At 38.9% G+C, this 288,358-nt stretch overlaps 2 protein-coding genes and 1 pseudogene across 9 annotated transcripts; 2 read left to right on the forward strand and 1 right to left on the reverse strand.

The window, feature by feature from the left end:
• The first annotated feature begins 3,348 nt into the window (after positions 1-3,348).
• On the forward strand, positions 3,349-20,172 carry COMMD6 (COMM domain containing 6). Of its 3 annotated transcripts, XM_045869571.2 has the most exons (4): positions 3,377-3,502; positions 3,592-3,603; positions 16,207-16,359; positions 19,841-20,172. In XM_045869571.2, exons 1-4 carry the CDS (start codon positions 3,461-3,463, stop codon positions 19,889-19,891), a joined length of 258 nt encoding a protein of 85 aa, XP_045725527.1. In that variant the 5' UTR covers positions 3,377-3,460; the 3' UTR covers positions 19,892-20,172. The 3 variants fall into 3 exon arrangements, with proteins under 3 accessions (XP_045725528.1, XP_045725527.1, XP_054362344.1); XM_045869572.2 differs by lacking the exon at positions 3,592-3,603 and having other exon boundaries at positions 3,349-3,502; XM_054506369.2 differs by lacking the exons at positions 3,377-3,502; positions 3,592-3,603 and adding an exon at positions 15,494-15,780.
• An 11,098-nt stretch (positions 20,173-31,270) lies between these two features.
• On the reverse strand, positions 31,271-46,023 carry LOC123839808 (V-type proton ATPase subunit E 1-like; annotated as a pseudogene).
• TBC1D4 (TBC1 domain family member 4) lies at positions 42,969-225,731 on the forward strand. 6 transcript variants are annotated; one of them, XM_064585996.1, is made up of 20 exons: positions 42,969-42,989; positions 156,602-157,189; positions 158,911-159,000; positions 162,829-162,933; positions 169,085-169,217; positions 172,851-172,942; positions 173,227-173,337; positions 177,947-178,066; positions 183,562-183,636; positions 184,988-185,214; positions 187,043-187,207; positions 197,913-198,070; positions 200,030-200,239; positions 203,141-203,299; positions 206,157-206,315; positions 209,080-209,324; positions 213,621-213,780; positions 216,103-216,272; positions 221,355-221,531; positions 223,397-225,731. In XM_064585996.1, exons 1-20 carry the CDS (start codon positions 42,984-42,986, stop codon positions 223,628-223,630), a joined length of 3,384 nt encoding a protein of 1,127 aa, XP_064442066.1. In that variant the 5' UTR covers positions 42,969-42,983; the 3' UTR covers positions 223,631-225,731. The 6 variants fall into 6 exon arrangements, with proteins under 6 accessions (XP_064442066.1, XP_045725525.2, XP_045725524.2 ...); XM_045869568.3 differs by lacking the exon at positions 42,969-42,989 and adding an exon at positions 44,819-45,959; XM_064585997.1 differs by lacking the exon at positions 42,969-42,989 and adding an exon at positions 150,301-150,528.
• Positions 225,732-288,358: the final 62,627 nt, after the last annotated feature.

The raw sequence follows: 288,358 nt of genomic DNA on the forward strand, positions 1-288,358 counted from the left end.
CCCCCACACCCCCGCATGCACATGCACGTGTGTGTGCTCTCTCTCTAAAATAAAATAAACAAAATCTTAAAAAAAAAAAAGAATTGAGATGGAAGAGCAGCTTCCTCTTTCCCTTTGGATCATGAGCCACAGGCTATGACTTCAGCGATGCTAGTGGCCATATATCTACGGGCAGGTACCCTCCTCTACAACATATGGAGAAACCTAAGAGAATAAGCCAACAGACAAACTGAACGTCAGACCACAGATGATAAACAGCGATTGGGCCCTTTTACTATTAAAATCTCACAATTCTGTGAGATTCCTGCAGTTGGCTCCACTCCTACATTTCAGAAGCCACCCCTGTGAGAGGATGATTTGGCTATTTTGCTCAGGCTACTTTGAGCTGGCTTAATATCACTTGACACACAAGAGCCCTAAAATAAAAGCTTAGATTGCAGTACTACTTGCTTCATGTGTGTCAATTTTGTTTTCTTCATTACACTGTAACTCTTGTGAGGTCAGAGTTCATGCCATGGTTTGGAGACATCCTCTACACATCTTTCAGTGCTAGATTTGTTTGTTTAAGAGCTCCAAAAAATGTTTTCTTATTTATATGTCCTACTTACATGTAATCACAAAAAAATAAATATAAATAAAACAAGTTATACAGCTTTAATTTTAGCATTTTTTTACTCTATTCATAAAATCTGTGTTTTCCAAGTCTGAAGCTTGCATAACTTCTGATCTTTAATATGATGGAGGTCTTAAAAATAAACAGTTGATCGTATGTGCTTCTGAAGTGTCAGGAGCACAAGAACAAGATTAATAATTGGCAGAGATTGGCCTAAACACTACTGACATTTTACTCTCCCCAAATTTTATCAATAGATTTTTGAAAAGGGACACTAATGTTTAAAAAAAGAGCAGTTTTAAAAGGAATGTGTGGCTCAGTTGGTTAAGTGTCTGCCTTTGGCTCAGGTCATAATCCCAGGGTCCTGGGATTGAGCCCCACACGGGGCTCCCTGCTCAGTGGGAAGCCTGCTTCTCCCTCTCCCCCTCCCCCCATGCTTGTGCACTCTCTGTCAAATAAATAAATTTTTTTTAAAGATTTTATTTATTTATTTGAGACAGAGAGAATGAGAGAGAGAGAGCACATGAGAGAGGGGAGGGTCAGAGGGAGAAGCAGGCTCCCTGCCGAGCAGGGAGCCCGATGCGGGACTCGATCCAGGGACTCCAGGATCATGATCTGAGCCGAAGGCAGTTGCTTAACCAACTGAGCCACCCAGGCGCCCTCAAATAAATAAATTTTTAAAATCTTTAAAAACAATTAAGTGTATGAAAAATACAGAAAAACACAAAAATTAACTTTTTAATATATGTCATCTTTTCACCTTTTGGGAACATTTTTATGTAATTAAGGTGTGTGTGTGTGTGTGTGTGTGTGTATGCAGCCCTCCATGGAGCATAATCTCTTGGCAACCAAGAGCTTCAGAGAAATACTCCCTAACAAATGGAATTGACACACCTGGGATGCATCACAGTGTTCTATCTTTCCAGACTTTCTTTCATAGGAAAGAAATCACTGGATTAATTCAGGGACTATGTTCCCAAGTCAGTTAGTACTTTTAATTATGTCCAATAACCTTGAGTCAGTGGCTTTTTGGCACAGATTCCCAGTGTTACATGCCAGGCACAATTCTAGAGGTTTTACATGCATTAACTAATGTAATCCTCCAACAATCCTACAAGGTTGTTTGCTGTAGGCAGAATTTTAAAGATGCTCCTCCCCCTAAGAGTCTCATCCACTGATTATTCAATCAAGTACTAATCTGGGTACTTATCTGAAAAGGTTTTGCAGATATAATTAAGATTATGGACCTTAAGACATAGAGATTATCCTGGATTATCTGAGTATGCTCAATATGATGATTTGAGGCCTTAAGAACAGAACTTTCTCAAGTTGGAGTCAGAGATTGGTGAAAGAAGACAGCAGAGGAGAGATGATGTAGAAGGGGAGGTCAGAGTGATTCAAAGTTTGAGGAGGACTTGACCTATTAATGGCTTTGAAGATGAAGAGCGCCACAAGCCAAGGAATGCTGATGTCCTCTAGACACAGAAAACCCCACATCCAAAAGCCAGCAAGTAAGTGGGACCTGCATTCTGGCAACAAGTGGAAAACAGATCCTCCCCCAGAGCCCCCAGTAAAGAACCAGTGTAGTCCCAAGGACTCTTCATCAGTGCAGTTCTAGATTTGAAGAGATTGAGCAGAAACGATAACGATTCAACGGGTAGTTCTTGATTAGATTCTAGCAGTGGGTAAGATAGGAAACAGTTTTAAAGAATACTGTTGAGGGGCACCTGGGTGGCTCAGTCGTTGGGCGTTTGCCTTTGGCTCTGGTCATGATCCCAGGATCCTGGGATCGAGCCCCGCATTGGGCTCCCTACTCAGCGGTAAGCCTGCTTCTCCCTCTCCCCCTGCAGCTCCCCCTGCTTGTGCTTTTATATATATATATAAAAGAATATTGTTGGGACCACTGGAGAAAATTGAATTTGGCCCACGTGTTAGATCACAGTATTTTGTCAATGTTAAATCTCCTGAGTCCGTGGTGGTAGTACTGTGATGACTTAGTTAATTGCTTTGTTTTTAGGCGCTATATGCTCAAGTATTTAGAGATGAGGTGCCCTTATTACCGTGTATGTACCTAGAGGTAAAGCAAATGGATAAAGTGTTAAGTTGATGAATCTAGATGAAGGATAAACGGATGTTCATTGAACCACTTTTGCAACTTTTCTCCAAAAAATTTCAAGTTTTCAAAATAAAAAGTTGGCGAGAAAAAAATCGCTTTAGCCACTGTGTAGAACGGATGTGAGAAGCGTAGGGGGAAAGAAGGAAGACCAGATGAGAAGGTATCCCCGTAGGTCAGGTTGAGAGCTGGAGTAGGTCAGTGGCAGCTTGGTAAAGAAAAGCATCCCCACCCCACCAGCAGCTGGGCCAGTGAAGTAAATCCGAGTGACAAAAGCGAATCATATAGTTTCCAATTGGCATCTCCCTGTCCAAAGACTTCGACGGCGAAAGAGTGTGGTCGTCCAGCTGTTTTTTACACCTGGGGATCAACTGTGCGGCCGCCGGTTTGCGAGCGCGCAGAAAGCGCTTGTGGGGGGGAGGGGGCGGGGCAGACGGGAAGAGTCCATGTCTACAGGTCAGAAGGGTTCCTTAAATTGATCTGTCCTTCCCTTCACAAGGTATCTCCAAAATCTTCGGACCTTTTCCCCACAGAAATGTCCCTGTTGCTGAGTATCTCCTTGAAACTGATGTTTAATTGACACTAAGGGGAGTTACACAAATACGGTTGTTGCCGCGCCCCCACTTCCGCTGCGTGCGCCAGGCCGCGAGGGGGCGGGAGGAGGAAGCGGAAGTGTTGGCGGCCGGGGGACGGTCCGCCTGATCAATCGGGGGTCCGAGCCCTAGACGCTTGCGATGGAGGGCTGCAGCGAGCCGCGGCTGGATGCGAAGTCCGAGGTGAGTCCTGGCCTGAGAGGAGCCGGGGCATCGGGGCTCTGGAGCTAGAGGGAGCTTTCCCTAAATCGTGTTTTCTGCCTTCATTTCAGGTCACCAACCAGGTGAGTGAATGGCCGCCCCGCCCTCAGCCAGCGTCAGCTGGGCAAGCGGCGGGCGGTAGCACCTGGCCCGCCCCCTGCCGCTGGCGCGGGGGGACGATGCCACCGCGGGCCTTGCCCAGCAGTCCCCCCAGTCCGAGGCCTGTGTCTGCGAGTCTGTGACTTTCATCCCGCCGCCCTGCACTGCTCCTTCCGCTGTGCACCTGCCACAGTAGCTGCTGCCGTTGTAATTTAAGCTCCTCCACCCACTGCAGCCCAAAGAGTACCGAGCAATTGTTCTTGGTGACCGTTTTTTCAAAGCTACGTACGCAGTATTTTAGAATGTGATACAGAAAGACAAGAAATTGTTAAAATCTACAAAGATAGCACTGCAGACATTTTCTTGGCCTTTAAACGAGGTATTTTGAAGATGGAAAGTATACCTCTTTAATTTTCAATGTCTACATTTTTTATGCCAGAAAAAATTTGAATTTTTAAGTATATCTTACGCCTCCTTGTTCTAAGTGTTCCTTACTTTTATCCTGAAACAAAGAATACATGATATGTTAATTTTAAAAAATAAATAAAAAATAACTTATTTTTAGAAAAAAATTTAACACATTTCCCAGAAGAAGAGTACGAAAACTAGAGCATTTTAGGTCAGGAGTTTCCCAGGCCCAAACAAAATATAAGAAAGGGTTGAGATAAGAAATAAGGGGAGTACGATGGCAGAGAGACGTCTGTTGGCTGCTCTCTGTCATCTTTCTCCAGCAGCTGTTGCTTTTCAGGATTCCTGGGAGGTAGGGGAACTCAGAAAGATTAACTAACCCCCTTATCTGTTTGCTCAGAGTTACTGAGTTAGTGCACTTTGATTCAATCTTTCATAAGTCATTTTATCCACTTACACTAAATTTTATGTTTTTTGAGTAAGATATCCTGAAACTGAATTATGTTGATTATAGACTTTTAAAAATTGAACTCTTTTGGGGGGGGGCGGTGGTGTTTAAAACAACACAGATTTATTATCTGAGTTCTGGAGGTTGGAAGTCCAAAGTTAGTTTTGTGGGGCTAAAATCAAAGTGTTGGCCAGGATGTGTTCCTTCTGGAAGCTCTAGGGGAGATTTTATTTCCTTTTCTTTTCCAGCTTGTAGAGGCTGTCTGCATTCCTTGGCTTGTGGTCTCTACTTTCTTCGAAGCACAGCATTCCAACCTTTGCTTCCGTCATCACATTATCACTTCTTGTTCTATTACCATCACCACAATGCTTTCTCTGACTCTAAAACTTTGCCTCCTCATAAGGACCCATATTATGTTGGGCCTACTTGGATAATTCAGGAAAAATCTCTCAACCTCAAGATCCTTAATTTAGTTGTATCTACAAAGTCTGTTTTGTCATACAAAAGAACATATTCACAAAATTTGGAGGTTGGAATGTGGACATTTGGTCAGGTGAAGGGGGAGCTGTTTTCAGCCTACTTCTCATTCCTTCCGTGAAATCATTGACAGGTTATAGGATTGTTTACAAAGAAGCCAAGACAAAACAAAACAAAACACCAGGATAATTTACAAACATTAGAATGTGTGAGACTTTAGCAAGGTGATTCATTCAATTGTTTATCTAACTTGACACAGAGCTGAAAAATATTTTTATAAAAGACATCATTTACAACATAAATTATAAAGTACCTTGCAATCAGTCTAACAAAAGATGTTTAAAGCCCTTATGAAGAGAGTGCTAGATATACAGTTTCTAGTCTGGCATGTTAGGAGCTTGGAATATGGAAGACATCACTTCATCATAAAAACAAAAAGCTGAACAAACTGAAGAATTAACAGCTCTTGGATCCATCAGAGATCCTAAGGCAAATTTCTACCCCCAAATTGGAGAGACAGAGGTGAATACAGAGAATTACAACTTACCAGAATAGAAATGTGTGGAAACCAGTGACAGGGTAGGAAAACCTAAAGTATAATTGATAAAGTGCTTAGAGGCAATTCTGAGAGTGAAAATTTCAAGAACCTAGTCATTGGGGGAGCAGGGGTAGGAAACGCCCTCACACTTTCATGAGTTTTACCTCCAGGAACTCCTAAATTGAACATTTTTATTCATAGTTCATGATGCAGTTTTAAATGCACTGATAGAAGAAAATGATTATTCAAGAATATTGTTGAGGGAAAAAAATCCATTACCCAATTATACGTCATTTATGTTTGTAGTATGCACCAGATAAAACTAATATTTAGGCTTGAGCTATAACACCTTCTCTCTTTGTTTAGGTATTTCTCACCAGTGTATGAATTAGCCAGATTAATTGGGACTGTAGGTCCAGTGAGAGTTCATGACCCCCCATACTATCCATCAGCATACTGACTGTTCTCCCCACCTTTAAAATATTCTCTAAATTCATCTTCCCTACCACCTAAGTGCAACCCTCCATCCTCTTGCCTAGACTACTTTGCAGTAGGCTCCCAATTGGGTCTCCTTGCTTTCCTTCTTAAACTTAATGCCCTATCCAGCAATTTGGATGAGCCTTTTGCAGTCTTAAGTTAGACCATGCCTTTCTGCTCATAGACTTTTTTAAGTGATTCCTGTCACACTAGGAAAAAGTCTTACATAGACCATGGCCCACAAGGCCATTCAAAAACTGATTCCTCATCTCTTACTACTCTTTTAGTTCATGCCAGTCCAGCTACATGGGCATCATTGTTGTTCCCTGTTCATGTCAGGCATGCTTCTACCTCTCTGTCCAGAATGTTCTTTTTTCCAGAGGTTCATGTGGCTTTTTCCTTTCCTTTATTCTGTTCCCTTTCTACTCAAAAGCCACTCCTCAAAGAAGTCTCTCCCAGGTTCTACCTAAATAGCCTTCCTGGTCACTCGCTCTCTTATTCTGCATTTTTTTTTTTTTTTTTTACACTTTTTGTATTTATTTGTTTATTGGCTTGTCTTCCCCACTAGACGGCAAGGTCCTGAGGTCAGGGACTTTGTTTTATTCTTTTTTATCTCCCCAGTGGCTAGAACATAGTATTCTTTAGTAAATTCTTATTGAATATTGGAGCATATTGTAACTTGTCCATAGCCACATGGTTAAAAGATAGGGGAACTGAGATTCAAATCAGGTGGTCTGACTTCAGAATTTGAGCTTGTTACTTTGAACAAATCATAGTGCTATATTACCCAGCACCAGAGGTCTCAGATTATCCATTACTACACAGTTCTAATACTTATAATCATTGTTTCAAAGTAGTTTATGATTTTCTTTTGGATGTCTAATTAGAACGCTTCATCATAGATGAATGATTATTCCTACTGCTGCCACTTTTATTGCTTTCCTTGCCAGTGTTATGGTATAAATCAAAAGTAAGATGTTCTGTTAACACTCAATTCTCGTGCCATTTTCCCTCTTCCTATATATGAGACATAGTGACTTAAACTTGTACATTTTATATAGTGGTTCATAAATGTATAACTGTTTTTGTTCTTCTGTGTACATGTGTTGATGTATGAACTGCCCTCAAAGAGTTTACAGTCTAGTGGATGTGGGGGTTGGAGACAAATCCACCTATACAAGGCAGAATGTTCTAGGTGGTAGGGTGTAAGAAATGACGTGAATATTCATAGAAAGTTTGAGTAAACTAGGAAAGACTTCACAGAGCAAGTAGAATTTTTTTTTTAAAGATTTTATTTATTTATTTGACAGAGAGAGACAGCGAGAGAGGGAACACTAGCAGGAGGAGTGGGAGAGGGAGAAGCAGGCTTCCTGCTGAGCAGGGAGCCCGATGCGGGGCTCGATCCCAGGACCCTGGGATCATGACCTGAGCCGAAGGCAGATGCTTAACCGACTGAGCCACCCAGGCGCCCAGAGCAAATAGATTTTGAGAGGAGTTTTAAGTAGATGTTTGAGAATTATATTGCAAGTGGAATGAGCACTATGAGCAAAGGTATAAAGGCTGAATGCAAATTTAAAAAAGGGATGCAGTCCTATTTGAGGACGAGTGGGAAAACGGGGACTGTGCTGGGAGATAACTCAAGTACTTGGTAACTAGCTCATGAGGCAGTAAACTTTACAAGTTTTGACCTGTGATATTAGATTTGTTTAATCTATAAACAGTATTTAGAGACCATAGTCTGGATTGGAGCCAACAAAGACCTAGGAAAGAAACTAATTAGGAGGCTGCAGTAAAATTTAAGGCAAGATTAAAAAAACAAAACCAAAACCAAAACTATTTGTGTAGGTCTGTAGCAATGAGATTGGGAAGAAGGGAATAAATCTTGGCATTGGCTAAAATAAAATCTTGAATGCCTACCAATTGTTACGTATTTTGAGAAAAATCAAAGTTGACCAACGTTTCAAACCCGTTTAGGGGAATGGGGGTCATCAGTAGAAATGAAATGAGGATGAAAACATTTTTTTTTTAAGATTTTATTTATTTATTTATTTAAAGATTTTATTTATTTATTTGACAGAGACATCAGTTACCACATGCTCCAGAAGTTCCAAACATATTAGTTCAACAAATATTTATTTGAACATTCACTTTGTACCACATATGTTGTAGCGGGAGAGGGAACACAAGCAGGGGGAGTGGGAGAGGGAGAAGCAGGCTTCCCACAGAGCAGGGAGCCCGATGTGGGGCTCGATCCCAGGACCCTGGGATCATGACCTGAGCTGAAGGCAGACGCTTAACGACTGAGCCACCCAGGCGCCCTGAGGATGAAAAACATTTTTGAGGAAATGTTGGAGCAGACTTTCATTTTAAAAAGGAGAGAACATAAAAGTAGGTATTTTATGACTCTAGCTATAAAAATTACATACAAAGACTAGAAATTAGAAACACCAATATGTCTGGTGTTGGAGGGCATATGTACTATGAATTTATTAGTAGTGAATGTGTTTAATGGGAAAGGCTTTATTTTTCTGTATTATTTGTACTGGAGGTATTAACATCTCTCAGAGCTAACAGGTTACACAAACCAAATCTGAAATATCTTTTAGTTGTTTTTGCTAAGATTTCTAGAAACTAATATATTTCAGATTAAAGAAGTTATGAGAATACATTTTGATGTCATATATTAAATTTATTGACAAAGTTATTTTCAGCCAGTTATGTTTGCCCCGCTTTAGTTACCTATTGCTGTGTAATAAACTACCCAAAACTTAGTGACTTGAAATAACAGTTTAATGATCTTTCAGGACATCAGGCTTAGCTACGTGGTAGCTTCTACTCCCTATCAACTAGGAGCCTAATTGAGCCAGAAACCCAGAGGGCTCACCTACATAGCTGGTGATGACATTGGCTAAGAGCTCAGCTAGAGCTGATAATTGGAGTGACTTGGTTCTTCTCCCTACATGGCTGTTCACCTTAAGGTAGCTGGGTTTCAAGAGGGAGAGTCCCAAGAGCCAGCATTCCATAAAGAAGGAGGCAGACAGTTCTCCTAAGGCCTAGGCTCAAGGATTCCAGAAAGCCTCTTCTGCCATATTCTGCTGGTCAAAGTAATCACAGAGACAGCTCAGAATGGTGCAGAGGGAAAATAAGCTCCACTTAAGTGAGGAGTGACATGTATGTACAGGAGGGGTGACACTAATTGTTTGAAGCTATCTTTGGAGACCAGTTACCACATGCTCCAGAAGTTCCAAACATATTAGTTCAACAAATATTTATTTGAACATTCACTTTGTACCACATATGTTGTAGTAGATTCAGTAGTAAATTGGATAATGCTCTTGCTCTTAGGAAGTTTGAATTTCCTTGGGGAGACAGGTAATAAGTAAACTTGATAATTTCAGATAATGATGAGTGCTGTTGAGAAAATTAAGCAGAGTATGGATAAAGGTATCAGTAAACAAGATGAGGAAGGCTAATGACTTAGCAAATGTTGTATACTTGGACTAGAGTAATAGGAATTCTCAAGTAGAAATTTGCTAATAATTCATGCCTTAATTTCCATGTATAAACACAAGAGTGTAGCATAGCACTGTCCGATAGAACTTTCTGTGATGGTGGAAATGTTCTATGTTGGCACTGTCCGGTATGGTAACACTAGCCAGATGTAACTGTTGAGCATTTGATATGTGACTAGTGCAACTGAGGAAGTGAAATTTTTTATTTTATTAATTTAAATACTCATTTGGGTTATGGCTACTGTATTGGACAGCTTGGTTCTAGCATGTAGAAGATGATATTCTCATGCCATCCTAGACCTATTTACTTTCTTGACCTACTAGAACTTAATTTAATTCCAAGTAGTAATGTTGCAGCTAGGTATAATGAAAACTGCATAGAATATGGAATCAGAAAGATTAGGGTTGGGATAGCAGCTATACTAGTTTTGTATCCTTGGATGAGTTATTTGATCAGTCTTTTCCTCATAGTTACTTTTGAGAGAGGTTAATGTGTGCAGAATACTTAACATTCCTTCCATTGGCAGACTTTCATTTTAAAAAGGAGAGAACATAAAAGTAGGTATTTTATGACTCTAGCTATAAAAATTACTTACAAAGACTAGAAATAAGAAAATAGTTTTTAGGATGGAGTAGTGCATGATTGTTTTTCTAATATATGTTGTATTTTGAAAAAATTAATATTAAACTGAAATGGTCTTTATCAGTATTTTTCATTATAGTTTTTATATGATGTCTTTACGTTAATAACTGCAGCTACCATATCAATTAATTTTTTAAAAGATTTTATTTGAGAGAGAGAGAGAGAGAGAGTGTGTGTGTGTGTGTGTGTGTGCATGAGTGGGGGTAAGGGCACAGGGAGAGGGAGGAACAGACTCCCCGCTGAGTACGGAGCTGGACATGGGGCTCTATCCCAGGACCCTGAGATCAAGACCTGAGCTGAAGTCAGACGCTCAACCAACTGAGCCACCCAGGCGCCCCCAGATCAATTAAATTTTTAGTCACACTAAAGTGACTATAGCTAATTTCTTTGTTTACCTTTTAATATATATTTGTTTTGAGATTTTCTTATTTGTATCATTATTTTAAAAGATTTTATTTATTTATTTGCCAGAGAATGAGAGAGAGAGAGAGGCAAGCAGAGGGAGAAACAGGCTCCCCACTGAGCAAGGAGCCCAACACAGGACTCAATCCCAGGACTCTGGGATTATGACCTGAGCTGAAGGCAGACACTTAACCGATTGAGCCACCCAGGTGTCCCTCTTTGTATTCATTTTACTTTGGGATGTTTTTATATTTTTTCACTACTAGTTTTATTTTCTTTGTACATTTTCCTTTTTAAATCATTTTCTTAACTCTACAATAGTTGAGAGGCTTTATTTATCCCTTTTTTTGTTTTTTAAAGATTTTATTTATTTATTTGACAGAGAGAGACACAGCGAGAGAGGGAACACAAAGGGGGAGTGGGAGAGGGAGAAGCTGGCTTCCTGCTGAGCAGGGAGCCTGATGCAGTGCTGGATCCCAGGACGCTGGGATCATGACCTGAGCCGAAGGCAGATGCTTAACGACTGAGCCACCCAGGCGCCCCTATTATTCCATTCTTAATATCCTCCATAATGATAAGTGTGCTCTGTTCTGATTTTTCTCTTTTATTCTTTTCTTGTTAAAATCTCCAATGCAGTTAATTAATTCCTATTTAAGGCTAAACCACATTTATTAGAAAATTTGCTTTTAATTTGCATTTAAATGTTCAGTTTTAGAATCATAAACTGAATCCCAGCTTTCTCTTACTCATGAGTACTCATTTTGCACAGTGAGTGTCTGGATGGTAGCTCTCCTAATTTCCTCACCTGACAGTTTCACCATTGTAATTTGTCAGTGGATTCCAACATTGCGTTCCTTAATTGATTTTCTGTTTGAAATGTTCTAAATAATCCAGAGTTTTATTTCAGACTCAGAGTCAAGTGAGTAATGATTTTCTCTACCATTTTCCTGTAGACAGTAAATCATCAAGAAATTGTGCAGGCTGAATAAGTTTAAGAAGTGCTCTGAATTAAATTTTTGGATATCACCATTGATCTCATATAAAAACTATATCTCTAATCACGAACTCCCTTAGATTCTGTTATTGGATTTTTAGCCACTTATTGAACATTCCTATTTAAATATCCTCTATCCCCACTTGATAATACCTTTGGACTTAAAATATATAAAGTCTGATTGGTAACATGATATCAACATTCTCCCTGTCATCTGTACTCAGATTTTCATAGTTGTCTTTGATCTCCCATAATTGTGAAGAAAAACATCAGGGCCTGCTGATTCATTCTTTAAGGATCAGCTTAATCCTACTAGTTACCACCTTAGTTCAGGCACTTAAAACTTCATACCTGGATTATTGTATTCTGCTGCCATCAGATGAATATTTTTTAATCAATACTTTCATATCCTTACCTTTACTGAAAAAAATTCAGTGAGTTCCCATTGCATACAGGAAAAGTTTAAGTGACTTAACATATTTTCCATAAGATAAAGTATATGGGAATACTTTGAAAACCTCTGAAAACTGACAATTTGAAAAGAATTATTGGCTTCTTCATCTCTTTTTTCAGCTTTATCTTCCATACTTCCTTACAGGAGCCATCTACTTTAACACAGTTAAATGCTCTCTTACAACAGATATTGACTCTCTCCATCTCTAGTTGGTTCAGCTTAATATTTATTAAGCACTTATTCTTTGTTAGGTGTGTATTTCTGGAATATATAAAGAAGACACATTTTCTTCTCAATTTCAGTTCTGTTTAGTCTTCAAAACTGAGCTGAAAGCTTAAGCTCTCTGTAAAGCATTCCTTTGATTACTGTAGCCTATGATAAGTTTTTCCTTTCAACCAGAAATATGGTTTGTAAGGGCGCCTGGGTGGCTCAGTCGTTAAGCATCTGCCTTCTGCTCAGGTCATGATCCCAGGGTCCTGGGATTGAGCCTCACATCAGGCTCCCTGCTCGGCGGGAAGCCTGCTTCTCCGTCTCCCACTCCCCCTGCTTGTGTTCCCTCTCTCGCTGTGTCTCTCTCTGTCAAATAAATAGAATCTTTAAAAAAAAAAATATATGGTTTGTATTCACTGATTTATATTCAACTCCCCCCACCTGATACTTACAAGATAACATATGCAAAAAAAAGTACATTACCATGGACAGCTTAATGAATAATTTTAAAGCGAACACCTTTGTAACCACAATCAAGTTCAAGAAATGGAGTATTACTGGTGCCCCAGAAGCCCACCACATGCCCTTCCCCAATCAAACCTCTCCCTTCTCTCCTTTCTAGAGGTAATGATCCTTTTGTGATAATCACATTCTTGCCTCTATGTATAGTTCTTCCACCTGTGTATGCAGCCTTAAACAATATTGTATTTCCTGTTTCTCAAGTTTAAGTGAATGGAATCACATAACTTTTGACTTGTTTCTTTCAACATTTTGGTGTTAAATGTAGCTGAAGTTCATTGCTGTACATATTTATCTAACGACTGATGAACATTTGGGTGGTTTCAGTTTAGGGCTATTATGAATATAGCTACTTTGCTGTGCAGAAGCTTTCAGTTTAATGTAGTCCCACTTGTTTACTTTTGCTTTTGTTGCTTTTGCTTTTGGTGTCAGATTCAAAAAATCATCACCAAGATTTCTATGTCAAGGAACTTACTGCCTACATTTTCTTCTTGGAGTTTTATGGTTTCAGGTCTTATTTTCAAGTCGTTAATCCATTTTGAGGAAATTTTTGTGTATGGTATGATATAGTGGTCAAGTTTCCTTCTTTTGCATGTGGCTGTTCAGTTTTCCCAATATTATTTGTTGAAGATACTGTCCTTTCACCACTGTCTTTCTGGCCTCCCTGTCGTATATTAATTGACGACATATGCATGGGTTTATTTTTGGGCTCCCTATTATGTTCCATTAATCTATGTGTCTCTTTTCATGCCAGTGCTATAAAAATTATTATAGCTTTGTAATATAGTTTGAAACCAGAGAGCATGATGTCTCCAGCTTTGTTCTTTCTCAGAATTTCCTTTGGCCATTTGGGGTCTTCTCTGGTTTCATACTTATTTTAGGATTTTTTTCTATTTCTGTGAAAAATATCTTTGGAATTTTGATAGGGATTGCATTGAATCTGTAGATTCTGTGTCTCCAATTTTTTAAAAGACTTTATTTACTTATTAGAGAGAGAGAGAGAGAGAGAGAGAGAGCATGAATGGGGGAGGGGCAGGAGGGGAGGTGGAGAAGCAGACTCCCTGCTGTGCAGGGAGCCCCAGGCAGATCTAGATCCTAGGGTCTTGGGATCGTTACCTGAGCCGAAATCCGGAGTCAGACGCTTGACTGACTGAGCCACCCAGGTGCCCCTCTATTTTCTTGAGGTGTAAAGTTAGCTTGTTGAGACCTTTCTTGTTTCTTGAGGTAAGCATTTATTTCTGTGAACTTCCATCTGAGAACTGCTTTTGCGATCCCATAAATTTTGGCATATTAAATTTTCATTTTTCTTTGTCTCAGGTATTTTTTAAATTTCTTTTGATTTCTTCTTTGACCCATTGATTATTCAGTAGCATGTTGTTATGTCTCCACATATTTGTGAATTTTCTAGGTTTTTTCCCTTGTAATGAATGTCTAGTTTCATACTATGTGGTCAGAAAAGATGCTTGATAGGATTTCAGTCCTCTTAAATTAAGACTTTCTTTGTCCTAACAAAGATATGTCTTAGCAAATGTTCCATGTGCACTCGGGAAGATGTGTATCGTGTTGCTTTTGGATGGAATGTTCTGTAAATATCTGTTAAGTCCCATCTGTTGTAACATGTTGTTTAAGGCTGATGTTTCCTTATTGATTTTCTGTCTGGATGTTCTATCCATTGATGTAAGAGGGGTATTAAAGTCTTCTAGTATCATTGTACTGCTGTCTCTTTCTTCCTCTGGGTCTGTTAATATTTGCTTTGTCTATTTAGGTGCTCCTATGTTGGGTGCATAAATATTTACACGTTATATCTTCTTGTTGGATTGAGCCCTTTTTCATTATGTAACTTGCTTTTTTGTTTCTTATTACAGTCGTCGTTTTAAAGTCTATTTTAGGGACGCCTGGGTGGCTCAGTTGGTTGGGCGACTGCCTTCGGCTCAGGTCATGATCCTGGAGTCCCGGGATCGAGTCCCGCATCGGGCTCCCTGCTCGGCAGGGAGTCTGCTTCTCCCTCTGACCCTCCTCCCTCTCATGCTCTCTGTCTCTCATTCTCTCTCTCTCAAATAAATAAATAAATAAATAAATCTTTAAAGTCTATTTTATCTGACAATAAGTGTAGTTACCCCAGCTTTCTTTGGTTTCCGTTTGCATGGAATATCTTTTTCCATCCCTTCCATTTTTAGTCTATTTGCCTTCTTACTTTGAGAGCTTGTCTCCTGTAGGCAGTATATAGATGAGTCTTGTTTATAAAAGATCCCAAGTTTTATAAAAAGGTTTATTAATAAGCAAAGCTTTTTGCCCTATCAGCATTAATTTGATAGCAAAAAGTATCAATCAACAAGTATTTTTTGTGAGTGCCTGCTGTGTACCATTTATTTGTTTAAGCTTTGAAAACAAGAAACAAAATTCCTCCACTCACCGTCTTATGTTTTTTAGTCAGTGTTAAGACTGCATTTATCCAATCCTGTTTTATGCCCCAGAACACTGAGCAATCATTGACAGAAATTCGATTAAAAGTATTAAGGCAGGTGCACCTGGGTGGCTCAGTCGTTAGGCATCTGCCTTCGGCTCAGGTCATGATCCCAGGGTCCTGGGATCAAGCCCCTCATCGGGCTCCCTGCTCCGTGGGAGACCTGCTTCTCCCTTTCCCACTCCCCCGCTTGTGTTCCCTCTCTCGCTGTCAAATAAATAAAATCTGTAAAAAAAAAAAAAAAAAAAAAAAAAAAAGTATTAAGGCAGCCAGTAGTCAATAAGCATGTAATCCTTGGAGCCAAACGGACTTTGGTTTCAGTTCTGATCACAGAAATGTGTGATCTTGCACACTTTATCTAAGATCTCTGAAATTCAGTTTGTCATCTGCAAAATGGAAATAATAGCCCATAATGTTATGATGATTCAGTGAGGCATTTAATACATGTGAACTACCTAGCACATCACCTGACAGGTGTTCATCATCAACAGTGATGAAATCTAAAACCACCTTATCACCCAGTGCTTATGCTCGTGTCAGGCTGCAGGTGGAGGACCAGGGTGAGAGAGGAAACTGGAATGATTCCCATGTGGGTCCCAGCCACATATGAAGATGGTATGTAACTCATCTTCCATTTTAGGATTTCGGGTTGTGGAATGGGGACAGGAGAGTGATGTGAGAGAGGCCACAAAGCATTTGTAGTCCCCTTAAATGCAGGAGCAAAATGGAGGGAAAACCAGCAATTTTACCACATCTTCCTTCTACTTCCGTTATACATCTGGTGAAGATGGGTGTGTGTGTGTGTGTTTTACTATTGTAATTATGACAGTGTTGTTTTCCAACTCTGTTTACATCCCGTATTGCCTCTCTTCATTTTTATTTGATTATTGTTGCCCTAGCAATATTAAAATGAAGATATTTTCTTTTACTGTGACTGGCATTGAAACTAAAAGTTCAATGTGAGAGCAGTAAAATTGAATAAATAACTGCATTCATGGCAATATTATTACCAATGTATTGTTCTGTAACGTTTCATTATAGCTTGTAGATTTTCAGTGGAAGCTGGGTATGGCCGTGAGCTCGGACAGTTGCAGGTCTCTTAAGGATCCTTATGTTGCCGTGCTGCTGAAAGTGGCAGATCATTCAGGCCAAGTAAAGAACAAGTCCTTTGAAATGACAATTCCACAGTTTCAGGTTTGTGATTTCACTCATTCAGCTGTAGTTCATTGTTCTGTAATTGCTACTTAAATATGTATAAAATCTTTCTTAAGGGAAACTTTTAATTGTTTTTATTTACACACAAAAGATCTGAATTTGTTTTCTTTGGGAATTTGATACATTTCAATATTTTCAATATAATGCTGAATTAGTGTACTGTCATATTTGATCACTTTCACAGTACTCCCCTTCTGTGAATATATTTACGACATTTTCATCTTCTCTGGCAGGATATTTACTTTGCATTTAACTATTTTACTCTTATTCTTTTTAGGCTTAATATTCAGGAATGATAAGCTAAATGAATCTTATCTTTGAACAGTGGTCTTGACCCTCAATTTTCTGATTAATAATGTTTATAAAATGCTGATCAGAGTAACAGTACGTGATGGTAGTTTTATCAGTTAGAGATTTGAATAACTCAGTGGTTTATATGTAGAGTTCTCTTATTCATACTATCATTTCTACTTCTTTTCTGTAAGCAAGGAAGAAAAAAAGAGGTTGAGTGAAAAATTAGATTTTCTTTTAAAGGTACATTCAAGGAAATGTTTTTATCATTGACTACTTTAACTGACCTTAGAGTTTTGTTTTTGTTTGTTTTGATTGCTTTGGTGAGTGAATACTTAAGAATCCTCACAATAGTTAGTACTCTAAGAAGAGTAAAGTACTCTAAAAAACAACCAACCAACCAAGTAAATGCAATGGAAATATAGTAAGAATTCTTTGTAAAACTAAAAATCTATTGGTCCTAGGCTTACCTTTTAAGAAAAGCCTCTTATATACCTCTTTAAGATACTTTTGATTTCTTCTTTTACAGACTACACTCTTCCCCTAGCATTATTGAGCTATAGTTAACAAAAATTGTATGTATTTCAGGTATATGATGTGATGTTTTGATTGAGAAATGATTGAGATTGAGAAATGATTACCACAATCAAGTTAATTAACATATCCACTACCTTATATGGCTACCTTTTTTATGTATCTGTGTGGTAAAAACACTTGAGATCTACTCTCTTAGCAAATTTCAAGTACACAATACATTATTATTAACTATAGTCACCATACTATACATTAGGTCTCCAGAACTTACACATCTTAAAACTGAGTTTGTACCTTTGACCAACATCTCATTTCTCTTACTCCCCAGCCCTGGTAACCACTGTCTACTCTTTTGTTACTATGAGTTCTACATTTTATCTGTGTCTGGCTTATTTCATTTAGCATAATATCCTCCTAGTTCATTCATGTTGTCAAAAATATCAGATTTCTTTCTTTTTAAGGATGAATAGTATTCTATTGTGTGTATATATGTGTACACACACATACACACACCACATTTTTTAATGCATCCATCTGTCAATACACAGTTATGTTCTTTCCATACCTTAGCTACTGTGAGTAATGCTGCAAAGAACATGGAGTATAGATACCTCTTGAGGTAGTGATTTTATTTTCTTTGGATATATACCCAGAAGTAGGATTGCTGGATCATATGGTAGTTCTCTTTTACAAATTACATTTTAAGGGTTTTTATTCCCTTTGATTTCTTTCTTTTAAAAGATACCGCTGCTTTCGAACAAAAACCCATGATCACAGATTCAACATTATTAATGCTAATTAGCGTCCTGGAAAGAATTAAGTCTTGGCGAAAAGGAAATATAGTATATTATGATATGTGAATAGCCTTCAACTGAATATAAGGACCAAGTCAACTTAAAAAAAAATACAGATTTCATTCCTTTATATTGTGAATTATATTCACAATCTTGGCTCCGTTCTTATTTTTCTGTATAGCATTCATGCTCTCTGATTCCACCTCTAAGAATTTTTTTTCCTATAGGAAAAGAATCACAAATGGGACAGATCTTTTAAAGATTGTTTTTACATGTCTTTTAACCAGGAACAGAGCCTTTTAGTTACATTGCAGGACTGAGAGCATAGCAACATTTTTTGAGCTTTTATTTTTTTTTAAAGATTTTATTTATTTATTTGACAGAGAGACAGCGAGAGAGGGAATACAAGCAGGGGGAGTGGGAGAGGGAGAAGCAAGCCTCCCGCCGAGCAGGGAGCCGGATGCAGGGCTTGATCCCAGGACCCTGGGATCATGACCTGAGCCGAAGGCAGACGCTCAACGACTGAGCCACCCAGGCGCCCCGAGCTTTTAATTTATATCTTTCTTGTAGCTGAAATTTTGACTGTCAGTATATAGCTTCATTCCATTAATGAATTTACATATAAACTAAAACGAAATATATATACTCTTAAGTAGCAAAATAGAGAATTAAGACCACATAAGAAGGAAAATGCAAATTTGTAAATCATTAGAGAGTATTCTAATTGCTGGAGTTAAGTTTCAAATTTGCCTCCTAGCTTCCCGGCAGGTAGAGAAGAAAGGAAAACAGAATTTGTTTGCTTCCTCTCTGAAGAGATTTTGGGAGATGGAAAAAAAAAAGATGACTTTTATAGGAGAACAACCATACCAGCTTAATTTTTAAATGAAAGGGAAATATGCTTCTCCCATATAAGCCATTTTCAGTGTTGGGTCTTTCTTATTGTAACTAAACCCATATCTTAAAGAAGACAGCTCCTATCACCCTGAAAAACAGTCTTTCACTAGATTTAAAGTGGTTTGAAGCCTGGAAACTGAACTTTTTATTTTTATATTTTTAAAGATTTTATTTATTTATTTGACAGAGAGGGACACAGCAAGAGAGGGAATACAAGCAGGGGGAGTGGGAGAGGGAGAAACAGGCTTCCCGCTGAGCAGGGAGCCCGATGGAGGGCTTGATCCCAGGACCCTGGGATCATGACCTGAGCCGAAGGCAGACGCTTAACGACTGAGCCACCAAGGCGTCCCTGAACTTTTTTTTTTTAAAGAGCTGCATGCTGTGGGTGTCTGGGTGGCTCAGTTGCTTGAGCATCTTACTCTTGATTTCTGCTCAGGCCATGATATCAGGGTCGTGAGATTGAGCCCCGCATCAGGCTTTGCGCTCAGCACGGTCTGCTTGTCCCTCTGCCTTCCCCTGTGCCCCTCCACCTGCTCTCCCTCTCTAAAATGAATGAATGAATGAATAAATAAATAAAATCTTAAAAAAAAAAAGAGTTGCACGCTCTACCAACTAAATGAGCCAGGCGCCCCCCTTCCCCAAACTCATTTTTGTTTTTACCTTCATTGCCTAGTACAGTGTTGGGTATTTAATAAAAGAACTTTCTTTTGTGCTTTTAAAAATTTTAGTTATGAGCTAATTATCCAACTCTACAATGGTATTTGTCCTTGTGGTACCAAATTGCACCTGTTTGTTTTTTTTATAACTTTCCCATAATAATAGTTAGTGATATAAACTTGAACAAATTTAATATGTCATATGGCCTTTAGTGGTCAAGTATAAGTAAAAGAACTACTTACATATCCTCTAAAAGCTAAGTTAATATTATTTTTCCTTTTTCTCTCCAGAATTTCTACAGACAGTTCAAGGAAATTGCTGCAGTTATTGAAACTGTGTGAAAACTGATTACTTGGTTGATAAATTACTACCATCATTCTAAAATCATGGACTTCACTTTCTGTAACAAAACTGTATAAGGATCAAATGATATTTATTGAATGAAAATTGTTTTTTTGTTTTTCCATTTTTTAATAATAAAAAAATCAGACAAACAAGAATTAGATAGTGGTGATCAATGCAAAACTTTGTGAATGTACTAAAAGCTGCTGAATTGAACACTCTAAAGGGTGAACTCTGTGTTATGTAAATTATATCAATAAAAAATTAAATGAATGATTGATATTGAAGGCAATACAAGTTTATGTATTAGACCAATAATTTTAAAACTTACTAATAATTGTACCCATTTTATAAACAAAATCTTTTATGGAGTCCTATATATAAACTATATATAAATTTAAAAAGTAGCATTTGATTACAATAACATTACAAATTCAATTTTCTAATCTCATTTATCATAACAGCAATCAGTGAGAAGACTGAGCCTACTCCTTCTCGAGCATTTAGATCAGGTTAGGACTGATCATTGCTGCCTTATATTAAGTAAGCACTTAGTTGTTTCTGTTATTAACATTTATAGGAAGTTCAGATACATGCACGGATATAGAACAGTAAGATTTATTTTGAGTTCTACATATAACTGAGTTAACTTGGTGGCACAAATTATTGTTAGATGATTTTCTATCTAAAATTTAAATTTATAAACCAGTTATTAAACTATTTTATAAAGCCAAGCAAAGGACACTGTATGGCATTGCTTAGGAATAAACAAACAGATCACTGGAATAGACTAGGTGGCCTAGAAATAGATCCAGCCATTTGGGACATGGATGGTATTTCAGTTGGGTGGGAAAATGTGATTTATTTAATAAATTATACTAGCACTCACGACATATGCAAAAGTAAATTCCAGATGGATTAATGCCTTTAAAATATAAAAATTTTAAAAAGTAGTCTGTAAAAAGTTTTACAGAATATTTATGTTCACTAAGGTTTAGGCAGACAGCAGTTCCAAAGCTATAACATACAACATAGATACACTTGAAATACAAGAATTAAAAAATTATATGTGGGGAAAAAAAACGGGCCATTAAATACAAAAGACAAATGCTAGGTGGATGTATAAGTTAGTTCTTGGTCTGGAAAAAAAATTGCTTTAAATATTTCAAGTAGGAAGAGATTTTTTTTTTTAATTTTTATTTATTTATTTATTTATTTATTTATTTATTTATTTATTTATTTATTCTTATGTTAATCCCCATACATTACATCATTAGTTCTAGATGAAGTGTTCCATGATTCATTGTTTGTGCATAACACCCAGTGCTCCATGCAGAATGTGCCCTCCTCAATACCCACCACCAGGCTAACCCATCCTCCCACCCTAGGAAGAGATTTTATACAAGAAGTGAGATGCTCACTAACCTACCAGACTGAAGGGAAAAGTCAAGAGAAATTACTGCTGGCTTTTAGAAATCCAGTGGCGCAGGGTCAGGGAAAACCACAGCCAATAATCTCTGCATGATGCAGGACATACCTGGAAGCCACCGTGCGTGCCATTTCTGCCATCTGTCAACGTGTGTAATGAAATAAAGGCTCCTCGCTTTCTTTGCCCTTCCTAATTTCACAGCAAGAATAACTCTTATTGGTGGAAGTTAAACCAGGACCCTGTTGACAGAATCTGGTCAATTCAGTTTCTAGTCTTCTAGCACTTAGAGAGGAGATTTTGAAAAGCAAGAATGGTGCTGAGTATTCTTACTCTGCTGACAGAAATAGGAGTTCTTATGGTCCTTATGCAAAGTGATGACACACAATGTAGAAATTTCATAGTCCAGAAATGTCAGTCCAGAAATAAATCCTTTGAAATAAAGTTACCAGTACGTAAAGGTATTTGGCAAAATTGGTTGAATGTCATCCATTTCCTCTGTTTGGGCCCACAGGAAGACTGCATTTTCCAGCCTCCCTTGCAGTTAGGTAAGGACCTCATGATTGGGTTGTAGCCAATGGAGTCAGGGCAGAACTGTCCTAAGCCACATCCAGTTTTCGTCATAAATCCCTCTCATCTTCTGGCCAATAGACATACGAGAAAATGCTCAAAATCACTAGTCATCAGGGAAATGTAAATCAAAATCCAATGAGGTATCACCTTACACCTGTCAGAATGGTAAACTTGAAAGAAATAAGTGACAAAGGTGTGGAGAAAAACGCAGCCTCATACACGGTTGGTGGGACTGCAAATTAGGAAGGCCACTGTGGAAAACAGTATGGAAATTCCCCCCAAAATTTAAAATAGGAACAGTACATGGTCCAATAATTTCACTCCTGGGTATTTACCCAAAGAAAATGAAAACACTAATTTGAAAACATATGTACCCCTATGTTTATTGCAACATTATTTACAATAATCAAGATATGGAAGCAACCCAAGGGCCTATCAGTAGACAAATGGATAAAGAAGATGTGTGTGTACACACACACACACACTGAATATGATGTAGTCATAAAAAAGGAGATTGTGCCATTTGTGACAATGTGGATTGGCCTAGAGGATATTATGCTAAATGAAATAAGTCAGACTAAGATAAATAGATGATTTCACTCACACGTGGAATCTAAAAAACATAAATGAATAAACAAACAGCAGAATCAGACCTGTGACTACAGGGAACAATCTGATGGTTGCCAGAGGAGGGGCAAAATGGGTGAAAGGGCATGGAAGATACAGACTTCCGCTACAGAATGAATAAGTCAAGGAATAAAAGGCACAGAACAGGGAATAAAGTGAATGCTATTGCATGGTGACAGATGATAGCTACACTTGTGAGTGTATCATAGCATAGACTTGTCAAATCACTATGTTGTACACCTGAAACTAATGTAATACTGTGTATCAAATACACTCAAATTAAAAATTTTAGTTAGGGGCGCCTGGGTGGCTCAGCTGGTTGAGCGACTGCCTTCGGCTCAGGTCATGATCCTGGAGTTCCGGAATCGAGTCCCACATCGGGCTCCCTGCTCGGCGGGGAGTCTGCTTCTCCCTCTGATCCTCCCCCTCTCATGCTCTCTGTCTCCCATTCTCTCTCTCAGATAAATAAATAAAATCTTTAGGAAAAAAAAAAATTTTAGTTAACATCCTTCTCATCTTCCAAGCTCTCTCACATCCTTGCTACCAGAAATGAAGTTCTCTAAGAACAAAAGCGTAAGATGGATCCCTGAACCACTATTGGAGGCAAACGCCTTGAAATAATAACCTGACTTGCATCGGACGGTGGTGCAAACTAGAAGCAAACTTTTCTTGTGGTGAGCTGGTGAGCTATTTGGAGTGTTTGTCATAATACAAGTGAGCATACATTTGAATAGCACAAGATATATGAATGAAGATTTTTATTGTAGCATTTCCAGTGGCAAAAACACAAAATAAATGAAAGAGTGAATACCTGTCAATAAATGAATGGTTGAATAAATTTGGCCTATCTATGCTATAACATATACCTACTCCGATTTGAGATATTATCATTACATATTTTTATGTCTCATAAAATGATGTAAAAATGCATTCATAGGTATTTGAATACTTAATGGAAAATTACAAGTGTATGGAAGGATGCCTTCCAGCTTCAAAAGTACTAGTGGAGAGCGTGTCTAGAGAGGGGGTGGAAGAGCAGGTTAAAAAATGTCTTTTGTTGATGTCCATGATTCATGATAAATAAGCATAGTTCTTTTTTAAGATTTTATTTATTTTTTTGACAGAAAGAGACACAGCAAGAGAGGGAACACAAGCAGGGGGAGTGGGAGAGGGAGAACAGGTTTCCCTCAGAGCAGGGAGCCCAATGCAGGGCTCGATCCCAGGACCCTGGGATCATGACCTGAGCCGAAGGCAGACGCTTAATGACTGAGCCACCCAGGCACCCCATAAATAAGTATAGTTTTTTAAAAAAACCTGAAAATATATGATTTAAAAAAATATTTAAGTATGTTTTTGAAAAGTTCCTATGGTTCTTTTTATGGTATAATATTTTCTTACTTATTTTAATTTAACAAATATGTAGTGTTTAGAAGCAGGATTATTTGTAAAGTGCCTCCCCAAACCAGGATAGACAAACCTGAAATACATCAAATGTAGGCCTAGCCATGCTTTAGAAATGGTGAGCCCAGTTGAGTTTAACATGTTGGTTGGCATTGACGCAAGAAACACCTCTTATACCTTTGTTTCCTCTTCTGATCTTCCCTGTTGGAAATGATGTCTTTTTCGCACTGTCAACATTTCCACAAGTCCCCTATGTGAATCCACTTTGTTTCTTTCTCCTCTGCCAGGAAGCACACTGCTAAGAGGGGCCCGGGTCTACTGCCTGTTGCTGCCCACCTATGGTACTCAGAACCCACCTGCTTAAAGAGTTAGCCAGCTGGTCATTCATGCTTACCAGCTGCCTAGAGATATACCCTATGGTATACTCTGGATGGTAGCACATTAATGATTCTAGGATTCTGAGAAGCCAAAATCCCCTTTCCATCCCTTTTCCATTCTGTGGGGTACCAACTTCATTGTACTTCCAGAAATCAGAGTAGAAACCACCTCCACCCCAAGCTGGGAAATACAACGTACTTACCTTCCCAGACTGTGCATAGGGTCTCTCCATGTCCCATTCACCCAAATTCGATACCTTCCACTCCTCCCCTCTCCATTTGCAGTGTTTATGCAGAGTCCCAAAGTGAGGCCCTGGCTCAAACACTGTGGGTAATGGATCTGATTAGAATACATTTAAACTGTATCTTGAAATTTAACTTTTGTATTTAAAAGACAAGTTTATTTTTTCTTCCATAATACAGTTTTATACTATTTTCATTGCCAATGTCTACTTTTGCTTTTTATGAGTTTTGAGTTCACTGGGATGGCCTGGCAATTAACCACTGTTTGTAATAACATTTCTGTGGGAAAATGGGTTTCAAATTTTAAACACTTGCTCTTAAATGTAAACTTTTGGGAAAATAAAAACTTATTCTTAAGTTGAAAAAGGTATTAATGACCTTTTAGTTTCCAAAAGGGAATATATTGCCCTTGAACTCATCAAGCAAAACCCAAGTGTTTTCATATATTCTGCTACTGAGACAAGTTAACTTAAGTATCAGATTTATGAGAAAGAAGGCAAAATAGTCACATTTATTTAAAGGAATTGAAACTTCCAACATACTACCTTGATTTTAAAAGTGCTTAGCATCTAGAATTTTCAGTCTTTGGTTCTCATTTCCCAGTATTAACTGTTTGCCTTTTTTCCCCACTATTCTTTCTTTGGATGTATTATAGATTCAGTACTCCTTTTCTTCCTTCCTGTATGGCTTATCTGAAAAGTTCCTTCCTACATGGCTCATCTGAAAAGTTTTGAAATGTCTGGCAACAATACAAACAATAAAAGAGTTAGAAAACTACTGAGGAAGTTAGGACACATTAAAAGTATGAGTAGGGGTGCCTAGGTGGCTCAGTCAGTTAAGCATCTGACACCTCATTTCAGCTCAGGTCATGATCTTAAGGTCATGAGATCAAGCCCTGTGTCAGGCTGTGCACTGGTCATGGAGCCTGCTTAAGATTCTCTGGCTCTGTCTCCCTCTGCCCCTCCCCCACACTTGTGCGTTCTCTCTCTCTCTCAAAAAGAATATGAGTCAGAAAATACGATAGCTAAAATGAGCTTAGTGGAGAGAAACATGTATGGGATACAATCTGGTACAGTAGTTTAGATTGGGTGGCAATTTACTAGTTTTCTAAAGTTTAAAAAAACTTACCCAGTCATTAGAGTCACTGTAATATAAAAGCAAAGCATAGATTCAAGGTAAGCCTAATTTAGTCAAAAGAGATCCAAATTTTGCCCAGGGGTCCTGCCTGATAAAGAGGGCACTCTACAAAGAGTCAGATGTCATTTTGGATAACATCCTGACAACAGCTGAAAGATAATTTCCTACCAATGCTTTCTAACATTGGTTACACCACTGTAACCAAAATCATAAGTTACAGTTACAATCAATTGTTACAGATTTCTTGATTGACAGTGCTTAGAGAATCCCTAAATTTTCATTAATAATGCATTTAGAAGTCATTTCCTATCTTGAGGTGCAAACAACTAATCCTCAAATTAAGTGATTCTTGTAAAAGTAGATTAGGGGATTGTGTTGGGAGTCCTCAAGACAGCTCTGAGTTTGGGGAATTCTTTAGGAAAACTCACAGGACTCAGCATGTAGTCATACACATGGTTACAATTTATTATAGTGAAAGGATACAAAGCATAACCAGCAAAGAGAAAAGGTACATGGGGCTAAGTCCCAGGTAAACCAGATGTAAGCTTCCAAGATTCCTCTTCCACGGGAGTCACACAAGATGTGCTTAATTCCTCAAGAAACAAGTTATGACAAATTGTGCAAAATGTTGCCAACTGGGGAAGCTCTTTAGAGAATGAACACCCAAGGTTTTTTTTGTTTTTTTTTTAAGATTTTATTTATTTATTTGAGAGAGAGAGAATGAGAGAGAGCATGAGAGGGAGGAGGGTCAGAGGGAGAAGCAGACTCTCTGCCGAGCAGGGAGCCTGATGCAGGACTCGATCCTGAGACTCCAGGATCATGACCTGAGCGGAAGGCAGTTGCTTAACCAACTGAGCCACCCAGGCGCCCAACACCCAAGGTTTTAACTGGGGTCTGATCATATAAGCATCCCCTGCCTGGCACATACCCAAATTTCAGATTCTTAGAAGAAAAGCAGGAATCTGCAGAAATTATGTTGTTTGTACAAACAGTTTAGATACTGTGAGCCATAATACCAGTTAACAGTAGGAACCTTCCAGAAATCCATGTTCCCAGATGTCAGCTAAGGGCGGACTTTTTAAGTAAGGACTTAAACTTTTTAAGTTAGGACTTAACTATGTTAACTTTTTTCTGCACCTGGATAATTAAACTTATTTTAAAATTCTGGAGATAACTTACTAAATAGCTTCTTATATATTGTCTAAAGAAATAACCTACCTGTGTTAGTACTAGTTCATTGGTATTAATTTCATTAAATCTCATGTAATGAATGATGTTAGTGTAAATTTAGCCTAATTAAATTAAATTAGTAAATTTAGCCTAATACTAAACTGATTAAGAATTCACTGATTAAGAAACTTCAGAAATGGGCGCCTGGGTGGCTCAGTCGTTAAGTGTCTGCCTTCGGCTCAGGTCATGATCCCAAGATCCTGGGATGGAGCCCCGCATAGGGTTCCCTGCTCCGCAGGAAGCCTGTTTCTCCCTCTCCCACTCCCCCTGCTTGTGTTCCCTCTCTTGCTGTGTCTCTCTCTGTCAAATAAATAAATAAAATCTTTTAAAGAAAAAGAAACTTCAGAATTTAAGTATTACATGTTTTCAAATTTGAGTAAGAAACTTTTTACATGTGAAATTGGTTAAATGAACTGTACAGTTTCATATATCATTCTCAAACAAGTGTGCTGATTTTACTAAGACCTTTATTTGATAAGGGGAATATTCCAGCTATGGATTTAACCAACATTTAATAGCACGAAGAAATACTAAATATAACGGATTGCATAGCTTGATTAGCTTGATTTTGATTTATGTTCTTTTGAATTACAAGTGCCCTAGGAGAAAGTAGCTATTAATCTTTGGCTAGTTACAATTTCAGTGTATGGAGAACACTGATTAAAGAAAAGCATTTACATGTCTTACTGTGTTTCACATTTCTGTGCCAATGGAAAGGGGAAAGAAATATTTAAGATGTGTCATTAAAGAACTGTTATTATCAAGAAAATAATTGCAGAGGCTTACCATCTATGTTTTCTTCCATAAGTATTAGGTTTATGGTTTCAGGCCTTATGTTCAACTCTTTAATCCATTATGAATTCATTTTTGTGATGGTATAAGATACTGGTTCAGTTTTATTCTTTTGAATGTTACTGTCCAGTTTTCCCAGTACCATTTATTGAAGAGACTGTCCTTCCCTCATTGTATATTCTTGCCTGTGTTGTATATTAATTGACATATATGTCAATTAATATGTGTGGGTTTATTTCTGGGCTCCCTATTCTGTTCCACTGATCTATGTGTCTGTTTTTATGCTAATATCATACTGTTTTAATTACTATAACTTTATAGTATAGTTTGAAATCAGGAAGCATGATGCCTCCAACTTTGTTCTTTCTCAATATTTGTTTTGATTATTCAGGGTTTTTTGTGGTTCCACACCAAATTTTAGAATTGTTTGTTCTATTTCTGTGAAAAATGCCATTGGAATTTTGATAAAATTGCATTGAATCTATAGATTGCTTTGGTTATTATACACATTTTAATAATATTAATTCTTCTAATCCATGAGCATGGACTATCATCCCATTTATTTGTGTCTTCTTCAACTTTTTTCATTAATGTCTTACAATTTTCAGTATATAAATCTATCATCTCTTTAGATAAATTTATTCCTAGGTATTTGATTCTTTTTGATGCAATTGCAAATGCGATTGTTTTCTTAACTTTTCTTTCTGATAGTTCATTATTAATGCATAAAACGACAGAGTTTTATATATTACTTTTTTTTTAAAGATTTTATTTATTTATTTAATTGACAGAGAGACAGTGAGAGAGGGAACATGAGCAGGGGGAGTGGGAGAGGGAGAAGCAGGCTTCCTGCAGAGCAGGGAACCGGATGTGGGGCTCAATCCAGGACCCTGGGATCATGGCATGAGCTGAAGGCAGTCGCTTAACCGACTGAGCCACCCAGGCGCCCCTGTATATTACTTTTGTATCCTGGAAGTTTACTGAACTCTTTTGTTAGTTCTTTTTTTTTATTACTTTTTTTTAAAATAGAGAAAGGAGAGAGAACGAGCAGTGGAAGGGGCAGAGGGAGAGGGAGAAGCAGGCTCCCCACTGACAAGGAGCCTGATGCGGGACTCGATCCCAGGACCCCGAGATCATGACCTGAGCTGAAGACAGATGCTTAACCGACTAAGCCACCCAGGTGCCCCGTCTTTTGTTAGTTCTAACAGTTTTTTGATGGAGTCTTTCAGATTTTCTGTATATGGTATCATGTCATCTGCAAATAGTGACAGTTTCACTTCTTTCCTTCCAATTTCGATGCCTTTTATTTCTTTTTCTTGTGTAATTGCTCTGGCTAGGACTTCCATACTGCCATATTGTCTTCATATTATATTTATACATACATAGTAAGTGTTTTATACAAATAATCTTTGTTTCCTCTCTCCTTACTCCCTCCCTCCTTCTCTCTTTCTCTCAGCATTTCTTTTACTGGTAAAATTTGTATTTTTGCTTGGATGGCTGTTTGTATACTAATACCTTTATATCATACCCTTAGTAATTTTCTTTTTGTTCTCTACTATGAGAAATAATTGAAATTGGCTAACCACCTCTTCTTCCCTCCTCCTCTTTCTCTCTCCCAGCATCTGAAATGAAGTAATATCCTATTTCCAGGTAATAGCTATAAGGTAATCAGCTAGCTTTTCCTACTTTTCATATGTTCTCCCCATCTCACACCTACTCCTCCTATGTTTGATAGTTGTATTGTCTACCTTATTAGACTATGTGACCAATAACATATTATACTCTCTCCTTTATATCCATTATTTAGTCTTAGTTCCATAGGTCAATATATATGCAATGCTTACCACCAGTCCTGATGTTGATGTCAAAGTCTGTCTAGCCATTTTGGTTGTTTGAAGCTCATTCTCTAGTAGATAGAAAGGGGCACGGAAACAATATTTGTTTTGTTCATTAATGTTTATAACTGTTTGTCTATGGTCTTTATTCTTGAATATAAGTTTGCATGGTACAAAACCCTTAGGTCACATTTTCTTGCCTTGAGTGTGTTAAATATGTCACTCTATTATCTTCAACCCATAAAGGGTTGAGGTAGAAAGATCTGGCAATTGATATCCTTTCTCTCATAAGTGATTAGTTGTTGTTATTTGCCTTGATACAAAAGAATAAAGTTTTTCTTTAAAATTCATTTATTTTACTAGAACAATTCTTGATGTTGGCCATTTTGGTGTCACTGTTTCCAGGTATGCTTTTCAATATATTTTCTAGGCTTTTTTGTTTTGTTTTGTTTTGTTTCCTTCAGGAAAATTTTCTTGGATTACTTTGTTCTATTCTATTGCTCTGGTTCTTTCCCTTGGGTACTTCTGGCATACATATGTAGGAACTTGTCTTTTTTATCTGTTACTTTCTCTCAAATCTGTTTCAACTCCTTCTTCATTTCTTTTTGATTTTTAACATTTTTCTCCTCTTAAACTTCGATTTCCATTAAAACAGTATTTGTTGCTTTTATATGCTCTTGTGTTTCTTGTTTATGTTTCCTTAAATTTTTTTTTTTAAGTTATGTCCTGAGGTCCCTCATTTTTCCCCCACATAAACCTTTTGTTTTATTAAATAAAGCACATTTACATATGAGGGAAACTACTAGGCCCAAATAACAGAAGCTACTCCTGCTATAATGAATGCTTGCCACATGCATATTAAATCAAAATAACAGAGACTTAGAGGGGCTTATGTTACCCACTCAGGTCCCTGGGCTCTCCAAGCAATAGAAATATCCTAGAGACCAAGTTGGAAGTTCCAGGCAAGGCTTTTATCAGGGCTTATGCTTGAGCACAAAGGAGACAGCACGAAGGAAAAAGTCCTTCATGCTGGCTCTCCAAACAAAGGCTGGGGAAAATTTTTAAAGAGATTGAGGTGGGAAAGGAGGGATATCTAAGCATGTAGGGGCAGGGAGATACAGGAAGTTGGGCACAAAGTTTCAGTGGACAGAACATGTTTTGCCATGCATCATCATGTCTCATTAGCATGTTAAATCCCCACCCCTGAGTGTGCTTTTTAGTATTATAATGAGGGAACAAGTCAGTGAAAAGGTCAGCCCTGGAGTCCACCTTGGTGCAGACTGGTTTGGTTTGGTCTTTGCCAGTCTTTCTAGTGGAGTCCCTCCTTTGGTAAGCATCCTGCTTCTGCACTCCTGTAGGTCATGCTACTCAAGAAGCATAAGGTTTCAGCTATCAGGGAGTGCTGTATTTTGTGGTCAGGACTGAGAGGACTCGAGTCCAGTCTGGTCTGTCTTACTTAAAACTTTCTAAATTAGATCTCTGGAGTTAGAGAGTGGGCAGAAGACTGGGTAAGTCATACAACCATTGTCTGATCCCCTCTACCTCATGCTCAAAACCACTGAAAGTTGTATTACTTCTAGAATTGGAGGCATGTTCCTGTTTGTTCAAGTACATCTTTTTCCCTATGTTAATGGTTAGAACAAAGGCAATAGCTACGGAAGAGGTATTCCACTGATAAATATAGAACTATATCAGAACAAAGAGGGGGTGACATAGAAAATCTTGTTTTTCCAAATATCAGATGCTTTCATAATATAGTCATATGCAGCGGAGAAAGCTCCACCTCCCACAGGCTTAATCCCAAAACTTTCTGTTGCTATTCATATCAAACAAGGCTCACCATACTTCTGGCATCATTCCTGAACTAAGAGATCCAGCTGGCTTTTTAAGGTATTGGAAAACTTTATTTTGTGACCTCCATTATGGATTTCAACACAGCTGGCTATTTACTCAGACAGGTAGGCCTCCTGATCAATTTAGACTTCAGCAATTTTGCCTATAGGGATCATTTTTTACACTTTAGCCTTTACTAAAAGGAAGTCCTGATTCAATGAACAGTCATTGGAAGCTATAGCAGGAGGGCGGTGCTTCCAGCACTCAGTGCCTCATTGTACATTTTACCACTTTGTTGAGCATCTGTTTTGCTTCTCTTAGGTCTGTAATAAGGTCATTTCTGGCTCAGAAGACTTTTAAATTTGCTTGGTTCAAGTTAGGCATTTAAATTTCCTTCTGCTACACAATCTGCATTTTTTCCTTTCGTGATATTCTGTCACATTTAGTCTTTTTGTTTGCACAAGAGAACCTTTCTAGTGCTTTACATTTCCTTTGCCTTTGCCTCTTTTCCTTCTGCTTTCTCATTGTGTTCTTGTTCAATGAAAGCTATCATGCCAAATCTGCTATTGTGTGTCCATCTTGCTGAGGGCCATGGCAAAACCTAAGAGTTGGCTCAAGTTGATCTTTGAAGGGACAAATGAAAGAGATTTAGAAAGTTCTTTGCATCTTTGCTTTAAAACCCCCGATTCTGGGACTCCTGAGTGGCTAGTTGGTGTAGTGTCCGACTCTTGATTTCGGATTGGGGTCATGATCTCAGGTTCATGGGATTGAGCCCAGCAACCAGCTCAGCGCTCAGCGGGGAGTCAGCTTGAGGATTCATTCTCTCTCTCCTTTTGCCCTTCCCCCCTCCACTCTCTCTCTCTAAAAATAAATAAATAAAACTTTAAAAAAATAAATAAAATAAAACCCCAGGTTCTTATTTTGCATTTTTTGAGTTTTTCTAATGCTAATTTATGTGGTTTTTTTTAATGGCTTTTATACTTTTCTTAAAATTTTTTAGCTTATTTTGAAATACTAGATTTTACAGTTTCCCAATTTGTTGGCATGTCTTTCTGAAGTGTTTTCATCATAGTGTATGGGGATTTTATTCTGCCCCTTATTCCTTTTCTTCTTATAATAATTTTGCATGAAATTTGGCCACAGTTCTTTTTACTGCTTATTTTGAAAATGACATAAGTTTTCCCACACTTTTACAATGGGGGAGGTCCAAAAAGATAAATTTTCCCTTATTCCAGGAATCCTTCTGTTGTTTTTGCAGAGTAACAAGAAAAAAAAGAAGAAATAGATCTCTTCCAGAGATCTGCCTCTCACTGCCTTCTTTTTTTTTTTTAAGGAAAGCAAAGGATCACTTAACAAAGGAGAATTATTTTAGAACAAGGAATATCATAATGGGTAGCTCAGAAAGGAGTGGAATTTTAATAAAAGTTATATATGGAGTTTAATAATCCAAAGCAGAGTTTAATAATTCTTCTCTAGAGTTACAGCCATAACCCTGAAAAATATGGCCTCGTCTAACTAATCTGTTGCACACACATTAGAGCAAACAGTTGTGAAAACTTAGTAACTAATCCAGAAACAGTCCCACCACTTCTTGCAGTATTTTTAACCCCTCAACCATCGTTTGTATCTTTCTTTCATCCCCTCCCTTCATCCATTTGCTTAATAAATTTTCTAGGCCACCTTTTTCACTGTCTTCTCTTTAGTAATCTCACTATTAGATAATCTGCTATTTTGGCCAAGTTCTCTATGAAGCTAAATTTTGAGAAGAACTTATTTAAAATTCCCTAGAGTTTGTAAAAAAAAAAAAATGCATTCTATACATATTGTTTATTGGTTAGGTAATGACTACAAATCAACATATAGTTTATTCAATCTTCTGTTCAATTTTCATGTTGGGTGGTAATATTTATCCTTAGACAGATTTGGCAGTTCCTCTGATTGTGTAACAAAACCACTCATCTTACGACTATTTTCTTTTTCAAGCAAGTGCTAAGTTTTCTGTATTATATTATTTCCTTGTTGATGCCATGGGCTAAGGTCAGAGTGCTGTAGATTTTGAAGCAAGATCTCCTCTCGGAGGGAGAAGTCCTTTCCACCATCAGCCATGTGGGAAAGTGGAGGGTTTAAGCTCTTAGGAGGATAGAGCAGGGGCCTAAGGGTAGGCTTCTGGGGCCCTTGATCCTCTGCCCAAAGATGACCCTAGTTCTGTGAAAAGGGACTGTGTAGACTGTGAAGTAGGTGTATCTCACTTTTTACATTTTATGCTCAGTTTGCTCCTTTGAAGACTGGTGAGTGCCTTGATGGTTACCCAGTATCTGGGTAGCCAGGTGTTAGAACTGTAATGAGCTATAAGAAATGTCCTCAAGGGGGCATGATGAAACACTGTCCAGGTAGGGAGGCAGAACCGTCGAAGGCTGTGGACTCTCAGGAGCTGTCATGTTTCAAATCTGGTGGAGCACCGCCATACAAATAAAGGAGAGAACAAATATTGAAGTTCGTGGTCTAGAGTTTCAAGTGAGGGAGGAACCGGTAAAGGTGCCAGATGATTGGATTCAATACTGAGGCCCAGTATGGGGAGTATATGCGGGCCAACCCCTTTCACGAGCCACCACATGTACTGCAGAGGTGGACAGGTGCCTAAAGGGCTTTCCTCTGAAGCTTCTTTTCAGAACACGAAACTATTTCATCAACCATCTTGATGGTTCCAGTATACTTTTATTTCCCTGAGAATCCCATCTTTCATTCCACAGAGAAAATAGAAGTCATCTGATGGAAATTTCTCCAGTTCTTCATACAACATCTACCAAATGACCTGTATCCACACTTACTTCCTTTTCTTGGCTTTTTTGATAGAAGAGATATCTTACCTCTTGTTTAAGGATAATTCCTTCACCTGGTTTCTGGATTAAACGACTTCCTGTCTTGTCAAGGAATTTACTCCTTTACTTAATAAACACTTAATGAGTATCTACTTTGTAACAGACAGCATGCTCTATCCATTCTCTTTTGTAGATTCAACTGCTCTCATTCCACTGGCTCCTTCCCAATAGCCTTTAACCATGCTCAACGCTCTCTCCCAGTGAAAAATCAACTAGGCCAAACCAACTGAAAAGAAAAATCTTTCACAATACCTCCTTCTTCAGCTACTAGCCTGTAGTTCTTCTCTTCAAAGCCAAACATCTCTAAAACATGGTCTGTACTCAGTGTTCTCATGTCTGCCTATCTTACTCATTCGGCAACCCACAGATTTCTAGCTACTGCTCTTATGGCTCCCAGTAAAAGTGCTTTCACTGTGGTCACCAAGAACCAGCTTGTGGCTAAACTGCATGGAACCACTTCAGTTCTCACTTTGATCTGTATGCAGCTTTTAAAAATGTGGGCCACCTCTTCTTTCACAGGGTTTCTATGATACCACATTCTCCCTATGCATCTGGTTCATCCTTCTCAGTCTTTTTGCAGGCTACATTTTGGTCTGTATTTCTTTTCAGTGTTGATGTTCCTCAGGATTTCCTGGGCAATCTTTCCTTCTCTTTGTCAGCACATTATGGTTGATGTCATCAGCTTCTAAGACTGTAATTATCATCCATATCATGTAGGAAAGATACTTGACATTGTGTTGACATGAAGCTGCTGGAATCTCAAAGACTGCTTTGTTTAAATAGGCCTATAAGGAGAAGGTCAAAATAAATCTGTGAATGAACCCTGATTAGCAATCTATTTCATGCCAATTAAATACCAGTGGAGGGACAAAAGAAAGTTATTAGGTTTATAGTAGTATCTTAGTCATCCCAGTGCTGGGTATATTTTACAACATAGATGTGTACAGCGTACAGTCAATTGTTACAACAATGAAGTTTCACACAATACTGATGTAGTCAAAAATACATGATCATAACAAAATGGAAAACAAACTTAACAGTATTTATTTCCTTGAGTTAATGTTACATTCCGAAGAAGATGATGATGGTAATCCTTTTGTAATTAAAAGGTAAACTATCACAAAAAAGGTTCTTTTTGTCCTTCTCAGTAAACTGTCCAGTGATTCATATTTATAAGGGGCAGAACCTGTATATGTAAATTGAACATGGCCTTCTTCCCACCTGGCTAGTGCTGCATATTCTTTGTGGGTTTATGATATGTGATTTATAAATATTATTAAATCTTCTCCTTTATCTTAACACCTGTGTTATTCTCCATTTACTTATCTAGATACATTGTCTGCCCTTCTCTCCTTTGTTTTATGCCTTAGAAGACTGTCCTTTGAGAACTATATCCCCTGTGCTCCTTTGGTTTGTCCACTGGGAGATACACCAGCAGGAGATGTAACACAGGAGGACAGCAAGGTCAGGGTATTTCTTCTCTGCTCTTGTCCTGCTCAGTGCCACATCTCGGGCAGTAGTTGTGTCCCTTCCCAGCTAAAGGTTCTGCTGGGCTGTGCCTCCCATGAGATTCCATTAATAGTTTTTTTACTATTGACTTTTTGGTCCTAGGTGTAATAATAGTTTCCCATTGTTGCAAGTATCTCAAATCCCTTGATATTCTGTTTTTCCCCATCATATCATCCCCACCTTTGTTACTCCTTTCATTCAAGTCTTAATTTGAACTCATTTACAGTGATTTTTTTTTTCTCTTTCCAGGAACCTGACTGATATGACAGTGTTGTAAAACTAGCCCAGTGCCTTGCATTCTCAAAAGCACTTGTGTCAACAATTTTGTTTCTATTTGGGGTTCTCATTGAATAATGTGATGTGGGGGTCCTAACATTTTACCTATACTTCAATCAAGGCTCAAAGCTTGTATTTGTACTTTTGTATTTTTACTATGTGCTAAAGACTCTCAAACTTATATATCTAGCCCATATCTCTCTCCTAAGATTCAGGACTGTAGTTTAACTCCTCTGATTCCTCTGCTCTGATATCCCACAGTTACATAAAATTCCAAATGCCCAATTCCATTGCATCTCCTCATATGCCTGTTGAATAACTTCTCAGCCTGTTTCTGTCTGTGTAAAGTTAGGGGTCCAGAAACCTCTTTAAAATCTGAATACTCATGGTCTCTATGAATCTAGCCTGGTAATACTTTTGCTAATACAATTCCCTTAGAACTCTGCGGGCTTTATATATTTCAGATCAAAGCCCACACCATGCTCTAGAAGCCAAGGCCACAGTTGTTTTTTAAAACAGTTTTCTCCTTTTAGACTGATGTATTGCTACTTTGGTATCAGGCTTCTGTAGGACTATATCTTTGTGCTTTCAAAATGCCATTTTGTTTAGCTGAGAAAGCACCAATTTAAATTCCTTAGAAGCTTTAAAAAAGTGTCTACGGCCATACCTTTGATTTGACCTTTATCCTTAGGCCATGTCTTAATTTGAGAACCTTATTTGCTTAAGAACCTGTAAATAAGAGATAGTTTATATTCCAGACTGGCAGGTTCTAGCCTCTCAGTAACATCTACTGAAGATGTGACCCAAATCATTTCATTGCCAAAACAAGTCTTATGACCCATGCCTAAATTTAAGGGGGGCAGCGAAGAGCTATCTTCCCATGTGTCAGGATGCAGAGAAGATCAAATATTGGTAGACAGTACTAATACTCACTGCATAGTAAGCTGAACATCACAAAAAAGTTACAAAGAAAAGGCTGAAGGCTTTTAGAACAGGAGGCAATAACAGTTAGGATGTCATGTGATAAAAGACAATTCTTCTGTTTTTCTGTCAATGAGTGAAGTTCATTGCTTCACTTTCTTTTACCATTAGGAAATGGTCTGCTGGGGTTCCAAATTTAATCCTAGTTCCCAAACTGGTTGAGTTAGTAGAAACAACCCGCAAGATTTCCAAGCTCTCCTCATCCCACAGATAAACCTAGATAACACCCACATCAGTGTAAATAACCCAGAGAACAACCCAAGACTGGCAGAACAGACTCTCCATAGCTAATCCTAGAGAAGAGGCCACAGCAAAAATGGCATATATCTCCTTAAAAAAAAAGAAAAAATAATAGTACTACCAATCCCACATGACTGTCATGAGGATTCTTTGTGCAGAGTAAATACTCAACAAATGGTGGCTATTATCTCATTTTTAGATCCATATAAAATAAATGTGTAAAAATGGCTACTTCCAGGAAGAAAATGGGTTGCTGGGGAAAAGAGTAGAAGGAAGGCTTGTATTTTGCTATATTTATGTTTTTTGTAACCTTATTTTTTTAAGAGAGAGAGAGAGTGTGAGCAGGGGGAGGGACAGAGGGAGAGAATCTTCAAGCAGACTTCCTGCTGAGCACAGATTCCCCACACGGGATTTGATCTCATGACCCTTAGATCATGACCTGAGCCGAAATCAAGAGTTGGATGCTGAACCAACGGAACCACCCAGCTGCCCCTATTTTTTGTAACTTTTTGAATTTTCTACCATCTACGTATGTTACCTATTCCAAACAATAATGGGTTTTAAAAATACTATTTGTATATTTGTTCATTTTAATCTGCATTATATTAGAAGCTTGAAAGTTGCATTTTAAAATCATCAAGGAAAATATGAACCAGTTCATCCATGACAGACTTAAAATAGATTCCTTTTTAAGCTTCTTAGGGCCCATTAGAAATAGTAAGTAAGCAAGAAGTCTTACAAGGGGACAGTTTTATTGTAATATCAATATGCTTTTGGTGGCAAAAAATGTCACCAAGTTCAAGAGAAAATAGTCAATAATACCCATGTAAATCTACACAATTTTGAAGAGCATAAATGTGAAATTTCATTCAATGATAAAGGAGTGTTTAGTGGGGAAAATATCTAATCTTGCTACACTACTGTCTTCACTCAAATATGCAGTACTTCACGACGTGTGGCTGATTTCATATGCTTCGTTGAGGTCTGGAGCTGTTTGACTTGAGAGCATGCATTAAATAAATGTTCATTTTAATTCTGTTTCCTTTCACCCCTCAAATAGGTTTTATAACAACCGAATTTTTTAGATAACTCGAGGCACTTCTGAATTATACAGTCAGACAAAAATAGGTATTGTAAAATTATCTCAGCCTTATGGTAAAAGAAAAATCTGTTTCCTCTGTAGAAATTTTTAACTTCTGAAACTAACTGATTCTGTCCTTTGGCATTTGGGAGAGCTTTAAATCCATTCATTCACCAGACATTTATTAATCACCTTCTGTTTGCAAAGCACTGTGCATTTGATTAGCAATCAGTTGCTATTCATTCCATTCATTTTCTATCACATTACTTTCATTACCCACTTATTTTGTGCTTCAAATTCCTAATTTAAAAAAAAATGGCACTTTTATAATTCTTGCCATCCATTTATCTGTCAAGAGCATTAATAAGTAATGCCTATATTTGGGGTGTGGGCTGGTGTAAATGAATAACTAGCTAAATTTGTGGCAGGTGTAATTTCTTTCAATATTCCATGAATGTTAGAAAAAAAATCTGTATTCCCTCTTTTTGTTACATTCAAAAAAGATAAATGATAAACTGGGAAAAACATATGAAATATATTTTGGACAAAATGTTACTATCCCTAATACCCTAATACAGGACAATTCTATAATTTGACCCTGGTTTAAAAAAAAAAAAAAGACAAAAGATATTAACACCAAGTTCTTCAAGGAGGAATACAGATGATCAATAGACATGAAGAGACTATTATTTGCTATTCCCTTCTATTGTTTTCCCATTTTTAATTTTCCTAATTTCTAAACTTATCTCTATTACTTTCTCCTCATATTTCTTTGGGCTTCTCCATGACATTTTTTCAATTTTTTTAAGTTGAACTTTTAGTTCATTTACTTTCATTCATTCATTTTTTTTTTTTTTTAAAGATTTTATTTATTTGTCAGGGGCGGGGAGAGAGAATGCACAAGCAGGAGGGAGCGGCAGGCAGAGGGAGAAGAAGGCTCCCGGCTGAGCAAGTAGCCTGATTTGGGGCTTGATCCCAGGACCCTGGGATCATGACCCGAGCCCAAGGTGGACGCTTAACTGACTGAGCCACCCAGGCATCCCCATTCTTTTTTTTTTAATTTGATTTTATTATTTATTTTCATCAATACATTTACACGTATTTGACAAGTTTTGACATTAAATTACTTTTATCATTTAATTCCATGTATTAAGGAGCACCTGGGTGGCTCAGTGGGTTAAGCATCTGCCTTTGGCTTAGGTCATGATCTCAGAGTCCTGGGATCGAGCCCAAAGTTGGGCTCCCTCCTCAGTGGGAGTTTGCATCTTCCTCTCCTTCTGCCCCTCCCCCTACTCTTGCTCTCTCTCTCTCTCACTCTTGCCCTCTCTCTCTCCCAAATAAATAAAATCTTTAATTTACCTTGAATAATAATCAGAAAACATGATCTATATGATAACAATTCTTCGGAATTTATGGGTCACAATCATGTGACATAGTGTATTGTCATTCTTTGTTTCTTTCACAGGTACTGTATAAAAATTTTGAATTTTCTATTCATCAAATTTATAGATCTGATTATACTTAGTTTATTTAATCTCACTGTATCTGAAAATGATTTGTTAAAATCACCAACTAAAAATGTTGATGTATTTATTTTTCCTGTCACTCTCTTAGTTGTTTTATGTATTTGAAAGCAATTTCCTTAGTGCATATGTGTTTAAAAATATCTTCTTAGTGCTTTCACTGGCAAATCTTTCTTTGTGACCCCCTTCATTAGCCTCAATTTCTATTTAATTGGATATGAAACCACTACTCTGGTTTTCTTTTCATTCTGTGCCTGATATATTTTCTTCTATGTATTTATTGCACATTTTCCATATGGCTGTGTTTTTAAAGTGATTCTGTAAACAACAGATTCTGGATCATTAAGTTGTTATCTTTTGGTGGGTTAGACTAATTTACATTTATTATAGTTACTATTTGGAGTTAGTTTAGCCATACTATTGTAAATTTTCTATTTATCATATTTTAATTTTGTTTCCTTTTTTCCTCCTTCTTATTCCCTTTCCTTTTCCACTGGATGGATAAATATTCTACTGGTTTGGAAGTCATACATTGTATTTTGGTTCCCTAGTAGTTACCTCTTACTTATTCCTTCTTCATCTCCATCTCCCAAGTTTGGGAAAACTTCAAGTATCTAGAGCAGGAGAAACTGACTCAGAGCACATACTCTACATCTTTTGTCTTTCCCAGGTCCTTAGCTTTGAGACCTCGAGGCTAAGAATGGTATCTTTTGTTATCTGTATTTTGCTGTGTCATCCTTCCCCTGGAGCAGAGAAGATTCAGTGTCCTGGCTGTCGGGGTTGAGGGAAGGTCACAGGGAACAATGGAGGAAAACCCCTCTTATTATCTCAAAATTTTATTCAGTCACAAACTCTTGTGCTTTATTTGCCACCTCCACTCAGAGCCCCATTACAATTGTTGGAAGGCATCCTATATTTTCTAGTACTTTATAGTTAGTTGGTAGATATATTTAGTATGTTTATGAAATAAGCCAATTATATCATTTGGTATATCACTTCTGTGATATTAAAACTCTCTTTATAATCTTTGGTTTCTTCAATTCTAATTTGCTATTTATTCAATTCATATTACACGCTCAATATCACTCGGCATCAGGGAAATCCAAATCAAAACCTCAATGAGATACCACCTCACACCAGTCAGAATGGCTAAAATTAACAAGTCAGGAAATGGCAGATATTTGGCGAGGATGTGGAGAAAGGGGAACCCTCCTACACTATTGGTGGGAATGCAAGCTGGTGCAGCCACTGTGGAAAACAGTATGGAGGTGCCTCAAAAAGTTGAAAATAGAGCTACCCTATGACCCAGCAATTGCACTACTGGGTATCTACCCCAAAGATAACAAATGTAGTGATCCGAAGGGGTATGTGCACCCCAATGTTTATAGCAGCAATGTCCACAATAGCCAAACTGTGGAAAGAGCCAAGATGTCCGTCAATAGATGAATGGATAAAGAATATGTGGTATATATATATGGTGGAAAATTATGCAGCCATCAAAAAAACCCACGAAATCTCGCCATTTGCAACAACGTGGATGAAACTGGAGGGTATTATGCTAAGTGAAATAAGTCAAACAGAGAAAGACATGTATCATATGATCTCACTGATATGAGGAATTCTTAATCTCAGGAAACAAACTGAAGGTTGCTGGAGTGGTGAGGGGTGGGAAAGATGGGGTGTCTGGGTGATAGACATTGGGGAGGGTATGTGCATGGTGAGTGCTAATGAAGGGGGGGAATCGGAGAGGGAGACGAACCATGGGAGACTATGGACTTTGAGAAACAAACTGAGGGTTTTAGAGGGGAGGGTGCTGGGGGGATGGGTTAGCCTGGTGACAGGTATTAAGGAGGGCACGTATTGCATGGAGCACTGGGTGTTAGACGCAAACAATGAATCATGGAACACTACATTAAAAAAAATAATAATAAATTAAAAAAAAAAGAACCTATTACATGTCAGCTACCTTGCTGGAGGAAAACATGGAACAACAACAACAAAAATAATCCCTCTCTCAAAATGCCCTTGGTAGCTGGTAGGGGGACACACAGACAAATCACCCGATAATTACAAAGAATGTGTTAAGAGCTATAATAGTGGAATGCATAAAAAAAGAGCAAAGAAGAGATGGCCACTGACTCTGGGGAGATGAGAAACAGGTTCACAGAACAGTGAGTTTTGAGTTGGGTCTTGAACAATGAATGGGTATTCAAGTAGTGAAGGACAGGATGGGCAAGGGGGAATTCCACAGTTGGGGGGTTATAGGAAGAAGAGCAACTGGGAGAGAAAGGTGCCTATGAAGCCCCAGAGAGTGAGCACATATGTGGTTGTGGATGGAGAGGCTGACTGGATGTGGGAGTAGGGGAGACAGGAGCCAGATATAAGACTAGAAAGATTTGTGTTTTGAGCTTCAAAAAAATGTATCTTCTTTTAGAGATTTTTAAGCAGAGAAGAAAAGTAGATGTTGGACAGTGACACAGAATGGAATAGAGAGAAAGAGAGAGTCAGAGAGATAGAGCACAAAGTCTTAGCAGCAAGGAAACAAGAACGAGAATCTAGTTTGCTAAAAATAAAAAAAAAGGAACACTTCTTTTTCTGCTTTAAAGTTAGAATGATCAAGAGATTGCAACAAACCTTTCCAGTCTTACACACCACACTAGCTCAGGCTTTTATATTTCTCATGTGGCATAAATTTTTTAACTAGGATTTGACCAGATCTTACCACTTCTAATTAACGGTGACACCATTAATTTAGATTGGGATGTTAGAAGAGCACTATTTTTTTGTTTAATGTAAGAGTTCACTTTTGGGTATCACAGGTGGTGGTGCCTATAAGACTAATTCCGAAGATATTTCTTGCAGATTATTGGAAATGTTTTTCTGAACATATTCTTTAGCCCTTTTTTGGGGGGTGGACTGGGGTTGAGAATGGAAGGGCTGGGGATCAGAGGTTGATTTATTGCTCCACCATTTAGTAAACATCATAAACCTGCATATTCTTTGTAATTCCTACCAAACATTTTAAAATTATGTCTTGTCTTCTTATCTTTTTAGAAATTCAGTGATCAAATATATAATGGAGTACTTTTCATGTGCATGCAATTCTGTAAGGTCCTACGGGTGCTACAATGGGGGTAAGTATAACTTACCATCTAGTTCATGCATGTAATAAATCCAAATATATAAATGATAATAAGACAAGTCACATAAATATACTACAGTATAATAATTTTATTGGACAGGAGAAGATTAACAACAGGGTAGCAAACAACCCCATAATCTCAGTGGCTTAACAGAACCAGAAAGTTTATTTTTCACTCATAAGCAGTGTGCTGTGGGTCCAGGAGATTCTCCAGCACAGCGGTCCTTGTGTTGGCTCAGCATTCTGGGCTTTGATCATGAGCAACCTCCATATGGACAGGTTTCTGTGATGACCACTGGAGGGGAACAGTGGGCTGGAGAGGTATCTACTGGCAATTAAATGCTTCTATTGAAGATGTGACCCAAGTCACTTCACTGCCAAAACAAGTCTTATGACCCATGCCTAAATTTAAGGGGGGCATAGAAGAGCTATCTTCCCACGTGCCAGGATGCAGAGAGGATCAGATAGTGGTTGACAGTAATAATACTCACTGCGTAGTAAGATAAATATCGCAAAAAAGTTACAAAGAAAAGGCTAAAGGCTGAGCAGGAGGCAATCACAGTTAGGATATCACGTGATAAAAGATAATTCTGTTTTTCCGTCAACAAGTGGGAGTTTATTGCTTCACGTTCTTTTACCATTAGGAAATGGTCTGCGGGGGTTTCAAATTCAATCCTAGCTCCCTAGCTGGTTGACTTGGTAGAACTCACAAATTTCCATGCTCTCCCCAGATCTTTGTTCTTTTCTCCACCTTTTTTTTGGATCCCACATATGTGGCCTAGGGAAATGGAATTTGTAGAAGAGAGTTACTGGTAAGGTTCTAGAAGGTTTCAGTCTGTATTCCAGGAACTTTTCACTGCATCTTGAAGACATGGGTCTACTTTGCACAAAGATGAGGTGGAGTGGTTAAACCAAGTGACTAAACCTCAACAGTTAACAAGGCTCCATCTTGGAGCTTAGATGCTTATTTACAAGAGAACCATCGGGGTGCAACCAGAAATTCAGCATAGGAATAATGGCAACTGCTCATAGTCATCTTACATAAATAGGATAAAAAATAACTTCAGGACCTTACAGAAAGTGAGCATACCATTAAACTAAAAACAGTAAGAAACCTTTGGGTTTTGGGTTTACATTCCTTACTTTGGGGAAAAATTGGGAACTTTCACTGTCTTTCCCATTTATTTTGTTTACTTATCGAATTCTTCATCATAATTCGGTAAGAGCAAAAAGAACGAGAATCTAATTTGCCAAAAATGAAAAAAAAAAAAGAATACTTCTTTTTCTGCTTTAAAGTTAGAATGATCAAATTATCCCTAAAATGTCTTCTGAGTACCTTGGAAATATATATTACTACATATAAAAGAGTGAGAAATCTCTACTCAACCTCTGGACTGGGCATATGTGATGGATAGAATAGGATTCTTTTGGGTAGTTATTTGGAAATAAGATTCAGAAGTTATCATGCAAGCTTCAGAAAGAACTGAAACCATGCAAATACTGTTCGTAAAAAAGAAATCCCAATGCCCGCTGGAGAGGGGCCCCCTCGCCAGGGGGCAGGAGGGAGGCGCAAGGGGACGGAGACGTCGGCGACCCGGGAGAGGCGGTGTAGATCCGGGCAGTGCCCGCGCCCGCAGCAGGACTGCTGCCCCAGGGGCGGGGTGGGACAGGGGCCGGAGGAAGAGGCGGAGAGGCGACCTCACGGAAAAAAAAGAAAAGAAAAGCTTTTACGGGCGACGCTCTCCGCCCGCCGGACGGGAGGCGGGGTAGCAGTCCGATTAAAGTAGCAGCCTGGAAGGAAGGAAGGAGCGAGGGAGGGACGGGAACAGTTGGGAGGAGGAGCCGCGAGCTGGGCCGCGGCGCCAGCAGGGGGGAGCGGCCCCGCGTGGCCACGTTTTGGTTTTGTTGTTTTCCAGTGGACCAGTTCTCGCAGGCCCTTCCCGAGGACTGATCGCGCCGAAGCCCGGCGGCCCGACCTTCCAGGTGACAGCCGGTCACCCTGGTAGAAGTCAGCTCCGCCCCAAGTCAGCCGCCCGCCCACAGCCCATTCCCCGCCCAGCCTCCGTCCGCCTGCCCCGGGCGAGCGCGGCGGCCGCGGCGGCTCTGCGGCGCTGGAGCCGGCGGCGACGGGCAGCGGCGCGGTGCCCGCGGCGGAGGAAGGAGGAAGTGCGGCTCCCTAGGCGCTAGCGCGAGGAAGGAGGATGACGATTTAACCCGCGCTCTCCTGCCAGTCGGGTTACGGGACGCCCCCGCCGTGCCCGCCGCCCGAGCCTCCGAGCCGCGCCAGCGGGAGCGCCGCATGGGGCAGGGCCGCTGAAGCGCGGAGTTCGTGGTCTCGCCGTGCCAAAGAGGGCGCGGGGGTCGGGTGCGGCAGTTGGCACAGTTTCGGCGGCGCCTTCAGCGCGGGAGTTGGGGGCGCGGCACGCCTACGCGGCCGCCTCGGTGCCTTCGTGAGGCGCGAGTCATGGAGCCCCCCAGCTGCATTCAGGATGAGCCGTTCCCGCACCCTCTGGAGCCCGAGCCGGGCGCCCCTGCGCAGCCGGGCCCCGGGAAGCCGGGCGACAAACGGTTTCGGCTGTGGTACGTGGGGGGGTCGTGCCTGGACCGCAGGACCACGCTGCCCATGCTGCCCTGGCTCATGGCTGAGATCCGCCGGCGCAGCCAGAAGCCCGAGGCGGGCGGCTGCGGGGCGCCGGCCGCCCGCGAGGTGCTCCTGGTGCTCAGCGCGCCCTTCCTGCGCTGTGTCCCCGCTCCGGGCGTCGGGGCCGCGGGGTGCCTAGGCCCCGCGGCGACGCAGCCCAACCCGGCGGTGTTCATCTTCGAGCACAAGGCACAGCACATCTCGCGCTTCATTCACAACAGCCACGATCTCACCTACTTTGCCTACCTGATCAAGGCGCAGCCCGACGACCCTGAGTCGCAGATGGCCTGCCACGTTTTCCGCGCCACAGACCCCAATCAGGCAAGACGGCTGCGGAGGCGCGGGGGAGGGTCCGGCGCACTGGGGAGGAATAGCCGGGCTGGAGACACTGGGGCGCCTCAGGAAGGGCTGACTGACTGTGGTCCGGCTGCTGGCGCGCGCCCTCCACGTGGCGCGCTCGAGCGTCCGCTCCTCGGTCCCAAGGACCCGGAGTCGCGCAGCTAGCGTTCGAGGGTGGGCGGGGTGGCGGGAGCGGACCCCACGCTGGAGCGGGAGAGAGGGAGGGAGGCGGAGAGTGGTCCCGGGGTGGTGCAGGAGCGGGTGCGCCCCAGGAGGACGCGGCGAGCAGCGCGCGTCTCGGGAGGACTGCGGTGTTTGGGGTGTGCCTGGAGGAGGGAAGCCTGGCTTTGGCCTTGTGTTTGCGTCTGTACTTGTGTGAGAGGAGACGCTGGAGAGAGTTGGGGTCCTCAAGGCCCTGCACTCACTCTAAGGCTTGGTCGAGTCCTGCACCTTAACCCACGTGGAACGTTGAGTCCTAGTTACAGCAGCACTTGCAGGACTGGGGGCTGTGAGGCTATTTGGGAGCAGGGTTTAGGGAAAAGTTGGTTGACAACGATGTCAGATTGTCAGCAAGCATGAATCTGCGTTTAGATGTTGAGGATGTTGAATGGAAAGAAAACTTTTTTTTTTTTCCAGTTTTTTTTTACGCACTAATTGGAGACAGAATCAGTACCAGCTTGGGTGATTTAAAAAGCAGTGTCGTAAAAGAGGCCAAAATCTATTTTCTAATATTTTTCCAAAGTCTACTAAATTGAGGTGTCTGTTACCAAACAGTGCATTTTTACTTCCTTAAAAACAGGCACGCCCCTTTATCTAATGGCTAGGGGAATCTAAACAAAACTTTATAACAGTGATTGTGTCTTTGAAAACTGGTTTTAAAATAAAAGTGTAAAGAGTTTTTACTATGTGATAAGCCCCCAAAATGCTATTCTAAAAATAGCTCTTTAATGTTTGCAAAGTACTTTAGATTCTTTAGAAAAATAATGTTGTCTAAATATAAATAAAGTCTCAGTTGCAACATATGGCAGTTCCTTTGATAGCTGGGGAATTAATAATAGTCAAAGGAGAAAAACATCCTGCAAATAAGGCTTTTTTTCTTAATTCATTATTTTAGTATCTGTAATTGAAAGAGTTTTTTACAAAAGGCCTGTGGCTGAATTGAAGAAAATAAAAGCTCATTGTCTTAGATTTCATCAGTTATTTTGTAAGCTAGTTTAATACTTTAACATTCAAAACTCCCAGTAGGAAGAGAGCAATTTTAACTTATATGACTGCAGTTAGATGTATGTTAAAATACCATTTTTACAAATTGTCTCAACATTCCAACCATGATTAAAATGAATTTCACTTTGTGCTTATTTGTTCAAAGCTTATTTTTAGCTTTCACCTCTGTTGAAATGGGAGTACAGCATGTTCTTTATATTTGGAAGTTATCACAAATTTTATTGTATTAAGATTTTGGGGTTCTGTCAATAAGGAGGAAGAAATTGCATTTTCCTAGGACTGTAAGGAATGTTTTATGATTTTGGGTAGTTTATGTTAAAGTTATTTTCTTCAGATCTGATACATGACACATCATGGCTAATTTCATTGATGGTCAAAGTTTGCTTACGGGTCATGGCACTTTGAATTCTTGATAGTTGAGTCCTTCCCAGATTCATTATTAGGGGATCAATTAAAAACATGCCCTCTCCCCCGCCCCCCGCTTTTTAACCTTAATTATGTATTTAGGTGTTTGAGGCTGAATGTGCTATTATTTTACAAATAATAACATACTTAGGCTCATTTCTCCCTTTTGATCCTGTAGGAACAGTGGCAACCGTATGTCCTTTTGATAAAAGAAAAAAACCCTAACTTTTCCTGTTTATTGCCATTTCCTTGTTGAGTCTTTGATCTAAAGATACGGATTCCAGTTTACTCTGAACCTAGAGCATCCCTGGTAGAGGATCCTTAATATGAAAGGCCAGATGGTTGTTCCATGAAGGATTATCTCCAGCCATATATCAGGGTTGCAAACTCAAATGCCTGGGATTTGGTTGAGTGAGGTGGAAGTTGAGTGAGGACCGAGGACCATGGAATGATGGTCATTTCTCAGGGAGTTACTCAGCACCAGTTGCAAATTGCATTAACAAGATACAAGCCTAGTGTTGCCAGAGCCTCTGATTTCCTGAGTGGAAGTCTGGATTTTTATGTATGGCTTCATATTTTATTTTATTTATTTATTTATTTATTTATTTATTTATTTATTTATTTATTTATTTATTTATTTATTTATTTATTTTAGATTTTTTAAATTTATTTATTCATGAGAGACAGAGAGAGAGACAGAGGCAGAGGGAGAAGCAGGCTCCCCGCGGAGCAGGGAGCCCGATGCGGGACTCGATCCCAGGACCCTGGGATCATGACCTGAGCCGAAGGCAGACGCTCAACCGACTGAGCCACCCAGGCGTCCCTGTATGACTTCATATTTTAAAGCATTAGCAAATGTTTTAAACATTTAAGATTCCTATCTGGACCCAACAAAACACATCTGAGGTTTGGATTCAGAGATTTAAGGGCTGCCATTTTGTGTTTCATAAATATTTGTTGAATGGACAAGTGCAATCATCAGACACTGTGCCTTTTGCCACTTTTCCGTTTGGGCATCTGGATTCACTCGATGTGGCTCTCATAGTGGACGTAGGGCCATTCCGGGGGAAGAATTTATAAGTAACATTCTCAGAAGTGATGTTTCTACAGCTGAACTGGTTAAAGGGATATTCCTCACATTGTTTCCATCTAGGGGTATGCTTCATATAGAGTAGGCTCTGGATGGTTCTAGGCACCTTTGAAATCAGAAGGAAAAAGACCTACGGTTTGCTTTGCTCCTGAGTTCTAAATTTGAAGGGGAGAAATCTTTAATTGGACTTTAAGATCATTGTTAAGAGTCTCTGGTCACTGAAGAAAGTATGGATGGTAGCCTAGAGGAGTAGGCCTCCAAACATCCCTGAATAAATTTGCCTTTGGTTTGTCTCTCATGTCTGTCCCTTTTCTGAAATGGGCCTGTCTGTAGGATGGCCATATAATTCATTGTTTAATCTAGGGTGATTTTTAAAAAATATTTATTTATTTATTTGAGAGAGAGAGAAAGAGCACGTGTAAGCAAGGAGAGGGGCATAGGGAGAAAGAGAAAATTTAAGCAGCCTGACCGCTGAGCGTGGAGCCCAACCTGGGGCTTGATTTCAGGACCCTGAGATCATGACCTGAGCCAAAATCAAGAGTCGGAGTCTTAACTGACTGAGCCACCCAGGCGTCTCTAATCTAGGGCAACTTTTATTGAGAATAGGGACACCACTAATAATTACACAAACATAACAAGTATAAACCTGGACCATATAGGGCAAACCAGGATATACCGGGACTGCAGCTAAATGGCAAAGTTTGTGTTTATGCCTAGCCACTGAGATGGGGGATTGTTGTTTCCATATAAGAAATGATAAGGTTTTGCAGAGTATCTGCTCATATCTTTTGGGGGCTGGATCTACATGTGACCTCTGAGATGGGACAGCTGTGTTAGTAGCTTGGGTCTGTTGTGGGAGTTGCCATGGTGATATGCCCTCTGGCTCCCCCTCTCTTGGTGGGTCAGAGTCAACTTAAGGATGCGGGTCTAAAGGAGCACTCAGCCAGAATGGCCTAATGAAGAGCTATTTCTCCCAGGTGCAAAGAGAGGTGGAAGTCAGGAGCAAACCAACCAGTTCCAGATCAAATATATGCCTGTGCAGATTGGTTCCCATTTATTCAAGCCTGTGTGGTCCTGCACAGGAGGAATGTCAGCTTTAGTACATTCCAGCCAAACTTGGGTATTTGAGTTAGTGAAAGTACTTAACTGTACATAATTAAAAAAATCCCACTGGCATAAATTGAGATATAGATTTAAAACTGGTTGAGGAACCAAGAATATCTGATTCTCTATCTAAGATCTAGGGTAGGTCACTAATATTCTTCAAATTTTTATCTTTATCTACTTTCAGAAAGAGACTATGTAGCATTATCTCAGTTTCCCAATTAAAAAGCAGAAATTATTCCAAGTTATGTCTATTTTACCATATGAAAAAAAGCGAGAGTTGTTAATGTTTATAAATATTGTTAGAGATTAAAGGTGTTAATTATCATTTGCATGAGACTGCATGAAAATTATATTTCAAGATTATAGAATGAGCAATCATTTAAAAAACAAAAACACGATTACTATAATTTTTGTTGATTTTGTTTATGTATGTATTTCCTGAAGCTTGCAAGAATGTAATTTCAAAGAGATTTTATAATTTGTGTTCTTAAAATTCTTTTTTTTTTTTTTTTTAAATTTATTTGACAGAGAGAGACACACACAGCGAGAGAGGGAGCACAAGCAGGGGGAGTGGGAGAGGGAGAAGCAGGCTTCCCGCGGAGTAGGGAGCCCGATGCGGGGCTCCATCCCAGAACCCTGGGATCATGACCTGAGCCGAAGGCGACGCTTAACGACTGAGCCACCCAGGCGCCCCGTGTTCTTAAAATTCTTGAAAATGAACTTGACACCAGTTTATTTGAGCTCTAAGTTCTCTAAGTCTATAATATTTTTGTTCCTCATAAAATATTTATTATTTTCTGAGCTTTATTCAGGTAACCAATTTTCAATTTACTTCTGTTGATAGTTTTCAAAAGGGGCCCTTTCTCAGAAGTTCTTACTCATAGCTGATGGGAATATACTAGTCAGGAAACAAAAGAAATAGAAATCTGGAAGTTTTCACATTTCTCTCCCTGCTTTCTGAATAGTCTGTGCCATCCTAGACAGGTAGATCTCTCTCCCTTCATGTTTGCTGTAGTTGCTTTTTTGTTGTCCCCCCAACCCCCTGTCCTGATTTGAGTTGGAGGTTGATTTGCCCTGGCTCCATTCCATGGTAGAATCTTGACCTTGATATCTGGGGGAAAGGTAAAAAATGTGTGCCCAGAGCCTCCCAGTTGTGAGGCAGTGTTAGTTATAGTGAAGATTGAGACTGGTCAGTATTTGGGCTTATCATAAGCCAAAGCTCTGGTTCTCAAACTTGAGTATTTATCAGAATTACCTGCAAGGCTTGTTAAAACACACGACAAATCCCCCCTCCCTCAATTTCTGATGCTATCAAGTTCCCCCAATGATGATGCTCAGTCTACTGGCCTGGGGAGCACAGATCGAGATCCATTGCCCTCAGTGATTTTATTCATTTGTTGGGTTATATGACCACATTTGTTCCCTTAGTTATTTTTGCAGTTCTCAGACCTGGAAGTTCAAGGTAAGTGTGAGGAGGAATAATATCTGACTATAGAAGGTTTTTAAGAAACTTTTCAATTTCTAGCTAAATGGCTTTGCATATCTTCCCTAGATAGACATTATTCTGCCAGGCATTCTAAGACTAAACATATGTTGAATGAAAACTTTACTTTTCAAGTTTTAAGTTTTGCAAATGCAATAAACAGTTTTTTAGGAGTATGTCCCAATGTTAAATTATGATAAGATTTTGCAAAAATTAAAGGTTTATTTATTTATATCCAGAGAAATAACAGCATTCAGCATGTTTTGTATACTGGCTGTTAAAATCAAGCAGGGGTGCCTGGGTGGTTTAGTCAGTTGGACATCTGACTCTTGATTTCAGCTCAGGTCATGATCTCGGTTGTCCTGGGATCGAGCCCCACATTGAGCTCTGTGCTCAGCTCGGAGTCAGTTTAGGATTCTCTCTCTCTCTCCCTCTCCTTCTGCCCCTCCCACCACTCACACTCTGTCTCTCTAAAATAAACAAATGAAATCTTAAAAAAAAAAATCAGGCAAAAAGAAATATAGAGTTAACAATTTGTTGGATAAGATGATGGCCACTCTGAATAATTATTGCAAACAATGTTTACTCATTTTTTTTTTCTTTTTTCCCCCAATCGCAGGGTCTTTGCTTTGTTAAAATCATCTGGATGGCTGTTTTAGAGTCCCATTTCGTTTGGGCCATGTTGGCATGTCTGAACCAAGTCAACATGCCAGTTACTTAGGTGTAGCCTCTTGTAAAATGAGGGACAGATCAGTTGTAATATAAGTTAGTAGCATATTCAGAATTATTGAGCAGGAAAAAGATTTTGCTGGAAATACGGTCAACATGACATATTAATAACACATCCAGAAGCATCAACTAAGGATGTCATTGGCTTGTTACTTTAAGGTTATAATGTGATACTATACACCATAGTATGTCTGAGTCACTTTTCCATGCATTTCCTTAGAAGCTAATATTTATTGAGCTCTTTTTTTTTTAAGATTTTATTTATTTATTTGACAGAGAAAGAGACTGAGAGCGGGAACACAAGCAGGAGGAGTGGGAAGGGGAGAAGCAGGCTTCCTTCCGAGCAGGGAGCCCAATGCGGGACTCGAGGCCGGGCTCGAGGCAGGGCTCGAGGCAGGGCTCAAGGCGGGGCTTGATCCCAGGATTCTGGGATCATGATTTGAGCCGAAGGCAGACGCTTAACGACGGAGCCACCCAGGCGCCCCAGTTATTGAGCTCTTTCTGGGTGATGGTACTGCCCCCTTAGTGCTTTTCCTAGGTTATCACATTTTATCTTTACAGTAACTGTGCCAATTATATACCAGTATTCCTCCTGTTTTACGGAGGAGAAAACTGAGGTGTAGAAAGTTTACATTGTTGCCCCAAGGACACAAGATTTGTAATAGGAGAAGCAGTTTCCAGGCCAGGCCAGGCCGACCGACCGACTCTAAAGGCTGTTTTCTTATCTTCTACTGTAGAATGCAGTTGTTGAAAAATGAGCTTTTAGTTGTTAGTGTTAGAAACTTTTATACTATCACTTTTCCCGCTCTTTTTTTTAATATAGTAGTGTTATTTTCCAGCTTTAGTGAGGTATAATTAAAAAATAAAAATTGTATATATTTAAAGGGACAATGTGATGTTTCAATATATATATCAAATGAAATGATTACCACAAGCAAGCTCATTAGTATATCCATCACCTCACATGGCTATCTTGTGTGTGTGTGTGTGTGTGTGTGTGTGTGTGTGTGTGTGGTGAGAGAATTTGGTGCGCCTGGGTGTCTCAGTCGGTTAGGTGTCTGCCTTCGGCCCAGGTTATGATCTCAGGGTCCTGGGATCCAGCCCCGCATCGGGCTCCCTGCTCGAGGGGAGCCTGCTTCTCCCTCTGCCTCTCTGCCTGCTTGTACTCTCTCTCCCTCAAATAAATAAATAAAATCTTAAAAAAAAAAATTTCAAGTATACAATGTAGTATTTTATTAACTGTAGTCACCGTGCTGCCTGTACATTAGATCTTCAGAACTTATTCATCCTACATAACTGACAGTTGGTACCGTTTGACCAATATCGTTCCATTTCTGCCATCCCCCAGCCCCTGGAAACCACTATTCTACTCTGTGCATTTATGAGTTTGACTTTTTAGGTTCCATATGAAAATGAGATCATGCAGTATTTGTCTACTTTTTTCCACTTTTATATTAAAAATATCCACAGTTAAGTATGCTTATTAAATTTGTAAAATAATAATTATGCTTGATGCATGCTTGGATATAGTTATGCCTATATATATAGGCAAATGAGAAGCAAAAGTTCTACATGATTTCTTAGGCTGGGGAAGTTGAACTCTGGTGTATCTTTTATGTAGTGTCCTTAGGAAAGCAGGGAAGTAAATTATGACAGTCTCTTTGTAACTTCTGTAAGTACAGGTTAGAATAAAAATTTAGAATAAGTTTAGGAAAGAATATAAAGTCTTTAGGATGTGTATTTAAGAACAGGTACAACTATGCATTATATAAAGTATATATAAAGTATATAAACATTATAAAATATAAGAAAGTATAAAGTTTAAACTATTAACTGTATTATAATATGAAAGTATACAATTATATAATATAAAACATAAAATTATAAGATATAAAAATAATGCACTGACCATCATTATAAAACATATACGATCAAGCAAGAAACACTGGAACCAAGTTGTGCTATCATAATTACCTTAAGTTAAAGAGAAAAGAATATGTAAATTTTTAAAAAAGATTTTATTTATTAATTTGGGGGGGGGACAGAGAACACCAGTGCGGGGGAGGGGCAGAGGGAGAACCTGAGCAGGGAGCAGGATACTGACATGGATCTCCATCCTAGGACCCTGAGATCCTGACCTGAGCCAAAGGCAGATGCTTTTTTTCTTTTTTTTAAAGGTTTTATTTATTTGTCAGAGAGAGCAAGGGGAGTGGCAGGCAGAGGGAGAGGCCGGCTCCCCGCTGAGCAGGGAGTTTGATGTGTCCATCCCAAGATGCTGGGATCATGACCTGAGCTGAAGACAGACTCTTATCCGACTTAGCCACTCAGGCGCCTCAAGAATATGTAAAATTTAAAGTCAAATAAAGCCCAATGACTTGATGGGCTAATGTATGATTTTGCAGGAGTTCAAGTAGAGAAAAGTGGTTTAGAAAAAAATCACAAGGTCCATAGTAACACTGGGATGCTGACCCTGTGCTGTGCCATAGTCCTGTTGTTTTGGAAAATAACATCTTTTATCACGTTGAATTTAGGTTGCTAGTATAAATGGTACTGGTTTAATACTTGTGTTTACTTTGTAAATTCATTTTGGCTTTAGAGTTGTTTAAAAACTAGCTCTATAAGCATATGAAGTTTATATCTAGATTTTTATGAACATATTTAAATAAACTGTGAAATAATGATGTAAACCTCTTAAGTTACCTTTGAAAGGATACTGAACAACCCATAAGTTTGGAAAACTCTGGGTTTAAACTTTTAGTTGTTATTTAATGTATTTCCTGATAATCTATAATCACGTGATAGAAGGGAAAAAATGTGGGATTAAAATTTTGGTTGGTTTAATTTCAGATCATCTTAACACAGGTTTTTGCAGCCGTACCAAGAAGATATGGGAGTTACTATTTTTTAAGTTACTGATCTCTTCTGAGTTTTATTTCTTGTAAGAGGTTGGGTTGCAAAGAGGATCTCCAAGTAATGGGATTTTCCCAGCTAAATATAGAAGCCTAAATTTGCTGCTCCAGTTCTTTTACTTTGTGGCTGCCCTTAACTAGTTCAATAGTTTCCACTTTGAAACTGTTGTGAATTTTTACATGAATTTCTAAAATTCTCAACGTTAGAACCATGGAACTTGTATTATCAATATCACTTTGGAGGAGTTTATTATCAATTTTAGTTTCTAAGTCAAGCTGTACTTCTGGGCAAATCAGGCATTCTTTTGCATCTCACCATTGTATCTTCATAAACATTTTCAGTAACAGGTTATATAATTTGGACAAATACATTTATGACCTAGGCCTTTTATAAGCCAATAAGCAAATTTGTTTTCAGGCCCTAGATGGCTTCCAGCTTTTTCAATTAACCTCTTACCCTGGTTTCAGACACTTCATTCTCATTAGCTGGTCAGCCCAAGAGATTTTCCTGAATTTACCTAAAATTAAGCTGATGGCCTTCCTGCTTGGTTTTCTAAATATTTCTTCTCATTAGGTCTTCAGGAGCATGCTCTGTGCCTGTTGGGATACCTCATCACTCTGTGCTGGGCCTCCCTGGTCCTGCTGCTCACTCTGAAGATCAGCTAGGGCCTATTGCCTAGCTCTTTAAATACTGTGCACTGTCTGCTTGATTGAATTGTTTTCCGGTTGTGGAAGCTAGCCTTCCCTCTTCTGAGAGATGATCTGGTGTCTGGTCCTTGCCCTTTCCTGTTGGCTTCTTCCAAGGCTATTAACCATTGTGTACTGATTTTATTTTAGTTTTCCTATGGAATTTTGCAAAGGCCTGTTGACATGAACATAGCTTAGCAATAATAGTGGGCATGACTCCTCTGTGTTCTTCCATAATTCTTTTTTGTTTTGTTTTGAAGTTTATTTATTTATTTATTTATTTATTTATTTATTTATTTATTTATTATTTAGTAATCTTTACCCAATGTAGGGCTCAAACTTACAACCCCAAGAACAAGAGTTACATGCTCTACCAACTGAGCCAGCCAGGCACTGCTCATCTGTAATTCTTTTATCTAATTTGAGGCATGTTCAATAGGCAGGTCTCTGGTTTCTAATACCAGTATTAAAAACAATATGAAAATGGATGATATTATATTCTATTTTTTGACACAGCCCTTTATATTTTAATTTCCCCATCGATTGTAAACCTTTTCCAGAGGTCAGATTATTCTGTTAAAATAATAAGTGGCATCTGACAAATTTGCTTATTCTATATTCATGTAAGTACAGTGTGTTAGTTATAGCAGTAGAGACTAGTAATAGCAACATTGAATAATATCCATTAGGGACCTGGGAATTAGTTAATTGGCATTAAACCTGTTCTCTTAGAAGTTAGATTGGAGATATATATTTGAAATTTATTATTTGTTTTGATTGTGAACAGGACTAAATAAAATCTGTCTTAATATATGAGAAAATATAGGAGTTCTTTAGAATAAAGAGTATAAAAAACAATCTTTAATTTCTCAAGTAGTCTTACCTAAGCCCACCTTATATTCTAACTGTTTGTTGTCTCTTTTGCTTGATCTACCACAATTATCCAGCATTTGGTTCTGTCTTTGGGAATTATACTCTAAACTTCTAGGAGCCAGGTTAATAATAATAATAATAATAATAATAATAATAATAGTTCTAATTAGTATGTATTCATTTATTTTCTTGACCATGGGGGTCTCAAACTTTAGCGTGTATCACCTAGAAGGTTTGTGATAATGACTGATTGCTGGACTCCACTCCCAGAGTTTCTGGTTCAGTATGTCTTGGGTGAGGTCCAGAATTTGTGTTTGTGACAAGTTCCCAGATGATGCTGATACTGCTGGTCCAGGATTACCTTGGACAACTACTGCTCTAGACCAGGGGTTGGCAAACTATGTCCTTCATTTTTGAAATACAGTTTCATTTTGACAGAACTCCACTCACCGGTTTACATATTGTCTGTGGCTGCTTTCATGCTACAGTGGCAGTCTTGAGTATTTTGGACAGATTCTCTATGGCCACCAAGCTTAAACTCTTATTTGGCCCTTTACAAAGTTTGCTGACTTGTGCTCTAGACAATACTTTTAAAATAGGTTTCTTTAATCCCCGTTTTGTAAGTGAGAAAATGAAGTCTGTAATTTTCCCAAGGACACAAGCTAGCAAGGAGCAGATCCGGGATTCCAAACCCCATGCATTTTCTAAAACCCACTTTGTAAATTTTTTTTTTTTTTTTTAAGATTTTATTTATTTGACAGACACAGTGAGAGAGGGAACACAAGCAGGGGGAGTGGGAGAGGGAGAAGCAGGCTTCTTGCGGAGCAGGGAGCCTGATGCGGGGCTCGATCCCAGGACCCTGAGATCATGACCTGAGCCGAAGGCAGACGCTTAAAGACTGAGCCACCCGGGCGCCCCACCACTTTGTAAATTTTTATTGATGGCCCCCACATTTATCGAGGTAGACCAGCTCTTTTCTCTGAACTCCAGCTTTTTTCAGTTTCTAAATGCTTATTTGATATCTGCACTTAAATATGTAGTTGCTAACGCTGGTAAACCAAGGAATTATATTGGAGTCCTACTTTTCACTCCTCAATTACAGTTCTGGAGGGACGTCCCATTGATTCAGCTTCCAAAACTTAGTTTTAACATGTCACATCTGTCCACTACGCCTGCCACCACACAGGTCTAACCCCTGTGATCTCTTGCTGGGACTCTTCTCCTCTCAGCTCTTCTCCCTGCTCTGCTCTTGCCCTTCTGTCAGACCCTACTTCCATGGAGCCCCAGGAGTGGTGCTTATAAAACACAAACCAGATCAGGTTCCCTTTGCACTCAGAATACTATGTATTTCCCCTTACATTTGGGTTGGTCTCTCCAACTTAGACTGTTGCTCTCCTGCTGTACACTTCAGCTATCCTTAAACAAGCCCAGCTCCTGGGTCACTTCAAAACCTTTGCCGTGTGTGGTCCCCATTCTTGTTAGATTAGCTTTTTCTCAGGTCTCAGTTCTTTGCCTAGATCACAAATGTCGCTTACTCAGATTGCCCTCCAGTGACCCTCTGTCTAAAGTAGATAGGTATCCCAGTTTTTCACTTCTATCTCAGCCCTGTTTTCCTTCTGACACTAACATATTTAAAAATAAATTTTTTATTAAGGTAGGCCCCACACCCAACGTGGGGCTTGAACTCATGACTCTGAGATCAAGAGTCGCATGCTTTATCAACTGAGCCAGCCAGGCACCCCTAAAATTAATTTTTAAAAACACTTTCTGGGGGTATGTCACCATCTCTAGAATGTAAGCTTCATAGCGAGAGAGCTCTTGTCTGCTCATGGTTATATGCCTGGGACCTAGTTCTGTAATAGAAATTCATTGCAACAGATTGAAATTAAGAATCAGGACCTGCCCTCAAGGAATTTAAATCTACTTGCAAGAGGCTAAAGTCCATTTGCAGGGATGTGCGTGTGTTCCCGTATTTGTTACCTTTAGTTGTTAACTTTAGCAAGAGTTAATTGTATTGTTTGCCCAGTTTTATTTTTTGTTATGAATGTTTATAATTTGAGACATCATACTGCTTATAATATTAAGTGGGATTATAAAGAAGAGTTTTTTAAAAATTAGTAAATTGTGCAATTTCTGAAAAATAATTTCAAGACTAATTTAATTTGGTCTTTTTTTCCCTATCAAAACATGGGAAGTTTACTGAAGCTGCCGACATGAGAACAGGCGTCTCCATGGCCTTTTCTCTGAATGACATGAGTCGAGCATTTGGGCATCTGGAAGATGATCTGCAAGAGTGGTATTGTGAAAATATCCTTGCAATAATTGGATTATTCTTCATTTTCAGTCCAGTTCAGTTATTTAGGCTTCTCAGTGGAAGTATGATCTCATTTGGAAAATTATTAGTTACACAATGTTTTGGATGGCTTCTGTAAGTTTTTACTCCAACAGCTAAAACTAACCAATTTCTAAGGCCCTGATTTTTAAGCCTGATCCTAGAAAGGGCAGGGAAGGCCTAAAAGGTATTCAAAACTTTTTATTTTAATCAAAAGGGAAATGAAGGTCTGGAGAGGAGATCACCAGGGCGTGGCCAGGGATGAGAAAGAAGAAAACCATGGCCAATGTCCATAGTGAACTACTGACCGATAATAAGATGTAGGATTGTATTCTGGATTTCTTTATTTGCTTAAACAGTGTGCCCTTGTGACAGAGTAATTACCTTGTATTCATTTTATGTAATGTTTATAATAAGAACAATTAGATAGGTTGATTCTAGTTTTCATTGGTCACTGGGACATGAACCAAGCTACCAGTAAGATGGGATTCATGTTCTGCAGTGTTCCCATGGAGTTCTACTTTAAAGAAAACAACACAAGGAAAGATGGCTTTATTTTTCCAGGAAAAATTAAGAAGTGCCATAGTCATTTGCTTTTATAAATAAGGCACTCTGCCTCTTCCTCAAAAGGGGCATTTTCTCCTCACTCCTTCCTTACCTTCAGTCATGTCTTTCTTTGAGCATTACTTATCTCCAGATTTTCTTCAACTTTTGATGCCTTGCCTCGTCTTCCATTTTGCTCCATTGATGAGACGGTGTGTTTTCTAAATGAGCTTCTGGAGTTTGTCGTTGTCCTTTTTTAATGATTGAAATGATCTTTAAAAACCTGCTTTCCATTAGTATGCCCATTGAAGACATGGACATTGCTAATTGTGCAGGATTTGAAACAGTAAATATAGCTGCTTATTAAGGCAAAAGGTAAACATAAATCGTTTCCTAACGTGTTTGCCCATTTGTGGAGGTGGTTTTCTTTTCTCCTGGGCTGGAGAATAAACTGGCCAGTCACTTCTGTAGAGGGAGTAGCCATACTGCACATACTGGGAATGGGAGTTGATCTTTGTTAGTACTGGATTTGAGTCATAATACATTATCCCATTTACCTAGGAACCAGTCAGGTTGATAGCTTTTGTGCACATGTGATTATACCAATTAATAGTTTCTCTGGAAACCTTGGTGCTCTGATTTTGCTATGATTTCTCTTGGGAGAGCAGCATTAATTCTGGACATCGATGGTGGGAACTGACGTATGTATAGGCCCTGTGATTTTTTTCTTAGCTGCTTACATTTTCCAAATGATTTATTTCTAAATGTTGTGCTGCCACCATGAAAGAGAATGACAGCAACACTTTATGTATACTTAGATCTTCATAAATCAAGTGGAGACTTTAAAACCAATGAGTTTACTAAAAATTGTTGATTTAAAAAAATGTTTGTGAAATTTCCTTAGTACCTGCTACTGCAAAGGGCTTTGTACATATTTTCAGTTTTGATTCTTCTTCTCAATGAACAAAATGTTTGTCTACTGAAGTTAGGGTAAATGCAGGAAAATCCCATTCTTATATCATTCTCTGTTTTGAACATGTTCATGTATAATCTGCCTCAAAAGAAGTGAGTGACTCCTGCTTGAATTTTCATTTGCAAAGGAGAAAAGACCATTTACTATTGACTCTGCAGGTAGGACCGGGTGGCACAGAGATAACAGGCCTTCAGCTAGAGAAGCCAGACCAGACACAGGAAGTTGAAGCTCTGGATCTCACTCTTCCATAAGCAATCATAGAATATGAGTGATGTTAATCTGGATCTTGGTTTTTCTAGTTGTTCCTTTGTTCATTACCTCATTCATTCATTCATTTATTATTCAAGGAATATTTATTTATTCCCTCAACCATCTATTCATTTGTTTAGTTACTAGGTGAATTGAATGTTTCCTATGTGCCCGGTATTGCACTGGACACTGCTATGGAGTGGTTTGTAAAACAGATGCATTCCCTGCTTCATGGGTCTTACAGTTTTGTGGAGGAGCGAGACAAAATTAAGTAAAAAGAACTGCATAATGTAATTGCTAAGTGCCTGATTGCTGGGACCCAAAGCTCCACTGTGGGTGGGCTCCATAGTTCTGGGCAAGTTCTCGCACCTCTCTGTACCTGAACTCCTCATCTGTAATATGGGGATGATAGCATTGTTGTGAGGATTAAGTGAATCCATTCAAAGCATGTAGAACAGTGACATGTGGTAACTACTGTATAAATGTTACCTACATTTCCATAGCTATCCAATTTCAAATTGTAAAAAGTGTTGTGAAGGAAAAGAATATGGTGCTATAAGAGAATAAGAAGAGAAAACTTATTCTAGATTGGGTTGTGTAGTAGGTAGATTCTCTAGGTCTCTTCACTTAATAAAATCTTACTTTTTTCTAGTTATCTCTCCCTCTGCCAGTCAGTCCAGAATCTACAGGAAAGCTGGACTCAGTCCCAGCCCCAAGATGGGAAATGCCATTGATTTGTCCCAGAAATCCAGGCCCAAGCCAGGTGATGAGTTTGAACCTGGAGCTCCAGTGGTCCCAGGGAATGTGTCAGTTTGTGCCAATGCAAGAGGAGAGAAATTTTCTTGGGGCTCCTAAGAAAGTTTTCTCCTTGGCTGTCACATGTAGATTTAAAATCTGAAACTGTTATAGTTATTTCACTACCAGAGTGATGATGAAAATGACCTGGGCCGTGCGTGTGGAGAGGCCTGGAAAACTGCATCTGAACTCTGATAGGAACAAGCCTGCTTAGCACCTGCAGACTTTTTCAGTTTATGAGTTGAGTTGAGCTTTGTGCTACAAAGAACCAAAAGCGAGAGATGAGTCAGGGAAGGCCTCTTGTGGACATGACAGTTAAGGATGATTCCCAAGTTTGTTGATTTTTTTTTCCTTTTTTTTTTTTTTACTAATGGGTGGGTTTGATACCATTTATAGATGTGAGGAAGGCTGGTGGCAGGAGTGGGGGAGAAATAGGTTTCAGGGGCAAAATCAAGAGTTCTCATTTGTAAGATGAGAGGGCTGGATCTTAGCGATTTGCACATTTTTTCTGACTAAAGATAGCTGAGAGAAATGACATCCTCCCATCAGTAATTATGATTTCTAAAGCATTGCCAACCATTTTCACCAACAAGGGGCCACTGAGAATAGCGTCTCAGCAGGGGTGGGGAGAGTGCTACGTGGGTGTTTTTCAGCCTGATTGCATATAAGAACATCCTGCTGAGGTTAAGAGAAGTATGCATGTCTAGGAGATTCTTGGGCCCTTCCCCACATATGTTGAATCAGAATCTCTAGGGTGAGTTGTGAGGACGTGTTTAATAACTGGTAACTGGGTTGCAGGCAGCTTGCATGCAGCTAATTTGGGAAACCACTGCTGTCAGTGATGCGGGGCCCCTTCCCCTGCCAGGCTTTGGATGACAACTCCGGGAGCCAGTTTCAGTTAACTTAAGCCCAGGACACAGTGAGAACCATAGGAGTAGCCACAGTACGGTGTTGTTAAAACGCCTCAGCTGCCCACGTGACACTCCTGCTTCTTGATGCTACTTCTGGTCGAATTGTTACATGTTTTCTTTGTACAGGGTGTCTGTGACTGTAGACATATTGGCAATAGAGAGAGTCTTAACAGTTTACACAGTGTTTACATGTTTGAGTTATTAGAGTATCTGTTCGTTAAACAGCTGTTAAAATATCACTTTACATATCAGTAGCTGGGTAAATTCCACGAGAAATCAGGTGGTAGACCAGCCTGTAATCATAGATCATGTTCTAGAGTCGTTGCATGGACATTATCTACCCATGCTCTGTCACCGCTAGATAATAGTAGTAGACATCTGTTGTCATAGTGAGAGGGGTCTTGGAGAAGAAATGGGTCAGGGACACACTGAAGCATAATTAGGATCAGGGTTATAAACAGTGGGAAAGTGAGATGTCTGGGATGGGGTGAGCCAAAGAGAGTACTGGCTCCACGGCTGAGACAGGGCCCCCAAATAATGAGATGGTCAGCAGGAAGCAATTGCTCTAATTAATATAATTAAGGCTTTATTTATGGTCCTTTGGGGTTGCATTGGCAGCCAGGCAATTAGCCCTAGGTGGTAATGATGCTCTCAGCTTTGGAAAATGATGGTTGAGGCATTTTGAGGGAAACTTAGCTCTGCTTTGTCTCCTGCTCCGCCCTCCCCAACCTCTGCCTTTGTAGGTTTATGAATGAGGGAAGGAGAACATTTAGTCCCGGAAGGAGGCAACATGTTAACTCTTCTACCTAGTACGAGATAGGTTTCTGATTTGACTTCCCCAGAAAGAAAGCAAGGTTAAAGATAGCATTCTTCTCTTTGCTTACTTATTTTTGAGGTAGTACATACTTCGATAGTTATCTTATTAAGCTTTAGAACACTGGACACATTTGCGTTTGTTCCTTTGATTCAATTTGCTGTCCATAATTGAAGTGGATTTTATATTTAAAAATTAGTTCATCTGAGGAAAAAAATAATGGTGTCAGTGTAGGATTTTTAGAGGATGATTTTTGGTGATGTGTTTTACGGTGGAAGCCATGACTGTCTTGTAGTTGTCAGAGTGGTTCAAGTTCCTTGTTACCACCAATGTCATCAGCTCCACCATGGCCATTCACAAATACTGGTTGAGGTCAATCAAGTGTAAGATTAGCAAGTTAGCAGCTGGGGAGAAAGAGGTTTAAGTGATTTCTGCAGAAACAGGTAAACAGTGAGAGTAGCATATGCTTGCGTTAATTACGAGGGGAAGCTGTTGAGAGAATGCATATTTGTCAGGCACTCATATTCCTGACATGACATCTGCACTTAGTCTCCAGGAATGTGGAAGCTTCAGGGCCTGGTTCTAGAGTGTAGAGAAAAATGAAAGATAATTAACACTTAAGGTTTTTGTAGGTTTTTGTTCTTTAATGACATGTCACTCAATCTGTTGACTTGTTTAAAATCAGTACATCCACTTGTATGTAGGAGGTAAAGAACTCAGTGATTAGGAAATTTTAATGGTTTTTCTGTCATTCTTAAATTCTTAAAAAGGACATGGCCATTTATGAATTTAGCGAAGTTAATTTAAAAAAAAAAAGACTCCATGGTGATTTCTGAGTTGCTCAGAAATGTAACGCCACTTTGAAAGGACATCTTGGTAGAGCTGGCAAGTTTATAGCAGCTAGTAATTTTGGAAGCTATGGTATTGAAGAAATTGATAGCTTCATTATATATGGAAATGGGAGTGTGAGAATTTATGATAATTGAAATCCACAGAGAGTCCTTTACTTGGAGTCCTTTCTGAAATGTGGTAAAAACAGTCTTTAAACCCTTTTTCTTTTAAGCTGTTACTCAAATTTCTTTATGCCCTTATGTATTGTAGATTCTAAGAAGTGTAGAAAAAAAAGTTTTAAAAAGTGGTAAACTGAATAGGAGCTCCTGATTGTTTTGCTGCTTACTTTCTGTGGTACAGACACACACTTGCCCCCCAAATGTACAGCCCAATATTAGATGTGTGCTTGTAAGCTAGTGGCTTAAGTAATCGTGGTAGTTTTGACGATGATGATGAAAAACCATGCTGACTATTCATGGAAGCATTATGAATCGGTGCTTTTTTTTTTTTAAATCTTATTTTAGTTTATTTATTTGACAGAGAGAGACACAACAGGGGGAGTGGGAGAGGGAGAAGCAGGCTTCCCGCGGAGCAGGGAGCCCGATATGGGGCTCGATCCCAGGACGCCGGGATCATGACCTGAGCCGAAGGCAGATGCTTAACGACTGAGCCACCCAGGTGCCCCTGGTGCAGCTTAATATTGCATAATGCTAGTGTCCAGTCTGTAAGACTCTGTAGTCACTGAGGGGGTGAATTTGGTTATACCCAAACTTTTTAACATGGCTGCAGTCTGCCCCTTCTCCCTTCCTCCACCCCAGCTCTGTCTTCCAGCCTTCTCTGAACTTCTCACCATTTCTCATGCCCACTTGGCCTTTCACATCTTTATGTTTACATACCGGTCTTTTTCTTGGGAATGTCCTTTTATCTAGCATCCTGGTGGTGTGGTCTCCTTTACAACGCCCCTCAAAAGTCGCTTCCTTTTCTATAAAATCTTCTCTATCAATTTCCATCCCCTATTCAAAAGTTGCTTCTTCTTCTCTAGTCCTGTACTTACTTGTAGCTTTATTACAGCAGTTCTCCAGCATTCTTATTGTTTATTTGCTAGCCTCTCTCCACTAGTTTGTAAGCTCATTGAAAGTGGGGACATTGTCATTTTTGTATCTTGAGCAACTAGCCCAATAACTAATATGTATGGGACATTCATTATGTGCTTTGATGAAATAATTTTATATATATATGTGTGTATATATATATATACATATATATATATATGTATATATATAGTTGTTATTTCTTTTGAGTGTTTTCTTCCTGAGTAGGTTTGTATTATGTATCCAGGGGTATAAGAAATGTGACATTTGACCTGGATCTTAAAGAGGTTTATATTGCAGTTGGAAGAGACAAGACACACAGGGAAGATATTAAATAATTAAAGACAGGGAATGGTTCTACCACTGTTTTAAGAAAAAGAACCCAGAGAAAGAATATAGGTCTTCAGTAGGGAACTGGGTAAAAAATGCTATATTTATACAGAAGGGAAGTGGGATAGAGTATATGCATGTATTTTGGAGGAGGAAAAGCAAGAAAAAAAGCAGTGTCAGACTATAGAGACTAGATGGAATTGGGAGAATTAGCAAATTATTTAATCTAAGTCTCCTCTTCTGTAAAGTAAGAATAATGTCAGTACCTATCTGACAGGATTATGAAAAAGAAGTGAGAAAAGAAGTGAGAAAAAGAAGTGAGATTATGAAAAGAAGTGAGTTAACAGGGTAGCGATTTATCACAACTATTATTATCATTACATTGTGGTGACCAGGCATAAAGACACACTTTTATGAGGGAAGCGTAGACTACGAAGCCAAACAATCAATCAGAAATGTATTTGGAGAAGATACAGATAAGGAATCAGGTATCAGATTAGTCAAAAGGAAATTGGGAATGAACTGGTATCAGATTAGTGTTGGGGGATGGGAAAGAAAGGCAGAGAAGTTTGCAGCTGAGGACCCAACACAGAAAACTAAGGAAATGGAGATGACCTTGAAGCTAAGGCAATGCTTACCCTAGGCTGGTAAAAAAACTGATCTGCTTCCTGCTGGGCATGGAGTGATCAGTGGGTGTGACCAAGCTGGGGCTTGCTGGCAAGGGCAGGTGTGCTGAATGGGTGAGCTGGTAATTAGGGGGACTTGTGGAAAGTGGGGAGCTGCAGCAGGGGCAGATTGTAACGAGAGATAGGGTAGCTGTGGAGGTCGGCAGGGAGACTGTTGAGCTAAAGAATGGCTGAAACGTTTATGGGAAACAGGATCCCAGTTTAAATTGAGGTAGTGCTTTCTCTTTGTACTTCTAGGTTTGAAAGGCAAGGTCATGTAATCCGGAGATGGTGTCAGTCTCCTAGGCCCTTAGGGGAGTCCACAGTTACTTCTCTTGCTTGGCCCTTCTTTCTTGAAATATTAGACAGTTCCTATGTCCAGTGGCTCTACTTCTATAGATTTTTATCTTACTGTATTATTTTATAAGCATGAGATAAAAAGAGAAAGCCTTGTTTGTTGTGCTTATGGAAACATTGAGGGTTTTTGTCATCAATATAGCCAAAAGATTTTCTAAGGTGTATACGTTAAATATAGCTGTCTTAGAGTGCTGTTCTCAGGCTTACATGTTAATAAAAATCTCCTCAGGTGCTTGTTAGACAATATAGATTTCTAGACCTCACCCCAGACCTACTGAATTTCTATGGAAAGCATCTGGGAATTCATGTTTATAAATGTACCAGGTATTTCTTATGATCAGGCAACTTGGATAAATATTGCTTGTGTCAAATGAAAGACTTCTAAATCCTTCTATCCTTCTAGGTCAAGGATTCTAGTATTTAATTTCTAAGTCATGGTCCGATTGTATTCTGATTCAGACTTTGAGAAGTCATAAGGAATGTTTACTGTATTCTCCTGGTAGACCAGGAATTTAACCCTTGGTTCTCAAATGGTGGGGGGGGGGGGGGGGGGGCGGGGGGCGTGGGTTTTATCTCCAGGGGAAATTTAGCTTTATTTGCAGACGTTTTTTGGCTGCCGTACGGGTGCTATGGGTATTACAAGCACCTAATGGGTAGAGAGGCCAGGGATAATGCTAAATATTCTTTTTCTTTCTTTCTTTCTTTCTTTCTTTCTTTCTTTCTTCCTTCCTTCCTTTCTTTTTTTTTTTTTAAAGATTTATTTATTTATTTTAGAGAGAGAGTGCTCAGGACCCCAAGATCATGACCTGAGCCGAAATCAGGAGTAGGGCACTTAACTGACTGAGCCAGCTAGGTGCCCCGATAATGCTAAATATTCTATAGTGCACAGGACAACTTCCCACAAACAAAGAATTATCTAATTACCAATATTGTCAATTGGGTAATATCCCAATTACCAATATTGTCAAGGTTTAGAAACTCTGGTTAGCCCCTAAGATAGTTCTGTCTGTATTAATTAATAGTTTATTAACTAAGTCTTAAATTGAGGTATAATATCTACCCCACGTGACCACCATCCATGTTAAGATATAGAACCTTTTTTTAAGGCTTATCTTTTGTAGCAATCTCTACACCCAGTGTGGGACTTGAACTCACAGCCCCAAGATCAAGAGTAACATGTTCTTCAAACTAAGCCAGCCAGGCGCCCCAAGATGGAGAACGTTTCAATCACTCAGAATGGTGTCTTGTGCCCTTTTCCAGTAGATACCCACTTCCCCTCCAGAAATAATTATTGCAATTTCTGTCTCCATAGATGAGTCTTGTTTGTGCCTAAACTTTATATAAATGGAGTCATACAGTATGTGCTCCTGTGTCTGGCTTCTTTTGTTCAACGTTATGTCTGGGAGATATATTCTTGTTGCATGGGGCAGAAGTTTGTCTTTTTTTATTGTTGCGGTATGTATACCACAATTTAGTTATCCATTTTATTGCTGACAGCCGTGTATTGTGTCTAGTTTGGGGCTATTATGGTGAAAGCTTCTGTGGATATCTTTGTATAAGTCTTTTGGAGAACATAGGCAATCATTTCTCTTGTGTATATTCCTAGGAATGGAATCACTGGATCTTAAGATAGAGTTTGTTTGGCTTTAGCAGATACTACCAAACAGATTTCCAGAGTGTCAGACCCCGCCAGCGATGGGTGACCTTTCTAGTAACTCTGCTTCCTTCCTAGTGTCTGATATCTTCCTATGTCAGTTTTTACATTTTAGCCATTTTTGTGGGAGTGTAGTGTTATCTCATGGAGGTTTGAATTTGCATTTCCAAGATGACTAATGATGTGCTAAGCACCTTTTTGCGTAACTTAACTGGCTTTTCGGATATTCTCTTTCAAAGTGTATGTTCAAGTCTTTTGCCCATGAAAAATTTTTTTCTCTTCCCTTTTACTATTGATTTGTAGGAGGTTGATATATATATAATGCAGTCAGTCGGTTTAAGTTGGATACTCTATAAAAAGCCTATATGAGTAGCAGACTGATAATATGTATTATGTTAATATCAATAAGTATAATGGTATTAAGAGTATTATAATAATACTGATTACTATAATATTACATAGTATTAATACATATCTATGTTAATTTTACATGACAAGTTGGGATGGGCAATTGGGGGCTAACATTTTGCTTAAAGTAGGGTATCAGAGAAGACCCATTTCTTAAATATTTTAAGCCAACTACGAGTCCTTTGAGGTAGATTTGGGTCAAGGACCTTTGTTTGCAGATGGTATGTTAGAGAGAGTGGAATCTCTTCCAAAAAATCACACTTTTTAAAGGTTTCTTTAATGTGGAGTCAGAATGAAAAGATACTTGTGAATTGGTCTAATAAGCATAGGATTCCAATAGGGGGACAGATAAGCTTTCCATTTGGAGGGCGGCGCCCCAACTGCTAGTAGGCAGTGCGCTGCAGGCTCATGGGGCATGCATGACTTATGGAGGCGATGCAGAGCAAGGGTTAATTCATCAACTCACTTAAGGGGGAGGTTGATGAAGAAATCCTCTCCAGTTCTTATTGAGCCCTGTAGTTTGAAAGGATGGGAAGGACGGAAAACTAGATTTTTTGATCTTTTTAATGAATTAGTTATACAGAAACAGTCCCTATTTTATTTAACTTCTCTAAATCCCACAATTAAAACTTAAATTTGGATTTTTCACCAGTTCATATTTTCTGAAAAGAATCAGAAGTGGATAAAAGAGTAGCCAACATATTTAATCAGGGAAAACATACGTTCATGTTTGCATTTTTCCTAGAGAACATAACTTTCATATTCAAAATAATAGTTTGGAATCAGAGGAACCTGACAACTATAGAAGGTGATATTTAAAAACCTTTCCAATATGTATATCCCTTTATTTCAGATCAATATAAATCCTGAGAAGAGGGACTGGGGACTTACAGGCTCTTGTTTGGTCTTGCTTGTCTGTATCTGGAGTCTGCCTTGTCCTAACATGCCAAATTCCACCCCGTACATTCTTTTCTAAAGCAGTCTGCCAATTTGAAGTTGCCTAGTGCTTACTAAAGTCTAGCAGGTCCTATATGTTTTCTGTAGAAGCTGAAGATAGAATCTGTGTTTAATTTTGGAAGTGATACTATCTTCTTTTTTTTTTTTTTAAAGATTTTATTTATTTATTTGACAGAGAGAGACACAGCGAGAGAGGGAACACAAGCAGGGGGAGTGGGAAAGGGAGAAGCAGGCTTCCCGCTAAGCAGGCAGCCCGATGCGGGGCTCGATCCCAGGACGCTGGCTGGGATCATGACCTGAGCCGAAGGCAGACGCTTAACGACTGAGCCACCCAGGTGCCCCGGAAGTGATACTATCTTTTACTTAAAATCTTTGAGTTAAAAATTAGTTGGGGGCGCCTGGGTGGCTCAGTCGTTGGAAGCAGTTTTACATACAGCCTTTAGTGCCCTGTGGACAATAGTTTTATAGACTTTAGGAGGAGTCTTGTAAGAATTTAAAATAGAACATCTATGCTAACGTTTGTCTCAATCTTTTTTTTTTTTTTTTAAAGCCTGGAAAGACTCTATTAAACAATTATGAGTAGATATGAGTAGATGGTTTAAGGTATGTTTTAGAATGGTAGACTATACACATTTTTAAAAATTGCAATTGAGATTTATTCTATGATGCATTGTTAGAAATAATGGTATTTCACAAAATAGTCCTTTATTTTTATTTTTGCTTTATTTGTTGTTGACAGTTTTAGGTACTGGGATCCATGTGTGATTTTTCTTATTCAACATTATTAAATAAGAATATTTTAAAGTAGAAAATACTTTTTCTTTCCAGTGGGAGCATATGCTTTACTATTCTTATAATTAATATTGTTTTAAGAAAATTGAATAGCTTGGTTTAAATATGTCTGAATGGAACCCAATTATTTCACAATATTGTGGAAGGAAAGTATGAATTGGTGAAAAATCCAAATTTAAATTTTATTTGTATAATTTAATTCTTGTATTGAAACTAAAGGCAATTATATATGAAATGTATTGCTTGTTAGCGATCCTTAGGAAATTTTTATTTGGATAGCTAAGAAAACCTTGTAACCAGCTTAACTCCTAAATGTGCTTCCGAATGCTTGGGGATACTTGGAAACAAAAACATTCTACCTAGAAATCTTATTTACACTATTTATAAAGCGGTATAATATTAGACTTAATTAACTTAGATGTTGTTTACTATGACTGATTTGTAACTACATTGGGCCTAAGAATAAAACTTGTGCAAGTTGATAGAGTTTTAATACATTTGAAAATAAAGTTCTTGAAATTTTGCTTATTTTTTGAAATTTACCCTGCCAGTACTTTCATAATTGTCATTGTATGGGTTCATTACACCTATATTTGTTGCCACCTACCTTACATCATTGTGGTCAGAGTTGCCATTCATTTCTTTTGCATTGTTTTCCTTGTTTTTCTTCACTATTATGTACTGTCAGAATTTCCATCTTTCCAGAGGTATACTTCATTTAATGTAATAGTAACATTCCTGAAAATATGTATCAGATTTTAGTACTGCCTATTTATTTACTTTATAATTTCAGAAGGGAGTGCCAAGCCCTTTAGTGTTAAGCCTTTTAATAGCATCTTTGATATTTAATTTTTAACAGACACATATGTTACAAGGTTCCCTCCCCCAAGAAATTACAAATGGAAAGCGTGATAAAATTGTAATACTGGTTGATGAAGTTGAATTAAAACACCAGTTGAAAACGGGGGAAACAGAATTTGAAATATTTATTAACTGTCATAATAAAAGCAATAAAAATGAGTATGTGGTTTAAGGAAAAATCATTTTTATTTCATAGTTTTCTAAGAACTTGTCAATTTTTATGATGAACTATTAACCCACATATTATTGCATAACTATTCCATAAAAGTTGTTACAAATAGCCACAAGTAATTTTCATCAGAGAAACTGGTGGAGGTTAAACTCTATCTTAAAACACTTTAATCCTTCATATGTGAGTGAAGTGGAGGAGGGAAGTAATTATCTGGATCACAGGAGATAAGATAACATTTTAATTGTGGTTATCTAGAAATGGCATAGGAAAGTCTTTTTTCTCTCTGTAGAAGTGTCTGTTTCCAGCTTTCTGTGTGGCCTGTGGGTGTGCTGGGGAGATCGGAGGGGAACCCCAGGGCCATAGTGTCTGGAGGTCTGAGACCTCTCACTCTATGTCTGCAAGCAGAGCAGCTGGTTTTACTGGATTTATATACTGAGAGGCTATGAAAGATACCTTTTGAAAAAAAAAAATTTTTTTTTCCTGAGTCCAAAACCAGGCTGGTTTAGAAACTGCTGGCCTAAGAGAATATTTAGGATTTTTAACATAAAGTGATCAGTTGAAATTTATACTAGAACATAGAGAAGCAAGGGAGGAACAATACAGATGGCAGAGAACAGATTAGCTGCCCATCCACACCCCACAGTGAAAATGGGAAAATGTAATAGGATTATTTGGCTGCTAAACATATGCTGCTTGCTGGGATTATGCTGTACTTCCTTTGTTGTTGAGGAAAAAATTGTAGAATATGAAGTTAACTATTTTTTAAAAAGATTTATTTGAGTGAGAGAGAGAGAGCGAGCAAACACGGGGAGGGGCAGAGGGAGAAAGAGAAACTTTAGCAGACTCCTTGCTGAGCTGGGAGCCCGATGCCAGGCACTATCTCAGGACCCTGAGATCATAACTGGGGTTGAAATCAAGAGTCAGAGCTCAACCGACTGAGCCACTCAGGGGCCCCTGAAATTAACTATTTTAGATAAAATGTAGAATTCAGTAGCACTTAGTACACTCATAATGTTGTGCAGCCATCACTTCTATCTAGTTAAAAAAATTTTCATCACTGTATTGTACTTTAAAATTTTATCTACTAAATGTATTTATCCTGACTTCTTTCTAAAAAGAGCTTGGGGGCGCCTGAGTGGCTCAGTCGATTAAGCGTCTGCCTTCTGCTCAAGTCATGATCCCAGGGTCCTGGGATCGAACCCCACATCGGGCTCCCTGCTCAGTGGGAAGCCTGCTTCTCCCTCTCCCACTGCCTGCCTCTCTGCCTACTTGTGCTCTCTCTCTGTCAAATAAAAAAAAAAGAGCTTGGAAGTGGCTTCTATAATAAAGACAATTAATGAAATAGAATTGGAAGATCAGAACCAAGGGAAGGAGAAGGAAACTAATGTTAATGTCATTTTTATTTAATGTTAGGGTTGACTCTTAGGCTTCCCAGAAATGGAGCATGAAAGTATATCTGATAAGTAATCTAAAAGCATAGAAGAACACCAGCTGCTCAGAGGAAACACTTTTTCTTACGACTCAGTTCTAACTGAAATTTCTCATTTGAGACTTGATGTCACATTGGGTGACTAGTTTTACACTTGGTACTGGAACATTTGTAATATGGCTCTTTCTGTAATAACCTTCGATAAAAGCTAAAGGCACAATATTATTATGTGAGGCAATGATAGGAATTTTAGATATAGCAAAACCACAAATATTTGACTCCTACTTGCTTGAGCTCAAATTAGTTCAGATAATTTTTTTTTTTTTTTTTTATGAGAAAGAGGCAGAATGTGAGGCAGGAAGTCCTTAAGAAGACCTTTGTCTTCAGGTCCCAGGGAGATGGGAGCCTGGTTGGTTGGGCCAGGGGTATGTTTTGCAGTTAATAGTGAAATAGAGTTTAAAGGCTAAAATTTTTTTTATGTGTTTATGAAATGAGCTGTAGGCGATACAAAGTATAAGCCTCACTGTGCACGAAGATACTAACTGTTGTACATGGTTACAGAAGTTGCTTGTTTTAATCATTGGACTTGGTGGGTGGCAGACCTAGAAATAATTGGAGGATATTTATCGGCAAATATTTTGTTATTTAGATTTGGTAAATTTATCACCAATGGTGGAAGTATGGAAGGATTAAAGTAGATTTTATTAGTTCTGTATACCTGCTCTCAAGTTGATTTTCCTAAAGCTTTTGCTAACTTACAGTGAAACTAGCCGTTTAAGAGAGTTCCAGTTTCACTGCATATTTATTATTTTTTTAAAATGTTTTATTTATTTATTCATGAGAGACAGAGAGAGAGAGGTATAGGCAGAAGGAGAAGCGAGTCTCCTGCCAAGCAGGGAGCCCGACGCGGGACTCGATTCCAGGACCCTGGGATCATGACCTGAGCCGAAGGCAGACGCTTAACCATCAGAGCCACCCAGGCGCCCCTCATTGCATATTTATAAGCTCTGGATGTCATCATTCACACTTTTTCCCCTAATATAATACAAAAAAGGGGTTCTTATCGTTACTTTATTTTCATGGAAGAGGAAACTGAAGGTCATGATGACACAGTGACATCAGACTATAAGCTGGTGGGCATGGTCCATATATTTTTTATCCCAAACTTTATTTCGGATAATTCTTTTTTCAAATAATTTAAGACTATACAATGTGAAAAATAATACTATGGACATGGTATTCCCTTCATGTAGATTCAGTGGTTGTTAACATTTGGGGACATTTGTATATCTCCTTTGTTAAATGCTGAACTATTTGTTGTTTTAAATATTTATTTATTTGAGGTGGGGTGCGGAGGGGCAAGAGACAGGGAGAGAGAATCTCAAGCAGCTCTGTGCTGAGCGCAGAGCCTGATGCAGGGCTTGAGCTCACAACCCTGAGATCATGACCTGAGCTGAAATCAAGAGTCTGATGCTCATCCCACAGAGCCACTCAGGCACCCCTGAACTATTTGAAAGTGAGTTGTAGACATGATATTTCAGAATGTATCTTTAAAAAATAAGGACATTTTTGGGGCACCTGGGTAGCTCAGTTTTTAAGCATCTGACTCTTGATTTCAGCTCAGGTCATTATCTGAGGGCGTGAGATTGATCCCCACGTTGGCTCTGGGGTCAGCAGGAGTCTGCTTGAGGATTCTCTCCTCCCTCTCCCTCTGCCCTTCTCCCTGCTCTCACACACATGTGCACGCTCTCTCTCTCTCAAATTAATACATAAATCTTTAAAAAAAATAAAAATAAGGATATTTCCTTTCATTCCACAACCAGCCTATCATTATTACAGCCAAGACAGGTAACATTGATATAGTAATCTGATAAAATCTACATTCAAATTTTCCCGGTTGTCCCAGAGATGTCTTTTGTAACAGTTTTTCTTTTTTTCCCAATCTAGGATTTAATCAAGGAACAAGCCTTTTATCAGTCAAGGAACATTTGGTTGACATGCATTATATCTTTCATAATACTGATAGTTCTGAAGAGTACAGGTCCTTTTCTTATACAGTGCCTCACAGTCTGGTTTTGTTTGATTGTATTTCCTGTTAGATTCAAGTTAAACATCATGGCAAGAATGTTATCTAGGGGAGATTGTGTTCTTCCCATTTCATCATATCAAGAAGCATATGTGTCATTTGTTCTGTTTTTGGTGATGCTGCATTTGATAAGTAGGTTACGGTGGTATTGCCAGATCTTTCCATCTCAAGGTAAGTTTTCTCCTTTGTAATTAATAAAGAGCTATGGAAAGATACTTTGAGAGTATGTGAATATTCTCTTCAGGGACTATTTTAATCATTGCTGTATTCACACCACCTGGTACAGGGCCTGGCGTGGAGTAACTGCATAAGAAAAGTTTATTGAATAAGTGAATAAATGACCTGGGACACAGGTTTCTTTCTCTCAAGTCAGATTCAATGTTAGATTTATTTTATGTGAAAATTTATTTCCTATCTTTTATTTTTTCCAGCTTTATTGAGGTATAGTTGACAAATAAAATTGTATGTATTTGAAGTACACAGTGTGATGATTTAATAAATATATGCGTGTATTATGGAATGAATACCTCAATCAAGTTAATTAATACATTAATCACCTTACATAGTTACTTTTTTTTTGTGTGTGGTGAGAATGCTTAAGATCTACTCTTTCACGGGGCGCCTGGGTGGCTCAGTCGTTAAGCGTCTGCCTTCGGCTCAGGTCATGATCCCAGGGTCCTGGGATTGAGCCCCGCATTGGGCTCCCTGCTCGGCGGGAAGCCTGCTTCTCCCTCTCCCACTCCCCCTGCTTGTGTTCCCTCTCTCGCTGTGTCTCTCTCTGTCAAATAAATAAATAAATAAATCTTAAAAAAAAAAAAAAAAAAGATCTACTCTTTCACAAAATTCAAGCACACAGTATAATATTATTAACTATAGTTATCATGCTGTACATTAGATCCTCAAAACCTATTAATCAACGTCTCCCCATTTCTCCTACCCTGCTGGCAGCCACCATTCTGTGCTTTTTTTCTGAGTTCAACTTTTTTTCTTTTCAGGTTCATGTATAAGTGATACCATAAAGTATTTGTCTTTCTCTGGCTTATTTCACTTAGCACCAGATGTTTGCATTTATTGTCTCACCGCTGTGGCTGTGATTTAGAGTTCTAGAAAATTCTGGTTGGGCAGGGAAGGTGCATATACACTTCCCTGTCCCAACAGGACAGGATCCCAGGTGGCAGAGCAGGTAGTAGGAAAAGAAAAGGCGAGTGCTTGCCAGTCAGGGCCACGGCCCAGGATTATTCTAGGCACTGTGTGTGTGTGTGTGTGTGCGCCCGCACGCACGTGTGTACACACTAGAGAAAGTTATTTAAGGTCATAATCATTAAGGAATTGATTGTTTGGAGGCCTAAAGATTACGTGTGAGAAATAATTTAAGAACAGTGACATAGAAACAGAATTTTAAATCTAGAAGAAATTTTCGGAATAACCTACCCCAATCCTTTTTCTTCACAGATGAAACAGCAATCATTTAAGTGTGATGATTTTCTCAAGGTTACATAATGAGGCCTAGGCCAAAACCAATTTGAATATAGAAAAATCTTTCAAAGCCCGACCAACTGGTTTTAATATTATGAAGGATTATTTATTTTGGTAACGATGAATATCAGTGCAATCAATGTAATGTAGTGTATTTTTGCAAAAATAGTTACAGCAACCTAATCTGATTATAAAAAATGCAAACAAAGTTTATTTCTGATTTTTTTTTTAAACTACGGACTGTTCAGAGGTATGTAGATTGCACAGGTATAGTCATAGTGCTGCTAAATTGGGTGCCCTCTAGTGTTTGGGTCAACTGAAAATAAAGGCACAGGTTTTCAATTTAACTATACATTATATATTATATAATTACTATATTGATTCTATATTTAGAATTAATGTTCATTAATTCTAAAATACACATTTCCCCCTCACTTTTTAATATCTCTGCAATCTGGATGTGTTTTACAATCTATAGCATCTTAGATGTGATTAAGGACAATGCTGATATGAAGGACAGGCTACAGAAATGGTTCTCGAAGCAACTGACTTACAATTACTTGAAATAATTTTTTAAAACCAAGTTTTTAGGCTTTGAATGAGACTATGGAACTAGATTACACATACGGTGGTAAAATGGCAGTAGTCTTTTACAACTTTTTATCTCTTCATACTTTATGGGAAACAGTGGCAAATTTCATTCAGGCTTGAAAAATTTTTTATCATCAATCAATGTGCTATTGTATGTTTTTGTGCTGGTAAATTACAAGTTTATCAACTGACATTTTTTTCCGTGCTTTTGTACCAGTCATGGATCACAAATTAGATGAAATTTATATCACCACTACTAAATGTTACTCTAGGTGTTGGACCATGTGAGCAGCTGATTTCAGTGTTTATGTTTATAGAAGATTTCACAAAAATTAGAAAGAAGTTTCTGTTTTTAAAATTTTTTAAGATTTAAAAAATTTTTAAGTAATCTTTACACCCATTGTGGGGCTCAAATTTACAACTCTGAGATCAAGAGTCATAGGGAAAGCAGTTTCTAACACTTTAGTTGAGAAGGCATTTTGGATATATGTTCTCATTGGATCCTTACAGTGGTTTCTGAGGAAAACAATAGACATTATTATTCCTTTTGGTAAATGAGGAAATAATGTGCGCAAGGTTCATATTCACATTTCCACAAGAAGTCCAGTGGGTCATGTAGACAAAGAAGTGTTCTGTTCTACACATTTGCAGATATTAATTATTCAAGAGCAAGTTGAGCATTTTCAAAAACAGTGCCATGCATTATTCTATATACTGTATGAAATACAGAGATGTACAATATCCACCTGTGGATTCTTCCAAATTCTGAAAAGATGTAAAATTGAGAAATGACAATTAGCTCTGTGGTTATATTCCTTGATGTCTGCATAATATTATTAGAAAATACTAGTTTCAATATAGCATCAGGAAAAAGCATGGACTTTGAGGTTCACATAGTCCTGGTGCCAACACTCAGCTCTTGCTTTGGTTGAGTGTCTATGACCTTGGGCAAGTGACTTCTTTCTTTTTTTTTTTTAATATTTATTTATTTTATTTTATTATTATTTTTTTAAGATTTTATTTATTTATTTGACAGAGAATGAGAGAGAGAGCACATGAGAGTGGGGAGGGTCAGAGGGAGAAGCAGGCTCCCCGCCGAGCAGGGAGCCCGATGCGGGACTCGATCCAGGGATTCCAGGATCATGACCTGAGCCGAAGGCAGTCGCTTAACCAACTGAGCCACCCAGGCGCCCTATTTATTTATTTTAAAGATTTTATTTATTTATTTGATAGAGAGAGACACAGTGAGAGAGGGAACACAAGCAGGGGGAGTGGGAGAGGGAGAAGCAGGCCTCCCAATGAGCGGGGAGCCCAATGTGGGGCTCGATCCCAGGACCCTAGGATCATGACCTGAGCCAAAGGCAGATGCTTAATGACTGAGCCACCCAGGTGCCCCGAGATTTATTTGTTTATGTTAGAGAGAGACAGGGGCACATAGGGAGAGTGAGAGAGAGAGAGAGAGAATCCTCAAACAGACTCCTTGCTGAGTGTGGAGCCCGATGTGGGACTCAATCCCAGGATGCTGAGATCATGACCTGAGCTGAAATCAAGAGTCACTGTTCAACTGACTGAGCCACCCAGGTGACCCTAGTGACTTCTTTTTGAGTGCTGTTTGGAAAATAGAAATGATTATATCTATTCAGAGAGATTTTATGAAGGTAAAATGAGATCAGGTATATAAAGGGCCTAGAAAACTGCCTGGCTCATAGTAAGCAATCACTAAATTATAGTCAGTGATATTATATCTTTCCAATATTGAAATATAGAGAAGTGAAAACCTATAAATCATAATTAATTCACATTACAAATTAATGTATTAATACAACACCCAGCACAAAAGTTGAAATTAGGTTTATAAACAGATACCCAGATTGTAGGGATAAATGATCAATCCTAGAGCCTGAGGTATTTATTTTATTTATTCTTTCTCTTTTGAGTTGTTTTGTAAGTCTTAAGGTGGCTGATAGAAAAGTTCAGGAATATACCATACTTGATTTAAACCCACATTACAAGTTTCATCAAGGTGTTCAATAAAACGAAGATGTAAGATACGAGCAAAAATTGATTTCTTATTTACAGTGTGAAATTATTAAACTGCTGACCCACTTTTTTCTACTCGTTTCAGCTTTATTATTCTCTTATCTAAATTGATGATCACAGTATTTTTTTTACTGAAGAGCATCATTTGATTTATACAGATATATTCTTCCACCTTACCCCCAACAACTAAATAAATTTTCTTGAGCATTTGGGAATGTCTCCTAGCAGTGGTTACTTTGGCTTTGTTCTCAGTTATGTCAGCAGCTACTGCCTTTTCTCAGGTCTTTGTTTTTTGCCAGTTTATCTGCTTATAAAATGCTTCAAGCAAACTATGAAAGTTACCTTGTTGCCATGTCTCTATGTTCTAATATCCGTTACCTGGAGTTCAGAGGTGTTGGTAGTCTGCAGTGCTTGGCGAGGCAGGTGAAGACATGTCATACTTTCAGCCTCATTTTTCCTGGTCTCTGTAATTGCTGATGGCTGTGATTCCAAGTAGGTATAGGGTTCCCTGGCAAATACAAAATGGTGCTCTCAGGTATGAAAGAGAGGATGGAATATCTTGTTTTTGCAGGATGGAGGAAAAAGCCTCCTTGGGGAGTCTGATGAACATTTCTTCCTTTCCCTTTATTGAGAATCATGGATGTAGATAAAGGGAAGGTGGCATGAATCCTCCTGCTGCTGCTTTGATTCACATATAATGTTGTTTTTGTTTTATGTAATGCTGTATTTAAAACTTTCCCATGATTATACCCAAAATATGGAAACACTTGATAGATTCGTATATTCATATGGAAAGCTTAAACATTATCTGGTTAGAAACCAGGTATCTGGCAGATCTAGCTGCCTTTGTGTATATATAATTTTAATTTTTGTGTTCTTTTAGTAAACTTTAGAAACCCAAGGACAAATATGCCTTTTAATTTCTTTAAGGTTAAATTCAATAGGGAACAAAGCAATGACACAGTTATTTGTCAGTGACAAGCCCTGGCTACTGTTTGCGTTCACTTTTCCATCTGCCCGCATTCAACTAGGGGCCTCTAAACTCAAGTAACTAATTACCTACATAAGCCCAGAGGAGCTATGATAAACTTCATAAAATAAACAGGGCAATGATACATGTAGCAGTCTATTGGCAATGGTCCTTTTTATCAGGTTGAATGGTGATGCTATTTTTAGCATAGACGGGGACCCAGAGAAGAGTTCTCAGCCCATGAAGGACAGAGAAGCTGTATTGTTTTCTGTTCTTGTTTCTTTTGTTTGTTTGTTTTCTGTGACTTTTCGCCATTTTCCCCCTAAATCACTCACACTCAAATTTAAATGTTAGTTTTAGATTATATTCCAGAATCAAATGTAAGTGATTTCTATTTTGGGATATTCTAGCTTTGCTGTATTTATTACTGTTGATCATTGGGATCTTGATAGTAACAGTAGTTAGAACAGCTACAATGACTGTCATTTATTGAACACCGATTATGTGTTAGATTCTCTACTGGACATTTTATTTTATTCAGGTCTAAGATGATTCTGTGGATAAGTTTTATTATTAGCCTTATTTTCACAGATGAAGAAACTGAGGTTTTTAAGAGGTTAAATGTAAAATGGCATTTGCCAAAAACTAAATACCACTTACTCCTTTTTGAGACCTGATATTTTTTGTTCTGACATTACTCATTACATAATTGAGGAGGTAGGAAAAAAAGTACACAAATAGAATATGATGTTTATAAATTATCTAAGTATTTTCTGAAATCATTATTTGAATAGACCTAAAACAGAACTTATGACTAATCATTATTAAGTACATTTATCTCAGTTCTCTTCAACACATCGATTGGGCTTAAATATTGACTATAGCTACACCATACCATTAGTTACAAAGATGTGTAGGAGAGTCTAGTTTTCTTATGGGTGAAATAGACACATGTGCAGTCAAACCCTAAAACAGCTCAGGTAGTGACGGCTACTATAATTCAGTGGGGAAAGTGCACTGGGAAAGAATTCATGATTGGTTTTTACTGGCTGGATTGGGGCAGGCTACAGAGATGTCATTCTGTTTCTGGATTTAACCGATCTTGTTAAAACTTGCATTTTATTTATTTTTATCTTATTTTTTTTAGAACTTGTAATTTTAAATTAATTCAAATTGTTGTGACTACATACTTTTCCAAAAATTAGGTGTTATATGCCTTCTGTATATGTGGTACATAGACTTTCCTGGGCAATGGCAAAGAAATTATATTTTTAATCTTCTTACAGATATTAAAAATATAATGCTTTTAAGGTACTTGTGGGAGGTGGGAGCTGTTCAATTTTTTTTTTAAGAATACAATTTCCCCAGGCGCCTGGGTGGCTCAGTTGGTTAAGCGACTGCCTTCGGCTCAGGTCATGATCCTGGAGTCCTGGGATCGAGTCCCGCATCGGGCTCCCTGCTCAGCAGGGAGTCTGCTTCTCCCTCTCCCGCTCCCCCCTCTTGTGCTCTTTCTCTCTCTCACTCTCTCTCTCAAATAAATAAATAAAAAATAAAATCTTTAAAAAAAATACAATTTCCTCAATTTTTATTTTTGAGATTGATTAGATTGCATTTTTGAAAATTTTGAAAAAAATTACCTACATAACAATTATTTTTTCATGTTAACCTGTGGTTTCTTGGGGTATGAATTTGATGCCTGCTCTTGAAAATGTGGTTTCTAGATGAGTACCCTAAAGTAGAGATAGGTGCTTTCATTGTTCACATTTTGTGGAGTGTTTATATATGCAAAGCTCTAGTTTTCTATATCTCAAAGGCTCTAATCATATCTTACTCTCCTTTTTATCACCTAGCATTTAGCACAGCACCTGCCTGATGGGAGGTAAATGATCACTAAATGTTTGTGAAGTAATATTAAAGTACAGTGGCATATAAACATCAATTCAGTCTTCAATATGTATTTCTTGCTTTCAGTCCAGTCTTCATGTCCTTCACATCACACAGTGTTTTTTTTCTTCTAGGATTTAATTGTGTCAGTCACTCTACTACTTAAAACCTCCATCTGGTTTCTCATTATTTGAGAGATGAAGTCCAATTTTGTGCATGGCTTACTCCCCACTTCATGATGTGACCTGGCTCAGCTTAGCCTCAGACTTCTCAAGGGACCTGTTCCCCCTTGAAGATATAGACATTTCATTTGTGTCTTCCACCCCTGAATTGAGATGACCTTCTCTTTGTTCTCAATTAAAGCCCTTACCACCTTATTGCAAATATTATTCACTTCTACGACTCTTCAGAACTCCTAGAAGATGGGGATGTCTGCCTGGATAGATTTATATTCATCTTTTAAATACCAGTGTCTGACACATAGTAGATCAAAAAAATGCTTGTCTACTGATTGTGCACCATCCTGCATAATTATTATACTCATTATACAAGAATCCTTTGGTAGAAGATATAGTTTAAAGTCGTGAATTTTAACATTTAGTATACCATTTTTGAAGGGGTTTTGAGTGTTATACATATACCAGTTTATCTTCATACTGACACAACTTTTGCTAAGAATTAATATAAATGCACTGTATTAGTTTCTGACCACTGCTGTAACAAATTACCACAAATTTAGTGGCTTAAAACAAGTCAGATTTATTATCTTATGGTTCTGGAAGTCAGAAGTCTGAAGTAGGAATTATGGGAATAAAGTCAGCGTATTGGCAGGGCTGCTTTCCTTCTGGAGGCTCTAGGGGAGCCTGGCAAGGCATTCCTCGCCTCTTCCAGCTTCTGGAGGCTGTGCGCATTCCTTGGCTTGTGGCTCCTTTCCAGCAATTGCATCACTCTGACATCTGTTGCGGCCCTATATCTCCTCTGACTCCTTTCCCTTTCTCTTTCCCTTATAAGGACCCTTGTGATTACATTGGGATCCCACCAGGATAATCCAGGATAATCTCTGCATCTCAGGATCCTTAACTTAATCACACAGGCAAAATCACTTTTGCCCTGTAGGATGTTAGGGATTAGGATATGAACATCTTTGAGAGGGGGCATTATTCTGCCTACCACACTAATTAAACCCTCCTAAAAAACTTGTTTCCTCAGCAGTGAGAAAAGCAAATATAGTAATTGACAGGAAGAAGACTAAATTAAGGGATGTGTTCTAAGCAACCACAAATGAGTGGTTATCTATTTCTACCAAGATTTAGACATAGTCAGTGGTTTATAATTTCTGTTAAATACTTTCCATACCAGACATTATTTTGTATAATTAATAGAATACTTTTGAGCGAACAGTATGATTTGAATTAGAGAAAGAACACAAGGTTGAAAGATCAAGCATATTAGGCTTCTAGAGTTATAAGTAACATATTCAGGCTGATGGCAAAATATTAAATATGAACAGTTGAGAGTAAAAATTATAAATTTTATCACAATACTTGGCCTTAAATGAATAAAAATCAACATAAGTACTGTAAGAGCCAAAATTTATATATAAAGTTTAGCATAAAGATGTGTAGATGTGGCAAATTTCACTTCAAGTCTCCATCAAAAAAACTGGCAATACCTCTTGGATGAAGAACAAGGCAGTTTTTCTGGTGATTTTCTCTATGGCAAACACATTTATAGAACTTTCAGAGAAAAGCATCATTAGTCATGTTGCTTGAGCTTATCTTCAGCTGCAGCACTAAAGCTTTTCGTTCTCAAAATATGTGGTACACATAATACTATATGGTAGAGTATTAAACATTTTGTAATAAAAAAATAAATCTCCACTTAATTTACCTTAAACCATCAATACTTTCATCTCCTCTCATATGTCCTTTTTTACTGTATAGGTGCATAGCTGTAGGAAACTATTTCTGCATTTTCTAAAATACGAGGGTAAGGCAATTGGATTTGCCACTGTTTATCTGTAGTGGGTGAGGCTGACATTAAATTGCTACAAAGAATAAGTGAAGAGACATGGCATGTTTCTGGATGAAAGTCTTAGTATTATAAGTGTTCTATAATGTTTTACTGTTTGTCACTTAAATTTTCAGTGTTACATAGCTTTGAGTGTTTTTGCCTTTAGATACACCACTGTTACAGAATTCAGCTACAAGTTTGTTGGCTATGCTTCCTAAAATGGCAGGTACTTTGGGGGACATAATTGGATTTGCTCTTTTTTACACATCTAGGTTAGAGTGCTTTCATTTTTCCTTCCGTAGGCATTTGCAATTGCCTAGACTTTTGTTAAGGTGGGTATTTCAGGAAGAGCTAATATGCAAAAAACACAGTTAATGAAATGTTTCTAGAGAAAACTGAACATAAACATTACTCAAATGGATTATTTGGATTTTTTTTTTTAGCATGGTCAGATTAAAAGAGTTGCTCATTTGCTTTATTCTTTATCAGTTAAAAAGTTCCTAGTAGGTCCTAGAAAAATCTAATTAATGGAACAACTTCAAGAGGAAAGCTTGTTTGAAAATTCAAAGGATGAAATTTGTCTTTTGAAAGAGCAATTTACCATAATTTTAATTTCAGGAGAGAGCAGAGGGACAAAAAGAAGTTTATGACCTTGGAATACTGGGGTCTGATGGTAGAATCTGCAAATTTTCTTTTTACCATATTTGTTAGTTTAGCTCTTTGAGTATCTTTTAGGCCTACAACATTTCCCTCAAATTACAATAATTGCAGGTATATTTTCTCTAAAAGTTTTTAGAACTTTTAAAAACAGGTTTATTAATAATTTCGAGCACAACCCTGTTCTTAGGCAGCCCTCTACCAGCAACCAGAAAGAGTTAAGTCATCTTCAAATACTTCACGGCAAATAGCAGCGACTTCTCACTGAGAAGGTCAGGACCCTTAACAGCCTGCTCAGTTTTATAGAGGAATTAGCTGCTACTGGTGAGTTAGCTGTTCTCAGAGAGTCTGTTATCCACCGGAGAACTGCCAAACTTTTTAAGACATCAGCTACTTTTTTAGTGTATCCAGTCTGGAAAGTTATATGGTGGTATTTTGTAGGAGCTAGGGACAGCTCCACATTTTGACTTTCTGTAATGACAATATCACTTCAAGGAATTTACTCCAAGGGAATGATTTTCCTGTTGAACTCAAGGAATGTGTATATTGTAGTCAACTGAAGTAGATTTTAAAATTTTATTTTATTTATTTTGAAATAATTTCTGACTTATAAGACACTGAGAGAACATTACAAAGAACTCTCATATTCCCTTTGCACAGATTTCCTATTTGTTAACATTTTTTTTTGGCCAAATTTGCCTTATAATTCCCTCTTCATATATTTTTAACATATTTTATGAGTTTTTTGAACTATTGCAGGGTATGCTGCATGTGTGATGCCCCCCTACCCCATTAATACTTAAGTGTGTTTTTCCTAAAAGCAAAGACACTGTTAAATAATGACAGTGGTACCATCAAAACAGGACATTAACACTGATCTGTTACTACCATTTCATCTACAGACCACATTCAGATTTTGTCAGTGATCTCCATAATACCCTTCATAGGTCCAGGATCCGTATCTAGTGTCTCTAGTCTCCTTCAATCTGGAATAGTTATTAATCTTTATTCTCTTTTATTCCCTTGACATTTTTAAAGAGCACCAGTTACTTTTCGAAGAGGCCAGTTACTCTGTGGGATGTCTCTCAATTGTTTGACTAATACTTCCTCATGATGAGATTCAGTTTATGCTTTTTGGAAGGAATACCACAGACATGTGTCCTTCTCAGTGCATCATATCAGGATGAGCAAGATGTTGATTTGTCCCATTTCTGGTGATACTAATTTTTACCACTTGGTTAAGATGGTATCTGCCAGGTTTCTCCAATGTAAAGTTAATAAGATTTTGTACTTGTCAATTAATAAGTATTTTGTGAGGAGATACTTTTCATATGTTGACCCGTTAGTGTTCATTGATGATTTCTTACCTGAATCTGTTACTATTGATGATTGTGAAATGGTGATTTTTTTTAATTCCACCATTCCATCTTCATGAATTAGGTGGCATTCTGTATAATAGGCCCATCCCTTTATCTATCTATCTATCTATCTATCTATCTATCTATCTATCTATCTATCTATCATCTATTTATCTACCATCATCTGTTTATCTTTCTATCTTTTTATGAGTGTGGATTCATGGATTCCTATTTTGGTCAGTGGGCTATAATCTGTTACTGTCATTATTATTTTGGAGGTTAGGTTGTTTTAGATCTGGCCATTAGAAACTCTTTTGCACTGACTGCTGCGTCTTTTTACATACCCCCATCATTCTTTGAGCACTTTCTTCTGGCACAAAAACATGTTTCAGACTCAATTTTTACTTACCCTGCCCCCCTTGGAATCAGTCATTTCTTTAAGGAGCCGCAGATTCTTGTAGTGGAGAATGGTATTTAGAGGCCAAGATTTGGACACTTGGTGTGCTTATTGCTCCTGGGTGTCATACCTTCTAGGATCTCTCAGTGGACAGTCTTATGAAATGTATGTATGTATGTGTTGTCACAGTCAATTTGCCTGCTATAATAAAATATCATAGATGTGGTGGCTTAGGCAACAACCACTTATTTCTCACAGTTCTGGAGGCTGGGAAGTCCAAATTCAGGTGCTGGCAGATTTGGTATCTGGTGAGAGCCCTGTTCCTGGTTTGCTATATCCTCACATGGTAGAGGGAGAGAGAAAGAGCATGTGCTCTCTTTTCTCTTTTATTTTTTTGTTTAAGGATTTATTTATTTATTTGAGAGGGAGAGAGAGAGAGCACACATAGAGGAAGAGGGAGAGGCAGACTCCCTGCTGAGCAGGGTGCCTGATGTGGGGCTTGATCCCAGGACCCTGGGATCATGATCTGAGCCGAAGGCAGATGCTTAACCTACTGAGCCACCCAGGCGCCCCATCTTTTCTCCTCTTTAAAGGTGTTAATCCCATCACGAGGACTCTACCCTTATGACCTCATCTAAACCTCATCACCTCCCAAAGCCCACCATCTCCAAATACCATCACACTGGGGATTAGGGCTTCAACATATGAATTTTGGAGGGACACAGTTCAATCCATAGCATGCATATACATTTATCTACAACTATTTCAGTGCATATATAATTCTCTTACTAGTATATTAAAAACCATGAGTTTTAATATTATTTTAAAAATTATCTATTGATATTAAAACCACACCTTCACATTGATACTTCCAATTCCAACCCAAGACCACAGATAATTCTAGACTCCCAATTAATTTGTCAGTCCCTGTTCCATCATGAGAAATGTGTCTCCCCTTATCCTCAACTATTTATGTTCATAAATATTTACATAATTGCTCAATCTCCTTACTTGTAAAAATTTCATCACTTTCTTAGTGCTGACCAGGTAGTGTCTTGACCAAACTTGGTGCCTCCTTGGCCACAACCGGACTGGCCAAAGCTTCAGCCCAGCCCCAACAAACATGGCAGTTATGCTAGCCAAGTACAGGGTCATCCTGGCAAGATGTGCAAATGTCTAAGTAGTGAGATATGATCACTGTTTTCTTTGGCTGTTCAAACTACTTGCATTGGGATACTTTATTTAGACTCACATTTTAAAGATAAGCAGTAGAAACAACAAAATGTTCTTGCAATAGAGATTATTGCTTGCCTTAGCATTTTACTATTTCATATTTAGAGGTTGTAAAGACTAAATTAAAAACTCCTATTACAGAGTTATTATCGTTGAAGTCTTGGGAAGTTATCACAAAGTAATCACAGTATGTCTCTATTTGAAGATGTTTTATCACTGATATCGGAGTTTTGTTTTTTTCTTGTAGTTGTCATAATCATGTATGTTTTAGTTGAAACTTTTTCTCCCCTCCTCTTTGTATGGTAAATATATAGAAGTAATGAAAGTAGTCATTTTTAGCTTTGTGAAATTATCTGCACTTTTTCATTCTATAGTTTTAAAAATATACAACTTCTCTTACTCCCTGTTAGGTTGAATCTGAATTATTAAAATATTTTAAAATCATATGTATGATATATTTTTTTAGTTATCTGTTTGAAGCTTTCCAATTTGCCACTGAGTTTCTATTACCTTCTTGTGTGTTAATGTAATATAGTAGCCTGTGAGTATCATATGTGTTATAATATATGAATCAACTATATTAGGAAAGATCTAGCTCTTCTGCAGGTAATTTATTGACTAGATTAAAGAACATTTGTTACCTTTCCCTTATATACTTCCATGTTTGTACAGGGACAAGAATTTTGCATTTTCATTTCCTAACAAGGGAAAGTAGGTTGTTCTTTTTTTTTTTTTTTTTTAAGATTTATTTATTTATTTGAGAGAAAGAGAACACATGCGTGCGTGTGTGCATGGGGGTGGGGGAGGGCAGAGGAAGAGGAAGAGAATCTCAAGCAGACTCCCTGCTGAGTGTGGAGCCCAACACAGGGCTTAATCTCATAACCGGGAGATCATGACCTGAGCTGGAACCAAGAGTCGGACGGTTAACCAACGGAGCCACCCAGGTGTCCCAGTTGTTCTTATTTTATGACTTATCCTGTCTGCATTTTCATGCTTTGTATGAAATATTAGACAGATTTGGGAACAGATTGTGCAAAGAATCTATAAGTTCCTTAAAAAATCCCACTTCTACGCATACCTAAAAGTACTACACAGTAGGGCAGTATGGTTCAGAGGCTGTTTTGGATAAGTGGGCAGGAGTAGCTTCCTGTGTTCCCCAGAGCATATGACGGCATAGGCTGGGCAATACCACTGGGACCTGAGATAGAAGCAGTGAACGGGTGGCAAAATGTAGGTCACTGTGCATGACAGGGAAAGCAATTCACACATAGAAAGTATTCAATATTTAATGAATGGCATGGAGTGGCAAGTGAGATGTGAGGCAATTAAGTGCAAGTGTGTTGTATTTGTTTCAGTTATTTGTGCTAATCCTTATGAGAGGCAGCACGCAAAGAGTATATACACTATGGTAAGGCAGGTATGGTTTTCACTAGTGACTCCACTTCTTGCTGTGTGTGTCCTCTACAAGCTGGTTAAGTGTTCAATCTGTTTACTCATCCAGAAAATGAAGGTGATAGTACCTACCACAGGCTACGGTCATACAGATATAGGAAGTATATCAGACTTAAGTGTTAGTTACCCTGTTCTGCTTTTTGACCTGTAAATAGTTATTCTGTGTGTTACGTACACATTCTGAATTGCTTGCCCTGTGCCATTTTAATTTTTATATAAAGTTATAAATGTCCACACTTCCCAGTCACACTTTAGCTTCCCATTTAGTGCAAGCAGAGTCCTGGTTATCATTCCTCATATTCTCTGCTTCGCCCTAGAAGTTTCATATCTCTGGATGATTGTTGACATTCCTCTGAAGTCATGGCATTCCTGTTTTGTCTGTTTAGGGCCACAATCAGCTATTGAAAACCAATGCCTCAGACCTTGTGGTTTCAGTGAAGCTTACGATCAGAGTCCCTCCTGGTCCCCGGGCCGTAGACCTCTCTGGGCCATTGGTACATTTACACCTTGGCCACAGTGCTTTCTCCAGGCATGGGCCAGACCAGGCAGAGCCCTTCTCAGGATATTTCACACTGGAGCCCATCCTCTTCCGTGACAAAGCTGGAAGGATGCTCCTGTAGCCAAGAGGGAACGAAGCCAACTCATGGGGACCGAGATGGAGAGTCCCTGGTTTCAGCTATTTTTTTTTTTTTAAGATTTTATTTATTTATTTGAGAGAGAGAGAATGAGAGACAGAGAGCATGAGAAGGAGGAAGGTCAGAGGGAGAAGCAGACTCCCTGCTGAGCAGGGAGCCCGATGCGGGACTTGATCCCGGGACTCCAGGATCATGACCGGAGCCGAAGGCAGTCGCTTAACCAACTGAGCCACCCAGGCGCCCAGTTTCACCTATTTGTAAAGGTGGTTTTGCATTGGCTCTTTCTGGTTACACACAAAAAAAGGAGTTGTCTTTATTTGCTTGAGCTAGTTTGAGTTGGGTTTCTGCCACTTTTCACCAGAGAATATGTGGTTTGCCTGGAATCCTTCTCTCTCCCACTTCAGGTGACTAAATTTTATTCATCCTATAGGCTCAGTTCAAGCATATTCAGTTCTGCTAAAAGTCTATTCTTTTTTTTTAAATAATTTATTTATTTATTTATTTGACAGAGACAGAGACAGCGAGAGCAGGAACACAAGCAGGGGGAGTGGGAGAGGGAGAAGCAGGCTTCCCGCGGAGCAAAGAGCCTGACGTGGGGATCGATCCCAGGATCCCGGGATCGTGACCTGAGCCGAAGGCAGTCGCTTAACCAACTGAGCCACCCAGGCGCCCCTAAAAGTCTATTCTTAACCGTTAGACTCAACTGAGTTGCCTTTTTCTTTTCCTAGTTCCTCCCAATACTGCTTTCTTGACACTTAACACAGTCTTTTGAAATTTCTATGTACACAAGCCTGTGTATTTTGTTTCTGGAATAGAAATAGATCCCTTAGAATGAGTACTAATGCAGGCACATTGTAGACACTCAATAATTGCTTGTTTAATTTCGGAATGACAAGGCAAGTGTTTGCCTACTTCTGACTGTATGCAAATAGTTCCTTAGTAAAGATCTTTGGTAACAAGAATGCAGTATAAAATTCCTTTTATTTATTTTTTTCATTATACTTACTGCCTAACTCTGGTCTTTAGAGTAATGAATATCATTTAGAAAATTGAGAAAATGTATAAGAAACTTTGCTATAGTCCTACCACCCATATGCTTGATAGACTTATGACATCAGTCTCCTCAGCGTTCTTTTTTTTTTTTTAAGATTTTATTTATTTATTTGTCAGCAAGAGGGGGAGAGAGAAAGAGAGGCAGAGGGAGAAGCAAGGCTCCCCATTGAGCAAGGAGCCCGGTGTGGGGCTTGGTCCCAGGACGCTGGAGTCATGACCTGAGCTGAAGGCAGATACTTAACGGACTGAGCCACCCAGGCATCCCAACCTCAGTGTTCTTAAGACTGAAAATTACATAGAAGCAAAGCCAACACTTAGTTGCTCATAATAATTGGTATATATTATTACTAGCTTCTACAAATCAATTAGAAAATCAGTTATAATTCTAGATCATCTTCTATAATTGATTATCTAGAATATTTAGAAAAGCTATTGTAAAGCCCATTACAGCCTCATTTCCCTTTTAGTCTCTGTGGGACACCTCCAGAAATAGCTTCATTTAAGCTTGCTGTGGGTGTTCATTTGCTGAGGTTCCCTCAGGAGCTGAATTCGAGTCCAGCTCATTTTAAGCCACAAAGCTTTTGTTCACCTTGTCTTTGAATGAGAATCAGCAAAGATATTCTCAGTTCTGGTGGTGGGACTGTGGGGAGTCATGTGGGAAGGCAAGCGTGAGCAAACAGAGACAGGATGGAGCCTTGGTGCCATCTTAAAGGGAGGGTGGAAAGGGAGAGAGGTGCTATGAAAGAGGTAACCCTCATTGCATGGGAAAACACCTTGGGGGAGCAAGTGTTCATATCCACACGATCAAATGGGAACTTAAAGAATGGAAAAATCAAAACAGAAACAGCCATCTGCACATATAATAAACGTTTGGTAAGTTGTGATTTGTCCATCTGTCTCCTGAGGAGTGGGAGTAGTCAGCTGGTGTAAAGCAATAACTCTTAACAAGAGAAGCCCTTGGAATGACCTCTTTCCTAGTTATTCCGGTTTCTCATTCAGCGTCCTAAATTTCGGCGGCGACCCTTTGGTTGTGTCTGGAAAGAAGATGGGGCTATATGAAAGAAAAGAGATTTTTGAGTGAGGGCTTGGGGTGGGGTGAGGGAGCAGTATAGACTGTTTTGAAAAGCGGCCTATTTAATTTAGAATTCACAAAATCCCATATACTCAATTTTGAAGAAATGAAACAATGCTAAACTGCACTACTTTTTGCAGAGTAGAACATTGTCAGTCTTTAAAACCATGTGTGTTTTACAGTGACAAGGGAACGTCTTTGAACTTAAAATGTAATTTTTGTCTTCTCTTTATCCAGATTACAGAGTTAAGTTTTGTAATTTCCAATTACAGACTAACTTAATGGTGAGATAGAGCTATGGACACCACATTTCCTGTAAAAACTTGGATTCTCAACTTCTTAAGTGTTTGTCATAATTTTCTTTTATCATGTTCACTGGGTGCTTGCTATAGTAAATGAATACATTGTTCTGCCCAATCTTTGGAGATTAAGAGTGAAATACTTTTAGGGGCACATGGGAGACTCAGTTGGTTGAGCATCTGACTCTTCATTTCCACTTAGGTCCGGATCTCAGAGTCCTGAGATCAAGCCTTGAGGCAGGCTCCCTGCTCAGCAGGGAGCGTGCTCCAGATTCTCTCTCTTCCTCTGCCCATTCCCACCGTTCTCTTCCATCCTCTTTCTCTCTCTCAAATTAAAAAAAAAATCTAAAAAAAAAAAAAAAGAGTGAAATACTTTTATCCAATCTTGCTCATAGTGGACTAACTCTAGTTTTCCTCCTTTTCCACATGGGTATGTTTTGGAATACTTTGTTACATAGATTACAAAATTAATCTAAAAGTCAGGGTGCCTGCATAGCTCAGTTGGTTAAGCCTCTGCCTTTGGCTCTGGTCGTGATCTCGGGATCCTGGGATCAAGTCCCACATCGGGCTCCCTGCTCGGCAGGGAGCCTGCTTCTCCCTCTCCCCTTGCTCATGCTCTCTCTGTGTCAAGTAAATAAATAAATAAATAAAATCTTTAAAAAAAAATCTATTCATTCAATTCAAGTTCTTCAGGACTACTACCTGCTCTGAAGTCCTATGGGTTCTCAGATTAAGGTTTTTCTGAATTCCTCTTTGCAGTTCAGTGTTGTCTGGATCTGTTCCAGTCGCTATAAGAAAAATATGGTAGAGTGGGTGGCTTATAAACAACAGAATTTTTTTCCTCACAGTCTGGAGGTTGGGAAGTCCGAGATCAAGGTGCTGGCAGATTCTGTGTCTGAGGAGGACCATCTTTCTGGTTCATAGATAGCCTCACTTGGTGAGAGGGGCGAGGGGTCTCAGGAGTCTCTAAGGCCACTAATCCCATTCATGAGGTTCCACTCTCATGACCTGATCACCTCCCAAAGGCCTCACCTTCTGATGCCAGCACATTGAGGGAATAGGTTTCAACATACGAATTTTTGGGGTGGGGGACACAAATACCAGTCTATAGCAAGTATCTTAAGGTTGTTTTTTTAAAAAGATTTTTATTTATTTATTTATTTGAAAGAGAAAGTGAGAGAGAGAGAGAGAAATAGCATGAGAGGGGAGAGGCTCAGAGGGAGAAGCAGGCTCCCTGCTGAGCAGGGAGCCCAATGTGGGGCTCAATTCCAGGACTCTGGGATCATGACCTGAGCCAAAGGCAGTCGCTTAACCAACTGAGCCACCCAGGCGCCCAAGTTTTTTTTTTTTTTTTTTTTAATTTTCTAATTTCCTCAGGTATTTTTTTTTCTTTTTTTTTTTAAGATTTTTATTTATTCACTTGAGAGAGAGAGAGAGAGAGAGCGTACAAGTCGGGGTGGGAGGAGGGATAAGCAATCTCCTCTCTGAGTGAAGAGCCCCACTTGGGGCTCCATCCCAAGACCCTGAGATTATGACCTCAGCTGAAGTCGGATACTTTTTTTTTTTTTTTTAAAGATTTTATTTATTTATTTGAGAGAGAGAATGAGAGAGAGTACATGAGAGGGGGGAGGGCCAGAGGGAGAAGCAGGCTCCTCGCCGAGCAGGGAGCCCGATGCGGGACTCGATCCAGGGACTCCAGGATCATGACCTGAGCCGAAGGCAGTCGCTCAACCGACTGAGCCACCCAGGCGCCCCTAACTAAAATTTTTAATTTGAGTGTATTTGATACACAGTATTACATTAGTTTCAGGTGTACAACATAGTGATTTGACAAGTCTATGCTATGATACACTCACAAGTGTAGCTATCATCTGTCACCATGCAATAGCATTCACTTTATTCCCTGTTCTGTGCCTTTTATTCCTTGACTTATTCATTCTGTAGCGGATACTTAACTGACTGAATTACCCAGGTACCCCTACTTTTTCTTTTTAGTGTCACTTTCTTTTTCTTTCTTTCTTTTTTTTTTTTTGGTAAAGATTTTATCTATTTATTTGACAGAGAGAAAGAGCAAGTAGGGGGAGTGGCAGGCAGAGGGAGAAGCAGGCTTCTCGCTGAGCAGGGAGCTTGATGCAGAACTGGATCCCAGGACCCCGGGATCATGTTAGTGTCACTGTCTTTTTTTTTTTTCCTTTTTTTTAAATTAACATATAATGTATGATTTGTTTCAGGGGTACAGGTCTGCGATTCATCAGTCTTACACAATTCACAGCATTCATCATAGCACATACCCTCCCCAGTGTCCATCACCTAGCCACCCCATTCCTCCCAACCCCCACCACTCCAGCAACCCTCGGTTTGTTTCCTGAGATTAAGAGTCTTTTATGGTTTGTCTCCCTCTCTGGTTTTGTCTTGTTTCATTTTTCCCTTCCTTCCCCTATGATCCTCTGTCTTGTTTCTCAAATTCCTCATATCAGTGAGATCATATGATACTTGTCTTTCTCTGATTGACTTATTTCACTTAGCATAATACCCTCTAGTTCCATCCACATCGTTGCCAATGGCAAGATTTCGGTTTTTTTGATGGCTGCATAATATTCCATTGTATATATACACCACATCTTCTTCATTCATTCATTTGTTGATGGACATCTAGGCTCTTTCCATAGTTTGGCTATTGTGGACATTGCTGCTATAAACATTGGGGTGCACATGCCCCTTTGGGTCACTACATTTGTATCTTTGGGGTAAATACCTAGTAGTGTAATTGCTGGGTTGTAGGGTAGCTCTATTTTCAACTTTTTGAGGAACCTCCATACTGTTTTCCAGAGTGGCTGCACCAGCTTGCATTCCCACTAACAATGTAGGAGGGTTCCCCTTTCTCCATATCCTCACCAACATCTCTCGTTTCCTGACTTGTTAATTTTAGCCCTTCTGTTAGTGTCACTTTCTACATAAACAAGCCTAAAAAGCATTTGGGATCATTTATTTATTTATTTAAAAGATTTCTTTATTTGAGAGAGAGAAGGTAGGGGGTGGGGCAGAAGGAGAGGGAGAGAGAGAGAATCTCAAGCACACCTTCCCCCCACTGACCATGGAGCCTGATGTGGGGCTTGATCTCATGACCCTGAGATCATGACCTGAGCCAAAACCAAGAGTCAGAAATATCAGAATATTTCTGTTTGACAGTCTGTCTTAATCTGCTTTAACTCCAGAAGGAAAAGAAAGTATATTTAGATTTATAGTATAGTATAGTATAGTATATTTAGATAAAATATATTTAGATTTGATTTTAAAGCATTTTCACATAAATCATGTCATTTGACTATAACAACTGCCTGGTAAGTAGTCATGACAAATTATTTATCTCAGTTTTACAGATATAAAAATAAGCTTTGGTCACAGAGTTAAATATCATGTTGAAGATCATATAGTAGTTTTAGTGACAGAATTAGGATTATACCATAGGATTCTTGGTTTGATTGTTTTTTAGGCAGTGATGTTCCTCTGTGATGGGGACTATTAATTTTATAGAACAGTATTAAACTTTACAATAATTTGCAACAGAGGACTTCTGTAAATAACCAATTTCCATAAACATTGGCAACTTGATTTATTGACGTTTGATTAAAAGGGCAGTACAGGGGTGCTCAGTCGGTTGAGCGTCCGACTCTTGGTTTTGGCTCAGGTCATGATCTGGGGTCATGGGATCAAGCCCTGTGTCTGGCTCCTCACTCCGCAGGGAGTCTGCTGGAGGTTCTCTCTCTTCCTTTCCCTCTGCCCCTCCCCCGCCACTTGTGCATTCTCTCTAATAAATAAATAAATAAATCTTAAAAAAAAGGGTGGTATAACCAATTTTACATTGGCGTTTTAGAAGGCCATGTTGATGGTGCTGTCAGTCTTGGGGTTCATAGTGAAAATATGTCCCTTTCGTTTTGTGCCATCGCCACATTTGATCTGCTTTTAAGATGGTTGCTTAATGAAAGCAATGGCTGGGAGAGACTGGTCCAAAGCTGTTGATGCAGGATGGTAGAGTTCTGGTGTGGCATCTGGTGCTGCCCTGGAGCTTTAGAACTGCATTGCTTCATTTTAAAAGAGCTCTCCCTGAAATATACTCATTTATTTATTGATCCCCTTAAAAAGCACTTAATTTTTTTTATCTGATAATTCCTCCAGTCTATTCAATATTATTTTTTGGGCTCAGTTTTTTATTTTGATGTGATAATCTTCCCTTGAGGTCATTCTTTCCAGTTAGCAAATAGTTCCCCTTTAAGATATTCAATAAAATAATATTTCAGGTTGCTCCAAATACGCTGAGGTTACTATTACAGTAATTAAAATTTGCAACTGTGAACATCAAACTTACGGTTAGCGGGCCCTCCCGGAAGAGTCATATAATACCTCAGTTTTGAGAGTTGAGGTTTTTTAGGACCACACAAATAATTTAAACAAAAATTATACTGTATCAAAATGTAATTATCCCAAACTTCTCAGTTTGCTTTGTTTTTGCATTATTATAGCTTTTGATATATTCTGCATGTATGCTTTTTATTAAAATGAAAAATGGGATTGGAAAATGAGCATTGGCCATTAAACAGAATAATAAATATTAGATTTTATGTTTTTTTTTTTTTTTTTTTTAAAGACTTCATTTATTTATTTGACAGAGACAGAGATAGCGAGAGCAGGAACACAAGCAGAGGGAGTGGGAGAGGGAGAGCAGGCTTCCCGCCCAGGAGGGAACCCGATGTGGGACTCGATCCCAGAACCCTGGGATCATGACCCGAGCCGAAGGCAGACGCTCAACGACTGAGCCACCCAGGCGCCCAGATTTTATGTTTTATGTACAGTTTTTGTAGAAGCCAGCCTAAAGTCTCGGGCACAGTGAGGTAGAACCTATTCTTCATTGGTCATAAGGTGAAAAAACAAAACAGGAAATTTATAGCTAGTAGCAGGAGGGAGCCTTCCAGTGGAGAGCCTGGCATTTGAAGATGATGGGTCTTTTTTCAACAGTCTGGAATGCAGGTATCCCTAGTTATCTAAATGTATTTTATCCAGACCCAGAAACTGAATAGATCTGGGTAGTCAAAGGTATTTGTCTTTCATTTGTGTGATGGTAAATGACAAAGAAAGAATGTAAAGATGCATGCATATCTGCTTTTTCTAAAATCCATGATCACTGGTAATGGGCATGACTTCTTTTTTTATTTTTAAAGATTTTATTTATTTATTTGACAGAGAGAGACACAGTGAGAAAGGGAACACAAGCAGGGGGAGTGGGAGAGGGAGAAGCAGGCTTCCCGCGGAGTGGGGAGCCCGATGCGGGGCTTGATCCCAGGACCCTGGGATCATGACCTGAGCCGAAGGGAGACGCTTAACGACTGAGCCACCCAGGTGCCCCATGACTTCTAATATTAGTAAATGTCATATGCCTGTTCGCATTGTTTCCTCCTATGTTTTTGAATGCATTTATACAAACATGCCTATAGCTAAGTATGCATCCATACGTGCACAGGCATAAAATGCTAAGTTTGAGCGAATTGCTATTGTGAGATTTCTTGATGCTTATAAACTATCAATAGGGGCCTTGTATCTGTTATAGGCTTCATTCTTTTTTCTGGCAGGTAAGTTTATGATAGAAAAAACATAATGTGATGGTTTTAATTTCTCGCTGATGCTTAAAAATAAAAAACAAAAACTTCTCCCCCAAAGCTAGGATTGTCACCACTTGTGGTTCTGTGTGGTGGTAATCTTGACATGTGGTACTGTGATAGTTGGGTCGCTCAGCAGGTGACATTTTCCACAGTTAATTTATTCTTATCTCCAGGATGTGTGGGCTTGTAGGCAGTGGTGCTCCCCTCATCATTACTTCTCTGAAAGACCAAGGCTACCGTGGTTGGAAGTGTGGGAGCCATAGAAAATGTGGCATGGGGGGTGGTCTCAGAAACAACTCGCATTCACCTATTTACCCCTCCCTCAATCTTCCTGAAGATGTTTGTGGCAGGCTTTGTCCAAGAAGGCGAAGTCTTTTGTAATACTGTCTCAGACGCAGTGTGGTTCCATTTCTAAATGGACAAATCAGCTAGTCCAGGGAATTATGTCACCGGAATCCACTTTGGAGGAAAATTGTTCTTCATTTGCCCATTATATTTTCATTCCTGTTGTGTTTAGTTCCCTGATTCTACACATGGGGTGATTTAGCACACAGGAATATTGTTTTTACTCACAAGAGCTGAATGAAACCATTATACATTAATTCCTTGTTTTTCTAAAAGAGTCTAGTGCAGATTCAGATCCACAAACACTACTATACCAGTTTTCCAATACTTAGTGATTATATATATGATTTAAAAAAGTAAGGGTGAGATAGAAATGTACTGGAAGGGTATGCAAAACATATGACAGTTTTCTAGGTAAATTTTCAATTTTTTTTTTCCTTGAAAGTCTGATTTGGTAGTTAACATCGAGCCTTAGTGTAGAATGGTATAAAGCATATGTATATAAAGCATAAAGCATATATGTTTGAGATCTGTCTCTTGAGGTCTGTTGCCTTCCTCCCCCCAAGCGCCTCCCAAGCCATAATAAATAAAACCCACAGTACTGAAGCACTGCATTTTTATATCTCCTCTAAGTTTTTGTACCTGTAGAGGATACCAGGTATAAAAACTAAGTTTTCTATTATTTAACACCAAGTATTAAATACTTGTTTTCTGACTTTATTTTATTTTATTTTTTGGAGTGGGGGGAAGGGGGACAGAGGGAGAGGGAGAAAGAGAAACTTCAGCAGGCTCTACACCTAGTGCGGAGCCCCCTTCGAGGCTCGATCTCCCGACCCTGAGATCATGACCTGACCGGAAATCAAGAGTTGGACGCATAACTGACTGAGCCACCCAGTTGCCTCTCCTGACTTTATTTTTATGGTTCATACTCTTACAGTCTATTCTTTATTTCAGTCCTTTTCCTGTTGATAAAGTGTTAGAGGAGTATTTCCTACAGTGCACAGAAGTTGATTTTATAATAGTTCACAAAATTAATTATTATGAGAAAAATAGTTTGACATTTTATTTTTGCTCCCTAAGCAACACAGAATAAAAGAGAACAGAAGTGTATATTTTTCACTTAAGGAGTGGATAAAGCATTGTTGGAAATGCTGTGGTAGATACAAAGACAAGGGGGACCAGTGGTGCCAACCCTGACAAACCTTATAAGGGCTGTGCAGGAGAACCTTGTGTGTAAATAATTGGAGAGAGTGAACATGGGACTGAGGTCTACATACAGGAGTAGCCAGCCTCAGCTCCAGGGTGGGGCCACAACAGTGTGAGATTGATGAGCTGCTCTGAAGTTCTGTTTTGATAATGTTGATATACATAGTACTTACAAGCCAGTGTTTTGTAAATATTCGTTCTTTCTACTTTCATGTAGTTTTGAGACATAAGACTGCTTCCAAGCCTGTGTAGATGTTTGCGCACAGCGCCCTCCCCCCCCCCGCCCCCCCGCCCCGGGTAAGAAGCTGAGCCAGTGCCTGAGTGGTTCCTAGAATCTCATACTGGTGTTGCTAAGAAATGAATTTAAATTGGAGTTGAATAAGAAAAAAATTATTTGATTTATAGGCATTTATCCTAATAGGTCTAGAATCACAGGGTTACACTGGCCAATCATAACAAGAAGTTGTACCTCCTCCCAGTTACTTGCTGTATGCATGCTTCCTGTGAAATCGTGAAGTAATAGGAATCACTCACAATATTAATTTTTGAAAACATGATTTGACTTAAGCATTATCTAAAATGATTTAAAAAAATTTTTTTTTTTAAGATTTTATTTATTTGAGAGAGAGAGAATGAGAGACAGAGAGCATGAGAGAAAGGAGGGTCAGAGGGAGAAGCAGACTCCTTGCTGAGCAGGGAGCCCGATGTGGGACTCGATCCCGGGACTCCAGGATCATGACCTGAGCCGAAGGCAGTCGCTTAACCAACTGAGCCACCCAGGCGCCCCTAAAATGATTTTCTAAAAAGCACTTCAGCTCAGGTCATGATCCCAGGGTTCTGGGATCGAGTCCCACATTGGGCTCAAGTCCCACATTGGGCTCGTTGCTCAGTGGGGAGTCTGCTTCTGCCTCTGCCGGCCACTCCTCCTCCTTGTGCTCTCTCTCTGACAAATAGATAAATAAATAAAATCTTAAAAAAAAAAAAAAAGCACTTAAAAACAATATAATTAAAAGTTTTAAAGTTTATTAAATGACTGTTTTCTTGCAGCATGTCTTCAACCATAAAACTTGCAGTGTAAGAATAGAGAAGATGTCCCGCCAAAAAGGAATTATACTAGAATGGCCTTCAAATGGAGACTAAACAGAAATAGAAGCTATGTAGTTACTGCATAGAGTCACAGAAAAAACGTCCTTTCTCAGCCTTTAGTACCTAGAATCAGTAGAGTAATTAATATCTGGAATTGACTGATGTGTTCCCCTGTTTGGGTTTGCTCCCCCTCCAACTTGGTTACTTAATCCTCTCCTTGCTTTTTATAGCTTTAGTGCTTTTTCTCCTCTTCATTTTTAAGAGAAAACTCTCTCTCTTTCTTAAATTATAACTTCGATAGCAAGGTAGTAGTCCTAACCACCTCTTGTTAAAAACAGCGCTTCCTTGTATTTTTACTGATGAAAGAATGGAGGGAACTATGAAGTATCGACCACTTCTCGAAAGTTCCCACTATGCCACTTTGCTTTTATGAAAGACTTGCATGAGCATCTGTTTTTGCCAACTGAAAGAAATCCGATGAGGATTTTTGTTTTAATGGAGAAAGGCAACAAGTGAGAGTAGTGATGAGCCCACTTCACAGAAGCAACCCCCCCCCCCCCCCCCGAGCAGCAAGTGATCCTGCCAGGCTCCTTCCCGGGAAACAACACTCAGCATCTCAGCATCATGATGCTGCACCTTTGAGCTGTGTCTCTGAGCTTCTGTGCTTTTTCTTGATTTATTGTGTGCATCCACGGGCAAGATGTGTCCCAAGGTATCAGAAGAACCTAAGAGAGATGAATTATTTGGTCTGGGAACACTCAAATACTTTTCCATATACATGAATGGTAATTGCTTCTTTGCTTTACACCATTTCGACTTAACGAAAGCTTTTATAGGAACGTTCTACTTTCAGATACGCATGTTATTATTTCTTTTGGAAATAAATTATATAGAAATTTACTGAGCTATTTCCCTAAAACTTACCAATTAGCTTGAAACAGATAAACACTTAAATATATAGATATTTATATACATTAAACATTAATGTGGGTATATGACAATAAAACTATAGCAACTGACAGAGGGCAAATACCAGCTCTCTGTTTAGACCTAGTTTGTGATTACTTTGGGCTGATGTTTATAATTTCCAATTAAGAGTTTCGTTGCTTTCTGAAATGTCCCTCCCTCCTCCCCCAAGATTAGCTCTGGTGTAATGCCATTGTAATACGTTTCCTTTGTCAACTGGGTCATTTAGCCTAGCCAATCAAGAATACAACTCTAAAATTGCTCTAAAATCTAAAGTTTAGTTTGAATAAAAACTGTAAGGTAAATTAACAGAGCACTGGTAAACAGATGGTGGCTAGACATACAGACTAATGGAAGACTATTGCGAAAATCCATTTTAAAATCCAAAAGTACCTGAATACTTGGTGGAGTTCTCTATTTTGCTTGTATAAACAAATGATCAAAGTAAAGATCTGCTAAATATTCTGTGACATTTAGAAATAATACATTGAGGATTCCCCTACCCCCATTTTTATAAGAAAAAAGTAATTTTCCCCCGTGACTATTTTTATTAGGAGAGACACTGCATTGATGTTACCCTTAACATAAATGCTCAGAGAAGATTCTTTGCACAGTCTTTCTGGCACAGTTGTGAAAGATGATTTAATAAATGTGTGACAGAAGGACAGCAGTTTTTAAAAAGATGGATTTAAATATTGTAAAAGATTGAATTTTTTAAAGAATGTTCTTTGATAGTGAAAAACTTAATAGTAGGAATTCTCAAGATTCTCAAGATTTTTTTCTGATAGCAAAATAATTAATTTTCCATTTGAAGTGATTAAATGAATCTTTCCTTGACAAAAAAGGTAATGCGCTTATCAGAGGGTATTGTAAAATGGAGACAAATGAAATCCTATCTAGGGTTGTTTGTTACAGCGTCTCATCTTGGTTATGAGAAGGAAAGGGTACTGGATACTCTAATGTCATCCTGTGGCTGCCACAGAAGCAGGGGCCTTCCAAGTTCAGGCTGGAATTATTGTGATTTTTTTTTTTTTCCCTCTTAAGACTATTTCTCAGACTGCCTCTCGGGGAACTCCATGAGGTCAGGGGACGCATGTACTCATCTTTGCTCAGTATTTCACAATGTGGAGCAGGAATATTAATGTCTGGGTATCAGGTCCATGTATATTACAGTGGGTGATATTAAAAACAGTATTTAGTTCACTGTGTGTGCATGTACCTATGGAGGGGCAAAGAATACCTTTGTAGAACATTGGATAAAATAGAAGAACAAAGAACGTATGTGATTGATTCATCCCAGTGTCAGTGATGAAGCTAAGCTGCAATAATGAACTTTAGAAAAAACAAGTGTTTTTTTAATAGACTTAGAATATGGTTCTCTTTTGCTGAGAAAGTTGTCACTTTCAAAGTACTCCCTTACTTGTTTTTAGTACTGAAGGAAATGAGGTGCATGTTTAAGCCTAAAATTGTTCTTTTGAAAAAAAGATTTATTAGAGAAGTTCTCTTTGACTGGTCTATGATATGCTGATTCATATCATGTTTTTCTTGCAAGACTGTACACCCAACCAATAGAGTTACCACTAGCCTTCCTTTGAAGTGTCATTGTTCTTAGCAAAAATAATTATTCTGGAGTCCTTGTTACAGGACATTTTGTAACAGGAAAGCATGTGTAAATATACTCCAAAGAAAAATTTAGTAACAGGGCTTCCAATTCACTAAGAAATTCCTGAGAACTCTATACCAGGCCCTTACAGGTTGTAGAGGTGAGTGTGACCCAACTTCTGTCCTCAAGGATTTTTGTGAACTCAGCTGGGAAATGAGATTACACAGTTAGAGTGGAAATAGGGTAGGAGAGACCAAATCAATGACAGCAATGTTCCTGAGGATGGAGAGATAACGAGGCTGGCTGAAAGCGTCAGAAAAGGCTTTGGGAAAAAAGTGGTTTGTCTTATTGTCACTGTTCTGAGACATCATTTGTGCCACCGTGAGATTTGCAGAAGCAGCTCAAATACCTGATTGTGGGGGTGCCATTCAGTTGTTCTCTTACTTTGTCACTTCTCTGAAAGAAACTTGGGAATCCAGCAGCAAAGCCTGCCAGGCTTTTATTAGTGCTTTGTTTTGCATATGTGGGTATGGTTTCTGTTAAGTAAACATCTGGATTTTGAATAAAGAGAGATGTTTTTATTTGTTGACTGTGGGGCTGAATAAGATTGGGCTTTTGATATCCAGGTGTAAATCTGCTTAAATCATTACTAATTTTCATAACTGCTTTGCATGTTGTATGCTCTCAAGGTCCATTTTCTAGAGACTTCCTTCAACTCCTACCTACACTACATTTCTTCTCTAGAATTTGTTCTCTTCCTCTTCTGAACGATTTCCTGCTTTTATGTTGGACTGTTGTCTTCCTGTCCCCATGGCATCTTGCATACTCCACTCTATTAGATGTAGTTTGTTAAATTATTGTGGGGTAGGATTCACATTGATCTCACAAGGTATAGTTGTGTGAGATTATTTGAAAATCTTTGTTATTTCTGATTATTTTTAAGAAGCCTTAATAGCAATCTGATTATGATTCCTACTTCTTGAAAATGACGGTATCTGTGTTTCAGGTTGCTTTTGGCACTTGCACATTTCTTGCTTATTTGCCTCACCAGATCCCCACCTGAGACCCAGGTAGTTTCAAACTACAGAAGGAAGGATGTACAGGGTAGATCTTGTCGGTACTCTAAAAGAAATTCAAACCTTTAAAAATCTAAAACTTATGATGACTCCATATTTATGATTATATACTATAAAAATCAACCCATATATTCAACCACCTCTACTACTCTCTGAACTTGCAAAGGCCACATAATTAGAAGGGTAGCTACAGCTGGTAAGGAGTGGCAGCCTCATTCATTGGAACCTCTCTGGGGTCAAGTGTCTCTCACATAAGAGAAGTCTCTTCTACGTTCCAGCTTCCACTGCTCTGCCTACCCCTTCCTGAGGAATTTTCCAGATCCAGGCCCTTTGACCTTCCCTGGCCTATCCTGTCTCTGCCAAAATGTGTTACTTATCATTCTTCAAATATATTCTTTCCTCTTTCTTTCTATTTGTTCATGCTGTTTTCTTCCCATTTATGCCCAGTGAAATCCCGCTCTCTCTTTAAAATCTAGCTCAGATGCCTCTTTCTGCATGAGGTCCTCTCATCCTTCCAGAAATCTCTACCAGTGGCATAATTTTCTTTTAGGGCTTATCATATTTGGTATTCTGTGATTACTTCTATGGATTTTATCACCCCTGCGGAGAGATAGTATATCATTTCATTTATTTTTTATATTTCCCATAACATGTAGCAGTATCATGTATATGGTAAGCACTCAGTAAAGATTTTTGGATTTAATGAAATTTGTGATGTCCTAAATGTACCAACACACAGAAGGTGGCCTTGGCTGGGAGACCAAGTTAATGTATGATACCTCTGTCAGCCTCATCCTTTGGAACGGTCATAAAACTTTTTACTACCATGTGGTTCTCATTCATTTCCTATTGTAATATAAACAATACACCTATTAGAATATTTGGAAATGTATTTTTCCTCAGTGTTATTTTTAGTAGCTTTTCCCATATAACTTGGAAGTATGCTTAATCTGAACTAAGATACTTGCCTTCTTTTGGTTTGTCGCTGGCGATAGACGACTAACCCTAAAAAGGTGGTAAAATCTGAAATCTGAACTAGATAAAGACATTTTTAGGAAGTATCCAAGGATTAGGGTGTAAAATGTTGCACAAAACCTCAACAGCTTTTTTTTGTTTGTTTTGGTATTCCCAGCAGCACTGGAATGGGACGAGGGCAGAACCGTAAAGAGGTCAGATGATTGCTTAAAATCACTTCTTAGGTTGCAACAGAACTTGACTAGCAAAATAAGCTCTAGCAAAACTTTCTTAAGCAATTATCTGAGGGGACTGTAAAATTAATTGCATAGGAAAGGGGCTCCTGAAGTAAAGGCTATATTCAAACTTGAATTACCATAAAAGTGCCTTGAGTTATTACAGTTGTAATATTCCTTTATGCATGGGAGAGAGAGGCAGAAGGAAACACAGGGAGAGAGAATGAGAAGCTCTCAGAAACAGACTTGTAGGTCAGGGAGCCTGAGTGCTTTTGGAGTTACGCCACCCAGTGACCCCACATGTGAGTGAATGCTCTTACCCTGCCCCAGCCCTCCAGCCAACTGTGGCTGAACCTGCATTGCTGCTGTAGTAGAAACAGGGGGAATGTGTGTGTTAGTGTGGGGGTGTATACGGGCAGGGCGTACATGAAATAATTTGAATACAGTACTTGGACTTGTTAGAACATCTGTGAGTTCAAAAAGGGGGAAAGGACGAGCTTTTGATAGGAAGTGTTAATCAGAGCTGACCCTCCCGAGACACATTCTTAGCAATTTTGTTGTAGGACTGTGTATTTGTGTTGCTTATATTTTTCACGTGAACATTGCTTGAAATAGTAAATACCTATTTAGATAGCAAGTATTCTATTTATTTTTATTGAGGTGTAATTGACATATAACATTATAGTAGTTTCAGGTGTACAACATGGTAGGATATTTGTATGTATTATGAAACGATCACCACAATAAGTCTAATTAACCTCCAGCACTATATATAGTTACAGGATTTTTTTTTCCCTTGTAATTGGTATTTTCAAGATTTGCTCTCTTGGCAGCTTTCAAATATGCAATAGCTATGGTCGCCATGCTGTACATCGCATCTCATAACTTATTTATTTTATAACTGGAAGTTTGTACCTTTTGACCACCTTCATCCATTTGCCCACCTCCCAACCCCCACCTCTGAAAACCATGCATGTATTCTATTTTAAAAATACAGATTTCTTTGAAACAGAAAGGGGCCATTTCTTGGATTAATTAACAAGAATTTTGGCCTAATAGCTCAACATATGTCTTTCACTGCTTCTGAGTTTTCCTTTGCTAGGGATTCAATCCTCCCCTTGCTCATCGGCAGATTCCTACTTATCCTTTAGGGCCACCTCAGATGCCACTTGCTTCCAAACCTGTCGCCTTTCTGGTCATGAGAAGTGATTGTCCCTCCATCTAGATTCTCATTTAGACTGGTCTTTTCATAATTTCATGACAGTTTTTTTCAGATTTTGACTTCCTAGAAGACTGTAAGGATAAATATTATGACATCTTCAACATTATATCTTGGGCTCAGTATTGATAGTGACAAAAAGCGACACTCAAACATTGAATTTTTATTTATTTTTTTGATTGGATTTTTAAAATTTAGAAATTAGATTAACTTAAGTCCAAATGAATCCTACTAGATTATTTTCAAGTTAGTCCACACCAGGTCTAACATTTTCTGATTCCAGAAGGAATATGTAATTTTTAGCATCTTTAACAATAATAATGATGATAATAACAATAATAAAAATACAGCAATCAATATATCAAGGCAATTTATTATATTCCATATACATCCCGTACACACAGGATGGTGATTTATACATACGCCCATTTAATTTTGGCATCTGCCCTATGGTGTCATTAGTTTTATTATTATTATTATTATTTTTTAAAGATTTTATTTATTTATTTGACAGAGAAAGACACAGCGAGAGAGGGAACACAAACAGGGGGAGCAGGAGAGGGAGAAGCAGGCTTCCCACTAAGCAAGGAGCCCAACGTGGGGCTCGATCCCAGTACCCTGGGATCACGACCTGAGCCAAAGGCAGACGCTTTAATGACTGAGCCACCCAGGCACCCCCGTTAGTATTATTATCATATTGATAGATGTGGAAGAGATTATGTAACTTATTCAAGGTCACATAACTAGTAATTGGCAAGATTTGAACCTAGATCTGTCTGATTTCTGAGCTTATCTGTCAGTCAAAGTTGGAAATAAAAGGTGAACAAACCAAGCAGCCTTCTGTGGTATTTATTTATAAGGGCTAGTAACACATGAATCACTGGAATAAGAATAAATACTACCAGTTAAAATACATTTCCATATATTAATTCTTACCTTACCAATTGTGCCGCAAAGGAGGCCATATCTTTCGTTGGATGCACCCCCTCTTCTGACTCATCTACACTTACTCCTGTTCTCCGCGAGTTTAAGGTCTAGTCCTCAAAGCCAGGCCTTTGGTCAAGTCTTTCTCAGTTCCCTAAGCTAGAAGCAGCATCCTGTTCTGAAATCGTACAGTATTTTTGTTTTCATAGCTCTTGACTTCTCTCTAGAGTCCTAGTTTCAACAGGATGATAAAATGGGATTCAGTTTGAGCTGAGGTCCTACGTGCCCATTACTCTCATGGTCCAAAGCTGCACCTCCTAAGCAGGGCTTGCTGAGGGTGGCATGTGGAACACAGGTTTGGGAATCCCAGCTCAACACCCACCTTCAGCCTATAAATGAGGCTGGCCAGGCTGGTAGGAGATTTGGAAATCAGAGGGAGACAATGTGGTTAATGTGTTGTGAGCCCCATCTCAGCAACAGGGTGGCAAGGAGAGCGTGATGTGTGTGTCCTGGAGCTTGGGGAACAGAGGGGACCGTGCATCAGCCATGCCAGAGAAATCTAAAGGGGAAGAAGCTGTATGAGGCAGCCAGGGGCAGAGAGCAGGTGGGAAATAACTCTCCCTGATGACAGTGGGCCAGAGGAATCTGTAGGTGACCTTCGGGAGAAGGTGCATTCATGCTTGTCAGAGGTGGCACAGGGTGCTCACCCATGGGTGGAACAGGAAGCTTTAAGCATCAGCACAACAAACCAATGTAGATACTTGCAGGGCATTTATAACATTCTCTCCCTTTACCTTCCCAGTGGGGTCAGAAGCAACTGCCCATCAGCCAGTAGGGGGCTAGGGAGATCTGCTGGCCAAGTGAGAGGCAGCTGACCTGAGCCAGGGGAGGGCAATGATCTAATTTTAAATGAAGTCCAGAGTTGGTTTTTACATGAACTGGGTATTTAATGACTGAACTGAGACTATTTTAGGGACTTTTTATTACCCAACACCTGGCATCCAACTGTGGGGTCCACCTTAGATTTAATTCAGGGCCCAAGGAAGAGTTAGCCTGGCAGAAAGGATTTATAGGGGTGCTTGAGAAGGGGAAAAAAGTTGCCTTATGGTTTCTGCATATTGCTCTTTCAGTGTCCTGGCTCTTATTTCTTCTCTCCCTCTTCTCTTGAGCTCCTTGTGTGTGGGAGCTTAGCAAGTTGAGAGAGCTGATTTCTTAGTCATCTCTGGGAATCATATAGAGCTAAGCATCCATTTGTTTGATATATATGTTTTGAATAAATATTTGGTGGTGAGATCAAGCAAAATGTGATCTTTAATTAAAAAGCAAAAAAAGGAACAGTGATGACGTTTTTTAAAAGAAACTTTTAATTTTAGCTTTAGATTTATAGAAAAGTGACAGAGATAGTACAGAGTTCCTACATACTTCATGCCCAACTTCCTTTATTGTTAAAATTTTACTTTAGCATGGTGTATTTGTCACTGCTAATATGCTGGCGATTACTTTTTAATCTGTACAAAGTCTACTTCTTGCAATATGAGATAGTAAAGGAAACCATGCCACAGTATTTATTTCAGAGAAGAGCCATTTTAATTTCTGGATCAAGGTTTTGTAGTATTTGTTAAACTTCATGAATTTGCTTTCTACAAGTGGTATGCTTCTTAATTTCAGTTATAAATCAATGTATATGGCAAAATTCCTAATGAGTTATGTCATTAAGTCCTTTGACCCTCGAATGTCACAAAGCAGTTAAGCTTTTCTTTAAAATCGTTCAGGAGGAGCTTGATATTTACATGAGTTAACATCTTCTTTATTCCATGATGGAGTAGCTTCACATTGTTGCCAGAAGTAACAGGGATTAAAAGTTAAGATTATTTTTGGTTCAGGTGGTTTTCTATCAAACCATAAAGTGTCATAAAGTAAAATTTTTTAATCTAAGAAATTTTCCTTCCTACAGAGCCCAGCTTTTATATTCTTGATCCAGACAAAGTCTGTCTTCCTCACAGAATAATCGCAAAGAAAAAGTTAATGTAAGAAAAATACTTGAAAAGCCAACAGCTCTAAATAAATTTAAGCAACAGAATAGATTTTGTGTTAATCATGTGATATACACTTTATCACTATTTGCCAGAGCCACATTTGGTGGACTCTTATTTAATATTTATGTGTTCACAAGCATAGTTTAAAGCATTAAAGTAAATAATGATGAGGTTAGAAGTATAGTTGACCCTTGCACGATGTGGGGGTTAGGAACACTGATCCCCGCACAGTTAAAAATCCACATGTAATTTTTGACTCCCCAGATCTTAACTACTAACAGCCTACTGTTGACCAGAAGCCTTTCCAATAACATAAAAAGTCGATTAACACATATTTTGTATGTTACATTTATCATATACCGCATTCCTACAATAAAGTAAGCTAGAGAAAGGAAAATGCTATTAAGTAAACCACAATGGGGGCGCCTGGGTGGCTCAGTCATTAAGTGTCTGCCTTTGGCTCAGGTCATGATCCCAGGGTCCTGGGATTGAGCCCCGCATAGGGCTCCCTGCTCAGCGGGAAGACTGCTTCTCCCACTCCCCCTGCTTGTGTTCCCTCTCTTGCTGTGTCTCTGTCAAATATAAATAAATAAATAAATAAATAAATAAATAAATAAATAAATAAAACCACAAGGAAGAGAAAACATGTTTGCAGTACTGTATTGTAAAAAATCTGTGGATAAGTGGACCCACACAGTTCAAACCTGTGTTATTCTCAAATGGCTATGCAAAGCTGGCTTGATAAACTTGTTTTTGCAGACAGTTTAATCACCTGTAATGGAAATGGAAATGTCATCTACTGAATACTTTTTTTGAGTGTCAGACATTCTCAGCGGTACTGTAGTTACTGGGACTCTTTACATCACACCTGCCACTAGCCTTGGTGACTGGATGTCTTATGTCACTCCAACCTAGGTATGTCTAAAAGCAGTTCATCTGTACCTGGGTGGCTCGTTCAGGTAAGCATCTGAGGACGCTTGATTGCAGCTTAGGTCATCATCTCAGGGTCTTGAGATCAAGCCCTGCATTGGGTTCCACACTCAGTGTGGAGTCTGCTTTTCCTTCTCCCTCTGCTCCTCCCCCCACCTTCTAAAACAAACAAACAAACAAAAAAAATCTTGAAAACCAGTTCATCTTTTAAAGTCATGATTATTTCTCCTGACACCCCCCTTTCAAATTATGGTAATAATTCAGTGACCTACCTCAATTCTCATACTTTACCTATGATTTTCTTTCTTTCCACTGCTGTAGTCATACAAGCTTTACATTGCTGACTTTGAATGGCCTCTGTATGCATTTCTTCCTTTCCGTCTCTGAGTTGTTAATTCGCAGCTGGATCACCTCATATCTGGTTATTGACATAGCATCCTAACTGGTCTAACTTCTATTTTCTCTTCCTAAACACACACACAGAACGCTTCCACACCCACACAGACCACACTCACACAGACCACCTGACACACCAACGCCCTCTTGCGCGCACGCACGCGCACACACACACACACACACACAGTTTAGTGATCTAGCTCATGGTCAGATTAATGATCCTAAGGTACTTCCATCATTTCAGCATACCAAAATACTTGCAATGGGTAGCTCCTTGTGCTTATAGATTGTGGTCTGAACTTCCCAGTGTGACTTAGCTGGCAATTTGCTTTTTAGTTTATTGGATTAATGTATGCCCCTGGATTTCTGTATGTAGAAAGAGATTTATGTGCCCTTTATTGAGATTTTCTGTGGAGTCTTTCTACTAGTCTTTATTAAAGTCAGATATTTTTGTGCATTATCCAGAACACAATTGGGATTGTCCATTGGCCTAGGCCTAGAATCTTCCCTCTCTCACATAACAAAGAGAATGTCCCCAGGCAAGCTGACTGATTCATCCTTAGACTTCTGAAAATTTATAGGATTAAATAAACTTATCATTGCCATTCAAGGCGGTGCATTTTGAGCCCCAGGGGTCTTAAAGATGCCACAAGCATTTTGTGGTCACTTGGCTCAATAAGTAGGGGTGATTATTGCAGCTTTGTACAATTTCACTATTGTTCCTTTGAACCACTGGCCAAATGCTCCCTGACTTTGAAGCATTTTGGAAAACGTCTTTTCCCCCATGTTTGTGGGTTTGTGGGTTTGAGGCCTCTCCATGGTGCAGAGGCCTTGAGAGTGTGTTATTATATATTGATACATAATCGTATCAACTATAATATTGGTACTATTAATTGGGTTTTACATAAGGCCTCCTGTTTCATACTGAGTAGTAACTAGTTCGATTTCATTATGTTACATTGTAAAGGTGGAAAGAATAGTATTGTGTATTTCATTTCATTCTAATGATCTGCATTAGAATTCGAGTTGTCTTATTTGCCATATGCTTGCCTTTTGGGCTCAGTAAAGTAAAGGTACAGTTGCGGAGTACAGAATTTATATCATTTGTTGTAAAATATGGGGCACAGTGTTAGGATGCTTCTGGCTTCTTTCTCTATAGCTTGATATAGCATTTGCCACTTGGATTCATGGTCTGGTGTGAAGTGTCTGGCATTTGAAATTGGTTAAAATATTTTATATCTATGCTTAGAATGTAGGTTGTGAATTTCCTCTTTCATTTTTTTTTTTTTTTCTCCTTCAGGGTCTCTAAGGTAGTTATTTTCACTTTTAGCTTCTGTGTGGTATCTCTGAAAAACAAGCGTGTGTTTAAGTTTTTGGTAACTAAATATAGCTCTGCACACCAAGTAGTGGAATTTGTACCATGCTCCATGACCCATCTTCTTAGGCAGATAGCACATGTGGCATTTATTAATAGTTTTGACCTCTAGTCTTCATTGGCCCTTAGTTTATTTGGGGCAAAATTCACTAGGGTCATGGGCTGCAGTATTTAAGGGTCAGCAGAGGAGAAGGAGACTAAAGGCACATTGTCCTCTCATGTGTGTAATACTGAGATGTGTCCACACCTGGGCTTCTATATGCATCATGGTGTATGTGGTTTGGGTAGACCATGGCTGAGGACAGACTGAAAGCTTAGGGACTTTTAGTATGAAAGGGGGAGAGAGGCATAATATAGAAAAGCTTTAACATGTATTAAATATTACTCATTGGCACTACCGTTTACTGATTGTCATGAGCATGCACTGTGTTAAGAGCATTATATATATTAGCTTACTTAAACCTCACAACAGTACTCTGAGAGGGTTGTTACTTCTTTTGTAAGTAGGCAACTGGGTTTTAGGTCTGTGGCACATCAGGAGAGAATAAACGATCATGGATTTGGTGAACAAATTTAAAAATCCTGAAGCTGAGTAAGTTCTTTATAGCTTCTGTGAAGTGGATCAGAACATTTAAAAGTTTTCCATTGGATTCATTTCCTCCAATGGCGATACAGGAGGACAAGTATAAATCGACACTAGTATTTAACATCCTAAGATTAGAAGGAACTTTTATAGCTATCTAGAAAGGGGTTTGCAAAATTTATTGATTGAGGTTATGTAAATGTCTAAAGAGAAGCTGAGATGGCAGAGAACATTCATGATCTCTTTGAAGGTCTTTGTAGGCAGCAGAACTTTTAAAATTATATGTAGGATTCTGTTTGTTTTACTATGAAACTTCACCAAAGATGACTTTGAATCAAACTGCATACTTCAAACTGGAGTGAACTAAACTAACTTGTGGAAATTCAAGAGGGGCCTGAATACTTTAAATTATCTATCAACCACAGTATTTGAAGTGGGGGGAAACCTTAGTGAGTATTTTTTAATAAATCCACACTGGGAAAGAATCAAAATTTGGTAAGACTACTAAATTGGATAACACCATAATTGTGAACTCAGCCTTTATGTCCCTGGCCTTAAATTGAGACAGTTGACGAACTTCCTGGACAGAAGTGAAGACACACTGTTTAAAAATGAATAAAAATTTGGGGCGCCTGGGTGGCTCAGTCGTTAAGCATCTGCCTTCGGCTCAGGTCATGATCCCAGGGTCCTGGGATCGAGCCCCACATCGGGCTCCCTGCTCCGCGGGAAGCCTGCTTCTCCCTCTCCCACTCCCGCTGCTTGTGTTCCCTCTCTCACTGTGTCTCTCTCTGTCAAATAAATAAAATCTTTAAAAAAATAAAAAATAAAATAAAAATGAATAACAATTTAAAATTAGAAAAAAAAATTGTACATGTTTATTATAGAAAAAAATTAAAAACAAATTAAGCAAAGAGGGAAAAAATGCCATAACTAGTCATCACTGAAATATGAACAATGGTAAGATTCTGCATGTACATTCCTAACCTTAAAAAATACACATGTGTATAATTATATACACACATTTATATACTCAAAGTATAACTTTCAAAACAAGTTTTCTTGAGGGTAAGACTGATAACTGATCTATAGCTCTTTCTTAAAAACTGACATTTTAATATATTTGTGTGTGTGTGTGTGTGTGTGTGTGTCGATTTTGCCCTGGGTGAAATGATTGAGACCTAAAATTTCCATCTGGCAATAAACAAGTCAAAAACGATGTTATTTACAATAGCAGCAAAAAGAATAAAATACTTAGGCATAAATTTAATAAAAAAAACTATAAGACATGTACACTGAAAACTACAAAATGTCATTGAAAAACAATAAAAAGTTCTAGTAAGTGGCAAGCCATTCATGTTCATGCTGTTATAATAGCATCCTCAAGGTGATCTACAGATGCAGTGCAATACCTATCAGAATCCTAGCTGACTTTTTTGTAGAAATTGACAAGCTGATCCTAAAATTCATGTGGAAAGTCAAGAGACACAGAATACTCAAAGCAATCTTGAAAAAGTTGGAAGCTTCATGCTTTAAGATTTACTACAAGGGCGCCTGGGTGGCTCAGTTGGTTAAGCGACTGCCTTCGGCTCAGGTCATGATCCCAGGGTCCTGGGATCGAGTCCCGCATCGGGCTCCCGGCTCAGCGGGGAGCCTGCTTCTCCCTCTGACCCTATCCCCGCTCATGCTGTTTCTCTCTCTCTCTCTCTCTCAAATAAATAAATAATTAATTAAAAAAATAAATAAATAAATAAATAAATAAAAAGATTTACTACAAAGCTGCAGTAATTAAGACAGTGTGGTACTCACATAAAGATAGACCTATAGATCCATGGAACAGAATTCTGAGTCAAGAAAGAAACCCTTACATTTCTGGTGAATTGACTTTTTGACAGGATGCCAATACAACTCAGTGGGGAAACAATTATCTTTTCAATACGTGGTGCTCAGAAAACTGTATATCCATATGCAGAAGGATGAATTTGCACCCTGTTTCACACCATCCCCCAGAATTTACTTAAAGTGAATCATAGATCCAGGGGTGCCTGGGTGGCTCAGTCGGTTAAGCATCTGCCTTCAGCTCAGGTCATAATCCCAGGGTCCTGGGATTGAGTCCTGCATCTGGCTCCCTGCTCAGCGGGGAGTCTGCTTCTCCCTCTCCCACTCCCCCTACTTGTGTTCCCTCTCTCGCTGTGTCTCTCTCTGTCAAATAAATAAAAAATAAAATCTTTAAAAAGAAAAAACAAAAAAATCCCTTGTGTACTTTTACCATCAAGAAAGTGAAAGGACAACTCACAAATGGAGAGAAAATATTTGTAAATAATATATTTAAAGATTTTATTTGTTTAAGTATTCTCTACAACCAGTGTGGGGCTCGAACTCACAAGCCCAAGATCAAGAGTCGCATGCTCCACTGACCAAGCCAGCCAGGCGCCCCTGTAAATTATATATTTAAAGAGACTTGTAATCAGAGTAGATAAAGATAACAACTCATTAGTAAAGACAGATCATCCAATTAAAAAATGCACAAAGTATTTTGAGTGACATTTCTCCCAAAAAAGATATGCAAATGGCCAATAAGCACATTAGAAATGCTCAACATCATTTGCCATTAGAGAAATGCAAATCAAAACCATGAGATATTATCTGACACCTACCAGAGAACAGCTATAATAAAAAAGACAGACTTTAACAAATGTTGATAAAGAAGTGGGACTAATTGGAACCCTCATACACTGATAGTGGGGGTGTAAAATGGTGCAGCCACTATGGAAAACTGTTGGAAATTCCTCAAAAGGTTAAACATAGAGTTATCATATGACTTGACAGTTCCACTCCCAGGTATATACCCGAGAGAAATGAAAACATACTGCATACAAAACTTGCAAATGAATGTCATAGTAGCATTATTCTTAATGGCCAAAGAAGTAGAAACAACCCAAATGTTCATCAAGTGATGAACAGTTAAAAAAGTGGTATATCCATGCAATGGAATCTTATTTGGCAAAAGAAGGAAGGGAGTTCATGAATTACTAATACATGCTACAACATGGATGAACCTCAAAAAGTGCAACATGAAAGAACTATTTGTATGAACATGTTCAAAATAGTCGAAAGTATATGGAGAGAAAAAAGGATTAGTGGTTCCTAGGGCTGGAGGAGATGCGGGGAAGGTTGAGGCATGGAGGTATGACTGCTAATAGGTACCAGGTTTCTTTTTGGGGTGTTGGAAATGTTCCCAAATTTTGTAATGGTGATGGTTGCACAACTTTGGAAATATACTAAAAATATACTAAATATAAATAATAAATATACTAAAAATTGTATGGCTTTAAGAAGGTGAATTTATGTAAGTTATATAGTCATAAAGCTGTTAAAAAATGCATTAGCTTATTTTCCAAGATTTTTGGCCGGTTTCCCTATTTCTCTTTTATCTGACCCTCTCTTTTCTTTTCCTTTCCTGCTCAAGTTTGATTCCATGTACAGCAATTTCTCATCAGATTGGGTTCCTATCTTGAATGTGAGCCCTGGGGAGTTGTTTCGCTTAGACTTTGCAGTGGGCCCCTCTCACTCACCTGCTTTTGGAGTAGACGGAAACCTGCCCATGTCAGCTGCTTTTCTCAGAGTGGCCAGTCAGGCTTTAGTGAGTACCTGTTGGCCACTCTGGTTCTCAGGCTCCTTACTCACCCCATTGCTTCCCCTTTCTTTCCCCAGTGATACAGAGACCATGCAAATCTTTTTTTTTTTTTTTAAGATTTTATTTATTTATTTGAGAGAGAGCATGAGACAGAGAGAGAGAGTGCACAAGCAGGGGGTGGGGTGGAGGGAGAGGGAGAAGCAAGCTCCCTGCTGAACAAGAAGCCCGCTGTGGGGCTCGATTCCAGGATCCTGGGATCATGACCTGAGCCGAAGGCAGACACTTAACTGACTGAACCACCCAGGCGCCCAGAGACCATGCAAGTCTCATAGTTCTATGTGGTTTGTACCAAACTAGTTGCATTTTGGGATTCAAGAGGATGCTTTCTTACCTTATTTTGTTGTGGATGTGGTCCATGAGTTTTGGTTTTATAATCCGTTGTTCTATTTTTATGGAAAGATTTAGGAAGATTAAAAAACTGTGCTTCCATTGCTGCTGCCATTTTTGTAGAATCCAGAAGCGTAGTCTTTCAGGCAATTTGAGGAAGAGATTTGGAAGGTATTAGTCTGGCCAAAACAGAGGATATCCTCTTGGAGATGTTAATATCTTTGAAGGAAGAGCCCATGGCTTATTAATCTTACTAAATCCAGCACCCAGAACAGGCGCTGGAATCAGATAACACCCAGATGAACATTGGTTGAATAAACAGAACTGCAGAGAGCCGAGGGAGAGTGAACTGGAATTTGGAGCTAGTACCCATCCATGAGCATTGACATCTAGGCGACCTGGATGAATAGTTTCCCCTCCTTGCACATGTAGATCAGAAATACTTCTGAAGCTTTGGTCAGCTATTCAGTTGTCTTACCTGCCTCAGTTTATCAAGAACTTGTGAAATGTGAAACGATTCATAACTATCATGTTAGGTTCCCTTAGGATATTGATGATCTAGGTTTCTCAGATTCTGCATGTACCTGAGCGTGTGCTAGACCCATTATTGACCCATAGGTGCTGGGCATATGTCCCACAAGTCCAGGGCCTTAGATTCTTTTTTCCAACCCTAAACTGCCCTAAACCCTCCTTATGGGCAAGCATATTCTATATATGAGATAACATCTTGTCATGCAGGACCTTCTAGTCTGATATGGAGAAAACTGCCTGCTCGTTCCTGAGCTTTCTTGTTTCTCTCATAAATCACTTTTTGTTTATTCTACTTTTCTAGGAACCATAAAAAAGTTAGGAAATAGAACTATATATTTTACGAAAATGAATTCCCTCAAGGCCCTGTATTCTGAAATTGCTTCTGAGTTGCCTTGGGCTAGCCATTGCGATGTGCTAAATCCTTCCTGATCCTCTTATCCTCATCAACACTTAACCTCCAGTGTTTAATTTCCTTGGTACTCTGTTTTGCTACATTTAGTTTCATAAAATTGTGCTGAGACAGAAAGGAAGGACAAAGGCATAAAATACGCTGTCAGCATATTTATTTGTGTTTGAACAAAGGCCTGCAGGGCTTTAAGTCAAAGACGTTAAGTTGGATAGAAATTTGAATTCCTTTGCCAGTTTTCAAATCCAGTTGATGACCAGTCATCTTGGAAATAAGTAAGGTTTGTGAATAAAATTATAAGGAACACAGTATTCACTCTCTGAGCCTCTGTGAATATGATTAGTGTTACATACCTGGGTTGGACTCTTAGAAGGGTTTCTTGACAGATTCTCCTGAAGATTCGTGTATCAAATCAGCTTGTTAAAAAGCAAAGGAACACGTTGGCATATTGCCCTCATGGCTGGATGCTTTTAGACACTGCAGCTGTTTGAAGGGCCTGAGTGCACTGATTCAGTTACGCCTGAGAAACCTATCTCCCCGAGGTTAGTGCTTGTCATGAACATTCTTCTTAAGATGATACTTAGGGAGAGAGAGAGATGTGCAAGGAATATAGACAGCTACATTTAATTTCAACTTAAAAAAGGAATAGCACAAATAATGGCATTTACGTTCTTAAAAGGTAAATGAAGAATTGAAATCTTGGTATGTCATGCTTGAAATTATTGAAACTTCCTTGTTTTGGTTTACTCTTTGGAACTGTTCCTTCTTTGGTATATAGTGGCTAATTTAATCCTTAAACAAATGAATTTTTGGCTTAAAGCTTTTCTATAATTTAAAACTTTTTTATACTTTGAAACTCTTTTTTATAATAATAAAAGATGCTTGTGGTAAAGTTTATATACTATGAAAATATAAAAAGTAAAAAACAACCAAAAAAAAAACCCAAGAAAAACAAAAACAACTTCCCTTTTAATTCTCCTTTCCCTCAGGAAATTATAGACCAATGCATACTTTCTAGACTTAAAAAAAAATACATACATGTTTTATTGGAGATGTATATGTTGTATCTTTTTGTAAACATCACATCATACTATTTATGCTATTCTTCAGCTTTATTGTGTCACCTAATAGTTCATCATCTAGCTGAGAATTTATTGGGCCAAATTCTCCCTTTTGTTTCCATAAGGGTATTAGACGTTGGCCTATACGTAAGAAAGATGTCAGGGAGAATGACAAGCCTCCCCAGATATTTTCCCCTTCTCTAGCTCTAGCCTAAATGGATGTGCCAGGACGTAGAAGTCCTTCAACAGCTGTCAAACCAATTGCATGGCTGCTGGTGACCTGGAGGAGAAGCCCCAGCTGGGAGACAAGTGTAGTCATCCTGTTCCTGAGCATGGGAGGCAGGGCAGCAAATGGACCTATTTCTGCTATTGTTCCATTTTTAACTACATGGTTTCTCTTGAGGTGTTTTCCTCGTACAGTCATAAACAATGGTTTTAATGAAATATTTTAAAAGGTGATTTAAATAATTGTAGAGGAGAAAAAAAATTATCCACACACTCTCATTACTCCAGTTAATTATTAACATTTTCTTTTTTCCATGCCTTCTATTAAATGAACTGTTAGAAATAGCACTTTACTTCTGTCATCTTCCTCCCCCAAACCTTTCATCCCAGTTTTGTAATCATGAGAAAAACATCAGAAAAATCCTGATTATAGAACATTCTGCAGAATGCTTGACGAGGATGCTGCAGAACTGTCAAGGCCACCAATAACCAGGGAAGCCTGAGAAATTGTCATAGCCCAGGGGAGCTTAAGGAGACAAGATGGCGGGGCGCCTGGGTGGCTCAGTCGTTAAGCGTCTGCCTTCAGCTCAGGTCATGATCCCAGGGTCCTGGGATCGAGCCCCGCATCGGGCTTCCTGCTCTGCGGGAAGCCTGCTTCTCTCTCTCCCGCTCCTCCTGCTTGTGTTCCCTCTCTCGCTATGTCTCTCTCTGTCAAATAAATAAATAAAGTCTTTAAAAAAAAAAAAAAAAAAAAGGAGACAAGATGGCTAAGTGTAGTGTGGTATCCTGGATGAGGTCCTGGAACAAGAAAGGGTGTTTGAGGAAAGCTCAGGACATCTGAAGAAACCACGAACTTTAGTTCATAATAATGTATCAGTATGGGTTACCTAATTGTGACAGATGTACCATGCCAAAGAAAAATGCTAATGGTAGGAGAAACTGGGTTTGGATTATATAGAAACTCATGATACTATCTTCACATATTTTTGGTAAATCTAAAACTATTCTAAAATAAAAAATGTTAAAGTGTTGTAATAATACTAGGTATACAGTTCTGTATTGTTTCTTATTGTATCATCTTTTAAAACAATTAGTGATTGTTTACTACTTCTCAGAAGGAATATGCTATATAATTCATGAAACTATTTCTTTCATGTGGGATATATGTGTGTGTGTATATATATATATACATATGATGAACAGTCCTATCCTTTAGTTGTATCTCTGTTTCACAGGGATTTTTAGGGGCACCTGGATGGCTCTGTCAGTTAAGCATCCAACTTTCAGCTCAGGTGGTGATCTTGGGGGTCGTAGGATTGAGACCCATGTCGGGCTCTGCACTGGGTGTGGAGCCTGCTTGGGATTCTTTCTCCCCCCCACCCCCCGTCCTCCTCTCTCTCTCTCTCTAAAAAAGGGGGGAGATTTAAAAAAAAAATCTAAAAATAATTTTTAAAAAATTTATTTTTAAGAATAATTTGATAATTTTCAGAAATATGTTTCTGTATTTATTTTGTTGGGGTATAGGGGGGGATAGATTCCTAGAAGTAGACTTAGTGCGTCGAGTTGTATGAAGATACTAAGCATTTTGCCCAATTGTTTTACTGAAAGCCTATTCTAATTTACAATTGGTAATTTAAAATTGGGTTTCACTGGACCTTCTTTATAACTATGTATAATCTTTTGTTTTATAATATCTCCCAAAACTAGCATCTTCTTGATTTAATTTGTGTTTCTTTAATTATTTTTTAATTTAAACACGTCTAACTTGTCTTTATTACTTAAGAATTATCTGTTCACATCCTCTGTCCCACTGGAATCTGTTATTGCTGTCAATTTGCTTGAGCTTTTTTTTTTTTTTAAAGATTTTATTTATTTGACAGAGAGAGACACAGCGAGAGAGGGAACACAAGCAGGAGGAGCGGGAGAGGGAGAAGCAGGCTTCCCACGGAGCAGGGAGCCCGATGTGGGGCTCGATCCCAGGACCCTGGGACCATGACCTGAGCCGAAGGCAGACGCTTAACAGACTGAGCCACCCAGGCACCCCAGTATTTATTTATTTATTAAAAGATTTTATTTATTTATTTGAGAGACAGAGAGTGAGAGAGAGACAGCGAGAGCATGAGCAGGGGGAGGGGCAGAGGGAGAAGCAGGCTCCCCGCTGAGCAGGAAGCCCGATGCGGGGCTCGATCCCAGGACCCTGGGACCATGACCTGAGCCCAAGGCAGATGCTTAACGACTGAACCACCCAGGCGCCCCTTGCTTGAGCTCTTTAAGTCCTAAACACTAAACCTTTAATAGTAAACATAAGAAGAGATGAGATACTGGATTTCATATGTACTCTTTTATAATAATGCTGTATTGTAGCTAGGAAAAGGAAAAAGAATGATAAAATCTAATGTAAATAAAATTTGTATCGTAAGAGATACAGAAATAATAGTAAGTAATCAGACCATCATGTTGTAAACCTAAAACTAATACAATAATGTATGTCAGCTATACCTCAATAAAACTGGAAAACAAACAAGTAATAGCAAGTAACAGATCATTTTCTTTGTATGTGTTAATTATTTTGGAACAGCATGTGAATTGTGGGACTGTTGGAGTGTTTAGCAAAATTATTTACACATCTCGCCCATATTCATTAAGCTACCTACCAGATCAAAATTAGTAAGTTTTGTAACCCTGTGAGAATATGCAAAAAACCACAAAAGCATTTACAGTGTATTTTATTTTATTTTATTTTAAGATTTTATGCCTCTATGAAATTAGAACCAGTAATTATTTTAATGCTCTCTGCCCAACAAAAGAACCCACAAACTTTTCTCTGAAAAATAAAATTAATAAGGATGCAAAGCTGAGGATGTGGTAGAAGATGTGGAATTAAAAGTGCATTGGATCGGGCGCCTGGGTGGCTCAGTTGGTTGATCGGCTGCCTTCGGCTCAGGTCATGATCCCGGGGTCCTGGGATCGAGTCCCGCATCGGGCTCCCTGCTCCGTGGGGAGCCTGCTTCTCCCTCTCCCTCTGCCTGCCTCTCTGTCTGCTTGTGCTCTCTCTCTCTCTGTCAAATTAAAAAAAAAAAAAGTGCATTGGATCTGTGATACCTGGCCATATGCCAGTAGTAGGTCATCACCCATGGGTGAAAGGCAGCTCAGTCTCCTGGTTGGGTGTATTTTGGGACCTGCGTGCTTGGAACAGACCTGAAGAGAAGGGCCCTGGAGCATGGGGGCTGTGTGTCCTCTCCCCATGACTACAAATGCCACACATACTGTGAAACTAGACTGTGGACCTCATTCCCCCCAGGGCCTGATGCCTGGCATGCTTCACAGCTTCCTCTTATTTTGGCCAGTGACAGAAGTTCACATGCCTTGTGTGTGTGTGTGTGTAACTCTGTGAGTTCTATTTTCCTCTTGGGTGCTTCGGTGGTATATGGGGATTAAAAGGTACAAACTTCCAGATATAAAATAAATAAGTCGTGGGGATGGGGATGAGAAGCACAGCATGGGGAGTCTACTCAATAATGTAACGTTGGGTGGTGACAGATGGTAACTACACGTAAAGGCTGGTGAGCATAGTGTAACATACAGAATGGTCCCATCACAGTGTTGTACACCTGAAAGTAATGTAACATTGTGGTCAGCTCTATTTCAATAAAAAGTTTTCTGTACGTCTCTCACTTTTACATTCTTTGTAAATTTTATTTGTGCTTACCTGAATTAAAAGGCATATAGCAAATAATTACCTTTATTCTGTGCTTACCTGAATTAAAAGCCATATACCAAATAATTTATTAGAAATCTTTTCATCACAGATCATGTTACCTGGGTGTGTGTGCGCGCGCACTAAGGGGAAGATCGCATGGAAAACAGTTTTTAAAGTTTTATGTACCAAATAAAATATATGGAGTCAGGTAGGCAAACGGCCTTTTATATGGGGAATGTAATCAGAAAGTTCAACTTTAAATAGTATATTTTTTTCCTTGAAGCTCTTGCCTGAGAATGGAAGCATTTATTATACTGCAGTCATTATATAAATGGCTGGTTCTTATAGGGAGAGTGGTGAAATGTTCTGTGAAATGTTTTTCATTTTGGATTTTTGAATTTTTCAACAAAGCTTAAGGTCTTGAGAGAAAAGTGAAGGTGTACACCTGGGGAACATGGGGGTGACGTCTTTGCAGCTGCCACAGATTCGACTTTGAGCCCTTTGCTTTATATTCAGAATGATTGCAGATTTTAGTTTATTCTATAGTGTAGTTAGTGCATACTATAGTATAATATTTTGATATAAAAATGTTTTAGAGGCACCTGGGTGGCTCTGTCGGTTAAGTGTCTGCCTTTGGCTCAGGTCATGGTCCCAGGGTCCTGGGATCGAGCCCCGCGTCGGGCTCCCTGCTCAGTAGGGAGCCTGCTTCTCCCTCTCCCTCTGCTGCTCCCCCTGCTTGTGTGTGTTCTCGCTCGCTCTCCCACTCTCCCACTCTCTGTCACATAAAAAAAATCTTAAGATTAAAAAAAATAGAAATGTTTTAAATTGTTCATTAGTAAAATTACTTAACTCCTTCTCTCCAATCTGTAAGTGAGAATGATTCTGCTGGAATGCATGCTGTGTGTAACCTTGACTTTGGGACACATCCTACAGAGTACACATAGTCTCATTTAAATAGCTTTGCAATAGACGGAGAAGGAACAGCTCAAGATCTCCATGTTTTAGGAGAGGCTAGTCAGGATTTTTCTTTGAAGTGTTCATTTGAGCAAAAGTCCACAGGTTTTCATGATTTGAGTAATGCCTCAGGGCTTTAATATTCACTTTTATTCATCTATTAATTCATCTATTAATTTGACAGATATTCTAGTCTCCAGGACTGAAAAATTGTCTGTCTTCATGGAGCTTACAATGTATTCCTTCTTAAGGCTTCCAGTTTAATAGACACATTCTAAAACTAGTTTGAACTTGTTTTATTTGTCAGCAGCTAAAAGAAACTTAAAGTCTAAACTAAAAAAAAAAAAAAAAAAGAAAATCTTCATTATCTGGGAAATAACCCTGCTGCATTCCATGGGTGAGAAAATGTATAATAATCTGTAAGTTCTGTTAGTTATTGATAAGAGGAGAATTTCTCATTGCCAGAAGTATTGTATTTTTAAATTTTCTACATAACTCTTGATGGAAAAGAATTGATTGTGCCTCTGAAGATGAAGTAGTGTTCTTTCTAATCACACTTTTAGCTACTGAAAAAAGCTGCCTAATGCAGAGGCCCTTTAGGATTATATACTGACAGAAAATATTAGATGGGTAGTCCTTGCCTCTGAGGACCCTGACTCATAAATAGCTCATGGGTACACACTGCAGCAGGTGCCCCTCCCCCCCATGCTGCTCATCCCCACCATCTTGGGAGCCATCATGAGAAAGACGCTTGGGGTTTGTGACGGTAATGTCACCTATGAGGAAGAAAGGGGACAAATTGTGCACACTAGAGGCCAGGTGATCTGGAGATAAGCTGTCATTGTCAAGTAGGCATGAGGGTAGGGCTGGGACCAGGGAGAAGGGTGGTGTGGGTAATCTCCTTTGAAACATATTTTCCTTCCTTTCTGCCTAATTTTTAACAAGCGTTTTGAGAATTACAGCCTGTGAAAGGTGAATGAGAGATTATCTTGTTCTTGTCTAACACTAATACTGTATGGAAAGGAAACTGAAGCCTATTTAAAGTGACTGGCTTAAGCTCACGTGGTTAATTTGTGGCAGGATATATGCATCCAGATTTCAGAACCTGGTCTATAGCAGTTCTGAAATCCAGTCAGTTCCACCTGTCCTGGGGGGCAGGGACCGTACCCCGAGTAGGGCCCGGTTCTCACTGGGAACAGTTTCCTGGAGTTCTCGTGGCTCCACCTTCTGGGTCATCCTTTCTTTCCAATGTGATGTGAATAGCTTTTGCAGCCTGCTTCCTGCCCAGAGAAGTTGGGGGACCCAGCGGCCTCTTTTCATTTTGGAATGTCTCATTTCATTTTAGTCCAAGCCGGTATAGCTTCCAGAATTTTTAAGGGTTGCCCATATACCAAATTACAGACCACTCTCTTGGACAAAAGTCACACCCAGAAATATCTTTGCGATGGACTGGCCCTTCTCTACTTTAGGCTGGCTGTCAGGTTGGCCTGGGACAGCACCTTAAGATCTCAGAAGGCCCTTCGTCTGGCTGGGTCTAGGAGGCAGGCCCTCAAATCTTTGGGGTTTTAAAAGAAAGAGTTCTTAAACTTTCTTGATATATATCCTGAGGCCATTTATAGTGGCAGACCCCAATTCTAGTCCTTGCCCAGAGATTATGAGCCTGTCTTATACTTTGAGAGACTTTGGTTGAGGAAGACTGCCGATGAGAAGCAGTTTTACTGTTGGACCCATAAAGTCCTAGATTCTTTAAATTTCCTCTAATTTCTGCTTGAAAACCAAACAGCTTCTTCTTAGCTTATCTTGTTTCTCCCATATTTTATCACAAGCAGCAAAAAGAGGCCAGTTGTGCTTTTAACGTTCTTCCTGGAACCTCTTCAACCTGACCCACAGGTTCATTAGGTACTCATTCTACTGCGCACATGACCACAGACACGTTTCACCTGCTTTGTCCTGTACACAGCTCCTGTCCTCTTTTTTCCACTCTTCAACAGCAATTTTCTCACTGTCTTTCTAGCTCCTCTAAGCAGTTTGCTCCTACAGTGCCCACTCCTGAAGCCAATGTCACATATTTTAGGTTTTTCTTTTGGCCCCATCCATTTCTAGATACTGATTTTGTATTGCTCATTGCCTAACGAACCACCCTCCAACTTAGTGGCTTCGAATAACAACACGTATGTACTCACTATCTTGCTCTTTGGGTTCTCCTTGGTGAGAACAGCTTATCTCCCCTCCACATGGTGTCTGGCTGGCTTGGGCTTCCTCACATCATGGTGTCCCGTGGCTGTCCAGCTTCCTACATAGCAGCTGGCTTTCTCCCCCCACCCCCGCCAGAGAGCTTAAGCAGAAGCAGCCAGGCCTTCTTAGGGCCTGGGTTTGGACCTCCCAGAGTACTGCACCAGCTGCATTCTGTGTGTCGAAGGGCAAGCCCTGATTGAAAGGGTGGGCAAATAACCCTCACATCCAATGAGAGAACAACAAAGAATTTGAGGCGGTCTCACATCCACTGCGGGGGGGGAAATTCCTAGGTGTTTCTGGTTTAGGTAACTGGTAGTTGATGATACTGTTCACTTGGACCAAGTTTTCTGGGCGAGGTCAGTGTTTACTGATGGGTATGTTTCAAAGAAAGCAAGTCCCAATTTCAAAGAGACCAAGTCCAAAACAAGACAAAACAAAAATGAAGGAAAGAAAGAAAAAGGAAAGGAAACTGGTCCTGCCTTACTCTCCCTGACCGTGCCCCTCCCCACAGGAGGGTTCTGTGACTATATTCACGTTTTCTACCTGTTGTCGCACTTTTCTCTCCTATCAGCTGTAGACAGCATCTCTTCACATGTGGTCTGCTCTACTACCTTTGGCTTTCTCTCTTTTCTGCCATTTCCACTTTCTCTACTTTTTTACTTAATGTTGTTAAAATTGATCATTACATTGTGAAGTGCCTCTAGTTCATGTTCATAGGTTGATTTTAAAATGTGACCATTTAAAATTTTAAGTCCCTACCAAATTTTTTTTTTTTTTTTTTTGCCTTCCCCGCTTTAATCCTGTCCTTAAATTCTTCTTATATCTCAGGCATACTAACTAATCTTGAAGCCCTTCGGTTTCCTGGAAACCTGTCAGCTCAAGCCTCTGCTAACCTGTTTCGGCTGGGACCGTGGCACTCTGGTCGGGGGCACAGCCCTCCAGGGTGGATTCAGTATTTCCTCCATCTCATGACTTCCTGTTTCTTATTTTACCCTTGTTTTGCTCAAGTATATCTTTAAATAACTTCTCCAAAATCCTTATATGGTGAAACCTTCTAAATCTCTTCTTATCTGAAAATGTGTCTATTCTGTGACCACAATTTTTTAAAAAATATTGTAGGAAAAGAAATACCTAAGTACTCAGAGTATTGTCTCCTAATTATGCCATAAATGCCTGTAAGGAATGTGATTACTTGTTTTTTGTTTTTTTTCCCCCAGAATCTGTGTTATTATCTCCCATTTGTCTCCCATGATTATTGTTTAATTTTTTCTTTTTGGTATTCATAATTTTGAGTTGTAGAAAGTGCAATCAGATATTAGTTATTGGGTTTATTTATTGATAATTAATTACATTAGATGACAAACTTTGCAATTTTCCCTAAGTGGAAATCGTTATTGTGAAACAAACAGGTAGTCCTCTTCTAGGAAAAAGAAAAACCACTAAAATGTTTGGAGTATCCTCATTTAGTTTTTGTTTAAGGATTCTCTTTGCTCGGGGGCCTGGGTGGCTCAGTTGGTTAAGCGACTGCCTTCGGCTCAGGTCATGATCCTGGAGTCCCTGGATCGAGTCCCGCATCGGGCTCCCTGCTCGGCAGGGAGTCTGCTTCTCCCTCTGACCCTCCCCCCTCTCATGTGCTTGCTCTCTCTCATTCTCTCTCTCTCAAATAAATAAATAAAATCTTTAAAAAAAAAAAAAGGATTCTCTTTGCTCTTTTCCTGATGAGACATGGTCAGATTGCTAAAACTTTTGTTTCAGGAAGGTTTTTCTGTGCAGGTGACCTTAAGCTTTATCTTTTTAAAACACGGTCAGTAAGAGAAGTGGTGCTCGTAGGTCAGTGCTATCACCTCTCCTTTGAAACAGTTGTTGAGATAATAAAAGGTTGAGCTATAAACTCCATTAACAGCAGTCATGCCTGGAAGAAAAACGTGCTTTATTATTTTAGTATAATGAATGACACTGTCTGTGAGGCTTTACTGAGTTTTTTGTACCCCTCTGAAGGTGTGAGATTTGACACAGGTGATTTTTAGTGAAGGAAACTGGGTTAGGCATTGACTTTTTACATACATTATAAGCATGTGAAATAACCCTGTGGAAAACATTGCTTGAGAGCAGGAACTACATTAATAGCAGGTCATGAGACCAACGAGGTGCTCTGTCGGGAAGTCCAGTCAGTGGGTTGCAAAAACAACTTGATCCTGTGTATAAGTGAGGAGGCTTATATAAACCAACCAATTAAAATGGAAAGAACACAAAAATTAACTGGTTCTGGAGCCACATTACATACCAACATGTCATTTTTTTTTTCTCTAGTGGGTTGTGAACTTCATAAACTGCTTATGGGTTTGCTGTATCTACTAACTTATCAAGTGATTCAAGAAATCTTTATAAATGGTCTCTGCTAGTATACAGATATTTTACTGTAATGTTGCAAGGATGCATTTCTTACTGTGACCTGTAAACTTCTTTACTTACTTAAAAAAAAGTATATGAAAAGGGTGTTTTAGTTTGAAGTCAGCTTTTTACACATGATTTTTTTTTTTTAAAGATTTTATTTATTTATTAGAGAGAGAGAGCACGAGATGGGGGAGGGTCAGAGGGAGAAGCAGGCTCCCCGCCGAGCAGGGAGCCCGATGCGGGACTCGATCCCGGGACTCCAGGATCATGACCTGAGCCGAAGGCAGTTGCTCAACCAACTGAGCCACCCAGGCGCCCCTGCACATGATTCTTGTTGAGCTACTCCAGAGTTAAGAGCCACAGCCCCTGTGATGAGGAGTCCATGGAGAGAAGGAGCAGTCGATGTATCCTTTTCAGCTCTAATTCTGCTGAGTAGATACAGACCAGTAATGTACCTGCAGGGTTCCAATTTCTTGGAATTTCAGGGAACTTCTACTTTTGTCCTTAAACTTGCCTCATGAGACTACTTTAACACTTAAAGGAATGGCAGTATTCTTTTCGAAAAGCATATTAAAATTTGATGACCTTATTTTTTAATTCACACACTTCTATGTGCAAACTCTCTGTATTTAGTGCCTACATTCTATCAATGTGCACTTGGTAACTTCTATACTGGATGTGATCTTTTTGAAGGCAGTGGTTCCCCTCCCCCCACCACGGCCATATCTAGCAAGGGTTTTGCACATATAATTGCTCAGTAAATGTTTGTTGTATGAAATTAACTGGATATGGTCCCATTCCTATTGTTGTTTCCCTTTAGTTCAGTAAATAACTCATCTTGTAGACAAGTAGAAAGATTCTTATTTATACCATTTAAGGACTTCACCCAATGTATAACCTACAAATTTCTGTCGGTCTGTTCCCTCTTTGTATCAAAATGTTCATTCTAATATTTGATCTAATGTTTCCAAGATGTTTTTCAGACTTAGAAATTAACAACCCACCCCCACCCCACACACACCCCACAAATCATCAAACCATTGCCGACAACACAACTTGACAACCTTGTCACATCATGCATATGGATAACTTTGGGAGTAAGGACTGGGACAGGTCTGGGTCCCCCCAGTCTGCTCTGTTGTTGCACTGGAAATCTGCTCTTTGTAGATATGGCCTGTGTAGAGCAAGCCAAGTGGCCAGCAGGGGGTAGTAATTATCTGGTAGATCTAGTAGAGCAAAGGATATCCATCGATTCATACTTGTAAAATGTTTGGAACAGGGCCTGGCACACAATAAACCCTACATACTATTTATTACTTAAATATTAAGAGCCAAGAAAATATTGTTACAGTAAAAAGGTGGTTAAGTGGAACATTACAGAGACCAACAAGTAGACTGGAGGTCAAAAGCAAGAGGCAGGTGTCTGAACAGTGTCTGAGAAGTGGCTATCCACTGAATGTTCAGAGCTTGGCAGCAAAGGGAAGTAAAACCAAAACTGCGTAGTAACATCAAACAAAGGCGCTGTGTGTTGTGTGTATTTTTTAAATTTAAATTTTATATATTTTATGATTACAAAAGAGATGAAGGCCATAGGGAAGAAATGACTGGAAGTCTTAAAGAAGAGGTTATATTGTAAAATTTGGAGTCCCAGTGAAGTAGAAATGGATCAGGGGCTCAGTAAAAATGAAGGATTAACTCTAGAGGAGGGGAGAGAAAGGTCTTTGGTAGCTAGAGCGAAGTATGAGAAGATAAATGTAGGAACAGTGAAGCACATTTAAGAATTTATGCCGGGTGGCCTCATAAGTACCATTAAATTAAAATGGAGTGTGTGTTGCAAGGGACCTTCTCATCTGTCTTTGGATTAAGATTACCAGAGAATTAATGAAACTACAGGAAATGGTCAACTGAGGGTTGTGATAGAGAATGAATTTTGGTAATGAAGTGGAAATTAAGTGTGAAGAAGGATATGGTGATATTTATGGTCCTGTTTGGAACACACTGTTTCAATTTGTAAATATGGCAGTTTTTGTGGTCATTAGGTGTGCATCTTAAAATATGGTCTTTTGTATATTCAACAAATTCTTATTTGTTGAAAGTCCTTGGCCAAAAAAAAAAAAATCTTTGGTTTCATCAGATTTCTATTTTAGTGTGGAAAGACAGATACAAATACAATAGTAAAATAAAACTAAGAAGCAAAATATATAGTATGTTAAATAGCAATAACAGTTAAGGAGAAAAGCTATGTAGGATGGGGGTTGGGAGGAAGGAATGGAGAAAGGATGAGAGAGCATGAGAGAGAATTAGTTTCAGGGGTGGCTAACAAAGTTCTCACTGAGAAGATGACCACTGAGGGATGATCTAAAGGAGGTGCGGGAGAGGGGCAGGTGTTTCATGGACCCAAGGAGGAAGCCTACTGGTCTCTTGAAGGTGCCTTAAGGAGGTCATTTGGCTGGAGCCGACTTAATAGGGGGGAGTGGTAGGAGACGAGCTAAGAAAGGAGCAGGAATCAGGTAGTGTAGAGTCTTGTAGGCTTCAAGACCAGGTGAAATTCCTAAGTGGGGTGGTGTAGACGGAAAAGAGAAGAGGGCCAGTCACAGAGCCCTCAGTAGCTCCAGGCTTTAGAGTTGTGGGAAATGAGAAGGAATCAGCAAAGGAGACTGGGAAAGGAGAGCCAGGGGAGTGGAGGGAAACAAGGACAGTGTGGTGTCTGGAAACCAAGGGAAGAAAGCATTCCAAAAGGGAAGACATGACCAGGGATCTCGAAAGAGAAGGACTGAGAATTAACCATTGGATTCAGCAATATGGCAGCTACCGTGTCTGTTCTCATGGGATGACGGTGGGAGCAGTTGGTCGAACTGATGTGAGTTCAAGAAGGAAAGGGAGAAGAGATAACAGAGGGTGAGTGCTGGCAACTCTTCCAAGGAGTTCAACTGTGACTGGAGAAGAGAATTAGCATTGCTAGCTAGAGAACTGGGATCAAGAGAATTCTTTTGGGATGAGAGAAAAAAAATAGCATAAAAAACCAATAGGGAAGATAAAGTGGAGAAGGAAAAAATGAGGGGGGAGAGAATTGTTACAACACTGTCCTTGAGTAAGAGGCAATGGCATCTTGAAGTTCAAAGTGTGTGTGTGTGTGTGTGTGTGTGTGTGTGTGTGTTGGGGGAGGGTGGCCTTAGCTAAATCTCTTTGAGGTTCACATGCAACATTCTTAAGCATTCACTCCAAGCCTTGAGGGATTACTGTTGGTAAGGCATAATGTTGGAGTTAGCAACTAGTTCACGTTCATTGATTACATTTTAACTCTGGGACATTGGTAAATGAGATGGAAATCCCAAAGGTGAACGCAGATTGCTGAAGATGGCAGGAAGAGAGTCCCCTGGTGTCAGAATGGGTAGCATCTTACAAACATTCTTGATCCCTGGTGCTGGGTTATTGAGAGAAAGCCCCGTCTCAGTTGATTCTACATTCTGATCTCTCTGGACATAGACTTGTTTCTCATCTCCTGGATACAGAACCTTCTGACCATTGAGACTTGACTTTCCGTTTAATCTCTGTTTGGACCTTTTCATTTTAAGTTTTTGGCTTAATCACCCATGTTCTGGATTTATTCCTTCTGTGACTTCTGGGACCCCAGATTTCTGATTTGCTGATAATTTTCCACAGTCTTCTGTTATAATTTGTTAACTTTCAGACCTTTTCTGCCCACATTTTCTGCTTATCTCCATCTATTACAATTGTCTTGATGCCTAGAATTGGTATTCGGTTAGCCAGTCAGACTATAACATAATTGATTGGATTTTTAAAATTGGGTTTATAAATTACAATACTTGTTATTTCTGAATTGATTAAATGATTTCTTAAAATTACAGAATGATTTAGTCTATTTTTTAAGTCTAATATTTATTTAGTTTGCTTAAGTGTGTCTCATAATCTACAGTATTTAAAAAATGAAAACCATCAACTAACTAGAATTTAAATTTAAAAAAATAAATAAAAAACAAAATAGCTATGGTAAATAAAGAAAAAAATTAAAACCAACTCTGGAAATACAATAGTATAATAAAACTAAGTTTTTCTAGGAAGAAGCACAGACAGTGTTTTTTCTGAAGAAGCAAAAAAGAAAAGCTAATAGTAGCCTCTGAAATTAATAAAAGTACATAGGAAAGAGATGTGGTTGTGACTTTAATATGTAATATAAATACTATGATTGATGCTTCCGTCTTTTTTTTCTAAATCTCCTTTCAAGGTTGTGATCTACTGCAGGGTAGATAACTGACAGAAGCAGGTCCAGGCTGTAGGGGGAATATTCGTGGCAATCTATCATATGGTTCTAGTTGTCATAAAGATAGGATTCAAATAAACCTATCATTGCCCTGTTTTAAGTATGAGAAGAGTCTGTCATATTGCAGTATGTCAATTAAAAAAAAAAAAGCCAGAATAGTTGAACCCAGAATAGATGGTAAGCAACAATGGCTACCATTTGGTGAGCACTTATTAGGCGCCAAACATATATACTCTCTAATCCTTACAACTATCATTTGAATAGGTGTCATTAAACCGTTTTATACACGAAAGAAACCTACATTTGTAGAGAAGTTAATTATAAATTTGAATAAGGCTATATAGCCAGTAAACTGGAGAGCAGATATTGGAGCCTGTTTGAACACTTTTGGAAGGCATTATATTTTGATTATGACATATATCCGTAAGTTTAGTAGATAATTGAATGCAGTGGAAATTAGGTCAATGTTAAATACTTTATTACTGTGGGCATGGTGGAATACTCTATTACCACGGTTCTCAGATGTGCTTGCAGAACTATGGGGTTCCCTGAGATACTTTCAGTGGGTCACCCAACTGTTTTCTTCATAATGTGAAGATGTTGTGTGTTCTTCTCACTATGTTGACATTTGCACAGCTACCATCAAAGTAATGGTAGATAACACTGCTCGTGCCTTCCTATGAATCAATGTACTGGCACCAAACTCTTTTTTTTTTTTTTTTTGAAGATTTTATTTATTTTTGCAAGAGAGAGAGAGAGAGGGAGGGAAAAGGAGAGCGGGGGGAGGGGGCAGAGGGAGAAGCAAACTCCCCACTGAGCAGGGAGCCCGATGGAGGGACTCGAACCCAGGACCCTGGGGTCATGACCTGAGCAGAAGGCAGACGCTTAACCAACCGAGCCCCCCAGGCACCCTAGTGACACCAAACACTAGTGGTGGTCACTGTATTCTTCACACTAAGAGTTCACAGTTAAAAACAAAATAAAAACAAATTTTATACCTTATACTAACTAACTACATGTGCACGTGAGATGTCTAGAGGGGTGTTCACTAAAATTTCAGTAGTGGTAATCTCTGCATGAGTATTTTCTTATTTGTACTTGTCTTTATGAATTTATTTTATAGTGAGGCTGCATGATTAAAGACAACAAAGCAACATAAAAGCCATATTATTTTACAGCATGTGTCATTTTTATAAAAACATATGAAACTATATAAGAAGCATATAATGTGTTCTTAGAAACTATTCTTACGGGGCGCCTGGGTGGCTCAGTCATTAAGCGTCTGCCTTCGGCTCAGGTCATGATCCCAGGGTCCTGGGATCGAGTCCCGCATTGGGCTCCCCGCTCCGCGGGGAGCCTGCTTCTCCCTCTCCCACTTGCCCTGCTTGTGTTCCCTCTCTTGCTGTCTCTCTCTCTGTCAAATAAATAAATAAAATCTTTAAAAAAAACCACTATTTTTATAGTGCATTCTTTTTTAGAGATGCTACGTAACAGTTATGATTTGTGGTCTAAATTTATTTATTTATTTTTTAATTATTTATTTATTTATTTGACAGAGAGAGAGACAGCAAGAGAGGGAACACAAGCAGGGGGAGTGGGAGAGGGAGAAGCAGGCTTCCCGCCGAGCAAGGAGCCCGATGTGGGACTCGATCCCAGAACCCTGGGATCATGACCTGAGCCGAAGGCAGACGCTTAACGACTGAGCCACCCAGGCGCCCCCAGATTTGTGGTCTAAATTTAGTGCCAAACGCTTTAATGTGGTAGTTCAATCCTACTTGCTTAAGAAGGTGTTACTGGTAACTTGACAGAGTAGATGCTGATGTTAGACATTTGATAATTCAGCTATACATGAACAGCTTTACTAATCCTTTTTTTCCTTCTGGTATTTATGAATAAGCCTTGGAAGATGGAATTACAGTGATATTTATAAAAATACTGTAAATTGTTTAAGACCATCGCAGGACATGGTGGCTTTATGGTGGACACAGTTAATCACAAGCCAGCACTGTCACAGATGTGACTGTTTTGATGTCTAGTTTTTAGGATAATCTCACAGTCTTTGATCTCATCCTTCTCGCAATATTGAAAATTGTCATCTTCACTTTCTTGATTCAGTTAAGATGATTTAGTGAGTGGGTTAAGTAAATTTGCAGAATATAGGGCAGTTTCTTATCAGTAAAATGAGGATAATAATAGAATTATCTCAAAGGATAGTTCTGAGGATTAAAGGAGAGAAAATATATAAAGCATTTAGAACTGTGCCTGGCATATAACAAGTACTTGATAAATGTTAGCTATTTTTAACTAGGAAGTGCACAAAGTAACTCCAGAGCAAATATTATTTATAAAGAGCTAGCTTTCCCGAATATTCAGTTACAAATTGTTCATCTATTTAAATTAGTGGTGGTCACGCAAAGGCTCTTATCAGCTTTTCTTTTTGAAGGGGGCACTTGCTTTTCAGGTGGCCTTCGTAATTTGATTAATACTGGTTTCCCAAGTGAAAACACTCTGGGTTCAGGCAAGAACCTTTTTAGTATTCTGATTTAGGAAGGTGAGCAGAATCACCATTTTCTCTTTGATTATTTGTTTGCTCATTCATTCATTCAGTCATTCATTCATTCATTTTGCAAACATATGTTAGGTGTGAGCCATATGTGGTAAGCCTCATCCTGGGGATAGAGAAAAAGGTGTGAGACACAGCTGTTGGAGAGAGATGACTTGGGGTGGCTAAATATAGCACGTTAAGTGCTCTTCCCAGGGAAGCACTGAGCGCTGTGGGTGATTTGGAGGGGTATGTTACTGTTACTGGGCTCTGCGGTCCAGCACCAGTTGGAAAGGGCGAGGAAGGGAAGTTTCTCTGAGGGGAATTGTGTTAGCCAGGGGAAACTGTGGGCAAGAGGGTTCCTAGCCTGAAGAGCAAAGTGGCTTTATTCTTCTACCTTGTTCCATGTTCTCTCAGGACCTCTTACCATCTGCTGATGTGTCCTAGAGGCAGTTTGCATGGAGGATTTCTTAGTGATCTTTTTTTTGTTCTTCACATTCTGTTCACTAGTCAAAAAGAGAGCATATGTGTTTATCCAGTATTTATAGGTCATCAAAATTTTTAGGAATATTTAATAAAGGCAAAGAGATCTCAAAAGATTTTTCCATAGGTTCTTTTAACCATATTGGTATTTATTTTTAAATTTAAACATTATTTTTGTTTGTTTACTTCAGAAATGTTGAAAGGATACTTAAAATATTTTTTCTGAATCAACCCACAAACTTATAGATGAATCATAAAGAAAGTCATTTAACAGGTATCTGTATAAAGAAGTCTTTTATTATAATTGAATTTTCAAATCTTTGGGCCCATATTTGCATCTTTAGCAATGGGTTTTTGTTTCTGCTTTTTTGTTGTTGTTGTTTTTGTTGTTATTACTATTTTTTTCTTCATCTTTTCATTTTGCCAAATTGAAGTCGAGTATTTGAGACACTGGAAAGTTACTGTCGGGTTGATTTGATGCAATGCTTTAGGGCTGTCCAGAAAGGAGTATGTTAGTTCACTGGTGATAAGTTTAGAAATGGTTTAAATGATGGAGAGCAGTAGATGAGAAAGAATAGTCCAGGGAAGCTGACAGACTGTGTGCCCAGGAAATACATAATGAGAGGAGAGAGAGTACTAGGCAAGGAATTTAGAATCTTATAGGAGACACAAGGCAAGAAGATGGATTATATACAAGTCAAAATGTAATAAGTACCATGAGGATAAAAACAGTGTTTTAGCAGTTCATTCAATAAATTTATTTAGTGCTTACTGTATGGTATGGGTGGGAGTGAGATCATTTCTACTTAAAGAATTCAGGATAGGGTTTGCATAGAGTTCATTTCATTTAACTTGACCTTGAGGGATATGTAGAGAATAGAATTAGAATTCTAAATTCTAAAGAAGTGCTGTTCAATTGAAATATAATGTGAGCCATATATGTAATTTAAAACGTTCTAGTAACGATATTAAAAGAAGCAAAAAGAAACAGGTGAAATTAATTCTAGTATACTTTATTAAACCGTCATGTCCAAAATATTATAATTTAGACATGTAATCAGAATATATTACATTTTGGTGGAAAGTACTTGAAATTCACTAGGTATGTTACATTTCTAGCACATCTCAATTCAGAAGCTAAATTTGCACTGGAAATACTGGATCTATATTTAGAGTTCATTAAACTTAACAGTTGAGAAGGAAGATTGACATACACAATTTGTTCCAATCATACTTCAAAGTTTTCTAGTACCTGAATAGGGAATCTTTTAAAATTTGCATGTAAATTAATTAAAATTACTTAAAATTTAAAAATTTTTTCCTTGGTCATACTAGGCTCCTCTCAAGTGCCTAGTAGCCACTTATGACTGGGAGATAACGAACTGGGACTAGACCATTCTAAATGATTGAAAAGAACGATTTTGTAGGTAGAACAGCACATGCAGAGACCTCTCCTTTTGTGGGATTGGAGAACAAAGTACGAAAGCAAATGTCCATAGCAGTTTTTCTTGCAAGACTTCAGCTCTCATAAATGCTGTATTTCCCAGAGACAGTGTGGGTCATATTTGACATTGAGCTGCCTCATTCTGTTTCAAGTTGAAGATGTTCCATTCCACCCTGGGAGTGGAGCACCTTGGGAAGAACACAAGGACCCTACTGTGTTACAACAAAAGTATAATGTTCACACTTTAAATCAGCCACAAATGTTTATATTATACCTACTATATACTGCTTATGAAGTCAGACGTCTATATAATACATACTCCAAAAGATTAAAATGAAAAGTTACAGACAACACAGTTAACTCCCAGCTGCTCAGTAAATTCTTGTAATGAGATAAATGCTGGTTTAAAGGGTGACTGTTCCCTGTGTTTGTCATACTGGAATGGACTGACTATATTTTCCAAGATGAAACATAATTAAGAATTAAATTTATATTTGTTGTATTTATTAATTGGTCTCGATTGCTTTGTGTTTGCACTGGAATAATACATGCAGGAGCCTATCACAGTTTGAAGTAGGTTTTAGGTGGCTTTTTGTGGATTGCTGTCCCATTGCTATCTCTATAGGGCATATAAAAGTTTACATAAAGACCACCAGGCTAACATGGCTCTATTTGGAAAAAATACTTATAAATTTCAGCGATGACTGTAGATGCAGCTTACTGAAACAATTATCAGAAGTGCTTTATTATCTATGAGTGAGAAGTTATAGTCTTATGACTATCTTTGAGGGTTGATCAGAAGGTTTTTGGTTTTTTCAATTTGGGAAAGCTTTAGAAAAATTAGATCAGTCTATCTTTTTTTTTTTAAGATTTTTATTTATTTATTTATTTGAGAGAGAGAGATAGAGCATACCATCAGGGAGAGAGGCAGAGGGAGAGACAGACTCCCCACTGAGCAGGGAGCCCAGTGCGGGGCTCAATCCCAGGATCCCGGGATCATGACCTGAGCCGAAGGCAGACGCTTAATGACTGAGCCACCCAGGTGCCCTAGATCAGTCTTATCTTTATTAAGGGCATATTTCTGCAGCTTTGACATGAGCCCTTTCTTTTCAGAATGATTACATGATTTAAATACTCTGACATACCTATCCTTAGTTTTTCTTTGTCAAAGAGCTCTGACTGATGCTTTTTCTCTGATGGATTATTGACAATTATGGCAGGAATGTAACTTGTCCCTGATGTCTGTTCTCCCTTAGTACTAGAATTCTACTCTAGGTGCATGGCCATTCAGAGTCAGGACTACATTTCTTAGCCTCTCTTGCTGCTAGGAATTCCTCTAGTTTTGACCAGTGGGATGCAAGTAGGATTTTTGTGTGGCAGCTTTTTTAAAGAAAGTGTTCTTTCTTTTTCTTTCTTTCTTTCTTTCTTTCTTTCTTTCTTTCTTTCTTTCTTTCTTTCTTTCTTTCTTTCTTTCTGTATGTGTTGCCCCCTCACTTTCTTTTTCTCTTTATTCATTCTTTCTACGTGTCCTGCTGCCTGGGATTCATTTGCCACTCTTTTGGACCATGGGGTCAAGGCCCCTCAAATTCAGAACAAACAGATAGAAGGAACCTGCATCTTTGATATTTAATGACATGATGAAGTACCAAAACAAGCCTGTACTATACACTGGACTTTAATGTGAGAGGCAAATACACTTCTGTTTTCTGTAACCAGTTGTTATTTTGGGTTTCATCATAGCAGACGAACCCAATCCCATCAATCCACGTAGACATTCATACTAGTAGGACTCTTGGAGGCAAGGGTGAAAACCACCACCAATATGAAAGGATCCTGAGTGGCCCCTGGAATTAGAGGAGACCCAGAGCTCATTAGCCACACATCCAAGGATGTCTACAACCAGGAACCTGACCCCACGAGATTCCTTCTCTTCATCTCTTGGTTTTAATTCTCTTTTCCTCTATGTTTCATTTTGTGTTACTCTAGGCCGGCTTTCTCCAGCAAAGGGATATGGTCACCTGTGGTACCAGACTAACTTCCTCAACACCTTGAAAATGTAGATTGAAAACAGCTAGTCTTGTCTTTTGTTTGAAAAAATATTGGGGGGGCGCCTGGGTGGCTCAGTCGTTAGGCGTCTGTCTTCGGCTCGGGTCATGATCCTAGGGTCCTGGGATCGAGCCCCACATCAGGCTCCCTGCTCAGCGGGAAGCCTGCTTCTCCCTCTCCCACTCCCCCTGCTTGTGTTCCTCTCGCTATCTCTCTCTTTGTCAAATAAATAAATAAAATCTTTAAAAAAAAAAAAAGAAAAAATATTGGGGAGTGACTCATACTGACCTGTCTTGGGTCACATAACCATCCCTGTATCTGTCACTGGGCCAGCTTGGATTACATTCCCTGCATTGTGGTCTACTTTGTGGGGGATGGAGAGATTGGGCCAGGGGGGAGGGTGCAAGAATTGACAGCATCCTCTAGAACCAGTTGTTGTAAATTAAGTTTGGTGCTATTTAGATAAAACAGTGCTTATTAGTTCAGCTGATAAGTCATTCATAAATGATTTATCATAAAAATAATCTTATCCTTTTTTTTTAAAGATTTTATTTTTTATTTGACAGAGAGAGAGAGAGAGCGAGCACAAGCAGGGAGAACGGCAGATAGAGGGAGAGGGAGAGGGAGAAGCAGGATCCTCACTGAGCAGGGGCTCTATCCTAGGACCCTGGGATCATGACCTGAGCCAAAGACAGATGCTTAACTGATTGAGCCACCCAGGCATCCCTCATCTTATCCTTTCTTGAAAGTAGCCCATGTATGAAAAAACAAGGATTGCTAGTTTGCTTTAAATTTGCTTTCTGACTTTGAAGTTGTGAATTTTGGCAAGACACAGCTCAGATGTCTTTTTGGAATTTTTATGAAAATGACCTGGCCACATTATCATACTATACAGGCAAATTATTAGTAGCCATTGAACAGATTTCCCAAATTTCTTTTATCTTCAGTCATGTTGATTGTAATGTCAGCACTGAAGAATTGGCTGCAATCATGAATTCATTGAATAGAGAGGAGGAAGCATTTTGAGTATTAGAAAATGAAGACTATTATATCATGAAAAATGTTTCAGTGGCACATTCTGTTTAAAATTCTAGAGTGAGAGTTTTCTTCAAGGAATTAAAATTTAGTTCGATGTTTGACATAAATGAAATTTGATAAGTAACAGTACTTTTTTTGGTGGGAGAGTTTTGATATATTGAGTTCCCAAAGTTTACTTGAAATCTTAACAAAATCATGGAAGATCAATTAATTGAAAGGTAATGGTGTCATGTGATCGAGTTGTGTTGAAGGGTTTAGGAGATCTGTTTAGAGGGCACGTTTTACGGCAAAGGTTAGTTATGACAGGGCACTTTTCTTCCAGGTGGCTTTTAGGCAACATGGTGACATTTTGGAGACTTCAAAGGTAAAGGTTTATTGCTTTGGAAGTACTATATTTATTAATCTGGTTTCAATCAAATGTCCATGATGTGCACAGAAGGGATATTTTCTTCAGGACTCTCAAAGGCTCAAACTTCCTATTGTTTTCTGCAGTCAATCAAAACTGGGGTTGAGTCACCTAAGTCATTATATGCTGTTCCTTTGGTATCATTTAGCCAGTCCACACAAGGCATGTGGGGGGAGGGGTGGGAAGGGGGTCTTTGATATTTAATGAACAAAGACGAATATCTTTAAAAAACTAGTATCAGCTCTGGAAAAAAGTATTTTCTGATCAGAAACTTTTCTAGGTGACGGTCACCATAGTCACAAATAAGAAAGAATGAGGGCCAGAAATGTAAGTCTTGCTGTAAGATTTTATTGTACATACTAATTTTTCACTGTACTAGGAGCAACTGTATCAGGCACCTCTGTTACGACTTATGTTGTTTGCAGGAGTTGAATTCTACTCTGGGGTTGGAGATAGTGCAGTCTAGAGCTCCAACGTGAATAGGCACTGTGTGAAAGTACCTTTCTTTCACCCACGGAAGTGCTGGTCGAGGTCAGGAATTAGGCTTCTGGGTGCTTGCTGTTGCCCTTCTTTCCAGCCTAATATTGGCAAGAAGTGAATGTATGTTTTCCTTTTTATCCTAGAGTAGCCAGCAATTAGGACTTTTCTTCTTTGAAGAAGGGAGACCTATGCACATTTAGTAGTTAACGTGTACAGATAACTGATGACTCTGAAAAAAAGTTCAAAGATGTCATATTATTTTCATTTGCAAGGTGAAAAATTCTGTTGTGGTGGTATAAATATCTGAAGTCATCAGAAGGCCAGGACAAAAATAGGTTTCTGAGAACGGCATGTTTTTTTTTTTTTTTTCTTTTCTTCCTGATAATATTACAGCTTTATCTACTGATCTCAGCCAGAACTTGTCATGTTCAGGTCCCTCTGGGTTTAGCCTTCACTCCCTTCCCTCTTTTTCCCAGGCCCATTCTATTTCCCAACTAAGCCTTGCTCAAAAAGTCCTCCCCTCATTAGCTCAGACATTTCATAAGTTAAAATCACTTACTGAGTATCTAGTTTTAGCATTTTGTTTAGATGGCTTTGTACTTTCATGTATCATGATAAAAGACCAAGAACTATCTTTCTTACTATGTTTATTGTGTCCTGTTTGAAAATATCTAACAGAGTCAAGGTTATCAAGTGCTGATTTTGATATATTCTAATTTTTTTTCAGTCTAACTTTATCTGAAGACTTATTAATTTTATTGCCAAACTGTCCAGTCAGTTAAAATGTCAGTTAATTTATTTTCCAGTGTTTAATTTTATGTCAGAATGGGAGCAGTAGTAATAATGTTTTACAAACAGTGGCATTTTTTCAGTATTACAAAAGACTTAATTTTTTTTCTTTCTTTCTTTTCCCCCCTTAGGTAAACTAGTTCATGTAGGAAAGCTCCCTCTAGTGTTTCCTAGAGCAAATACAAATGGTATTGGACTTTTTTTTTTTTTTTTTAGAAGACTTAGTTTTTTTTCTTTTAAAGATTTTATTTATTTATTTGACAGAGAGAGACACAGCGAGAGAGGGAACACAAGAAGGGGGAGTGGGAGAGGGAGAAGCAGGCTTCCTGCGGAGCAGGGAGCTGGATGCGGGGCTTGATCCCAGGACTCTGGGATCATGACCTGAGCCAAAGGCAGACGCTTAACGACTGAGCCACCCAGGCACCTCTAGAAGACTTAATTTTTTAAAGCAATTTGGGGTTCAGAATAAAATTGAGAGGAACGTACAGAGATTCTCCAGATACCCTTGTACCCTCACCTGTATAACAACCCTCATTATCAGCGTGACTCATGAGAACTGTGTGTTTGTTACCAAGGATGAACCTACATTGACACATCATGATCACTCAAAGTAAATAGTTTACTTTAGGGTTCATTCTTGGTGTGGTACATTCTTTGGATTTGAACAAATTTATAATGACATATATCCATCATTATAATACCATACAGAGTATTTTCACTGCCCTAAAATTCTCTGTGCTCTCCCCAGTCACCCTCCCTATCCCCTTCCACTGTTTGTTACTGTCTCCATAGTTTCGCCTTTTCCAGAATGTCATATAGTTGGAATCATACAGCATGTAGCCTTTTCAGATTGGTTTCTTTCACTTATTAATATGCTTTTAAGGTTCCTCCATGTCTTTTCATGGCTTAATAACTCATTTCTTTTTGGCAATGAATAATGTTCCATTGTCTGGATGTACCACAATTTATCCATTCGCGTACCGAAGGACATCTTGGTTGCTTCCAAGTTCAATTATGAATAAAGCTTCTATAAATATGTGTGCACAGGTTTTTGTGTGAATAGATGTTTCAACTCCTTTGAGTAAATACTAAGGAGAGTGATTGCTATATAGTAGAATAAGAGTATGTTTAGTTTTGTTAGAAACCAGTATGTTTAGTTTTGTAAAAAATCACCAAACTCTTCCAAAATGGCTGTACCATTTTGCATTTTTACCATCAGTGTATGAGAGTTTCTTTTGATCCACATCCTCACCAGCATTTGGTGTTGGTAGTGTTCCAGATTTTGGCCATTCTAATAGCTACGTAGTGGTATCTCATTGTTGTTTTAATTTGTATTTCCCTAGTGACATGTGGAATATCTTTCTGTATGCTTATTAGCCATCTATTTATCTTTTTTTGTGAGGTGTCTGTTAAGGTCTTTGGCCAATTCTTTAATGAGGTTGTTCATTTCTTAAGAGTTCTTTGTAGATTTTGGATGATGGTCCTTTAGCAGAAGTGTCTTTGGCAAATATCTTCTCCCAGTCTATAGCTCTCCTAATAATGTCTTTTGTAGAACAGAAGTTTTATTTTAATAAAGTCTAGCTTATTGATTATTTCTTTCATTGGTCATGCCTTTATGTTGTATCTAAAATGGTATCACTATACCCAAGGTCATCTAAATCTCCTATGCTATCTTCGTGGATTTTTATATGTTTGCATTTTGCATGTAGGCATATAATCCATTTTGAGTTAATTGAGTTTGTGAAGGGTGTACTCTGTGTCTAGAGGAATTTTTTTTTTTTGCATGTCCAGTTCCAGTACCATTTGTTAAAGAGACCATCTTTGCTCCATTGTATTGTCTTCAGTACTTTGTCATAGATCAGCTGACTATATTTATGTGGTTTTATTTCTAGGCTGGCTATTCTGTCCCATTGATCTATTTGTCTTTTCTTTCACTAACACCACACTGTCTTCATTACCATAGCTATATAGTAAGTCTTGAAGTTGGATAGTATCAGTCTTCAAATTTTGCTCTTCTTCAGTATTGTCTTGGCTATTCTGAGTTGTTTTCTTCTCCATATAAATTTTAGAATCAGTTTATCAATATCCATAAAATAAGTTTCTGGGATTTTGATTGGGATTGAATCGAATCTATAGATCCAAGTTGGGAAGAACTGACCTCTGGACAATAGTGAGTCTTTCTAATCATAAATATGGACTATCTATTTATTTAGTTTTTCTTTCATTAGATTCATCAGAGTTTTGTAGTTTTTCCCATAGAAACTTTGCACATATCTTGTTATATTTAAACCTAAGTGTTTAATTTGGGGGAAGGTGCTAATGTAGATAGTATTTTGCTTTTAATTTCAAATTCCCCTTGTTCATTGCTGGCATATAGGAAAGCAAATGACTTTTGTATATTAACCTTATATCCTGCAACCTTGCTATTATCACTTATTCTGGGAAAGTGAGGGTTTTTTTTTTTCTTTCAGATTTTCTACGTTGAGAATTGTGTCATCTGAGGACAAAGACAGTTCTATTTCTTCCTACCCAAAACTTATACCCTTTGTTTCCTTTTCTTCCCTATTGCATTAGCAAGGACTGATATTAAAAAGAGGAGTGGTGGGGCGCTTGCGTGGCTTAGTCAGTTAAGTTGGCCTTCAGCACAAGTCCTGATTCCAAGGTCCTGGGATCGAGCCCCACATCGGGCTTTCTGCTCATTGGGGAGCCTGCTTCTCCCTCCCCCTTTGCCTACTGCTCTGCCTGCCTGTGCTCTCTCTCTCTTTCTGTCAAATAAATAAATAAAATCTTAAAAAAAAAAAGAGGAGTGGTGGGAGGGGACATCCTTGCCTTGTACTTGATCTTAGTGGGAATGTTTTGAGTTACTCTGCATTAACTATGATGTTAGGTTTAAGTTTTTTGTAGAAAGCCTTTATCAGGTTGAGAAATTCCCCTCTGTTACTAGTTTGCTGAGAATTTGTGTGTGTGTGTGTGTGTGTGTGACAGTTTTTGTAATGAATAGGTGTTGGATTTTTGTCAAATGCTTTTTCTAAATCTATTGATATCATGTGATTTTCCTTTTTTAGTCTGTTGTTTTGATGGATTATATTAATTGATTTTCAAATGTTGAACTAGTCTTGCATAAATCCCATGTGGTCTTGGTGTATAATTCTTTTTATACTTTTTTGGATTTGATTTGCTAATATTTTAAGAATTTTTGCATCTATGTTCATGAGAGATATTGGTTTGTAGTTCTTTTCTTGTAACATCTTTGTCTAGGTTTTTGTTTTGTTTTGTTTTGTTTTTTGGTTTGAAGTTAATGCTGGCTTCATAGAATGACTTAGGAAGAATTTTCTCTGTTTCTTTCCTCTGAAAGAGACTGTAGAGAATTTGTATGATTTCTTTCTTAAATGTTTTATAGAATTCACCAGTGAACCTCTCTGGGCTTGATGTTTTCTTGTTTGGAAAATTATTAATCATTGATACAGTTTCTTTAACAGGAATAGACCTATTTAGATCATCTATTTCTTCTTTTTTTTTTTAAAGATTTTATTTTTATTTATTTGAGAGAGAGAGCACAAGAGGGGGTAGCGGGAGAGGGAGAAGCAGACTCCCTGCTGAGCAGGGAGCCCGATGCAGGACTCGATCCCAGGACTCCAGGATCATGACCTGAGCCGAAGGCAGTCGCTCCACCAACTGAGTCACCCAGGCACCCAGATCATCTATTTCTTCTTATATGAGTTTTGTCATTCAAGGATTTTTTTTACTACATTTAAGATATCAAATTTATGCAAATGAAGTGATTCATAGTATTCTTTTATTATCCTTTTATTCTTTTTTTTTAAATTTTTATTTATTTGACAGAGAGAGAGACAGCGAGAGAGGGAACACAAGCAGGGGGAGTGGGAGAGGGAGAAGCAGGCTTCCCGTGGAGCAAGGAGCCCAATGCGGGGCTCGATCCCAGGACCCTGGGATCATGACCTGAACCGAAGGCAGACGCTTAACGACTGAGCCACCCAGCCACCCCCTTTTATTATCCTTTTAATTTCCATGGGATCTGTAGTGATGTCCCTTCTTTTATTTCTGATAGTAATTTGTGTCCTCTCTTTTTCTTAGTTAGGCTGGCTAAAGGGTTATCAATTTTGAACTCTATACTTTTAAATATGTGAGCATGAAGTAAATAATAGGACTAATTTGATGACTAGAAAGCATCCAGTTGAATAAGCAGGTAATAGGTTGATCTCACACTGAAGGTGATCTGTGGTTGGGTAAAGGGCTATGCTGCATTTGAAATTGTGGGTCTCATAGTGCCAGCTTAAAAAAATAAACAACCTCTCTTCAGGGGTGCTTCTTAGATGCCCCTATTCTATGTTATTACAGTTAAAAAACCAGAAGATTAACTTTCTAGATTAAATATGTATAAGAAGTTTGAGTTTCTTGTGTTAATGACTTCGCTTATTTTCCCTTTTTGGTCATATTCATATAAATACCCATATGCAATAAAAGAAATAAGGAATTATTTTTTACAAGTGATACAAATACTTTATAATCTATGTTACTCTTATTTGGTAAGGTAAAGAATTATATTTCTTTTTTTGCCTAACTATATGCAAACTTTTTCCAAAATGTATTCCTTACGTAAACATTACTTATATAGGATAGCTTCCAATCTCATCCTAGGCAGAAAAAGCAGTTTACCTACATGGTTTCATTTCAGGGTATAAAATCTCTTCTAACTGCTGGCTCATTCCTGAATTCCCACCTGATACATGAGCTCTCAAGTTCAACCTTAGATTAGAATGCACATTTTCCCATGAAGGGGTTGTAGGGGGCACATTCAACATCATCAGAGCATAGGAAGGGTAGCCTGAGAGGTCTAAAGATAATTTCACCTCACAATTTTGTCTATAGTCAACCTTGAATTGCATCATTCAGTGTTCCATACTGTGTTTATCTTCTTCCCCATCATCACCTCAGTTGATGGTCATTCTTTCTATTTTACTTAGGAACTTAAAGCAGTCAGAGGAGAAATTCTCCATGCCCCCCCACCCCATCTTCCTGCATCTGTGCCTTTATATTTTGCCTTTCCCCTTGAGGTGGACTGTCTATGTCCCTGGGTCAGTTCACACTCTTCCAGTGTGCCCTAGGTGCTGCCTCTACTTAAGGACATTGCCAGCAATTCTGTCTTCTTCCTCCAGATCATCAGTTTCCCCCTTACTATTGGATATTCTCTACTGGAGCTGTCATTTCTTACATCCATGAGAGAACCCTCTTTTGACTCACTTGTTGTACCTACAGCTCCTCCCTTAATAGGTTTCCTGCACCTAGTGTTTTTCATTCTGTTCCTGGAATTTTCTTTGGAACCTACTCCAGGAAGAACTTTGCCCTAAGTCCCCACCAAAACTTTTATTGTCAAAGTCACCTATCCTCTCATGTTGCTTATTCCCTCCTTCATGGAAGCCTTTCTTACTTGGCTTCAGGATACCGTTCTCACCTGGTTTTGCCCCTGGGACTTGTATCTTGCTTGGCCCACATCTTTGCATTTCCCAGACTAAACATTGTGTGCCTCAGGGCTTGGTCCCTAGAGGTATTCTCTTCGCCTAGCTCTCTCTGCCTCACTCTGACATCTATACTCACTCTCTCCATGAACTCATCTCATGCTTTAAATACCATCCATATATGAATACCTTCCAAGTTTTCTTTCTCTGCTTTGTCCTCTCCCCTGAGCTCTAGACATGTATATTTATGTATATATTTTCCCTTAGATGCCTATAAGCTTCTCAAAATTAACATGTCTAAAACTAAGCTCCTGCTCTCTGAAACTTCCCCCACCAACAACCTGTTTCACTGCAGCTCTGTTTTTCTGGTTCCTCTGGCCAAAAACTGTAAAGTTCATTCATGCCTCCTTTCCTTCTGTTACATGCCACATTAGATCCATCAACAAATCGTCTTGACTGTGCCTTTTAAAAAATTATACCCAGAAACCTTCATTTTCTCACCCCTTCCCTTGCTGTCACTCCACTGTGAACCACTGTTAGCTCAGCCTGGATGGGGACAGTGGCTCCTGCTTATCACCCTTGCCATCTCTTCTCCATGCAACAGCAATGGGAGCCTTTAAGCATCTAACTCCGCACCCTACAGTGGCTTTCTGTTTCACCAAGGGTAAAAGCCAAAGTCCTTTCAGGGCCCTGCGTGGTTGACATGCCTCCTCCTGTTCCCCACAGTGGCCTCTTTGATGGTCTCACGCCCATCCAGCCACACTGGCTTCTCGCCGTTTCCTGAACACGCCAGGCAAATTCCTGCTTCAGGGCCTTTGACTAGGTGTTCTGTTTGCCTGGAATGTCACCCCCCCAGATATCGGTATGGCTCACCTCCTTGCTGACTTCAGGTTTTTACTCAAATATTTTATAGAGAGTCCTTTCTCTCAAATTGCAACTATTCTGCCACCCCCTCCAAATTTTTTGTCCCCTTCCCTGCACTATTTTTCTCCTTAGCCATTTTCACTATCTAGAATATTTTATATTTTACTTATTTATTATGTCTCCCCACTGCAATTTAAATTTCATGAAGGCAATATTTATTTATTTATTTATTTATCCGCAGCTCCCGCTTCTTCCATCTCTTTACAGTATAAATCCTGCTTACATTGTAGATTTAATTAAACATTATAGAATGCTTTCACTGTCCCAGCACTGTATCAGGCACATTTACACATTTAATTTAATTTCCCCACTTTATTTCTGAAATCAACATTGTGATTCCTATTTTACAGATGAGTGGAAAACCAAAGGCTGAGAAAGATGTATAGTGTCTTTACTACAGATAATAATAGATATTGGAATGGGCTTTAAACTCAAGGCCTCTAACTTCACGTTCTGTGCTTTTCTAATATACCACACTAGGGACGAATCCACTTTACAATAATGATTTAACTTTTGAAAGGGAATTTGGAAAGGACTGCCCTTGCCAATCCTTCACCGTCTCAATTCTTACTCCCTACCCTACCCCATCTTCTGTCTTGTCATGCTATTTCTCTCCAGCACAAACTCAGCTGCTATTGAGGACACTTGTAAATTTGGAACAGTCATAAAAGCACAAGTCCTATCTTCCAGCAATGGTATTCAGTGATGGGAGTGGTGAGACAGAATGGGAGGGGAGAATTTAGCAGAAAGGTTTTAAGAATTCCCCTCTCTGATGCTTGAGCTAACTCAGAGGCCACCAAGAAACCGCAGTTAGAGAAGAGCTGAGCCAGAAATGAGTTTGGAGCAAAGTGGCTGAGAATATCTAAGAAGTAAAGTGTGATGTGAGAGGAAACTGTCTTGACTCTAGCCCATGTGGCTCAACAACCAAGCAACTTGGATGACTGTGGTGTTAAGTCACAGAGATACTCTGCTTTCTTTGGCTCTAAATAGTCTCCGTTCTGTAATCTCATCCTGTTTTTCTTTATTGGTGTAACTTTTGATGTAAATAGTTTGTTTCCACATCTGTAAAACAAGATAGTGGGGATCAGTGATTCCATTAGGGCACTTTTAGTTATAAAATTATGATTTTTAAAATCCTGCATTACTCTAGTGACTTTGAATCTAGATCTAGTGATAATCAGACCTTTTTTTACTGTGCAAAATTTCCCTTAAAATAATAATTTATATTTTTAACCAAATACAAAGAATTGCTGAAGCACTTTCAGATACAAGTTAAAATGGTTTTTAAAAATCAGTTTTATTTCTTATTGAATTATTTCATGTCAGACAGCCTCGTCTTAAAAACGACAACACAGACCATGCTTTCAAAGTAACAGGGGCTGGAAAAACCTCCTGTCCCCTCAGGTAATCGGTGGTGCTTCTTTAACATAAGTGAAGGATTTCATGGCATGGACATACCTTCTTATCACTTTCCACTGGTTGAAGAGGAGATTTTGAAAACCAAACAGAAATTATAACATTAAATGACCAAATTAGCTTTTTTTCTCAAAATGCAGAGCTGCTCTTTTTTTTTTAGTTTTTTTATTATGTTAATCACCATACATTACATCATTAGTTTTTGATGTAGTGTTCCATGATTCATTGTTTGTGCATAACACCCAGTGCTCCATGCAGAATGTGCCTTTTTTAATACCCATCACCAGGCTAACCCATTCTCCCACCCTATTTTTATTTATTTAAATAATCTCTGCATCCAACGTGGGGCTTAAATCAGGACCCTGAGATCAAAAGTTGCATGCTCTTCCCACTGAGCCAGCCAGGTGCCCCTTAATACTTTAAAACATACTTAGAAGGGAAATCTGCCCTCCTCCTAAAGGCATGTCTTACTTTCAAAGCAAATGTATTTCTTTTCTATACTGTCTTTCTTGGCCTGAGACTAGTTTAAATTGTTAGTTCTTTTCATTAGGCAGCTTTTTCAGTTTACTTGAAATATTTGCTGGTGTTTTTTCTCAACTTTAAAAAAATACTTTCCCCCTCTTTTTTGTACTTATCTAAATTTCTCTGTGCCTACTGTAACTATTATAAAATGATTAATAATGAATAAAGGACTTAGGCTCATATCGATTGTAAAAGAATTTACTGTTATTTTTTTGCTTTATTTCTTAAGCTTATTTTCATATTCATATTTGTATCCATTTTTAAATGTTTACTGAGGTTCATCTGTTCACCAGTTTTTTTACGGAAAAAAGATGTCTTGTCTTCATAATTAATAATAAGCCTTCGACACTTGTGATTATTTAAGTAGCTTAAGAAAGACAGTGGTTATGAAACTTAAAATGTTTCTTTTTAAAGAAAGCTAAAACTTCTGCTCTTTAGTCCTGAACAATCAGTGTGTTTCCTGATTGCAGTCAGGAAATACTTTACTTTTGAAGCAATAACGGTTATTCCTGGGAACTTTTATAATTGGCTGTGTAGTGATAACGTGGACTTTAACAAGTACGACGGATTTACTCCTGGCTTATTTGAAAAGAAAGAGAACTTCTTAAGTGTGACAAAAGGCTAATTACTGAGGACTGCATCAGTTTGGCATATTTAGTGCCCTTGGAGAACGACTTTTAGCTGGCTTCCTGACCAAAGGTATCATTCCCTAGTGCTTTTTACTATCCAGATTTTTCTCCGGTGTTTGCTTAGACCTTTAAACATCAGTTGTGGTTCTTGTAGAATTTGTTTTTGTAATTTTGTAATCTGATTTTTGACATTTGAATCTAAATTCTTTTTTGAGGTCACTGAAGGTGTAACAACAACATATTGGCTTAAGGTGGCACTGTGCTTTTTCTTAATTTTATGAGACATTTGAAAAAAGCCCTGTACATTTATTGTTTGTTGAATTGACTATTGTGTGTTAATGAAAATGAATAATTTCAATGACTTACACTATTTCTGGTTTAACAGTAGAGTGAATTTTCCATCTCCTTGCTCCTGTATTGACATTGGTGCAAAAATAAACTCACAGAAATTTGGATCTGGATGAGGTCTTATTGACCTTCTATCTAGCCCCCTCTACCACCTTTCACTGGTGAAGAAACTCTAGGATGCAGAATAGCACAAATTCCTGGCAGAGCTGGGGATAGAATACAAACCTCTCAGTCCCTATTTGGTAGAGTCTTTTTCATTTCTGTTGTTTTGTGTTAAAGATTATGCGCTGCTACAGAATAAAAACCTTGCCTTTGGGGTCGCCTGGGTGGCTCAGTCGTTTAAGCATCTGCCTTCGGCTCAGGTCATGATCCCAGGGTCCTGAGATTGAGTCCCACATCAGTTTCCCTGCTCAGCAGGAAGCCTGCTTCTCCCTCTGCCTGCCACTCCTCCTGCTCATGTGTGCTCTCTCTCTCTGACAAATAAATAAATAAATGAATAAATAAATCTTTAAAAACAACAACAAAAAAACACCCTTGCCTTTAGTTGGCATTAAATCCTCATCAGGTTCCATGCAACATAGTCAGATCCTGAGCAGTGGTGTTACTCATAGTTCGAGTATGAATAACTAGATTATGTACCTAGAGTGTGTAGTTTGAGGTGCTCCATGGCATCTGGAAACATTCCTGACATGTACATTCACTTCCTGGCTGGGTGAGCACTGAGCAGAGTGAAAAATTATGGCTTTCCATTTTGGGAGGATGCCAGATCTTGAGTTAGCAACAGGAATTTACTAAACCTGTATCAAACCTGCTATTTATACTTGTTTCCTGTCAGTAGTCACTCAGTTTCTTCTGAGAACAGAATACTTTCCCAGCGGTCACATGGAAGAGCTCTAGTAAGAATAAAATCACCACCACTCAGTCTCCACTTAAGAGTTTACAGTATAGGAGCCACCTGGGTGGCTGTCCGTTAAGCATCTGCCTTCGGCTCAGGTCATGATCCCAGAATCCTGGGATCGAGCCCCGCATCGGGCTCCTTCCTTGGCGGGAAGCCTGCTTCTCCTTCTCTCTCTCCCTCTGCCTGCTGCTCCCCCTGCTTGTGCTCTCTCTGTCAAATAAATAAATAAAATCTTAAAAAAAAAAGTTTACAGTATAATAGTAGAGCGGGAAAAGGAGATGTTGTAAGATATAATACATATGAAGACTCAAATTCATTCAAAAACATAGAAATGGACATAGAAATAGGTCAGTGAACACTGTCCTAGAGGAAAATGCCATTTTTCCAAAATGTCACATGTGTGTGCAAGTACTGGACCGAGTTTTATTTTTCTTGTGCTGCTTCTGATTGGCCCCTCAAATTAAATGCCTCACAGGTTTTCATGTTTCTCTAATAACTCATTTGCCCACTATGGATGTTTTACTGACCTTACTTTATCAGTGTCTCTCCTGGTGTGGCCTCCGAGTGTGTCGGCAGGGGCTGTATAATATTTTGTGTGTGCTTGCCACGTAATGATAAATAGAAACAGATGGAGGTTGTTCGGTGAGTTCTGCAGGGGGAGCCTGTCTGCATCCTGGGTCACTGAGAGCTGTTGATAGTCATGAGCTGAGGGAGGGTGTCATGGTGCAGTTAACAGCTCAGATTATTGGAAGATGAAATGACCAACGCAGCTTAGGCAAGATGATAAACCTTGCTTATATAAACTGGGTCATTAACTGAATTACATTTAGGTACTAAGGCTTTGCCTGTGGTCACAGGGAAGTGTCAGTAAGACTGTAGAAATTCAGCCTTAATCAGTTCCTCATAAATGAGAGCTCTCAATCTAATGGTAGAGAAAAGGCACAAACGTGGAAGACAGAAGAATTGATACACCTGAGGTTGAATTAACTTTATTTGTAGTCTCAATGGTAGAATATAACTCTAATAATAGTTTACATATTTGTAACAAGATCAAAATTCTGCAGGTTCAAAAAAAAAATACTACAGATAATCTTTCCTCACTCTACAGAGACACTTTGAAAATTTAGGAACACTTGGGTTGCAAAATTAGATGAGAAGTATTTCATGAAATATGGTTAGTGAGGAAGAAGGCATCGAACTATCTTAGGGTTTTGTCTAACAGCCACTAGAATCATTTTGCCTTTCTTTTTTTAAAGATTTTATTTATTTATTTGACAGAGAGAAAGAGACAGAGATAGAGAACAAGCAGGGGGAGGGGCAGGCAGAGGGGGAGGGAGAAGCAGGCTCCCCGTTGAGCAGAGAGCCAGACATGGGGCTCCATCTCAGGACCCTGGGATCAGAACCCAAGCCGAAGGCAGACGCTTAACCGACTGAGCCATCCAGGTGCCTCAGAATCATTTTGCTTTTTGCAGGGGCTGCATATGTAGCTCACTCTCCTTAGCTTTGGCCCTTCTCAGATACTAAGGCAAAAAGAAAATGACAAGAGGGCTAAGGTTGCTGGTCATGTGTTAGTAAAAACATCTGACATCTTCCCCGAGACAGGTCAGGTGTTTGGGGTAGTCATTGAAACTATAGCATCTGGACTTCATTCTTTCATGGGAAGTACTTGACCAGCAAGCTGAAATTCTTATGGTTTTGAACTGTGAATGTTCTGGCAGTATATCCCAAATAATTATGAGAAAGAGAAGTTCCTGTTTGAGAATTGGTGCTAGATTTGAAGATATACCCTATATGTCTAAATGTAAAACAACCCTGAATATAAAATAATCTTCTTTGCCAAAGATAAAAATTGTCCACACTCCCCCCCCCCCCCATTTTTTTTCCCTTTGGCCAACATAAGCATGTACTTTGTACCAGGAATCATTCTAGGTTCTGGGATACAAGGAAAAAACGAAACAAAACAAAACAAAACAAAAAACTCCACAAAAGACAGAAATCACTGCCCTCCTAGGTCCTACATTCTGGTAAATAAATGATACAGGATGTTAAAAGAGGTAAGTGCTACAGAGAGTTATGAAGTAGGGAAAAAAATCCAGGGAATGCTGGCTGTGTGTGTGTGTGTGTTTTGGGGTGGGGGGCACGTGCTGCCTCACAAGGTGGCCTTAGAGCATGGATTGAATGGAATGAGGGAGCGAGCCATACAGTGAACTGGGAGAGGAGCATGGAGCGTAGAGCCATTAAGGGAGGAGTGTGGTGGGCATGCTCTGGGAATAGCTAGGAAGCCAGTATGGCGGCAACAGAATGAGAGGGAGTTCAGGAGTAAGGTCATAGGAAATGGCGTTAGGATGAAAAGATGAAAACCTAGGTTGACTAGAGGTTGTATGGAGGACATGTAGCCACAGTGCATATTTAATGTACACATGTCATATGCAGATGGCGTGGGCCCTTAGGGCATTGTAAGGATCTTTTATTCTTAATGAAATGGGCAGCTTGGAGGATTTACAGGTGAGTAACATGACATTTGTTGAAGAAAGATTCTACTTCAGTTTAAAAAGGATCCTTCTGGCTTTTGAGAGTAGACTGAAGCGGGCAAGGGACACCAGTTAAAAGATTAGTGCAGTAAACCAAGTGAGAGATGACGATTTGTATTCTATTGTATGAATGTACCACATTTTATGTTTGCTTTTTTTCATCAATTTATTGAGATATAATGACATTCAAGGTTGTATTAGGTCAAGGTGTACAATATAATGATTTGATACATGTATATGTTGGGAAATAACTGACAAAATCAGTTTAACATCACATAGTTACAGGTTTTTTTTCTTGTGATGAGAGCTTTTAATACCTACTTGCTTAGCAACTTTCAAATATATAATGTAGTAGTATTAATTATAGTCATCCTGCTGTACATGACATCCCCAGAACTTAACCTATAACTAGAAGTTTGTACCTTTTGACCATTCCCAGCACCCCCCTTACCTCCTTTGCCCCTGGCAACCACCAATCTGTGTTCTCTATCTATGAGTTCAGTTTTTAAAAATTCCACATATGAGATCACGCAGTATTTGTCTTTCTCTTTCTGATTTATTTCAATTAGCACGATGCTCTTGAGGTCCATTCATGTTGTTGCAAATGGCAGGTTTCCTTTATTGTGACTAAATAATATTCCATTGTACACTTATATTTATATCTGTATATTATATTATTTTAATCTATTCATTGTGGAGGGACACTGAGGTTGTCTCCATGTCTTGGCTATTGTTAACAGTGTTGCAATGAGATAGTAATTTTGTTTTTTTTTTTTTGGATATATACCCAGAAGTGGAATTGCTGGATCATAGGATAGTTCTATTTTTAATATCTTTTTTTTTTAAGATTTATTTATTTATTTATTTATTTATTTGAGAGAGAGAGACAGAGAGAGCACAAGCAGGGGTAGAGGCAGAAGGAGAGGGAGAAGCAGACTCCCCAGCTGAGCTGGGAGCCCAATGTGGGGCTCGATCCCAGGACCTGAAGATCATAACCTGAGCTGAAGGCAGATGCTTAACGACTGAGCCACCCATATCTTGAGGAAACGCCATACTATTTCCCATACTAACTGCACCAGTTTATGTTACTACTGACACAACATGGGGATTCCCTTTTTTCCTTACATCTTTGCCAGTATTTACCTCTGGTCTTTTTTGATGATAACTATCTAGTAAGATGATATATCTCATTGTGGTTTTGATTTGCATTTCTCTGGTGGTTAGTGAGTATTCACTTGTTGATGCACATTTGGGTTGGTTATTTTGGGTATTGTGACTCAAGCTTCTATGAATATTTGTGGACTAGCTTTTGTGTGGATATGTGTTTTCAGGGCTGTTAGCAAATCTCTACGGGTGGAATTACTGGGTCATGAGATAGGTCTATGCTTACCTCCTGAGAAACTCCCAAAAGATTTTCTAAGGTGGTTTTGCCATTTCACATCTCCACATACAATGTACAAGAGTTCCGGTTGCTCCACATCCCAGCGGGACTTTTCTCTTTTTGATGTTAGCCATTCTAATAGGTGTGTAATGGTATCTTACTATGGTTTTCATTTGCATTTTTTCTGAAGGCTAATGCAGATGAGGAGTGTCTGGACCTTAATCTCTTTACCCAGAAATCTTTTTATCCTCATTGTTGGAACTTTGGTTCCTTTCAGCTGAGACTTATAATAACTTTTATTTTTTGCATTTATTTTTTCAGTCCTGGTTGATGTGTGTTAGTGTATACTTTTTTTTTTTTTTTAATTTATTTATTTATTTGACAGAGAGAGACACAGCGAGAGAGGGAACACAAGCAGGGGCGAGTGGGAGAGGAGAAGCAGGCTTCCCACCGAGCAGGGAGCCCGATGCGGGGCTTGATCCCAGGACCCCGGGATCATGACCTGAGCCGAAGGCAGACGCTTAACGACTGAGCCACCCAGGCGCCCCTAGTGTATACTTTTTTTAATCTTTATTTTTTTAAGACCTCTGACCCCTTATAATAACTTTTAAAAGTACTGAAAGGATATATTATGATTTATTAAAGGTTGGCAGTGGCCTATTTAGTCTCACAGTTTTGTTTTTGGGAAACCTGTGCATTTAAAATGGGAAAGTATAATGCTGATATTAAATTTCTATCTGACCTTTAAGTCACTGATGTCCGACAGTGTAACTTAAGTGTATGCTTTATCCTATATGGGGTGTGACTATTACTTTCTATATGTTATCATTTAGGATGAGAATGCATTCCGTGTCTAAGTAAACAACCCTACATCAAAAACTAATGATGTATTGTATGGTGACTAACATAACAACAAAATAAAATAAGATAAAAATAAATTCTCTAAATATTCAACTGAAATGCGGATTTTTCCATTGTTTTCCAGGTTCCGGATGTGATCAGCAGCATAAGGCAGTTATCCAAAGCTGCCATGAAAGAGGATGCCAAGGCCGGCAAAGACAACGGGGATGCCTTTTACAACTCTCAGAAGTTCGAAGTCCTGTACTGCGGGAAGGTGACGGTGGCCCACAAGAAGGCCCCGTCGAGCCTCATCGACGACTGCATTGAGAAGTTCAGCCTGCACGAGCAGCAGCGCCTGAGGACGCAGGGCGAGCAGCGCGGCGCGGACGCGGGCGTCGACCCGGGGGTCCTCGAGGCCGCGGCGCCCGGCCCAGCCGCCCACATCCTGTCCGAGGAAGGGGACGGCGTCCCCAGCACCCAGCCTGCCTTACCGGCCGGGGCCAGCCAGCCGGGGCTGCCCAGCTCGCGAGCTGGCTTCCCGGAGCGGATTCTGGAAGATTCTGGCTTTGATGAGCGACAGGAGTTCCGGTCTCGGTGCAGGAGCGTCACCGGAGTCTTGCAAAGGAAAGCTCAGGAGAACAGCCAAAAACCACCGCCGCGACGGAGGCACGCCAGTGCGCCGAGCCACGTGCAGCCGTCGGATTCGGAGAAGAACAGGACGATGCTGTTCCAGGTGCGGCGGGCGGGGGGCTGGCGGGGGCCTCAGCGCGCGGGGCTCGCTAGGCAGCCAGTGCCGCCGGCCGCGCCCTGCGCTGCTCCAGCTTCATTCCCCGCCCCCGGCAAGCAGGGAAGGCAGGTGGAGAGCAGAGCAAAGGAAAGCAAAGTAGAAAAGGGCCCAGAGGCAGCCACGGAACGTGGATTTTAGGAAGTGAGGGAACAGGGCAGGGAGAGAGGGAGAATGAAGCGATTAAATAGATTGACCCTTCATATCACCAGCATTTATTTGCCTTAGGTTGATTCTTTTTTTTTTTAAAGATTTTATTTATTGAGAGAGAGAATGAGAGACAGAGAGCATGAGAGGGGGGAGGGTCAGAGGGAGAAGCAGATTCCCCGCCGAGCAGGGAGCCCGATGCGGGACTCGATCCCGGGACTCCAGGATCATGACCCGAGCCGAAGGCAGTCGCTTAACCAACTGAGCCACCCAGGCGCCCTGCCTTAGGTTGATTCTTAAATAGATGTTGTGTCTTGCAGAGGATTTAAAGGTGGGAATAATCTGGGAAAGTGTGATAGGCATGGAGGAGAAAGAGAAAGTTTTCTTTAGAGAAGGAAAAGTCTGGAGACTCCTAGGTGTATTTTCCGATGATGTTACCCAAAAAAGAAAGTTAAAAAAACACCATGGGCCGGACAACTTACTGGATCTGTTGCTAAAATAACGGGGTGCAAGCTGTATTATAGGTGTAAGAGATGTAACTTTTTTTTTTAAATAATTTTATTTTATGTTATGTTAGTCACCATACATTACATCATTAGTTTTTGATGTAGTGTTCCTGATTCATTGTTTGCGTATAACACCCAGTGCTCCATGCAATACGTGCCCTCCTTAATACCCAGAAAAGATGCATCTTAATTAAAAAGTAGTTTTTGAGTTTGTACAGGATATAGAAAATGTCAAGTTCCACCTAAAAGAACTTAAGTAAAAAACAATGCCCTGGAGAGGTTCTCTAAGTCCTCAGCTTCTAAGATCTGAGTTTGCTTGGGAAAAAAAAAAAACTGAGCGACTGTCCTTTTATCCTGTGGTAAAGAACCCTTGAGTAGGAAATTCCACAGCCTACCTTGATAAATAGTCCCAGTGTGTAATACTTGCTTATCAGAAGTTCATGGGTCCTTTTGTTTTGTCCTGTTTTGTTTCTGATAACCCTAGGCATGTAATGAAAGTTATCCATAGTCTTTTCTTGGGTGATACGTTGACTGAGCTTCCTCTCTTTTTGAGGCTCTCAGATGTATTCATTTTCTTAGCTAGCCACTGTAATTGATGTTAATTTCCCTGGCTGTGGGTTTTCAAAAAGTTTAACTAATCTGCTCAACTGCAAATACTATCTTTTTGTTGACCATTTGGGAGGAAGTATGATTATAAATTATGGTTAAATAATTGGTGTTTTTAGAAATCATGAAGGGAGGAAGGGTTGCATGTTTTTAAAAAGATCATTTTTAATGAACAGAGTGGTTTCTGGTACCTTGTAAATTAAGATCAACTTAATTTTCGTGGTTTTTAGACAAAAGGAGGAACTGTGTTGAGGTAGCTGGTGTTTGGGGTTGAATATACTGGTTGGATTGGATGTTGAAGCGCATCAGATGTTGAAGAATATGTATAGCAGTTGAATCTGCATTACTAGTTGGATATGTAATCATAAAGTAAGGTGTTAGATCCTTAACTGGAACGTTTTTATTTTTAAGGTTGGGCGGTTTGAGATTAACCTTATCAGTCCAGACACCAAATCAGTTGTGCTCGAAAAGAATTTTAAAGATATCTCTTCTTGTTCTCAGGTACGTATTAAAGTACGTCATATGTTTGACGAAACCAACTTAATCTTGTTTTGAAATTAACCACAAAATAACTTCAAATTTTACTATTTTTTTTCATTTTCATTTTTTTTTTTTTGAGCGGGTTTGTCTTAAATAAGAGTGCTTCTAGAGGTGCTGGTATCTCTACTAGTAACAGAATCCTGTCCAGGTCCCTCAATATCGTAATAGTTGGTCCTCATTTTTATCACCCTTTCTCCTCGTAATGTCACTTCATCAAATTCCGTCCTCTGGTGGAATTTTTGTGGTGGTGAGTGCTTTTGAAAATACCTTCACAGTTAGTGTTCCTCAGTCTTGGGCAGTGGGACTTGTGGGTATCACTGAGTCATGTTTGCTCTTTATGCCGCAGTAGGTAGTAAAAGGAGAACTAGCACTTTCCACTTCTTTGAATGTAAATGTTAAAGTTTGAGAAGAAAGTATTGGTATATTTTTGTTCTTTGGTTTAGTTTTAATTCACACATTGTGTATTTGAATGCTTTGAAATTATTGATACAGCTAAATGTGTACAAGGTCATAGTAGATATAAACCAGGGTCCTAAGTACTACAGTAATAATTCAGAATATCTATCCCAAAGTTAGAGCCACCTAAGTGTATTGTAAACATAGAAAGAATTTTTGAAGATGTTGGAATAGAGAGAGTATCTAAATCTAAATATGGGAAAGTTAAGAATGCAAGGATGCCTCTGTGGAAGTCTCTGGAATAGGGAAGGATTAACTTCTTTCCTAGCAGAGTGACTTAGAGGCACCTTTAGGGACCCAGATCTTGCCAAGGTCCTCTTCTGTATATTAATGTTGAAAAACCAAGACTATCTATTTTTAAATTTCAGAGTTAGCGTTGCCCTAGGTATAATATTCAGACGTTCTGCCTTTCAGAAATGATGAGCTTTTGTACCTCTTGTTAATTATTAACCTTAGCCTCAGCTAATGCCTTTCCACTTCTGATATTTTAATATTTGTTCTATTAATGGTGACATAAAATTATGTCATGAATATAAAAGCTTTCTACTGTAATAACTGAGAGAGAGAGGCAGCATCTGGTTATAGGAATGATAAATGGCAATTTTCTAAATTCCTATTTAAAGGACCAAAAATTGGGTAGAAAGATTTTATCACTTGAACTGAAAAAGTAGTTATTAAGTCTTCTTGTAATTATCTGTTTACTGGCCAGTCCCTGCAAGATCATAAGCTTTGTGAAGGCAGGCATCAGATTTTGTGGTGTCTCATTCTGTAGGGCATCAGAATAAAAATGTTAAGATAGAGCTTAATACTTAGGTGTTCAGTAAATGTTGAATGAACATTTCTATGTGTGGGACCTTGTGCCAAGTACAGAGGAGAAAGTGATGTGCAAACCAGTGTAGTTCCTGCCCCCCAAAACACAAAGAGTCATCCTAAGAAGTTGTGCCCTTCACCCACACATTCCTCCAACCTCCCAGTAAGGAAACAGCAATGCTCACTGAACATCCAGAGGAAAAAAAATGGGGAACAGAAAAAAGAAAAAAAGAACCAACCAATCCAAATATATAAAACTGGCAGTTCAATCATGATTTTTGCTTTTTCCCCTCTTTTTTTTTAAAGCGTGGATGCAGAGAAAGGGGAACCCTCTTGCACTGTTGGTGGAAATGCAAATTGGTGCAGCCAGTCTGGAAAACAGTATGGAGGTTCCACAAAAAGTTCAAAATAGAACTACCCTATGACCCAGCAATTGTGCTACTAGGTATTTACCCAAAGGATACAAAAATACTAATTCGAAGGGGCACATGCTTCCCAATGTTTATAGCAGCATTATCAACAATAGCCAAACTATGGAAAGAACCCAAATATCCATCAACTGATGAATGAATAAAGAAGGCGCGCGCACACACACACACACACACAGGAATATTACTCAGCCATCAAAAAGAATGAAATCTTGCCATTTGCAATGACGTGGATAGAGCTAAAGTGTATTATGCTCAGTGAAGTAAGTCAATCAGAGAAAGACAAATACTGTATGCTTTCACTCATGTGGAATTTAAGAAACAAAACAGATGAACATTGGGGAAGGGTGAAAAAAAAAGAGACAGGGAAACAAACCATAAAAGACTCTTAACTATAGAGAACAAACTGAAGGTTGCTGGACGGTGGGTGGGTTGGGGGGATGACCTACATGGGTGATGGGGATTAAGGAGGGCATTTGTTGTGATGAGCACTGAGTGTTGTATGTAAGTGATGAATCACTGAATTCTACACCTGAAACCAATTTTACCATATGTGTTAACTAATTAGGATTTAAATAAAAACTTGAAATAAAAAAAAAAAAAACAAGCTTTGTATCCTAACCTTCTGGTTCAGAAAAAGAATTAAACATTTGTGGAGAGGCCTTTGATCAGAATAATTGTCAAGTTAACCTCTGCTCCTCAGTGGCCCTGCTCTTACTACTTCTTTCAACAGAATTGAACTGATATAATGTGGCCACATTTGGCAACAGGCCTACTTTTTAACACATGCACACCAACAGACATTTCTTTATGCAAAATCTATAGGACTGTGTCCCTGGCAAGCATGAGGAGTAAGGGAGTGGTTTTCTTTCCTGGAAACATTGCCATTGCTTGAGGACTCCCTGACCTAATGAGGTCCTATGGACTTTTCCTATTTAGTACTCAGCCAGTAAAAGATACTTTGTTATCACTAAGGAGTTATACCAGATGGAGCTTTCTTTCAGCTCATGAATGGTCACGTCACCCCTCCTTACTGACTTTTTACTTTTGGTTAGAAGTGATTTCCTTTATTCATATCCGTTGGATCGACTGAGTATATTGCAAGAATACTGGTTACCATTTATCAAAGTTATGTGCCAGTAACTATAATAGGTAATTCTTAGTTGTTGATTTCAAAAATTGCTGCTATAGTTGCCATTACTACTATTTTCTAAGGAGAAATGGAGCCTCAGAGATCATTACTAGAAACCCAGCACAATGTCTCAGACCTTGTAGATGGCTTGAACTAAGAATGAAGCACAAATCTGTCTGACTCCAAAGCCCATTTTCTTTTCACTGGGGTTTAGGTGATTGCAGGACAACTTTAAATTTTTTGTTTACCTGGCTTTTTAAAGTACTGTGCTTGCTATTAAAATAACAAGGTGCTGTCTACTAATTGGTATGTATGTATTCAGCCTGGCTGAAGTTCACAGATGATTCAGAATTTTTTATTAAGTATAGCTGAGGTTATTTAGCCTGCATTCAGGAAGTACAGTGATTTGTAAATTTGGGTAATTGACATCTGCAGTAATTTCTTTAATCTATTAGTTTTCTAACAGTTGTGGTTCCTTAAATGTCTATATATAGACAGATACTCTAGTATGTTGAATGCATGCTTTAGGGAATTGCATGCCATTTAATTAGAGCATCATTAGTTGTAGTTTTTCTGATTCTTACCTTCATATAGACAAGAGCAGGGTTTATGATAACCCATCAGACTGCTTGTTCCAAGAAGACTAATAAATTGAAAAGTCCATTACTTGCAAACGCTAAGTAGCCATTTTATTACAAGAGACAATGAATCGTGCCATCATATTTTTCTTCCTGTGGCCCAGGGTCACAGTGTGCAGGAAACAAACAATCTGAGTTGCTGTTTCCCTTTATTTTATGTGTCAGAAGACCACCACATAAGTTTGCTATGACATTATGTCCCCCTATCACCGGGCTGAGAAGGAGAAATTCATGGAAACGTGAAAGTGTCAGACTGATGCCGATTTCCATAGTGTTGAATAAAAGGGCATATTGCAGTAAACACTGTACTTCCTTCCCCTTGCAGGGTATCAAGCATGTAGATCATTTTGGCTTCATCTGTCGGGAGTCAGCAGAGCCCGGGATGAGCCAGTACATCTGCTGTGTGTTCCAGTGTGCCAGTGAGTCCCTGGTAAGTGGCGCGACTGTCTGCGGGCTCCAGTGTGCCAGTGGGTCCCTGATAAGTGGCGCGACTGTCTGCGGGCTCCAGTGTGCCAGTGGGTCCCTGGTAAGTGGCGCGACTGTCTGCGGGCTCCAGTGTGCCAGTGGGTCCCTGGTAAGTGGCGCGACTGTCTGCGGGCTCCAGTGTGCCAGTGGGTCCCTGGTAAGTGGCGCGACTGTCTGCGGGCTCCAGCCCGCGCCTCCAGCTGAGCCGCACAGAACTGCCACCAGTGGAAAAAGAAGAAGGCATCCAGAAACAAGTTCCTGCTCTCTAAAGCAGCAGTCGGAAAACATAAACAAATTGTCATGGTGATTTTTAAGCCTAGAGACTTTCTTGAGTCTAACGAATCTGGTCGTGGTATCAGGGCTATTTTTAAAAGGTAGGAAACGACTAATAAGAGTAGAAGGGCTGTTATTTTTTCCATTGCTCATGTAAGCTGATACGGAAGACCACTGATCTCTTACTCTCTGAGTTATTATAACATCTCAGAGGAGGTAATGCTTCCATCAGCAAGGCAGATGGATTTTGTTTTCTTTCTTTATTTCATTAGCCACTGTTCTCATTTTAAAAACACTTTATTTTTTAATGGTCTTATTTTAGCCTTCATTTTCTTTCTTTGGAATTTGAAAGTCCCATCCTTCTTTCTGGCACCCTCCCCTCACTCCTTCCTCCTGTCCCTTTATGGCAGCAGTTGGAGTTGAAGAAATATTTAAGGCAGACTTAGAAATGCATGTGAGTGACTAAACATAGTTTGATATTTTTCCCTAAAATTTTTTACTTCTTCTTCCACTTGTATTTTCCTAACCATTTTAACACAAACCCTTAGCTCTGTCACCATACTTTGAAGAAAAATATTTCCTTGGGCATATAATCCTCCTGCAAGCTTTTCTCCTGGGGAAACACACACCACTTAGATATAGACAACAAGCCAGGCAGCATTCTTCTCATTTCTTTGGTGCCTGTTGCCATCATTTCTGCTCAACTCTGACCTTCCATATTCCCCGTGTGGAAGGGATATGGAAGTGTAGGAATAAGGAAAAAGGAGTGAATTGGTACCAAGGCACTTTCTGACTGGGGCCCTCTGGGTCTCAACCTGTTTTCTCTGGGGAATATAGCACTCCCATCACTAACAGTTTCTTTCTTTCTTTCTTTCTTTCTTTTTTTTTTTTTAAGATTTTATTTATTTATTTGACAGAGAGAGACACAGCAAGAGAGGGAACACAAGCAGTGGAGCGGGAGAGGGAGAAGCAGGCTTCCCACTGAGCAGGGAGCCCGATGTGGGGCTTGATACCAGGACCCTGAGATCATGACCTGAGCCGAAGGCAGACGCTTAATGACTGAGCCACCCAGGCGCCCCCATCATGAACAGTTTCTTACTCAAGAGAGTTCCATTTGTCTTTCGTTCTCATGCTAGATAATTAACGATACCTAGGAAAAATCCACATGTTGAGATCCAGGTGACCATGGTGTTGTAGTTTTAGTTCAGGACTCGAGATAAAAATTTGAGAGTTGCTGTTATGTAAATGATAGTTGAAGACATGAGAGCAGATGAGCACAGGCAGGGAGAGAGAGAAAGCCAAAGAGAAGCAGTGACCCAGAACTGGAAAGTGCCAACCAAATAAGACGTAGATAGAAAATACCATCAGGAGAACCCGCTGTCCTGCTGCCCACTCACCCCTCACTCCCTCCTTCCTTCGTCCATCTTCTTCGCTAAGGCTGATTCTTCCACTTTCTGGATCCCTTTCCAAAACCTGTCCTATATTCCACATTTTATTTTGGCATCTCCATTTACCCAGCTTCCCAGTTTAGAAATCATAACACATTCTCCTTCACCTTCTTTTTTTTTTTTTTTTTTTTAAAGATTTTATTTATTTATTTGACAGAGAGAGACACAGCGAGAGAGGGAACACAAGCAGGGGGAGTGGGAGAGGAAGAAGCAGGCTTCCCGCTGAGCAGAGAGCCTGATGCGGGGCTTGATCCCAGGACCCTGGGACCATGACCTGAGCTGAAGGCAGATGCTTAATGACTGAGCCACCCAGGCACCCCTCTCCTTCACCTTCTATATGCATGTGTTCACCAAATCCTGCTAATGAAAAGATAGGAAGGTTTCTTATCCATTTCTCCTCCTTTCCCTCTCTACCTGATTCTGGGCATTCATCTTCCCTGCTTAGACTATCACACAAATGTCCTAACTAGTCTCCCTGCCACTAGCTTAATCTGTCATCTGTCCACTTTCCACATCGTGCTCTAGCTTTATTTCTCACAAAATTTCCAGGAACCAGTTTATGCCTCCTTGTTAAGTGACAAAGTCTAGATTGTGTGGCATGGCAGAAGGACCTTCCTCCTTCTCTGGTCCGCCCCCCAGGATGCCTCTCTTTTTCATGACTGCGTCCTCACATGGGCTGTCCCATCTCCTCGGCTGGTCTCTAGGCCAGACAGCAGAGGCTGGTGTGACGATTGGTGTGGTGTAGCTTTCCTTTGGTCCGCTACTGAAGCAGCACGTGGTTCATGTGCAGGACACATGGGATCAAGGATTGAAGGGAGTGGCTGGGGCTGAAGCTCTGAGATCACTGTTGGTTGCACAGAGTGAGGAGTCTGCTGTGTCAGAGGAGGCCAGAGCCAGGGCTCCCACGTTTAGATAGTCAGGCAGAGAAGGTGGCCATGTGGGTCTCAAGGTCTGCCCTGCTGCTAAACAAGGAGATTATGCTGTGTTTTCCTTACCTATTTTTCACATTCTCTTTTCTGCTGCTTCATGGGGTATGAGGCAGGCCTGGCCTTGCTTTCCTGTGTCTTGAATACCCTTCTTTTCTACTTTGTATTTGTACACATCCTAGTGAAGTCTTTTGGGATGACTTTTTTTTTTTTTTTGGCAGGAATGACTTTTTTTTAGTTGCTTTGTTGTCAGTGCTCTTGCCATATATTGTTTATAGGTCTCTTAACAGTTCCTATTAATCCCCACTCTTGCTTGTTTACATAGCTTTCTAGTTCACTAGGTTGTGAATCCCACAAGGTCAGGACCATTCTTATTCTTGTCATATCCCCCAGTGTTTCTAGAGTAGCAGGTGCTTGTTAAGTGTATTTTGAGTGAATGAGTGCGTTACTCTTAACTTCAGGCAGTCATTGTCTAGGTGCTGATGAATCTGATTACTGTATAGCCTGCATTAAGAGGAAGACTAAATAAAACCTTCATTTTCTCAACCTCATTTACAGGCTTTGTTTTGTTTGTAGTTTTTAGTATTTATTTATTTTTTTAACCTCATACATGCAGAATGAGTTTTTGAAACAGGGAGTCAGAGTTGAAGGTCTGGGAACGTGCTGTATTTTCTACCTTAAGAAGCTCTGTGACTAAGGCAACAGACCAGTGTGGCTGAGAATGTCTTCCTTTTACATGGAAACTGTATCAGAATCTCCGTTTTGGCACTGTTATTTAAGAAGGGCAGGCCTTTGCTAGAATCTTTTAAAACTTGTTGATTCTAGTTTTATCAGTACGCATCTTAACTGAATAGTGGGGCATCAGAAGTGCAAGCTAGAAGAAAAATTAAATGAGATTTCCTGTATAAAAGAGTATGGTTGAAGCAGCTGACATATAGAACCGAACAAAACAGTTAATTAAATATTACAGGTCTAAGCAGTGTTATGATTGATGTGGCTTGACAGTTGTGTAAGACAAAGTATTGCAAAACCACACATGCTGACTTAGCCTCTCTGCGCAAAAAGAATACACAGTAGCATTTTCTTTTCCGTCTTTGTGACAATTGCGGTGAATTGATAAACAGTATAGTGTTTTCATGGGTCCTGGAGAATTACACTCCAAGTTTAGATGCTCAGTATGCCTTCCTTCCTTCCTTTGTAAAATATTTGTCGGCAGTTGGCTTCATTTGGTTTAACCAACCCTTGAGATTTGTGGAAAACACCATTTTTGCATTCTTCAAAATTGGTTCAAAAGGTGTGGGGAAAAAATGGAAGTTGCTGCTGATAGACAAAGAAAATGTAAAACCCCACAGATGCAGACAACAGTATCCAGGAAAAGTAGGAAAAGAGAAAAAAGAAGATGACTCAGGCTCCCAAGATGCAGCATTTGTATAGGGTTTAATAGTTCACATTTTTCCAGAGAATTAAACTAGGTAATCCTGGGAAGTCCTTGACACATTCTGTGATTCTTAGGCTTATTCTTATATGCCATAAAATACCTAAGTTTGGTGCATAAATGTTTATGAGCATTATCTTCATTATGGATTTTTACGTTAATATCATAAGTTGGCTTTCTTTGTTCCATCTCATACTTTTCACTGCAAATTTAATTTTGCCTGATGGTAATGCAAAGAATACTCTCCTTCTGTTTGCATATGATTGATTTATCTTTGTGCATTCCTTTACTTTGAGCCTTTTAACATGACCTATGTTTTTTGTTGCTGTTGTATCTAGAATAAAAAAGTTATTCATACCGCACTAATTTGAACTTTTAGTTGCTCTGATCCCATGATAGAATTTATAGGCCATCTAAAAAAAGTGATGTATCTAAAAAAGCAAAACATTTAAAATTTTAGAAGTCAAAGATTTTAGTAATATTTGTGGCTGGAAGAAATTGGTGGCCACATGCTAGACGCCATTGAAATGGCCTCTTGTTTCATCTAGAAATAGAGAAGAAAACATGAGAGTTCAGTATTTTCATTGGAGGTCTTTTACAAGGTAGTATTACTAAGTAACAAATAATAAATCCATGTGAAAGCTAAGCAGATAACTCATCCTTTCAGTGCCTTTAACAAATGAGAAACAAGAAAGTAGAAACAAACGTATGCATAGTAATTGAAATTATTTTTGAATACATATGTAACAAGGCAAATGAATAAAACTGCAAAGGCATTAAGCATGTAGTGCTTTTATTTTCAAGAATAAGAAATCTTTATTTTTTAATTATAGTTAAAAGAACAGACTTTATGAATAACCCACTTTTATTTATGGAACAATGTGAAATTATTCATAACCCTTTTAAAAACTTGGTAACATTGTAAAACATAAATGAATAATGACTGGCTGCTTACTGTTTGATCTCTCCTTTTAGTAGTAATATTAGAAGAATAAAATTTCTTTTCATTTCAGGATCTTCATACACTCACATGCAGAAGTAGATTAAATCCTTTAAATAATAGCTTATTCTTAAACCAGGCTGAAGGGGGAGGGAAAAGAGAGACTTTAAAAAAGGTGGTTTTCAATATCAAAGCTAGCTTGGGTGAGGCCCTTGGTACTCCACAGCTCCCCATGGAGGTTTGAGCCTTTGATCTCAGTTCTATAGCATGGGAAAGCCACAACTTACATTGATGATTGCGTCACAGAGACATGGCCTGAAGTCGGATTAGCAGTGCGTGAGAGTGAGCTGATAGTTGACCCCAGAGAAGCAAGCAGGAGACTAGACTGCTAGATTCACACTTCTTGATCAAGTCATTGGAAGGGCTAGAGAGAAACCAGCTGGTAGTTTTCAAACTGCTGACCTAGTGGTGAGACCCAGCTGTTGGACAGTATAATGTCAGAACTTCTTAGTATCGCACATCAGAAGTGAAATGATAACAAATTAGCAGACATAGAGGTAAGACCAGCAACCTTCACAGACTTCCCTCAACATTCGTTAAATTGAACTCATTCCCTGCCCCCCAGAACTTTGCTTAAACCATGTTTTGTTTTTACACTAAAAGTAATCCAAAAGGATGAAGTAAATAGGATACCTATTACCAAAAGTGAACATTAAACCTATTCTATTGCTCCTTATATATTGCAGACGGAACTTCCAAAGAAATCTGCTACACTACTTAATGAAACAAAGATCTGATTGACCGTCCCTTAAACTGTCAGTGATGGTGTCACACTCAGTGGGATCTAAAAATAGCCTCCAAGTAATCAGTGTTATACACATGAAAATGGTCTTACTCTATCCAGCTTTCAGTGATAGTATAATTGAAGGTCTAACGTTACACTTGATATTTTCTTTCTACTAGCTCTGTAGTCGTCAAATTCCATTATATATTATTTAGTTAGCATCAACAAAGTCTCATATTGCTGTTGGGCTTTGAATGTGTTACTGTGAAGGCACACATTTTAGAGACCTGAGTTATGTTTCTTCTCGTAGGTCGATGAGGTAATGCTGACTCTGAAACAGGCCTTCAGCACCGCAGCTGCCCTGCAGAGTGCCAAGACCCAGATTAAGCTGTGTGAGGCCTGCCCTATGCACTCTTTGCATAAGCTCTGTGAAAGGATTGAAGGTACAGTAGAACTTGGTGGGGGCGAAAGAAGAGTTTGCTTTGGCATCTGGGAAGTGAGAAAGTCCTTACTCTGGGCGGATGGGTCTTTTTTTCCTGGTGAAACCAGAGCCCAGAGAATCATTTCTCATGTCCAGGCAAATGTGTGTTCTTGGTCTCTCTGAGGTGCTTGCCATTTTCCCCACTTCTTTCTCTTTTTCATTTTTAATTCTTTTTTTTTTTTCTGAAGGCAGACTCAAGGAAGGGAGTTAGTTGTATTTCCCACAGTTCTTACAACTGCTATGTACTTAGTGAGAACTGACTAACTGTTTGTTCAGTGGGTGAAGAGAGAATGTCAACTGTTTATTTAAGTCTCTTTTTCTTCCCCTCTCACTTGATGCTGTGTTCCTTTTCCCTAAAACTGTAGAACCGGAACAAACCTTGTGTGGCTTTTGAGGGACATTTGAAAATGACAGACGTAATGGATGTGATACCGTAAAGCAGGTTTTTAAAAAAAAGTGTTCTGAGGAGGGGAAATGAGGAAGAGGTGACTCTGTGACTCACATCCCCTTTCTCCTCATTATCTCATTAACGAAAAAGGTTGGAAACTACTTCACGGGAGAAGAAACGCAATTCGATACATACTTGTTAAGCATCTGCTGGGGGCCAAGCATTGCACTAAATACTGGCAGTATAGAAGTGATTGAGATGTGGGCTGTGCCTTCAGAAGCTTACTGCCCAGCGTGGAAGACAGGCACATGAGCCGGTTAATGCAATTCAGGATGATAGCTGTTAGGATAGATTGGGAGAGTGCAAGTGCCAGAACATGGCAGAGAATGGTTTCATCATTGTAAATGCAAAAATTGTGATTTCTGTTCAGTAGGCCGCAGGATCATAGGCACAGGGCAAAATTGATGATGAACAGCAGTGTTTACTGAATATCCATTCAGCTGTGTGATCAAGGACTATTTAAATGTAATATTCATATTTTAAAATTTCTGATTTAACAATGCACATTATTTTTGCATTTGTACCTTTACAAAAATGGAAGATTCTTTGGTGTACAGTAAAGAGACCATTATAAATTTGTGGCGGAAAGGCTGAATTGCTCAGGAAATAGTGTTGGATCAATTTGCTATCCAAAGAGAGAAAGATTCCTTCCACTTATCCTACTCAAAATACACTCTAGATGGATCAAACCCCTCACTGTAAACAAAATATTAAAATCATTAAAAGAAAATAAGAATATTCTGGTGTCCTTAAACAAGGAAACCTTTATGAAGATACAAAAATGCAAAAACTGTTAAGACACTGACAGATTTGACCTCATAAAAATTTACATTTTCTGCATAACACTATTTCCTTGGAAGTTAAATTAGGAGATAGCAGATTGGTAATCAGAATTTATTAGAATTCTTACTGTTTGAAAGAGAAAGATAAAACTACCAGTAGGAAATGACACAATCCATATTAAAAAACACTCATATGAGAAGGAAATTAAAAGGTCCAATAATAAAAACGAGAAGATTTTCAACCTCACTAGATGTCAGAGACATGAAAATGGAAACAACAATAAGATAGTCATCAGATTAACTTGGTGAAATTGTGGAGATATTGATACATTTATGTGAGGCTGAATGTAGTGTAAATTGGGATAGCCATTTTGGGAGAGTTGATAGAAATTAATTAACCTAAAATTACCCACCAGTTCCCTGTCTTGATAAGAGAAACTCTTATATAGCTTCAGAAGGTGACATTTTCAAGGTTGTGTTGTTTTTAAATAAGGGAAAATTGGAAACAACCCAAATGTGTATCAATAGCCTAACTGAAGTATATTCATACAATGGAACAATTAATAGGAATGAATTCCAATTGTATATCAACTTGGATACATCTTAAAATTATATAATCGAGTGAAATGATAATTTGCTGAATAATACATACACTTTGTTATATCTGGAAAAATACATAAAATAATACCCTGTATTTCTTTTTTAAAGAACTTTTAATATGCTCTATTTTTAGATTTACAGGGAAGTCGCAGAGTTTCCAAATGTTCGTTCCCATCCTCCCCAGTTGTTAACATCTTATATAGCCCAGTGAAATGTCCAGAACAGGAAATTAACATTGGTACAATATTATTGTCCCAACTAAACATTTCATTTGATCTTCACCAGTTGTTTTGTCCATGTCCTTTTTCATTCCAGGATCCCTGTTGGGATTCTGGCTCGTCTGTGGTTGTTGCCTTACCCTGGGCTCCTGCAGTCTGTAGCTCCTCCTCAGTCTTTCTTTGTCTTTCATGACCTTGACATCCCCAATGAGCATCGCTCTGTTACTTTGCTGGATGTCCCTCAGTTCAGCCTGTTTGACATCTTTTTACATTTGGACTGAGGGTACTCCTCCCAGCAAGAGCACTGTAGAAATGGCACGGCCTCCTTCTCAGTGCATCCTGTTACAGGGCTCATGATGTTGAGTTTATTACTGGTCATGTTGGCCTTATCACCTGGTCAAGGTGCTCTCAGCAATTTTCTGCTATAAAATTACCACTCTTCCCCCTGGAGCCAACAAATATTTTAGGAAAGATACTTTGAATCTACACAAATCTCTTGTCTCTTATGCCTTTGCTCACTGATTGTACTACCTATCAAAGGCAAATTTAGCTCTATCTATAATGTTTGAATATTTAAAAAATGTAGAATATATCTCACTCGGGTAATAAAATAGAAAGCAAATAAACACACACAGTGTTATCTTACTCAGAGGAAAAGAACTCTTCTCTTTTAAAAAAAACTTATCGAGTGCCTGGGTGGCTCAGTCGGTTGAGCATCTGCCTTCAGCTCGGGTCATGATCTCTGGGTCCTGGCATTGAGCCCCATGTCGGCCTCCCAGCTCAGTGGGGAGTCTGCTTCTTCCTCTCCCTCTGCCTCTCCCCCTGCTTGTGCTCTCTCTGTCTCCATCTCTCTTTCAAATGAATAAATAAAAAAAAATTAAAATTAAAATAGAAAAAAATTATAAAACCAAAAATGTTTTCATGGAAAATGTTTTTGCCCAAGGACTTGATGTAAATTATGTGTAAGGGTGTGATAGATATAAAAATAACATGATATGAAAAGGTAACAATTTCATGGTAGAATAATAACACTAATTATATTACTAAGTACTATTGCTATTCCTGAAATTTTGTTACCATGGAACAAGACCTGCATGAGGAGGAGAGACTCCTGTTTATGCTGTAGCTCTGCCTTTTAATATTATTAATATTAAATTAGTATTATGTCATGGTTTAAGCTCAGAGGATTTTGGCCAATGCTATTCAGTAATAGTTTGGCCAGTTCACTAATGAGTTTCTACAGTGTCTGTGTTCGTATACTAAATGGTACCTGGTTATGCTGTTGATTTGGTATCCTTTAGAAACTTCTTGTTAATAATTCTGACTTCAGGATAACTGACAGGGGGCCATTGATTTTGGTAAGGGTTCCATCTAGCTTTCATCATTTCGTGGTAGTGTTCCAAGGCTTATTATAGGCAGGGACCACTCCTTGAGAAGATTTAACCTCAGAGCCTGCTGGCAAAGGGACAAACTGTAATACCTGATATATGCATTTTGATCTTTGCAGCTACATTCTGTTTAATACTTATCCCCATCATTTTCCCTAGGTCTCTACCCCCCGAGAGCCAAGCTGGTAATACAGAGGCATCTCTCATCACTGACAGATAACGAGCAAGCAGACATCTTTGAGCGAGTTCAGGTAACATGATTTATAGTTCTCACAAATAAGATATAAGAAATGAGAATTGGATCCTGTTTTTACAAGTTTTTTTTTTTCACTCCTCTCTCTGAAATTAAAGATATATATCCTGTTGCACTATATATGATAGTAACCAGAATACCACTGTTACTCTTGCTTCTGAGAGCAGTGAAACACTTAGATTTATTTATGTCTGTCTGCCAGACACACAAAACCAAGTGGGAATACAATAAAATGAGAGAAGCTGTGTTGCATAGTGTGCTTTTGGTTTGTCTCCTGGACAGAAAATGAAGCCAGTCGGTGACCAGGAGGAGAATGAACTTGTGATTTTACATTTGAGGCAGCTGTGTGAGGCCAAGCAGAAGACACACATTCACATTGGAGAAGGCCCATCGGTGAGAAGATGCTTTTCTTCCTTGACCTACTTTTGTTTTGTTTATATTTTTAGTCAAAATATCACAGAAGATGTGAAAGGAGTTTCTTTTCTTTGTGTTCTCACCTTTAGGGCTAAAGTTCTATCAATCAGATTTATTTTTCAACATCTTAGGAGTTTTATAGGAGGTTTTAACATTGAGATAAACTAATGATGAGCTTTAAAATGTGAAAAAAAAATGGGTTCTTGGTATAAAAACAGTAATAACAAATGTTCGTGATTTAGAATGAACATGCTTTTTTGGTTATATTGATCTATTTTATTTCAAATTCATACAAACATTTTATTTCATTACAAGTTTACACAACCTTGATGGGTAAATAGCAAACACCCAAAGAAGCAGATAGCATTTTGGAAACAGCCATGTTAGCTGCAAACAACAGTCTGATATTTTTGTGCATGTGGTTGAGAATGTGTTTTCAGCAGCTTATAGATAAAGCAAGATACCAGCACCAGCCCTGTAAGAAGATGATGACATAGTTACTTCTCAGTAACACAAATTCAGGTTAGTCTGTATCTCACTCTATTCAGAAGAAGTCACACATCACTTTATTAGTGATTCCTGAATTGGATTCATTGAACCAGCTCTTCTAGGGAATCTTCTTTGAGCCGAGCTGTGTGATAATGGTGAACCAAGAAGAGATGAATGAATCCTCTAGGGAAGGGCTCAAATATTGGAAAGGGGAATGCAGATAGATAAATGGATACATAGAATAGAGGCAACAATGTGGCTTTTTAAAAGAATGTGCAGTGAGCTCAAAAGTAGCTATGTCTTTGCTTTAGGGCCAGAATTCAGAGTAAGGATGAAGGGAAGAATTCAAGAATTCAAGGGGAAGAAATTTTTTAGGGGGGGAGGCAGGGGACCAAAGTTTTAGGGGAGATAGTTTGTTAATTGAAAAAGTCAAGGAGGTGTTTTTTGTTTTTTTTTTAAGATTTTATTTATTTATTTGAAAGAGTGAGAGAGAGAGAGCACAAGAGGGGGGGAACGGGAGAGGGAGAAGCAGACTCCCTGCTGAGCAGGGAGCCCGATGCGGGACTTGATCCCGGGACTCCAGGATCATGACCTGAGCCGAAGGCAGTCGCTTAACCAACTGAGCCACTCAGGTGCCCAAGGAGGTGTTTTTTAAGAAAGGGACATTGAGCACAAAGTTATGCAGTAGCTGTGACCATGACATACTCCGTGCAGGTCTTCAGAGTACTTAATGGATTTTTAGGATGCACTTGGGGATTGATGGGGAAATAATGGCTGGAAGGATAGGCAACGGTGAGATGATGAAGAGACTTAAGTGCTAAGCCTGACTTTGTCATTGAAGGTAAGAGCATGAGATCAGATTTGTAATTTAAAGAGAGAATTCTGGGGCACCTGGGTGGCTCAGTCAGTTAAGCATCTGCCTTCAGCTCAGATCATGATCCCAGGATCCTGGGATCGAGCCCCACATCAGGCTCCTTGCTCAGCTGGGAGCCAGCTTCTCCCTCTGCCCCTCCCCTCTGCTTGTGTTCTCTCTCTCTCTCTAACAAATAAATAAATAAATAAAATCTTTAAAAAGAAGAGCTAATTCTGTTGTCATAGTGATGGCTGATTTGTGGGACAGGTGGATAGGTGAGGGGGTTGACAGTGTTAGAACTAAAATCACATTCCCAAATCAGGAGAATTTTGTAATAGAATATGCGAGAAGTGATTCATATCATTGCACAAACTTTTATCTAGTTGCATACTGTTTACTAGGCAGTGGTGTTGAATAATGACAGCTCTTTTCTGCCATTTAACTGTTGAGGAAGAGAAACCAACATGTAATCAAATAAAGTAAAATATGGAGATAATGGTGGGATTGGTACAATGATAGAAGTATGTGCTAGACAGAGATAACACTGCTATATAAATAGATTGAGTGAGTCTGTCTTTAAAAATTTATTTTGTCTTGGAGAGAAGCTGAGCTAGAGCACTACTGGAGATGTGGGGGAGGGCGAGAGATGAGGCAGGAGCTATTTAGGAGGCATGATCGGCAGGACTTTGTGACCAGGAACGTGTCAAGGAAGCGAAAGGGGATTGCTAGGAGAGACTTCAGAGTTTCAGATGTGGGGGAAGTGGATGAAATTGAGCTGGAAATATAGGAAGAAAACAAGAGTGGGACAAGGGATGGAAATAAGAAATAAGAGTTAAGTTTTAGAAGGGGGTTTGGGGGGCACCTGGGTGGTCGGTCAGTTAAGCGTCTGGCTCTTGATTTCGACTCAGGTCGTGATCTCAGGGTTGTGAGATTGAGCTATGCTAGACATAGAGCCTGCTTAAGATTTTCTCTCCCTCTCCTTCTACCTGCCCCTCCCCCCTGATGTGCGCGTGCTCTCTCTCCCCCTAAAAAGAAAGTAAGAAAGAAAAAGAGAAAGAAAGAAAGAAAGAGAGAAAGAGAAAGAAAGAAAGAAAGAAAGAGAGAAAGAAAGAAAGAAAGAAACGTGTTTGAGATTTAATTAGAAAAATGGACTTGGTGCCTACAGAGGAATTTGAGTTGATATTGTGAATAAATATGGAAGACAATGAGTTTTGGCATAGATTTGAAGTCAAAGCAGGTACTGAAGAACCCCTGCATTTCAGGCAATGAGTGAATTAAAATGGTGCCAGGGAAAAGCCTGAAAGAGGATGATAGGGTAGAAAGAGACTGGAAGAGATTTGCTACGGTAGGTGACCAAGGTAGGGGAAAAGTTCAAGTTAGAACGTCAACCATGTCCAGTGATACAGGAAGGTCAAGAAACATAAAGACTAAAATCTGTGAACAGGTTTGCTGAGTTCAGTCACTGGTGGTGACAGTGATGTTGACTAGAGGCCCAAAGAAGTGTGTGAGCAGGGATGTGCATCTTCTTGGTGATGGAGGGCCCTAAAGACCACAGAAGAGGAGACTTGAACACATTGTTTGTTTTTCTGCTAGTAGTTAAGTTCAGCCTCACTCTCTTTCCCTCCCTTGCCCCTTCCTTTCTTCCTTTCATTTATTCGTCTGGTATTTACTGAGCAGCTACTATGTCAAGCACTGTGCTTAAGTACCAATACAACTTCCCTATTTTATTTATTTATTTATTTATTTTTTTAAAGATTTTATTTATTTATTTGACAGAGAGAGACACAGCGAGAGAGGGAACACAAGCAGGGGGAGTGGGAGAGGGAGAAGCAGGCTTCCCGCTGAGCAGGGAGCCCGATGCGGGGCTCGATCCCAGGACCCTGGGATTATGACCTGAGCTGAAGGCAGATACAATGACTGAGCCACCCAGGTGCCCCACAACTTCCCTATTTTAGTCATGTTCTTTGCCTGGAAAGCCTGAGAAGAATGTCCTCCCAGTCCTTTATCCACACCTGAGCCCAGTCCAACCTACATCCATATTCATTGTTTTCTTTCCTTTCTTGATGGGGGTCGTATTTCTTTTTATCAGTAACTTAGATCTGTTAGCCGATTCTAATGTGGACCTTTTATTGCCTTCTGTATGGACTGTGCTGAATTCTCTAGTCTGGGCTTTCAGTCTCTGATTTTCTGTCCTTCAGGTGATTTTTGAATACTCCTTTCAGATAAATCTTCCCCCAAACATTACTTTTACAGTGATGCCCCTCTGCTTATAAATTCTAATCAGTGATTCTTCCTATTCAAAGTTTCATCTCCAGCCTCACTTTTCCAAGTTAACCTTCAGCTACTTTCCTTTGTTTTAGCCAAACACCTGCACTGACCCCTGTCCCATGAGCATTGGTCTTTATGATTTTGCTAACATCATTCCCCATGCTGAGAACTTCTCCATCCCCATTTTTTTCTGCCTGTAGAATCTTGCCTATTTTTTTTTTTATTCCTGACCACTGAGACCCACAACCAATCCTTTTATTCCTGAGACCCACAACCAATTTTCATGCTTCCAGATTTGATACATGTTGCTTTGTGTTACTGTTTAATGTGTATATATCCCCTTTTCAAACAAATAACAGAGTTTCTCTCTTGGAAATTTTCTAGCACTCCCAACCCTGTAATATACATAGTAGCTTGTTAGTCAATAGAAAAAATATAGAGGGAACCTCGCATGGTGGACATATTGTAGATTCTCATACAGCTTAGTGCTATCAATGAGTACTTGTTGATTTGAAAGATAAATGACTCACAAATGAAAATGGGATTGTCCCAGAGGCATTAGCAGAATTCAGTTTTACTAGAAGATGCTTTGTTCTTTGAGACTTACTTTCTGTGTTTTCCTTGCTAATTTGGATATAAAATATGCAGCTTGGAGAGGGATGGTTATAGTTGTTAATCAAAGTAGCAGTAAAAATTGACATCTCATGCTTAATTTTTATTAAATATAGCAGGAATATATTAGCAAGAAGGAAAGGCATAAAGGAAAGATCTGTGTTTTTTTATTACTTAATAATATTAAAAAGCAAACCCCTGCCCTTATAATCTGTATGCTCACAGTGTGGAACCTAAATTATTACTCCTTAATAGAGCTACAGAAGAATTCTTGTGCTTTTTAATGGCTTAGTCAAGCCCATATTTAAAGCCTCATTTAACCTTGAATGTTTCTAAACTAAAATTTATCTGTTTTTCTTTCTATAGACTATTTCAAATAGTATAATCCCGGAAAATGCAACAAGCAGTGGAAGGTTCAAACTTGACATTCTGAAAAATAAAGCTAAGAGATCTTTAACTAGCTCCCTGGAAAATATCTTCTCAAGGGTAAGATTAAACTGAGACTCTCTTAATTAGATGTTAATGTCTGTGTGTGCTAACAGCTTTACTTCACTCTCAACTGGCTCATGGAAAATTTCCTTTAAAAAAAAAACAACACAAACTACTAAGATAACTTTAATTTAGTTAACTTATTTTAAGTAATCTCATAATTTATTCTGGTGCCTCTAATATCTAAGTTTGAGCAAGAGATTTAGTAGGAGAGATAATATGTATAAAAAAGGGGAAGTAGAATATTGATGCCCGATATTATAAGAACTTACTATCATTTGCCACATAAAGTTATAAAGTAGCCTTCATTTTGCTATTATTAAGAGCTGACGGGAAATGCGAAAATAGTATAAATTAATAGGAATTTATGTATTCCATTTATTTTATTGTGTGTTTTATTTTAAAATCAAAGTGATTTCTCTTCCCTTCAATTTTTTCTTCCTGAATAATTCAGTCCTAAAGCTCTTAGATAAGCCCAAGCAAGGTAGATGTCTTAGAGCTGGAAGGTGGGGGACCCACAGTGGCCCAGAGCATGGTGTCAGAGCCAGCATAGTGGAGGGGAGAAGGCTTCCAAGGTGCTTGTTACAAGGAGTCCTTGAGCAGGGTGAGGATGGCATTGTGTGTGTGGGTGGCAGCCCTGATGTGCGGAGCCTGAGTAGGATGAAGAGCGTTGGTGAGGTGACAGTTGTGGAGAATTTTACGCACAGGGGACTGGTCAAAATGGAACTGTATTAAGGATTCGGGAAAAGGGAATTGCAAATATGAAGAGGGAAGAAATTAGAATAAATTTTGTTGTCGGATTCAACTCAGAGGTATGTAAAATCCTGGTTATCTATCTGTGTACTTTTGAATTAATTTTTAATATAGTTCATTTATTTTTATTTGTTTATTTTTAAATATATATTAATGTGTGTGTGTGTAATTGTGTACATGGTCCCTGGCTGTGTCCACTGATAGGAGCTGGAAGCAGCTTTTCTGCAAATGCCAAAGAATAAATTAAGCCTGGTTAGGTGACACTAAGCACCCAGATTCTGGTTTCTGTTTATCATTCTACAAGAAGGAACCAGAATCCTGGGAGAAGTGTCTGTTTCTAGGACTGCAGGGGAAAGTACAGGATAAGCCCTGAGCATGTTGGTGTTGTAGATGGTAAGGGAGTGCTCAAAGAAAGATGGTGGTATGTCATAAAGACCGTGAAGGGCTCCCACCCATTGACATGTAAACCTCAAAATAAATGATAGCAAAGGATTGTAACCTGCTGTATAAAATAGGAAATGATGAACCTACTCTGATATGAAAAATGAACAAATACCTTGGAAGTTTGATCATGATCAGGGTATTTACTGGATTTAATTGATACTCATTAATTACAAAGAGGTGAATAGTAACTTTATGATGGAGAAGGTCGGCAGACACCACCTTAGTCAAGTGATCAGAGGGAACGTCCTCAGCAGTGGGACAAATTGAAATCTTGTGCCACTTGATAGAGTACAGAACTTCTGTGCTATTCTTGCCAAAGGGGCAATACCTGAATCGAATCATGAGGTAGCGTTAACAAACCCACATTGAGGTACAGTCTACAAGATAACTAGCCTATTGTCTTCAAAAGTGTCAGGGTCAAGAAAGTTAAGTGCGGTACAGCATTAGGACAGTACCTTCTGATATAGGGTGTTCTTATTTTTATTTCTTTGCCAAAACTCTGAATACTTTTATGGGTATTCCTCTTAATGATTGAAATTCTTCTGATTCTAACAAAAGCCCTATAGCAAACATGGTCAGCTATCAATACTATTGTCAGCAGAAGACAGAATGTAGGAAAAGAGAATTCTAGGAGATTAATCAGAAGTGTGTGAATGCAACATTTCATAGAATTTTCTTATCCTTTTCTTTCCTTCGGTATTTATAAATTACTTGTGTTCCTTCTTTCTCTCTCTTTCCTCCCTTTCTTACTCCCTCCTTCCCTCCTCCCCTCCCTCCCCTCTCTTCCACAGTATTTAGTGAGAATTTTAGTGGAAAGGCCATTTAAGTAGGTGGTCAGGGGACCTGAATTCAACACCTGGCTTTATATTTATGATCTCGATTTTATATTGATGTAGGTTTTAGATTTATGATCTCGGACAAATTATTTACCTTTCCTAAGCCAGTTTTCCAGTTTGTGAAATGTGCGTACTGATAATGTGCTTACCTCCCGTTACTATGAGGATGAAATGTCAGTCTGCTAGGAAAATATCCCACTGTAGCTATGAGATGGTACAAATAGTGGTAAGCTCTAGAACCTCTGTCCTTTACAAAACGACCAAAGGGGACTTAGAGTGTTACTCTCCTTATCCCCATTTAGTCCCTTGGCATTCTGCACAACGCTTGCAAGGATGACTTTGAAGTGCCTCTCGCTCACATAGCCTTGAAAGGCTGCACTAACTCTCAGCAAGGGCACAGCCCATCTGTTTTGGTTAAGGTGGATACTGTAGCTTGTATCCCACAACGCTGCCAAGTGCCATAAATTATGTGACCTAACGAGATCTTGCTTGCACCATGAGCAACAGAATGGACTTAAGGGGAAGGTTGGCAGCTACCCATGTTGTGTTAAAGGTTACATAGAAAAGAGGTTTGTGTACGTCTAAAACGGGTTAGTTTATCTCTTTCTTTCTAAGTTACATAGTAGAAAATTGACACACCAGTCTTAGAGTTTGGCTCATAATTGCTGCCATTTTTAAATGTCAAGACAGTTTATTTAACTAATTATAGTTGTTCATGAAATAGGTTATGTTTTTAAAATGCTTAGAAGCTCAGCTATTTAACAATTAAAAAGTGGGTCCAAGGGAGAAGGCTTAACACATGTATTACCAAATCATCATATAGTTAAACTGAAAAAGCTGTCTGCTCAAAGGTGAAAAGACAGAGTCTTGTATTCTGGTTGTCTGTCTTGCTTTTTCTGAAGTCAGAGTTTTCCAGAAGGGAAGTTTTTACTAATATATTTATTAATATATATTTTCAAAAGAAGAATATTTACAATATAAATTATGCATCATAAGAAAACACCCCTCATTTCATCCTTCCCTTAGAGTACTTACTATCCATTGTCCTTCCTTGTTGAAACGTGTGAATTAAGGACCATGATAGAGGATAATTTTAAAGTAAGTTTGTTTTGCTTGTGCACATACACACATACACACACACAAACATATGGATAAAACACTACTACAAGTAAAATGTGTGATTTAAGTGCTTTTCTAATAATGGCAATGATTTGATACCTGTCTGATTAGTTACTTGCTTGTGACCAAATAACCTGTTTTAAGATATGCAGGCGGGTTTGGTGTGGAGATAGCAGCTAAGAAAATGGGAAAAAGCAAAAATATTTACAATATTTTCCTCATGGCCAAACACATAAACCGAATCATTTATCAGCCACAAATATAGTTTGTTACTGGAAGTATTTCCTGGTCTGTATAACACTGAAATAATAACTGAAATAGCTGAAGGAACCTTGAATCAGGTTCTAGGATATTTGCAAAATGACCAGCATCGGCTACTTAGTTTTATTAGTAATTCCACTCTTCACAAGCTCTGTTTCTAGGAGATGTGGGTACCAGCTCAAGAGTTTCACTGTTAAGTTGAATGTCCTGGGTTCAAGTTGCTGCCCTGTCCTTTAACTAGCTGTGTAAACTTTGGCACATAATCTACCAGAACTTCAGTCTCCTTAATGGTAAAGTTGAGCTACGTAACTATACCTACCTCATAGAATTTTTGTGAGGATTAAATGAAATAATGCATTATAAAATGCTTAACACGGTGTATAGCAGACTGTAGGAACTCAATAATATTTGACGCAGCTGTTAATTTTATTGTTGATATAGTTATTTATGGTGCCACCAGAAATATAAAAGTATAATTAATATACATAGATAAAAATAAAGATTGCTTCTATAAAACCAGGTGTAGGATACCATCAATATAAAACAGTCAATTGAGAGAACAAGAGTCACTGGAGTGAGCAATTGAATCAACAGTCAGTTGGGTGATAAAGAAAGAACTGTTAAAACTTTCTGATAGTAGACATAAAAAAGAAAAATTCAACAGAAGTCTGGGGCACGAGAGTTGAAAAACTCTTCCAGAAAGTAACGCAAAATGACAAAGAAATGGAAAATAGGAGGACAAGGGAAAAACTTAAAGGTTCAGTCTGAAGATCCAAAAGCCAAATGGTAGGAATTACACAAAGAGGAAATACCCCAATCTCCCTTTCTCAGAAGGCACCTGGAGTGTGTACTCTGCCAAAATGAAGAGGTAAACTAAAAAAAAAAAGGAACACATGAGATCAAAGACACAAATTTCGACATAGGGTAGTATTAAAGGAGATGTCTAGGTTGATAGTAAAGAAAATTACTGGGAAAGTCTATTCTTTTTTTTTTTTTAAAGATTTTATTTATTTATTTGACAGAGAGAGACACAGTGAGAGAGGGAACACAAGCAGGGGGAGTGGGAGAGGGAGAAGCAGGCTTCCCGCGGAGCAGAGAGCCCAATATGGGACTCGATCCCAGGACCCTGGGACCATGACCTGAGCCGAAGGCAGTTGCTGAACAACTGAGCTACCCAGGCACCCTGGGAAAGTCTAAATTGCACCCTGTGTAGAGTAGGGCAGAAAGACCAATTTCTAGAATGGGTAGCTCAAAGAAAAAGAAAAAAAAATTGCAATTGATGGATTATGTGATGTTTGACCACACCAAGTTCTGTGGGTGACTTTTGTAATAAAATCATGACTGCTGAGGCACTTGTTAGTCTGACTACATGAAAAACAGATTGTACAAGATAGGAGTTGTAATAACAGTAAAGTATGTAGTAGATGAGATGATCGCTTCAGTTCCTCTTTCTCAGATCATCTATGAAATTCATACCAAACAACCATGAAAAGGAAAACAAGAACCAATATTGAAGCAGACTGATGTATAGTCTTCTACAGAGAAATACTTTCTTGATGTAGTTTTCATTGTGGAAGAATGAATGAAGCTAAGTCTATACATTTTATGACACAGTTTTGAAAAACCTGTTTGTTATAATCCTATAATGGGAACTATGATGTTTGCCATCTAGGTTGTGTGGAGGTTGCATGTATTAAATCATTTTCTCTATAACTGTTGTGGTTTGTGTGTTCTGCCTTCCATGGTTGTGTTTATCTGTATGAGACATAGAGCGAATGGGGCACTCTCTGATCTTAACCCAGTTCTCCTGATCTTATGAATGAAGAATGTTTAACCTTATAACCAGGGTAACTTCAAAAAGCTTGGTCTGAGTATCTAGTTATCTAATGACTGATTTAGAAGCAGTGTAAATAGGTTATTTTCTTTACCGTGCAGACATGGCTGTGAATACTGCTGACAAATTTGAGCAAACTGCAGGAGGATCCATTTAAGGCTAACCTAAGGAGGTGACTGCCTTTTATAGTTTTAAAGTAAAAATTTAAACCATACCAACAAGTGAATTTTATTCTCTTCATTCAGGGAGCTAACAGAATGAGAGGTCGGCTTGGAAGTATGGACAGCTTTGAACGATCCAACAGTCTTGCTTCGGAGAAGGTAACCCATCTCAGTTCCCATTTTTAGTACTAATTGCCACTTGGCAAAAACCAACACTGATACAGTAATATCACTCCATCATTTTGTTCTGAGTCCTTTATGACTTTTAACAATTATTCATTATTATTAAAATTAAATTTCGGGGATTGAATTAATGTTAAAATAAATTAAAAATACTATTGTTTTAAATAAGAAGGCTCTGTATAGTATCATGTTGCTCTCTGCTCAGCCGCCCCTTTCTTGTGGGACAGAACACATCCTCTTCCCAGCTATCAGGCTTTTTACTGTTTGGAGATAGTATGCTTGGGAGGACAGTATTTGGGCAACTGTTGATCCAAAGCCACAGAAAAATAAGCCCTGTAATTCCAGCACTTATACAGTGATCTTTTTATGTTCTGTTCTGTCCCCATGTTACTTCCCCCCCCCATTCCCTCCCTCCCCATTTTCACTGTCACATTAGGCTCCTCTTTATCTCATAGATAGTTCTCAGTAGGTTTGATTTCCTGCTTCCTGGATCATGCGATATGTAACCTGAGGTCTATGCAACCTATTTTTTTAAGGAAAATATTAAAATATTTTTACTGAACTTTGTGTTGACAGAATTGCGACAGACTCAGTCTTGCTCTGAGTCTATTAACCCTAAGCCATGTTTATCAAGCTAAACATTTCTGCAGTGGTACCTGTTTTGGAAAGTAGAAACAGCATACCCGTCTAAATTGAGAGATTTATGATGTCTGCCCATGCAATATGAGAGGCATTCCGGCATAGCTCACTTTTCATTCATTTCCTGTTTTCCATGTCTTTTAAAAAAATTTTACCTCAGGGAACATGTCGCTGGAGAGAAACATCCACAGTGAAAGAAGGTGCTTAACAGGCTTTATTTTATTTTCCTGAAGGCTTTGCCATGAAACTTGGACACTCAAGCATTGTGGTATTGTTTTGACAGTACAGGAAGCATGCGGCCGATATGTCACGGAAATCAGTAGATATGTAAACACAGACTCCACCCTCTTTTGGTCATGATGCCTTTTCATCTTTCTGTCAACAATGAGAAAAGTACAGTAACCATAGCATTTTACCACAAAGTGTTAGGGGGAAAGAATACCTTTTCTTATCATTCTTTTCACTTTCTGCCTATCTTTACGGATGCTGTGTTACAGCTGCTTATCAGAAGAAACGGGTGGTGGTGATACTGATTAGCCTTCAGCATGGATTGAGCGAAAAAAATAAAAAAGTTTTGTCATGACTCTGGAGGAAGAAGAGGCACCCTGTCACTTTTGAGCTGTGTGTTGAAGCAGGTCTGCCATGATCCATGTAGGAAAGAAAGACCTCACTTCAACTTGCTTTTCAGGACTATTCACCAGGAGACTCTCCACCGGGGACACCACCAGCCTCCCCACTGTCCTCAGCTTGGCAAACGTTCCCTGAAGAGGATTCGGACTCCCCACAGTTTCGAAGACGGGCGCACACGTTCAGCCACCCACCTTCAAGCACAAAGAGAAAGCTGAATTTGCAGGATGGGAGAGCTCATGGTGTTCGCTCCCCTCTTCTGAGGCAGAGCTCCAGCGAGCAGTGCGGGTGAGTCCAAACCTCTTTCTGGAAAGTGAAATAAAATTGTCCTGTCACCTGTTTTGATCAACATGGAGTCAAGATCTGTTGTGACTTCATGCTGCCAACATTTTGTCTTTAGAAAGACCAGAAAAATAAATTGAAATATAAAAACCTTCATAAAAAAAAAAAAAAAAACCTTCGTTAATGAAGGAAACAAGGCAAGATTTAAGGTACACCCCAAGAGTTAAAGCATTTTGGATGAAGACATTTTTTTTCCCAGAAAAATGGAGAAAACAAGATATTATGCAATTATTTTCTCTGAAAAACTTGGTGACAACACGTTACTCAGTGGCTTCTTGATGGCTCTAATGAAAGAGTCAGCAAATTTGAAAATCACCTGCATAGCAGTAGGACTTCCTGTTAGCCTGTAATAAAATACAAGGGTTAAAAAAAAAAAGCACCTGAGTTACCTTCATACCTGTGATAAAATTTAGCCATATTTCATAATGAATTAAAGCCAAAAATGAAAATTATTAAAAATTTTATCTAGAATAAAAGGATGTCTGTAAAGAAGAATACACATATCATAACTGTCAGGAAGTGTCCATTAGAAATGATCTGATGGTATTTAAAAAATAATTCAGCAAAATTGTTTGGCATTTGGAAAGATATAATAAAGGGGGTAAATCCAGAATTGCAGAATGGTTTTACTTCTTCCTTTGTAGCTCATATTAGAATTTATATCCTAGAATTAATTTTGTTTCTCTTCTTTGCCTGTGAGTTTGAGCCAGGAAACAGAATCTGATAGTGATCCTAGTTGGAGGAAAACCCAGAACTCATTAGTTGTTATCAAATTAACCCGCATTTCTTTTAAGGATACTATTTTATTGTCAGTATTGTTTTTTGACTGATTCAATACTTAGAAATAAGATAGATATTTTGGACATATGAAAATAAAGGTGATTAACAGAATTAATTTTTCTCAGATTTGCTTTTCTAAAAAAAGATTAAGTATTCATGTGTATATCAAGAATGTGTATATCATTTTTAATGACCACTTCACTTATATTTATATTTATATATGTATTTATATTTATATTTATACAAAGCAATAAGTCTGTTTTTTGCAGGAAAAGTTATCAAGAATTTAAAACATTATTTTAGACTTATAAATGATTTCTCTATTTCTCCTTACATCTTATAATGTAGATGCTCAAATAATTCTTGTCAGTATGAAAAGATGCTATTTGTGCTATTGTGAAAACTTGCTAGGAAGAGAATCTTCTGAAAAGAGCAGTCAGTGGAGGAGGTCCAAGGATTCAGAGCAAACTGTGGACACACAGCCCCACAGGCTGCAGGGAGAACAGAGACGTTCATGTTTGTTAAGCCAGAGGTATTATGACGGCTTCCGACAAGCAAACATGTTGTTCCTAAATTTTTTGAAGGGTTTATATGTTTAAAATAGCTAAGTCTTTGAACTACTGATAATCTGTCACAGGAACGTGTTTCCTGTAATTATTTCTGCTTTCCTACTTTTTTTTTTTTTCCCTTGAGGTATCTTTTGCATGTAAAAACAAACACCGTTTGTCCTAAAATCGTGAAGAATTTTTTAGAGACAAACACGTCTGGTTGGTCATGCGGGGTGAGGAATTCAATTTGTGAAGAGTGAGCTAGGTCACGGTCATTGAAAGAGACGACTGTATGCTCCCCTCTTTCCATAGAAGATCCAGCCCTGAACTTTAAAAGGAAAGGTTAAATTAATAGCAAGAACTTGTTTATAATGCTTTTTCATAGTGAATGAAGATTTTTGCCGAAATCTAAATTAAGACAAATCTGCTGTGTTTTCTGTACACAGCATTCTTCCATCAGTGCGGCGCATGCACAAGGAGAGTAACTCTTCCTCCAGCCTTCCAAGTCTACATACTTCCTTCTCTGCCCCTTCCTTCACTACCCCCTCTTTCCTGAAAAGCTTTTACCAGAATTCAGGTAGACTGTCCCCACAGTATGAAAATGAAATCAGGTGAGATCAGTGTCCTCTGTTTGCAAAGCAAAGTTTTCTGCAGTGATATACTTATATGTTACTAAAAAGTGGCTGATGAATTTTGGAGTGACTTGTATGCATCCGTATGCTGTGCTTGTTCTAATCCATTTCTGATATGTCAGTTTCAATTCCAATGAATTTTATCAAGAAAACTTTTAAAACAAGTGTTTTAAAGCTTTTAACAACATGATTATCTTACTTTTTGAGTTATATCTTTTTGTACTATTTGTGTGATTCTTCGCTGTATGCTCCAGAGTCTAAGCTTTGTATTGTTTGCAACAAGCCTGGGTGCTAACACATACTAAACAAATCTTCCCCCCAAATCGTGCTTTTTTTTCTTAGCCTCTCTGGACATATGATATGGAATCCAAAAGCCACTGATTTAAACATGTGTACTAAAGTGATGGATACGATATATTTTTATTTTTAAGTATATAGAATATTTCCTAGGCATTTTTTGAGTTTTCAATGACATAGACTTACTTCTCTGAAACTCGGTGTAATTACATAATGAGTATATTATCGTGTTGATGTCAACTTTCAGAGAGCATGAAGGATTTACTGAATCTTATAGATATTTGATTTTGTTTTGTTCCCAATATTGAAAATATATATAGCCTTTTAAATCTTCTTCTTTGAGCTTTTAGCTACACGAAATTAGATACAGTGATTTTTGGGGAATTGTCTTTTTTAAAAATTTAAAGTTATGAAATCTTACTGATTATCCAAATTATTAGTGGGATATTGACAGCCTCTGGAAAGTGGTGAATTAACTTGGGAATTCTTTTAAACGGATTGATTGTTGCTGGCTTAGAAGTTTGTGATATTCATTCAGGTTTTTATGTGTAGCTTGACTCATTCTTTTTTTTTTTTTTTTTGCTGTATAGTGTTCCAATTCATATACCACAGTTTATCTGCTCACTTGCTGATAGACATTTGGGTTGATTCTAGGCATTTGATATTTGGCAATTCTTGCAGTCAAGAAGAGGGATACCTGTTATCAATCAGCCTGTGTGCCATTAAGATTTTCTTGGATATTCTTTTGGCCTCATTTCTTTCAGACTTAAGGAATCCCAAAAGTTAGCATTTAACTGGGTAACCTTCAGTAACTGGTTACATTAGACTAATTTTTGAATTATCACTGAGTGTCCTTTGTCTATGTATGCCAACTGTTTTCGCTCCAAGAAAGATAGTTAATATTGGATTAAAAACAATTTGAATCTGAATTTCCTCTGAATTAGTACAAAGTCCTGTTCATACATTGAGTTTCTAGTGAAGAAAGTTAATGACGAACTGATTTTAAGGGTTTTTTTCCTGGGGGGACCCTGGCTGGCTCAGTCAGTAGAGCATGCGACTCTTAAATCTCGGTGTCATGAGTTTGAACCCCACGTTGGGTGTAGAGATTACTTTAAAAAAATAAATATTAAAAACATAAATAAGAGGTTTTTCAAGGACAACCTTATGGGAGAAGAGTTAAAAGAAATTAGCTACAAAAACAGTATAATATGTATGGAATATGCCGTGATCTGAGAGAACCAAGAATGTACATATATAAAAATATCAGTTTGCCTTATCTCCATAGTACTACCTATGAATAGGAATACAACACTTCCAGTGAAACATGTTGGCAGTTTCTTATTGTTCTGTTAGTTAAAGTGAGCATCTGGACAATCCCAGTTTTCTTCTGGAAACAGAAGCATCCCTGAAAGTGACAATTAGGAAAAGCCATTGAGATCAAAGGTTAGCTGTGAACAGGACATAGAATACCAAAATGGTGACTTTTTCTTAGATTATTTGCAGTGTTTAGATTATTTATAGTGTAGGGCGTTACATATTCATCTTCTGTGGTTTGCTTAAGTGTATGCATTATTCTTGTTTATCTCTTCTTAGTCCTCTGTACCTCATTCTAATAGAAGGATATTGAAGTCAGAGGCAAGTATATATTAGTTTTGCATTGAAAATTTCCACTTTTTTAGCTATCTTACTTGAAGTGATATATTGAAACATGTGGGGAACTTTTAAATTTGTAGGATCATTAAAAGTAATCCTGTTTTCTGTACTTTGTAGTATTTTCTTGGCTCTGAGAAAATCTAAAAATCAGAGAGCACATTTTTGTACATTTTTCTATGGCATCTGTACATTTTTTATTTACTTATTTTTTTTGTAATTTGACAAGCCTAGAATCAGTAGGCCAAAAAGAGACTTAAAATTTTTATTTTCATAGAAAAGTACACCAGTCATGAGGATACAGCTCAGTGGATTATCACAGAGTGAATACTCCCGTGTCAATAACTGAAATGCTATCAGCACTCCCACAGTTCCTCGCCTTTTCCCACCCAATTACTTCCCCTCCTCCTGACCACTAATACCATAGTTCATATTTGCCTGGTTTTGAACTTTATATAAATGGAATGATACAGCATATATTCTTTTATTCTGGTTTCTTTTGTTGCACCTTAGTTTGTGAGATTCATTCCCATTTTTATGTGCACTTTATTAATTTTTTATTGCTGTATAGTATTCCATTTAATATGTTACAATTTATTTTATTTTATTTTATTTTTTGCTAGTGGACATGTGGATTGTTTCTAGTTTTTGGTTATTTTTTAATTTTTTAATTTTTTTTAATCTAGAGAGAGAGTGTGAGCAGTGGGAGGGGCAGAGGGAGAGGGACAGAGAGAATCCTAAAGCAGGCTCCATGCCTACCACGGAGCCCAACATGGGGCTTGATCTCACGATCCTGAGATCATGACCTGAGCTGAAATCAAGTGTCGGACACTTAACCGATTGAGACACCCAGGCGCCTCTAGTTTTTGGTTATTGAAAGAGTACTGCTGGGGCATCTGGCTGGCACAGTTAGTAGAGTGTCTGATTCTTGATCTTCGGGTTATAAGTTTGAGACCCATGTTGGGTGTTGAGATTACTTAACAAAATAAAATCTTTAAAAAAAAAGTAGTCCTATATATTATTAGTTGTGCATATCTATGCATTATTGAGGACTACATCCATAGTAGTAAAATTGTTGGACAAAATTCTAATAGGTTTATTTCATCTAGTAAGTCACTTGGACATAAATTTACTAGTTACAGTCTTGGAGAGGGTGTTTTTTTCAATTTGTACTTTGATATAATTTCAGAAATTTGAAATAATTTCAGAAAATTTGAAAAAGATTATGGAGAACTCCTGCAAACCTTTTATCTAGATTCATCGACTTTAAAAATGGCCACATTTTCTTTATTTTCCCTCTATCCGTTAAGATATATATGTAAATATATGTACATGCAATATATATGTAAATATATGTATATACATATGTATATATGTAAATATATGCATACATGTATCTTTATTCTAAGCCATTTGTGAATAGGTTGCATATATCATGTCCCTTTACTCTGAATACTTTAGTGTATATTTCCTAAGAATAAGGATATTCAAGAGCATGGTTTTAACCCAGTGATTTCTGAATCTACATTTCTCATCACTGCTTTCAGAGAGAACATTATGTGTACACAATTAGCATAATATCTGGAACTACTCAGAATGGTAAGGGGAGGAAGTTCAGAATACTATAAATTATAATTTTCTTTTCACTTGAGTATCTCATATTTTATTAGTTGTATCTCTATGCATAGTCAAATAAGGTATAGAGTAGGTTAGCATATGGGCTAACATATACTACTTTTTAAAAAGCCTATTAATTTGAAATTTGAAACTCAGATTAAGCATCCTTCTCTAGGACCTCTATTCTGAATTATTAAAAGCATGTGAGGTTACTGTTTTTAAGCAGGCTGAGAAAAAGGAGACAAGATATTTTTAATATCATGGTTTATTGATAAGTAGGTTTATCTGTGCAGCATTGAAATGATTAAGGAAAAGGAATAAGCATATGTTTTGTTCTACCTTTGAATTAATTTTTAAAAATTTAATGTTATTTCATTGTTTAGTGACTAAACTATAATTGTGATGATATAGTATATTTATATAATATTCATTTATCAAATATAATATATCCTTTTCATTTATGTTGAAATTCATTGGTCAAAAGTAAAATGATCATTACTTCTATTCACTTGTAAGACTTGTCAGTGAGAAAATAAGATTTTTGCTGATGAAGTACTTTGTGGTACAGTTTTGGTTCATGTAGTTCTCTTGTGTTCACTGATAAAAATAGTATTATCATAACTCATGGTTCATTATTGCCTTATCTATGCCTTATTGATGACTAATGGGAATGCCTTCTTATTCTAAATCCTGATTTTGGACATATATCTCTCTCTGTGTGCTAATGTCGTTCCTTCTTTTCCTGTTGTACTAGACAGGATACTGCTTCAGAATCAAGGTGATTAGAGGTCTAAATATGTTCTTATAAAAATTCATAAATTCTTCCAACTGAATATCACTCTCAGTTTAAAACGCAGTTTTGGCTGTCTCGTGAATGCATGCCAACATTCCAGTGCTATGATGGTTATATAGTAGGGAAAATGTGATGCCTGGTGTAATCAAAGATCACAAACGATCATTTAAAATGTTGATTGCAAACGGAAATCCTGTTTCTACTCTATTCCATGTTGACAATTCCTTAGTACTGTGCTGTGGCCTTCAATCAAAGCCCAATTTAAATTCTGAATTAATAGACATGAATTTGCTCATTTGGAGGTACACATGTACATATAAGGAGTTTATTTCAAATCCTGAAAAGATGCAGAAATGAGCAACCCAAAAGAAACATACTCATGAAATTTAATCTGGTTTTCACCCAAAGAGGATTGTTAATCTATTTCCTTTCACCTTAATTCTTGACACATTGGTTATTTTGAGATACTGCTCAGGCCTGCCAGACCTCCCACTGGTCTGGACGAAGGAAAACACCTCCTTCCTTAATATGGAAGTCTGACCACATCTGTAATGACATCTCTTCCTCTTGACCCACATGTTTTTTGGTAAACATCCAACATCATTGCTGAACAACTTAATGGAAAATGATTAGTTTCTGCTTTGTTCTAGTTTCTATACTTAGCTTATGTCAGGAATCCACTGAAACAGACACGCCCGTCTTCCTATTTGGAGTCACTAACATTTAGATTTCTTTCCAGTTGGAGTGAAAACACATATTAAAGACTGAACTAGAATGAAAAAGAGGGAGAAGAGAGAAAGGAGAAAAAAGAAAATGATTTTGGCCACACTGATAAGACTGAGATTTATAACTGTCACTTTTTAATGGTTGGGTGTAAGACGTTTAAATAATACTTCTTATCTACTTTTTTTTTTAAAGATTTTATTTATTTATTTGAGAGAGAGAGAATGAGAGACAGAGAGCACAAGAGGGAAGAGGGCAGAGGGAGAAGCAGACCCCCTGCCGAGCAGGGAGCCCGATGCGGGACTCGATCCCGGGACTCCAGGATCATGACCTGAGCTGAAGGCAGTCGCTTAACCAACTGAGCCACCCAGGCGCCCCCCCCAAAAAAGATTTTATTATTTATTTGAGAGAGAGAGAAACACGAGTTGGGGGGAGGGGCAGAGGGAGAAGCAGACTCCCTGCTGAGCAGGGAGCCCGATGCGGGACTCGATCCAGGGACTCCAGGATCATGACCCGAGCCGAAGGCAGCCGCCCAACCAACTGAGCCACCCCAGCGCCCATTTCTTATCTACTTTTAAAAGCTAATGGAAATGTTAGTTTTACTGTGTGTCTTTCTAGGTTCTACTATAGGTATGGAATTAAGTTTATTACCTTAGAAATCATTCGTCCTATAATTTCCTTACTTTACGTATGGTTAGATTGAGCCCCAGGGATGTTTTATATCTTGCTTGATATTATTTTCTGAATTTCAGGTTTTAGGGATGTGAGTAAGCAGATGAGCTTGCTACCCAGAGATACTTTAAATTCCAATGCAAAGAACTTGATCTTTTAAAAATTTGCATTCATGTAGAGTTTATGAAATAAAACTGTTTTCCTCATTCTTTTTGTTTGTTTTACACGTTGTTCCACTGATTAATCTATCTGTGATTCATAGCTCAGATGCTACATATAGCTTTCCATTAGATTAGTTCAATATCAATTTTATTTAGTCAAGATTTTCCATAGAATGATAGGATTGCCCCCAGTTGAAAGCCAGGACTTAGATAACTATTAATGTACCTGATGGGATTAGGAGTTAAACTATACTATGGATCCTGTGGGAAAAGCTGAAGTTTCATCACTATGTTGTTCCATGAGTCTTTCTTGAGGCATTTACAAAGAGAATGCTTTTTTAGATTTCTGTCACATAATTGCTATCACATTAATCAAGTCTTGTTTCCGTCTTGAGTTGTAAAACATTGTGATTTAGATGTAGCTTTAAATCAGTATTAGTCATTTTTTGGACTTGATGTTGGTAGTTTTCGATGAGGGTTAGGGGGCTGGAGGATGGGGGGCAGTTTGCTGCTCAGCAGAATAACACCTTCGTAAACTGGTTCTGGCTCAGGACTTTTGTGAAAAGGTTGTATTGCCCGGGGTGGGAGGGGGGATGTGGGGGGGGGGAATAAAACATGACTGCAGCCTTAAAGTTGAGTCCCTGTGAGTGGTCACTAAAATATCCTCATTTCATAGAATATAGAATATCTGGTGAATTAATTGTTATTAAAGCAGACAAGTATGCGTTAAAAATTCTGTGTTAACATAGAAGTATAATGTTAATTTAATAGTTGATGTCGTGAAGGGTCTAACTGCTTGGCCAAAGAGGTATTAAAAAGTTATCTTGAAGCTTTGTGGGAGGGTTCATATCATATCCATAGCTTTGAATTCATGCTGTGTCCAGAAGGACTTGGAAATGCCTCCCAGCCTACAGGGTGATAACATGTAAGATGGGATGTTTCCTCTCCTTCTAAAGCTCTCATTGGTGCCTTTTGGATTGTGGTCCTTAATTAATTGGTGCTTGGTAATAGGAAGTATATATAGAATATACCACTAAAAAATATGTGGGAATTCTCCACATTGTATTCCCTTCCTAGTTATTCATTTTTAATGTCATAAATTTTCAATAGAGGTAATTCTGGCACAAAATACTTTTTCTGAATATGTCTCTTGGGAAGCAGTTTTATAATGTGCATGTTGATGTTCCAAAATGCAAAAGCAGGAGGGAAAAGACTATATGAAAAAAATAGGAAATGGTTGTAATTTGTTTTATCATTTAAAAAATGTAAAGATAATTAATACACTAATATATGTATAGTCCACCATATTAATGTGTTTTTTATTTGATCCTATTATTTTAAAAAGTATTTGCATTTTGGAATGGAGTTATTTCAAAAGCAAAGAAGAAATGAGACACTTGTATAAATGAACACCTAATACTTTGAAGTTATTTCTCTGCTGAAATAAATGACTTTGTTCCCTTAAAAATAGAAAAAGGTATACTGATCAAAAGACTTAATGCTAGTTAGAGACTGATTTTTTTTTTTTTTTTACTAGAACACACAGGATACTTGGGGTCCGGACAGCTTTAGTTTTATGGCCCGTTAGTGCTTTGTCTGAACTAACACAGAGAGTATTTACATTGGCGTGATAAACTGCAGTGCCTAAGCGTCTGAATTCGGACTGCCTGGGTTTGAATCCTGGCTGCTCCAGTTACTATCCGTGGAACTGTGGGCAAGTTACTTAGACCTCAGTTTTCTCACTAAAAATGAGAACAGAAATAACACCTACCCTATAAGGTTTTTATGAGGATAAAATGAGTTCATACTTGTAAAATGCGTACGACAATGCAGTTGCCACCTTAGGAAAGTCAGATTGCTGAGCAAATGTAAATCAAAAGGTAAGCTTTGGTAAGCTGCATATATGCACTACTGTTGAAACCCTTATCTGGACTCTGACTTCTGGATACATGGTTTCTCTAATTAAGTGAAACAGGGCAGCTCTTGCCTTATCTCAGCCACCCACCTGCTTTTTCAGGATGCCCTTTTTTAGTACGAGATAAAGGGTCAATGGTCTGTTATGGAAGTTCTTTTCAATATATCATTATCTTATATTTTTACTGCTCATTTTTGGCTTATAAGTTCTGACCATTAAATTCTGGACCTGGAAGAAAATGTGTCATTTGGCGATTTATTTAGATCATAGGATATAAAATGTTAGATGTTATGAAACTTTCAAATTTGTAACGGGCTAATATGAGGGGTACTTTATGGACCTGTTTTCTTTTTTTTTTTTTTAAGATTTTATTTATTTATTTGAGACAGAGAGAATGAGAGACAGAGAGCATGAGAGGGAGGAGGGTCAGAGGGAGAAGCAGACTCCCTGCCGAGCAGGGAGCCCGATGCGGGACTTGATCCCGGGACTCCAGGATCATGACCTGAGCCGAAGGCAGTCGCTTAACCAACTGAGCCACCCAGGCGCCTGGACCTGTTTTCTAACCTATTCCCTGAAAAGCACGTATTTTAGAGACAATAATGAAATTGATAGAAATTCAGTTTTATTTTTAGTACTATCTAGACATTCGATATGTCATCAACAGTGAATTGGAAGGCGATTTTTAAAAGATGTTTTAATTCCAGCATTAAAATATAAAAGTTTCAGAATCCTTTGGTTTAGTTTACTCTAGTTTTGTTTGGTAGAGCTGCTAAAAAGTCAAGAGGAATTAATTGAACATTTATCCCATGAGGCATATTGAAATAGGTACTTTTACAGAAGTCTTTCATTTAGCTTTTAGATGCTCTTACATAGGACAGGAATAACACTTACTTGGAAGAAAGATGCCTTCAGTTGTTTCCTAACACTGTCGTCATTGTCAGTACCTACCAGTGCCATCCACTTTTGTTTCCCAAAAGTGCAGAGCTGTTAGAACTTTTTTGCCAGAAAGACTTACAAGTCATGCTACCAACACAGGGTTTTAAAAAGGTATTCTTTTATTTATTCCTGACCTGTTAGCCTAGACAATATGATTTTTTTTTTGTCCATTTTACTTAAACCTCTGAGTTAATGTTTCATTTGGTTTTACAATTTTAATTTATGCAATGGATATTTGTTAAGTGCTTACTATTATTTTCTAGTTACTGTACCAGGAGCTAGAAATACATCCATGAATACTGGACGTTTAGCAACTAATGCCAGTAAGATAGTGTTACCAAATGAAGATACAGAGTACGTCAGGAGTGTTTATCAGAATATAATTGTTATTTACAGAACATTTAAATCACAGTTCCCAAAAGGGAAATACTTGAATTCATACTTTCCAAAGTGGAAGTAAAGGTGAACGTATTTATTCAGTATTACAGGGAGTTTTGAACCATGGACACATACTGGGGTTAAAATTTTATCTAGGATACATAACAAAGGGGGTTTGACTATGTTCAGATATATGAATCAGCTGCTTTCTGAAGTATAATATATCATGACACTTGCTAACTGTGTAGCAGCTCAAAGGTATGTCTCTCACTTAACCTTAGTTTAGCTAATCCAGAAGGAATATTTCTAGGCAGATAGATCACGATTAGAGATAAAGGAATTACCTGATGTCCATGAGTACGAAAAATAAATAAAACGAAGACAGGCAGGTGCTGAATTGCTCTCCTGATTGTTGGTGGCCTCAGTATTACTGAGGCAGGATGGTGGCTTTTCTTGCTCCATTTCCTTTCCGACTTAAGTACTCTTCTTGACTCCATCAAAGGTCCCGTATCTTCACTTGGTGGTATCACCCCCTGTAAATATTGTTATCTTCATCGTTTTCTCAGGAAAGCTCAGATGGTTTGAAACAATATTACCACCACTAACAGTCACAGTTACTACACGGTGTTCCAGCTGCTATCATAATTGGTCTCAGAAGTAACTTTGAGTCATAATGACCTTTTATTGCAGATGGGCCTAGCATAACTTAGAATGTTCTTTCCTAGGAAATGACATTTTTAGAGCAGATCAGCATTTCTACATGTCTGTTTCATAAAGCACTAATGTAGAAAGATGTCACACCCTCAAACTCCCCCAAAATTGGAGACAGTGATTATGGGGTCAAATGATTTAAATAAGTGAGGGCGTATCTATATATTACTGCACTCTTGGGGAGTCATAATGCACACCAGCATAGTACAGTCTCTGTGAAGTCCTGCTATAAAGAAATGTTGCATATTTTTTATCTTAATGTAGCCAATCTTATTGACAGTTTTTTCTTAATATATCACCTAATAATAATCCCAAGCTTGACTGTTCCAAGTTTATTCAGGTTTCTTTCTGCCATGATCCAGATATTGGTGGCTCACAATTTGTAGACAGATCTTAACAGCCACAGGCAGTGAGAAGCTGTCTCTATCAGCCTTTTCTATAAGAGTGTAGGAAAGCTCTTTATGAGCCTTCTATGGAATACTTACATTGATTAGAATACACTTTAAAATTTTTTTACCAAAGCCTGAGTTAATTCCTTAAGCAATCTTTGCTCCTCTGTATACATACTTCTGTTAGGACTTGAAATGGTTGGCTTCTGTGGAATGAGTAGAAACCGGTGAGCTTCTCATGACTGGGCTGTGGCTTGGGTTGCATTTTTCCTAGGATATGGTGGCCTGGGTGACTGGTGTGCCTAGTGACGCATTGCGCCATGTTGCCCGAGGCTTGTGCTTGCCCATGGCAGAACTTGTGAATGGCTTGTGCTACCATGTCGTGGAGCAGTCCATCTCTGTGGTTCTCCTTGCAAGTTACGTATTTATTTGCTTTCCACAGCGATGGAGAAGGGAGAAAAAGGACCTCGTCTACTTGCAGTAATGAATCCCTAAACGCTGGAGGAACCCCTGTTACCCCTCGTCGAATCTCCTGGCGGCAGCGCATTTTTCTCAGGGTTGCTTCTCCCATGAACAAATCTCCCTCAGCGATGCAGCAGGGTCTGTGTGGTACACGCTAAAGAATTACGCCTTCCCGGTATCATAAACTAGGGAATGGAATGCAGTGCTTTGGGTACAAAGAGATTTAAGTGATTACAGTAGAGAAATAACTTGTTTCTGTATCTGATACAGTGGTTAGCTTCTCAGTTATCATTAGAACATATTAGACATTCAGTAAATGCTTGTTGAGTGAATGAGTGAATGAGTAAGTTTCCCAGACTGAGCACTATGGTAGTGCTAGAAAAGCATAGATCTTTTTATTATTAGAAAATTTAACCCATGCTTTTACAAGAGTCACATATAAAACAAAGTGCCAAAGAAATGTTGAATGATAGAGAAATGGATACAGATACCCTAGGAAAATATCAACCAAAAGATATTAGACCTATTAGAAATTAAAGCAGAGACATCCAAAAGGGCAAAGTAAATATAACAATAAACAAAGATGCAACAGTGATGAGAACATGCATAATTACACAGCATTGAAAGCTAGAAAATAGGACTGTACAGAACGTTTGGGAGAAATGAATCAGTAGCTCTCATGGGAGATTTTAACATATTCCTCTCTGAAAATTAAATACAGAGAAGGTAAATATATATAATATTTGAGAAATACAGTTAAACAAGCTTGATCTAATATTTATACAGAGCCTTGCCTGCTGTAGGGTAAGTTCATTCATTCTTAGCACACATGGAACATTCCTAAAAATTAATTATGTACTTGGCTACAAAGGCAATTTAGTAAAAACAGTCATAAATATTCATACTATATTCTCTGATTATAGTGCAAAAAAAAAAAAGGAATCAAGAAGTGGAAGACAACTAAAATATTTCATGTGCTTGGCAACTGAAAACTACTAGAAACTAGAAGGAATAAAATAGGTTCAGAGCCCTACACATCAACATTGAGTGATATTTAGAGGCCATTTCTAAAATCAGGAAAGACAAAACTCAAATATACTAAGTATTCAATTCAAGAAGCTAGAAAAGGAGCTATAGAGTAAAATTTTTAAAAAATTGTTTATTAAGGAAATAAATAAAAAGGGTAAGGGCAGAAGTCAGTCAGTAAAGAAAAAGAAATGAGAAAACAACTGACATTCCTAGAGAAAAAAATTAACTCTGCCTAGGGTGGCCAGAGAAAGCTTCACAGAGATGTTGGATGTAAGTTATATTTAAACTCATTGCTGGAAGAAGCATATTTCAGAAAGAGGGGCTATCAAAGTTCTGACGTCTTTGGAGAGAACTTTGCAGGTCAGAGAATCGTGAGAAATTCAGCATGATGGGAGCAGAGGATGGGAGATAGAAACAGAGGCCGGAAGGGTTCCAGGAGGCCAGAGTCTGAAGCCGTTTATATGCTATTTGCAGTGATTTAGAGTTTGTGCTTTCGGATACAAGCAACCGTTGAAATGTTTTAAGAGACACAATCACGTTTGTTAATAGGAAAATAATTGGCAGGAGTGCAAAAGATGGCCTGGAACAGAGGGAGAGAGTGAGCTGCAGGATAGGGTAAGAGAATGTTGCAGGAGCGAGCCGAGGGACCGAGCCAAGACCTGCCCAGTGTTGCTCAGCCGCTGTTTAGGAGAGATCGCTGTTACCTGCTCATGTTATCTTTTTGCTTTGCACAATCAGAGAATGTACAAAGATAAATTGCAGAAGTGTTGGGCTCTGGGGAATGCCAGTTCGCTTTAGAGCACCTATCTTATAGGTCATTTTGTGCAGAAAGAAGAAGTGGCGAAATTGCATGTGCTTTCATTTCACTGTGAGAGGGAAATCTGGCAGGGGAATTTAGTCTAGTGAATTTACTTAAATCGTTAGTTCCAGAAATGCAGTTACTGGGAAAGTGGTTTTGTGAAAAGCTTTAAAGGTGGAAGATAGGATGAGAGAACACCAGTTCTAGACAAAGCTTCTGTCGTCTGGGTTACTGGTCAGGAATGCCTCTCACTGTTTTCTTCTCTGCAGATGGACTGGACAGGAACGAACTGCTACCACTGTCCCCTCTTGCTCCAACCATGGAGGAGGAACCGCTGATTATATTCACGTCTGGCAAAGATGACTCAGAGAAGGCTGAAGAAAGAAGGAAATCAGAAGAACTGAGGAGTTTGTGGAGAAAAGCCATACACCAACAAATCTTGTTGCTTCGAATGGAGAAAGAAAACCAGAAACTTGAAGGTTAGCCATTCAAACAGGGCTAAATGATATGATACTATAACAGAAGGGTTTAGGTTAAAACCACCCCCAGCCTCCCCCACCCATTCTCAGAATGTGAATACACTTTTACTAGGATTTTACTGGCTATAACCGCTTAGTTTTATTTTTGTGAGGTTGCTATGCCATGGGAATGTTCAGCTTAAAATATTCACATTTTTGTTTAATAGATAAAATGTCAGGCACCTTTAGAGTATATTTGGGTAACAGAGGATGTAGATAATGTGGAGTCAGTGTCTTTGATATGACTGAAAGTTTAATATTCTTGTGCATGACTTAGGAGAAAAACCCTTAAACATGAAAAAACACATTCTCTTCTTTTTGAAATTGATTCAACTTTCAGGATCATTGTATTCATAATAGAAGAAATGTGCCTATTTCAAATAAATTCTGTTTTGTACCCAGTTCAACTATCTAATTACCTGTTATCAAGTCAAAGTTCCTATTTTTTGTTGTTGGCTTTATACATTTTCTATTTAACAAATCACATTCAAATCTTTATATTTGGATAATTTACAATACCTACTGTGCCATTTCTGGTGCTTTACTGCTTAGTGCATGAATAACAAATGCTTTAGAATGTGTTCTCCAGACTTTGAAAGAGTGTTGCTCACCCCAGTTTGAAGTACACATAAGGAGACGTGCAGGCGGTACCCAAACAAAAAACATATGCATGTTATTATATTTGGCAATTCACTTAACCTAAAAGGACCCTGTTTTTTACATTTGTAAAATGAAAGATTTAACTTAAGTGTGCCCTTTGACTTACAAGATTATTGGAAAATGTACAATCTAGGTTTTTCTCTGGCTTGCTTTTATTGTTGTCTTCCAAAAAGCTTTTTTAGTACAGGCATTCACATTTCTGTGTTCATCACCTGTCTTAAGGTTCCTCTTACTACACTTATTATTCAGTTTGGTTTTTAAATTGAACAATATTTAGTTTGCAAGCCAACAGTGTATTTTCTTTATGGTTGTTTTCTTGGCAGGATGGAAAGTATATGAGGTTTTAAATAACCGTAGCAAATGAATCTTCTTTTCTTTAAAATTAAAACCCCAATTAATTGTTATTGATAAAGCTTTTAAAAGGTTGATGTGATAAATGGTATGCCCACTCGAGCTTTTATAGAGTTTGAGAGGAATTGCATTCATATTCAGGATAAGACAAGAGGTGACATTTAGCAGATATGATCAGAAACCCTTATTAGTTCTGTATTTCTTAAGTAACAAAGACAAAAAATAGTTGAGCTGTTTAAAATTCTAGTCAGTGGATAATCATTTATTGATGGTTCTTTGTTTTTTTGCCTAGTTAACCAGGTGAGGACAGATGTTGACTGCTCTTACCCAGCATTTTATCCTCAGGGCCCGAAGCTGGCACATAGGTCTTGATTATTATTTTAAATGAATAATGATCTAGAGAAGGTTGCAGGGGGGAAAAAAGGAAATGTGTTTTGTCCACTGTAAAAAAAAAATCATTAGTAAACTTACATATAGGGTTATATTAATTACTCGCTTTAATGAACCCACTTCTTGAAAAAAAAATTATTTGATTATCATAGAGAAATATAAAGCAAATATGAGAAGCAAAGCTAAACTCTGCTAGAAAGCCATCTAGTGGTATCCAGGAGGAGTATTTTGTAATGAAATTTACTTTTGATTATGTCTGGATTTTTAAGTAGAAACTTTTAGCCTTACTTGAATAGCAGTATTATAAGATATTTAAGTTCTTTCAAAATGGTTTCAAACACACTAAGTAAAGGGAAATACTCATTCTGCTATTGTTTTTGTGCTGTCGAGGACTTTGGATGCATGACAAAGATTTGTGTTGCAGAAGGTAAGGGGTTGAGCACTGTGAGCTTGAATGAACACACGTTGATCTGAGAGACTCTTGGTCAGTGTGATCCTAAGGAAAGAGAAGAAAAAATAACTAAATGTTTTTCCTTCATTTTCCCTTTTGGAATCAGTTATTGAAGATAAAGAACACATCAAGATAGTAGTTGCTTTCTGAGGCACTTTTTTTTTTTTTTTAAGATTTTTATTTATTTGAGAGAGAGAGAGAGAGAATGAGAGAGAGAGAGCATGAGAGAGGGGAAGGTCAGAGGGAGAAGCAGACTCCCCGCAGAGCAGGAAGCCCGATGTGGGACTCGATCCCGGGACTCCAGGATCATTACCTGAGCTGAAGGCAGTCGCTTAACCAACTGAGCCACCCAGGCGCCCCTGCGAGGCCTTTTTTAAATGAGCTCTGGGCTTATGTTTTAGGCCATCAAATGAGAGAGAATTCTGTGCTATTTTAAAAAATGGAAGTAGTGTTAATTTCAGTGAAATGAAGTTTCCTCTCTAAGGTTATTAAATATGAACACAGAGACACATGGCTTAGCGTTTTTAAAGGCAGTATTAGTAACTCTGGAAATAGTTATAAAAATTTATTGGGTTTCATGGTCAAATATTTCTCTAATTAAGGTTAGCAGGAGGCATTGTTTTCTCCTATATGTCATATATAAAATATTAATGGTGTTGAACATTATGCAAGTTGTTACTTCTGAGGCTACCACATTTGTCAAAAAAAATTGCAATGTAGAGCCTAGCAAACATGGTTTGTTTTTTATGCTTAGCGGAGTTCCCATCTGTAAGATACAGAAGTGAAACATCCTTAGGAAGTTATTCCTGATAACTTTTTTACATGAAATGACTCAAAATTTGGGAACCGTTCGTGTATCCTCCATTTTTTTTTAAGTTTACTTTTTGATCAGATGTTAGCGGTTGATTCCTAAAAGTCTTTTGGTATGATTTTACAAATACAACAAAATGTTAAAAATACTGTGTTTTCAGAATACATGGGTTTTACATAAATTGTTTTGTTTTTCTTAGCAAGCAGAGATGAACTCCAGTCCAGAAAAGTTAAACTGGACTATGAAGAAGTTGGTGTATGTCAGAAGGAGGTCTTAATAACCTGGGATAAGAAGTTGTTGAACTGCAGAGCTAAAATCAGATGTGATATGGAAGATATTCATATTTCTCTTAAAGAAGGTATTCTGGATCTTTTTTTTTTTTTTTTTTGAGTATAGTTGATGCACAATGTTACATTAGTTTCAGGTGGATCATCGTAGTAATCTTTTTTTTTTAAGATTTTATTTATTAGAGAGAGAGAGAGTGCGTGCATGAGCAGTGGGAGGAACAGAGGGAGAGGGAGAGGATCTCAGGCAGGCTCCACACTCGTATCCGGTGCTCCAGAGAGGCCGAACCTACTCTGGGTCCCAGTGTACCTCCCAGGCTGTTTCTTGCATGGAATGCTCCAGTTCTCCCTACATTCCTTCTTCCTTACATCTCTACCTGCTCCCCATTTCCCATCATCCCTTTATTTCCATCCCTTCTCCTTCTCACTCTTCCTTTCTCTCCCCATTCCTTGCCCATCTGAGTGTGTTCAAACATTCCTCTTCCTTTTTCTTAATAACTAATTTCTTTTTTTAAAAGATTTTATTTATTTATTTGACAGAGAGAGAGAGCACAAGCAGGGGGAGCAGCAGAGGGAGAGGGAGAGAGAGAATCTCAAGTAGGGGGTAAAAGGGCAGAGGGAGAGGGAGAAGCAGGCTCCCCGCTGAGCAGGGAGCCCACCTCGGACTTGATCCCAGGACCCTGGAATCATGACTTGGCCGAAGGCAGATGCTTAACCGCTAACCGACTGAGCCACCCACGCGCCCCAACATTCCTCTTCCCAAAGGGATTGCTGCCCACTCTGGAGAATTCTATTACTTTTTGTTCTCAGTTCAAATACCATTTCTTCAGAAATAGTATGCCCTTTTTTCTCTTCCACCAAAACAAATTAGTTTCACTTTATTATTTTTTCTCATGATTCTTTCCCTTTAATTGTGCTTATCATAATTTGTAATTTTGTGTTTATGTATATATTTGTTTAATGTTTTTCTTACCCCACCACTGCATACCTAGCACCTAAAAAGCATCTTTCATGAATTATTTACTGAATGAATACATGGATGAATAAATGAATGAGACTAATTCCTGAGAATGGATTTATTCATCTTCCGGGGATGAAGTATCCTTAGTACCATTCCCTGTACTTTGTTAGATGTTCAACAAATACTTATTTAGCTGAAGTGAATTGCCTTCTTGCAAAATTGTTATTAGATGGATAATAAAACAGCCCACTTGTGTTATTAGAGATTCACTTAATGGGCTAATAATGAAAGTTACCCAAAAATTGACATTTTACATGTGATCATTCATTCATTAACACATGTTTAGGTAGCCAAGTATATTTTTAGTTTTCATCAGACAGAGATGAACATTTGCTCGCTATTCTCAAGGAGCTCACCAGCAAAGTGGGGAAAATAGGCAAACATGCAGTGTAGAGCTAATCCAACATGGTGATGTTAGAGTATGTGTCAAATAGTATGTGAAAAGGAAGTGATTACTCCTAGAGATGTGAGAAAGAGCTTCAGCAGAAGAATGGCATTCAGGCTCAGCCATAAAAGATGAATAGAAAAACACTGTGCGATCAAGTGGGGGAACTTGGAAGTCCATAAGGCAACATTAGGAACAAGAAACTGGAGGTGGGAAAATAACCATATGCTTCTTTTACTTAGTGTATGGTGCAGAATGGGAGGCAATGGAACTGAAGAAGGTAGGTTGGAGGTATATTGTGGAGGGCCTTATAAATCATGTCAGTGAGCCTGAGTTATACCTTTTGGACAATAATACTTTTGGTTTATGCAAACATTGTACTGAAGTTCAAAAAGATCAGCGTCATTAAACCTTCCTTAATCAGCTGGGAGCTCAAAGATCTATTCCCTATCCAGTTTACCTGAACTGAAAATACTTTGTGAGGTAGGATATCTGAGCTATACAGAATTGAATTCTCTCCCTCCCAGTGCATAAAAAACAAAGATGTTTTGGGGGGAGGGCACCTGGGTGACTCAGTTGGTTGAGTGTCCAAATCTTGGTTTCAACGCAGGCCATGACCTCGGGATCATGAGATCAAGCCCCGCGTCTGCTCCCAGCTCAGCATGGAGTCTGCTTGGGATTCTTTCTCCCTCTCCTTCTGCCCCTCCTGCCCCTGTGCTCGCTCTCTCTCAAATAAAAGAAAAACAAAACAAAGTTTTGGTATACTTTGAAATGCTTGTGATACCCTTTGGTTCTCGAGCATAATGGAGTTAATGTTTCATTATCTATATGCTGGATGATGTCTTGTCAGAGGATGTTTTGGAGTACTCCAGTTAAGCCTTCATGTTGTACTGACCATTCTTATTACTTCATTCTTTTATGACCATATAAAAATGCTATTTAATTCTCTTTTACAAAGTTACTTGTTGATGTCAAATATTTAGAAATTATAAGTACTGACATTTGTTACTTGCTTCAAACCAAACGAAAGATGGGAATAGGTAGTGATACATTTCGATTTCAGAATTTGGCCTCTGAAGCCAGACTCGGGGAGTTCTAATTCTAAACTTCCATTTACTAACTGTGCAAACTTGGGCAAGTTGCTTAGCTTCTTTCTGCCTCAGCTTGGCCATCTGGAAAGTGGGGATAATAGTAATTGCCTATCTCATTGGGTGGTTTTCTGAGCATGGGTACAATGCTGAGTAGCAAGGCACCCTCGGTGAATGGTTATATTAGGTGCCCAATCAGTGTTGGCTGATGTTGTTAACATTGCCTTTATTATTATTTGAGGGTTTTCTTTCATAAGACATCAGCAGTTACAGGATTAAACTTGTCAAAATATGCTTCTGTCAGTACATCATACTGTGTGACCAGAGGGTGGCATGCAGGACATTACAACGTTTTCAAGCATTACAAAGTTCCTCGGCTGCGTTTTAGCAACTTCATTCCAGAGTTCTAGACCTTGCTTTTTTTTTAATCTTTGCAGGTGTTCCCAAAACTCGACGAGGAGAAATTTGGCAGTTCCTAGCTTTACAGTATCGTCTAAGGCACAGGTTGCCCAATAAACAACAACCTCCTGACATATCCTATAAAGAACTTTTAAAGCAGCTCACTGCTCAACAGCATGCTATTCTTGTGGATTTGGGTATGTTTGCTGTATTGATTATTGTACAAAAGTAAACAGTAGGTCCCTTTTTTTGAGTTTTTTTTGGGGGGTTGCTTAGGTTTTTTGTTTTTTTGTGGTTGTGTATTGTTTTGTTTTGTTTTGGTGTTGCTAAAGAAGATCTGTTGAATTATGCAGAGCTTCCGACTTTGCCCTTTCTTGAGGACAAGTTGGCTTTATATCTGTTTGAAGATACCATAAGTGCCTGAATACAGAATGAAGTTTTCATCCCCAAACTTGCCCCACCAAAAGGGTGTTATATTTAAATCATTGTAAAGGTCATATTATCAGATACTCCCAGTTTCTGTATTTTGAAGAACTGACTTTTGTTTGAGATAGACATTTATCTTCTCAATGAACACTGGTTTTAAAATAGAATAGGTTAAGAGGGGCACCAAAAAATTTAAACAAGCCTTTGACTATCACTTTAAAAAGCAATACAATAAGTAGTTATGTTGTGGAATCATGAATACATCCCTATAGGATGAAAGAAAAATGAGCCGTCCTAATATTATGTGAATGGGTACTTGTGACTAGGGGAGAATTTCCAGTGACCGCATCATAAAGCTGTCTTTTTAAATGCTAAATTTCAAGTAACTAATGGAAAGTAAAAATGGTGTGCTTTTAAAAATTACATTGTCTCTAGTTTTTCTCTAACTTAGGATATTATAATATATATTTTATTATTTAAAAACCCCTAATTGATTGGATTAAATATTGTACATTGGCATTTGACTATTTCATCTGTATCCCTAGAAGTTGATGTATTTAAAGTGGCCAAATATGTTACTTGAGCCCATTTGGGAAAATAAGGGATTACCTTGTATTTGGGGTCATCTTTTATTAGGGCATATAAAAATCACTGGCCAAAACCTAGTTTGAATCTCTGTTCCCTTTGGATGATAAACAACTTTTGTTGGGAAAGGACCCAACTCAGTTAATATTTTTTGAGTCAATATTTTTTGAAAAGGGGAATTTTACAGAGAAACTAAAGACTTCAGTTCTTGTCTGATTCTACCACTAAACTGTGGTTTTAGGCAAATTACTCTGCTTCTGAGTCTCAATCCTCTTGTTTAAATGGGCAGTCCCTCTGGATGCCCGTAGATCTCTGTCTCTGTGACTAGAAGTTGATGACCAGACTAGAAATTGGGAATGTTCATTTAGGGCTAATCAAGATGTCCTAATAAAGAGAAGGCAATGAGGAGATCAGGGTATCAGGGAAGGCTGGTCAGGAAAAAAAAAATGGAACTAGAATTAATGTCTTAGAGAGAGAGTACATTTGTAGTTTTCTTTAGCAAAAATTTTAATGAAGTAAAATGATAATTTAAAAAATCGTTGATTTAACTCTTCTTGTAGCCATCTGTGTCTCCTCAGTGTGTTCTTATTTTCTCCTATCTTCCCCTTACTCTGCAGAATTAATCTTATCAGTTCCTGGGGAAAAAAATAAAAGCAAACCAAGATCACTTTTAAGCATATGTGGTGGAAAACATTTAAAGATCTGGCATTCTTACAAGTTCTCACTGACATGAGCAGTCATTTCGCAAGCAAGCTGATAGCCCCTTCGTTTGTGTGGCCTAAGGAAAGCCCCGAGCCAGTGTGTACACAGCTTTGGTGATGAAGATGGCTTTGTCTCAGTATTTAGTACCAGCTTGTCAGTGATCCAGGACTGATTTTGTTTGCTTGCTAGGCTGTTTCTATGGTCATTTTATGCTCAGAGGTGAATTTTAGAGGGGAATTCATTTGAAGTCAGCTTACCCCTTGCTTTGCTTGTCCTTTTTCAATATATTGAAGAAAGAAAAGAGGTCTACATGGCTCATGGAGGTGGTTTAAGAGAACAAAGGGTATTTGAAAAAAGGAGTATTTCCTGAAAGATAGACTGAATATAAAACGAAACAACTTCAAAAAGTCCCTCCAGTGTCATATTACAGGGAAAACAGGACTAAATCTGCTTATGGACTGCTAGGATTTCCTTTTAAATAATGTGAGACCTTTTATAAGATTCTGATTTCAGTCAGAGAGTGGTCTTTTTTCTTTCTTTCTTTCTTTTTCTCTTTTAGAGAGAGAGAGAGCGCGCAAGTGGGGGCAGGGGTGGGTGTGGTGCAGAGGGAGAGGGAGAGAGAGAATCTTAAGCAGGTGCCACACTCAGCGCAGAGCCCGTCGTGATGCAGGGCTTGATCTCACAACCCTGAGTTCATGACCCAAGCTGAAATCAAGAGCCGGACGCTTAACCAACTGAGCCACCCAGACGCCCCGAGGGTGGTCTTTATGTGAAGTTAAGGAGGGCACGTTCTGCATGGAGCACTGGGTGTTATACACAAACAATGAATCATGGAACACTGCATCAAAAACTAATGATGTAATGTATGGTGATTAACATAATAATAATAAAAAAAGAATTTGCCTTGATTTATAGCCAGAATAGATTTTATATTCTATTTTTATGGGATCTCACCTGGACACGTCTTTGATCTGTTTGTGAATTTGTTGTTGTTATTTTCTAGAAAGAAGTGCTTGTTAGCATTAAATGTTTGCTTCCCTTTCATATGTGTAGAGGTGGAGGTGGTCAGGCAGGTAGGATTGAGGGCTTGCTAGAGAGAGAGAGACTCTTAGATGGGTATTCCAAGCAACTCTCATTGGTTCAGAAAAGAAGGTTTGTTTCTTCCCGGAAATCACTGCATTGCAATTTCACTTTTGTCTCCCACGCATCAGGATATCTGAACAATATTTCTTTTCTCTTCTTCTGCAGGAAGGACATTTCCTACTCACCCTTATTTTTCAGCACAGCTTGGGGCAGGGCAGCTCTCACTCTTTAACCTCTTGAAAGCCTACTCACTGCTGGACAAAGAAGTGGGTTACTGTCAGGGGATCAGCTTTGTGGCTGGAGTCCTCCTTCTGCACATGAGCGAAGAGCAAGCCTTTGAGATGCTGAAATTCCTCATGTATGACCAGGGCTTCCGCAAGCAGTACAGACCTGACATGATGTCACTGCAGGTGAGGCACACAGGAAGCTGTTAGGGGCAGTCGTGGCAGTAGCCCTCTTCTCCCTCACAGTAAGACTGAACGAAGTTTGGACCCATTGTCTTGGAATTCGTATAAATGTACAGGTGTGTTTTGAGTTCATGGTTTTAGTGTGGGATTTGCTCTTTGGCTAAACCTGTAAGTGTACGACAGTGTGTATGCAGACAAACCCTTCCATGAAGTTCCTTAAGTGAATAAATAAGGAATTCTAGAAAGGTAGTGGGTGGATACTCAAGTCTCTCTCCCCTAAGTCTGCAAGTGGACGGAGAAAGAATCCAGTCCTCTTAATTCACTTTTCCTCAACCTGTCAATTGAAAAGAATCATAAATCTTTTTTTTTTTTAAATCTAAAAATATAATGTGGTTTTGTTTTGTTTTGTTTTTTACTGTGAATACATCAGTGGCAGGTAGCTGTTTCATGGTTCTTCTTGAACTTACCATGTCTCCCTTCCTTTATCTTAATGTCAGATAGGACCTTCTGGAGGAAAAGGTATCCAAAGTCAGTGGTACTTTTCAGTCTGCTTTTCTTAGCATGCACTGAAGAAATACTGTTAAGATGTTGTAGTCAGGGCGCCTGGGTGGCTCAGATGGTTAAGCGTCTGCCTTCGGCTCAGGTCATGATCCCAGGGTCCTGGGATCGAGTCCCGCATCGGGCTCCCTGCTCCGCGGGAAGCCTGCTTCTCCCTCTGCCTCTCTATTTCTCTCTCTGTCTCTCATGAATAAATAAATAAATAGAATCTTTAAAAAAAAAAAAAGATGTTGTAGTCATTTTAAGTGGGGTATTCGCTGCTGTTGTGATCTTCAACCTATTTCAGACTCCCTGTATACACATTTGTCCCTTCTAGTTTAAAGCCCACTTTTCTTAATGTATTGGTTTCTAATAAGCTGTTTAAATTTTATCTATAGATATGATATCACAAACAGCCACTACCTGTCAATTTAAAGCTTTTAGTAGTGAAAATATAAAGACTTTTAAGAGAGGAATGTCAGAGTTCACCTCCTTTGAAATGGGGTAGGCAAGATGCCCAGTTAGTCATAATATTATGCTGTAGATAACAAGTAAAATATTTTAAAAATGCTTCTCAAATATACTCTTTTCTGGTTCCCAAGGATCAGTTTTTACATTTAATATTTTAGGTACCAATCTATAGGCAGAAAAGGACTGGGTTTTCACCTTGTGAATATTACAGTAAGTGGTATTTTCTTGAGAAGATCAGTGGTGAAGAAGTGGTCCATTTTTCTTAAGATGGAATTTTGCTAGGGAGATTAGTAGGGCTTTCCTCTCAGCTTTGGGTTTTCAGGTGTGAGTTCGTATGAAGAGTCTTCACCAGGATATGTAAATATAGTGATTTGATTCCTAGTTGATGACTATTCATAGGTCTGTTAATGTTCCACAAGTCAAATAATGACAATGGAAGGTTTTATGTTTTACTTTATTTCTGAAGTTTATCTATATCTCATGTTGGGTAGGAAGCATTGGTGCCCTTGTAAGGAATTAAGTAGCTCTGATTTCCAGAAATAAGTTTGATATCTAATATTAAAAATTTTAAAGAATGGAAAAGTACCTGTGAGTCATGTTTGATTTAGGTCCATAAATAGAAAGATAGATGCAATTATCACTTTAAAAATGCAGTGATTTTTCTTTTTTTCTTAAGATTTTATTTATTTGAGAGAGAGAGAAAGAGAGCACAGAGGAGAGTGAGAGGGAGAAGCAGGCTCCCCACTGAGCAGGGAGACTGACACAGGGCTCCATCCCAGGACCCTGAGATCATGACCTGAGCTGAAGGCAGATGCTTAACTGACTGAGCCACCCAGGTGCCCCCAAATGCAGTGATTTTTCAATTTAAAAATTCATCAATTTGATATCATAGAAATTCATGTAAATTGGATAAATACATTTATATGGCTTGCATCTACTAAGAAATATTTTATATCTATAATAATGACAATGAAGTTGTTTTTCTCTTTGGCGGCATTTGTAGAGGCTGCAAGATTGGGGACCTTATTCTAGGAAGATAGAGCTTTTTGCTCTAGAAAGTGAGGTGCAACACTTTCCCACGTTCAGGAGCAGAGTGTTTTTTGTCCAATCAGTATGACTTTCAGAAGTGGAAGCAGCAGTGGGCTTGGATCACTTGATGGGATTTCTGATCACCTGCGTGGTGTGAGCTTGAGCACTGCTGGGTCTTGGCCTCAGTTCCCTTATGTGTGACATGAGGGGGTTGAGGTCTCTTTTAACTTTGTCCCCTCATGTTTTGTGGCTGCTGTATTTTGTGTTGAGTGTAAAAGCACTGTGTCCTTTATCTGAAGTCTTTGCTGTCCCTTCCCCCCCCGTCTTCTCTACCCTTCTCATCTCTCTCCCCATCTCACTGCTCTGGCTCTGCCTCTTCCATCAGAAGATCTGCCATGTTATCTATACTGTAGAACTGGAGAATTACTGATTCTTAGCAGATGGCATTTTATCATTAAAGTTTCCTTTGAAGGAAGACTGAATTGTGTTTTCATTTGCCTTTTTCAAAAGAGATTTAATGTAAATCTACCCTGATGGAAGAAATGTTCTAAACCCCTAGTTTAGAATGTAAAAAAAGGAAAAGCTTCTTTAAAAAAATAAAGTATACCTTCTGGGTCACAGTCCTCACTGAACAAGAATAGAATGCTTTTGACAGTATGTTTCTCTTTATTCTGCTTATTAGACTTCTTTGATTTTTGTGCTACCAAAATGCTAATTCCTCTGTTGATGGGGCCCAGTATGTCTAGTTTCTAAATTGTAAATGGCCTAAGGGAAATACATGATTTTTCCAACATGACTGATTGAGATAATAATCACATTCTTTTAAACCTTTATGTCTGACGGAATCTAAGCTTCTTGTTTTATAGCTATGGCTTCCGGTGGCTCTTTCTTTCCTTTTACAGTGTGTGTGGAACTTAATTTCCACAGATATGTGTTACAGATAAAGATCAAACAAATAATTTGCTGTGTTTATACATAGTACTTTGATTTTTAGTTTTGTGCTCTGGAAACAACAGTTGAATTCACAATATAATTGGTTATTTTCATGCATTTCGTAAAGCTAACTATTTAAGGGTGATATTTTGATGATATCTTCTAGGGAAAGAAGTTGTGCTAGATTTAATAAAATATTGTGTACATTTCACACCAAAATGTCAAACTGATAGAACTGACCAAGGAACCACTACTCAGTATGTTACTGTGTGGATAAAAATTTAAAATAAGGCACAATTCACAAATTTGTTTATTATTCACAGCCATATGCTGTCTTAATAATGTTTATTTTTTGAAATACCAATAATCAAGCAGTAGCCACATGAAATAATTTCTTCTTTTAATACTAGAGACAGACTGTAATTTTTGCTTTAATCTCCTTTGGCATAAAAAAATATGCTGCTGGAATACCTTGGATATTGGAAATCATATCTCAAGCATCTGGCTCCATAACATTCTAAGCCAGGCAGTGTCCTAGCAGCCCTGGTTGCCTGGTGGGGTCTAACCCAGAGCGCCATCATAAATCAGATGCGGGGCCCAGCAAATAGAGACAAACTTTGGTGGAAAAATGAAGGCAGGGCAAATTGGAGGAGGAGACGAACCATGAGAGACTATGGACTCTGAGAAACAAACCGAGGGTTTTAGGAGGGGGGGGGGGGGATGGGTTAACCCGGCGATGGCTATTATTGGGGGCACATATTGCATGGAGTACTGGGTGTTATACACAAACAATGAATCAAGAACACTACATCAAAAACTAATGATGTAATGTATGGTGACTAACATAACAACAACAAAAAAAAGTAAAAAAAAAGTAAAAAAGTAAAATAAAATAAATTAGCGAAATGAACTAAATGTGGTAGATCCTTTTGAATGGAGGCTTTTCTGCAATTGGTCTGAAATTATAATGGACATTCCATGAGAGTCCTAGGCCAGGACAATTCTGATTAAATTCCAAAAGCAATGCCTTCCTACATGAGGGAAGATGACCATTTCCATGTATATATGTGATACCAAAACACACTAATGATAGAGAAACTTGCTCAGTCATCTTAGATGGACTCTTGTTGGCTTGCCTTCTGACCTCAGTTAAGTAAACTTGGACTTTAATATCAACTTTTACATAATAAAAATAAAATAATACTACTTTCATGTATTGAATATATATGAATTTGTTATTAAATATTAGGGTAATAAAATTAAAGTTAGTGTATTTTATGCACAGATAAATGCATAATATTTTCTTTTTCTTCTCCAAATTAACTTTAGATTCAGATGTACCAGCTGTCCAGGCTCCTTCATGACTATCACAGAGATCTCTACAATCATCTTGAAGAAAATGAAATCAGCCCCAGTCTTTATGCTGCCCCCTGGTTCCTCACATTGTTTGCCTCTCAATTTCCACTAGGATTTGTAGCCAGAGTTTTTGGTAAGAGATGCCTATGATCAAATGGAACATTGTTATTTATTCCAAGGAATATTCTTCTCACCATGTGGTGCCCCAATTATTTTATCGTGTGTTACACAGAATAGCAAATTGCCAATGGAATTTAATAAATGTGCCTGGCTCTATTCTGAGAGTAATTTAAAACCATATTGGTCTTAAATGAAATTGAAAATTAAAAGGGAAAGAAGAATTGGGCCTTGTATTTGAGTAGCTGTGATGGAGCTCTTACTTTCATTTTTACCCCCAAATCAGAAGACACTTTTTTAAAAATCCCAACTAAGGACTTACTATGTATAATTTTCCAGATTTTTATACACATCCTTCTTAGCTCCGTTTTTGTTTTTGTTTTTCTTTCCCCATTGTCTCCTTCAACACTAATTCAAAACAGAGAGAAACATGTTCTCTGGTTGGGTCAATGGAAGTACCTATATCAATGTGATTCCTAATAACTTTTTTTTTTTTAAATCTGACTTTTGTTAATAGAATAACTGAAATTCCTGTTTTATTGCTTCAGTGACTCTCCTTCCATGCCAATGAAGTGGTGGCATCAGTCTCTAAGACTGGGTGGCTCAGGGAAAAAGCACTAAACACAGGCAGTAAGGCCTGGGGCAAGATACTGAGTTCCCGTCTTGCTTCATCACAGTGTTAGGCACCAGGAATAGACTATGATGTGGCTTATGCACCCTTTGGGGGTCCTTAAATCTATTCACAAGTGTTTAGTTAGGTTTATCTAAGTCCACTATTTAAAAAACAAAATTTTTTTAAAAACAACTCTTTACTAGAGGTTTGTTCTTAAAGAGGTTTAGGACCTCTGTGACCTCAGAAAGGGCTCCCACAGTTTTTACATCCTGCTTATCTGGTATCCATGGTGAAAGTAGTCAATATTTGTAACCATGCCTTTGCTAAATTGGAGCTTTTTGTCAAATTGTGAGTACTGGCCTGACTGTAGGTCATTACCAGCATTAGAAAAAAAAATGAGCTAGAATGGAATATAATGAAAATATTAGAGTATAACAAATAGTAAGGAAAAATGTTTGGAGAAGCTTCAATTTTGAAGATATGTGTGTAATATGTATACATATATGAGATAACAATGTATGGTGTCTTTCTTATTGGGGACTGTGGTTTAAAAAGTTAAACACTGAATTAGTGTAATATAATCTGTAGACAAAGTGCAGCAAAAGAGCAAAATCAAGATGTGCAGAATCAAATGTTCACCAAATTTCTCTTCTTTATTAAAATACTGGATTGCTTCTCTTCAGTTAAGTTTTTGGGTGGAGTTTGGGTTCCTAGTCTTGGGTCTTTTAAAATCCTTTCATTCATAATATATATTATATATATATATATAATATATATTTACTCTCAGGATATATATTTTTTTCTTAGAATAATTTATCAAATCAAAATGATAAAGCAATGTTTGAAAGCATCTCTCTTTGACTTATGCTTGGGAGCATGATATTAGAATTCAAGAAACAAACCTCCACAATTCTATTTTTTGCAATGAAAATATGTCTGATGCCATCAGCTCTGCAGTAGCTTCTCAGTCCTTTTCTTTGAATTTAGTAAAGGGAAAGATGCATGAGCAGAAGTTCACAGTTTCCTATTTTTTAAAGACTCCCTGTTGTTTATTACTGTTCCTAGAGTGGCAAAGATTGAAACTTTCATATAGAAATATTTGGTACTTTCAAAACTATTGCCTGTTTGTACTTGTTAGGAAGTAGAGTGCAGAGTCAGGGTAGCTTTTCTATTTTTCTGTTTTACTTCTGATTTAGGTTATATATTGATTTTGATTTTTCTTTTAAATATTTTTTTAAATTTCTTGCTCTGATAAAGGTTTAATTGCATAATAACTGGTTCATTTATTTTTTATTATGGTAATGAGAGTTTAAATAGTACTAATTGCTTATGTTGATTTGTTTTTGTGTTCCCCTTGTGAAGAAAAATCAAAGTATCAGTTGAATAAGCATCTTTAGGTTTACCTAGTCTCCGTTAAATTTGCCACTAAAAATTATAAATACACAGACAAACAGCTATATAATTAATCTTTTTTTCTTTTTACCTTGGCCTTATCTGAGATTCCTAAGTAAGTAAGAAAAATACTTAAACTTGTTTGTTTCAGTCATATTATTTTTTTTAAATGTAGATGACCTCAACCATATTCTTTTGCAGACTATTCCATCGTTCCACTGCAATAATTAAAAACAACAACCAGAAGAAACAAAAAGCCATTAGCACAAAGAGTACACTTTTTACAATGGTGGATGCATAATCTTGATCATGAAACTGTATCTCTTCTTTTAGATATTATTTTTCTTCAGGGAACTGAAGTTATATTTAAGGTTGCACTCAGTCTGCTGAGCAGCCAGGAGACACTTATAATGGAATGTGAAAACTTTGAAAGTATTGTCGAATTTCTTAAAACCACACTACCTGATATGAATACATCTGAAATGGAAAAAATTATTACCCAGGTATGATTAAAATGATCATAATAAGATATAAAATCATTCAGCAGTTTCTCCACTAATTATATATTAAATGCATTAGCATAAAGACTTAGTTTTGGTTGATAGAGTTTTTTTATTTGATCAGATATATTTTATTTGGAAATGAGATTATCGTGGACTTTCTACATTGTGACATTGTCTGTGTGGCTCTGCACAGGAAAAGTGCCTCAGTGCTACGTAAGGAGTGTTTGGTGAATCTTTCCGTTTAGACCAACGGTAAGACTGAAGACAGAGCTGACAGAGTCAGGAAGACCTAATAAATAAATAAAAATGAGACCCACTTACCTTTGCGATACTAAGTCTGTCTTAAAATATGTAAGGAGGACACATGGCAAGAACCTAGGCTTTGGAATTAGACAGTATTGGGTTTGCATCATGTTCTAACTCTTTTATTAGTTGGTGGGCTTGTACACATCTCCCTAATCTTCTGAACTCTAGTGTTCTTACCTTCCAAATAGGACAATACTGATTCGGAGGTTTTGTGAGGCTAAAGTGTAGGAAACAGTCTGTCGTCAATGATTCCAACAAAGGTGCCATTTTATAGAGGTTGGGGCAGGGTTAAGAGAACCAAATGTGGATATCCAAGTGCCCAGGAACTAGTAACAGAGGAAAGGATCTAATAGTGTTACCAGGCCCAGTGAGTACCAGAACTATGCAGGAGGGGATTTTGGAGGTTTTTGTGCTCTTGGTGAGCCAGGCAAGGAAGGAGCAAGGAAGAAAGACCAACCTCTTTCTCCTCGTTCTGATCTCCTGCTGGCTGCTCTTCTGGACCATACCCAACCAGAGCCAGCAAGAAAGGAGGTGTGAAAGGGGGATGCAGGTCACAAGAGTCTCTCCCGGGTCCAGCAGAACAGATGAGGGCAGAGAATGGATCTGGGAAACAAGTGGAGAATAATCAACTGGGTTAAGTGGTAGTTATATATTGATGTTACTCAGATGACATGAACAAACTTAAGATTCATAGATGACTGCTTTTAGGAGTATTGATAAAATTTACCACTTTCCTAGAGGCACTTGGGATAGCAGATAACAGAGTTTAGAGCAAGAGAAAGGGAATTTGACGTAGTGTTCTGGTGCCTTGCTGCCTATTAGCTGTGTGACTTTGGGCAAGTTTCAAGCTCTCTGAGTCTCAGCTTCCTCCCTTACTAAATGAGCATAACAATGACGATCCTGTTACTTTTTCATATTGTTTTTAGGAGCAAATTTAACCAATTAGGTTGAAGAATTTTATACACTGTAATTCACACTATAATATGAACTCTTATTCTATGACATATAAAAGTTTCTTTTTATGGAATCTAAGTCACAAGCAGATTATTCTGTAAATATCTTTGAACAATTTTGTTAAAATGCTATGTAAGCTGAAAAATATAGCTTTTATTTACATATGTACTTGTTTATTAATTCTTCAGAAATATCTTTTTGGACTGGCAAGCAGTCAGAGATTGTGCTTTTAGAGAAGCGATAATCTGATTTGAAGTCAGATCACCTCTCTTCTAAAATTAAGGAGGGAATTACCTGGCTTTAGAGATCTTTGCTCTCTAGATAGAGATATTTATAGGCAGGTAGATTTGGACTTGACATAAGAGAGATTTTTCTAACAATTAGAGTTGATTTAAAATGGAATGAACTGTTGCTATTAATAGAGACCTTGATGAGCTTTACTTAAAATATGATCACTGTGAAAAATGCCAATAATGCAGAAAAGCACAAAGGAAAAAATAAAAGGAAAAAAAAGAAAGAAAAGAAAACCTACTAAACACATCTCTCTTTGCTTAAATATAAAGTGAAATCATACTATACATGCTATTATGTAACTTGATTTTTCTTGACAGTTTATAGTTGTGCCTTTATTCACCTTAGTTCATTAAAAATGTACTTGGTCTAGAGATCTTAGTGACCACCCACTAATGTGGGATAGAAGTCACCCGTCTCTGCATGGTACTTGTTTTTTTAAAAAGCAGAATTTCTGGGCGCCTGGGTGGCTCAGTTGGTTGGGCGACTGCCTTCGGCTCAGGTCATGATCCTGGAATCCCTGGATCGAGTCCCGCATCGGGCTCCCTGCTCAGCAGGGAGTCTGCTTCTCCCTCTGACCCTCCTCCCTCTCATGCTCTATCTCATTCTCTCTCTCAAATGAATAAATACAATCTTTAAAAAAAAAAAAAAAAAGCAGAATTTCTTCTAGGAATCTTACTGATCACACAGTAGTTACAAGAATGTCAGATATAATGATGTATACAATCTAAACAAGACAGGCTGATTAAGAATTTACATAATGTAAAAATACACATATTAAAAGTTAGCCATGTGGACAGATGCATGCAGCGGGAAGAGCAGTTGGAAGGTCGGGGGTCAAGTGCCCATATGCAGTACTATTGCTTCCTCCCCCCTTCCCCCCCATTAATAAGTAATTTCCACTAACAGGTACAGGTATAGCACACACATCTAAATACACAAAGGTAAATTGTGACCTGCTAAGTACAGTCTAAAGTGGTCTGTGATCTTTCTGTGCTACTCCCACAAAAATAGTAAATAGTGAACCCCATGCAGGTAGTAGGAAGCATTGGTTATTCTAGTTGAACTTGGAGAATGTTTAACTTCTGATATTAATATCTGTGAAGAGTGTTAGGTCTCCTTTTGCTGTTGTTTTCTTCACAACTGACATGCACTTGGGAGTGGAGGAACTTTGATGGTTGACCTACAATGACAACTAAAATATTCTTAAAAATGTGGTAACTTTTTTTTTTTTGATGTAGTGTTCCATGATTCATTGTTTGCGTATAACACCCAGTGCTCCATTTAATATGTGCCCTCTTTAATACCCATCACCAGGCTAACCTATCCCCCCACCCCCCTCCCCTCTAGAACCCTCAGTTTGTTTCTCAGAGTCCATAGTCTCTCATGGTTTGTCTCCCCCTCCAATTCCCCCCTTCATTTTTCCCTTCCTACTGTCTTTTTTTTTTTTTAACATATAATGTATTATTTGTTTCAGAGGTGGTAACTTTTTAATAAGAGTCACACACTTAACATAAAACATGGATCATCTACAGCTTTAGGCCAAATGGTAGAGGGAGTGCATCTGAATTTTAATGCTTTAGTTTCCATGTTCTGTAGTTTCTAGCACTGTCCTAAGGAATGAAATGGATAGAACAGCTTGTTTCTTTATCAAAGCAGACAGCAGTTTGACTTCTTAGAGAATATACAAACCAGGAAAAATGTAGTATGTTCTTTCTCTGGGCCCTTTGAGAAACTAGACCAAAATTTTAAATTATTCAAGGTTCTTATTGAGCAGTGGTGCTTTTCTGTTATTGTCTAGAGAAGCAAACAAGAACTTGCCAGCACAGCGAGAGCGCAGGCTCCCAGTACACATACACGAGGAACGGGAACCTTGGGCAGCAGTTCAGGGTTTTCCTACCGCCATTTTCCCTGCTTTTTTCCAATGATTATAGCAAATGGGGGCGGGGGGCTATGCTTGACAACTTAGGCTTAAAGATCCTCTTACAGAGATTTCCCCAGTTGAATAGAAACCCTTCTACAAAAAGTTGGCTGGTTCAATGAACCTAGTAAAGAATGTCTTTCTGAATGCTTAAATTGCAGGTTCCTAATAGGGAAAGAGCATTAAAATAATGTGAAGGTCTATTTTATTGACAACTTAGAATGCAAAGTATTTTATCTTTAAACTTCTAAATTTGAAAACAAAACAGCCTAGGTTAAATAATATAGTTTTTCAAAGCTGAATGTGCTCACTTGGAGCTCAGTTTTTCTGCTTGCAGTACAAAACAACTTCCTAAAACTCCTAGGCAGGAACACTACTGCTTTGATGATCTGAGATTGGATGAACTGATCAATCTCAGTTGGTAATATCCCCTATTTTTTCCCCCTTGCTAAGGGTTTAAAAAAAACTCAAGAACAGATGCATTTTTCTAGTCTTACACAGACAATTTCATTCCAAATGTCTCCTGAGAAGCATAGACCATATACAGGAATCCGTGTTCATCTTTCTCACTTTCATACACTTCAGAAATCAGTGTGGACACACTCACCATGCTGTGTCCATTCACTAACAGGAAGAAGGCTTGATTAGCGTGCAATCTGATTTTTTATTAAAAAATATATGGAGTACTGGACATTTTTCCATGCCAATACATATAGACCCATCTTATCATTTTTAATGGTTGGGTCACAGGTCACAGTCCATTACGTCCAATGGTTTCCCACTAGGTAGGGAAAAAGTGATGCTCGAGAGGGATGATCATCTTCTCTAGACAATTCATTTAAATTCTAAGATTGGAGTACCTCTTATAGTAGTAGGATAAACAAGTCAGGCTTGTTGTGGTTTCTTTTCTCCCTGTAGTGTTAATGTAGACACTGACGCTTAAATGGCAGCTACTTCCCTTGCAAGCTGAGACCAAGGAGGCATTACCTGCCCACTAACTTCTAAGCAAATGGTCTTCCTACTTGGTGGCAATTTGGGAGAGTAGAAGCAGCCCTGATTAAACCCTCCAGCTCTGTACTATGCTCAGGGTAGGCAGTTACGAAGATTCTCTGCGTGGTACCACATGGTACTCCTGAGAGGCCCATGTGGATTAGCAAGTGCATGAAAATATTTAGTATAAGTCCTGTCTGCCCTCTTGACAAATTATTATCAGTGGCTTTGGTTTCTTTATTATAGAAATACCCTATGCAATTTCACTTGCTAATCAGCAAAGATTATCTCGAACATAGGTAAGAATTACTCAGTAACTAATGCTATTTATCTGGCATGCTACATTTTTAGAGAGTTACCAGATGATGTATATTGTGGTTGCAAAATACCCTTGAGCATTAACTTATTCTAGTGTCTTGGCCTCACTATGAGAATGTTTCAGTTGTGTAGAAATAATCTATTTGTCCATATGTAGACAGTCATACCTGTTACTCTTCCTTTTGATATGCCATACTCTTCCTCATGAGTATTTGGAAATCTATATGAAGCACACCAGATACATAGACTGTATTTTGGTATACATATTAAGGCCAGACTAACCCAAGGTGTTTTCATGGCAGGTTTTTGAGATGGATATATCTAAACAGTTACATGCCTATGAGGTGGAATATCACGTGCTGCAGGATGAGCTTCAGGAATCATCATATGCTTGTGAGGATAGTGAACCTATGGAGAAGCTGGAGAGGGCCAATAGCCAACTGAAAAGACAAAACATGGACCTCCTAGAAAAGTTACAGGTAAAAAGATAAAGATTTGCTCAAAACACTTGACTGCACAGAACTATACCAGCAATTACAGAGATGTGACGTGGATTGAACCGTTGCCGACAGAGGGTCTGTGTATCAGACTGTGGGCAAGTGTTCTGGGGGCTGCTACAAATGCACAAATCAACCTAAATATCACCAGGGAGAGAAAATGTACACTCACAAAATATTAAATGGCAATTCAAAACAGAATCTGGTTAAATACCTATAGGCTGTTACACATATTTGGCTAAGTTCAAGGGTGGAGGGGCTGAATATGGGAAAATGGGAAAGCTCTGGAGGACTTGGGGCTTGAGCTGGACTCTGAAGGACTGGTGGGAGAAATGAGTGGGGGGTTGGTATAAATAAGGAAGATGGGGCAGAGCAGCAGAGGAAGCTGGGGGTCAGTTTAAGATTTATGTTGGGGAAGAGTGGGATAAATGTGTGGAGGCAGAGCTATAGATGACTTTCAGTGTTAAGTAGAAGAGCATGGCTTTAATCCTGTTGAGAGGGAAATCTCTCAGAGCTTTTAAGCTGTACTTTAGAAAGATCAGTCTGGAAACCTTGATGAGTACACATTCGCATGGGGAGAAAAGGTATGGAGACTAGCTAGAAATCACTTGCAGAAATCCGGGGACAGTGAGAATTGTCTAGAGTAAAACTCACCGAAATGGAAAAAAGGAGGCATTTTTGAGAGAATTGAATGAAAACATGTAACACATAGTCCCTTCCATCAAGGAGTTTACAGTTACTTGGGAATATAAAATACTATGTATTTATTTATAAATGCACATTTACAAATGCAATAAGCAAGTTAGTATAAACTAATATTCTGCATCTGCAACTTGTATGATGTGAGCTGTGTATCCAAGCCCCGAGGGACAGGGCTTAAGAGTGATCACTGGAGGGGAGGTTAGGAAGGGAACCTTCTGGGAGGTGGGGGAGATGAGTTCTGAATTGGAGCTGAAGTGCCTAATGGCTCCTTGGTTTCTGTCTACCCCCCACTTCCCAACATGACACCTGTTCCTAAGCTAGAGAATACTAAAACTCTGCTTCTATGTGGTGCGTCCCCTGACAAGAATGGCTAGGAGAGAAAGGCTTAGAAACAAGGGGTCTCCAGAGTAATTGCTCCCCAAGGACAGGAACTCTGACTTCCTTCACTTCATTTTACATTAGCTCCTGCCCACAGAAAATTGTATGCCTATTCAAACAGAGAGCCAACACTATTTTCAAAAAGAAAAACTGGGGTATTGTCCCTTATTATTTGATGCTTCAATGGTGATTAATTGAGCCCTTTTCTATTAGGGAAAGTGGGTTTGCACCTTCTTTATATTATAATGACTTTTATTAATAGTTACAAACTTTTTCATTGACAGTTAAATGTCATCATCACGTCTTGGTTCCCAAGTTATGTGGGAACCCCTGACACCCACTGAAACTGATAGGATCCCAAGTATGTGTTTAGAAAACCCTGTATTTCTAGTCAGGGGGTGGAAAGCCTCTTTCAGCACCTCCGGGCAACGTCAGAAATCTCCTGTTTCTCCTTCAGCCAGATTCCACTCACTCCAGGGGAATACAGTGAGGCCCCCACCACTGTGGGATGCTGATTTAATCTTGCATTTTTGTTGTATTCAGTGTATTCAGTGACATGAGGTGGATTTTGTCAGTACTGCAGTTACGTTTCGAGAAACCCATGTCACAGAGGGTTTCAGAGTATCTGCCTCACAAACTATTCTATTAAGTAATGCGATATGATTGGTTACTAGATCTAAGGTCTAGCTGAGGTTCTGATGAGAAACCGGACTCTGCAGATTTTTGATTTGGAGGCATTTGCATTTGTTTTTCTTTCCCCCAAACAGATAGCTCATGCTAAAATCCAGACCTTGGAATCCAATCTGGAAAACCTTCTGACCAGAGAGACCAAAATGAAGTCTTTAATCCGGACTCTGGAACAAGAGAAAGTGGCTTATCAAAAGACAGTGGATCAGATCCGGAAGCTGCTGCCAGCCGATGCGCTCGCCAGCTGCGAATCATTGCTAAGAGACCTCACCTGCAACCCTAACAACAAAGCCAAGACAGGAAACAAGCCATAACTGAAGAACTGCCACATCAGCAGAACGTGCTCTTAGAATGGTGAAGAAGGGAAGCGTCTGCGTGCTGCCGGCCCAACGCTGGACACCGGAGCTGACAGAACCGCTGCAGTCTGGAGCTGAGCCCTAGTCCTTGAGGGTGGACCTCGCTCTCATTAGAGTACGCCAATCCTAAGCCACTGTACATATGTAGACTGGTTTTATGTTGTTGACTATGTACATAGACATAAAATGGACGTAAAGAGTTCATGCTTTCAGATCAAAGGAGTAGATGTATATTTAGAATAATTTTTTAAATCAAAACTTCATGAAATCCACACCAAAGGGAAGTTAAAATGAAATTCCCCTTGGACACAGGTGAAATCATTTTGTCTTTGTAGTGAAACAAAGCTAGAGCATCTTTGTATATTGAAATATACTTGAAAAAAATGAATGTATTTTTTTCTCCAAAGAACAGCATGTTTCACTCAGTGGTGGAGAGGTAGAAACATTTATGTAACTTTATGTATATCTGTCTTAAAATCTACTGACATTATGTATATCTGAGGAAAATGACAAATTGCCAGTCATGCTCCTATGGGTTTTTCAGGAAGGTGCGGGCCTTCCTCCCCCGCCTGCTTTGTGCCAACTAGCATGTTGTGTCTACATGCATTTTGAGTCAGGTTAGGCATGACTTTGGATATGCATAAGAAAGCAAGACATCGTAGTGGAGTCTACCCACCCAGCTCAGGGTGAAATAGAATGTTGCTAATTTCCCAGCAAATTAGACCAGCATTGTTACTCAAACTAAAAATATCAGGCCTCCACAATTTCATTTAGGACCTAAATTGTCTAGATCAACTTTCTATTTTTTATTTAAATTACTCCTTACAGTCATGAATGGACTCCCTTTTACTTGGTGCCATAGTTGGTGACAAGGACTTGTCATTTTCCCACTCACAGGAGCTCCTAATTTAGTTCTCTCTACCTTAAATGAAAGATAGGGAAATTATGATTGGTTTTCTAAAGATAATATGCTGTGTTGAGATACTTTTTTTTTTTTTTGCCAACTGATCGAATCTAATAAGCTCTCAATCATCTTTCCCTTGTATGTGAAAGTTTGTGAGAACTGTGAAATGTTTAAGAATAAACTGTTGAAATCCATTGGAGAGAAGTGGCAAGTGGCACCAAGCTCTTCTAAGACCTCCTTCTGTGTTTGAACTCCCAGCTTCCTCAGCCTACAGCTTTTCAGAGGACATTCATGCATGCTGGGTATGTGGAAGAAAAGTAATTTTCAGAGTACACATGCAGTTCTCCATTTCAGAGATGATTCTATGGTAGTGTCTCTGAAAGTTAATGCAGCATTTTTGCCTTTCCAAACAATATCATTTCTGCTTTTTGCAGTACTTATCACAGATGGATTACTTGGGATAATTTTCTTCAGAGGGAGTTTTTTTATACACTAGCCACAGTGTATTATAGGTTAGAAGGGCAAAGCTCTCAAGGTTTGGGACAACCTTGAAGAGCAGATGATAAGCATCTGAACCCTGGCCTTTACACCATTACTCAGTGTAAATGTAATGATTCTTGTTACAAATCATCATGCCCTCTAATCCAGGCAGTTTTTTTAAAAAAGAAAATAAAGTCTTATTAGTAAAGTTAATGTAATTTCTAGCTCTAGGAAATGCAGATTCTAGGTCCCCTATTAAGTTGGAGTTGTCAGCTGATTTGTTGCTTGGATTCCCTCAAATTTCTCGATTTGTAGGAGAGGTTTTTCCTATGAGGAATATGACAGATACCATCTGGTTACTGTCTGGTATGAAAATTACCTTATGTGTGTGATATACAGGCGGTAGCCAAAGAATCTTTAAGCTGGGAAAAGAAACTTTCCCTTTCAGTTCAGTTTCAAGTAAATTTTATTCTGGATATTCAAAGTCAACGTCATGAGTTGTGTTACGGTGTTCAGAGATTAAAGTGTCTTGGATACAGTATTTCTTCTGAAAATGAATTTTCTTTTTCTTTTGTGATTTTTTAAATGTTGCACCAGTTATGCTTATGCATTGTTACATCTTCATCCAATTAATGTAATGTCTAGCTCATTTCCAATAAATCTATTGCTATGGTTTCCTTGGCGTATTGGTTTTTGTTTATAATAGGAAAGAAGATGCTCTTGGTTAGAGTTCTTTACAAAATCTGCATGGGCTGGATTATTGCTACTTAAAATGGCTTCAATAATAATTCTTTTTAATAGAATCAGAGAACAAAGATAATTGATAGAAATATGAAAGTCCCTTGTCAGTTACCAATTTTCAACCTTTTTTCCCAGTGGAGCCTTTTGCTGTTGAGTATAAAAAGAAAAAGACAACCACACTGACAGATTTGCATTTTATTCCTTTTGTTTTCTATGCTCCCTCATAGATAGCAAGGGAGAGAAAGAGGATAAGAAAATATAATTTTTTAAAAATTGCATTAGTTTCCAAATAATTAAGAATAGTTATTGATGGATATGATGTGAATGTGTTTACATATAATATATATCTTCAGAATATTCTCTAGTATGTTTATAATCCAGTACAAGGATACTGGATCTTCTTGATAACTTTAGGACTAGAACTTTTATGAGATATTTTGCATTACAGGTAGTAAATACTTTGAGTGTCAGTGTAGGCTTACATAGTATGGTCTCTTAATATCCATGTTCACTTACGCATTTTATGACCATTTCACCCATTTGTTTTTACTGTGCTAGATTAAGAATAGGAAATGTCATCTGAAGTATTTGGTCCTCTACCATAATGTGTCACTTTTATTGGCTGTGATATATTAAGAAAAGCACTAGATTTAAGGTGGGAAATTTTAGATCTGAGTCTTGGTTCCACCACTTTTATTTATTCATTCAACAAATAGTTTTTGTAAGCCAAGCTAGATGCTGAGTATTGAGAGGTGGAGAAGATACAGTCCTTGTCCTTGACGTGCTTGCAGTCTAGTGGCAAGGGGATAATTAGGAAGCAAGAGAATTTATACTATTACAGGTCCGCAAAGTAATCCAGATGAGAATCACTTCACTCAGCCTGGACTGGAGGGACTGGCAGCACTGGAAGTGGGTGTCAAAAGTGTTCGGAGGAAGTGATGCTTGACCTGAATCTAGAAGAGCCAGTAGGAGGTGAGTAAGTTGTGTTAAACAGGAGATGAATGAGAGAGGATGGTATATTTCTGAAGTCCCACAACTCATTAATCCTGAAGTACAGTTAGTGCTCCCATGGGGGAGAGGTGGGAAACAAACACGGACTCTATCATGAAGATCTTAGTAGACCTTGTGACAGAGTTTGGACTCCACCTAGAGAGAAATGTGAGCTGTTAAAGTCCAGTAACGTAGAGAGAGACACAATCGGATTTGCTCTAATCTAAACCCAATTTCTACATTGGACGGAGACTAGGAAATGGGAGACAGCAGTTTGGTGATTTCCATAAAAATCTAGGCCAAATAAAATAAAATAAAATAAAATAAAATAAAATAAAATAAAATAAAATAAAATAGTAAAAACCTGACCTAGAGCAGTGGCCTTTGGAGAAGCAAGTCAGTGTAGACTTCTGTCTCTTGACAGAGTTAGTCACTGAAACCTGCTCGTTTTATCTGCAAAATATTTACCCATTTTCCGATTTCTGCCCATTGCAGCTACTTTCATTCATCTCCTTGCTCTGGTGGGTTAAACTGAGATCATTTCCCACTTCTGGGGACAAACTCCTAAGTCACAGATACTGAACTACTTGGTTTTTGTTTTGTTTTGTCGACTTAGAAATGGAAGCAGAAAGTGGGGTCAAACAGGGGAAGGATCTAGGATAGACAGGGAATCAGCTGGGAACATAGGGAAAAAGCAATAGAAGCGATGGTCAGTGGGACTTTCTGGAGTGACATGCTGGTTGCCCTGCAAACCTATTCTCCCATCTACCCATGCCATTCACGGTGTTCCCCATTATGGAACTAGATTGGTTTTGCTTCAAACCCCACTTCAGGGTGAGCAGCACCAAAGGGCATGCCAAAGGGCGCCTACCCAAGTGTGGGTTATCCTCTCTTACCTGGACTGCTCCTCACCTCAGGCAGAGGGAACTTCCTAAAACATAAATCTCACCTAAGTTTAGCTTCAGCTGAAAACTGTTCAAAGGCTCTTCTTTCCTCCCAGGATTATCCAATCTTTAAGATGACACATTTGGCCTTCTATGAGCCTGTCCTTCATAACCCGTCTAGCTTTGTCTCCTGTCCGTGGCCCCATCTTGTCCCCTCCTCTAGTCACATGGTTCAAGTCTACCTCCTTTCCGGAAGCAGCCATCGTTCTGTTTTGGACAGGCTGGTCCCTTTCCAGAGAGCTTGGGAGTGCTCCTTTCTTCCTGCATTCCAACGAGCTTACTCCTTCAGAACGCCCTTAGGTCTGTGTAGTAAGACAAACTGACCACCCAGGGACTACTGTCAGTGTCATAGCATTAGTTACCTCAAAAAAAAAAAAGGGAACCATGATTCTTTAAAATCAAAAATCTTTACTCTCATCTGTAAGATCGCTTTAGATAGAATAGCACCAGGATCTGAGAGCTTCAGCTGTGATCTAATTGAATATATTTGCATAGCTAAAGAACAGTTAGGTTAATCAGAAGAGAATGAGGCTTGGAAAGATAGGAGAAAGAAAATCAGTCAATTTTGGTAGATCCAGTGGAGGGAACCCTAGCCAAGACCACTAGCAAGCCTGTCCTCATTGTTAAAATGAATACAGGGGTGGGCGCCTGGGTGGCTCCGTCGTTAAGCGTCTGCCTTCGGCTCGGGTCATGATCCCGGGTTCCTGAGATCGAGCCCCACATCGGGCTCCTGGCTCCGGGCTCCCTGCTCAGTGGGAAGCCTGCTTCTCCCTCTCCCACTCCCCCTGCTTGTGTTCCCTCTCTCGCTGTGTCTCTGTCAAATAAATAAATAAAAATCTTTTTTTAAAAAAATAATAAAATGAATACAGGGAGTCCTGGCCTCCAGAATCCAAGTGCTCTGGTCCCTCTGACAAGTCTGTCTTTGTTGTGAGACTGATGTGTCATCTGTGTTGGACAGACGTCTCAAACATCCAATTCAGTGGACTACCCTTGTTCTTTTTTTTTTTTTTATTAATGTATGCCTTCAAAGCAGGCTTCCATTTATGATTTAGTTTTTTTTCTCTGTTAGAGAGGCTAGGCTAGTTATAAAAGAGCAAATATTCAAATCCCTGTGACAGTACTGTTTTTCTATAAATTAAAAAACAAGGATTCTGAATTTTCAAAATTGTGGTAAAATACACATAACATAAAATTTGCCATCTTAATCATTTTAAGTGTACAGTTCAGTGGCATTAAGTATATTCACCTTGTGTATCTTTCCATGAACTCTTTATCTTGCAAAACTGAACCTCTGTTACCTATTAATAACTTCCCAATCCCCCCTCCTCCCAGCCACTGATAACTACCATTCTGCTTTCGGTCTGTATGAATTTGAGTACTCTAGTACCTCACATACGTGGAATCATACAGTACTTGTCTTTTTGTGACTGGCTTATTTTACACAGCATAACGTCATCAAGGATCATCCATGTTGTAGCATGTATCAGAATTTGCTTCCCTTCTAAAGCGAATAATACTGTATTGTATGTATACACCCGATTTTGTTTATCCATTCATCTGTCAGTGGACACTTGGCTTGCTTCCACCTTTTGGCTTAGACAAGTAATGGGATATGTGTACAAATATCTCTTTGGGATTCTGATTTTAAACATCAGTCTCAGAAGCTTGGTTTCTGTGAGTCCACCCATGAGAAATGAATCTGTGGTTTGTGTACTGAAGAAATCATATTCTTGTTTTCAAGGCCCGAGCCAGAGCAAACTCACTAGAGTAAATGGTATCTTTTGGGTGATTTTTTTGGATTATATGGAAAGAACCCTAGAATGTACAGATGTGATGTTGGGCAAATTGGTTTTCTTAATAATAATGCTGCTTCTGCAAACATAGGAGAAGAATATTTTTTTCTAAGAGATACTAAAATATTGGTAATATTCAAGTTTTCTTTTGTAAAGTAAAAGTCTCGTGTGGTCTGATATTGTTTCCCTTCTCAAACTGAGTTAATTTGCAAATTCACCAATGCTATTTTTAATAGAATATGATATTGTTCAGAAGTAATCATTTCAGTTAAACATAGAGCTAATGCTCTACGTTCAGGGGTGTCCCACGGGGCTTTACAAAATGAAATGAGGGCATTTCCTTTGTTGACTTTCACTAACTTGGGCATATTCAGTTTTCCTTATACATTTATGTTCTACTTTGTCTAGTCAACAATTACTCTGAGTCCTTTCTGCTCCCTAATTTAGCCATTCTGTGGTAAATTTGGTACTTACAGTGAGATATCACCACTGGCTGTTTAATAAGTCTATTAAAGCCTATGTAATGAGATCATTCATCGGTAAACTTAATAGTACTTATATTTGAAGTCACAGGGCAAGGCAGGAAGGGATGTACCAGTGACCGAAGTGAATTAATATGCTTGATTTTCTTCCCCTTTCTCCTGAAGCTAAGCTTATTATCAACCATGTATGCCCTTGCATAAACTGTCTCATATTCAGAGTATCAAAAGAATACATTTTACATGCTGTTTCTAAGAAAGGATTGCAAGACATAATACTAGTGCAAATTTGGAAACTATGCTTTCTTGCAATTGTATCTTTCTATTCCTCTGCTCTTCCTGAGCCTGGAGGAAGTAGGCAAAAGAGTTATTAAGAGCACAATCCCTTGCTTTCAAGATAGACTTCCTGTCGCAAAAAAAAAACACCACCTCCTGAAAGACTGTACCAATCTTCTGTCTGAAGGACTGTTTGAAGAGATGACGGCTGTGCACTTTTTCACTATGCAGGTTAACTTTTCCTGTGACAGGCACACTCAGCATGAGCAAACTCTCATGGTTTTGTAGGCATTTTATTGAGCTGGGTTGTCCCCAACCCACGCTTATTTGTAGTATACATGGCAAGTTATATAGAAGAACTGGGTTCACCCACTGCATTGATGAGCACATGAATTGTTGGTACCATCTGTGAGATCCAGTTGTTACAGCTCTGTAGCAGGGATACTTGGGACTACCTCAGAATTCCCTAAAATTTATTCCTGGAGAATGTTAAGGCTTCCAAAAGACTATGGGCAAATGAGTTTGAGAGACAATAAATTAAGTGACATTACACACATTTAACCTGGCATGGCTCCTCAGGGGGGAGCACTGAGTGGGCAAGGAGACCATATCCCCCAGGGTTAGGAGCACAGGTTTGTCAACATGTGGGCCAGCCTGACTGAGTCCTGGCTCCTCTATTTAACTGCTTGTTGACTTGAGGCCAGTGACCAAACTCATTAAAGCTGAATTTTCTTATCTTTCAAATGATGGGCTTAAATTAGACCTCTAAGGTTCCATTTAGCTATAAGATTTCTGGGGTAATTGATTTTCCAAAGCTCCAGATAAATTAAGTAAGGCACATGGAAAGAGAATTCTAGTTCTGCTTTTCGTTTAACTATTATAATTCATCTTCATCTCAGAGTTGGTTTTTGTTTTTTAAAAATATACCATACAACTAATGAGCCAAGTAAATATTTTTTACCAGCCTTTCTTCTTCTTCTTCTTCTTCTTCTTCTTCTTCTTTTTTGTTCCTTTTGCTACGTAGTACAAGTCCAGTTGAAACCGTGTGGTTAGCCTTGTTTTAAAAAAAAAAAATAGATGAGTAAGTCCTTTCCACCCTCTTCATTATGGGTGTGGCTGTATCTGTCTTCTTGTCAGTGGGAATAAGCATGTTTTTATTTATATAGATAATCATAAACAGCATACACATCTAATACAGGGGTAAGTTGCAAGATTTTTTTTTATTCACTCAAAAGACATTTATTAAAAACCACTGTATCCCAGCCAGCGTGCTAAGTGCTGAGAACACAGTCTACTGGAGAATATAGACAAGAAGAAGCAGTATAATATAGTGGGATACCTATCATGCTAGATGTAATAAGATAGTATTATTGAAGGAAATAGGCGGACCATGTAATCGAGCCTTCTGAACCTAAGTTTTTCTGACTAACAACAAAGCAAGAGTTTTGGATCTATGGTAAGGAAGACCACTGAAAACAATAGGATGTTTCCCAAAAGGCCTTGTCTGAGAGAAATCACCTAGAAGGGACTACTAGGAGGACAGCCATAGTGCCTGTCAGTCATTTTAGCTTTCTGATGATTATTCATCAGCAATATCCTTTATCTCAGAAACAGAAATTTGTACTTCAAATCTGGGAAATCCAAAACATGCATTGGGAGTGTGGCTGTTAAGAATTTAATTAAAGCGTTCCAATTCTGTTGGGTTTAGTCTTTAAACTGTGACTATCGAAGTACTTATAACCTGCCAGTTCCCTCTGGAGGGCTTAGTCATCAGTTGGCCTGATGATTTGGGGCCTGTTTTTCCCTTAAGTGTATGTGGCTGAGGCATGAATGGAAAAATATAATCTTGAAACAGGTTTGCATCTAGTTTTAAAAAAAATTAATTAGTTTCAATACTTAAAAGTATATAGGGATTTATTCAATCATAGATTGGTATATTGAATGTTATTACAGAGCTTTCCACTAGATGACACTGTTGTTTCAATTTGTTTGCACTTATTGTTGCTTTCTTTGGAAAGGACTTAGAGGACAGCAGCTACTTGAAGAAATTCCGTAGTTCACCATTCTGCTTCCAGGTAAAATATCTCCAATATAGGAAAATCTAGCTTATTTAGAAATGCCTTCGGGGAAACTACTTAAGTCTCCCTTTGTAAGATCCCTAAAACTTAATTCTCTTTATTGTCAAGAAATTGTTTTATATCAAACCTATATTTTTGATACTTATGTTTAAACACATTTCTTCTTCCTCTGTTCTCAATGGAGATGAGGAAAAACATATCATCTTCTTATATATAAAAGCCTTTCAAATATAGAAGACCGATATAAAATTGCTTCTCATCTTTTTTCCTTAAGGCAAAAATAATATAATTTCTTTTAAGTTTTCATCACATTTTTTCACCATTCATTCTACCTAATTTTTGATGAGATCTGGAATCCAAATTGAATTCAAAATACTCCAAGGAGTTTGGGTTTCTGTTCATGGCTGACTCACTTGTTACTGTCCCAAAGTTTCAGCAATATGACCTAACAATTGTTTCTTGGGTTCTCAGACAAACACAGAATAAAGCTGATACTGGTTTAAGTCACCACACTTCATCCTCATGTTGATAACAGATACTAGAGTGGACAGGTGTTCATCAGCTCTGACTTGTCCTGACCAAAACATCTTTGAATGCTATGCTCTTCTACACTTCTAGACTTCTATTCCCCTTGCCTGGGATGATTGCAACATCCCACCCTATGCCCCTTTCTCTTGCCTGGCTTATATACACCTTCCATGTCAGGTTACACATCATTTCCTCAGAGTCATTCCCTGAACCCAGCAGGATCTTGTGTCCCTGCAGACATGCCATGTATCCCAGCATATTTTCCCTTCACACTTTACACTTCTCTTCTGTAGAATTTTGCACACATGTAGCCCTTTAATTATTTGTAAACATCTGTTTCATGTCTGTTCTTTTCCCCCATTAGACTCTATTAAGTTAGGGGTAAGGTTGGTTGGTTTGGTTTTTGACCCACACAGGGCTGGCATGCTATTGCAGATACAGGGAGCACATGGTGGGAACTCAGTAGGCCTGTTGTGACAACTGGACTAGTTTCTGACTTATTTTGCATCTTTTCTTTCCCAGAGATATGATTCTTAGTAAGGTAATTATCAGGAATCAGGAGGTAGACAAGAGCATGGCTTATTCAAAAATCTGAAAAAAAAAGTGAGGGACATAGGTGGGGAGGGAGAGAGTTACACATACCAGTTTAGTGAGGAAGGAAAAGCCAGATTTTAGACTCTGTACTATAGGTAATTACAACTATTAATGGGTTTTTAAAGAGGAAAATGATATGGTCAATGGTGACCATTCACCAGGAATGTTGAATGGTTCTTGAGGACAAAGACCATGGGTGCTGATAATTGTAGTAGTAATCTTGACATTGGGCCTGCTCCTCCTGGCTGGTTGTGACTTCATTCACAGCTGTTATTTTGGAGGCGACTTTGCTGTGCTTTTGAAGCCTTTGACACAAATGTGGATAACAACAACGATGTCATAATACCTAACACTTGTTCAGCACTTCCTGTGCACTAGGCACTGGGTTAGCCACTTTATAAGCATTATATCAGTGATCAGACTTTAGCAGGCACAATAATCACCCAGAGGGCTTCTTGTTATATACAGCTAGGCCCTGCTCTCAGAGTTCTGATTTCATGGGGGGGAGTGGGGCTGATAACTTTTGTGTTTCTGACAATATCCTGGGTGATGCTGATGCTGCTGGTCCAGAGACCATGTTTTGACAGCTTCTGCATTGTATCATTTAATCATCAAGACAACAGTAAAAGATAAGTACTACTATTATCTCCTCTTTATACACCAGGACACTAAAGCTTTGAGAAGTTCACTAACTTGTCTAGAGTCACATACCTGGTATATGGCACAGCTGTCAAATGCAGGTCCTTCTAATTCAAAACTTGCTCTCCCTAACCCTTAAACTGATGGTTCTCAAACTCTGCATGCACCAGAATTGCTGGAGAAGCTTTAAAAAAACATCAGGTAGATTTTCCTTGATTCATGATGGGGTTATGTCCCTATAGATAGTCATAAGTTGAAAATACTGTGAGTCGAAAATGCATTTAATACACCTAACCTACCAAATCTCATAGCTTAGCCTAGCCTACCTTAAACATGTTCAGATCACTTACATTAGCCTACAGGTGAGCAACATCATCTAACACAAAGCCTATTTTTAAATAAAGTGTTGAATATCTCATATAATGTATTAAACACTGTACTGAAAGTGAAAAACAGAATGGCTATATGGGGACAGAATGGTCCTAAGCATATTGGTTGCTGGCCCTCATGATCACGTGGCTGAGGGAGCTGAGGCTGCCGGCCCTGCCCAGTGTCTCAAGAGAGGATCGTATCACCTATCACTAGCCCAGGAAAAGATCTAAATTCAAAATTCAAAGTGTGGTTTCTAGCAAATGTGTATTTCTTTTACACCACTGTAAAGTCGAAAACTCATAAGTTGAACCATCATAAGTCAGGGACTATGGGCACTTGAGTTCTCCCTTTGTTTAATGAATCACATCTTCCATGGTAGGATGGGCTACCTGTTGTTTGACAAGCTTCTCAAGGGATTCTAAAGCCCAGAGACTTTTGGAGACAGTGCATTTGACTGCACATTCTAATCTTTTGAGAGTTAAAAACAAAAAACAAAAAACAAAACTGACATCTGGTCCCACCCCCAGATATTCTGATTTATTTGGGTGGGGTGTAGTTTAGGAATCGGAATTTTTAAAAGATCCCCAGTAATTCTAATGTGCAGCTTGAGAAGTGTGAGAACCACTGCACTGAGATTCTGCCTCTTGACCTTGACTGTTCATGTTTTTGAAACACTTGAAAATGAATTCATTATGCAAAAGAGAGGTTAAAGCAAGAAAACACCCAAAAGCAGGCTTTAGTGGGGAGGAGCTCTGGAGGTAGAAGCCCTGGGTTTAGACTGTTCTGTCATTTACTAACTCTATGTAACCTTGGGTGAGTCACCAAAAATTTCCTAAGTCTCAGTTTCCTCATATGTAAAATGAGAATACTGATGAGAACACATGCTCTTCCATGCACAGCATTATTGTGAAAATTAAATAAAATTGTGTCTCTTTAAAGCTTTATGAATTCTTGAACACTAAACAAATGTGAGAGATTACTTTTGCCCTGATTTGAAGAGAGACTTCTCACCAAGGATATATCAGAGCCAGCAATAAATGAGGCTCGTTTATTTTTTTCTACCTGTAGCAGTCATGATGCCCAGCTCTTATTCAGGTGTTATGTCAAAAACATTTCCTTGGATTTTTTTTTTTTTTCTGGCAGGCATAAACACTGAAAAAATCTTTTTTTATATCATTTGTATGCTTTCCCGAAAGCACCAAATTATAGGCAGGACTAATGGGTTGAGAATGCTTAAGGCCAGTTTATTGTGGCTTGCCTATGACATATCACCAACTGAAAAGCCATCACAGAGGAAAAAAAATCATTCACAGTCTAATTTAAATAATGGCCGCATCCTTGCAGTGATGACAGACTGTGACAGTTTATGGGTTTTAGATGGCGACTCCTTCACTTTGTAAAAACAGATCCAGCTGCCAGTGGACCTACAATTATTGCCACTTGCATTTGTGAGTTTTTAAAGGGAAATTGAGTGGGCAGCTGCCATTTCAACGAGGTAGACTTAGGTGAGTGAATGTATCCATCAATGACATTCAAAAAAATATATCATCTGCTTGTAAAGCTTCAAGTTCCTGAAGCCCAACTTCCCATTTGTAAGTTTCTATAAGGCCTCCTTGGAAAAGAGGTTGGAAAATAATGAAGAGGAGCAGAAGAAATATCTCTTGTAAAGGTGGAATTGAGAGAATTGCAAATTATTTTCTCTTCCTCATCCTCAGTACATAAGTACCATGTTGAATCTGGGAAGCCAGAGAGGACAGCCTAGAGTGGCTGGCTAACAGAAAGAAGAGTGGGGGGTTACAAAATGAATTAAAGAAAAAAAAATTCCCTTTGTCTTTTTCAAGGATGAGCTCTCTTAACCCCTTACCGCCATAGATGGAGCCTTATTCATGGATGCAACATATCTTAACCAGGGAGAAGGGGGCCAAGGCTACACATGAGGGGGCAAGTGGGATCCTCTGAGTGAGGCATGGCCATTCCTACCTTTGTCCTGAGAAAAAGAGGATGCTTTCAAAAGCAGGGGGTAGGTTATTCTCTTTGCTCTGAATCCAAAGAGAAGGTGACAGAGATCCAGAATTGGAATACCAATAGCTACCATTTGTGTAATACTCTAAAAGATTAGTAAAATTTCTTTATCAAATTCTATCAAAAGGCACCTTCGTTTTGAGTCCTAACTCACTGAAATGCAAAGATTGAAGTATTTTTAAAAATGTTTTTTGAATAATTCACCATTGACCTTCTAACGATGTGATCACTTTCATCTGACTTGACCATTTGACATGCTGAACATCGTACTTGGCTTTCTTTCTGTAGCGTCCCTGCCCACAGGCAAAGCAGAAAAGAAGGGAGATTAGAAAGTGGTCAGAGAAATAGGAAATAAAGCCACTTCTATATAATATTAATCTGGCTTTCCATGATTCTTTGATCATTTCTCAATGATAGTACTTACCAAGTTGTGTTGTAATTTATGGTTCTTGCCTACTCAACTATGAAACCCTTGAGGGCTAGGCAATGCATTTCCCAATAAGTATGCACAGTGCCTGGCACATATTAGGTGTTTGATAAATACATACTGAATCAACATATAATAAACCTAAGAGAAAATCAGCCACTTATGAGAATTTTTATTTCCTATGTTGCTCTGTTTTAAAGTACATATATATTTTTACATGTTACTGGTATAGTCACTTTGCCAGAGTGGGTTACAAATACAGTCACATCCCTTTCACCTCAAAGATCTTTGGGGATTCCATAGTTTTATTTTAGGAGAAAGTCCCATGGCTTACGTGAGGACTATTCTACCCAAACTGTTCAAGAACCTCAGGGACTTATTCAGTCTAGAAGGGTCTGTGCACAATCTGACTGGTTCAGTGGTGGTCTGTGTCTTCAGTAATCATTGCTTTAATTGATTGGGTTCTATGCTTTCTTGACTGTCTTGTTCCCCTGATCCTTTATTGAGTTCTCTCTCTGGGTCACACTGTTCTAGGGGTACTATCTCATATGTCTCTGTCCTCTGTTGCAATCTGTGGCTCCTTCAGATATCCACATATGCCACGGGGGGCACCATGCTCAGAATCCCAATCTCTTGCCTTTAATTGTACTCACATAATAGGTTGGGTCTCAAGGCTCTTCTAGGCTCAACAACACACTGCTGAGACAAGCCCTTTCCCTAAACCTCAGGCCCTCTTTTTGAGAGGCTGGATTACCCCATAATTCCCTTACCCTCCTGGAGAGCTCCAATTGGAGCCCTTGTGGTCATTCCTACCATCAGGTCATTGTCAGGACAATCCCAAATATTCTACTAACATTGAATCTCAAAAGGAAAACTATGACTCTCACCTTTCTTTCCTTCCAGGAGGCTCCTAGGCCTTTATGAAAATTTGTCCACCTTTTCCACAAATGCTGACTCTGCATATCAAGGGATACAGAGAAGGCAAGACTCTGTCAGGCTCCAGAAAATTCTGCTGTATCTTTCCTCCAGGCAATAGGTGCCTGCTACCCTTACTTTCGTGTAAGTGGGGTCAGTCAAGTGACTCTTCTCTGAAAAAAGGAAAATTTGATCCAAGATGCCTTGTTACATTCACCTAAAGATGCAAGAGTTTTTTTGAATGATTGCTATTCTAAAATTTCTTCTCAACACACACATACATATGTACACACATACATGTAAATAAATACACATAGATACTCTTAAAGTCCACAGAGAATGTTAACAATAACCATCTCTGGATAATAAGATTGCCAAGCATAACTCCACTTTTTCTTATTTTTCTCAAAAATACATATTTTTGAACAATAAAATATCAAGAGTTAGTATAATAACAAATATAAAGCAAAAAATTCCATAACTTTAGAGAAAATGATATTAACTACATATGCCAGCTACAAATGCTGCAATATCTGTGAAAACAAAATATTACATTGTCGATAGATTTTATCTTCTGTTTCATTCACACTCAATTATAGGTGAGTTTATAAAAATATGTAGTTACCTGCACTACTTGCTTACTTTCTGAAATGCAGGTGCTGGTGACAAGCCATGCATACAATTTAGTGACATTTGCTGGTTTTTTTTTTTTTTTAATGGTACTCTGATTACAAGTTTTAACTATATTTCACCCTCCAATTGGAATTTATTTTTTTCATAAGGCATATAAATGGAAAAATATTTTTAAAACATCTTTTGCAGAAAGAGAACAAAAGTGTTACCTCCACTGTGTTTACATATCATTTTACTGTCAATCTAAAATTTTCTAAGATAGAGAGCTCATGCACTGACATCTTTTCAGGAAGGCTAACAAAGTCTTTCAGGCAATCTCTTTCACATATTATTATTTAGAAAGGCAATTTCTAGCAGTTGATTTAATCTCAAAATACATCCTGAAAACAAAATAATCTTATAGCAACACTTAACTCTTTAAATGCAAAGTAGAATAAAGGAACACTTTAAACCATTTATTGGTTGAATTGTCATTCATCAGTTACTCTGTCATATAAGCTAACTGATGTCGAAACATTTGAGATAGACGACATATGCAGAATGTTCTCTGGTTGACTAAAATTCAAAATCCCCTATATTCGTTCAATATGGTGAGAGAGCAGCTCATTTGCCCCTCTGACTTCCATGGAACTGAGTTGTAACAGTGGGGACTGCACAGCTGGGAGGATGAGAAAAATGATTTCATTAGGAAGAAGATTCCAAATTGGAAGCAAGTTGCTTTTACAAATTTCATAATAAAAACTGATTTTTGTACTTTCCATGTGCTTATTCTGCAAATGTTTAGTGCATTTCTGTCTGCTAGGTTTAATTTTCTAATTTGGCTCTGGTTTGCATGTGAAACTGATTTGAATAAATTAAGGGGAGGGTGTTAAGGTCCTTTGGTGTTTTTTTTTTTTTTTTTGGTGTTTTTTGGAAGAGGGGTCATGGGAGTGCTCAGTCATAGGAACTTCATTATCCTTGATAGGCTGTTTGCAGTCAAATGTCACAGAATTCAGTGGGTGAGACATGTCTTGTATTATGCCATATCTATTAGATTATTTCATGATTCAATGAGTCACAGAATCAGGGACTGTTTTAGTTGGCTGGGGACAGTGGTGGGGGATAGGATGCACAAGTCAAGCAGTGTATGGGACTCAGCCTGGAGTTTTTTTCAAAAGCCATTAGGACAAACCCCCTCTTTCTGACCACCCCTGATCTCCCCTGAGTCATGGCAGGAAGAATCCCCCAGAGATGGGGATGTATCTTTAGAAAAACTTCTTAGAGGATTCTGATAGGATCCTCTGCCTGAGAACCAAAATTTCATATTCACGTTGGGGAAAAAAATGAGCAAAGAAAAGAAAGAAACTGCAGAGAGGTAAAGTGACACCCATCTGCAATACCATCAGGGCTGGTATTTAATTCACAGGCCATTTCTCTTTAAAATCTATTGAGGATATTAGTCACAGTAATCCCCCCCTTATCCACGGGGGATACGATCCAAGACGCCCATCAGACGCCTGCACCCACAGAGAGTGAGATATCAACAAGAATAATAATAACATCGAACAATTATAACAATATACTACAAGTTATGTAATGCGGTCTCTCTCAAAATACTTTACTATACCGTACTCACCCTTCTTCTTGGAAGGAAGCCAGATGATAAAATGCCTACGTGCTCAACAGGCGTTTAAGGTGAATGACACAGGCGCTGTGACGTCGCGTTAGTCTATTGTTGACCTTCTGACGATTCGTCAGGAAGATCATCGCCCGGAGGGCGGTTCACGCGGTTAACGAAACTGCGAGAGTGAAACTCCAGTTAACGAAACTGCGAGAGTGAAACTCCAGATGAGCGGGGCTGCCCTGTCTGATTATATATTGGTTTAGCAGCCTCGGGAATTCCTCGGGCGAAATTTGAACCTGGCCCCTGTACGGAGAGGGCAAGGAGAGACTGGAGAAAGGCATGGGAGGCGGCAGGTTTAACAAGCAAGGGAACTGGGCGCCTGGGTGGCTCAGTCGGTTAAGCGACTGCCTTCGGCTCAGGTCGTGATCCTGGAGTCCCGGGATCGAGTCCCGCATCGGGCTCCCTGCTCGGCGGCGAGCCTGCTTCTCCTCCCTCTCATGCTCTCTGTCTCTCATTCTCTCTGTCTCAAATAAATAAAAAAATAAAAACAAGCAAGGGAACTGATGATGGAGGCTTGTCTTGAGTGCCGTCAAGATGAGAACGCCACCCCTGCCTGCCAGAATCTTAGGAATTTTCGGAGAGGCCTTAAGAGGTCCCGTTGTGTGCCGTCCAAATGGTCGCAGCGACCTCTCAGAGCTGCGTCAGGGTGGCGGCTCCGAGCGTGGGGACAGACTCTGCCTTCCAAGGCTGAGGGAGGGGAGGAGCCTCTGACTGCCTGGGTCCAGCACGCCGGTCAACCAGTGGCCACGTTCTCTCGATGGTCTCTTCTCACAGCGCGTCTTCCAAGTGATCTCTTTCATGTATTCTTCTTCAGAATCGGTAGATAGAGTCCAAGTGTTGATGTAATGACGTTGGTTCTTTCCTGATTTGTGAAGGTTTTAGGACAAGCTGCAGCACATCCAGATGGAAATAGGCCGCAAGCTGAATTCTTTAGCGGGGACCGTTCATTGGGTTTTTTCTTGTTAGGGCACCAGCATCTGATCTCGACAGCTAGAGTCCACTCAGTCCCCGTTATCTTTCTGTAAATGTCCCTGGATGGGTTATTTAACGTAGAATTTTGTGAATATGATAAAAAATTAAGTTGCAATTTCTAGGACTCAAGTTACTGATGGAGACTTCTTTCTCTTTACTTTTTACCTTATACGTAATAAATGCATAAAATATGCACCGACTATGAATAGTTTAGAGTGAACTTTAATATTAGCTTCCAATTCTTTTTTACTAAGTCAGTGCTTGTGATACTTAGTGTGCCTAACAGAAAGAATAACTGGTTTGGCCAGTCTTTTTCTTTCTGGCTCAGTAGATGCTTCCTGCACATTCATCACTATCTATGCGGGACTCGCTGCTTCAGCACTCATAAAAGTTGATCTTCACTCATGCACTTGTTCAAGGTATGATATTTACGTATTAAATCTACTTCGAGTACATTGATTTCTTTATGAAATGCTTTGTAAAGCCTGGTTGCATGCTTTACTGTAAAGTACTGGGAATATGCTGTTTGACTCTTTAATCCAAATACTCAATATCTACGTTCTTTGTCATCTGCAACTTCTCTGCCAAATTTATTGCATTTAGTGTCAGCAGATGAGTCTGATCTTTTTGGGTGGGAAGAACTTTCTGCTTAAGGTCTTAAATGGAAAATGAATGTCTTGTATTAAAAGAAAAAATACACTTCCAATATAACATCTGTAAATATACCAAAGAATGGAGGTGTTCCTGTTTAGACATTTTGCATCCAGTAAGGATCGGCTACATAGCAGCGTTCTCTCTGATCTGTACCCTCCAGTATGAAAGCACATTCACTGCTGCCATTATCCCAGACTAGTACTGAGCCGTAGAAATAAATGTAGGCCGGGCGCCTGGGTGGCGCAGTTGGTTAAGCGACTGCCTTCGGCTCAGGTAATGATCCTGGAGTCCCGCATCGGGCTCCCTGCTCCCTCTGACCCTCCTCCCTCTCATGCTCTCTGTCTCTCATTCTCGCTCTCTAAAATAAACAAATAAAATTAAAAAAAAAAAAGAAAAAGAAATGTAGGCCATATATGTTATTTCAGATTTTCTGGTAACCATATTAAAAAAAGAAACAAGTAAAATTCATTTTAATAATATATTTTATTTAATCCAGTATAGCCAAAATATTATAATTTCAACATGTAATCCATATGAAAAGTACTAATAAAATATTTTACATTCTGTTTTTCTTACCAAGTCTTTGACATCTGATACGTATTTTACATTTAGAGCACATCTCAATTTGGATGTTAACTACAGACTTTTCACCGGGAATACTTGATCTGCATTCAGATTTGATAAAATTTATAGTTGAAAAGTAGATTCATATATCCAAGCTTTTCCAAAATACTTAAAAGTTTTTCAATAATTAAATTAAACTGGAAAAGTAATTGTTCTCTTATATTCCCATCCATATTGACAAAATGGGTTCATCTTTTTCAAAAGCACTGATTTGACTTTGAAGCCAAATATGAGTTTTGAAATTACGTCTGTCCAACTTAAATAAATTCACTAACTCTTGTGTCAATTCAGTATTGTTAACATTGAATTCAAAGGGGTATGGCATAAACCGAAAAGCAATTCTAAATTTATCAGTATCAGCAAAGTGTTCTTCACATATTTCTTGTAGTTCTCACAGCCAATCTCATAACACTATTAATTATAATTAACGTGTTCTACACATTGATTCTTGTTAGAAAAATATGTGAAATTATTACTTCTATGTATTATGAAAAATTTTAATTTTAATGTAAATTTTTATACTTGTCTAGGTAAGTCACAAATAATCTGTCTCTTTCCTTGGTGCTTCATATTTAGCTCATTCCTATGCAGTGTGATACCTATAAAAAATCACAAATCACATTGCCCCTTTCTGTCTTTGTTTATTAAATACTTGGCCAATATTCCCTTTGTTTCAAGAAAATCTTGAATAGGAGCTCACAGAACAATAAATTTTTGTAAAATTCTTCCATGGCTTGAACAAACAGCCTTGGCCAAGAACACATGATTTTTTTAATCTATTGCCTACTATTTATTTTGAAAATTCTGTTAACTGACAATGATTAATCAGTTGCACCTATTTACTGGACGATTTTAACAATTGTATCTGTGACACTTTTTATGAAGTCCACTTCAGAAAACTGAGCGTACATACTTTCAACATGTATTATATAACGGAACAAAGCAATAAGAAGGGAAATGTCAATCTCTTGTTTTAAAACTTTAATAAATATAGGTTTTTGACCTAACCTAGATGGAGTACCATCTATCATAATAGAAATAATTTTTTCCTATCCAGCGGAGATCCTTCTTTGACAGATGTAAAAGATGAAAAAAAAATCTATTCTATGGGTTTGGATTTTAGGCTGCAAATTGGCAATGTTTTTTTTCATAAATTTGGAAGTCCTTCAAGACAAAAGTACTCTTGGGGAACTCATAAAGAAATATGGCTTGAAATATCATCCATATGCTGATGACTTCCAACAAACATTATGTTTAGCCCTAACCTCTTTACTGAATTCTAGACTTGAATATCCAGTGTCTACTCAACATTTCCAAATTATTGATTCTCCCGCCAAACTGCTTATTCCCTAGTCTTCAATAAATGAATGATAACTCTAGGCCAAAAAAATAGGGAGTTATTTTTAACTCCTTTCTTTCCATCATATCTTATGTTCAATCTATCAGCAAATTCTGTTTGACTTTGTAATGTATCCTAAATATGACAATTTCTTAGGAACTCATTGTTACCATACTAATTCTCTGTGATCTCTTGCATAATCTCCTAGGTAGTCTCCTTGTTCCCATTTTGTAACTTTTATAGGCTATTTTCTTTTTCTTTTTTTTTTTTTTTAAAGATTTTATTTATTTTTTTTGACAGAGAGAGACATAGTGAGAGCAGGAACACAAGCAGGGGGAGTGGGAGAGGGAGAAGCAGGCTTCCCACAGAGCAGGGAGCCCGATGTGGGACTCGATCCCAGGACCCTGGGATCATGACCTGAGCCGAAGGCAGACGCTTAACGACTGAGCCACCCAGGCGCCCTATAGGCTATTTTCAATACAGCAGTACTTCAGGTTATTCCATGTTTCTCTTCAACATCTCTCCAATGGATTCTCATATCATCAACATAAGGGCCAAAAGTCCTTGACCTACATAACCTTACCCCCACCTTCCTTTCTGTCCTTACCTCCTACCATATTCTGCTTTTGCTCATTTGCTCCTTCCCCACTGGCTTCCTTGCTGTTCTTCAAACAGTCCTAGCACACCCACACCTAGCACACTCACACCTTTGCAAACCTATTATTTCCTCTGTCTAGAACACTGTTTTCCTGATAACCAATAATTTGTTCCTTCACTTTATTCATGAGGCTGTTCAAAAGTCACTTTATCAGGGAATACTGAATATTTCCTGAATACTCACCTAACATATGTTACTCTCTGTGCCGCTTTACCTTGCTCTATTTTCTTATAGTACCTATTACATAATATATTTGTTTGGTTTTTGGAGGGTTATGCCTGCCTCTTCCTCTAAAGTGTAAACATCAGGAGAGCAGAGTATTAGTTCATTTGTGACTGCTCTGTCCCCAATGCCTAGATCAGCACTGAGTGCATAAGACACTCAATAAAGTTATTGAATCTATAAATGATTTACTCTTCTGATTGAAACTCAATCGATTTATTGAAATCTTGGAAAATCTGTTTTCTGTAACTCATTTGTTTGTGATATGGTGGCTAAAATGCATAGGAAAGAAACTATGCTGTGAAAATCATCAGCTGTTCCTTAGATTTTATGCTGCAGACATTTTGTAGTAAGTTCACAACCATGCAATGAGCATAGGCCAATGTCTCCTACAGTTTTGGGGGATGATTGAATTCCGAGTTCCTGGAGAATTTTTTCCATTGGTTATTGTTCATTCTCTTTAGTTCAGTCTTATTTTTTCCACAGCAGGCTCCATCTCCATCTGTAGGAAAATCTCAGGCTTCTAGACAGTCCAGGGACTTTCCTATCCCAGGACCGGTACATATTTTATAGTCACCAACTTGAGTGTGCAAAAATATAACTTTATTATCTATCAAATTTTATTTGGGGACCCTGAACTCCCAATCTGAGCATAGCATAAAATTCAATCTAATAACCTGCTGGCAACTTCTGTCATATTCAGTGATTTTCAGTCACCTCAGACTTAGTCCAGTCACAGTTAGGACATTTTAGGTTTTATTCATCTTTCCCCATGGACTCGAGGCTACACTCTATAGTGGGAATACAAAGCACAGTGGTGGAGGGAGAAGGGTCGCCTCTTCTCTGTGCTGACTCTGTCCTATGTCCTGTTCCTCTGGGTATTCAGCATGGGCAGTGTGGGGTGTTTCCTTGAATGCATACTGAGATGAGACAGATCCTGGCTGGGCTCTCCTCAGTTCCCTTCAACCAGGAGTCTTCTGGCATGAACTTGTGCTAGCTGGTCCTCAGTAGGACTATCCTTGCTCCATCCTTCTGCAGGAGCCTCCTCTTGTTTTAGCTTCAGTCTAGTCCTTCTGGCTCAATCTCTCTCATTATAAACTAGATCCCACTTAGGTTTTGAACTCGTAGGTCTTATAAAATTCAAAGCATTGTCTCTAACTTCCCATGCTTAGATAAGCCCTCTGCTATTCTACTCTTCACTATATAGGTGGGGAACTTCTCTGTGGCTTGCTATTTTCCTGAAGGACAACTGAGAACCATCACTCAGGTTCTCTCTCCTTTTGAATCCTTTTATTTAAAAGAGGTTCCTCTGTCGTTCCCCCCACCCCCCACCGTAGCCCTGGCACTTCACTCAAAAGAGCAGAGGTTCAGAATATTTCTGGCTTTCTCTAAAAACTCTACTTTTACCCAGTTCAGAGGGTCTTTTCCATTGTACAGGATGGGTACAGAAGATGTGGGGGGAAATATTGGTTCTGGCTTGTCGGGAAACATTGTCTAAGGTGTGAAAGTGGGCAAAGGGGACCAGTAGATGTCCTCTCTGTGGTGCATGGGACATTGTCTAGAGGAGAGGTTCTCATTTGGCAATGTCTAGAGACATTTCCCCCCCAGTTTTATTGAGATATAGTTGACATCAGCACTGTGTAAGTTTAAGGTGTACAACATAATGACTTAACTTTCATATATTGTGAAATGATGACCACAATTAGTTTAGATCATCTCACATACATACAGAAAAAAGAAAAAGAAAAAAAATTCTTCCCTTGTGATTAGAACTCTTAGGATCTACCTGGAGATATTTTTGATTGTCAGAAATGAGGCATATGGTACTGGCACCTAGTGGGTAGAGGCTCAAGATCCTGTTAAACATTCTACACTGCACAACAACTAATTATCTAGCCCCAGCTATCAATGGTGCCAAGCTTGAGAAATGATGGTCTCGTGGGTCCCAGGAGGATTATATGATTTATAGGTGTGTGCCTCTTTGATTGCCTTTCTATTGACTAGACTATTTTACATCACGGTAGGGGAAGAAGTTAACTTGTTAAAACACCATTAGTAATGCAAATAATCTTGTCCATAGCAATGCAAATGAATTTTGATGACTAGAATCACTGTTAGTTTTCACTTATAAAAAGCGTGACCCCAGATATTATATCTTATTGTCCCGTAAGATAATAAGCAGTTTTGCATCTATTAGCAGATTTACTTCAGCATTCCTGATTGCCTATAAATATAAACATATATATATACACACACAGACACATCTGTTCTTCAATTCAAGAAACACTAGTTTCTTCATTAATAAATGAGTTGAGTACAATTTTTGACACATGCTAACTTTATATTGGCTTGAAAGTCATGTTCTTTATATTTTGAAAATTATCCTTTGAAACAAGTGTTGGCGAGGATGTGGAGAAAAAGGAATATTCTTGCACTGTTGAGTGGAATGCAAATTGGTGCAGCCTTAATGGAAAACAATATGGAGATTCATCAAAAAATTAAAAATAGAACTATAACCCAGGAATTGCACTACTGGGTATTTACCAAAAGAATACAAGAACATGAATTCAAAAGGATACGTGCACCCCTACATTTAGCATTATTTACAATAGCCAAACTATGGAAGCAGTTCAAGTATCCATTGATAAATGAATGGGTGTGTGTGTGTGTGTGTGTGTATGTGTGTATGTATATATATATATATATATATATTAGAATATTATTCTGCCATAAAGAAGAATGATATCTTGCCATTTGCAACAACATGGATGGAGCTAGAGCATATAATGCTCAGTGAAATAAATCAGTCAGAGAAAGACAAATAATACCATGTGATCTCATTCACATGTGGATTTTAAGAAACACAACAAAGGAGCAAAGGAGAAAAAAGAGAGAGACAAACCAAGAAATAGACTCTTAACTATAGAGAACAAACTGATGGTTACCAGAGGGGAGATGGGTGGGGACGATGAAGGAAATTGTGGATGGGGATTAAAGAGTACATTTATACCAAAATAAAAAAATAAAATAGGGGCACTTGGGTGGCTCAGTATCTGACTGGTTAAGTATCTGACTCTTGATTTCATCTCAGGTCATGATTTCAGGGTTGTGATACTGAGCCCCACATCAGGCCCCATGCTGGTCGTGGAACCTGCTTAGGATTCTCTCTCTCCCTCTCCCTCAGCCCCTCCACCCTGCTCTTGCGTGTGCTCTGTCTCTTAAAAAAACAAAACAAAACAGAAAACCCAAAATATAATAAAATAAAATGATTTAAAAAAAGATAACTGTCCTTATACTGGTTGTCTTCTCTTATGAGTCTTCATTGTTCTGATAATTAAAGGTAGTTTTTTTAAAATCTAAGAACTAGTATTGAAAATGAGTTTAAGCACAAATTATTGGGATCAATAAATATGGCATAAATAATTCATTGCAAAAAAGAATTTCATCTTTTTAAACTAGTCTTTTTGCCGTATTCATAAATCATGATTTAAAGAGTTCTCTAAGAGGATTGTGAAATAAAGATGTCTTTATTTAACGGACCCTATTATTAGGCTTCAAGTCCTGGGGCACAAATAAAGAGTCCCCAAAACAAAAACAAAAAATAAAATAAAGAAAGAAAACTATCCTTTGGCTATCTATTTATAGTCCCTTTCAAATATTTGTCTTAAACTGAGATGGTGACATTTGTTTTCAGGGGCTAAGAACTTGTTGCTTTCTTCTTGGGTTCTACACTGATATCTCTAAATTGTGGGAGTCTCACTTTTGGGATTGGGGTGAGGTTAGGTGAGTCAGATGAGGCCCTGAGACATCTGTTTTTCAAACGTGACTGTAACACCAGTATTCACCCCTTAAAAATTAATAACAGTTGCTTAATATCAACAAATATGCAGTATTCACAGATTCCTGGTATTTCATATATTTTTAAACAGTTTGAGTTAGGATCCAAATAAGGCATATAAATAGCAATTGGTTGAGATGTCTTTCAAGTCTCTTTCAATCTAAAGCTCTTCCCCAACATCTCTTGATTTTCCTCATAATTTCATTGTTGACAAAATGTGATCATTCATTACTTAGAGTTTCCCATAACCTGAATTTTGTTGGTTGCATCCTTGTGCTGTTGTTGCCCATGCTGCCTGTAAATAGGCGTTAGATCTAGAGGCTTGATCAGATGCAGGTTTGATTTTTTTTTCTTTTTTTGGCAAGAATACTTCATAAGTGGTGTTGTGTATTTCCATCAAGAGTCTTCAGTGTCTGGTTGTCTCTGTTTTTGTGATGTTAGCAGCCATACATTATCACTGTTTTAGGTTGATTTTTAGCTTTATTTATTTATTTATTTATTTATTTATTTATTTATTTATTTATTTATTTATTCTTATGTTAATCCCCATACATTACATCATTAGTTTTAGATGAAGTGTTCCATGATTCATTGTTTGTGCATAACACCCAGTGCTCCATGCAGAATGTGCCCTCCTCAATACCCACCACCGGCTAACCCATCCTCCCACCCCCCACCCCTCCAGAACCCTGTTTGTTTTTCAGAGTCCATCGTCTCTCATGGTTCGTCTACCCCTCCGATTTAATTTTTAGTTTTTTAAATAAAAGATAAGCCTTGCATTTTAAATAGATACCAGCCTCATTTTTTCCTAGACTTCCTCTTCACCTCTCCTTTGGTATGTTTCTTGGCTGTGGGTGGGGGAGTAGTAGAGCAGATTTCCTCCAGGAGGTTAACATCTCTTAAGGAGGAGGTGTAGGGAATTCCAAGCAGAGGGAATTCAGAAGGTGCCTAGACAAGAGGACATGAACAAGTAGGAGTCCATTAGGAAATTGTGAGGATGTCCATGTGCTTGGGGGAGTACAGTCTGAAAGAAAAGATGGGGAATAATCTTGGGGAGAATGTGGATTTTGGCCATACTAGAAAGGTCCCGTTATAAGACATTTCTGAAAGTTCCTAATCAGTGACTAGTTGAGGTTTAGTTATAACACTCTGCTAGCGCCTGCACACAAGTCCCTGAAAGCGAAAGAACTCCACGGAGGGGAAAACAGACACACCACCAGGCCGTGCAACTGCTCCAAGCTGATGTCTCATAGTGTGCTCCTTCCCTTCCCCTCCCAGGGAATGAAACAATGAGCTTCAGGTCATCAAAGGAAACATCCAAGTAGAAATCAAATCCAACTTTGCTGTTTTCAGTCTTTGCTACTTCTGGTGAGAGAATTATCAAGAGCCTTAAGACCCTTCACCCTTACTGTGGGATGGGGGAAGGAGAAATCAGGCATGCATCCATTATATTATTTTTCTTGTCACTTTAAATTATGGGGTGGCAATTTTGAAATATTGTACGTGGCTGAATCTGGCTTGAAATAAATACTATGTCTGACGCTGGCGGACAATAGATTTCCACGAGCCTAAAGTACACAATTTTTAAACTCTCTTTTTCTCCTCATCTTTCTTGAGGTGGAGGGCCTTTTTTCACCTAAAAAATAATAAGCTTTAAGAATACAAGCATATAAAAATCCCATCTACATGTAGTGTTTTTGTTTTAGTCATTTCTTTTTTTTCTCTTTGACATTTCAATCACTATCTTAGCTTTTTCTACACCCTACTGATTACTATTTTTGTCTCCTTTGATGGTTCTATTCCCCCATTTGTCTTCTTTAAAATATAACTCATGTTTGAAAAGTGATACTCCATTCTCCATCATTTCTATTTCTGGATATCAGAACCCCTAATTCCCTCTTCTATGTGTGGATTTGGAATGAGACAATGTGCTAAGACCAAAGATTCAATTTTGATTTATCTGCAGTCTTTTTCATAGATTCAGTACTAATCCTGGACACAGAAGTCTCATGTTTTTTCTTACATATTTTACAAATATTTCTTATTGGGGTCCTTTTTACTTATTCAATCACATTAATTGAGAACTTACCATGTGTCAAGTTTTGGGAATTCATAGTAGGACATCTTCCTAAATTCAGTTGGTAAACAATTCTGCTCAATCCAGCCAACAATTTCTATTAATTTTCACTTCTCTTTTCCATTCTTACCACAACCCCCATGGTCTGGATCTGTACACCTTTTTTTTTTTTTTTTAAAGATTTTATTTACTTATTTGACAGAGAGAGAGATAGCAAGAGCGGGAACACAAACAGGGGGAGTGGGGGAGGGAGAAGCAGGCTTCCCACGGAGCAGGGAGCCCGATGCGGGGCTCGATCCCAGGACCCTGAGATCACGACCTGAGCCGAAGGCAGTTGCTTAAGTGACTGAGCCACCCAGGCGCCCCTGGATCTGTACACCTTTATCTCAACTCTTGCCAAAACCTCTTTATTGATCTCTCTTTCCCTTCTCTTCTCCAATACATTCTGAACTTCAGCTTGATCGTCCAACTGTACTGGTTTCGTTGTGTCAGTTTCCTTTTCCAAACATCTTCAGGTGCTAACACCTAACTTATAGCAACATTTCCCAAAGCATGTTCTTATAGAATGTGGTAATTGCCTTTAGCCAAAACAAAGGTGTCATAGATTTGAAAGCACTGGGGTAAGTAAAGTAAATTAGCTGTGGGGGTGGTAGTTTTCACTGTGGAACTTCTGTGAGCCTTTAATATACTTGAAGAGATGTCCGTTATGGGGTTCCCGTTTCCTATACTTATCTGGCCATAAAACACTCCTCTTGCCGTCCCCACAGTGGGTCTCCTGGGATTAATTTTGGGGGCTATCAGTTTGCAAACTGCTGATCTGTGATGCATATTCTAAATGCCTTGGATTGGCCTTTAAGTCTTTCAACGATCTGATCACCGTGTCCTTTTCCAGCCTTTCCTTCTAATACTTCCTTGTATGAGTTTTCTTCCGTCTGCAGGACAACCACACACCTTCTTTCTTCATTTTTGTCTGTGCTGTTTCTTTTTCCTACAACATCCGCTCTGCTTCTACTTCTTGAGAGCTTACTCATCATTAAAGGGAACCATATAGACCCAAAGGGAACAAAAAACCAGAGTTGAACTTGTCTTTGGAATCCTGTGAGGAATGTGGCTGACAAAAAGGAAATGGGGAAGGCAGATTCCTGGAATGGGGAGAGGCTGGTATCACCAATACCTTGGAAGCACCCGTTGTGGTCAAGAATGAGGGAGAGGAGGAAGATAGTCTGCTGCTTAGCCTGGGAAAGTGAAAAAGAATAAAAAGCCCCATGCATGCAACGCCCAGGTTTACACCCGAGACCCAGGCAGCTTGGCTTTCTGAGAGAGCCCTCTGCCAATGACCCAGGAGAAGGAAAGGACCTTAAGAGAACTCTGTGGGCCATGGGAGGGGGGTGGGGCTGGCTATACACTGCAGGTGTCTTACGGGTCTTTCCTTGCCAAGATGGTGGAAGGAACAGTGCTGCAGAGGCTGGGCAAGGAGGATAAGGTGTTGGTAAATGAAAGGACAGCGGGGCCTGGGCAGCAACAGAAACTGTGATGGAGGAAGAGGTGCTCACAGCAGCCTGGACTGCTCTTGGAGCTTTTAGCAGCTGATGCATGCATCCCAGAAGTTTGTGTGCTCAGCTCAGTGGTTAGAGGAAGGCGTTGGTGTGAGGTGGTGAAGAGACAGTTGGTCCCCTTAGTTTTGGGGAGTGGACTGCAGCTGTTTTGTTACTGATTTACTCCCCAGTGCACCCACGGGCTGGTGTTGCCATGTAAAACATTTGAGTAGTATTTCACAGTTTGCAAAGTGCAATTTGTTTACATTATAGGTAACCCCTGCTTTTGAAAGTTTGCTTTATGCCATTTCCATTTTATGCAAGACCTACATTACAACCTGTCTTTTACTAACTAAAACAAATCTGAAGAGGATTTTCATTTTTATTGAAAAAAGCAAAAAGCAAAAGTAGTATTCAACATCTATTCTGCGGGAGACCTTAGAGAGGCAGCACGCACCCTGATCGGCAAGAGTGGCCCCGCCAGGCTCCTTCCCTGGGAACCACACCCAGCATCTCAGCACCAAGCCGCCGGAGCTCCGAGTTGTGTCTGTGAGCAGCTGTGCTTTATCTCAATTTATGTGGTGCATCCGCTAGCAAGATGTGTCCTAAGGTCTCGGAAACGCCTAAGAGAGGTTAATTTTGGGGTCTGGGAATGCTCAAAAACTTTTTCATATAAATTAATGGTAATTCCTTCTTTGCTTCAAGCCTTTCCAGCTTATGGAAGGTTTCAGATCTTGGATAATGGGGGAAACCTGCATCTCCTTTCTTGCCAGATTCCTGGAGGTCAACTTTGTGATTTGAGGCAGTTAACTGGGGAGTAAAGGAAGGAAGCCTGAGCAGAGAGAGGAGCTCTGCAGCTGGGATGGTTCTGGAAGTTTGCAGGGATTGGGGCAGGGACTTGGACTTGACTGTAGTCTCTCCCTATTAGCTGCAAGTTGCTCCCTCCCCCTCTCCATCTAAGAGCTGTGTCTTTGGGCAAGGGCACCTCTCTTCAGCCTAGGACAATCTCTGGAGTGGAAACTGGGTGAGCTGTCAGTCCCCAGTTCTCTCAGCAGCTGAGGGAACTAAGGAGTGCTTCCATCTTACGGGCAATGGGGGCAGATCAGGACAGCGTATCACAGCGTCTACCATATCCTGTTATCCTTGGATTAAACTTTATAGAGGATCCTCATTTCATAGAGGAGGAAATGGAGGCCCAGAACTATGGGGGAATTGTGTATTTTTTTGTAGCCATTAAATACCCAATAAAGCCAGCAACTACTCAGAATTAGTATTCAGGGCTTCAGAATCCAAATCTAGTGGTCATTGTACCTGTGGTACATGGTTCATCTCACCTGTAACTACAAGGCTACCTTCTTCATCGTGGGCTTGGCTGCTGCCCGTCGGAAGGGACCCTGCACTTTTGGGGCACTTTTATCTGGTACCATGAATTGGTAATTATATTCATACTTATGTTTTATCTGTTGGGAAGACTGAAAGAAAGGAAACATCTCTTGTAAATGGGGCACTATGATGGGCTTACCACTTAAAGAGGCCTTAACCCCTGGGGAAAAATTCTCTTTCTTTGTCTTTAAAAATTAGTCATTTGATGAGCCTCTTGCCATTTTGCATTAAGAAATGTCTTAATTCTCTGTGTTTATCTGTTAAACTGTGCCATCCAGAGATCGCCTGTACTCCTCGCTTTCTTAGAATATATGCCTTTACCTCAGTTACATGTAGGATAAAGATAGACATTCCTTACCCCAGCAGATGCACAGATGCTAGAGACTTGCAGATTTCCCTTCACAGGTTGATGTTTACCTGACTGAGTCTGTATTAAAGAGGCAGCCTATGTCATGTCTTCGGAGCCTCATGAGATGTTCAGTGTTTGGGGGGCATGCTAAGGGTCATGAGATTCCAAACACAGAGAAAAGGGAGTGAAGGACTGCAGAAGACAGTCATTTCTGAATTTTAGGTGTGTGTGAATCCTCCTGCTCTTTTGATAATAGCCTTTCTCCCCAACAATTACAGTGATGCAGAGGGTCCAAAAATTGGCAAAGGAGTGTAAAATATTGTCCTGGGGTTTAGGGTTTCTTGTGACCTAAGTAAGTTTTGGTCAATCATGTACCCTATGAGCTAGGCTGCCTTCTCTTGTGGAACGTCTTGAAGATAATTAAACTGTCTAAACTCCCACCTTGATGTTTGCTTAAATTACCCCTGGTGATTCTAGAGGCCAAAACTAACGACAGGGCATCCCAGGACTGGGGACACATTATCCAGTATTGTTTTATAACTTCTCTGAGGACAGAGACCGTGCCTTTTGCATTTATCTTCTCTACACATAAATTGCTCTGCAATAGCAGTATGCATAAAAAAATTGCTAGATGATCTTTTGAAATGTAGATTCTGGTCTCTCCCTGTACCTCTTTTCTTTGGAATCTACATTTTACTAAACACCCAGGCTATTATGGCAAAGTCCCTTGTCACCTAATATGTGTTCCTTAATGTATATACGGTGAGTACAGTTCTTACTGCTTTCTTTGCCCTTATTTTTAAAAATGTTTTATTTTTTAAAATAAGTTTATTGAGATATAATTCACATACCATAAGTTCACCCTTTAAAAAGTATACTTTAGTGCTTTTTTAGATTACCAAAGTTGTGCAAACATTACCACTAATTCCAGAATTTTTTTTTTAGATTTTATTTTTAAAGTAATCTCTATACCCAATGTGGAGCTCGAACTCACAACCCTGAGATCAAGAGTCATGTGCTCTACTGACTGAGCCAGCCATGTGCCCCCCAGTACATTTTCATAAACCCAAAAAGAAAGTCCTTATCCATTAGCACTTATTTCCCTTTTCCCCGTTTTTGTTTTCAGTGTATGAATTTTGTACTTCTTTTGTTGAGTTTATTCCTAAGCATTTTATTCTTTGGGATGCTACTGTGAGTGCAATACTTAATTATATTTTTGGTTTATTCATGGTTAATGTTTAAAAGATCATTGATTTTTGTGTATTGATCTTATATCCTACAACTTCGCTGGAATTGTTGACTAGCTGTATTAGTATTTTGTGGACTCCTTAGGATTTTCTATCTTTAAGGTCATTTCATTTGTGAATAGAGATAGATTTACTTCTTCCTTTACAATCTGGAAGCCTCTCCCTCCCTTGCCTAGTTGCCTTGACCAGAACCTTCTGTAAAAATGTTGAATGAAAGTATTCAATGAGAGTGAGAGTGGGCATTCTTGTCTTTTCCAGATCTTAGGGGGAAAGTATTCAGGTTCTCAGCGTCAAATACTATCTTAGCTATGGCTTTTGTTTTTTAAATAGAATCTTTTATCCAGTTAAAGAAATTCTCTTCTATTTTTAGTTCATAGAATGTTTTTATCATAAACAGGCGTTGGATTTTCTCGAATATTTTTTTGCATTTATTGAGATAGTCTTGTGATTTTTGTCCTTTATTTTATTTATATAGTATATTTCTATTGATTGATTTTCACATGTCAAACCAATCTTGCATTCTTGGAATGAATCCCTGGTCATGGTTGTAGTGTATAATGCTTTTTATATGTTTCTGGATTTGGTTTACAAATATTTAGTTGAAGATTTTGCATCTGTATTTATAAGGAATATTGATCTGTAGTTTTCTTGTGATATCTTTGTCTGGTTTTAGTATTAGTGTAATAGAGTAAGTTGGGTAAATTTCCCTTCTTTTCTATTTTTTTTTCTTTTTCTGGGGAAGGATTTGTGAAGGCTTGACTTTCTTCTTTAAATGTTTGGTAGAATTCACCAGTGAAGCAATCTGGTCCTGGGATTTATTCTTTGTGTAAAGTTTTAAATTATTAACTCAAACTCTTTAACTTGTTATAGCTTTATTCATATTGTTAATTTCTTCCTAAGTCAGTTTTGGTATTTTATGTTTTTCTAAGCATATATTCATTTCATCGAGGTTATCTAATTTGTTGGTACGCATCTTTTCATAGAGTTACCTCATATGGTTCTCAAAGTGGGAAAAAAGGCAGGAGAATCAGAGAAGATGTGACCACAGAAGCAGAAGTCAAGTGATGGGGGGGTCATGAGCCAAGGAATACGGGTAGCCCTTAGAAGATAGAAAGGGAAAGAAAATGGATTCTCCCCTAGAACTTCCAGAAAGAACAAAGGCATGCCAACATGTCATTTAAGCCCAGTGACACCCATGTGAAACTCCTAACCTCCAGAAATACTAAATAATGAATTTGTCTTGTTTTAAGCTAGGAAGTTTGTGGTGATTTGTTACAGCAGCAATAGGAAACTAATTACAGGATGCCTTCAATGCTTAGCAGTTTCCAGCTCTCCCTTAGTCTTCACTTCCTGCTTGTGCAGAACGTAAGGCAGCCAGAACAGGAGATTAGAATCTTTTCAGGTCTTTCTGGTGGGCACACAGACCTACCTGTGTAGATGGCTTTCTTGGTTTCCAGGAATATATTTGAATGTTGTAAAGCCCTCTATGGATGTCTTATTACCTAGATTTTTCCTTTTAAATTGTTTAGCCAGTCTCTTGTTTATGTCAACTGGTTTCCCTGCCTTAGACAGCTGCAATTTTAAATAATTGCCTATTTTATCTTTAACACCTTAGGGATAGAACTTCTGCTGAGTGAGCCCTGAGTCAGGTCAAGTAAAGACAAATTCTATTTATTGTACTTTTCCAGGGAACTTCCAGACAGGTCAAATAGTGACAGTTCTTTGGGGATGGAACTTTTGGGAAGCTCTAAATTCATTTTTCCACTAGCAGCTGCTAGTCTTGCTGTTCATAATGAGAGTCAGTCAGGTGTGTGTGTGTGTGTGTGTGTGTGTATGTGTGTATGTATTAAATAAATGCTCCTTGGATTGTTGGAGATCTTTGGTTAATTTCCAGAGTCCTGAAAAAGTTGATTTTGACCAATTTTGCTAGTGTTCTTGTTGCTTTTATGAAGGGGTGAATTTTTGGAGTCCCCTACTTTGACATTTTGGGAGTGCTCTCTTTGTCTTTACTTGTTTTCTAAAAAATTATCTTCTGTCATTTAAGTTTAGATTCCCCAAGGCTTTCTTTCTGGATTTCCTTGGTAGAAAGGAAGTCAGCTTGACTCAGCTTGTGTTCACCTAACTTGAGTATATAGTTGGCCTTTCATGAAGAACCAAAGAGGTGATCCCTAGTTTACTGTGTGTTAGAAAGAACAAGGAGGCTTTGTGGAAAAAACTCATGCTTAGAGCAGCAAGAATCAAGACCCATCAGCTTGAGGCAGGTCAGTATTCATTGAGAAGCCATGTGGTTTAGTTCAGTAGCATAGAGACCCAAGTGGGGAATGTTTCTCTCCAGTTCTGAGAGCTACAGAATGGCAGCCCCAGCAAATGCCAGTGTTGGGCAGTTCAAAAGCAGCAAGGTGGGTGGCAAAGGCTCTGCAAGATACAGTTTGCAGTTGAGGTGCGCTGGCTTCTTTAGGGTCCGAGACCTCATTAGCAGTCCACCATAAGGAGTTCTACTGAAGGAAGAAGTCTGAGTTCAAGTTATCCACTAGAACACTTGAAAATAGTTCTGCAGGGGGCAGATAGGGACCTTTGGAGGAGGTTGAAATTCCTTTAATAGAGGATGGGGGCAGGATAAGAAAAATGCAGTTGTACTATTGTGATCATATTGAATTCCCCTAGGCTGGGGTGATATGGAGAAGAATGGAGTACACCTAACTCTTCCATCGGTCTTTGTCGCTAGTAGAGAAGGGGTGCTGGTGGCTTCCTTCCCCGGCCTTCTGCAGCCTGTCCCAGGGATATCCAATGCCCAGTGTGGGAAGTGCCCACTTCCTCCAAGTAGCCTAAAATTATTTTCTTCATATGTAACTCAAATTCTTTTGAACCTTAGCCTAATCCGTTTCTTAAATTTAGGAAGAAGATTTATACATATGACTCATTTAAAGTGTTATCAATGGAAAGAAGTTCTCAGTTTTCCTAGAATCTCAAGTGGGGTGGAATTTCTTGCTGACAGAGGCTTCTTTTAGCTAATGAGTTTTCTCTTGGGCCATGTGTGTTTTCATGCTTTATGTCTACTTCATCTATGCTTTTCAGAGCTCCTCATTCACTCTCAGGATTTAGACTTGAAACCTTTTTCCTTCCCCCGCCCCAACTATGGAGTTGAAGTATTTACACCAAGGAAACTGGCAAATGCTGCACAAAGAGTGTGTGCTATAGATTGAATTGTGTTCCCCCATCCCCAAATTCATATGTTGAAGCCCTAACCCCCAATGTGGCTGAATTTGGAGATGGAGCCTCTAGGGAAGTAATCAAGGATAAATGAGGTCAGAAAGGTGGGCCTTGATCCAATAGAATTAGTGTCCTCATAAGAAGAGACAAAGAGAACTCTCTCTCTACAAGCATACAGAGGGGAAAGGCCATGAGACCACACAGCAAGAAGGTAGCCATCCGCAACCCAAGGGGAGAGGTCTCATCAGATGTCGCCCACTGTCACCTTGACCTTAGACTTCCCAGTCTTTAGAACTGTTAGAAAATAAATTTCTGTTGTTTTAAGCCCCCCAGTTTATGGTATTTTCTTATGGCAGCCCTGGCAGACTAATACTGTCTGTTGGAACATAAAATTTGGGGCTCACTCATGAACATAGGAAGGAAAATTTAAACAATAAAAGGAAAGAAACCCACTCAAAAAAGGAAGTCAAAACCCTGGAAGAACCACACCCAGAAGGTCAAATGATTTTCTTTTGCTGCTGGCTAATTTCTTATGGATTAAGTGCTAAGAAACATGGGGACTAAGAGCCCTCTGCCAGGCTCTGGGTATTTCTTGCCTCTTAACATCTGTCCTACTTAGGTCTTGCTATCAATTTGGTAGGATTTCTTCCTGAACTAATCACAGAGGCTCCCAGGGCAGCAGTTAGGATTGCTTGACTCTGTGGCTTCGTAGAGGAATCTGACTTTAGGATGTTCTCACCTGTTCATCTCCAGTGCATTTTCACAGCTTCCTGGCCCTCTCGCGGTCTGAACGCTGGATCTGTGGTGCTGCAGGGCAGAGTGGCTTCCCCTTATTTTTTCCCACAAGTATAACTGTTAAGCATTACTGTTTGCCCAGCAAGGGGAGATGCAGAGAAAAAGCTGTGAGCAAAATTGACAAAAATCCCTGCCCTCACGCGACTCATATTCTTGTGCTTTTTCTTTATATTATGGCTGTACTTTTACATTGAATACTTCTGTTTTTTTTCAAGTGGGGTGTCAGCTCTGTCTACTTCTAGATGGTAAGCACTTTAAAAAAAGAGACTTCAGCTCTCTTGTTCACTGTAGCCTTGTACCTGGTACATAGTAGGTATTCAATATACATTTGTACAGTGGATTAATTTATGGACCATATTTATCTTCCACCAGGTTTTTGTGCCTCACCTCTTCATATAGTAACTCAGAATTTCTAAACGAGGGATAGTCCTCATCTGCCTAGGATGATTTAAACCAGTAGTAAGATGTGCCCTTCATCCAGAGGCTTTTGATAAAACACTGCTGACTTACCATGGATCTACAAAGCTGAGGACTCCCATGCTCAGAGCACTGTCATCCTTGCCAGTGGTATTTTCCCTTTACCATGGGATCACAGGTCTATATCCAGTGGCGTACTGGAGTCAGCTCATACTGGCTTATGAGATCTGAGTGTTAAATTTTCAAGAATTTTGCAAACTGATTAGCATCACATTGGTAGATTAAAATTAACTATTATGGGAGCATTTACACCATGGAAACTGGCAAATGCTGCCAATCACAATGTTACAAATCAGCAGGTGCCTCGACCCTAGCCAGCTATTAAAGTTTATGAGCACACTACTTGAGTGGATAGAAAGTGTGGGATGATGTCACTCAGCCACTGAATCAGTCCTGAACTGCCTGCTTCCGGTCTTCCTGTTAAATAAATTACAAATATCTTTGTGGTTTAAGCCCTGGCTAGTTAAAAATGGGGTTGGCGAACCAGAGGCAGTGGCATCACCAGGGCCCGCCCCCAGAACCATGGAATCAGGATCTGCGTTTTAATAAGCTCTCCAGATAATGAATATAAACACTAACATTTGCAAGCATGGCTTTACATCAATAGCTCACAAATATTGGTGGGTATCAGAATCAGCTGAGTGCTTGTTTAAACACAGGCAGCCTGGCCTACTCCCTGTGCTTCAGATTCAAAACATCTAAGGTAAGCCCTGAGAATTTGTATTTAAAAAAAAAATTTTTTTTTATTCTTATGTTAATCCCCATACATTACATCATTAGTTTTAGATGTAGTGTTCCATGATTCATTGTTTGTGCATAACACCCAGTGCTCCATGCAGAATGTGCCCTCCTCAATACCCACCACCAGGCCAACCCATCCTCCCACCCCCTTCCCCTCTAGAACCCTCAGTTTGTTTTTCAGAGTCCATCGTCTCTCATGGTTCGTCTACCCCGCCGATTTCCCCCCCTTCATTCTTCCCCTCTTGCTACCTTCTTCTTCTTCTTCTTTTTTTTCTTAACATATATTGCATTATTTGTTTCAGAGGTACAGATCTGAGATTCAACAGTCTTGCACAATTCACAGCGCTTCCCAGAGCACATACCCTCCCCAGTGTCTATCACCCAGTCACCCCCTCCCTCCCACCCCACCCCCCACTCCAGCAACCCTCAGTTTGTTTTCCTGCGATTAAGAATTCCTCATATCAGTGAGGTCATATGATACATGTCTTTCTCTGTTTGACTTATTTCGCTCAACATAATACCCTCCAGTTCCATCCACGTCGTTGCAAATGGCAAGATCTCATTCCTTTTGATGGCTGCATAATATTCCATTCTATATATATACCACATCTTCTTTATCCATTCATCTGTCAATGGACATCTTGGCTCTTTCCACAGTTTGGCTATTGTGGACATTGCTGCTATAAACATTGGGGTGCACGTACCCTTTTGGATCCCTACTTTTGTATCTTTGGGGTAAATACCCAGTAGTGCAATTGCTGGATCATATGGTAGCTCTATTTTCAACTTTTTGAGGAACCTCCATACTGTTTTCCAGGGTGGCTGCACCAGCTTGCATTCCCACCAACAGTGAAGGAGGGTTCCCCTTTCTCCGCATCCCCGCCAACATCTGTCGTTTCCTGACTTGTTAATTTTAGCCATTCTGACTGGTGGGAGGTGGTATCTCATTGAGGTTTTGATTTGGATTTCCCTGATGCCGAGCGATATTGAGCACTTTTTCATGTGTCTGTTGGCCATTTGGATGTCTTCTTTGGAAAAATCTGTTCATGTCTTCTGCCCATTTCTTGATCGGATTCTTTTTTCTTTGGGTGTTGAGTTTGATGAGTTCTTTATAGATTTTGGATACTAGCCCTTTATCTGATATGTCATTTGCAAATATCTTCTCCCATTCTGTCGGTTGTCTTTTGGCTTTGTTGACTGTTTCCTTTGCTTTGCAAAAGCTTTTTATCTTGATGAAGTCCCAATAGTTCATTTTTGCCCTTGCTTCCCTTGCCTTTGGTGATGTTTCTAGGAAGAAGTTGCTTCGGCTGAGGTCGAAGAGGTTGCTGCCTGTGTTCTCCTTTAGGATTTTTGATGGACTCCTGTCTCACATTGAGGTCTTTCAACCATTTGGAGTCTATTTTTGTGTGTGGTGTAAGGAAATGGTCCAGTTTCATTCTTCTGCATGTGGCTATCCAATTTTCCCAACACCATTTGTTGAAGAGACTGTCTTTTTTCCATTGGACAGTCTTTCCTGCTTTGTCAAAGATTAGTTGACCATAGGGTTGAGGGTCCATTTCTGGGCTCTCTATTCTGTTCCATTGATCTATGTGCCTGTTTTTGTGCCAGTACCATGCTGTCTTGATGATGACAGCTTTGTAATAGAGCTTGAAGTCCGGAATTGTGATGCCGCCGGCTTTGCTTTTCTTTTTCAACATTCCTCTGGCTATGCGGGGTCTTTTCTGGTTCCATATGAATTTTAGGATTATTTGTTCCATTTCTTTGAAAAAAGTGGATGGTATTTTGATGGGGATTGCATTGAATGTGTAGATTGCTCTAGGTAGCATTGACATCTTCACAATATTTGTTCTTCCAATCCATGAGCATGGAACGTTTTTCCATTTCTTTTTGTCTTCCTCAATTTCTTTCATGAGTATTTTATAGTTTTCTGAGTACAGATCCTTTGCCTCTTTGGTTAGATTTATTCCTAGGTATCTTATGGTTTTGGGTGCAATTGTAAATAGGATCGACTCCTTAATTTCTCTTTCTTCTGTCTTGTTGTTGGTGTATAGGAATGCCACTGACTTCTGTGCATTGATTTTATATCCTGCCACTTTACTGAATTCCTGTATGAGTTCTAGCAGTTTTGGGGTGGAGTCTTTGGGGTTTTCCACATAAAGTATCATATCATCTGCAAAGAGTGAGAGTTTGACTTCTTCTTTGCCGATTTGGATGCTTTTTATTTCTTTTTGTTGTCTGATTGCTGTGGCTAGGACTTCCAATACTATGTTGAATAGCAGTGGTGATAGTGGACATCCCTGCCGTGTTCCTGACCTTAGGGGGAAAGCTCTGAGTTTTTCCCCATTGAGAATGATATTCGCTGTAGGTTTTTCATAGATGGCTTTTATGATATTGAGGTATGTACCCTCTATGCCTATACTCTGAAGAGTTTTAATCAAGAAAGGATGCTGTGCTTTGTCAAATGCTTTTTCTGCATCTATTGAGAGGATCATAGGGTTCTTGTTCTTTCTTTTATTAATGTATTGTATCACATTGATTAATTTGTGGATGTTGAACCAACCTTGCAGCCCAGGGATAAATCCCACTTGGTTGTGGTGAATAATCCTTTTAATGTACTGTTGGATCCTATTGGCTAGTATTTTGGTGAGAATTTTTGCATCCATGTTCATCAGGGATATTGGTCTGTAATTCTCCTTTTTGATGGGGTCTTTGTCTGGTTTTGGGATCAAGGTAATGCTGGCCTCATAAAATGAGTTTGGAAGTTTTCCTTCCATTTCTATATTTTGGAACAGTTTCAGAAGAATAGGTATTAATTCTTCTTTAAATGTTTGGTAGAATTCCCCTGGGAAGCCATCTGGCCCTGGGCTTTTGTTTTTTGGAAGATTTTTGATGACTGCTTCAATTTCCTTAGTGGTTATGCATCTGTTCAGGTTTTCTATTTCTTCCTGGTTCAGTTTTGGTAGTTGATACATCTCTAGGAATGCATCCATTTCTTCCAGGTTATCTAATTTGCTGGCATAGAGTTGCTCATAATATGTTCTTATAATTGTTTGTATTTCTTTGGTGTTGGTTGTGATCTCTCCTCTTTCATTCATGATTTTATTTATTTGGGTCATTTCTCTTTTCTTTTTGATAAGTCTGGCCAGGGGTTTATCAATCTTGTTAATTCTTTCAAAGAACCAGCTCCTAGTTTCGTTGATCTGTTCTACTGTTCTTTTAGTTTCTATTTCATTGATTTCTGCTCTGATCTTTATTATTTCTCTTCTCCTGCTGGGTTTAGGCTTTATTTGCTGTTCTTTCTCCAGCTACTTGAGGTGTAGGGTTAGGTTGTGTACTTGAGACCTTTCTTGTTTCTTGAGAAAGGCTTGTATTGCTATATACTTTCCTCTTAGGACTGCCTTTGCTGCATCCCAAAGATTTTGAATAGTTGTGTTTTCATTTCCATTGGTTTCCATGTGTTTTTTTAATTCTTCTTTAATTTCCTGGTTGACCCATTCATTCTTCAGTAGGATGCTCTTTAGCCTCCATGTATTTGAGTTCTTTCTGACTTTCCTCTTGTGATTGAGTTCTAGTTTCAAAGCATTGTGGTCTGAAAATAGGCAGGGAATGATCCCAATCTTTCGGTACCGGTTGAGACCTGATTTATGACCTAGGATGTGATCTATTCTGGAGAATGTTCCATGGGCACTAGAGAAGAATGTGTATTCCATTGCTTTGGGATGGAATGTTCTGAATATGTCTGTGAAGTCCATTTGGTCCAGTGTGTCATTTAAAGTCTTTATTTCCTTGTTGATCTTTTGCTTAGACGATCTGTCCATTTCAGTGAGGGGGGTGTTAAAGTCCCCCACTATTATTGTATTGTTGTCAATGTGTTTCTTTGCTTTTGTTATTAATTGCCTTATATAATTGGCTGCTCCCATGTTAGGGGCATAGATCTTTACAATTGTTAGATCTTCTTGTTGGATAGACCCTTTAAGTAGGATATAGGGTCCTTCCTCATCTCTTATTACAGTCTTTGGTTTAAAATCTAATTTGTCTGATATAAGGATTACCACTCCGGCTTTCTTTCTTTTGGTGTCCATTAGTATGGTAAATGGTTTTCCACCCCCTCACTTTCAATCTGCGGGTGTCTTTGGGTCTAAAATGAGTCTCTTGCAGACAGCATATTGATGGGTCTTGTTTTTTAATCCAATTTGATAGCCTGTGTCTTTTGATTGGGGCATTGAACCCATTTACATTCAGGGTAACTATTGAAAGATATGAATTTAGTGCCATTGTATTGCCTGTAAGGTGACTGTTACTGTATATTGTCTGTGTTCCTTTCTGGTGTATGTTGCTTTTAGGGACTCTCTTTGCTTAGAGGACCCCTTTCAAGATTTCCTGTAGGGCTGGTTTTGTGTTTGCAAATTCCTTTAGTTTTTGTTTGTCCTGGAAGCTTTTTATCTCTCCTTCAATTTTCAATGACAGCCTAGCTGGATATAGTATTCTTAGCTGCATATTTTTCTCATTTAGTGCTCTGAATATATCCTGCCAGTCCTTTCTGGCCTGCCAGGTCTCTGTGGATAGGTCTGTTGTCAATCTAATGTTTCTACCATTGTAGGTTACATATCTCTTCTCCCAAGCTGCTTTCAGGATTTTCTTTTTGTCTCTGAGACTCATAAGTTTTACTATTAGATGTCGGGGTGTTGACCTATTTTTATTGATTTTGAGAGGGGTTCTCTGTGCTTCCTGGATTTTGATGCCTGTTTCCTTCCCCAAATTAGGGAAGTTCTCTGCTATAATTTGCTCCATTATACCTTCTGCCCCTCTCTCTCTTTCTTCTTCTTCTGGGATCCCAATTATTCTAATGTTGTTTTGTCTTATGGTATCGCTTATGTCTTGAATTCTGTCCTCGTGATCCAGTAGTTGTTTATCTCTCTTTTTCTCAGCTTCTTTATTTTCCATCATTTGGTGTTCTATATCACTGATTCTCTCTTCTGCCTCATTTATCCTAGCAGTTAGTGCCCCCATATTTGATTGCACCTCATTAATAGCCTTTTTTATTTGAACTTGGTTAGATTTTAGTTCTTTTACTTCTCCAGAAAGGGTTTCTCTAATAACTTCCATGCTTTTCTCAAGCCCAGCTAGTATCTTTAAAGTGATGATTCTGAACTCTAGATCTGACATCGTACTAATGTCCGTATTGAGTAGGTCCCTGGCAGTCGGTACTACCTCTTGTTCTTTTTGTTGAGGTGATTTTTTCCATCTTATCATTTTGTGCAGAGGAGAATAGATTAATGAGAGAACAAAAGGCTAGCAAAGTAACATCCCCAGAAAATATACTCTAAACAAATCAGAAAAGACCTGAAACAGTGGGAAAAGAAAGGGAAAGAGAGAAAAAAGAAAAAGAAAAAAAAGAAAAAGATAAAAACAAACAAAACCAGAACAAAACAAAACAACAACAACAAAAAAACCAGAATGTGATCAAATATGATCAGGCTGGTATATAGATCAGTGCCACACACTAGATTTTGGGTGTATTTTGGTCTGTTAGAAGAAAGTGCCTCCCAAAATTTTAAAGAAAGAAAATCTTATATATGTACAAAAATAAGGGTTGATATGATGAAGGGATGGAATATGACTGTAAAGATGGAAATTATAAAAAATTTTATAAAAGGAGTTGATAAGAAGTTGTTTGAAAAAAGAAAGAAGAGGATTTAAAAAAAGAAAAAAGAAAAAAAAGGGAGAGAATGTGATCGGGGGTGGAGTAGAAAAAAACCATATACTAGAGATTTAGGGTATATTTTGATCTATTTGAAGAAACTATCTCAAAATTTTAAAGAGAGAACAACTTATATATATATATATATGCCAAAAATACGGGTAACTACTATGAAGGGATAGAATATGACTCTAAAAATGAAAAATAAAAATGTTTTTTAAAAAGGGATTGATAAGATGTTGGTTGAGAAAGGGAAAAAGAAAAATTCAAAAAAAAAAAAAGAAAAAAGTTAAAAAAAAATTAACTTTGAAAGACTAAAGAATCATGGTAAAAAAGCCGTGAATTCTATGTGCAGTATTCCCCTAGCGCTGGAGTTCTGCCGTTCTCATTGATGGGTAAACTTGGTCTCGGCTGGCTGTTCTTGCTGATGATCTTCTGGGGGAGGGGCCTGTTGCCGTGGTTCCCAAATGTCTTTGCCCTCTCCCAGCTAAGTAATCTGCTCGGGTTTGCTCTCCGGGGCTTTTGTTCCCTGCGAGCTTTCCGTCCAGCTTTGGAGGCGGAGCGTGAAAATGGCGGCCTCCCAATCTCCGCCCCGGAGGAGCCGAGAACTCGGGGCCCCGCTCCTCAGTGCGCCCCCAGAGAAGGGCCGTCAGTCACTCCCGTCTCCCCGGTCTCCGGCCGCACTCCGTGCTCGCCCGGCCTGTGACCGCGCGTTTCTATCTCTGGCACCCGACCCCGGGTGGAGTCTCCAAACCCAGCCGATCCCTGCGGTGCACTCCCGCGCGGCTCCTCCCGGGGGAGGAAGGTGAGTCTCCCCGGATCTGCCGCTTGTTGGGTCCCTGCTGGAGGAGCAGGGGCCCGACTGGGCCGCGGATCACGGTCTATGGCCACCCCGAGCTGAGAGCCCGCGCCTGGGCTCCGCCTCTGCAGCCGGCTTCCCTGCTCCGTTACCTGGGAGCTCTGCCGCACTCAGGCACCCCCGGTCGTTCTGTGACCCCGAGGGTCCTGAGACCACACTGTCCCGGAGGGTTCCACCCCCGCTTAGCCACCAGAGTGACGTCCCTCGGCGGAGCAGACTTCTAAAAGTTCCGATTTTGTGCTCCGTGGTTCTATCACTTGCCAGAAGCGGCCAAGGGAGGCCCCTCCCCCGCCGTCTATCCTCCCGAATATCGCCTCGGGTTCACTTCTCCGCACGTCCTACCTTCCAGAAAGTGGTCGCTTTTCTGTTCAGAGAGTTGTTGCTATTCCTTTCTTCGATCTCCTGTTGGGTTTGTAGGTGTTCAGATTGGTTTGATCCTTATCCAGCTGAATTCCTGAGAGGAGACGAAATCCAGGTCTCCTACTCCTCTGCCATCTTGCTCTGCCCCAAGAATTTGTATTTTTAACAAGTTCCCAGATGCTGCTGCTGCTGGTCGTCTGGGACCACATTTTAAGCAGCACTTGTGGTTTATCTATTACTGGCTGCATTTTCTGTTTCTTGTAGCCGAATGTATTGTAGAAGACCTAGGCGGTCCTGGGCTGGTAAATGTTTAACAATCAACTTTCCAATTAAAAAAAAAAGGCCTGGATTTATAGTGCTTGCTGATTTCTTATGGTGTAAATATTCCTACCTTGACCAGTTTCAAGTTACCAACATTGTCACCGAATGCTGTGCTGAGAAGAGGCACGCACAGGTGGCTCTCCTGAGCTGCCTTCTGCACGGTACCGAGGCACATCACAGCCGGCCTGCACACGGACTGAGGAGTCAGTTGTTCAATTATCTGTAAGCGAAGTGACTCAATTAGATTTGGGTTTTAGATGGGCGTGCCTCTCCAGGCTCACTTTAATAGGGTCAGATGGAAGTGCAGATCCTCTCAGAAGACTATGGCGGTATTTGAGCTAAGAGGTTCAAGCAGTGCAGCCAAAGGAGAGGGGTGAATTTGAAAGCTAGTTTGGAGGTGGATTTGTGGCCCAGTGAAGGTGGGGCCTAAGGGCAAAAGCAGAGTCTAGGATAGTTCCCAGAATGTCAGATCGGATGATTTGGTAGTGCCATTCATTAAGATCAGGAAAACAGGAAGAGAAGATTCTGGCAGAGTTGAAATAGAGGTGATTTCCCAGTCCTTTATAAAATTATATTCAGCAGCAGTTTATATTTTTTGCATCTTCTGTGGGCTCTTGCACATTGTAGAGCTTTTTTTTCCCCCTAGCCCTAAAGCTGTCAAAATCCAAACAATTTGGAGACCTACCAGGTTAAATATAGGATATATAGATAAAATATAGGATACCCACTTAAATTTGAATTTCAGATTAACAAACAATTTTTTGGCATATATATATATATATATATATATATATACCAAATATATATATATATATATGTCCACATACTGTATGGGATGTTCTTTTTTTTTTTTTTTAAGATTTTATTTATTTATTTGACACAGAGAGTGACAGCTAGAGAGGGAACACAAGTGGGGGGGGTGGGAGAGGGAGAAGCAGGCCCCCCGCTGAGCAGGGAGCCCAATGCGGGGCTCGATCCCAGGACCCCAGGATGATGACCTGAGCTGAAGGCAGACGCCCAATGACTGAGGCACCCAGGCGCCCCTGCATGGGATGTTCTTGTATGGAAAAAATAGGGTTTATTTGAAATTCAAATTTAATCCTAGCCTGCCAAATAATTAGGGAGTCACTTTTGGTCAGCTGTGCTGAAATGAGAGTACATGCAGTGTAGATCCTGCTGACAATATATTGTAGTGGCCACAAGTTGTTTGTAATAGGGATTGTAGGTGATCCCTACACATGAACTTCCCAGAAGGCTGGAGTAGGGAAGGCAAGAGAGGAAACGACTAAAGAATTGGGTGCTCGTCCGCAGACAACTGGCTGCATGTGAAGCATGATACTAAACATGTAAGTGGCTCTGTAGCGTACTGCACTGGCCTGACATGTCTCCTCTAAGAAAGGGATTATCTGAATTACTCCTCCCTAGAATTTCTCTAATGTTTCTGTAACAATTTATCAGTTCCCCTGACTGCCAACCAAAGTCTTAAGGGAGTATCCTATGCATTTAATATTAGACCCTGGGATTCCTTTACTCTAGATTCCTCAGTCCTGCCTTAAATCAATTTTTTTGGTCTCAGTCCTGAGTCCTGCTGAGCAGGACCCAGCTGGCCCAAACCATCCTGGGTGAAGTACAGACCACATCTGGGCATGCTTCCCACACCTGGGGCCTGCCTGGCAGGCATTCCCTTGTCACAGCCTGGTCTCCTGGATCCTCTGGGGGAGATGAGCAGGAGCCTGGAGTGCAGATGGGCCTCTGCCTCCTGAACTACTCTGGCCAGAAGAATGGCCCCACACTGGAGGGATAATCATATCCAGGTGTAAGTTTAAAAATGTGAAATCAGGAAAGTTTGTGCAGTCCAGTGCATTCCATGATGTATTGGGGTGATACTGTGAGCAGAACAAAATCAAAGTTTAAGTAAATGGAGATCTCTATGAATCTAAAATGCTTTCCAACTGTTTTGCAGTTTTGTAAAGGTGCTATCTTTACAGTGTTTGTACTTTTCAGGCAAATCATGTCTTAACATCTATGTGCTTTTTAGCCTGTGTAAAAGTAAGTCATCACCTCCACTCCTTTCCTGTCAAAATTCACTCTTATTCCTATATTCCTAACCTCTATTAAAGGTGCCATCCTCACCCAGTCAACAGCACTAAGAATACTGGAGCCATCCTAGGCCCTGCTTGCTTTCTTAACTCCTCCCCCGACCAAAACAGCACAACCTTTCCATTCTAGTTCTTAGAGCCAGTCTGCCCTTACTCTGGATCCCTACTGCCTTAATCTCACCTCTCAGCTGAAAGATTGCCATGGCCTAGTCCCATTTCTGAATTAAATAGTATTTCATTGGTTCAGGGAAGAGACAAAAAGACTAGTTTCATATTTGATGTAAATATGAGTTGTCTCATAATTTGGCTTGTGTCAAATTATCTTTGTCTTCTTTCTTGATAGGGTGACTATAATAGCCACTGGGTGGTCACAGAATGGAGAGTCAGTGTAGCATAGAGAATAAGAATGTGGGCTCTGGAGTCAGCCTGCCCAGCTCTGCCACAGTGTGACCTTGGGCAGGTAACTTAACATTGTTGTGTCTGTTTTATGTCAGATGAGATGATAATTGTAGGGTTATTATAAGGATTAAATGAATGTCTTACACGGAGTAGTAAGTATAAGTGTTGGCAAAATAAAATGGTAGGTCTTAGGGGATGCTAGGTCTGAACCTGTCTCTCATCACATCTGCAATAACTTGGGAACTCACCAGAGGTAGGGCAGTCTTCCCATGACTGGATGGCCCTTATGAAAGACCCACAAGCTGGTTCAACACCTGCACATAGGCTCTGGGAAGGAAGACATGGAGCACTAACTTATCTCTAGATTTGTGTCTATAAGAGGAAGACAGGGGACAGGAGAGCCTGGGACCGGGCACACAATGTACTTATTAGGGTTGAATTGGTTCTGGAGAGCCACCCAAGAGGTGATGTCAATTAGGTAATACTAACATCTGTTAAAAATTTGTTCATTTGTTTTCCCACATTTATTGTACATGTATCTCTTTTATGTGTCAGGCATGTGGGCATACAAAGATGTGCAAAGAACACAGCAATATAACTTAAAAGGAGCAAATCATTTACATACCTGGAGATCAAGGTGAGATGAAGATGGCCAGCAGTGTGAGTCAGAGAGACAAGAGAATACAGTGTTTGGCAGTCCAGGCATCCACATGGCTGATCGTCATTCAAGAACAGAGCTGTGATCCAGGAGGACAAGGTAACACCTCGTGCTCAGGAGAGATGGGGATATAGGCTGGAGTTACTGGCCGGAATTTAAGGCCAAGGCTTGTAGCAGAATCCCATTTATGGCAAGGCCAACATGGGGAGGTGGTGTTGGTAAGGGGATTCTGGGGCCACAGGGAAGAACTGCCTGGGGATCCAGGTCCTAAATGGGAGCAGTTCTGCTCTTTCTCTTGAGTTACCTTATTCTGAGTCTGAGATGGCCGTTTCAGTGCCTCACTGAGCCAACAGGGTTGTTTTTATGCTTTTCCCTTGAGTATGGATTTGCTTAGAAATTGGGCAGGTTGAGCTGGCTAAAATAAGGCATTGCTGAGCACCTGCCTTCCATAAAGCACTATTTTAGGAATCTAAACCATGGAGTAGGAAGATGAACTAATCTTTCTCTCTAGGAGGAAGTGATGCTTTAACAGGAGAGGTGTGGTCAACACAAAGACAACACATATGGACGAATACATCAGGGCACATCTCCCTTCTTCCTGCTGGCCCACCTCCCCATTTTATCGACATCACTGCACACACATCAGTATTTAGGTGTTGCTTCATTAAGTGACTCTGCTAGAGATAGCTAAGATTTATTCCTAAAAAAAGAGGGTCTTGAATATTGTAGAGTTTTTGAAAGTAGGAAGGGACATGGCGTCATATAAAGAACAGGTGTTTCTCAGGGCACATGGGTGGCTCAGTTGGTTGAACATCCAGCTCATGGTTTCCACTCAGGTCATGAGCGGCTCTGGCATCTGACTCAGGCTCAGGTCCGGCTCTGTGCTCAGTGTGGAGTCTGTTTGAGATTCCTTCTCCCTCTCCCTCTGCACCTCCTCCCTGTTCACACACATTCTCTCTAAACAAACAAACAAACAAACAAACAGACAAACAACAACCACAAAAGAATAGGTGTTTTTCACTTTCTTAATGTCTTAAGTGTGCTAGAACTTTCTGTTGTAAGAATCATCCCTGCTTGGGCGCCTGGGTGGCTCAGATGGTTAAACGTCTGCCTTTGGCTCAGGTCATGATCTCAGGGTCCTGGGATCGAGTCCCACATCGGGCTCCCTGCTCCTTGGGAGCCTGCTTCTCCCTCTGCCTTTCTCTCTCGCTCTGTCTCTCATGAATAAAAAAAAAAAAAAAAGAAAAAAAAGAATCATCCCTGCTTAATTCTTTCACATAGAGTTTGTTCCTGTGTGATGGGTAATTTAAAACCCAAACCCAAGCAGTTAGATTGTATGACTCCCTCTCCTGTTTTGTAAGGTTGAAAAATACATCAGCAGTGTGCTTCTTTGCTTTATTTCTTGGGATTATTATTATTATTTTTTTTTATTCTTATGTTAATCCCCATACATTACATCATTAGTTTTAGATGAAGTGTTCCATGATTCATTGTTTGTGCACAACACCCAGTGCTCCATGCAGAACGTGCCCTCCTCAATACCCATCACCAGGCTAACCCATCCTCCCACCCCCCTCCCCTCTAGAACCCTCAGTTTGTTTTTCAGGGTCCATTGTCCTCATGGTTCGTCTACCCCTCCGATTTCCCCCGCTTCACTCTTCCCCTCCCGCTACCCTCTTCTTCTTCTTCTTCTTTTTTTTTTCTTAACATATATTGCACCACTTGTCTCAGAGGTACAGATCTGAGATTCAACAGTCTTGCACAATTCACAGTGCTTACCAGAGCACATACCCTCCCCAGTGTCTATCACCCAGTCACCCCATCCCTCCCACCCCACCCCCCCACTCCAACAACACTCAGTTTGATTCCTGCGATTAAGAATTCCTCATATCAGTGAGATCATATGATACATGTCTTTCTCTTTTTGACTTATTTCACTCAACATAATACCCTCCAGTTCCATCCACGTCGTTGCAAATGGCAAGATCTCATTCCTTTTGATGGCTGCATAATATTCCATTGTATATATATACCACATCTTCTTTATCCATTCATCTGTCGATGGACATCTTGGCTCTTTCCACAGTTTGGCTATTGTGGACATTGCTGCTATAAACATTGGGGTGCATGTACCCCTTCGGATCCCTACTTTTGTATCTTTGGGGTAAATACCCAGTAGTGCAATTGCTGGATCATATGGTAGCTCTATTTTCAACTTTTTGAGGAACCTCCATACAGTTTTCCAGAGTGGCTGCACCAGCTTGCATTTCTTGGGATTATTTTTATTTTAAGAATATTTGGCAAAATGAAGACAACCTAATGCAGAGCCTTCTGTCTCATTTTTAGAGAAACAATCATCACATCTTTCAAAAACCTGTGGTTTTGGTTTTCTTTGAAAGATTCTCATCTTTTTTAGGGACTATCCTGTCTGTGGAGTTGAAGAGGTGCCAGCCTCTGAGATTTACTCTCAGAAAAGCAGGGTGGGTGGTGGGGGCTGGCTTTCGACTGCCAGGAGGCAGGACAGTTGGAGAAGAGCAGACTGAAGTCATAGTGTGAACTGTCTTGCTCACGTCATACTTGCTAACCTGATGCCCCTGGGCTTTGTGTGTGTGAGCAAATGGCTCCTCATTTTGACAGTGCCACCTCAGAAACCTCACAGAAGGGATCTGTTGTACTATTCATTTAACACGAGAGCTAAGAAACTCTTCCTAATTTGAGTCTTAGTGTGAAATTTGGCTTTGCTTATGCCAATCCTTTGAAATAGAGAATTTGGTGCTCCTTTGGATTCGTTGCGAGTGGGAACTTAACAAGGGAGCTCCAGTAGGCAGTAGAAAAGGTGTTTTTGCCTGTGATGGAAAAATTTCCCTGGGTTGGAAATCCAGGCAGGTGGTGAAGATCAAACTCTTCTGGGGTTGGAGTACAGACCTCTCTATAGAGAGACATTCATGGGCTAGTTCTGGGAGACATTAGGGCTGTTCTTCAGCTGAAATCTGGGATACAGGGGAAGGTGGGGCTTTTGCTCCGCTTTGGAGTGAAAGCACCTCTAGTCCAGGGTTTGACAGGGCTCACAGTGCAGCCCCAGGCCGACCTGCCTGCAGCCCAGTTCTACTGTCCCTTTGTTCCATGTCACCCCTAATCCCCCAGTTAACCAGCATCCTCATTAGCTAGCTGAGCCCAACGGGTAGATGGGAGGTGGAAGCATAGGTTTAAGTCTGCTTTAAAGCCTGGTTTGCAGAGTCAGAACAGCCCCATTTTCTCCCCTCTCCCAGGCCAACCAAATTCCACCACTCCTTGCTTTTCTAAGGTAATGTTTCTATTTCTTTTTCTTCCTCTGCGCTTACTGCCCAAGGATATTTGGGGAAGGAGAATTAGAGAGAGGATGGAAAGCTCATATACTTTGTCATTTGTTTTTGGATCCTAACTTTGGAGCAGCTGGATTCCAAAAGCCCTGTTAACAAAATGATGCATGTTTTGTTCCGAGGCTCCGCTCTGGAAGACGTGTGGGGCGCTCCTTGCACCTGTAGCCAGTAGATGGCGCTCCTTCCCCGCTCAGCCGCCCAGGGAGCCCAGGCAGCTAACTGGGCTGGGCTCTTCTTTTCAAACTGAAAACCCGTGTTAACCCGCGCACAGGCAAGAGGCAAATATTAAACCTAGCATTTTATGCATTTTGACAAAAAAAGCCTTTCTATTTAGGTTCACTCCAGATTCTCTGGAGATGTGTTTGGAAACCCCCTCTGCCACTGAACTCATCACTGTGGCCTTTTATTCACTTACAAAATGCTTCCCCAGAATCCCAGCTCAATTACCTTTTGTCTCCCCTTGGTCCTAATACTCTGGTTGAATGCATGAAAAACAAAGCAGCAAGGTCAGACATTCCCTTCTCTCCCACAAGGGTTTGTCTTTCTTGTTTTCCAGAACCAAATGGAATGAGTGGCTCTGCTGCCCAAATATATATGTGTGTTTGTGTGTGTGTGTGTGTATGTATGTGTACCACAGACATTTTACTTTTGTCCAAAGGAAAGAAATACATAAATACATATAAATAAATAATAATAAACATATATTTCTTTCCTTTCGGCAAAAGCAAACGTTTATGCACAATGTTTTCACCAGTTTACTCAAAGCATATGTTTACATGTCATTTCAGAGGTCCAGTATCTGAAAACCTATCATGAATGTCTGATAATCAATTCAACAACTAGTTACTGACTGAGATGATGTACAAATTCCTACAGTCTGTGTTGTGGAGAAGGCCCAGGTAAGTAAGGTCTTACCCTCAAATAATTTATTACCTGGTTCTAGAAAAATAGCCTTTGGACACTTAGATCCAAAGCATTGTGTAGATGGGTTTGAATATATGCCTGTAGACTACATGTGCATGTTAGTGTTTGTGCTGTATCCAGTTCAGACTGAGATCTGGGGGCTGTTATCAATTTAGGGCAATATTTCTAGATAAGTGGGGTGATTTGGTTGTCTCAAATTGCCACTCCTGGGTTCATTTGGTACTGTGTTCTATCGATGAAAATGTGAATTGGACTCCAGAAAGGACTAAATTTACCTTAGGTTGATTAGAATAATTAACCTTTTCTAAAGTACTTCCACATGTATTATCTCAGGAATAAGACTTTATAAATATTTTATGTTGTGACTTCCCTTCAACAATATGTCAGCATGAGATGAACAGACACAGATAATATAGAATAATGCAGGATCAGAACTCAGAATGCCAACCATAACTTCATCTGTTTTGTTTCCTATTGCCTATATTCCGCCCCCCCCCCCCCAATATCTAGTTGATTTAGATGGAAAGGATAAGTTTCTCTGGTGGGAAAGCAAGTGGACGCATGTGTGTGTGTGTGTGTAGGCACGCACTTGTGCTATTAAATGTCTTTTCAGAGGTCTTGGTCTATTGCAGTAGCCCTGCCAATCCTTCAATTACTGTTTTCTTTCATGAGAAATTGTTACTGGAATGCACTCACCCTTTTAGGGAGCTGTGAATGTGGTTATAATTGCTTGTTTCTAAGATAATTGGTCTGACTGCATAGCCCTGGAAAAGTTACTTGAACAAATGGAATGTAGAGGAGAGCATGAGCTGCATTTAGACTCAAATCCTGGCTGCAAGCCTTGCTGCCACCATGGACCATTGCCCTTGAGTAACCACAGTAGACTGTAAGAGATATGAAACTGGGAAGTTCTACAAACAAAGCCATCTCAAAGTGTAATGACCCCTTGATTTTTGACATTTCCTTGCAGGAAGAATTTTCTTTTGCTGATTAAGTTACCCATTCTTGCTTTCAATGGGTTCAAATCCAGTAGCTATAGAGTACTAGACTCTCCAGTGGAACCTACTCCCCTCTTTAGAGGAGGTTCTGATGATTCAGAATCTGAATGGTACCCAAGTCTGCAAGAGCAATGGAAGGGAAATAGAATGGTGAAAGGCTGATTGATTTCAGGCACTAAATCAATGCAAAATTTTCTAACATCTATATTGTTGGTGCTATCAATAGCCTTTGATTCCATTGATCAAAGAGTTGTGCTAATTCATTACAAGCTGACATGAAATGATTACCTTCTTTTCTCCTGGGGAGAAGCTAAAATACACTTTGACTTAAAAGTGTAGGATCCTGAGGTGTTATAGAATGCAGTTATATAGAGTGCAGTTGGTTGTTTTTTCCTTAAACTTCAGTCTTGTTTTACTTTCTTAAAAAGAAAAGGAAACTAGTAGGGAACTCCTCATGACCCACATCTGCTGCAATGCCTGAAATTTAGTTACCAAAAAGGTTAAAGAATCTTTAACTTGCTTAGCATAAGCCAAGTGATAATTCACAAGGGAAAATAGAGACCAATGTTGTAATAAGGTGAGTAACCCAATCAACCCAATATAATTTAAAGAAAGATTGCTTAACCATTCCAGAATTTATGGAAAGTAAGTTACCACTGTCAGGAAAATCAACCTAACAAATCAATGTTGCTCTTCTATTTCTTGTTTTCATTTTGTTCCCCCAACAACCTTCTCTTTCTATTAAGGAATCACAGGATCAAAGTTTAATACAGTTTATATGTAAAGGATTATCAGGATTGGAAATTATTTGCACTTGGTCAGTTTCAAGGAGTTATTGCCAAGGGTTGCTACCCAAAGAGCTCCCTTAAAGTCAGATTACAAGGCAGAGTCCATACCAGGCTGCCTCTGTGAGCATTGAGCTCTGTGGTTCATTTTGCTGAGCACTTTTTTCAGTGACTAGAGTTTAAATATTCCTCTGGAAGCTACCATTTAATTTTTCAAGATGTCACTGCAAAACCAGGCAAATCATATACTTCTTTTTCAAAGTTCTTTTTAGCCATGATGACACAATGATAATTTTCTACTGTATCAAACCACAACTATGTAGCCATTAAAGAGGATGAAGCAGACCTTTATATACTAACATGGAAGGACCTAAAAGATGTACTGTTAGTGAAAGAGGAACAGGCAGAAAAATATGTTGGGGCGCCTGGGTGGCTCAGATGGTTGAGTGTCTACCTTCGGCTCAGGTCATGATCCCAGGGTCCTGGGATCGAGCCCCGCATCGGGCTCCCTGCTCGGCGGGAAGCCTGCTTCTCCCTCTCCCTCTTCCTCTGCCATTCCCTCTACTTGTACTCTCTGGCTCTATTTCTCTGTAAAATAAATAAATAAAATCTTAAAAAAAAAAAAGAAAAATTTGTTATTTACTTCAATATATAGAAAACTGACTAAAGTCATTCAAACAAAACTGTAAATTTGGTTACCTTTGGGGAGAAAAATGGGAATGGGTGAGGGGTAAAAAAATGGACTTCTACATTTTACTCTGTATAATTATATACTGGCTCTTTTTTGCTGAAATACATTAATGAATTCTTTATGTAATATAGTTTTCAAAGACTAATTAGAAATGTGATCACAGGGCTTCAAACACACTGAGCAAAACACCTATTTTATCTTTTGTGTCAGAGTATGCACACAATTGTTACTGTTCTATCATTTACTGTAGCACAGATAAGAAGGGGTTAAGCCATCTAGGTCACTTTTAAATGCCTGGATTCTTGCAATCAAGGCAATCAAAATATGCTTCCACCTTAGCCCTCTGCCACCATTCATCAAATAGGTCTTGCTCTGCTGGGAAGACAATCTGGTTTCACAAGTAGGGAAATACCCAGCTGCAAATGGTTTGCACAGAAGAAAGCTACTAAGGATTCTGCCAGAATGAGGACAGCAGTATCTGGCTCCTACGTGGGTCACTGGGTGTGCTTTCTTTCCTTCAGTGAAGCCTTCCCTGAATAGCTGGACGTCCTGGAGATGAGTGAAAAATGTCCTGGTGCACAGAGAGGTCATTGGAAGCAAGTGTTAAACTAATTCGAACATGAACAAAATAAGCATCCAGAATTCTCTGGAATTCCAAAGGACCCAGCCTGGGCTGACTGCCTTTCTCATTTCATTTGGGTTGTCAGAGCTCCACTGTCACACCTTGTGATGTCTCACTTTCTTTCCGTGTCTGTTACCAAATCGCATTTTTACAAAGTTGAAGGAATTCACTGCTGGCTCTGGTACATGGCATTCTTGGTCAGCACAGGAGATGTGTTTTTCCCTTCTTTCCTTTTAGCCCTTCGTATCTGTGACTTCCTTCAGCCCGAGCTTTCTTCACTACCTCAAGTAGGCCTGTTAGGGATATGTCTTAAAATGGGGGCATGGAGCACCTCTGTCCCTGAATTTTCCTGGGAGAGAGTAAAGTTCATTCCTTTGTCAGTGTCTCACGAAATATTTTGTTTGCTTTTTTGATTTTTCCTCCCTGAATATTATTTTGGGAGTCACAGTTTTGACCAGATCATTCCCTGATGCAGGTGGGAATAAGAACTGATAGAGTTATTTGGGAAGGGGTGAAGAGGGAATCACTCCTCCACAGAGCTAGCCTCCTTGTTGAAGGGTTTGCTTCTTTTTCCCTTTATGGACTCCTATTGGAGGGCCATGCAGGTATCAATATGAAAAAGTTTGAAAAAGTATGCTTGCTATTAGGAACTGGAAACAGGCGTAAACCATGCAAAATCACCACATTACTCTCCCACGTGTATCTTTATCAAAGTGTTTATAAAACTCTCAATTTTACACCTAAAATGAAACACTTAACTTGAAAAAGATGCACGTGAAGGTTATAGTTCAAGGAGTTGAGATGTAAAAATCCAATGTGGAAAGTTAAAGAAGCAAGGTTATTTAATTTATATAAAAATGTAGTAGCCTCGAGGCTAGAGAGATATAGTAGCACGTTTCTTGTGGTGTACCTGCCCAGGCCATATTCACTTTCTTTAAGAACAGATACCCCTCTACCCACCACCAATAGCCCAGCCCTGTTTGCATTACAGAACCTTACCCACTTCTCCCTGGCGATGCTGAGTGAACAAAAGAGTGAACACTTGGCTCAGGAATGTTCCATCCAGACACAGGGTTAGGCCAATAGGTTCTGTAACAGGGATTTTATATGTGAAATACGCCATCCTATATTTCCACTTTCCAGTGGTTCTATTTCTTTTTCTCAAATCCTTCTGCTATTTTTGCGCAGGGAAGGGCAGGGAGAAGGGAAAAGCTTCTAGCTTTTCTGGGCTAATAGATTCAGGTTCAAGGGTATGTTTTCTGCCCTGCAGAGGAGCCCTTCATTCATGTCACCAGAGCCACAAGGCACTTCTTGGGCAGGAGGGTAGAAATACCTGATCAAGGGGGCAAGGCTGATGGTCGTGAGAAGGGTGCTATAAGCTGGAAGGGTGGCTTTATGAGAATTAGAAAAAGGCACCCCCTTTGCATAAAGGGAGTGTAGTAGGTACAAACCTGGCCAGTTAACCAGTGCCTTTTGCAAAAGTCAGAGACCCTTTTCCTCCAGTTTGAGGCAGCACAATGCTAGGGCGCGTGGCTTGGTGAATGTAACACAGTTTGGATTTGGGGCCCATTTGCTCTTCTGGCCAGAGGTCTTTGTGCAGCGTGCTTGTGACTCAATTGTAGACAGAAGCAACGTACATGTAAATCACTTCCCACAGCCTCCATGTTCCAAGGTGGGGTTTTGAAAGTGACTGAGATTTCCTGGGCTGTTAAAGAGGGTGAGGAGTGTTAGAACCAGCCACTTGGCACAAGACACCCAGAGACTAGGAAAGACAGATTTTATAGAGAAGTTACACATCTAGCCAGGGTTCCAAGATTACAAGTTTGAGAAACAATTACCTGGTTTCTTGGGTTCTCATTGTACCTTGGGTTTTGGAATTTGCTTTGGTGCTGTAAATTTTCACACAAGGGTTTCAGTAAATAGAAGTTATTTGGCCAACATGGTAGCAACTTTTATTCCCACATTTGGATGCAAGCTTCTCCCATATTTCTCTGTAAACAAACTCTTTCGGCAATGTTACTTTTATGCAGTGCTTTAGTAATCAGTAATCTCATGCACTCACACCAATGTAGTCAAAGTCATACTATGTTCTTGTGAAATTCATTTATTATAATAATCTTCATGAGGTTTCCTGAATTCCTAGATCATCTATACTAATTAACTCATAGTGTTTCTAGTTAAAGATTGACCATGTCAGACCTGTCACATGAAAAGAAAAGATGTGAACTAAAGGAAGCTTGAGTTTCCAGAAATCAAGTTTATTTGGGAATAGCAGAGAAATTGCAGTTTAGGACCCATGAATTGCAGCAAGCTACAGGCTACTCCAACGGGATTTTGGGCAGGTTGCTTTTATGGGCAAAGAGTGCCAAAGGGGAGGGGAGTCCAGCTTGTTCATTGGCTAGAAGATGGGGAGAGATTCTTGGCAGATGCTCATTGGTCTGAAGATAAGTTTCGATTTTCCGTAAATCAGGCATTTACAGGAAATCAGCCTCTCAGTCTTAGAAAAACAAAACTTAGAGGGTTCATGGGTGAGATTCTCCATTCTATATTCTTCGGTTCCACTTTGATTAAAATCCTTTCTCGGGGCACCTGGGTGGCTCAGTCGTTAAGCGTCTGCCTTCAGCTCAGGTCATGATCCCAGGGTTCTGGGATAGAGTCCCACATCGGGCTCCCTGCTCGGCAGGAAGCCTGCTTCTCCCTCTCCCGCTCCACCTCCTTGTGTTCCTGCTCTCGCTATCTCTCTCTCTGTCAAATAAATAAATAAAATCTTTAAAAAATAATAAAATAAAAAAATAAATAAAATCCTTTCTCACTCCCATGACAGTCTTGGAGAAAAAAATAGTTCTCTTGTCAAGTAAGTTTGGAAAAGACTGCATAATATACTTCTTTCTTCATATTATCTTCTCTTTCACATTATTATAATCATCTTAGGGTTTATGAAAATTACTCTAATAGCCCTTTAAACCCTGCTTAACTCAGAATGACCTAGACTTAATTGACTCTGAAACTCTTTGTTCCTGTAGAACTGTTCTAGGAAAATAATTTGGCAAATGTTGTTCTAGATTTTGGATTCTTGCACCGAAGATAATGAAGGAACATTTTTTTCTGGACTGTAAAAAAGTCATATACTTTCAGAATGGTTTATTTTCTTATTTGGGAAATCATTTCTTCCTCTTTTAAAACAATTGACTGTGGGCTTCCATTTTCTCAAGTGACCTATGCTTGTCTGGCTTTTTTTTTTTCCCCCTGACAGAATGGGAGAAGACATTTGCAAATGACATATCAGATAAAGGGCTAGTATCCAAAATCTATAAAGAATTTATCAAACTAAACACCCAAAGAACAAATAATCCAATCAAGAAATGGGCAGAAGACATGAACAGACATTTTTCCAGATAGCCAAATGGCCAACAGACACATGAAAAAGTGCTCAACATTGCTTGGCATCAGGGAAATCCAAATCAAAACCTCAATGAGATACCACCTCACACCAGTCAGAATGGCTAAAATTAACAAGTCAGGAAACGAGCGATGTTGGCGAGGATGTGGCTTTGTTTTTAATACTTGCTCTATTTGAATAAGTTATGATTGTTTACCATCCCTTCTGTTCTTTCCAATGAAAAATAGTTTGGGAGAATATTTTCATCTTTTCACTTATGCTTAGATAGCCCTTTGCCATGTACAGAGTATTTTCACATTTATTATCTTATTGATCATTACTATGACACAGTCATTTTAAACAACCTTGCAAATGGTATTTAAAAATCATTAGGGCCATTAATATTCTATTTAGTCTGCAAAAATTTGAAATGGCTGACTCCTTCATATCACAGAACTAAGAGAATATAAAATTTTGCCTGTAGCAAAAATGCTCAGAGCTTTTATTTAAACACAGATTATTAGACTCCAGTGAAAACTAACGAGAAAGGAAGTTAAAGAGTGGGAGACTTGTTTACTACAGTTAGTGTTAGAATAATGCCTTTTAAAAGTTGTGCTTCTCCTAATTTATTTTAATTTCTGGTCATACCATTTTCCAAGCCCATTATATATAATATATTCTCAAAGATTCTGGGATTCAAGTCATCATAGTCTCTAGTAACCTCCAGCAAATAAATATGTAAGTGAAAATATTTTTTTTTGCTATCTTTAATTTACCCAAAAGCTTATGAGAGGGAATATTATATTTAGAATTGTCTTCTAACTATAAAGTCAAGGATTTCTTAGTTGTTTTATTTTCCTGGTTTCTGTTAGAAATAATATATATCTGTTGACTGACTCAATAACAAAGTGATAGTTAGCGAACTGCTGAAATTTATACCTTTTACACCTTTCCTCTGTTGTCTTTAGTACATAATATGTTTACGTTAAGTCTGAACCAGTTGCAGTTAGCTCTTTAAAGATTCCTATTGAATTTATACCATTTTCGCAACTTTATTAAGGTATGTATAATTGACAAACAATAAATTGTGTATGGTTAAAGGGTACAATTGATGGCTTTTGATATATGCATACATGTATGAATTGGTCACCATAATCAAGATAACAGACATTTCCTTTAACCCCCCCCCCCCAAAGTTTTCTTGTATCCCTTTGCAATATCTCTCTCTCCCCTGTCCCCAGGCAACCACTGACCTATTTTCTGTCCTTATAGTTTGGTTTGCATTTCTAGAACTTTATAAAATGAAATCATGCAGCACATACTTTTTTGTGTCTAGCTTCTTCACTCAGCATAATGATTTTGAGATTCCTTATGTTGTTGGGTGTATCAGTAGTTCATTCCTTCTAAAAACATCTTTTGAACATAAAAGGTATTTTTGAGCATATATTGTTGCTGAGTAGTATTTTATTATATGGATAGTTTATCTCTTCACTGTTGCTGTGCAATGGTTTTTTTCTAGTTTGTTTTTTGCTTTCATTTTTGGCTATTGTGAATGAAGATGCTATGGAAAATATACCTAGCAATAAGTAGAATGGTTGGATAGTCTGGTAGGTGTATATTTACCATTTTTTAAAAGAATTTTTGCAATATCACTTGTGATAACATCTCAGTGGATTGTGATCAGAATATTGATCATAAATCCAAAAAATATCTTGAGCATATATTACATGCTGGGTACTACGCCAGGAGCTGAGGATACAACAGAAATAAAAATAGACATCTTGCCTATTTTCATGTGGCTTATAGTTACATGAAATAACTATAGTTAACTCAATAGCTATTCTAATAACTGTGTGATTGTACAATTACACACATGCTTTGAAGGAAAGAAAGTGATTCTGTGCATCACTATTATACCGTAAACTGAGTCCTATACCTGGAAGTGATAATTTCAGGTATCACATGACTCTAGGGGGAATTGATAATCAAAGATGAATGGGGATAAACTAGGCAATGAGCTGAAGGATATGGAAGGTGGAAGAACATTTCAGAAAGAAGGAGCATCAGGGGCTCCTGGGTGGCTCAGTCGGCTAAGCATCTGTCTTCTTCTCAGGTCATGGTCTCAGGGTCTTGAGATTGAGCCCCGCATTGGGCTCCCTGCTCAGCGGGGAATCTGCTTCTCCCTCTGCCTTCTGCCCCCTGCTTATGCTCTGTCTCTCTCAAATAAATAAGTAAAATCTTAAAAAAAAAAAAAAAAAAAAAAAAGAAAGAAAGAGGGAGCATCACGTGCAAAGGTAAAGGGAAACAGGTACATCTGAGGATCTGAAAAAGTCCAAGTGGCTGGAATAGAAGGAGGTAGGAATCAGATAATGCAGGTCCAGGGAGGTCCTATTCATGATTGGACCTTTATTTCAAGAGAATGTGGAAGTGTTTAAAACAGGAAGATCATATGTTCTGATTTGGATTTTGAAAAGAATACTCTGGCTGCAGTATAAAGAACAGACGATAGGAGGGGTTAGAATGGATGTGGAAGATCAGATAGGATGTGGAAGACCAGTGCCAGCATGAACTGAGGTGCTATGCAAGGTAATAGCACCAAATAGGTGGATTTGAGTGCTGTTTGGGAGATAAAATCGACAGATATTGTAGATAGGTAAGGTAAGGGGTACAGTGTAAAAAGGGCTAAAGGTTTTCGGCTTGTACAACAGTGCCATTTGCTGACATAGAGACCTCTAGAACAGGGCCAAGTTTAGGGGGGAAAAGGCCAAACTTGGTTTTGAAAAACTGAGTTTGAGGTACATTGGAATGATCTTCCCATCCAAGTACTAACCAGGCCCGACTCTGCTTAGCTTCCGAGATCAGGCGAGATCAGGTGCGTTCAGGGTGGTGTGGCTGTAGACCATTGGGGTGATTATCCTAATGCGCATGTCATACAAGATGAGGCATGAACTCAAAAGAGAGGTCTGAGTTAGGAAACACATTTGTGAATAATCAGTATATATAGAGAGATGGTACCTGAAGCTGTGGATCTGAATGAGACTGGGGTGGGGAGGTTGTCTAGAGAAGAGATGAGGACCTTGATAAACATTGAAGAACCTTTAGGAACCCCAGTATTTAATGGTCAAGTAGGAAAGAATGAACATGAAAAGAGAAGACATGGCCAGAGACAAAGGAGAAAAACTAAGAAGTGTAGTTATAGAAGTTCAAGATGTTACTTACATCAAGATTGAAGGCCAAACCGGAGCAGACAATGAAGCTGTTAACAAAGCACTTCTGAAACTAGAATGTGTCATACAATTGAAGGAGCACTAGACTGAAGATCAGATGTCAGTAAGACACTTAACAGTTCTTCAATATGTATTATGTGCCAAGTACTGAGGTTAACTCTTGTCTCTCTAATTATCCCTGCGAAGAACATTGTATTGTTCCTACACAGGTATGAGAAGATAAGAATCAAAATGATAATATCAAATAAGGAGGACCTGGTGCCATACACCAGAGAGCTAAATGCAGAATGATTGCTTTTGCGGATTCATGAATCTGGAAGTAATGTTTTTCTTTTGATCTTCAAAATTTTATTTTTAAATTGAATCACAAATTATCTTCCATTTACTTCCTGAAAGTAGTATAAAATCCATGCTAAAACTGAGGTTAAAAATACTCTAATTAGGTAGGAAAAAACTCTAAATGTAACATTTCAAGTATTTCTCTTCTCAAAAGTTTAGTGACTGTATCTCACAAATTCAAACTCTCATCCAGAGTATTGGTGTTAATTCAAAGAACAGATGCTTAAGCTTATGAAGGGCATGGCAATCCGCTGGTTTTGCTATAGGCACGCAGTAACTGATGGTAAAAGGGGCCATATGTTGAAACCTACATGGGTAACATGTGAGGCAGTTTTGTGGTTAAATGAAAGGATTTGGGCCCATATAACCATTTTTTTTTTAATCTCCCTGTGCATTTTACTATTTCCATGTTCTTCCAGCTAATTACCAGAAGCACTTGTACCATTCCTTTCGAACAACCTCGTCATCTTTTCCTCCTTGATCCTGCTGTAAAGTTGAAATGCCGAATTTATGACATCGCAATCATTTTCATGGCAACAGACTGTGGCATCGTAAAAACAAGATTATGATGACTTCACTGCAGGATCAGACAGAAGGAGAAACCAAGTTCTGTGCAGGAGAAACTCTTTTTCAGACACAAATTGCTTTCATGATAGCAGGGGAAAATATAGAAAATTATTGCCAGTATAGGAAAAGACCCCCAAACTTGTCATACAAATGTTTCTATTAACTGTGCCCAAGTTGCAGGTATATTTGGAAGCTCTGAGTCAACCTTTGATATTTTTGAAAACAGATGTCCAGCCATTGAAACTTTTGTGGATATCAGATATTTTAAGTGATGATTTTTCAAAAATAGATTTTCCTTAGCTACTACTTGACCAATGTTTGAAAAGTGAGCAAAAATATTTTGTCACGTTTTTGAGGCCTGAAAATCACAGTATTTTTGAAAGTTGAAGTTCCAACAACGTTTGTTGATTTCTTTATAACTAAGTTTAATTTTTGGTTCATATATTTGAAAGTTGAAGTTCCAACAATGTTTGTTGATTTCTTTATAACTAAGTTTAATTTTTGGCTCAATTTGAAAAAATGCTTCAGATGAATTATCAAGAAAACCATGTAGTAGTCTACAATTATACTTTGAATCAAATTGTATCCTCTGTGTGCACAGTGATATGTCAGATATATTTCTTTATCATATTACTGCAATAGTTCTTGGGGTTTTAAAAAATTTTTTTCTCATTTTATTTTTTTAAAGATTTATTTATTTGAGAGAGAGCCCAACGTGGGGCTCAATCTCACGTTACGAAGATCATGACCTGAGCCGAAACCAAGAGTTGGATGCCTGACCGACTGCACCACCCAAGTGCCCCAAGAGTTTTTGTTTTTTAATATTTGAGTCAATTTATCTTTTTTTTATACTTAAAATTTTTTCTCTTGAGAGGTATATTTCACATTCCAACAATGCTTTGTGATATAATGATCTCTTTGTATGTATTGTGGTTGAATTTAACTCACAGTATTGACTCCTTTTATGAACCAGGCATTGTCCTTGTCCTTGGATAGCTCACTGTCCAATCTTGCATAAATTGTAGTGCATAGCGTTCCCCTATGAGGGTATATCTGTATGCACAAGAGCTACAGAGGGATAAAATACTCTCTCACCCTTCTTTATTCTCATCTGACAGAAAGCCAAGAGACCATTGCCTAATTTCTGAGACATTGCCAAAGTGGATTTTGAGGTAGCATGATCCAAAAATTACTAGGAGTTCATATTGACAACCTGCCTCTGCATAAATGTCCTAATGTCTAACTGTACTTGAGATTTTGCCTGTGTAGAAGAAATGGGGCACACCTATAAGAGCTATATTTATTCTTCTCTTATCTTTGCCTACTTTTGGAAATTTTATGCAAAGGAGCTTATAACATAGAAGTTCAGAGAATAGATTTGGTGGTCCAGTAGATCTGTGTCCTGGTTTTGGGTGGCACTTTCTGCATAAATTAGACAAACATTCTCTTAGATATTAAGGTGTTGATCCAGCTTTCTTTTGGTACATATTTCTAATCTTTTCCTTTTGCTTTCCGAGAGAGTTTTTCAGTTTAATCTTCCAGCTTACAAATTTCTACTCTGACTGTTTGCATCCTACTGTTCTCACTGCTCTATTTAAAAATTCCAAGTGTTATATTTGCCATTCATAATATTTCCAGTGGGCTCCTTTTCTTATGACTTTCTATTGATGTTTCGTGTTACTAATAGCTTCTCAAAGATATTTAAAGCCTTGCTTATTTTAAATCTTTTGTCATTCCAACAATTCTACTTTAAGTATTGTTCCTTTTGTTGTCTTTATAGTAGTTTTGCTCCTCAGGTGTCTAGGTATTTTGCCTTTTGAGCTCATGCCCTTGCCATAGATTCTACCTCATTACCACTGACGGCATTTACCTAACACTTGGGCTCAGTTTTCATTGGTAAATATCAGGGAGAAGTAACATTGGGAGAAGACAGTTTGGTGCCCTCGACAGGGGAGGATTGAGGAGTGAAGGCTCCAGAGCAGCTGGTTAGTCCCCAGTTAACTTCATTAGCATTCTAGGCACATAAAGCATTGACCTTAAGCTGATGTTAACCCATGAGGCTAGGGTTGGGACCACATCAGTAAAGCACCAGGCAAAGACTGTCCCTGGGGAAGGTTGGGAGAGATAAAAACATAATTTAAGAGCTTTCCTCCAGCTTACCCTCTGGTCACCCACTCCTCCTTTACCTTTTCAAGTCAATTTTCAGTTTTCCCATTACTTCTCATAGTGTTTGATAATGGCAGTTTAATAATTCCCTTCCTCTAGAAGAGTTTTGCTATGGCAGATTTTGAGAAAGGAAGCAAGGAAGCAAGCACTCTGTAGCTACTCTCTCTCTTTTTTGACCTCATAATGTTCCCATAAAACATGAGTTGTGGATTCTCCCTCTAGACTATATGTCTAGAGGGAAGGGATCATGAAGGCAGGAATTGTGTTTTCCTTTCTGCCTTTTTTTTTTTTTTTTGCATTCATGTCTGCTAGCCCTTTCTTCTTGATTCTGTGAGTTAGGATGTAGGTTTAAGTATGACTGTCAAATAAGGTAGAAGTTTATTTTCTTCTCATGCAAAAAGGCTGGTAGTAAGTGATCTAGTTCTGATATGGTGGCTTTGCTTCACAAAGTTCTCAGGTATCCAGTCTCTTTCCAGTTCCCCTCTCTGTCATCCATAGGATGTAGTCTGAGATGGTGACACCAGCTCCCATGCAGCAGGATGAAGGCAGGGATGAAGAAGGATTAGCGAAAGATATAATTCAGCTCTTTCTTGGGGGAATGTTCCAGGGAGCTGGTTCACAAAACTTGTCTTA

Source organism: Mirounga angustirostris, unplaced genomic scaffold, assembly GCF_029215605.1.
Source record: "Mirounga angustirostris isolate CCGP_5_RB_7025 unplaced genomic scaffold, mMirAng1.0.hap1 SCAF_3, whole genome shotgun sequence".
NCBI classification, from domain to species: Eukaryota; Metazoa; Chordata; class Mammalia; order Carnivora; family Phocidae; genus Mirounga; species Mirounga angustirostris.

Bases quoted from the DNA above. Each gene is read 5' to 3' on its own strand.
- COMMD6 (XM_045869571.2), top strand. From the start codon at position 3,461: ATGGAGGGCTGCAGCGAGCCGCGGCTGGATGCGAAGTCCGAG. The intron at 16,360-19,840 runs GTTTGTGATTTC...TTTTCTCTCCAG, and splicing joins TGACAATTCCACAGTTTCAG to AATTTCTACAGACAGTTCAA.
- TBC1D4 (XM_045869568.3), top strand. From the start codon at position 45,462: ATGGAGCCCCCCAGCTGCATTCAGGATGAGCCGTTCCCGCACCCTCTG. The intron at 178,067-183,561 runs GTAAGATTAAAC...CTCTTCATTCAG, and splicing joins TGGAAAATATCTTCTCAAGG to GGAGCTAACAGAATGAGAGG. The intron at 213,781-216,102 runs GTAAGAGATGCC...CTCTTCTTTTAG, and splicing joins ATTTGTAGCCAGAGTTTTTG to ATATTATTTTTCTTCAGGGA.